Genomic DNA, 279,798 nt, shown 5'->3' on the forward strand with positions numbered 1-279,798 from the left:
AGAGATGGAGTTCTTAGGATTGTTGCATCAATCAGAGGTGTGAATTAATATAGTTGGGGCAAATTAGAAGATAAGCGAGGTGGGTTCATAACCTTTTTAAATGACTGCAGTTTTTGAAGGGATTACGTGATGATGGAAGAAAATGGATGGGCAAGGAGAGGACCGGCATCTTTCCCAGTCTCTGACCGTGACAAAAACCCTATGATTTCCTATTTTAGTGACCTATTTTTGGCCACTAAAGTGCATTCTGCTGTTAAGTTTTTGCAAGTAGAGGGTGTGCACTTCCTTTAGTAAAAGATGAAATACACTGTGGTGACAATATTATGTACTGTAACTTCTGTACCTAATAAAGTGGCTACTGAATGTATATTCGTGGTCTGCTGTAGCTCATCCACTTCAAGGTTCAACATGTACATTCAAAGATGTTCTTCTGCAACTGCCTTTGTAATAGTCATAGTCATACTTTATTGATCCTGAGGGAAATTGGTTTTTGTTACAGTTGCACAATAAATATAGTAATATGTACATTATATCAGGAAGTAAGTTCAGGACCAGGCTATTGGCTCAGGGTGTCTGACTCCCCAAGGGAGGAGTTGTAAAGTTTGATGGCCACAGGCAGGAATGACTTCCTATGACGCTCTGTGTTGCATCTCGGTGGAATGAGTCTCTGGCTGAATGTACTCCTGTGCCCAACCAGTCCATTATGTAGTGGATGGGAGACATTGTCCAAGATGGCATGCAACTTGGACAGCATCCTCTTTTCAGACACCACCGTGAGAGAGTCCAGTTCCATCCCCACAACATCACTGGCCTTATGCATGAGTTTGTTGCTTCTGTTGGTGTCTTCTACCCTCAGCCTGCTGCCCCAGCACAAAACAGCAAATATGATAGCACTAGCCACCACAGGCTCTTAGAACATCCTCAGCATCGTCTGACAGATGTTAAAGGACCTCAGTCTCCTTAGGAAATAGAGATGGCTCTGACCCTTCTTGTAGACAGCCTCAGTGTTCTTTGACTAGTCCAGTTTGTCAGTTCGTATCCCCAGGTATTTGTAATCCTCCACCATGTTCAAACTGATCCCCTGGATGGAAACAGATCACCAGTGCCTTAGCCCTCCTCAGGTCCACCACCAGCTCCTTATGGTTACTTGAGTTTCTGTCACCTTCTTATCAGCTTGAACCAGTCTGGCCATTCTCCTCTGACCTCTCTCATTTACCAGGTGTACTTCTGCTCACTGGGTGATTTTTTTTTTTTTTTTTTTTTTTGCGCAGCATTGTCTGTAAATGCTAGAGCCTTGTGTGTGAAAATCCCAGGGTATCATCAGTTTCTGAGATAATCAAACAACTCTGTCTGGCACCAACAGTTATTCCATGGTCAACATCACTTAGATCATATTTCTTCTTTCTGATGTTTAGTCTGAACAACTGAACCTCTTGCCATCTGCATACTTTTATGCATTGATTTGCTGCCACATGATTGGCAAGTTAGATATTTGCATTAATGAGCAGGTGTACAGGTGTATCTAATAAACTGGCCACTGAGTGTACAATATGGTCTCAAGTATGATGCCATCTGTATGATGCACCCACCAAAACCAAGCAGTAGCTGACAAAGTGCATGAGATTTGTGTGCTTGGGATCATTAAGAATCTTCCTCCTCTATGACTAGCTCTTGATATTAACCTCCCTGACAACCTTCTCCTTTGACATACCATTTTCAGAGGGTCCTTTGTGTACAGAAATGCTCCACTGGCTTCCAGCCTCTGTAGAGCAGATTTTGAACACAGCCACCTGGAAACAGTGCCCATTGCTTTGTTGAGCTTGAAGTGAACATTTCTCAATGACTGCACAGTGACTTTTGACAGTGACCACCCACACTTTAAGAGGCATTGCTGTGACTTCAACAGTGTGCACTTGGTGCTTGAAATTAAGATCAATACAGTAGCAGGAATGACACTGTTTAAATGCTCTAATCATTCCTCAGAACTGTGGACATGAGATCTCAGATACTAGGGACAGGCACCTATCTTTGGCTGGAAGGACTGGGTCACTTTTATCATTATTGCAGTCTGCATATTCTTCTACTGCTCCTGGGCTAGGAATACTGTACATGACAATGGAAGAAATGGAACCTGATATAAGTGTACCCTCATCTGTCAGAATCTCTGGCCATGACAAAAACCCTCTGATCAAGGTGCCGCAATAGTGTAGCTGTTAGCGTGATGCTCAATTCCAGCACCCTCTGTAAGGAGTCTGTACATACTCCCTGTGGAATGTGTCAGTTTTCTCCAGGTGCTCCGGTTTCCTCAAATAGTCCAAAGATGTACAGGTTAGTAGCTTAACTGGTCATTGTAAGTTGTTCTGTAACTAGGTTAGGGTTAAATTGGGGGGGTGTCGGGGGTTGCAGGGCAGTGTGGCTCGGAGGGTGTGTTCTGCACTGTCTCTCTAAATAAATAAATTCTAGAATGGAGTTGAAGTGCAATTTAAAAAGAACCAAGAGCATAATTTTCCTGTATAGTGTTGAAGTTTAACTGAAAGATCCTGTAGTACTTTTATTTTAGAAAAACAAAAATCTCTAAATGTTGTATGTTACTATACTATTAAGCAGTTAGTAATATATTTCATCCTTACAGTCATCTTATGCTGGCCTGGGCCCAGAATTCAGACATGTTCTTTTCCGATTGTCTGGTCGAAGCCCTTTGGTTTCTCACTTCCTCAACATGAAGAAGATAGTCGGGAGAAGTTTAGGTACCATGGGACCGAAACTGAAATGCACTGAAATTTCCAAAGATTCATATCCTTTTCTTCTATCCAGTTGATATGTATTTAGATATTGTTTTAAACTTTATCACTAATGGAAAGTTACGCAGTAGTAATAGTGAGTCAGACTGAGCATAATCTAATCCTTTTTAAAGCAATTCCAGAGAATTTAATTGCTTTACAACTACAAAAAATAAATTTGTACATATATTTCAGCAAAAAAGTGAATTAAATCTTTAAATTAAATTTACCTGTTCTTCTCTTTTCAATCAGGATAAGCAATGCCATTCAACACAGTCAATTAGAGGACACAGCTAGTATGAAGTTGAGGGGCTGGATGCAAAATGAATTCAACCTCTCTTTTCAGTTCATGTGTGCTCTGCCCCTGAGCTCAGTGTTGAGCTGAGCAGTAAGCAGTGGGAGGTCAAAAGCTTTGAAATCTGGCCTTCAGATGCTCTCTTGATTTCTGTGCTGTAGAGCACAGACATGGAAGTGGGAGATGAGCAAATCTATAAAGAATGTCCTCACTCAACAGAACTTTAATAGTCGTAAACAGCTACAGAACTGCATGAAAAGTATATGTTGCAGAGGCTCTGTACAATATAACTGCTGATGTACCACATTTGAACTTGGTCTAATAGACTGAAGTAAAAATCTGTTACATATCTCAATGAAATTATAAACCTTTTCAATGCAAAAATTTTTATGGAATTTAGCTTATTAATACAAGGTCATTTGAAAGGCAAAACTCTGAAAATCTAAATCAGTAACTTTAGTATTAATGTGAATATAGATGGTCATATGAGTAGCTGGTACATACCCTGAGTCCTGGTTACATGACCACTGACACCAGGCAAACAATCCCTGAAGAATATTGATAATGGCTGATGTCACCTGCCTTGTAAAGACACTGCCCAGAAGAAGGCAATGGCAAACCACTTCGTAGAAAAATAAGTCATGAACAGGCCATGATCAACCGCATCATACGAAGTGGCACACAGCAAATGAACAAATGGCGGAATAAATTTTATACTAATATTACCATTCTCATTCATCAATAAGATTTCCAAAGGACTGGAAAGATAATAAGGATCTGAATGGGGTTAGTCACACAGCGAGACATGAATTTGTTAAATTAGTTTCTTTGAGATTCACATCTCATTTAAAATAGAAAACATGGAATCACTTGTGGCAGATAAAGTTCAAATTCTAATAAAGCTTGTCTTCTGTGCATTTACTTTAGAAATGTTTAATCTAGGAACTATTTTAGTAATTTGGACTTTGTTCTATACCTAGACTATTTACAAAAAGATTGAAAATTTCATTACTAAATTCAGATTTTCATATCCTTATGGAGTATCTCATTGGAGGAAATGTGAAAATACATTCTAGCCATGTTGTCTTACACCAAATTACATCTGTTGTCCCCTGATACAATGTAGGCATCATTGTTTACATATTAAACTAATGTCTTTCGGAACTAAAGATCATCTTAATTAGTATTATCCTTCCTAAATGCATAATTGCTTCCAGCAGGCAAGTTTGCCAGAAGGTTTAGCTGCTTTCCCAAGGCAGTTGCTTCATTCAAATCATCTTTACTTTTATCTTCATAGCCATCACCTCCCTTTGTATGGCAAAATACTCCCAGCAGATAGTTTACAACATGGATATCTACTTTAACATTTTACATGAATTTTAACCCTACTAAACATATAGGTCCCCTGAGGAAGGAAAACCACTGGCATATAATCTTGCAGATTTTAGGCTCTGTCTGAGATTCAATGGCAAGGTGGTTTACAAGCAAAATATTCATTTGTGGTTCCACAATGTTGAAGTTGTCATTGTTATTACTTTTCATGCAATTCAAGAGTTAATTGTATTTTCCTATCAGTCTTATTAAAACTGCAGATTGCTTCTGGCATTTCAAGCTTTACAAAGCAATTCCAACCATCTTTATGATTGCTTAAGGAAAGGCGAAGTATCTGATGCATTAACTAAATAAGATACGAAACAGTGAGATCAGATTTGCAGAGTAATGTACCATTTAGTGGATTGTTTGGAAATAATCTACAAATTAATTTAAAAATTAAAAGATGGCAATCTGGTACAATGGCTTGTCATTCAAGTTTGTAAATCAGATTTAGTCTATGTTGCTTCCTACAGTAATCTTTTAGACATGCAAACTTTTGATGTTTATTTACTAATATGTTAATTTCTTTTGGTTGAGGTTTTTGAGGATGGGAATCCTTTTGTAAAATAAATTTGTGTTGCTGAACTGAGATGTTGCTGTGTCAAAGGAATGTGGGAACAGGGTAAGGCTAATAGGTCTTTCAAACCTGCTACCTGGATGTGTGGAGCATTGCACTTTAATGTTGGTCCTTAGTTGTCTATGAAGAACATCATATAATTAGCCTCTGTAGTGAATGTTTCATCATCTATTCTGTTTATCTACCCCAACTCTAGATAAAGTGATCATACTTTTTTGTAGGATTTGAAATGCTTTGAATATGTTTTTGTGTCACCAAGTGGGGCAGCTCTATCTGCAGAAATACCAAAAGAAACTTCTCATTGTCTCCAAATCATTAACCTGCAGAACAAAGAATTTGGCTTGATAGCATTAAATGCTTTCTACACATGATGCTGAAGTACACAGAATATAAAACAGCACAACCCTAATTACATCAGTATTTAAACTAATCCCTTCTGCCTCCATATTATTCCAAAGATGCATTTTATTAAATGTTTCAATGTACATATGACAAATACATCTCTATTTTTATTCTCTGCACATTCATGTGTCTATCTATCACTTTATGTGCCTCTATCATAGTTGCCTCCACTACCACCTCTGGCAGCAAATTCCAGACCCACCATTTTCTGTGTAAATAATAATTTTGTTCCTCACACCTCCCTTTAACTTATGTCCTCTCACAGGCATGTTCTCTAGTGCTAGACATTTTGACACAAGGTAGAAAGCATTCCGGCTGTCTACTCTCTGCCTCTCCCAATCTTCTAAACTTCTGTCAGACCTCACCTCGGTCTCCACAGCTTCAGGGAAAACAAACCATGTTTGTCAACCTCTCCTATGAGTTATGAGCTCTGAGTACTCCTTAGAATACAATGCTCACCAATCCAGGTAAACCTCTTCTACACTCTCTATAAAGTCTCTGCATCCTTCCTGTAGTGGGCTGATGAGAATTGAATGCAGTATGTCAGATCTGGCCCAACCAGAGTTTCATAAAGCTGCAACGTAACTTCCTGACTTTTGAACTCAATGCCTCGACTAATAGAGAAAAACCTTATATACTCCTTCTTTACCGAGTGTAACTAAATTGTATCAGATAACCATCATATTAGCTGCATCTTAAACATGGTATGACAAAACTGTGAGGATGCTTAGCTGTAATTTTACAAAATGGATCCAATCTTGAATCCATTTCCAACTTGCCAACCAAGTTATACCTGATAAGGAAATGAGGAAATACTATGCCTCTTTCTCAGTAATCAAGTGATCTCTGTTTCTTTTACATTTACTATACACACACGTACTGTTGAAACAGTAACTCACAGAAACCCATTCCTGTATTCAATTTTGACATGGGAAATCTATTTAGAGCTCTCAGGCAAATAAAAACCCTGGGTAAGTCATTAATCAGTACCAGAAACTAGTATTATAACAAAGCAATACTTAGTAGATTAATGGCTATTTGGAACTGTTCACAAATATTAGTGTTCAACACTAGGGAGCCATGGAGACATTTAACTGTTCACATCCTGTTGTAATGACTATACAGTTTCTCATAGGGTATTGGAGTTGATGACCTGGAATTTGAGCTTCAAACATTGTGATGCATCAAGGACTGAGAGACTTACCTGTTTTTCAGAAGACAGTCATACTCATCAAAGTGAGGATTGTATAGTTAGGGAAATATTCACAATCCTCTGTTGCAAGGATTGCAAGTCCCGAATGCTGTGTTTTCTGCCTGGTGCCCAGATTCAGGACACCTTATCTGACCTGTGGAGGAATTTGGAGTGGGAGAGGAAAGATGCAGTTGTCATGGTCCATGTGTGTACCAATGACAGGAAGAACAAGGAAAGAGTTTCTGCTGAGGAAATTTGAGCTTCTAGGGACTAAATTAAAACACAGAAAAGTAATTATCTCTGGATTGATACTGGAGCCACATGAAATAGCACAGGGTTAATAAGATCAGAGAGTTAAATGCATGGCTCAAAGATTGGTGTGAGTGAATTCGTAGGACAATGGCTCCAGTATTCGGGAAGGAGGCAGCTGTTCTGATGGGATGGGCTCCTCCTGAACCATACTGGCACCAGGGTCCTGACGAATCTCATAACTAGGTCTGTGGGCTTTAAACTATAGTAAATAGTGGGGGGGGGGGGTTTCAACACATTGGTAAAGTATGGATAAAGTTTTTAAAAAAAAAAAAAAAAAAAAAAAAAAAAATGCAGGAGAGGTTACTGAAGTCTGTAGAGTAAAGAATAAGACAAAGTTTAGAAAGGGATAAGAATTAAACCAGGCAACATGGAGACAAGAAGGGTGGGGAATACAGGACTAAAGGTGTTATATTTGAAATGCACACGGTATATGAAATAAGATAGATGATCTTGTAATGCGATTGGAAGTTGGCAGGTATAACATTATGGGCGTCCTAAGAGTCATGGTTGAAAGATCACAACTGGAAACTTAACATCCGAGAATTTATATTGTATTGAGAGGACAGGCAGGTGGGCAGAGGGAGTGTTGGCAACAGAAGTGACATAGGATCAGAGTCGTTGTGGGTAGAGTGAAGAAAATGCAAGGGTAAAAAGACCTTTGATGGGAGGTATATACAGGCCTCCGAACAATAGCCAGGATATTGAGTAGAAATTACAACCCGATTTATAAATGGCATGGAAAAACACCAATGTTACGACGGTCACGAGATGGTCCTCAGCTGGCCAAAGTTAATTGGCAGGGGACACTTAATACGGTGGAGCAGCAACTGTTGGAGTTTCTGGGAGTAACTTAGAAGACACAAGATCGGTTAATCCCAAGGAAGCATTCTAAAGGGAAGATGAGACAACTGTGGCTGACGAGAAGTCAAAGATAGCATAAAAGCAAAAGAGAGGGCATAAATATAGTAAATATTAGTGGGAAGCTAGAGGACTGGGAATTTTTTTTTTTAAAACCAACAGAAGGCAACTTCAAAAGCAATAAGGAAAGAAAGGGTGAAATATGCAGGTAAGCTATCCAATAATATCAAAGAGGATACCAAAGGTTTTGTTTCACATATATAAGGAGTAAAAGAGAGGCAAGAATAGACGATAGGACATGGGAAAATGATGCTGATGAGGTAGGAATAGGGAACAAAGAAGTGGCAGGCGAACTGAATAAGTGTTTTGCTTCAGTCTTCATTGTGCAAGACACCAACAGCATGCCAGAAATTTAAGAGTGTCAGGGGCAGAGATGAGTATTGTCACTATACTGAGGTGCTCAGGAAGCTGGAAAGTCACCTGGACCAGATGGACTACCCCCCAGGGTTCTGCAAGAGGTAACTGAAGAAATTGTGGAGGCATTAGTAGTGATCTTCCAAGAATCTTTATTTCTCATATCCGAGATTGTCACGTCCAGACACAGCAGCCTCTCTGGCTCCAACTGATGGTGTAATTGGTTGTCCTGTATGTCTTTCTGATGATCGCAAGATGTTGCTGGATATTAGGAACTCCCAAGTACTGTAAGTCTACCTCACTAGCGAGTTGTCGGACAGCAGTTGAGCTCTGCAGCATAGGCTTATTGCGCACTATGTTGTTGTCTACTACAGGCACCCAGAGGAGGTGCTGCCAGAAGCGATGCACGTGGAAACAGAAACATGGAAAGCACACGGTACTTGTGTGAGACCAAAGACGAAACCCTACAGCCTGGCTCTCCCATCAAGTCTGCTTTCAAATGTTTGATTGCTAGAAAGTAAACTAGATTACCTGCATCTGAGATTGAATCAGCATGAGATGAAGGACAGCTGAGGGCTCAGCCCGATGGAAATGTACAAACATAGATCTGGCATCCACCCCTGAAATGGCCAACTAGCTAGAGGGTTTCATCTCTTTTCAGACTGACAGAATTCCTGCGATCTCTGGCAAGACCTGCAGTGGAAGTGTATGTATCTACGTTAATAAGAACTGGTGCGTGAACACTTTGGTGGTGACAATCCTCTTTTTGCCTATGGTAAAGTTTTTAACAGTGAAGTGTAGGCCCTTCTATTTACTGAGGGAGTTCATTGTGATGTTGGTGGTATACATCCATTTCATGCATCATCAGGAAGGCAAATGGGGTTACTCGCAAAGCATATACAGCCAATTCTGTGACACCAGAGACATGAAATGCATGTGGCAGGGCATTCAGACCATATAATTCTACAAGTCCACCCTGCATGTCAACAACTGTGATGATTCCCTTCCTGGTAAGCTGAATGTCTTTTATGCTCTGGAGTGACGTGCCAACAATGGAGGCCCCCCTTTCCCAAGAGAAGCCAATACTGTCTGGTTGCACCTGATATGAAAAGACCCAAGCCAGAGTTAGCCCACATAAAGCTGCAGAGTCTAATAATGTGCAACACTTCATAATGCTGGAGGAACTCAGCAGGCCAGGCAGCATCTATAGAACCCTACCTGTCAATGGGTCTCAGTCCGAAATGTCAACTGTACTTTTTTCTATAGATGCTGACTGGCCCGCTGAGTTCCTCCAGTATTTTGCGTGTGTTGCTTGGATTTCCAGCATTTGCAGATTCTCTCTTGTTTGGGGTCTAGTAATGTACCTGGTTGGGTGCCGAGGGACTGTGCTGCCCAGTTAACAGAGGTTCTAACAGACATCTTCAACATCTCTCTGGAACATTCCACAGTCCCCTCCAGCCTCAAGGGAGCCACCATTATCCTGGTGCTCAAGAGGATGACAGGAACCTGCCTCAACGACTACTGTCCATTGGCACTGACTTCAACAATAACGAAATGCTCTGAGTGGCTGGTTATGAATCGCATCAAATCCCATCTTCCTGCTACATTGGACCCTGTCCATTTTGTTTATTGCTCAAGTCAGAGTAGAGCAGAATCAATGGGCCAAATGGCCTAATTTTGTTCCCATGTCTTATGGTCCAATGATGACACTATAGCCTCCGCACTACACTCCATCCTGTCCTTTCTAGAAAATGGCACCTCATATACCAGGATGTATTTATTGGCTTTCGTTCTCAGAAGCTGGTGGGTAAACTGCCCTTGCTGGGTCTCAACACCTCTCCCTGTAACTGGATCCAAGACTTCTTGACAAAAAGGCCACAATCAATCTACATTGGCAGAAACATCTAGTTCCATCGTGCTGAACACTGGTGCACCCCAGGGCTGAATTCTCAACCCACTGCTGCTCATGCTACTGACATATGACTGCACTGCTAGATCTAGTTCAAGCTGAATCATCAGGTTTGCCGATAACACAACGGTGGTTGGTGTGATCAACAACAATGAGATGGCATGCAGGGAGGAATTAGTGGCTGGTAGAATGGTGCAAGCACAACAACTTGAGTCTCAATGTGGATACGACTAAAGAGATGATTGAGGACTTTAGGAAGGTGCAGGCTGACTGCTCCTCACTGCATGTACGTGGCTCCTCTGTGGAGAGAATTTAGAGCACCAATTTTTTGGGAGTGCACGTAATGTACGATCTCACCTGGTCCTTCAACACCACCTCTTTGGTCAAGAAAGCACAGCAGTGTCTCCACTTCCTGGGGAGATTGAGGTGAGTGAGGCTTCCCCTCCATTCTAACCAATTTTTACAGGAGCACTGTCAAGATTGTCTTGACCAGCTGCTTCACCATCTGACTGCAAGTCCCTACAAGGGATTGTGAGGACTGCTGAGAGGATCATCAGGGTCTCCCTTCCACCCATCAGAGATATTTATCAGGTAGGAGCTATCATAGTATTAGGACAAGAACTGGGAAATAGCTTCTTCCTCCAGGCCATAAGACTACTGAACTCTCTGCCACTACCCAGGTCTCATTATACATGAAGCTCCAGTAGCATTATACTGTTCACTTTTTGTTATTATTTGTTCATTTATTAGTGGTAATATTACTTTGTGTTATGTGTGTGAGTTATATATACTGTGTTGTGTACCTTGGTCTGGAGGAACATTGCTTTGATTGGCAGTATGCATGTGTATGGCTGAATGACAATGAACTTGCAGGAGATCTTTTACCATTCTGTTGTAGCAAGTGCAGGTTTATGTTGGGGGAGCAGCATCAGTGAAAATGTTTCCTACCAAATGCAATAAGCATATACAAAAGTTTATCTCTGTGCAACAGGAGATCATATATCCTAGTACAATGGTCTTTGTTCTATTATTTTGAAGATTTTTATTGCACTTTATTGGACAATGGTAAATTATTAGTTAAGTTCGCACACTGCTAAATGTGTTTTTAAATGTTGCTGCTCTAACAAATTAATTTCTCACTCGAGATCAATAAAGTATTATTATTGTTGTTGTTGTTCTGGAATGGTTGCCGAATACTGGAAAATCACCAGTGTCACTCCACTCTTTAAGAAGGAAAGGAGGCAAAAGATTGGAAATTATAGGGCAGGTAGCCTGACTTCAGTGGTGGGCAAGGAGTTGGAGTCCACTATTAAGGTTGAGGTTTCAGGGTGCTTGGAGGCACTTGATAAAATAAGTGGAAGTCAGCATAGTCTGTCTTGATAAATCTGTTGGAATTATTTGAGGAAATAACAAGCAGGACAGGCAAAGGAGAGTCAGTGAATGTTGTTTACTTAGAATTTCAGTAGACCTTTCAAAAGGTGCTATACATGAGGCTCTAAACAAGATAAGAGCCTGTGATAATACATAAGAGATACTAGCATGGACTGAAGAATAGCTGACTAGCTGAAGGCAAAGAGTAAGAAAAAAGAGGCCCTTTTCAGGCTGGCTGCCAAAGACGAGTGGTGTTTCACAGAGGTTGGTGTTGGGTCCGCTACTTTTCATGTTCTAATTTAGTGATCTGCATGATGGAATTGAAGACTTTGTGGGCAAGTTTCTGGATGCTACAAAAAGAGGTGGACAGGCAAGTAGTGTTTAGGAAGCAGGGAGTTTTCAGAAGGACTTGAACAGATGTAGACTATTTTCTAAATGGGGAGCAAATTCAGGAGTAGGAGGTGCAAAGGAACTAGGGAGCCCTAGTGCAAAATTCCCTCAAGGTTAACTTCCAGGTTGAGTCAGTAGTAAAGAAGGCAAATGCAATCTTGGCATTTATTTTGAGGACTGGAATATAAAAGCAAGCATGTAATGCTGAGGATTTATAAAGAGTTGGTCAGATCACATTTGGGGTATCGTGCCGTTTTGGGCTCCATATCTAAAACAGGTTACATTGACAGAGGGTCCAGAGGAGATTTATGAATGATGTGTTTGATATCCTGGGTCTGTACTCACTTAAGTTTAGAAAAATGAGGGGGATCTCATTAAAACCTTCTAAATGTAGAAAGGGATAGATAGAGTAGATGTGAAAAGGAGGTTACCAATATTCTAAAACCAGAAAGCAGAGTCTCAGAAGGTTGCCTCATTAGAACAGGAGTGAGGATTTTCTTTAGCCAAGGGGTAGTGAATCTGTATAACTTGTTACCACAGATGGCTGTGGAGGTCATGTCATTGGGTAGATTTTAAAGCAAAAGTTGGTAGATTTTTTATTAGTAAGTGTATCAAAGCAGGAGAATGGTGTTGAGAGGGAAAATAAATTAGCCATGATTGAATGGCGGAGCAGACTCAATGGGCCAAGTGGTCTAATTCTGCCTCTATGTCATATGGAAACTAAATAAGCTATTTGTAACTTAGATTTCTATGTTAAAAACAAATAACCGAAAGTGGATTAAATAAGGCAAGCAAGTAGTGAGGTCATGGAGCCTATACAGATTGAAGAGGAGGAGGTGCTTGCTATCTTGAGGCAAATCAGAGTAGATAAATGCTCAGGACCTGACAGGGTATTCCCTTGGACCTTGAAGGAGACTAGTTTAGAAATTGCAGGGGCCCTGGCAGATATATTTAAAATGTCGGTATCTACGGGTGAGGTGCCGGAGGATTGAAGGATAGCTCATATTGTTCCGTTGTTTGAAAAAGGCTCTAAAAGTAATCCGGGAAATTATAAGCTGGTAAATTTGACTTTGGTAGTAGGTAAATTATTGGAAGGAGTACTAAGAGATAGGATCTACAAATATTTAGATAGACAGGGACTTATTAGGGAGAGTCAACATGGCTTTGTGCGGGGTAGGTCATGTTTGACCAATCTATTAAGAGTCTTTCGAGGAGGTTACCAGGGAAGTGGATGAAGGCAGTGGATGTTGTCTACATGGACTTCAGTAAGGCCTTTGGCAAGGTCCCGCATGGGAGGTTAGTTAGGAAAATTCAGTCGCTAGGTATGCATGGAGAAGTAGTAAATTGGATTAGACATTGGCTCAATGGAAGAAGCCAGAGAATGGTAGTGGAGGATTGCTTCTTTGAGTGGAGGCCTGTGACTAGTGGTGTGCCACAGGGATCAGTGCTGGGTCCAATGTTATTTGTCATCTATATCAATGATCTGGATGATAATGTGGTAAATTGGATCAGCAAATTTGCTGATGATACAACGAATGGAGGTGTAGTGGACAGTGAGGAAGGTTCTCAAAGCTTGCAGAGGGATTTGGACCAGCTGGAAAAATGGGCTGAAAAATGGCAGATGGAGTTTAATACAGACAAGTGTGAGGTATTGCACTTTGGAAGGACAAACCAAGGTAGAACATACAGGGTAAATGGTAGGGCACTGAGGAGTGCAGTAGAACAGAGGGATCTGGGAATACAGATACAAAATTCCCTAAAATTGGTGTCACAGGTAGATAGGGTCGTAACGAGAGCTTTTGGTACATTGGCCTTTATAAATCAAAGTATTGAGCATAAGAGTTGGAATGTTATGGTGAGGTTGTATAAGGCATTGGTGAGGCCGAATTTGGAGTATTGTCTGCAGTTTTGGTCACCAAGTTACAGGAAGGATATTAATAAGGTTGAAAGAGTGCAGAGAAAGTTTATAAGGATGTTGCCTGGCCTTGAGAAACCGAGTTACAGAGAAAGGTTGAATAGGTTAGGACTTTATTCCCTGGAGCAGAGAAGAATGAGGGGAGATTTGATAGAGGTATGTAAAATGATGATGGGTATAGATTGAGTGAATGCAAGCAGGCTTTTTCCACTGAGGCTAGGGGAGGAAAAGACCAGAGGACATGGGTTAAGGCTGAAGGGGGAAAAGTTTAAAGGGAATATTAAGGGGTGGGGGGGCTTCTTCACACAGTGGTGGGAGTGTGGAATGAGCTGCCAGATAAAGTGGTAAATGTGGGCTCACTTTTAACATTTAAGAAAAACTTGGACAGGTACATGGATGAGAGATGTATGGAGGGATATGGTCCAGGTGCAGGTCAGCGGGACTAGGCAGAAGAATGGTTCAGCATAGCCAAGAAGGGCCGAAAGGCCTGTTTCTGTGCTGTAATGTTCTACGGATAAAACAACTCCATTAACAATACCGATTAACAAAATGTGTTTCAATGGCTATTAAATTAAAAAGTTATTTGCTGCAGAATTTTGTAAAAAGCACATTTCTTGGAGTAAGTTTACTTTTAAGAGTTTTTGGAACTGAAAGTGGTTTAGTGTTTATTGGAAATTTGTACAAGGGCAGTTCATAGTTCACAAGTTCAGTAACCAAATTAAAGTTACAATAATAAAGACATTATTTTTAAAGTAAATAATCAGCAGTTATGTTGTTACTGTGCCAATCTAAAAGTTAAAGATTATCTTTTCTGTTTTACCTTTCCATCTATCTGAACCATTAATTTAAAATCTGTTGGTGGGCTGTCAGGGTGGCATTAATTTGTTAGAGAGGAGCATTTAGCTGAAATTTAGCCTGCAGCGGGAGTCTAATTTGGGTCTGGATTTGAGTTTTAAATTAATTTGATGGTGATTAAGCTTTCATTGCTAAGCCTTGACCTTTAACAAAGCCCATCACTGTGCTGATATCCCAAGAGAATTCAAAATTATGTTGACTACCATTTGGACCCTGTTTTTAAAGATTTTCATCCATGTTATTTTTGGCACTATTTTGTTACCTCGTCTACTTCGTTGAAGCATTAAACTGCAAGATTAATGAGATAAATTAGTCAATTACTGTCTTAGGACACTAAATAGTCCTCAGATAGAGACTGCTTTAACTTTAACTGAAATCAATGCACACCACTCCATCCAACCTACCAAGATGTTATCACAGAAGCTGAGAAAGTCAGCAAAGATCTTCACCAGAAACACATCAAGTAAGTTAAAAATAATCACTTAGCATGGTTTAAAGGAATATTATCCCTCGAGTAGTTTAATGATCCATATTTTAAGCAATATATTTGAGTAAAATTAATATTGTTATACAGTAGGTAATATGCAATTGACCATTGAAGAACCATTGTTAAAGATTTAACAGTCTCATTTTAGCTTTTCTTTGTTTCTTTTAGTCTTCAAAAGCAAACACAAAAAGCAATTTCAAAAATAAAGTGGGACCAGATCCAGATTAACAAAAAAATTGACAGGTTTGACAACTTTTGATGAAATGGATATTGGGTGTTGTAAGACTTTGTTCAGTGCTTGAAGTATACATTAGTTGCTGACTTTATTTGCTTTAATAAACCCATGAATGGTGAGATGAGAGAAATGCTCATTCTAGATATAAGCCCTAGGTTCTGCCAATACAGCACTTATTTCCACTCAGAAATAAAATGTGGCATGCTCTGGCCAGGTAGTTTCTTCTTAAAATATACAGTGGTTGTAAAGATACACTGACAGTGGTAGGAAATAGAGACTGACAACAGAAAACTGAATTAAGATCTTAATCAGCTTTGGGAAAAAGTTAAATCAAACTCTTCAATTTTCTCTTATTCTACACAGTCCCACCATTTGCAGAATTCATTTGGTTTTAAAACAGTTCCAGTGATTTCACATCTATTCAGATATTAATTCTGTGTAAAGAATTCCCTGATAGAGTAAAACCAGAATCATCTGGCATGCTTAGAATTTTGGTAGTACTAGACTGTTGGACATTACACCAATTAATTTATAAACCTGCTTTTATTTCACTTTGTTTTACATTACATAAAAGTTTAACAAATTTTTGAGTGAAATTAAAATGTATAGGACATGTACAAGCATTCCAGAGCCTGGCTCTAGACTCGAGTTTATGCTTGTCACTCTACCGCTTTCCAGCTGCAGACATGCTCGCACTCTGCACCTGGTTGATAATCTGGAATAATAGATGCGCTGGATCCCCGTGAAAAAATAAATGCTGGATTGTTAGAGGTTCACTGTATACATTTTACAGTTAATTTTTAGAGAAGTACATTCTGTGCTTTATCTGCTACTTTGCTATCAATGAAAGTTTTTCAATTTCTCTCTCTTGCCTGGCTTGCTTTCTTAAACACCTGAAATTTATTGAGGAAATGTAGGCAAATAATCTCTTAGACTTTGTCTAACTAGACTTTCCAGTCTTTGATCAGGTTGTGCAATGTAGGTTAATTTGCAAGAAAACGTAATATGAGCAGGGAATTTGATGCACCAGGAATAGGATTTAGCCCCAGTTCACAGAAAAACTGGATGTGGTTTAGCCTAGGAGCACATGGTGGTGTTGCCCAGAATGGAACTACTATGTACCCATCTTTCTTACTTGGAATAATATTAATGTAAGAATTGCCCATAAGATTAAAACAATAAAGTAATCAAGTGCAAATTTTATATATATCTCCACTTACAGGATCAAAGACTTTACTGTAAAATAGTATTTGACAGATAACTGTAGTGCCAACAAAGGACAAGTTTACTTTTTGGTGTAAAACTAACTTGTTGACAGATTAAAGTTTTACTATCAACAGAATATTAAATATTCATCATTTAAAAGAAACTGTGGCTGTTAAAAATTACATTGGGGTTTATTTAAAGAGCTATTAAGATTAAATCAAAGAACCCCCATTTGTCAGGCCTCTACTTAGAGTGTAATGGGGTGACATTGTCCACTTTACCCCTCACATAACCCAGAGGAGACGCGTGAGAATATTTCTTGGGATAAAAGTATCTCGGTTAGATAATGTTACATTGCAAGAGTCAAGATTGGAAGCAGTCAAAATAGAGACGAGTTGAGCTTCCGAAAAATATCCAACTCAAAAGCGTATGTGGTTTGAATGTGAAGTGAGCAGAGACCATAGCTTGGTATACACTGTCCACACTTGAATAGATTATCCTAAATTATATAGGAATATGAAAACTATCAGTTTAGTACTAAACAACCATTGAACTTCTTCACAAAATAAAGTATCATCCTCAGAAAGGATAAAGAGAAAACCCAGGGAGAGTATTACCATATAAAAGATAAATAATAGCCAGTTAAAGTCTTCAGGTTAAATATCAATTTATTATAGAACTTGTACATTTCTTCTGATGGAAAGAAAAATAACAGTTTCTCTATTTCATGCAAGGTTGAAAAAAGAGCTCTCCAAAACTGCATATAAATTTGAATATGCAAATAAGACGATCCCCAGCAAACCAGTAAGTGCATTAAATAATAGTTATAATTGAACTTCTCCATTCATTGATGCTATTTATGAATTAATTTATTCATTGTATGTAATGAATACATCTAGCACCATTTATAATAAAAGAATGCCTCTGTTTTGATCTTTAATCAAAAACTTCTAAGGAGACAGTACCTGCAAAAGCAAGCTGCAACAGGCCTGATATCTGCCTGTTAACAATGATCATGTTTTTTACATTTATATTCATTTAATGTACCAATATATTTTCTTTATATAATGCTTTTGCTATAGGACTGAAATTTATTTTTATGCTTCAATTATAATATAGAGAATACACTACATCCACAATATATTTGTATCTAACACATCCCAAAACTATTTTGTAAACATAAAATGATTTATTTTTATGAATCATATAGTACAAGTGTCTTCAGAAGAAGTTCTTTGATTTACAGTAGGTATGAAACCAACTGTAAGTACTGATTTTTAATAACTACAACAATCTTGCATCATAACTTATCTATTTTACTTCTCTCTGTATACAAATTTTACTGCCAGGCAGCCAAAATACCATGTATTATATTTCAAGAACTACTGAACAAAATTTGATAATAGACTTTTTTGAAATGAGACTTGGATTCCTATCTTCATGTCCAATTCATTTTAAGTTGGCAGAAAGCTGTCTAAATATTCTAGTCCTAATGTTTGATCAGAAAAATATCTGGCACAGTATACCTATGTTTAAGAACAACAATATTTCTTTCCTCTCATGGTTGTTTTACTTTGTCATTAGAATACAGCTGATGAGCAGCGGAAATCAAATTTGCTGTAGCATGAAGAGATTCTGATACTGGAATGATCTGTATGGAGCAGCTTCCTCACATCAATTACCATTAGATACAATCTGTTATAGCCTCTAGTAAACCACTAAAAGTTCCAATAATTATCTTGCTGCAAAAAACAGCATTTTCTGGAATGGTATGATGACAAATTAAAGGGTGACTGAAAAAAATTTAGATTGTGATCAGTTCTATTTCCTTGCAAGAATATGATTTTTTTTCTTTGAATAAATGATCCTAATAAACAAAAAGGGGAGAACCTCATCTACTCATCCTGGGACTTTAATTAAACCTCATGAAAAACTGCAGCTCCTCCTCCAGGCTGGGTAGCAAACAGAGCTTGTGTGTGCTTAGCTGTTCTTTGACCGTTCACTTTGTAATAGACTTCTTGCACCTTGACCAGAAAGCAATCCAACTTGTTAATGGGCACCAATGACACTATGCAGCCTCCCCATCCTGCTCCAGTCAGCCGTGAGGCAATGGCACCAGACTGTCTGAAAAAGACATTAAAAAAAAATATTGTCAGGCAGAAAATAAATATCAAGCCTGTTCCTAAATTGTTTAATTGTAATGTTTCCTTTTTTTTATTAAGCAAGTTAAAGGATGTTGGTGCTAAGGAATAGTCAGCAACCTATTCAAAGGATGCTTTATGATGTGGACAAAATTAAATCATAAATAGTTTTTGTCATAAGGAAGAAAAGATGAATTAAAGTTTGAAATTAGTAACTTTTCACATGCAAGATTAATTCTGTTTCTCTCTACAGATCTCCCTCAACATCTCCAGCATTTTGTTTCAGATTAAGCATCTGCAGCTTTTTTAAAAATTCACCTTTCATATATCTAATTTAAAAGACAAAATTATGCACTTTAAAGAAGTTTCCACATCTTTTCCAAAATTAAGTTTAGAAAGCACTACATATGATCTTTAATTAATGTCATTATGTCATACAAAGATTGATTTTTTTTTAACAAAAAGCAAGTTTTCAAAATTCTTTCACTGCATACAACCCATTGAAATAGAATTTAAAGTAAATTTAATCAAATGCTATAAGGTACTTTGTGTGCAAATTTGAATGAGGGATATTGGGTCTTAACTGACATTAAATAACCTACAAGGTACAGTTTAATGTCATTTGCGCATTGATAACTTCTGAAAGGCATGGGTCACACAGAAGTAGGTTTAATGTGACAGTTGGGTCCTGCTTCTGTGATAAAGGGGGCTAACCTTCCACATGAATGTTCCTTGGGCCATTTGGATGCATCCCTGATACACACCCACCCAAACCTACCACTCTAGCATGATTATAAATGGCCAATTCCAAGCACTTCTGCCATCCCCAAATGTTCCAATGGTTAATGTTAGTTGTGTAAATACCTTAATACACCTAGTATAGTATATTTTTTGTATATATTTAGTACATTTTGGAAGAGTAGCTATGGTATTTTAGTCGAACACTGTACAGAGCTGCCCATCTGTGTCTGTCATTTCTCTGTTCTTTTCATTCTGGCCTGCAGGGCATGTCTCAGTAATGCAGACTGTACAGTACATCACTCAGGACTCCTAACAGTGGCAATACATTACAGACAAAACAGCTGAACTGTAAATTGTTTCACCTTATTCCTCTTTCACCCTTTGCCCTCCTTATCTACTCTTCTAATTAGACTGACTTGATTTCAGTTCTGGTAAAGGCTGTGACTTGAAACAATGCAACACACACAAAATTCTGGAGGAACTCAGCAGTCCAGGCAGCATCTATGGAAAAAAAGTACAGTCGACCTTTTGGGCCAAGACACTTCAGCAGGACTGGAGAAAAAATGATTAGTAGATTTAAAAGGTGGGGGGGGGAGAGAGAGGGGGAGGGAAAAACATAAGGTGTTAGGTGAAACCGGGATTGGGAGGGATGAAGTAGAGAGTTGGGAAGTTGATTGGTGAAAGGGTTACAGGGCTGGAGAAGGGGGAGTCTGATAGGAGAGAACAGAAGACTATGGAAGAAAGGGAGCAACAGCACCAGAGGGAGGCAACCGGCAGTCAAGGAGATGGGGAATGTGATATTCTCTGGAACTCCTGTCATCTCCAATGGGATCCCACCACCAAGCACATCTTTCCCTCACCCCCCCTCCCAGTTTCTGCTTTCCACAGGGATCACTCCCTATGTAACTCCCTTGTCCATTCGTTCGTCCCCACTGATCTCCCTCCTGGCATTTATCCTTGCAAGTTGAACAAGTGCTACACCTTCCCCTACATCTCCTTCCTTGCTACCATTCAGGGCCTCAAACAGCCCTTCCAGCTGAGGCAACACTTCACCTGGGAGTCTGTTGGAGTCGTATACTGTGTTTGGTGCTCCTGGTGTGGCCCGATGTAGATTGGGAGACCACTTCACTGAGCATCTACACTCTGTCCTGCCAAAAAAAAGCAGGCTCTCCCAATGGCCACCCATTTTAATTCCACTTTCTATTCCTATATGTCAATCCATGACCTCCTCTACTGTCATGATGAGGCCTCACTCAGGTTGGAAGAACATCACCTTATATTCCATTTGGGTAGCCTCCAACCTGACGGCATGAACATTGATTTCTCGAACTTCTGATAATGCCACAACACCACCTCTCCTTGATCATTGCCCATCCCCTTTCTCACCTTATTTCCTTGCCTGCCCATTGCCTCCCTCTGGTGTTCCTCCCTCCTTTTCTTTCTTCCAAAGCCTTCTATCCTCTCCTATCAGACACCCCCTTCTCCAGCCTTGTATCTCTTTCATCAATCAACTTCCCAGCTCTTAACTTCATCCCACTCTCCTCCCGGTTTCACCTATCACCTTGTGTTTCTATCTCCCCTCCTCCACCATTTAAATCTGCTCCTTGTCTTTTTTTCTCCAGTCCTGCCGAAGTGTCTTGGCCCGAAACGTCAACTGTACTTTTTTCCCCACAGATACTGTCTGGCCTGCTGAGTTCCTCCAGCATTTTGTGTGTGTTGTTTGGATTTCCAGCATTTGCAGATTTTCTCTTGCTTGTGACTTGAAACAATAACTGTTTATTCTTTCTATAGATACTGACTGACCTGTTCAGTTCTTTTGGTATTTTCTGTCTCGGAGGTCTGAATTTGTGATTTCTCTTGCCATTTAGAATCAAATGCTATTTTAAAATAAAATCCACCAGATAACGCAAACTGAGTTATGGAGTCAGGGTGACTTAATTATATCTGAGAGATTTTGAGATGCAGCTCTGTTGTAGTATAAATAACGTTTCACTAAGAAAAGTGTACAAATTACTGGTCCAGTGATTGTGCTGGTTTCTGGTTTGAATAAGACTTGCTTTGCCAGTTTCCCAGGAGTCACTGACAATATAGGAAACTTTACATTTGTGTTCTTGTATCCATGAATTATCTGATAAAGTTAGGCTATAGTACTCCCATCCATTGTTCTTACTTTACTGGTTCAATATGATAAAATCAATCCTATGGTAAATCACTTTATTCCAACTTATGGGGGTATATTTTACAAACATTTGCCATAATTTTGCCCCATACAGGGTGATTCTGTAATGTAACGGAGATATTTTACAATTTAAAGGGTTACCTTACCTATACAATTAATACCAGGATCATTGACCACATTAATGAGGGGTTGACTTCTCTAATATTCTTGCGGCATGTGCAGAGGGTATTGGGCACAACAGGCCAGCAACTACAGCATAGCTGCTTCCCTTCACCCAAGTGAACTGTATAATAAACACGGAGATCTTGCAATGTGTAAATTAGTGGAACCCTATGAAATTAGTCTGAGCAAGGAAACAAATTAATACCAACCAATGCAATGGCAATTTTTGCCTTAGATGCTAATGAGATTGCCTTAGCAGTTTTACCTTTTAACGCAACTTTCATTGTTTTTTTTAAAATTTTGTTTAGAATCCTCAACAATAAAACAGTTATGGATTAAACTAATATAACAGGTTACAATGCTACCTAAACATTTAGATACTTTTGTAATCCATCTCAGTGATTCAGCTGAGGATGGAGGCCCTCTTTAAGCAGGATCATGTAACGAATGACTGTCAGTTAGCATAGTAAACCTTTTAATATGGAATGACATATGTGTCTGGTATGCTACATTTTTAGGTTTCTGGTCCCCAAAACAAAGGTTCATACACATAGATTACTTTTCAGAAGTCTAGTATTCCTCATACTTCTGTATCAAGTAATAATCTGTAGGCATTCAGGTCCTTGGGAGAGGTTTACAAGACACCTGACTCTTTGCACAAATTGCATCATTCCGTAGTGTAACCTTTTTCCTTTGGCAGCCCATAGTTTCTGTTTCTCTGTCTTGAGAATACCAGATTAATATTGTTTAGGAACATAACATGAACAATGATACTTATTGTCCAGGCCTGTTATTGCATTTTTTGGTGACATGATAAAAAGATGCATATTAAGAAGTGTAGCAGAGTTAACTCTGTGACTGCTTTCTTACTTACACTTACCTCAGTCTGAATTACAAGTGAAACCTTAATAGTTAATTGCTTTGATATAGTTTTAAGTGTTTATGATTTTTGACTGGATTTTGACCTCGAATACACCCAAAGATTTTTCAATGAAACGAACAGGAAACACCTTTTAGATTTACAAATTTATACATTTTTCCAGATTATGACTCCTTCATAAATGAAGGAATGCCTGACAAACAATGAGTTATTCAGTGTTACATGTAGTTATCTTTAAATGTTATTTGCAGTCACTCATATAGTCTTGTCCTTGAACATTAAGCTAGCTTGCTGGTGTGCACATTGGATAAAACTTGAAAGTTGCATTTGGGAAGAGAAAACATTTCAGCCTTCACAATGCTGCACAAGAAATGTACACATTAGTCTCTGTTAATGTTACAAGGGAACAGGAAAGAAGTATCTGTCAAAAATAAACTTCTCAAAGTATGATGTGCTTTCAGTTAGCAAAGTGATGTTGTAGTTCAATACCTTTTTAATAGCTGTCAAGGGAGGCAATGTTTCCCATCAGTCTGTTCCACATTTATTCTCACCAGTGCTAAAGCGTTACAATGCCTTGCAGATTTTTATCTCAATAGGATATACAGTATTGTCAAGGTGTAACATGCAATTCACAGCATTTCATCTGAGATCTAATTAAACTATTAACTTGTCTAATCATTCCACAATCATTCAAAGTATAAATCTAAGTTTCTGCAATGTTCAAATGACTATAGTGATCCCAATTTGCGAGTGCAGATCACTTTCATATAATGAGTGATGGCTCCAACACTGATCCCATGAGGAATTCCATTATTAACATTCACATATCTGAAAAATATGTAACAATCATTTGTTTTGCTTATTGAATTTTATCCATTGTATCTTGGTTGGCACAGCCTCACTAATACTTTGTGCTTTTATCTTTATCCATGGGCCTGATACAGAACCTTTCAAAAGTCCATAATGCAATATACACATTTCCTTTATCAATATACAAACATTTGTATATTAATAAAGAAATACAGTAACTTTGCTATCGTTGTCAGATATAACTTGGCCTTTATAAACTCAACTTGGTTATCCTTAACCTATACCTTAATAATTTCATTGTGAATCAATTAAGAAATATGTGTATCTGTGTAAGAAATCATTTTCATCATTAGAGGGAAGATGTTATGGTCACGTGCAGCTTTCAAACATGATTTTGTTATTGATATGTGGACATCAGATGTCACAAGAGGGTGTGTTTTAGTAATTGACTCTAAGCTGCAGATGAGGAATATTTGGGTGAATGTGAATTTAATGTGGTGGCTGCTGGTAATATCATGAAAATTTACTTGGGAATCCAACTGAAAGAAGAAATAAACTATAAGTTGCAGATCCCTACCTTATTGAGAATTCAGAGTCAGATCAAAGAACTCCTTTAACATTACCTGTACATAATGCCATTTAAGAGGTGTCTGGGGGAAGCAAATGCACTGTCATGATCAACAGCAGCAATGGCAAAACTTTGATGGGGTAGATAAACCACACAAAATGGCAGCAAGACTTTCATAAGGTTTAATTCTTAGTAATTATTTCATATTTAGTTCTTTGTATTTAACCATCTGATTTATAAATAAATATTGTAAATCTGGTTTCACTGTGTGATTGAGATGGGCTATACTGGAATGCAAAATTTATATGGAGCCATAAATAAGCTAGAACCAAGATGCTTCTAATACCAACCACTGGAAGGGCATTTCCTGTCTGTTGACATTCCAGCCAGCAGATCAGTTTCTCTGGATCAGGGGCATATTCTAATGTCTGCAAGGGAGCTGTATTTCTTCGCAAATGGTTCCATGTCTATAAATATTGGTGAATGTCTTCACATCAGTTAATAATATGGCAAGTTTATATAACATTTGGAATACCTTGAATAAGTACATTTCTTACACTTTCCTTATCTGTAAAAAATTTCTGTGTAAGTGTTTATCCCACTCAGTTCAACAGTATTAAAGCAGATCGGTGGAAATGTATTTGTAAATTTTTTCCTAATCTATAAAATATAGTCTTGGGCAAATAAATCAGCACACTGCCTTCCATCTGTATGTTTAAAAAAAAAGCAGAGATATAAGCAAACAGTTTCTTTGTTCCAAAAATAGTTTTCATATTGGCTTCTAAACTGAAATATTGTGGTTACATTGACAAAGAACAGACATATTCTAAGATTATGCTCAGAATATCATGTCTAAATTACTGCTTCAATACGCTGAGATAATGTTACTCCTTGTGGTTTTAATTGTTGGCTATAAGCAAAGTTTTGATTTTGTTGTTTTTGTTCTTTGGAAAATGTGAAACAAAATATTCCCAGGTATAATTAACATATAGTCTAACCAATTTAAGTCTTACTCATTTGGAAAACTTACAAACAGATGTCCACCAGTTGATCAAGTTCTGGACAGCTGCATTCATACATATCCCTGCAGCTGATATGGCTCTGATTCATCAGGTCTCCCAGCAGTTGCAATGCATTTGCAGGTGTCTCATCACAAACTCTCTTGAACTCTAGGACACGCCGAGCTTCACTGTAAACATGCTTAGCACGCTGATAAAGTTTAAATGATGCCACTGAATAAAACAGAATAATTTTTTTTAAATAACATATTGCCCATTAAATAACTAAACATACCCAATGAAATTAACAATGTAATTCAAATTAGCAGGGGAACTTCAAATGATGAACAATAAGATTAATTGGAATTGAAAAGAATTCTTTTATTTCATTGACAAGATTCTGTTCTAGATAAACCATTGTAATTTCAAAAAAAAGGTGCTTCTTTATTATCACTTTTCCCCTCCATAATAAATTCCAAGTGGTCAAAATTTAAATTGTAGCAACAGGAATTTGCAACCTTAAAGTCAAGATAAAAAGTTCCATTTTTAAAAAAATGAACTCCTTAATATTTTTGAAAAGTTCATTAGTGAAAATTGCATGATTTCTTAATTGTAAGGCTGAAGCTAACCAAAGAATTTTGAAGTATCTCAATGTAATAGTACAATGTGATATGAACAGTGAAACATTGATGGGAAATTTGTTCAGTCACAAGTCATCATATTATGATTAAACAATGATGGTTTCTGCTTTGCTGCAATTTTATGGTTGTCAAATACTTAATTTTTAAGGTAATGGTTGAGTTTATTCTATGCAATACCCAGAACAACAGTTACAGTACTATCAAGCAACACACATCAAAGTTGTTGGTGAACACAGCAGGCCAGGCAGCATCTCTAGGAAGAGGTACAGTCGACGTTTCAGGCCGAGACCCTTCGTCAGGGCTAACTGAAGGAAGAGTGAGTAAGAGATTTAAAAATGGGAAGGGGAGGGGGAGATCCAAAATGATAGGAGAAGACGGGGGTGGGGGGGGGAGGGATGGAGCCAAGAGCTGGACAGGTGATTGGCAAAAGGGATATGAGAGGATCATGGGACAGGAGGCCCAGGGAGAAGGAAAAGGGGAAGGGGGGGAAAACCCAGAGGATGGGCAAGGGGTATAGTCAGAGGGACAGAGGGAGAAAAAGGAGAGTGAGAGAAAGAATGTGTGTATATAAATAAATACCGGATGGGGTACGAGGGGGAGGTGGGGCATTAGCAGAAGTTAGAGAAGTCAATGTTCATGCCATCAGGTTGGAGGCTACCCAGAGGGAATATAAAGTGTTGTACCTCCAACCTGAGTGTGGTTTCATCTTTACAGTAGAGGAGGCCGTGGATAGACATGTCAGAATGGGAATGGGATGTGGAATTAAAATGTGTGGCCACTGGGAGTTACAGTACTATTTCAGCTTCCACTCCTCTGGAAGAGATGTAATAAGTAATAACACAATACACACATTATCGTCCTTATATTAAAATCTGGAGCCAAAATTTAAAATACTATTTTATTAAAATCAGGGAACTAGAGGAAATGAAAGCTGGTGTATGGACAGAGTTGTAAAGCACTGTGGCAGATGTTCAATGGGAGATGCAGTTGAAGATAGAAATCACGCAACAGCACAGAGCTGAAACTTAGCAGGCCACTGTAATGGATCCACACATTAGCGAACTCTGCTGCTGATTTAGTCAGCGTGCCTGCAGCTATATTTCTTTAAAAGTTGGTGACATACCAAACCTCCTCAGACTCTAACAAATTTCTATGATGTAGGGTGGAAAGTGTTCTGACTGGCTGCATCACCACCAGGTATGGAGGCTCCAATGCGCAGGATCGAACTATGCTGAAGGAGGGTTGTAGACTAAGCCAGTTCCATCATGGGCACAACCCTCCCAGCCATCAAGGATATTTTCAAAGGGTGGCATCCATCATTGAAGACCTCCACCATCTGGAATATGCCCTCTTCTCATTACTACCATCAGTGGTGAGGTATAAAAACATAAATCTATACTCAATGTTTTAGAAACAGCTTTTTCCCTCAGCCATCAGTTTTATAAACAGTCCATGAACACTAATTCATTTACTTATTTTGAGACTTAAAATAATTTTATGTATTGTACTGTAGTGCTGCAACAAAACAACAAATTTCACAACATATGCCTGTAATAATAAACCTGATTCTGACTATGGTGATTCGAATGCAAGAGGCCATCACCCATCATGTAGAACCTCAGTTTTTTTTAAATTTATATAAAGGACTAGGATGAAGATACAGAAGGTGTGTGACCCAAAAAGCAAACATTTGCAATAAAGTAGTGATGATCCCAAAAAAGGTATTTATGCCTTCTTAAAATAAGTTATAAAGATCGCATGCAATGGACCTTCCAGGATGCAGTGAAAACAAGTATAACAAATATAAAGACTATTTAGTAGTCTTAAAATGGCAATGACTAAGTTTGATCAGTGGTGACAAATCTCCCCACTAACATCTGAAAAGGACTGTAAAAGCTGCCCTATAGAATAGTCAACCAATAGCCTGACAGTCACTTAATGTCTTCACACCAACCATCGCATGTCCCCGATTCTTCCCACAACATATTTTGGTCAGTCCTATTTCACTCATATGAGAGACGCCCAGAGGTGGAAGCACAATGATATCCGGCAAGGAGGATAGCGTCTCGAGAAGCTCACAAAATTAACTCCAGACTCCATGAAGTCTCTTATTTTCAGACTAAACATAGACAAGGAAATTTTGTGCTTCCTGATCTAATGATTCACCACTCGTCTAAACTGAGCACTGGTAGTCCTTAAAATGCTTTTCACATAAAGCAGAAAAATAAATCATCATGGTTTATTTAAATTAGAAAATATCTTAAAAATTCACTACACATAATCTGGGAACACCCTTGCATATGAAATTAGTTATTTTCAAAACATAAACTGATTAAATGCCTGCTGATGTAAACATCCACCAGAAAATAAAAATCTTGCATTTATGTAATTTATTTCACAACCTCAGTACATCCCATTAGCTCTTTAAGAACAAAGAAGAATTTTAAAAATAAGTCCAACAGTATTGCAGCAAATGTGGCCGATAATTTGCACACACTGAGCTGACACAAATGGAAATCAGATAACTTGGGGAATTGCTTTGACAGTCATTGTATGAAGGTATGGGAGAAAGAGGTGAGGGGATGTTGATTGAGGGAATAGAAGAGTGAAAGTAAGTGTGAGGCACAGGGAGAAACATGTCTTCACACCAACCATCGCATGTCCCCGATTCTTCCCACAACATATTTGGGCAATGTTGCCGAGCATATGAAAAGTATACTCTCACTGTATTTCAGTGATATCAGCTCTTAAGGTACACCTGTGTGGCAAAGACCAGACAACTAGCTGGATCAGGATGAGACTGATGAGACGGACGATGCTGAGGATGTTCTATGAGTCTGTGGTGGCCAGTGCAATCATGTTTGTTGTGTGCTGGGACAGCAGGTTGAGGGTAGCAGACACCAACAGAATCAACAAACTCATTCGTAAGGCCAGTGATGTTGTAGGGATGGAACTGGACTCTCTGACAGTGGTGTCTGAAAAGAAGATGCTGTCCAAGTTGCATGCCATCTTGGACAATGTCTCCCATCCACTACGTAATGTACTGCTTGGGCACAGGAGTACATTCAGCCAGAGACTCATTCCACTGAGATGCAACACAGAGCGTCATAGGAAGTCATTCCTGCCTGTGGTCATCAAACTTTACAACTCCTCCCTTGGAGGGTCAGACACCCTGAGCCAATAGGCTGGTCCTGGACTTATTTCCTGGCATAATTTACATATTACTATTTAATTATTTATGGTTTTATTACTACTTAATTATTTATGGTGCAACTGTAACAAAAAACAATTTCCCCCAGGATCAATAAAGTATGACTATGACTAATAGAGATAGGTCCATTGGTTTTCCATAGCAGAAGTTACCATCTCAAGAAGGCATTATACAGGGAATGATGATCAGCCTCCAGAGTGGAAATCATGGCACCCTAGTACCAAACATACATCTCAGAGAACTCAGAAAAGGACATCTCATCATTCAGGCTGGAATTATTTCACAATAAGATCATCACCATCAAGGGATCCCTGGGCAGGATGTAGGCAAGCACCAATCCTGATCCCTAGGCCAGCAGCACCTCCCTGTAACATGGGAGCTGCTAACCTGATTTTTATCCTCCAATGCACCAATCCCCAAGGGTACAGATACTACAATGCAGCAGGTTTATCAAAACCTTCAACTTGACTGCTCCACCCTAACTTCTGCTGACTCCTGGGGCGCTCTATATCAGCACTAGAGGAAGAAAGGTGGCCTGTGCCAATACATTACACAGATAAACAAAGGATAGTTGCACTTGTAAGCTGCGGCAACAACAGTTTCGTACTAAAGCTAAATTGTTTATGGCCTATTTGGGAATGGCTCAAGTCTTTTAATGGTGATTCTGAATACAAACCACCTCCTCCCTCAACTTGTTATCCCAGGATATAGTTTTGAGACAACTTTGTGCTGATTTTCAGGAGAGGGGCAGAGTGAGGAGGGTGAGTGACCCGATTGGGCAGAAGCATCCATTTGATATTAGGGTAACTGAATTTTTTTGGCATGATCTTTGTAAATACCGGTATCTCATAGAAAAACAGATTGAGGAGTAGGATTAGACTTTAGGTCTGATCATCTAATTTTGTTAATACTGTTTTATATATACAAGGTATATTAAACTACCTTTTACTGCTGCATACTTAATTACATCTGGAAGGTCCAGGCCTTTTCAGGGTGTAAGAACACTAATTAAAAACAAATAATTTCAAAAATTCAAAGTACATTTATTATCAAAGTTTGTATGCAGCATACAAACTTGAGATTCCCCACGGACAGCCACGAAACAAAGAAAACCATGGACCGGTTCGAAGAAAAACATCAACCACAACACAAAAAAAACAAAATGCACAAATAGCAAAAAATAAAATCAGGTGAAAGACACAGAATATAAAACACAAAATTGAAAGAGTCCAAGCATATTCAGTTCAGCTCAGTGTTCATTATCTGCAGGCTGCCCCAACTCAAAATCACCCAATCTCACATCAGAAAAAGGAGCGACCAGAATTGTAACGTGAATCTAAAAGTCCAGTCTACAAACTGTGTCGATTAAACCTTGTCTAAGACCCAGAACTCCAGTACCATTTTCAGACAGCATTGGGAGACAGAGGGAGAAAGAGAGAAAGAGAGGGGGGAGGGGGGAGGGAGAGAGGGGGAGAGAGAGGGACACACCATCCGAATGCAGGGACTCTTACACTGTAGGACTCATCTTTGTAATTTTGTCATAATACCATTAATGTGTGTAAAGTTTACCACCTCCCTGAATGTTCCATATAACTAAGATACACTCTTAGTATATCATATTTTACAGCAGTGACTCTGGCAGAACAAAGAGACAGCAATTAATTCAAGATATAACGAACAGGAATATTGCATGCAAATATCATAACAAAATAACTAGAAAGAAAGCAGCTTTTCCAATTAGTTTTGTCACAGTCTGCTCTTTGTGACACTGACACATACATACTGTAAAAAACATTGGCTTTCAAAAGAAAAATTTACAGCTGTTTCAATTTATTCCCAAATTGATTTTTCTTCTGGGAATATATATACTTACTCAAAAGCTAATAACTTAAAAAATAATTGTCTAATTAGATATTTAAGAACGATTTCTCAAAACTCTAAGCTAATCAATTATGATGTTAATAAAAATACTGAAATTATGAAAGCACTACGTTTTTAATTTCTCTGAAAATAACTGCAAATTAGTTAGTAAAACAACAAACTAAATGACCGGGGGCTAGCACGAATCCCACAGGATACGCTTACCCTGGATGCTTTCTCTATTAAGATATTTCTCAATAGCTAGGCTGCTATTATGAGGAAAGCACACTCATTCAAGGCAGATCTGAGTTGCGTGAGAGATTTCCACATCTCACATACTCTTGTAAATCACAATTGAACAGTAGTAACCCAAAGAATGAAGTAAACCATAGCTGTTTTTAATTTTAATGCAGTGTCTTTGCCAATGACTGGGACTGATTCAGAGTTACCCTTTGGTAGAGGAAAGCTTTATTCGCCATATCACCTTAAAATACTTCTATGATTTTGGTGCTCTCGTCACGTTATGCATTATGGTGTTCCAACTACTGGCTACATGTCAAAAATTAGTCAGGAGGTCAAGCAAACTGTTCAGCATGATCAGTCTTAGCAACCTGAGATAAACAACATACACCAACTGTACACCACATTTCTCTTCAAGGATCATTGAAGCTAACAATAAATACTGCTTGAAAGCAATAAATTCAAATAAATTTCTTTAAAGTTCAGAATTGGTCACTGCTCACAAATCAGCATTTACTAATTATATTTTTCAAGATATACTTAAGGGCAGGTCAAGGGATTCAGACTAATCACCAAGGCAGTTATTACTCATAATGCTACAGATATCACAGTTAGATGTCCCCGGCATCATGTCCCAGAATATAGGTTCAGTTCACATCGACTGGTTACCTCTTTGGCAAGTTCCAGTTGGTTTGGTTGCCTCAGGGAGGTGCTATATTGAAAATGATCATCTCCTAAAAAAAATAAGAATTGACAGGCATGCTAACCAGGGTCATGAAGTCCTAAAGACTACTAATATACAACATGTGCATAACCCAAAGGATAGGTTGTCTGTCAAAATTCTGGAAAGAACATAGTGCGTGTCAAGAGGAAAATTGTCATTGTGTTTTTGCCAGAGATATAATTATATCTAATGAAAGGCAAAGAAACAAACCAAGACATTGTGTTTTACAGGAAAAATGACTACATATTTTGTGATGACGTGTTAATCTTAACTAGATGGCCTCCCCCACCACCCACACACATACGCGAGCACAGGGTTTGAAATTAATGTTAATTCTGCTTAAAAGACAAGATCTAATCCACAGAAAATGCACACACTGTTGAGAGGATTTGTTGAAATTATATTCCGTACAATTTTACTGTAGCTGAATCACTAACATATCATCTATCTATTGCTGTGCCTAGTTTTAGATATAAACTCTTTGCTGCTCCTACAAATAAACATCTGAACACATTAAATTATATTCCCCTTACATCTGCTGCCTTTTCAAAACATTGCATCAAATCAGTGAAATAAATTCATTCTTGTAAACACTAGAGATAAGTTTGAATAATAGGAAAATTACAGAAGACTCCATATAAGTGGCCAAATATAAACACATATAAAATTAATTTAGTAAACTTATATTTAAAGATAGATTCTCAATATGTACGTATTAAGGATATCCCCACCATCCAGGCCATGCTCCCTTCTCGCCGCTGGCATCAGGAAAAGGTACAAGTGCCTCAGGACTCACACCACCAGGTTCAAGAACAGTTACTACCCCTCAACCATCTGGCTCTTGAATAAAAGGGGATAACTACACTCATTTGTCCCATCCTTGGAATGCTCCTACAACCAGTGATCTCACTTTTGGACTCATTATCGCATGTTCTCGTTATTTATTGCTATTTAATTATATTTGGATTTGCACAGTTTGTCATTTTCTGCACTCTGGTTGATCTTTCATTGATCCTGTTATAGTTACTATTCTATAGATCTGCTGAGTATGCCCACAAGAAAATTATCTCAGGATTGTATTTGGTGACTTACATGTATTTTAATAATAAAATTTACTTTGAACTTTGAAAACAAAATTAAAGAGAACAAGTGGAATTGTTTTACACGGTGGGACCAGAGAGTATAAAATACAGGACTGACTGAGTTAATCTACATTTTCCATCAGAAAATTCAAAGGATGTACTGTATGTGCTTTATACATATTTTTTAATTCCATAATATATGACTTCTGCAAGCAGCCCACTAAACATGCTTAATTAAGGTCCTGAGAAGATTTGCTGATATCATATTCCATACAGTTTCACTACTGCCAATACACTAACATACCATACATATTAAGCAGTTTAGTGGAAAAATAGATTTATGAAATTGTACAGTACCTTTGTTGTCAATGGTAATTGTATTTTCCTCCACATTGCCAAATGTTAAAAAATGTTAACTTCATGGGGTTCAGATCGAAGATTTAAATCATGCAGTTAACTTCTATTTCTTGAACAATTTCATCCCAGCCTGAATCAAACCATTTACTTAAGACAGGTGATCATTGAATAAAATCGCCAAAAGTCTCCAACTCTAACATCATCTGTGCATTAAACAAACTGAGTCAGATACCTCTTCACTTCTAGATAATGGAAAAAGTGGACTAATCTTTTCTACCCCCCCCCCCCCAAGGTGTTGGTCATTTTGGAGTAGGCAGGTGAGAACTGGTGATGAGGATTTGCTATATTAGATCCTAAATGCAATTCATTACAACAGACAATTGTGCTAAGAAATAAAGACAGAGGATAAAAATTCTTTAATTCAGTTGTCAGTGTCGGCCCAGTTATGCTGTGGCAGGAACAGAGATTGTCTTCATTCTTTCATCCCAGTCCAGAGGCAGGATCCAAAAACCAGTGTGCCAAAAAGCTTCTGTTGTTTTAATCAGGCAATTTACCGCCATTGAGCCAATTTATAATCAGAAATCCGAGAAAAATCTGAGGAAACATCTCCTTCAAGGATTTATGGGCAATTGCATTGCATAATGTGATCTGCTCTAAATATCCATGAAAGGTCTGTTTTTATTTCTAGTTGATTGTGTGTTACAATTGACTGCAGAATTCATAAGTTTTGCTATTACTAGAAAATGGTTGGTGGGCAGTGGGAGTGGGGGGATAACTTCCAGTTGTTTTCAGTGTCCTCTCTGAAGGTGAGAACATGTGGCCTTCAGGCAAGGCCAGCAACATTTGGCTGTGGTATTGATATAGACAGCCCACTGACACTTTACATTCATAGATGAAGAATGGGGAGTTGGGTGAGATAATGGAAACCAGATCTCCCCTCACATTCAGCAACAATTACCAAGGATGTAAGGGTGAAAATTAGGCACATAGCCTCTTTTGTACTATACTGACTTTGACCTTTGTTTTTAATGGGAGATAAGATGATTAGCCATGTTCAGCCTCAGAAGTCGCTACTTGTAACTTATGATCTGATTCCTATTGTTCTTCGCTGAGCCCTGTTGATTACAATTTTGCCTCACTAATAGTTTTAACTAAATAAAACTAAATAGTTTTGAAAGAGCTTTTGATTTTTGCCTTTAAAAACTTACCATTAAATACAGATCCTGAAGAAAGGTTTCGATCTGAAACATTGACTGTTTCTTCATTTCCATAGATGCTGCCTGACATGCTGAACTTCTCCAGCAGTTTTTGTGTGTTGCATTAAATACGGGTATGACCTTACATATTTATTCCACAATGAAGGTGTGAAAGAAAGCTCTAATCTTTGGCCTCGATACAAGTAACTAATTTTAAGCTTACATCTTTTTAATACTGGAGTCACAATCTAAATTTAACAGCTACCTTATTTATTAACATAGCAGTTTTGGATCATTTTATCTGCTTTGATGGATTCTTGACCTCATAATGGCCTTGCATCTTATTGTGTTGTCTTTTCTCTGACTGTAACATCTAATTCTGCATTTTGTTTTTGTTTTCTTTTGTACTAAAATGCACTGCCAGGATTATATGCAAGCACACTGATGTACTGATGACATGCAAAACAAAGTTTTTCAGTCTATCTCAGTACATGTGACAATAATAAACCAATTTACCAACTTTAGCTGCTTAAGGGCACAGTATAATTCAAATACTGATGGATCACAACAAAACATGAACATGTTTATAATACAACTGTATATACAAGAATTATTGAAATTGTGTCAAGGATAGTTTCATTATTGAACTTCAGCAGAAGCTGTTGTACTCTCAGTTAAGAACAATCATCAATTGAACAAAAACATTTGCCTTCCAAAAAGAACTAAGCATTTGCTCAATGCCTATGAACAGCAATGCAGCTGATGACATTAAATCAGATAAACATGGACATTTAAAACAAATTCTAGCTGGAAGTGAAATGATGGCACCAAGCAAATGGCACAGCACCTCAACATCACAACCAACAACTGTAGATTAAGGAACACACATCAAAGTTGCTGGTGAACGCAGCAGGCCAGGCAGCATCTGTAGGAAGAGGTGCAGTCGACGTTTCAGGCCGAGACCCTTCGTCAATACAGATGCTGCCTGGCCTGCTGCGTTTACCAGCAACTTTGATGTGTGTTGCTTGAATTTCCAGCATCTGCAGAATTCCTGTTGTTTGCGTTTAAACTGTAGATTAAATGGACTTTGGTAATGAATGCTCTTCCAAAGTAGCACCTTAGACTCACATCTCAGCAGGATGTAGTAAGTATTAGTCTTCACCCTAAGTGAGGTGTCCTTAACATTAGCACCAGGACAAATATTCTTCCTACATGATAAGTCAGCCAGTCTAAGTTTCTACAATTATTTTACACCAGTATAGGAAGGGTTATCATCAATTCATTACTTAGGTAATCACTTGCTATGACTATTTTCCCTATAAATGTACAGCACTTACAGCATATGGCATTCAGTCAATGTACATATATTTCAAATTAAATTTGCAAAAACAAAAGGAAAGACTTTTCTAAAAGCAGCTACTGTGATCTTCTGACCAAGAGTCTGAAGATTAGGTAATACAACATTTAATACCACAATTATGACCACAACTAAAGTGGTAGAAATACCACATAACAAATGAGCAATCTCATTTCATCGACAAGCAATATGACAGGACATTATACAAAGTAAAACAAATCTCCAAACATATTGGCCAACATTCATCATTCATTGATGGCAACAAAAGAATGTGAATTAGTTGTTATCTCCTCACGTTTGGCTACTGCTAGCAAATTAAGGTTAAGGTGTCTGTTTATTTAATAAAACACCAGATTTTCATAAAATTCATTGCATCAGGTATTTTGGAATATTTCAGTGATGAGGTAAAGTCCCATTTAAATAGGTACAACAAATTTGCTACAATCTAAATGTATGCCACCTGGTGGTGTTTTAATGCATTACACTTCAATGATTTAATGGGATAAAAACTCAAAGTTCAAAGTAAATTTATTATCAAAATACTTACATGTCACAATATACTACCTTAACATTCATTATCTTACAGGTATTTATAGGATAATAGAGTTTATGTAAAATTATAAAGACTAATAAATATTGAACATGCAGAAGGTGACAAATCGCACCAATAATAAATTAAAAAGAAAATAAATAATACTGAGGACATCAGCTGTTGATTCCTCATATGCTATACACAAATAAAAATTATAGTTGGTCATATGCAGGTGATTATAGTTAAGATAGGTCATTATATCTACCTATTAACTATCGGTAAGAGTTTAAAAATAAATCTTTCAGTAATGCATTTATTTTTTTTTTATTTATCTTTGCCTCCACTACTGGTGTTAACTCTACATAATGATTACTGAGTGAAAAACTTCCTGATATCAATTCTGAATTTACAGATGTGAAAACTTCAAGTAGTCTTCTGTGTTTAGATCTGTTAGGTCTCTATTCTAAATCTGGTAACCTTTCAAAAGTCTAAATCTTTCATCCCAACAGAACGTGAAAGAATTGACTGATTATATCTCTAATGCCGAATACTGGAACAGTATATCTATTAAAACATTTGATTCCAGAAGATTTAGAGAGCTTCAGTTCAGGTTTATGACTGGTTTGAATTTTTACTGAAAATTTACAGTTCACTTTGCAACTGTTTTTAGACAACAAAAACAGAAACAATGGAAGTTCAGAACTCTAGAATGTAAAGTAGAAATGTGATTATGCAAACACACAACCTTTCTTCCTTATATTAGCTCAATTATCTACTCAAATGCTAATAACTAATCAGTGATCATGTTTTGATTGCAGAAATTGTGAGTATGACAGGGAAATAGAGACACTATTGCTTTAACTTAATTAGCCACACATTTGGCATATTCATGTACAGAGGAATCTTGGGTTGCAAGTCCCATTGCTTCCTGAAAGTGGATGGCAAAGGTGGTGTATGGTATGCTTGTCTTCATTAGTGAGGGCATTATGTATAAAAAGTAGGATGTCATGTTACAAGTCTATTACAACAGTTATTCAGCCAAATTGAACAACCTTTTAAGCTAGATGGTGATAAGCTGTTTCCCCTGATGGGGAAAGGAAGCATGATGCTAAAATTAGAGGCAGGCAGTCCTTAAGTTACATCAGAAGCCATTTCTTCTGAGAATAAAGGGACCTCACCATCGTATTCCCCCCAAAACTCCAACAACTCCAACATTGTATCAATGCAAGGAGCATTCGTAATAAGGTGGATGAATTGAAAGTGCAGATTGTTATTAATGATTATGATATAGTTGGGATCACAGAGACATGGCTCCAGGGTGACCAAGGATGGGAGCTCAACGTTCAGGGATATTCAATATTCAGGAGGGATAGACATGAAGGGAGGGGAGGTGGGGTGGCGTTGCTGGTTAAAGAAGAGACTAATGCAATAGAAAGGAAGGACATAAGCCAGGAAGATGTGGAATCGATATGGGTAGAGCTGCGTAACACTAAGGGGCAGAAGACGCTGGTGGGAGTTGTGTACAGGCCACCTAACAGTAGTAGTGAGGTCGGAGATGGTATTAAACAGGAAATTAGAAATGTGTGCAATAAAGGAACAGCAGTTATAATAGGTGACTTCAATCTACATGTAGATTGGGTGAACCAAATTGGTAAAGGTGCTGAGGAAGAGGATTTCTTGGAATGTATGTGGGATGGTTTTTTGAACCAACATGTCGAGGAACCAACTAGAGAGCAGGCTATTCTGGACTGGGCTTTGAGCAATGAGGAAGGGTTAATTAGCAATCTTGTCGTGAGAACCCCTTTGGGTAAGAGTGACCATAATATGGTGGAATTCTTCATTAAGATGGAGAGTAACATAGTTAATTCAGAAACAAAGGTTCTGAACTTAAAGAGGGGTAACTTCAAAGGTATGAGACGTGAATTAGCTAAGATAGACTGGCAAATGACACTTAAAGGATTGACGGTGGATATGCAATGGCAAGCATTTAAAGGTTGCATGGATGAACTACAATTGTTCATCCCAGTTTGGCATAAGAATAAATCAAGGAAGGTAGTGCACCCGTGGCTGACAAGAGAAATTAGGGATAGTATCAATTCCAAAGAAGCAGCATACAAATTAGCCAGAGAAAGTGGCTCATCTGAGGACTGGGAGAAATTCAGAGTTCAGCAGAGGAGGACAAAGGGCTTAATTAGGAAGGGGAAAAAAGATTATGAGAGAAAACTGGCAGGGAACATAAAAACTGACTGTAAAAGCTTTTATAGGTATGTAAAAAGGAAAAGACTGGTAAAGACAAATGTAGGTCCCCTACAGACAGAAACAAGTGAATTGATTATGGGGAGCAAGGACATGGCAGACCAATTGAATAATTACTTTGGTTCTGTCTTCACTAAGGAGGACATAAATAATCTTCCAGAAATAGTAGGGGACAGAGGGTCCAGTGAGATGGAGGAACTGAGCGAAATACTTGTTAGTAGGGAAGTGGTGTTAGGTAAATTGAAGGGATTGAAGGCAGATAAATCCCCAGGGCCAGATGGTCTGCATCCCAGAGTGCTTAAGGAAGTAGCCCAAGAAATAGTGGATGCATTAGTGATAATTTTTCAAAACTCGTTAGATTCTGGACTAGTTCCTGAGGATTGGAGGGTGGCTAATGTAACCCCACTTTTTAAAAAAGGAGGGAGAGAGAAACCGGGGAATTATAGACCGGTTAGCCTAACGTCGGTGGTGGGGAAACTGCTGGAGTCAGTTATCAAAGATGTGATAACAGCACATTTGGAAAGCGGTGAAATCATTGGACAAAGTCAACATGGATTTGTGAGGGGAAAATCATGTCTGATGAATCTCATTGAATTTTTTGAGGATGTAACTAGTAGAGTGGATAGGGGGGAACCAGTGGATGTGGTATATTTGGATTTTCAAAAGGCTTTTGACAAGGTCCCACACAGGAGATTAGTGTGCAAACTTAAAGCACATGGTATTGGGGGTAAGGTATTGATGTGGATGGAGAATTGGTTAGCAGACAGGAAGCAAAGAGTGGGAATAAACGGGACCTTTTCCGAATGGCAGGCGGTGACTAGTGGGGTACCGCAAGGCTCAGTGCTGGGACCCCAGTTGTTCACAATATATATTAATGAATTGGATGAGGGAATTAAATGCAGCATCTCCAAGTTTGCGGATGACACGACGCTGGGTGGCAGTGTTAGCTGTGAGGAGGATGCTAAGAGGATGCAGAGTGACTTGGATAGGTTGGGTGAGTGGGCAAATTCATGGCAGGTGCAATTTAACATGGATAAATGTGAAGTTATCCACTTTGGTAGCAAAAATAGGAAAAGAGATTATTATCTGAATGGTGGCCGATTAGGAAAAGGGGAGGTGCAACGAGACCTGGGTGTCATTATACACCAGTCATTGAAAGTGGGCATGCAGGTACAGCAGGCGGTGAAAAAGGCGAATGGTATGCTGGCATTTATAGCGAGAGGATTTGAGTACAGGAGCAGAGAGGTACTACTGCAGTTGTACAAGGCCTTGGTGAGACCACACCTGGAGTATTGTGTGCAGTCTTGGTCCCCTAATCTGAGGAAAGACATCCTTGCCATAGAGGGAGTACAAAGAAGGTTCACCAGATTGATTCCTGGGATGGCAGGACTTTCATATGAAGAAAGACTGGATGAACTGGGCTTGTACTCGTTGGAATTTAGAAGATTGAGGGGGGATCTGATTGAAACGTATAAAATCCTAAAGGGATTGGACAGGCTAGATGCAGGAAGATTGTTCCCGATGTTGGGGAAGTCCAGAACAAGGGGTCACAGTTTGAGGATAAAGGGGAAGCCTTTTAGGACCGAGATTAGGAAAAACTTCTTCACTCAGAGAGTGGTGAATCTGTGGAATTCTCTGCCACAGGAAACAGTTGAGGCCAGTACATTGGCTATATTTAAGAGGGAGTTAGATATGGCCCTTGTGGCTACGGGGATCAGGGGGTATGGAGGGAAGGCTGGGGCGGGGTTCTGAGTTGGATGATCAGCCATGATCATAATAAATGGCGGTGCAGGCTCGAAGGGCTGAATGGCCTACTCCTGCACCTATTTTCTATGTTTCTATGTTTCTAACCCATTGTGTCTCTGTCTCTCTCACACACACACACACACACACAAAGCCGATTCGGACATTTTTATGCAATATTTCCAAACTAATGCTGAATTTTGGTTTTAAGGGTTAGCGAACCAAGGATGGTGTAATTAGAAATACATATCAACTATTATCCAGTTTAATTGTATCACGGGATGGATGCCATTGTCTTTAATGCACTAAACACATTATAAAGTACATCAAACTAAGAAAAACAATGAGCCCTGTATTTTCTGAAAGTTTGATTTTCACTTTTTAAAGTGAAGAACTGAGTACTTTGCTTTTCCTACCTGTTAAATAATAGGATGATAGGAATGCACCAAATTGTTGCCACATTTCGTTCCTCATGACTTTCTAAACCAAAAGGATGCTTTTAAATGACATTTTACCAGCACCTCTGAAACTGTATGACCAGAAACATAATAATACAAGTCAGAGTTTGACCAGGGACTCACCATCCTGTGTATTCTGACTGAGAATGTTGGATAGTTCCTTTTGGCTGATCCCAAGGCACTGGCAAACTTCCATCCTGCTGTAAGGTTCAGGATGCAACACTTGTTCCACAGTTGAAAGCATTGTCTCCAGATCAACCCCAAGCTCCTGCTGTAAGTCTCCCAATTTTAAAAGTTTCTCCCACTCAAGGCCTTTTGCTTTTGCTAGAACCTAAAGAACAAAACAAAATCATACCAGTGTTAGATTTACTTGAAAAAGTAGCTAAAGAATTCTCCTGTTACATCACAAACAGCATGACAATTTGATTGGGTCAGTCTCCATGCAATACCATACAGTTATTTTATGATAAGCAACAATAAAAACTACAGTACCTGGAGGAAAACCCAAACCTTTTCAGAAGTCTGATCTGCGGATAATTTGTTAAAAGCTGCAGCTGTGTACAGCACTCTCACTCCATACAGTGATGGATTCAAAGCCCACAGCTGAGATGTGCGCACAAACATCCAGCCTAAACCCAATGTGCTGGTCAATAATTATCATTAAACAATCAGTATTAAAACTAATTACTGCATTGGGGTTTGCACAAACTGTCTGAATCAAAAATGACAATGCTTCAAAGGCATTTCATCAGCTGTAGAGAGATGTTAAAGATACTACATAAATTGACTTTCCCTTGTAACCGGAACCCCAAGAAATTTTGATTCAGCCTACTTTTGTAACATGGCTGCAGGTAATTTAGAATCATTCCTCTGGAAATATATAGCACACACTGGGAAATATCCCATGAAGTAACCTGCTCAAGTGTTCCAATCCATCTGCACAATTTCCAGCTAAAATGCTTTAAATTTTAAGAAGTTTCAGCGAAGAACAACTGTATGGGTTAAGGTTTCAAGATCAATATGACCAGTAAATATCATGGAAATTCAAGTCAAATGGATGTAGTTCTGTGGAACAATTGGCCTCAAGACAGCCAGCACTTCCTCTTCTGCAATCCTAATACAGTCCATGACTCGTTACGCTTTTGCCTTAGTTCTACAGACCCTGTGTCTACCTCCCAAGTAAATTCGGATTAATCAAGCAGTAAATCTGCAAGATCTCAATATACACACTTAGACAATTGTTAACCAATGTTAATCAATTAAAATACAAACTTATATGGCAACAATTGTATTGACTACTTTATTAAGAAGCTGGTTTGAATTTTCAAGGGCAGGCATCTTGCTATAAATTATATATTCCCATTGCAAAACATAATTTGCCATAGGCAGCTGTGGAGGCCAAGTCATTATGTATATTTCAGGCAGAAGTTAATAGGTTCTTGTTTGGTCAGGGCATGAAGGGAGATGGGGAGAAAGCAGAGATTGTGGCTGAAAAGAAAATTGGATCAGCCATGATGAAATGGTGGAGCAGATTCAATGGGCCAAATGGCCTAATTCTGCTTCTATATCTTATGGTCTATAACAAAATTATTAAAAGCTCTGAGCAGGATTTTAATTGTTAGCAGCAGAGTTCAGAAGAGAGTGCTTATTGGACAGGAATGCATCAGGTGAACTCACTTGCTACTTCTCTACTAGTGGTTCCCAAACATTTTGGCTTACCATCTTGGCTCCCAGACCATTTCATAAATATGATAAAGAATTTTTATTTATGATGCACAGTGAAAGAAAATAAAAACTGCAAATTCATAGCAGTAACATGGAATTGCAAAAGTTATTCAAATCTATTTAAAGCTACAAATAAAATGATTTTTAATATAATTACTGTAAAACAATTTTAGCAGTTTTAGAGCATACATTAGTAGTCCAACAACTCACTACTCATTGCTTTTTCACCTTTCAATGATGGATGGGCTTGGCGCAAAGACAGCAGCTTCTCAACATCAAGCTGAACATCACTCAGAAGGAATCGCAGATCATCATGTTCGGTAATTTACTGTCTGTTTCCTTTCTTTGAAAGGAGTTGGGTGACTTCGCTCAAACCGTGATCCACTAAATCGAATGTTGGAAAGGCAATAAAAACATCTTGACCTTTTTTTTCCCCACAGTGCAGGACAACACTCAGAGATTTCTTTCTGCAACTAGAGGTCCTGATCTGATTCTTTTTAACCTCAGCTACAGCTCAAGTCATTTTGTAGTGAGATCAGTTCTTCTTCCATCTTTCCTATTAATTCTTCATTACTAGTGTTCAGGAATGGATGTATTACCCAATCTGGAATTTGGATTGAGAGAAGATCCTGAAATCTCTTTGTTATGTCTCTATGTAGCTCACCCAGGTAGGCACAGAAGATCATCATCTAGTATTCTTTCTTTTTCTTCCAACTCAGAGAGGTTCGGAAATTGGAAAAGGTCGTGATGGCCAATGTTGCACTTAGATAGAGTTAACTTGAACAGAAATGTGGAGACAACTGATTTGACTTTGATAAGATTCACATAATTTCCTTGCAATTGAAGACAGATTTAATTAAACTTTGTAAATAATTGTGGCAAATAAGCAATGTCATGCCTAATATCTTGAGTTGATTACTGAATCATCTGAGTCTTCAAAGAATTTTATCACAGTTTCAAAAAGTGGATAAAAGCATCTCAGGCAGTTTCCGTTAGAGAGCCACCTGACCTCAGTGTGCAACAGCCAGCAAGTGTTCAAACTGCTCATCATTCTCAATACACATTTCTCAAAATAACTGAGAATTGAGAGCATGGAACTTGATTTTTAAAAGCAGCATTTAATGATTTGTGCAACCAATCACTGAGGTTTTTTTGCGACGGGATGTTGTCTGTGAATTACATAGAGAATCGTAAATGGTAGATATGGTAAATCTCAGGCTCTATCATCACCTCTTGGGTCCTCAGAGCCTTCATCTTTCTCCCATTGCACCATCCCTGAACACGCTACACTCCCCCCACCTCCTTCTGATGCCTCCAAATCTCCTCTCCTCTTCATCCCAGCTCTAATCCCTGCTGTGTCTTCAACAATTCCACTGACCTTCCCCTCTCTGGGGCAGGAAGTTCTGTCCACAGCAAGGGTCTTACTTTCATCCCCCTTCGCCTGCACCTTAATGAGTTGCAAGCCTGCCTCAAAGCTAAGCTCATTTTCTATCACCTCTGTCTCTGAGCCCACTTCTTCAGCAAGAATCTCTCACCCTGCATTGATGATCCCTTCTCCCATTTCCAACCCTCCTCAACCTTTGAGACACTCCACATTAGTTCACTGCCTGCCCTGGATCCTTTCATCTCTAATTGCCGATGAGAGATCAACCGGCCCAACTTTAACACTTCTCCTCAAACCTTACCCTCTCTGAACATACTACCCTCCACTCTCTCCGCACCAATCACAAACTTACCATCAAACCCGCAGATAAACAGGTGCTGTTGTAGTGTGGCGGACTGACCCCTACCTTGCTGAGACCAGGCAGCAACCATCAGACACTTCCGCTTACCTACTCCTTGAAGAGGATCCCACTCCAGATCATCAGTGATGGTTTCTGACACCATCACTGACCTTATCAACTCTGGAGAATTTCATCCACTGCCACCAAACTCATTGTTCCCTTATCCCACAGCGCTCACTTCTACCTCCTACCCTAGATCAACAAACCTGACTGTCCAGGTAGGCCCACTGTCTCTGCCTGCTCCTGCTCCACTGAACTTGTGCCCTCATATCTCGATACCGTTCGATTCCCTCTAGCTCAGTCCCTTCCCAGTTCTGCGACGCTTCTCTTGCTCTTGATCTCTTCATGAACTTTCAATTCCCTGGCTCTGACTGCCTCATTTTCACCATGGATGTCCAGTCCCTATACACTTCTGTTCCCCATCAAGAAGGCTTTAAAACTCTCCATTTCTTTCTCAATAAAATAAATAACCAGTTCCCGTCTGTCAGAACTGGTCTTCACCAGTTCCTCAACAACTTTTCCTTCAGCTCCTACCACTTTCTCCAGACCTGAGTGGTAGCCATGGGCACCCACATGGGCGCCAGGTATGCCTGCAGTTTTGCTGGTTATGTAGAACAGTTCATGTTCCAAACCTTCCCCAGTAATGCTCCCCAACTCTTCCTCCACTACACTGCTGACTCCATCAGTCATGCTTCATGCATCCATACTGAGTTCATCAACTTTACCTCCAACTTGCACCCTACCCTAAAATGAATTTGGTCTATTTCTGACATCTTTTTCCCCTTTCTTGATCTCTCTTTCTCATGTCTGGAGATAAACTGTCAACCAACATCTTTTATAAACCTATCAATTCCCATGGCTATCTTGACTATACCTCTTCCCACCTTACCTCCTGCAAAAATGCTGTTCCCTTTTCTCATTTCCTTTGTCTCCACCGCATCTGTTCCAGGATGAGGCTTTCTTTTCCAGGATATCAGAGATGTCCTCTTTCTTCAAAGAATGGGGTTTCCCTTCCTCCACCACCCACATCTCACCCATTTCCTGAACAAAAATGCTCACACCATTGACCCGCTGCCTTATCCAGTATAGAGTTCCTCTTGTCCTTGCCTACCACCCCATAGGCCTCCGCAATCAACACATCATTCATTGCAATTTCTGCCATCTCCAAATGGATCCTATGACAAAACACATCTTTACCTCTACCCCACTCTACAGGGATCATTCTCTCTGTGATTCCCTTGTCTATCCATTCCTCATGGCACTTATTCCTGCAAGTTACCAAAGCGAAACAGCTGCCCATTCACCTCCTCCCTCACCTCCATTCAGGGCCTGAAACAGTTCAAGCACTTCACCACAAATCTGCTGGGGTTATTTATTGTGCTGGTGCTCCTGATGTGGCCTCCTCTACATTGGTGAGCCTTGTCATAAATTGGGGTCTGCTTCATTAAGCGCTTCTGCTTCCTCCGCCAAATGGGTACTTCCTGGTAGCCAAGCATTTTAATTCAAATTCCCATTCACATTCCGACAGGTTGGTCCATGGCCTCTTCATGTGCCACAATGAGGCCACCTTCAGCCTGGAGAAGCAACACTTTGCATTCCGTCTGTATAGTGTCCACCCTGATGGCATGAATATTGATTTCTCATTCCAGTTAAAAAAAAATCTCTCCCTTTCCGTCGTCTTCTATTCCTCAAACTGGCCTCTGACCTCTTTTCACCTGTCTATCACCTCCCCTTGGTGCCCCTTCTCTTACCCCTTCTCCTATGGTCCACACTCCTCTCCTATCAGATTCCTTCTTCTCCAGCCCTTTACCTTTCCTACCCACCTGGCTTCAGCTATCATCTTCTAGCCATCTTCCTTCCCCTCCCCCTTACTTTTTATTCTGGCATTTTCCCCTTTCCTTTCCAGTCCTGAAGAAGGGTCTCGGACCAAAATGTTGACTGCTTGTTCACTTCCACAGATGCAGCGTGACCTGCTGAGTTCCTCCATTTTGTGTGTGTTGATTTTGATTTCCAGCATCTGCAGTACTTGTGTGGATGTTAGATGCAACATTTTTCAAGAAAGTAATAACCCTACAGTGGTGTTCTGTCATTGATAGTGCCCCATCTATTGCAAAAGCAAGAATGTTAGTGGGTGGAATGTCCTTCCCTTTGAAAATTTGCTCAACAACCCAAAGTATTGACTCCTTTTTGTAACTCTTGAATTGTGCTTTTGTCTTTTACCAAGCGAACAGAACCAAGAAGCAAAGATTCATTGCCTGGCAAAGTTGACTCATCCAATTGCAGAGAAAATTATTTTGCCCTAAGTATGTTGCACAGTGAGTCTTTCACATTCTCAGGCATTTCATCTATTCATTTTTCAACAGAATTGGCATTGAGCAAAATAGCTTTAATTATTTGGTCTGGTGATTAATGCAAATCCATACTCAGAACCTCCCTTACTGCTGACAGAATCAGTTCTCCAATTGTATGGGGCTTTCCCGATTTAGCAATGAGCATTTTAGCATGTTGTATGAAGCACACAAACCACCACTGCTTTGTTGTGATATGCTGGTGGACATGTTTTGAAGTGTTTTCCATTTCTGAAGGTTTTCACGATGTGACTGAAAACAAGCCAAGTTCTTGTTTCTTTTCTCAGAGTATACTCTCTTCAGATGTTCAAGGAGCCTGGATGGCTTCAATGACTCATTTGAAAAAGACTTTTTCACACAACAGTGACATTGGCTGCTGTTGGTTGCATGGGCTGGTATAAATCCATATTTCAGATGCTCCACACTCCATACAAACTGTTTCAGTTCATCATTTCTGGGATAGCTTGAATGAACATTCCTCTTCAGGTCATGCTGCAGCATCTTAATTGGTGTCAAGGTCTGGACTCTTCCTTGGCCATTCCAAAACATGAATTTTAGAAACATAGAAACATAGAAAATAGGTGCAGGAGTAGGCCATTCCGCCATTCGAGCCTGCACTGCCATTTATTATGATCATGGCTGATCATCCAACTCAGAACCCTGCACCAGCCTTCCCTCCATACCCCCTGATCCCCGTAGCCACAAGGGCCATATCTAACTCCCTCTTAAATATAGCCAATGAACTGGCCTCAACTGTTTCCTGTGGCAGAGAATTCCACAGATTCACCACTCTCTGTGTGAAGAAGTTTTTCCTAATCTCGGTCCTAAGAGGCTTCCCCTTTATCCTTAAACTGTGACCCCTCGTTCTGGACTTCCCCAACATCGGGAACAATCTTCCTGCATCTAGCCTGTCCAATCCCTTTAGGATTTTATACGTTTCAATCAGATCCCCCCTCAATCTTCTAAATTCCAACGAGTACAAGCCCAGTTCATCCAGTCTTTCTTCATATGAAAGTCCTGCCATCCCAGGAATCAATCTGGTGAACCTTCTTTGTACTCCCTCTATGGCAAGGATGTCTTTCCTCAGATTAGACCAAAACTGCACACAATACTCCAGGTGTGGTCTCACCAAGGCCTTGTACAACTGCAGTAGTACCTCCCTGCTCCTGTACTCGAATCCTCTCGCTATAAATGCCAGCATACCATTCGCCTTTTTCACCGCCTGCTGTACCTGCATGCCCACTTTCAATGACTGGTGTATAATGACACCCAGGTCCCATTGCACCTGCCCTTTTCCTAATCGGCCACCATTCAGATAATAATCTCTTTTCCTATTTTTGCCACCAAAGTGGATAACCTCACATTTATCCACATTAAATTGCATCTGCCATGAATTTGCCCACTCACCCAACCTATCCAAGTCACCCTGCATCCTCTAAGCATCCTCCTCACAGCTAACACTGCCACCCAGCTTCATGTCATCCGCAAACTTGGAGATGCTGCATTTAATTCCCTCATCCAAGTCATTAATATATATTGTAAACAACTGGGGTCCCAGCACTGAGCCTTGTGGTACCCCACTAGTCACTGCCTACCATTCTGAAAAGGTCCCGTTTATTCCCACTCTTTGCTTCCTGTCTGCTAACCAATTCTCTATCCACATCAATACCTTACCCCCAATACCGTGTGCTTTAAGTTTGCACACTAATCTCCTGTGTGGGACCTTGTCAAAAGCCTTTTGAAAATCCAAATATACCACATCCACTGGTTCTCCCCTATCCACTCTACTAGTTACATCCTCAAAGAATTCTATGAGATTCGTCAGACATGATTTTCCTTTCACAAATCCATGCTGACTTTGTCCGATGATTTCACCGCTTTCCAAATGTGCTGTTATCACATCTTTGATAACTGACTCCAGCAGTTTCCCCACCACCGACGTTAAGCTAACTGGTCTATAATTCCCCAGTTTTTCTCTCCCTCCTTTTTTAAAAAGTGGGGTTACATTAGCCACCCTCCAATCCTCAGGAACTAGTCCAGAATCTAACGAGTTTTGAAAAATTATCACTAATGCATCCACTATTTCTTGGGCTACTTCCTTAAGCACTCTGGGATGCAGACCATCTGGCCCTGGGGATTTATCTGCCTTTAATCCCTTCAATTTACCCAACACCACTTCCCTACTAACATATATTTCGCTCAGTTCCTCCATCTCACTGGACCCCCTGTCCCCTACTATTTCTGGAAGATTATTTATGTCCTCCTTAGTGAAGACAGAACCAAAGTAATTATTCAATTGGTCTGCCATGTCCTTGCTCCCCATAATCAATTCACCTGTTTCTGTCTGTAGGGGACCTACATTTGTCTTTACCAGTCTTTTCCTTTTTACATATCTATAAAAGCTTTTACAGTCAGTTTTTATGTTCCCTGCCAGTTTTCTCTCATAATCTTTTTTCCCCTTCCTAATTAAGCACTTTGTCCTCCTCTGCTGAACTCTGAATTTCTCCCAGTCCTCAGGTGAGCCACTTTCTCTGGCTAATTTGTATGCTTCTTCTTTGGAATTGATACTATCCCTAATTTCTCTTGTCAGCCACGGGTACACTACCTTCCTTGATTTATTCTTTTGCCAAACTGGGATGAACAATTGTCGTAGTTCATCCATGCAATCCTTAAATGCTTGCCATCGCATATCCACCGTCAATCCTTTAAGTGTCATTTGCCAGTCTATCTTAGCTAATTCACGTCTCATACCTTCAAAGTTACCCCTCTTTAAGTTCAGAACCTTTGTTTCTGAATTAACTATGTCACTCTCCATCTTAATGAAGAATTCCACCATATTATGGTCACTCTTACCCAAGGGGCCTCTCACGACAAGATTGCTAATTAACCCTTCCTCATTGCTCAAAACCCAGTCTAGAATAGCCTGCTCTCTGGTTGGTTCCTCGACATGTTGGTTCAAAAAACCATCCCGCATACATTCCAAGAAATCCTCTTCCTCAGCACCTTTACCAATTTGGTTCACCCAATCTACATGTAGATTGAAGTCACCCATTATAACTGCTGTTCCTTTATTGCACACATTTCTAATTTCCTGTTTAATACCATCTCCGACCTCACTACTACTGTTAGGTGGCCTGTACACAACTCCCACCAGTGTTTTCTGCCCCTTAGTGTTATGCAACTCTACCCATATCGATTCCACATCTTCCCGGCTTATGTTCCTCCTTTCTATTGCGTTAATCTCATCTTTAACCAGCAACGCCACCCCACCTCCTTTTCTTTCATGTCTATCCCTCCTGAATATTGAATATCCCTGAATGTTGAGCTCCCATCCTTGGTCACCCTGGAGCCATGTCTCTGTGATTCCAACTATATCATAATCATTAATAACAACCTGCACTTTCAATTCATCCACCTTGTTACAAATGCTCCTTGCATTGACACACAAAGCCTTCAGGCGCTCTTTTACAACTCTCTTAGCCCTTATACAATTATGTTGAAAAGTGGCCCTTTTTGATGCTTGCCCTGGATTTGTCGGCCTGCCACTTTTACTTTTCTCCTTACTACTTTTTGCTTCTACCCTCACTTTACACCCCTCTGTCTCTCTGCACTGGTTCCCATCCCCCTGTTGTGAACTAACCTCCTCACGCCTAGCCTCTTTAATTTGATTCCCACCCCCTAGTTTAAAGTCACCTCAGTAGCCCTCGCTAATCTCCCTACCAGGATATTGGTCCCCCTAGGATTCAAGTGTAACCCGTCCTTTTTGTACAGGTCACGCCTGCGCCAAAAGAGGTCCCAATGATCCAAAAACTTGAATCCCTGCCTCCTGCTCCAATCCCTCAGCCACGCATTTATCCTCCACCTCATCGCATTCCCACTCTCACTGTCGCGTGGCACAGGCAGTAATCCCGAGATTACTACCTTTGCAGTCCTTTTTCTCAACTCCCTTCCTAGCTCCCTATATTCTCCTTTCAGGACCTCTTCCCTTTTCTTCTCTTTAAACCATTCTGTTGTTGATTTACTCGTGTTTCAGATTATTGTCTTGTTGCATCATCCAACTTCTATTAACCTTAAGGTGACGGACTGCTATCCTAACATTCTTCTGTAAAATGTCTTGATACAATTTTAAATTCATTGTTCCCTCAATGATTTCAAGCTGTCCAGATCCTGAGGCAGCAAAGCAGCCCCAAACCATGATGCTCATTCCACCATGCTTCAGTTCGGATGAGGTCTTGGTGTTGCCGTGCAGTGCCATTTTTCTTCCAAACACAGCAGCGTGCATTTCTGCCAAAAAGTTCAACTTTTGTCTCATCTTTCCACAGGGCATTGCCCCGGAAGTACTGTGGATCATCCAGGTGGTCTTTTGCAAACTTGAGATGTGCAGCAATGTTTTTTTCGGAGAGCAATAGTTTCCTCCATGGTGTCTTTCCATGTTTTTCTTATAGTGGACACATGAACAGAGACTTTAGCAAGTTCTACAGATTTCTGCAGGTCTTTTGCTGTTACCCTTAGGTTCTTTTTCCACCTCCTACAGCACTGCACGTTGTGCTCTTGGTGTGATCTTTGGAGGTCGCCCACTCCTAGGGAGAGTAGCAACAGCACTGATTTTTCTCCATTTGTAGAGAATTTCTCGTACTGTGGACTGATGAACACTCGGGTCTTTAGAAATGCTTTTGTAGCCTTTTCCAGCTTCATGCATCTCTACAATTCTTCTAAGGTCCTCTGAAGGTGTTTCTAATCGAGGCATAGTGCATGTAAACAGATCTTGCTTGAGAAGAGCTCTGTCAGTAACCTGACTTTGTGTGTCTTTTTTGCAGGGCAGGGCACCTCTACAATCCACACCTCCAATCTCATCTCATTGATTGGAACATCTGATTCCAAATAGCTGTTGTAGAAAGCATTACCGCAGTAGTTCACATACGTTTTTTGAACCTAGACTGTGATTGGTGTACTTAGTACTGATGAGAAGTAGTGCAATTATTTGTATGTTATTAGTTTAGGCAGATGGTGTTTGTCTATTACTGTGACTTAGATGAAGATCAGACCACATTTTATGAGTAATTATTGCAGAAATTTCAAAGGGTTCACAACCTTTTACTTGCAACTATATGTCACCATATACTATCCAGAGATTCATTTTCTTGCAGGCAATTCGCAGTAAATATAAAGAAACACCATAGAATCAATGAAAAACTGCACACAAGATGGACAAACAACCAATGTGCTACAGACAACCTGTACAAATACAGAAAGTAAATAACTAAATAAATAAGCAAGCAAGCAATAAATATCAAGATCATGACATGAAGAGTCATTGAAAGTGGGTTCATAGGTTATGGGAATAGTTGTGTTGGGGTGAGTGAAGTAATACCTACCGGTTCAAGAGCTACTTCCCTATAACCATCAAGTTTTTGAATTGATGTACACAACCTGATTCCTACCTCAGCAATGGAACACAACAAACCATCTCTTGCACTAATAAGGTCTTCAGTGGTGTCCTTTTTTTTGGCATTAAGGACTTGCTTTTACACAGTTTTTTTATTCCCATTGAATGCATATTTTTTTGTATAATTTATGTTGGATTTCGATTTTGTGCTACTTGTACCTATGCTGCAAACAAGTTTTTCATGGTACTTAACCATAAATTTTGCAATAAAATTGATTTGTCTTGATCCCATGCACCCAGGTGTTTCTTAATATTTGGAATGAATCAGAGTGATTGAAAAATGTCATTTGTATTGATGATCATCTTAGAAGAAAATATGAATAATATTCACACAATCCACCTTGCAATTGTGGATAGTGAAAGCAAAGTCATCAATTTTATTCTCATTTGAAAAACAAGGTAAACTTAATATCTCCTTCTTCTTCTTAACCAAGGCCTCTATTTCTCTCGAAAACCAAGGTTCCCTAAACCTGATAGCCTTTCCTTTTATTCTGACAAGAACGTGCAAACTCTGTACTCTCAAAATTTCACTTCTGAAGGCCTCCCACTTACCAAGCATGGCTTTGCCAGAAAACAACTTGTCCTAGTCCAGACTTGCCAAATCCTTTCTGAAACCATCAACCTGAGTTCCAGACTTTCCCTTCTCCATAATGATCTTGAAACTAATGGAATTACGGTCACCAGATCCAACTGTTCCCTTTCACACAACTGGGTCACCTGCCCTGTTTAATTCCCTAACAGTATCTCACTCTCTCTAGTTGAGACCTCTATATATTGATAAAGGAAACCTTCCTGAACACATGTGACACTATTCTATCCTAATCCAGCCCTTTTACAGTATGAGAGTCCCAGTCAATATGCAGAAAGTTATCACCTACTATCAGAACCTTATGTTTCTTCCTTATAAGATCTCTCAGCAAATTTGCTCCTCTAAATCCCACTAACTATTGAATTTTCTATAATATAGTCCTATTAACGTGGTCATCTCTTTCTTATTCCTCAGCTCCACCCATATAGCCTCTGCAGACAAGTTCTCCAGTCTGTCCTGTCTGAGCACTGCCAGGGCACTTAACCCGACTACCACACCTCCCCTTGAATCCTTCCCCTCTTGTCATGTCTAAGACAACAGAACCCTAGGACACTGAGCTGCCCTCCTGCAAACCAAATCTCACTAATGGCTACAATGTCATAAGCTCATCTGCCTTACCTACAATACTTCTTACATTGAAATAGACAACAGAACATTATTCCCACTATGCTCAACCTTTCGATTCCTGTTTTTGTATGTAGGCTTAATAACATCTTTCCCCACAACCGCTCCGCTACCTGCCAAGGCACTCTGGCTCCATTCCCTCAGCAACACTAATTTATGAGGGTAGTATACACCCGGGCTATTTTCCATATACTCAATATTGTAACTGTAGTGGATTAGTTTAGTTGGAATCATTATTAGTGCTAGAGCACAAGTTTTCATCACCACAGTCAGGATGTTGTTTCATCTCAAAATCTTTGCTGTATCCACTGCTTTCAACCTTATTTCAATATTAGTTGAGAGGTAGAAGACTAGCTTCTATGATGGCAAGGGCTTCAACTGGACATTAAGGTAAGACTACCCACTTAGAACATGTGGGTGAAGATGGTTGAAAGTGATTCTACTCTGCCTTTGGCATTCACTTGCTGGGCTCTGTCACCAGCAATCTCCAGAATTGTTTAATTGCTCACCACCACTCATAATTGGATGTGAAGGACTGGAGGACTTTTATCTGATTCATCAGTAGTAGGATCACTTGTATGTCTAGTGTATTCTTGCTTTTTTATTTAGCATACATACTTATGATGTTGCAAGTTCATTTGGTGCCAGTTTTGGCATGCCTTCTACATTCTTCAGTAAAACAGCATTACCAGAGGTATGAAGCATAATTTTGGTTTAACACACTATTAAGAACTCAGCTACAACTCATACAGCAGAGCATAATTTTGTCAGGTTTTTGCAGCATGAGTACTTTTTAAATACCTAATGCCCTCATCAGTTCACAGACTTCTGTAGATTAAGTAGAAGAATGCTTAACACTTCTGTATGGATGTGCTGGGGCAATAAATTCTGCTCTGGGGCATTTAAATGGACATCCGTATACTTACAAAATTTCTGCTGATTTCCTACAGATAAGGGTGCAATGATTAACTCAAATTTATTTCTCATGCAAATTCTGGGCCATTATGTATTCGTAGTTTACTTGTCAAAACAAAATGCAATAAATGGATCGCTGGTGCCACATATGTAATATTTTATTGTACTTTGAGACTATGATTTGTCAGAAAAAAAAAATTGCAGTCATACCTTTGCAGCAATGCGACACTCCATAACTCTGATATTAAAATGAGCTGTTGCAGCTTTATTCATTTCTTTGCAACTGTTTGCAATCACGAAAACAGCTCCATTTGGAACCTTAACATTGGTGGCACGGAGTGGGTTGAATTCAATCAACTTGGCCTATGAAAATAATTTATAGACATGAAACTGGCAAGGCCATTCAATATGACATTTCAAAATCACCCATACATAGCCTCGAGTTACATAACAACAATTATCATCTTCACCCCAAATATTTGCAGCTCAATGTTATTTTGACAGTTAATAGTACTAATCCCTTTACCTTCAAAATGTTTTAATTCCAAATTAAATGGGTTAAGATTAAAAGACTTGTTCTGGAGCTGCTCCGGCCTATGGTCAGGCCACACTTAGATCCCCTCCAGTTCGCCTACCAGCCCCGACTAGGAGTTGAGGATGCCATCGTCTTCCTGCTGAACCATGTCTACGCCCACCTGGACAAGCCAGCGAGCACTGTGAGGGTCATGTTTTTTGACTTCTCCAGTGTGTTCAACACCATCCGCCCTGCTCTGCTGGGGCAGAAGCTGACAGTGTTGCAGGTGGATGCTTCCCTAGTATCATGGATTCTTGATTACCTGATTGGCAGACCACAGTACGCGTGCTTGCAACTCTGTGTGTCCGACAGAGTGATCAGCAGCACTGGAGCTCCACAGGGGACTGTCTTGTCTCCCTTTCTCTTCACCATTTACACCTCAGACTTCAACTACTGCACAGAGTCTTGTCATCTTCAGAAGTTTTCCGATGACTCTGCCATAGTTGGATGCATCAGCAAGGGAGATGAGGCTGGGTACAGGGCTACGGTAGGAAACTTTGTCACATGGTGTGAGCAGAATTATCTGCAGCTTAATGTGAAAAAGACTAAGGAGCTGGTGGTAGACCTGAGGAGAGCTAAGTTATCAGTGACCCCTGTTTCCATCCAGGGTGTCAGTGTGGACATGGTGGAGGATTACAAATACCTGGGGATACGAACTGACAATAAACTGGACTAGTCAAAGAACACTGAGGCTGTCTACAAGAAGGGTCAGAGCCAGGAGACTGAGGTCCTTTAACATCTGCCAGACGATGCTGAGGATGTTCTATGAGTCTGTGGTGGCCAGTGCTATCATGTTTGCTGTTGCGTGCTGGGGCAACAGGCTGAGGGTGGCAGACACCAACAGAATCAACAAACTCATTCGTAAGGCCAGTGATGTTGTGGGGATAGAACTGGACTCTCTCACGGTGTGTCTGAAAAGAGCATGCTGTCTAAGTTACATGCCATCTTGGTCAATGTCTCCCATCCACTACATAATGTACTGGGTGGGCACAGGAGTACATTCAGCCAGAGACTCATTCCACCGAGATGCAGCACCGAGCGTCATAGGAAGTCATTCGTGCCTGCGGCCATCAAACTTTACAACTCCTCCCTTGGAGGGTCAGACACCCTGAGCCAATAGGCTGGTCCTGGACTTATTTCATAATTTACTGGCATAATTTACATATTACTATTTAACTATTTATGGTTCTATTACTATTTATTATTTATGGAGCAACTGTAATGAAAACCAATTTCCCCTGGGATTAATAAAGTATGACTATGACTAAGACAGTAGGAACAGAAAATGAGGAAAGAAATTCTCACACAGCGGCTCTCAGTCAGTCATTCAGAAGGTGGATGGGAATAAGACCAGCAAAGCTGCTTTCATTAGAGAAAAGGAAATGGAGATTTCATAGAGATGTTTAGGAATATGAAGAGATGTGACAATAGAAATAGGCCACTTGACATGAGCATTAATGCAGGCATATTCATAAATGATTTTGTGAAGTGAGGAAGAATATTCTAAAAATAAATACAGAGAGCTATGGAGTTACAAACTGACGGTGATTGAAGCAAAGACCAAGTCAGCATTTAAATTAGAAGGGATGCTGAAAGAAAAGGGTATAATGTAATGTCAAGTAGCCTCCCAAGTCACTCTGAAAACTCATACATTCAGAGTAAACAGTTCAGTTAGGTCGGGATCAAAAGAAACCAAAAGTACAGTATGAGTTGGCATTTTTAGTAGAACACAGGATGGAAAAAAAAAGTGTTTGGCAAATTTTGGCAGAACTGGGAAAAATGTTTTATTCTCCACATGTCCCTGTTCTTTTGAATCGGAGTAAGAATATGGACAGAGAACAGATGTATTCTGAGGATCCTGGCATTCATGGGTCTTACAAATATTCTTAAATTTTCAGTTGACCCAATGTTCCATCCCATGTGATTTAAATAATATGTTCCAAGATCACACTCTGCATGAACCTCAATTATAAGCACAAAAGAAATGTACCATGATTGCTTGGGTTGTAGATCGGAATACTTTCCGTTGAAAGCATTTCCAACTGTTTTAAAACTTGCCAAATCTTTTACAATAGAGTAATTGAGGCTGCAGAAACATTTCTATAGAAAATATTCCTATTGTATACCATCTGAGGTAAGTATACATCAGTCATTCAGTGATGGCATTGGAATTGCATAAATCAATAATTTGCAGGTTATAGTCAAAAATTAATGCACATTCCAACAAAAGGAAAACTAATCACTAAAATTAAACTGCAATTTAATGCAAACTTGCGAGACTTGATCAGTGCTTAAAAATTTAATTTTAAAACAAATTCTGCTCAGCAAGATGTTAAAAGATGATAGTCTGTTAGTGTGATCTTGACGTACATTGTCTAATGACTGATCATGTTTCATCCTGAGCTCTAGTGTATTCATTCTATCTTCTAGAGATAAACACTTCAAAAAACAGTGTCTATTCTCCAAATCTAACAAACAATCACATCTTATTGTTTATTCAACACAGACAGGACACCCTCAATAGATGAGCATGATAACCCAAAATCTTTGTACCTCAGGTAGTATACGGAGGCTTTGGTCTGTTTTGTAAATAACTAAAATGGGTCTATAACTTCAATCATTTACTTCATTTTCTGTGCTTGCTACACAGAGAGAAAAAGAATAATCATTAACTTTTCCAATTATATGAAGACATTTATAAATTTTATGAACAACATTAGACTTTTTTAAACCATTGCTTCAGCCAAATCATTTCATACTGGTTCATGGCATCAAGACACAATTCAATCCATCTAGCTAAACAATTACCAGCTTGACAACCATGAACCTTCTATGTAAATTTCACAAAGAGTATTACTAAAAACTTTTTGAAAATGAATTTCACTTGTTCTATTTGAATATAATAATAGAGCTGCTGGTGCTATAACCCACTGCTCTATTCAAATATATATGCTGTTCAGATGAATATAACATCTCAGGATGCTTCCACACACTGGTGCTACATTTTGAGGAATAATAGATCTAGAATTTTCCAAACTCATATTTTTATCTTTTCTCAATATAGTGAAAACATTGTTCACAGTCCAACCCCAAGATACAAGTATGATTCACTCAATATCTTGAAGATATTGAGCCGGATCTGGGCCATACCCTCCAAATATCCGGACCTGCCTCTCGTTTTTTTTGCACTACCTTACTTTCCATTTTTCTATTTTCTATTTATGATTTATAATTTAAATATTTAATATGTACTAATTTTTACTATTTTTAATATTTTAATATTTAATTTTTGTAATCCAGGGAGCGGGAAGTGCAGAATCAAGTATCGCTGTGATGATTGTACATTCTAGTATCAGTTGTTTGGTGAAAATAAAGTATAAAGTATAAAGATATTAGTATATGTTGGGAGAAATCAATTAGTTGAAATGCCGCATATCTCTGAAGATGGTGGCATAGGATCTCCTGACTTTTCAATAATATGAATGAGGCTGAGTAACTTTAACCACAGAAGTAACTTGCCATTATCAAGTGGCCAGATCACCATTCACAGCCTGACCTGCTTGTAAAACTGCTGTTAAACTAAGGTCTTCATAAAGCTAACAAAAGGTGCAGCTGCAGGGCTGGTGGGGCCAGTTGCATTGAATGTGATCTGGACCATTGCTATTTTGGTTTTTAAATATTTTGTATTATTTTTAATGCAACATTAAAACAAGTTTCAAATATTATTTTCACTTGCTTATGTTTGGGATTTAGGTTTTGCTGATAAAGTCAGTATTATCTGAGGCATTAGTGGCATGCCATTTTCTTCAACTTCCTGCTGAAAGCTGTTCCAACAAGAGTTCCAAATTTACACTTAATACAGCTGAAAGTAATATATTTTATGTACAGGTCATGATGGTAACCTGCAGATGGTGTGCATTTTAATATTTCCAACTTCATAGTAGAGAACCCAGGCTTGGCAAACATTGTTGTTGTATAACCAACAATGTGTGAAAAGCTTTAGAGAATATACATGCTGTATCCATGGTACGATGGTGATGGAGGGAATGAATATTCATGATGGTATATGGGGTACAACATTCCCTCTAATATTTTTTTTTACAGCTGTGCAGACCAACCATTTCTCTGAGCAGGAAATTTTTACATGGCCCGAACTGTTGCGGCGCTTTAATATTAACATTCTATAAAAGAAATTTCCAGCTGCACAGCAAGAAAGGCTACGTGCGTGGGAGCGTTTTAGTCACTGCGCGGCTACACACCCATGCAACTTAGAGGGACAACGGTGAAGTGGCTAACATATGGGCTGCTTTGTCCTAAATGGTGTTAAACTTCTGGAGTGCTGTTTCAGTTGCACCCATTCAAGCAAGAGGACAAACAAGAGAAAACTTGCAGGTGCCAGAGATCCATGCAACACACACAAAATGCTGGAGGAACTCAACAGGCCAAGCAGCATCCTTGGAAAAGAGTACAGTCGATATTTCGGGCCCAGCCCCTTCAGCAGGGTTGGAGAAAAAAAGGATGAGTAGCAGAGTTAAAAGGTGGGGGGAGAGGAGGGAGAAACATAAGGTGATAGGTGAAACTGGGAGGGGGAAGAGTGGTCAAGAGCTGGGAAGTTGATTGGTGAAAGAGATACAGGGCTGGAGAAGGGGGAATCTAAAATAGAAGAGGATGGAAGACCATGGAAAAAAGGAGGAAGGAGCACCATAGAGAGGTGATGCAGTCAAGAAGATAAGGTGAGAGAGGGAAAAGGGGATGGGGAATGGCGAAGAAGAGGGGAGGGTCCACTACCAGAAGTTTGAGAAATCAATGTTGATGCCATCAGGTTAGAGGCTACCCAGACAGAACATAAGGTGTTGTTCCTCCAACCTGCGTGTGCCCTCATCACGACAGGATGAATAGACATATAAGAACGGGAATGGGAAGTGGAATTAAAATGGGTGGCCACTGGGAGATCCCACTTTTTCTGGCCCAAAACATTGGACTGTACTCTTTTCCATAGATGCTGCCTGGCCTGCTGAGTTCTTCGAGCAATCTGTGTGTCAAGCAAGTGGACAAGAGCCTTCACCACCCTCCATCAGCTTGCACCATAACCCTTTGTACCATTCAGTATCTGTTGGCCTTCAACCCGTCACAAACATTCCCTTTATTCTAGCCATACCTCTTCCACCTTTGGCACTATAACATTATTTGATTTCAAACTTTTCCTGGTCGTAACAAGAGGTCATCAATACAAAACATTAACTCTGTTTCATTCTCTCTGCAGATGCTTCTGAACTACTGAACACTTCCAGTATTTTCTGTTTTTATTTCAGATTTCTCAAATTTAACCTGCTGGCCTTCATCAGTTAGTTTTGAATATAGGAGTTGGAACATCATATTGTAGTTGTACAATTCATTGCTAAGGCCACACTTGGTGAACTATACACAGTTTCTGTCACCTTGTTATAGGAACGATGTGGTTAAATTGGGAAAGGTGCACAAATTTTTCACAAGGATGTACAAAGGACTGTAAGGCCTGAGGAAGATGTTGGTTGGGCTAGGTCTTTATTCCTTGTAAGGTAGGAGAATGAGGAGTAACCTTACAGAAAGAAATTATCAGAGAAACTTATAAGGTGGTTGGCTAACAGACTTTTCCCTAGTGTAGCTGAATCCAAAACTAGAGGGCATACATTTAGGTTGAGAGGGAAAAACTTTAAAAGGGACCCAAGGAGCAACAACTTCTTGCAAAGGGCGTTATATAAATGAAATCAGCTGTTAAAGGAAGTGGTTATGGTAGGTATAACAATATCATTTAAGAAGCACTTAGTTAGATACATGGAGAGATGGAGCTTACTAGGATATGTGTTGAACTCAGGAAATTGGGACTAACAGGATGGGCACTGTGGTTGGCATGGACTTTTTGGGATGAAGGGCCTCTATCCAATCTGTATTGCTCTATAACTACAACTCTATCTGCAGTTTCTTACGTTTTGAAGTAAACACTCAGAATTAAAGAATTGTATAGGCTTCTCAGTTCACCATGTCCCCACCGACCTGTATTAATCTTATTTTCCTGCAGCTTCCTCATAGCCTTCCATGCCTATGTAATTCAAATCTCGAGGATGGGATTAATACAGGTGTGGCCCAATTCATAAACGTTTCTTAAATAATTGCTTCCACCACTCTCTCACATATTTAAACTTGCTTCTGATGTCTGTAGTAAATAGTGGAAAGTCTTTGTGATGGCAAGAGGCAAGTTGCTTGTTGAAGGCAACTCAACATCCAATCTGTTCTTGTAGGCACTTTATTTTCATGACTAGTCTTGTTATAAATAAATGATGACTGGCAGAATTTTGATGTTGAAGAATTCTACAACTGTAATCTCATTTAATATCAAGAATAGGTGGTTAGACTCTCATGTTGGAGATGGCCAATGCCTGGAATGAATGATTCTTTACACTTATTAGTTGATTCTAAACTTTTACATTGATCTTGTTACATTTTAATTGCTTCACTTGCTGAGGAGTTGAAACTGAAATTGAACTTGGTGCAGTCACCATCAAACATCCTCACTTTTGACAAGATAATAAAAGGAAGCATGATAAACAGACTATTGTAATAATTTCATGCAAGTAATGAAGTGCCTCAAAATTTGAAATAAAATAATTACCATTCCCTTTTCTGCCAAGAATGAAATAGATTGGTCCATACCCCCACCTTCAGTTCCAATGTAGTGCTCACATCTTGCACAAATTTCTGCAAGTTCCATCTACATATAAATTGCAAAGGATAATTAAACAAGCAGTGTGCAAATCAGTCAACAATGAAAAATTAATACTTACTTGCATAGGAATAAACTACTGATTGATCAGACTTGTAATCAGTCCCAATTCAAAGGTTACTTATTTTTCAGTAGATCTCGAAGTGATGTATTTGCTTTTTCCATCATGATTTGTGCAGTTTATTAATTAAAAGGGAGCACAGAAGGAGGTGAAGTGGAATTGTTGGATTTACCAAAGTGGAAAAACACAATTTGTAATGAAATGGAGGTACTGTATTGCAATAAAATAAGCAGTCCATTCAATACAAATGCAAACTAACTTGCAAACTTTACAGATTTGTTAGAATAGTTGAAGGAATGTACCGGCAGAATAAAAGATTATATAGCAAAAATGAATATTCAATTTTCTGAAAATGAAAGAGTTAATGCAATGATTAGATGTGTAATTCACAATTTTAAATCAAATAAAAACAAAAATTCAAATAATAAACCATTCAGAATAACAACAGACTAGATACATATTGTGAAGATAAATGATTTGGGGATTTGGTGGAACAATGCAATGTCACATTATCACTTTGTAGAACTACTTCAAATCCAGGTCAAAATATAGCTTTGAACTATGGGCTTTAAGTTCTGCAAAATAGATGGGTAGATTCTAACTTTTTATTGAGTTTGGACCACAACTTGAATTTCTGACCACATTGCAAAGCGATCACAAAATATACTCATTTAAAAGTAGTATTATACCTATTTCTTCTTCACTGCGATCTTATTAGGCATTCTGAAGACAAATTATTTCCACTTGGGTTTTATGGATTCTGTGATAGCTATGAGGCCAATGTGGGAACGATAAATTCTTCCATGAATGGGAAAGGTGGTGGGAGCTGTTTCAGTTAGACTATCATACAACATGGAAGCAGGCTATTCTGCCCACCATCCGCAGCAATCAGTGGGAACCCATCGGATTTAATCCCATGCTCTATCCATGCTTGACCCATAGCCTTAGGATTACAGAAGCATACAGCACAGATAAACCTCTTTTTGGCCCACTTCATCCATGTATTGCCTATCTACACTCAACCCATCTGCCCACATTAGACTCGTATCCTTATGCCTTTCATGTCCAAGTACTGTCCAAATGCCTTTTAAATGTTAAAATTGTATCTGACTCCACTGCCCTTTCCTCTTTTGGCACGTTTTTTGTTGAATCTGCTTCTTTTCAGGTAGTGCATTCCTAATCATAACAACTTGCTGTTGGGAAACCATCCCATTTACCATCTCTAGTTTCCTCACCTTTGTCCTGATCTGTTATAGGTAAAGAATTAGTCAAAAAATATTCTACAATATCAGTGAAAGCATTTACTCCCTGTTTGACAGTATAGTACTATGTCGGTACCATTCCTCCCACAATTGAGCAGGACCTCCATGATTTGTAATACCTGACAGAGAGCTTGGAAATTAATGATTTGGAAATGAGAATACTGATTAAAGCAACATACATCAAAGTTGCTGGTGAACGCAGCAGGCCAGGCAGCATCTCTAGGAAGAGGTACAGTCGACGTTTCAGGCCGAGACCCTTCGTCAGGACACCTGACTAGCAAGTAGAATCACACCACTGACGAAAAGGATAATGGGATGAAACTCAAGACAGACATTACTACTTCATGAATGCTATCAAGCTCTTAAACTCTTAAGGCAGTAAAACTCCAATAATCCATAATCTGACTATACAGAAATCCTGCCGGTTCAGTATCCGGTTCATAAGTGACAATTTTAGGCTCCCTTGAAAATCACTGAGGCCCCTGTTCCAAGGGTCCCTGAAAGGCAACAGGGAACTAGTTCCTGTACACTGTTTGCACTAACCATGTTCACTGGAAAATTGATTATAATACTTTACAATATCTAATAAATGTGAATTGTAAGTATATGGAACATTAGTAAGTTAAAGTTTATTATCATATAGTACATGAATACTGGGACCAAGGTTCACAACACACTACATATAACTCACACACAATTCAAAGTACTATTTATTTATTTAGTGACACAGCGTGAAGTAGGCCCTTTCGGCCCTTCATGCCACATTGCCCCAGCAACCCCGGACAAACCCAATTAACTCTAACCTAATCATGGGACAACTTACAATGACCAATTATGTCTTTGGACTGTGGGAGGAAAACAGAGGACCCGGAGAAAATCCATGCATTCCACAGGCAGGACAAAGGGACTCCTTACTGAACAGCACTGGAATTAAACTCTGGAACACCCCAAGCTGTAATAGTACTGTGCTAACTGCTACACTACCATAGTGCCACAAATAAATTACAAGTAATAAAATATATTCCAGAAGATTGATTATTCAGCACAAGGTGCACTTAAATAACATTTAATTTTCTGGAAACTCTACCAATCTGGACCAAGCATATCACATTACTGGACCTTTACTGCAGTATTACATTGGCAGATTTCATTGCCCCATTTTATTCTTTCATAATGATGACAAGTTGTCATCTGTATATTCAAAGTTATTTTTCAATTCCATCAACAACAGATTACACCCATAGTCATCTCCAGTTAGATCTATGGGACAATTCTGTGGAATGCACTTAACATTGTAAAGCACAGTGTTTTCTGTTTCATCCAGGAAATTGTTTATCAGAAACTAATTAGCTATGTTTATTTCCTTAGTTCCACTGATATTTAGTATTCTGCAACAAACTCTTAATTCCGTGGTAAGTTCCATGACTGCTTATTTTCTGAAACCGTATGTGATCCTTGCTATGCAGGTACACTTGACTAAAATCATTAGTGATGACTTTTCCCCACTCAAATCAGCATGTATTAACCTCAAAACAATGGCTCAGCTGTTGCTGTATTTCACTAGCTGATCTACAGTGAAGCTGCATTAATATCACAAAATTTGAAACATCAGCATTTGTCCAAGTGTAAAAATCCCAAAATTGCTGACATATTTCTGATTGCTCTATGTATTCCACGTGGTGTTCATTGGTACTTCACAATCATTTTGGATCCCGTCCCACACTGGAGTTCTTTCAGGATCATGAGCCCATTTATCAGAATACAGATTTCACATATGCAAAGAAGAAAGGGCAAACGAGCAAACGGTGTTACTTCCTAAATAAAAATACATTCGATTGCTCTAATGTTGTAACTTTAAATGTTATTTTAAAGATATTTTAAAGAAAAGCTTCTACATATTTTGATCATTTGATTTTTAGGTGTTGAACATTTTTACACGTTTGGGACAGTCATGAGCACTGTAAAATAAAGGCTCAGAAGATCTCATCAATCGTGTCAGATGATATTTGTCTAGCAAGTTCTTCTTACAAGGTATTGAATGCAAGTACAGTTGAGTACTCATTCACAATTTTGTTTTTTTAATTCTTTTGTAAGTGGTGGGCATTTTACTTTGCGCATTCTTATTTTAACTGAGTGGCATAGTTGGCTATTTCAGATAGTATTCCAGCATATGTCTGTGGTTGACAAATTACACATAGCCCAGATTGAAAGGACCCCGGATTCGCTTCCATAAAGGTTGCAAGTTTTTTATAACAACTTAATAGTCATCATTACTGACATATTCCCAGCATCTTCAGCATTTACTTCTATATAGTCATTATTGATGACATCTTTGAGCTCAGATTTCCTTTCTAAACTAATTAAACTGAAATTCTCTTACTGTGGATTAGAATCTGTGTCACTGTAATATTAGTCCAGAAGAACAGTCATTGACTAACGTGGATTGCAACGATTCCAACAATATATGTGTACAGGCAAAGTATACTGTACATTTCATTTAGTATTTTAAATATTATCTCATTGTTTGGAAAGAGTTCTGGCGAGTCAATATTAAGTTGAATTCAAATGAAATACTGTGACCAGTTTAGTTCAATATTAAAATGCATTTCTCTGGGGCTATCAACTTGCCAAGGCTTTCTCACCAGTAAGAATGACCGCTGAATACAGAGATGAACTCTCTCCTAGTGCAGTAGATTCCTTAGCTAATTAGCCAAAAAAACAGGGCCACCCACTGTTTTGGAATCAGTCACATATAATTGCATTATAATACAATTTTCCTCATGACTGTGCATGTTTGCAGAGCAAAACCTAAGTGTAACCAACATTACTGAGATACGTGGACAATCTAAGGGAACAAAGCAGAGGGTTCCACATTGAAACCATAAGCAGATATTTTATATTTATTGCTTTTATAAAACACCCTATTATGCAGTAACTAAAACAAAAAAATTCTGACTTTATATTATAAAGCATGAAAGGAAGCACAAGAAATCAAAGACATGTAAAGAATTCCCATAGGCCACAGCTGCACATTAATTTGAACAGTTTCCATTGCAGCACTAAACTTAAAGAAACCACTCAATAACATTTATTAGAAGTCAATACTTTGTAAATAAATCAAGGACACACAATTCAGTTAATCATTTTCTTTCAAATGATATTCAGTCTGATAATTATGTAACACACATCAAAGTTACTGGTGAACGCAGCAGGCCAGGCAGCATCTCTAGGAAGAGGTGCAGTCGACGTTTCAGGCCGAGACCCTTCGTCAGGACTAACTGAAGGAAGAGTGAGTAAGGGATTTGAAAGTTGGAGGGGGAGGGGGAGATCCAAAATGATAGGAGAAGACAGGACGGGGAGGGATGGAGCCAAGAGCTGGACAGGTGATAGGCAAAAGGGGATACGAGAGGATCATGGTACAGGAGGTCCGGGAAGAAAGACAAGGGGGGGGGGGGACCCAGAGGATGGGCAAGAGGTATATTCAGAGGGACAGAGGGAGAAAAAGGAGAGTGAGAGAAAGAATGTGTGCATAAAAATAAGTAACAGATGAGGTATGAGGGGAAGGTGGGGCCTAGCGGAAGTTAGAGAAGTCGATGTTCATGCCATCAGGTTGGAGGCTACCCAGACGGAATATAAGGTGTTGTTCCTCCAACCTGAGTGTGGCTTCATCTTTACAGTAGAGGAGGCCGTGGATAGACATGTCAGAATGGGAATGGGATGTGGAATTAAAATGTGTGGCCACTGGGAGATCCTGCGTTCTCTGGCGGACAGAGCGTAGATGTTCAGCAAAGCAGTCTCCCAGTCTGCATCGGGTCTCGCCAATATATAAAAGGCCACATCGGGAGCACCGGGCGCAGTATATCACCCCAGTCGACTCACAGGTGAAGTGTTGCCTCACCTGGAAGGACTGTTTGGGGCCCTGAATGGTGGAAAGGGAGGAAGTGTAAGGGCATGTGTAGCACTTGTTCCGCTTACACGGATAAGTGCCGGGTGGAGATCAGTAGGGAGGGATGGGGGGGACGAATGGACAAGGGAGTTGTGTAGGGAGCGATCCCTGCGGAATGCAGGGGGGGGGGGGGAGGGAAAGATGTGCTTAGTGGTGGGATCCCGTTGGAGGTGGCGGAAGTTACGGAGAATAATATGTTGGACCCGGAGGCTGGTGGGGTGGTAGGTGAGGACCAGGGGAACCCTATTCCTAGTGGGGTGGCGGGAGGATGGAGTGAGAGCAGGTGTACGTGAAATGGGGGAGATGCGTTTAAGAGCAGAGTTGATAGTGGAGGAAGGGAAGTCCCTTTCTTTAAAAAAGGAAGACATTTCCCTCGTCCTAGAATGAAAAGCCTCATCCTGAGAGCAGATGCGGCGGAGACGGAAGAATTGCGAGAAGGGGATGGCGTTTCTGTAAGAGACAGGGTGAGAAGAGGAATAGTCCAGATAGCTGTGAGAGTCAGTAGGCTTATAGTAGACATCAGTGGATAAGCTGTCTCCAGAGACAGAGACAGAAAGATCTAGAAAAGGGAGGGAGGTGTTGGAAATGGACCAGGTAAACTTGAGGGCAGGGTGAAAGTTGGAGGCAAAGTTAATAAAGTCAACGAGTTCTGCATGCGTGCAGGAAGCAGCGCCAATGCAGTCGTCGATGTAGCGAAGGAAAAGTGGGGGACAGATACCAGAATAGGCACAGAACATAGATTGTTCCACAAACCCAACAAAAAGGCAGGCATAGCTTGGACCCATACGGGTGCCCATAGCTACACCTTTAGTTTGGAGGAAGTGGGAGGAGCCAAAGGAGAAATTATTAAGATAATTATGTAGATTTTATTCTTCTGCTCTAATCTTAATTTTATAATATGCTTTTCATAATTATGGCACATTAAAATAATTATTGATCATAACAAGGCTGTATTACATTATATTATCACCATAAATTGTATAAGGGGCAAATATTAAGCATTTGCGAATCAGTATCCCAGTTTGATATGACTGCATCGGAGATGCAATTCAAACTTTTCAACATACAATCTCCAAATGGCTGAAAAATTACCAACTATACCTAAATCTCAGCAAATGTCAAATGGCCTAATGCTTAATATAAGGGTGAAGATAGATTAAATATTGTAATATTCAAGAGATTACAAAAGATAGGTTTAGATAAATACATAAAAAACATTGTAAATAAGAGAAAAAAGGATTTAGGTTCAGAACTTTAATGTTACTTTTTATGCCAAACCTGAATTTCTGAATTTTCCAAATAATGTACCAAATGACTTGCAATGAAGCACTAGATGCAAAAAGGGCATAGGTTCAGTACTCAGAGTATGATGAAAGAGTTTATCTCAGTTATATGGCAATAGAGATATGACTGACCTTTGGGGCAGAAACTAGAAAAATAACTGGCATATAACTTTACATTAACAGAAAATTTGACGGACAAATGGGTAGAACTCAGGGAATGTCACTGACAGAATAAAACCAAAGGAGTCAATATGGCAGTTAGGATCAGATTATGCCTCTTTATCTATGATTTATATTGTCAATGTTAGAACTGTGTTCCTTATGCAGAACTGCATGTTCACCAAGATGGAGTATAGAAAAAGAGAAACTGAACTAAAATCACAGAGTTGACTGGCAGATTTTGGTAATTCTAACGCAGACAGAATGAAAGAAAGAGCAAATTACCTAATGATGGAGAAGTCAATTCTGAGTCCAGAAGGCTTGCAAGATGCCCAGGTGAAATGTTTCTCAGTCTTGGGTTGGCCTTGCTGTAATAGTTCAGAAGGCAGATAGGACAGAGCGGTGGTGGGATTAAGGTGGGAGGCAACAAAAATTCAGGATAATTTCTGTGACTGAATGCTGCTGTTCCGCAGTGTGATTATCTAATCTGGATTTGGATCCTTCAAAGCAGGGGGGACTGCATTGTGAGCAGTGAATGCAGTACACTGGAAGAGCAAGTTGTTTACCTGGAAACTTGATTACCCGGAAAAACTGGGTCACTGGGTGGTGGGATAAGAAGAGGTGAAAAGGACAATTGTTGCATTTCCTTCACCTTTTCTCTTCCCTCTGCCACCAAAATTAAATACTCTTGATGAAAACAACAGAAGATGTTAGTTACACTAAATTTAACCATGTTTTAGTTTAATACCAGTAGCACCAAAGGAGATAAAAATTCATTCTTGCCATTTATATCCTTTCCCATTACAATGAAGAAAAATTCTCAGATACTGTTTCCACAATGTTCCATTATATCTAAATTAAACACTTAATGAAAATGGCTTATTTCACACTTCCCATTATAACATTCAATGTCTATGCTATTAGAAACAAACTCTTGATAATTGGCCAAAATACGTTGACATTTTTTATTGCTAGCTTAGAACAGATTCTATGCCTATCTCAAAGCATTACATGAAGAAACAGGCAACATAAGCCCGACTGAAGTGTTAAAATGAAATAGGTGAGATGGTGATATGAACAGTTACTAGATTTAACATCTCAGATGGTTTATGAATCATGGTTCTTTGAATGAAACTTCAGAGATCATGAGTTCATAACCAATGCTAATATTTTGACAAGCAATGGTTGGTTTACATAGGAAATGAAATATTTGTGGAGGGCACATTTCTACTGTGGGAGCTTGGAATGTGTCTTATGTGTATAGAATGTCTATAATTTTAGCCTCGACGATCCTCTAAGATACCTCTTCAAAAAAACTCAATCAAATTCATAACGCACAATTTTTCATGCACAAAGCCATACTGTCTATCCCTAATTAGTTTTTGCCTTTCCAAATGCAGATAGATTCTGTCTCTCAGCAACCCCTCCAGTAACTTTCCCACCACTGAAAGCATAGATTGTATAATTCAAATTAAGATAAGATAGTTCTGGGTATATGTGTACCTCTTGCAACCACTGGAAGAAACTGAGAGAAGGTAGAGGGGAATATTTATTTTCTGTCCGGTAAGATTTAAGAGCGCTCTGCCATTGGGATAGGTGCTGTGGCCTCATCTTTTTAGAAATGTATAAATAACTTGAATGAAGGTACCAAGTTGTGCTGTTAAATTTATTGATGACACAAAGATAGGTATGGAAATGAAGCTGTAAAGAAGGCATGAGGGGGCTACTAAAGGTACAGGGCTAAGTGAACAGACAAAGACATGGCGAATGGAGTACAATGCAGAAAAATGTAAAAACTACATACCGTGAGAAGAATTTTAAAGAACATATTATCTCAAAAGCGTGCAAATGTAGAACCTTGAATTGCAAATGGACGTGGGGCCGGGGGGTGCCTAGCACACAATTCACAAAAGGCTAATATGAAGGTACAGCAAAAAAATTTAAAAGGAGTTTGCCTGTCTGTAGGAAGAATTGCATACAACAGTAGGGAGGTAATGTTTCAGTTATAAGCAGCATTGCTATGTACAGTATAATCACATCAGAATGATGTAAAGAAGGTAAAAGCTGTTCAAGGCTTACTTCACTGATATTCAAATGGATGAATTGTCTTATGAACAATGGTTGGATAGCTAGGTTAGCTAGGTTTGCATCTACTCGAGTTTAAAAATGTGACTTGAATGATAGAAAAGATCCTTTTTAGATTAGTTGCACGGTGGTTTTTTGGGGTTTTTTTTGGGATTTTTCTTCTCTTTACTGATATGTATGGAAAATTAGTATACTATTATATTACCTTGTTATTTTATAGCTAAACTGCACTGTTTGTACTAACTTTTTTTGTGTATTAATATCTCTTGCAAATATATATTGCAACAATGTATTAGTGTCTACATGGTTTACTTTTTGTGTACTAATTTAATAAAAAGATTTAAAAAGAAAGAAAAGATCCTCAGTTGTCTTGTTTTAGTGGTGATGGAAAGGATACTTCCTCTTGTAGGAGATTCTAGAACAAGCAATTAGGATGACAAATAGTAAAATCAGAATCATGTTTAATCTACCAGCATCTGTTGTGAAATTTGTATGTTACGTGACAACAGTACATAAGAATAAAAATTTTGAAACATACATACATATTTTATATGTAAACACACACACATATATATGTACATGCACACGCAGTGCCTATAAAAGTATTCACCCCACCCCACTCCCCCCACCCCCCGGAAGTTTTCATTTTTTGCTTTACAACATTGAATCACAGTGGATTTAATTTGGCTTTTCTGACACTGATCAATTGAAAAAGACTCTATTGAGTCAAAGTGAAAACAGATCTTTACATAGTGATCTAAATTAATTACAAATATAAAACACAAAATAATTGTTTGCACAAGTATTCAAGCCCTATAATATGCCTCACCAAATCATCACTGGTGTAGCCAATTGGTTTCAGAAGTCACATATTCTTTAAATGGAAATGACCGTGTACAGTCAAGGTGCTTCAATTAATTGTAGTGACAATACACCTGTATCTGGAAGCTCCAACTGCTGTTGAGTGAGTATCCTGGCAAAAACTACACCATGAAGACAAAAGAACACTCCAAGCAACTCCGTGAAAAAGGTTACTGAAAAGCACAAGTTAGAAGATGAATACAAGAAAATTTCCAAATCACTGAATATCCCTTGGAGTACAGTTACAGGCAACATCCGTGGAGTGTACGAGCGGATCAAGAAAGCCATTGGGCCAACCCAGAGCAAGACAGCACCATTGAAAACCATAACAGGCGAGACCATCAATAACAAAGGCAAGCAGATAGAGAGATGGGTGGAGCATTATTCTGAACTCTTCTCCAGAGAAAACAGCATCTCGGACAGCGCTCTAGATGCCGTGGAATGCCTGCCTGTCATGGAGGAACTTGATGCATTGCTGACTGCTGAAGAGCTGAGTAAAGCCATCGACAGCTTGCCCATTGGGAAGGCACCAGGATTGGATGGCATTCCACCAGAGGCCATCAAATGTGCAAAGGGCTTCCTGCTAAACCACCTGCATGAACTACAGTGCTGGACCGAGGGAGCAGTGCCGCAAGACTTGAGAGACTGCAACATTGTCACCATATATAAGAACAAAGGGGACAGAAGCGACTGTAACAGCTACAGGGGAATCTCCTTGCTGAGCATTGTTGGGAAGGTCTTCGCCCGCATGGTCCTGAACAGACTGCAGAAAATAGCCGAAAGGGTATACCCCGAGTCTCAGTGCAGTTTCAGGTTGGAACGCTCCACAATCGACATGATCTTCTCCCTTCAACAGCTACAAGAGAAATGCAGAGAGCAAAGACAACCACTCTACGTCGCTTTCATTGACCTTATGAAGGCCTTCGACCCTGTGAGCAGAGACGGCCTGTTGAAAATCCTCGCCAGGACTGGTTGTCCCCCAAGGCTCCTCAGGATAGTTCAGTCATTCCATACAGACATGAAGGGCGTCGTTCAGTTCGACGGCTCTTCTTTGGAGGCCTTCAACATCCGCAGCGGTATGAAGCAGGGCTGTGTGCTTGCCCCCACCCTGTTTGGCATCTTCTTCGCAGTCATGCTGAAGCACACCTTTGGAACATCAACTGATGGTGTCTACCTCCACACCAGATTGGACGGGAGGCTGTTCAGTCTGTCCCGGCTGAGGGCAAAAACCAAGGTTTGTGAAGTACTCATCAGGGACATGTTGTTAGCAGACGATGCAGCACAGGCAACACACTCTGAAGAGCAACTGCAATGCCTCATGGACAGCTTCTCAAGAGCCTGCCAGGACCTTAGCTTGACCATCAGCCTGAAGAAAACCAACGTGTTGGGCCAAGGCGTTGAGCACCCCCCTGCCATTACCATCAAAAACTATGAGCTGGAGGTAGTTCACGAGTTTACATACATTGGCTCCACCATCACGGACAGCCTCTCCCTGGACCCCAAGATCAATAGACGGATTGGACGAGCAGCCTCAACATTCACCAGGTTGACAAGAGAGTCTGGGAGAACAGAAAGCTGATGACGCACACCAAAGTTGCAGTCTACAGGGCCTGCGTCCTCAGCACACTGCTTTACGGCAGCGAGACCTAGAGCCTCTACTACAGACAAGAGCGGCATCTCAACGCTTTCCACCTTCGCAGCCTGAGACGCATCTTGGACATCACGTGGACTGACCGAGTCACCAACAATGAGGTCCTGGCCCGTGCCCAAATACCCAACCTCTTCACCCTGCTCCAACAGCGCCGTCTCCATTGGCTGGGCCAGGTACACTGCATGTCAGATGGGAGGATCCCGAAAGACCTGCCGTACAGGGAACTGGCCTCCGGCAAGAGAGCACAAGGGCGGCTCCATCTTTGTTCCAAAGACGTTTGCAAGAGAGACATGAAGTCACTGAAAATGAACGTCGAGAGGTGGGAGGACAACGCAAGCGATCGCTCTCACTGGAGGCTGGAACTACACAGAGGTCTAAAAAGAAGAGAAGAGAAGCTGAGGCTTGCTGCTGAAGAAAAGCGCACTCCTCAGAAAAACAGCACCAAGACAACACTGGAGGACAGTGCCTTCAGGTGCAGTCGCTGCAGCCGAGACTGTCACTCCCATGTGGGAGACTACAGCCACAACAGACACTGCCCTAATGCAGACTGAAGCAAGACTTTCCAGGCGCAGATCCATGGTCTCACGAGACTAATGGATGCCACCACAGTTAAGGCAATCATCAAGAAATGGAAAGTATATGGCACAACTGTAAATTTGTCTAGAGTAAGCCATCTTCAAAAACTGAGTGACCATGCAAGAAAGGGACTAGTGAGGGAGGCCACCAAGAGATCTATGACAACTCTGGAGGAGTTACAAGCTTCAGTGTCTGAGATGGGAGAGAATGTACATACAACAACTGTTGTCTGGGTACTTCACCAATCGCAACTTTATGGGAGAGTGGCAAAGAGAAAGCCACTGTTGAAAAAAATTCAGATGAAATCTTGGCTAGGGAGTGCATGTGGGAGACTCTGAAGTCAGCTGGAAGAAGGTTCTATGGTTTGATGAAACCAAAATTGAGCTTTTTGGCCATCAAACTAAACGCTATGTTTGGCGTAACCAAAACACCACACATCATCAAAAACACACCGTACCGACCATGAAGCATGGTGGTGGCTGCGTCATGCTTTGGGGATGCTTCACTGCAGCAGGTCCTGGAAGGCTTGTGAGGGTGAAGGGTAAAGTAAATGCAGAAAAAAAAACAGGGAAATCCTGGAGGAAAACCTAAGGTAGTCTGCAAGAGAATTGCAACTTGGGAGAAGATTTGTTTTCCAGCAAGACAATGACCCCAAACATAAAACAAAAGCTACACAGGAATGGTTTAAAAACAACAAAGTTAATGTCCTGAAGTGGCCAAGTCAGAGTCCAGACCTCAAATCAATTGAGAATTTGTGGCTGGACTTAAAAAGAGCTGTTCACTGATTATCCCCATACAATCTGACAGAGCTTGAGCATTTTTGTAATGAAGAATGGGGAAAAATTGCAGTGTCCAGATGTGCAAAGCTGATAGAGACCTATCCACATAGAATCAAGTCTGTAATTGCTGCTAAAGGTGCATTTACTAAATATTAATGAAGGGGGTGAATACACACACATATGCATATACACAGACACACGCACTCACATATATACACATACATAGCTAAATTAAATAAGTAGTGCAAAAAAAGTGAGGCAGTATTCATGGGTTCAATGTCCATTCAGGAATCTGATGACAGAGGTGAAGAAGTTGTTTCTAAATTGTTGAGTGTGTGCCTTTAGGCTCTTGTACCTCCTCGTGATGGTAGCAATGAAAATAGGGCATGTCCTGAGTGATGGGGGTCCTCAATGATGAATGCCTCCCTTGTGAGGCATCGTTCCTTGAAGGTGTCTTGGATGCTGGGGAGGCTGGTGCCCATGATGGAGCTGACTGAGTTCACAATTTTCTGCAGCTTATTTTGATTCTGTGCAGTGTTCCTCCCCCATACCAGACAGAGATGCAGCTAGGCAGAATGCTTTCCAAGGTACATCTGTAGAAATGTGCAAGTGTCCTTGGTGACATTGAGTGTCATTCACTGGAGTACTGTGCGGACGCAACAGGAGCGTTCCCACGCAGGTCCAACAAAGAGCTTGAAAAAGCAGTAAGTTCTTCGACGAAGTTGTTGATTGGACTACTGCACAGATGCAACAGGAGCATTCCTGTGCGGGTCTGACAAAGACTTGAGGCAAAAACCACCTTCTATAAAAGAGAGGTACTACCTAGGGAAGTGGTTATCATGGGAGCAGTCGTCATCAGAGTATTCTGAAGCTGAATAGTAAAGCTTTAGCATAACAGGTATTCCGCAAAAACAGATGGAGGCAAAGCAAGAAGTTAAGTTCAATCCTTATTTCTTATTTAAATCTTGAGAGAATAAGGGTTATGTCTACATAGCCAGTGTTCTGTTCTGGGTCTCAGATGTGGGATTTCAAGGAGATTCCCAGCCTCCCTGGTGGCCACATCTGTGCTAGTTGCATCGTGATGCAGCTCCTTAGTGATCATGTTAGGTTAATGAAGCTGCAGCTCAATGACCTTTGGCTTGTTAGGGAAAGTGAAGCGGTGGATAGACAGGAGCTACAGGGAGGTAGTCACCCTCAGGCTACAGGAGACAGATAAATGGGTGACTGGCAGGAGAGGGAAAAGGGAATGTCAGATAATGGAGAGCATCCCTGTGGCCATCCCCCTCAACAATAAGTACTCAATTTTGAGTGGGGTGGGGAACAACTTACCTTGGAAAAAGCAACAGAGGCTATGCCTCTGGCACTGAGTCTGGCCCTGTGCTCAGAATAGTAGGGAATTGAACAGGATGGCAATAGTAATAGTCAGGACAGATAGGTGATTCTGTGGATGCCAGGATGATAGTTTGCTTCCCAGGTGCCAGGAGCCGTGATGTTTCTGGACATGTCCACAATATCCTGAAAAGGGTGAGCAGCCAAAAGTCATGGTAAATATTGGTACCAATGCCACAGGAAGAAAAAGGGACGAGATCCTGAAAAAAGAACATAGGGAGTTAGGAAGGAAGCTGAGAAGCAGGACCTTAAGGGTAGTAATCTCGGAATTGCTGCCTGTGCCACACAACATAGAATGAGGTTGCAGATAAACATGTGGTGAAGAATTAGAGCAGGGGGCAGGGATTCAGGTTTTTGGATAATTGAGACCTCTTCTGGTGCAGTGGTGACCTATACAAAAAGGAGGGGTTGTATTTGAATCCAAGGGGGACCAATATTCTTGCAGGCAGATTTACTAGAGCTGTTGGGGATGGTTTAAACTAGGGGTCGCCAACTCGTTGATCGCGATCCACCAGTCGATCTTTGAGACTTTCCCAGTAGATCCCGAAGATTCGTGCCTGGAAAGTTGAGGAGCTGAAATCGGGGTTGAAGGCCTAGCAATCATTTTTCACAAAACATGCTGCTCAAAATAAGGCTGCTATTGAAGCATCATTTCGTATAAGTCACCTTTTGGCTGAACACAAGAAGCCTTTTACAGATGGCGATTTATTCAAGGAAGCAATGGCCATTACCACAGAGACTGTTTTTAATGAGTTTAAAAACAAAAATGGCATCACAACCACAATACATAATATACCGCTTGGCCCTGCAACAGTGACAAGGAGGGTAGAGTCACTGTCAAAGGACGTGAATATTTTTCGCTACAGTTCGATGAATCCCTGGATGTAATGCAAACAGCTCAGCTTGTTGTATTTGCCAGAATGGCTTTCCAGGATTTTACTACAAAGGAGGACTTCCTCATTCTTTTGCAATTAAAGGAAAGAACGAGAGGTGAGGATATTTACAATGAGTTTAAAAAATACGTCCGTGAAAATGACATCCCCATTCATAAACTGGTGGTAATTACTACTGATGGGGCCAAGCAATGCGCGGTGTGTTTTATAGCACTAAAAGTCAGTGCCTACTTCAGGTTAACTTGCCTATGTGAAATTGCATTTTCACAGATGAAAATTATTAAATCTAAGTACAGGAGCTGACTTACTGACAGACATCTCACTAGGGTTGCCAACTTTCTCACTCCCAAATAACAGACAAAAGTAGCAGTCAAATCCCAGGACATTTGTGTTCACCCCAAGAAAGACTACCATGACCATGAAGCCTTGCGCAGGCACCTGTGTGCGCATGCATGATGTGCCAATTTTTTTAACCCCACGAATCGGTTTTGGCTTAATTTTCATTATTTCTACTTTATACCGTATAAGCTGTGTATTTATCATGTCATTCCTGCTTTTACTATATGTTACTGTTACTTTAGGTTTTATGTGTTATTTGGTATGATTTAGCAGGTTATTTTTTTGGGTCTGGGAACGCTCAAAATTTTTTTCCATATAAATTAATGGTAATTGCTTCTTCCGCATAAAGCATTTTGGCACAAAAGGTTTCATAGGAACGTTCTACCTTAGTGGGGGAAATATGGGACAGTTGGCAACCCTACACCTCACAGGCTGTCTCAGACTGGCTGTCTGTAGTTATGAGCCAAATTTCAGGGAACTAGCAGAAAGTACTCAGCCCCAGTCATCACACTGAGGGCAACAGTCAATTTTTATTCATTTATTTTTTGTGTTGAAATAAAATTAAATAATGAAACTGAGAATTAAAAGTGTGAAGTATTGTAATATTCTTAAAGAAAGACAGCTATGGCCTGTTTGATATGCTAGTTACAGTGTTTTCTTGTTTGAATTAATTTGAAAGTTTGACAAAAGTATTTTGTGTAATTCAAATACAATTCGCCCAAATAAAAGGCCTCAAATTGGAAGTACAATCTGAGCTGTTTTTTCTCTAAATGATTTAGTAGGTAGATCTTGCCTTTCACTGAGGTCGAGGTAGGGGATCTTGGGCTTAAAAAGGTTGGTGACCACTAATGTAAACTAATATGGCAGAGGGGTGGGAACCAGGAAGATAGAGCTGAGGTTGACCAAGCAGGTTTACAAGTAGATAATGGGTGTAACATGAATGTCAGAAAGAACAGGCCAATGATTGGGTATAAATGCAGGCAGAACAAAGAGTTAAATTGTACAACAGAGGCTAAAATCAAAAAGGCAAAGAATGCAGGACTGAAGGTGCTGTATTTAAATGTGTGTAGCATTCAGAATAAGGCAGATGAACTCGTGGCGCAGTTAGAGATTGGTCGGTATGACATTGCGGGCATCACTGATCGTGGCTGAAAGAAGGCCACAATTGGGAACTTAACAACAAACGATATGCTTTGTATCAAAAAAACAGGCAGGCAGGCATAGGTGGTGGTGTGGCTCTGTTGGTAAGAGATCGAATTACATCTTTAGAAAGAGGTGACAAAGGGTCAGAGAATGTTGAATCAATTGCAAGGGTGAAAAAAACAATATGGGAATCATATATAGGCTTCCAAATAGTCACTAATGTGTGGGGTTAGAGTGTGGCAAAGGGAGCCGGAAAAGGAATGTAATAAGGGTAATGACACAATTGTAATGGGGAACTTCAATACGCAAGGGGATTGGGAAAATCAGGTTGGTGTTGGATCGCAAGACAGGGAATTCGTTGAATGCCTACAAGATGGCTCTTTAGAGCAGCTTGTGCTTGAGCCTACTCAAGGAAAGGCCATCTTAGTTTGGGTGTTGTGTAATAACCCAGATTATATTAGGGAGCTTAACGTAAAGGAACCCTTAGAAGGCAGTAATCATAATATGATTGAATTCATACTGCAATTTGAGAGGGAGAAGTATCACTCACATGTATCAGTATTGCAATGGAATAAAGGGAATTACAGAGGCATGAGAGAGAAGCTTGCCCAGGAGGATTGGAAGCGGATACTGGTGGAGATGATGGCAGAGCAAAGATGGCTGAAGTTTCTGGGAATAATTCACAAGGTGCAGGATAGATATGTCCCATGGAGGAAGAAGTTCTCAAATGGCAGGGGTAGGCAACTATGGCTGACAAAGATAGTTAAGGACTGCATAAAGGTCAAAGAAAGGGCATATAAGGTAGCAACTGTGAGTGGGAAATTGGATGATTGGGAAGCTTTTAAAATCCAACAAAAGAAAGCTAAAAAAAGCTATAAGAAGGGAAAAGATGAAATATGAGGGCAAATTAGCCAATAATATAAAGCAGGATACCAAAAGATTTTTCAGTTATATAAAGAGTAAAAGGGTGGTGAGAGTTGAAATTGAACTACTAGAAAATGATGCTGGTGAGGTATTAATGGGGGACAAAGAAATGGCAGTTGAACTTAGTCAGTACTTTGCATCTGTCTTCACTGTGGAAGACACCAGCAGCATGCTCGAAGTTCTTGAGCATCAGGGAGCAGGAGTGAGTGGCTTTGCTATTACAAAGGAAAATGTGCTAGGCAAACTCAAAGGTCTTAAGGTGGATAAGCCACTTGGGTCAGATGGGCTACATCCCACATCACAGATGGACTACTCCCTGAGAGCAGTTGCTGTAGAGATAATGGATGCATTGGTCATAATCTTTCAAGAATCACTTGATTTTGGCATGGTCCTGGAGGACTGGAAGATTGCAAATGTCACTGCACTCTTTAAGAAGGGAGGAAGGCAAAAGAATTTATAGGCCAGTTAGCATAACCTCAATGGTTGAGAAAGTGTGGGAGTCTATTATTAAGGGTGAGGTTTCAAAGTAATTGGAGACTAATGATAAAATAAGTCAAAGTCAGCATGGTTTATGTGAAGGGAAATCTTGCCTCACAAATCTGTTAGAGTTCTTCAAAGAAGTAGCAAGCAGGGTGGACAAAGGAGAGGCAGTGGATGTCATTTACTGGGATTTTCAGAAGGCATTTGATAAGGTACCACACATGAGGCTGCTTAACAAGATAAAATCCTACGGCATTACAGAAAAGATACTGGCATGGATAGAGGTATGGCTGACAGGCAGGAGGCAGCGACTGGGAATAAAAGGGGCCTTTTCTGGTTGGCTGCCGGTGCCTGTTCATCAGGGGTCAGTATTGGGACCTCTGCATTTCACTTTGTTTGTCGATAATGGAGCTGATGGCTTTTTAGCAAAGATTGAGGATGACATGAAGGTATGTGGAGGGGTAGGTAGTGCTGAGGAAGCAATGCAATTGCAGCAGGACTTGGACAAATTGGAAGAATGGGCAAAAAAGTGGCAAGTGGAATACAGTTGGGAAATGTATAATAATGCATTTTGGTAAAAGGAACATTAGTGCGGACTATCATCTAAATGGGAAGAAGATTCAAACATCAGACGTGCAGAAGGACTAGGAGCCCTTGTGCAAGACTCACAGAAGGTAATTTTTTACCGGCTGACTCTGTGGTAAAGGCGGCAAATGCAATGTTGACATTTATTTCATGGGGAATAGAATATAAAAGCAAAGAGATAATGCTTTTATAAGACACTAGTCAGGCTGTGCTTGGAGTATTGCCAGCAGTTTAGGGCCCCATATCTAAGAAGGGATGTGTTATCATTGGAGACAGTCCACAGCAGGTTCATGAGGATTATTCTGGGAATGAGGGGGTTAACATATGTGGAATGTTTGGAAGCCATGGACCCGTACTCACTGGAATTTAGAAGAATGCGGGGATGTTTTCTATGGTGGGATATCCAGAACTAGAGGGCACAGCCTCAACATTGAGGGGTGACCTTTTAGAACAGAGGTAAGAAGGAAGTTTTTAGCCAAAGAATGATGAATCTGTGAAATGCTCTGCCACAGCATGTGGTGAAGGCCAAGTCTGTGTGTATTTATGGCGGAAGTTGATAGTTTCTTGATTGGTCAGGGCATCAAAGGATATGGCGAGAAGGCAGGTGTATGTGGTTGAGTAGGATCCGGGATCAGCCATGATGGAATGGCGGAGCAGATTTAATGGGCTGAATAGACTAATTCTGCTCCTTTCTTATGGTTTCTTATGGACATCTCAAATCCACTCCAAGTCCTAATGAAAATATAGCATACTGAGCAAGGGGATTTGAGTACATAAGTAAAGCATAAATTAAGGTAGCACACTACACAGAACCTCGGTGATTCTGATCGCAAGGTATGGTAAATATGCACCTTTGGTGAGGGAGTGGGGTTGGTAGGGGTAGGAAGATGTGGTCTGTACAGTGTAAATCGATGAATGACAATCTCATTGAAATACACAAAAATTGTTGCAGGACTTGTCAGGATACATGCAGAAATGTTGTCTCCTCCACATGAAGAATGTAGAATGAAGAATCAAAACAAGGTGTTGGCCATTCATAACTGAGTCAAAACAAAAGGGTAACATAAGGGAAGAAAACATCATGGTGAAAGCTATTTTGGAAATTGCTGCCAAACGTCAGGAAATCATTGTCACGCATTTGAGCAGAAAGCAATTAACAGAGATCCAATGGAAGTTCTAAGATTTCCTTATTCTGCTGTCCACTCCCTTCGACATGAGTAAATAATCCTCTCAAAAGTATGAAATTTTAGAAAGAAACATCTCAATGACATCATTTTGGTACTAATAATCATTCTATTATACCCTGAGCTATACAAACTGTTATAATATTCAAATCAAAATTGCTTTGCAAATTATTTACTAGTTTTGAAGAAAACTCAAGTCTAACAAAATTTAGTATCAGCTCTGCTATTGGCCATACATGGAACAGAATAGCGTGCCTTATAAATATAAATCAGGGAAACTACTTCTGGGTGAAGCAAAAAAACAGTTAGTTCTTATTATATGCAAGACTAATTAAAGTTACCAACTGCTTCGACTTTGCATGCTAAGTTCCAATTTCCTGTTATTTCACATATGTTGTCTGGTAATGGTACTTATTTTCATCAGGAGCTGGGACATTATCTGGTTGTCATCATAGCCACCAGAATTAAGCAATGATGTTATCTATTCCAACAACTTTTGCTCTCACGTCTTTACAACACATTACTCAGAGTTTTGATGCAAATTTGCCACAAGTCTGGTTTCAACATGCTTCATTTCTCATGGGTGTTATGAAATAAACAAGTCCAGCACAATGACTAATTTTCTGTACAATAGAATTCCACACATAGATTTGTCCAGAATGATTAAGAAGAGAATTTACAATATTCCAGATTATTTACAAAATGAATAGATTGAAAAGGGTCATGTATGATCTAGTCATTAATCCAACCATGTTTAAAAGAAATTCACAGTGTGCTATAAACATTTGACTAATTTTACTCAGAACAAAAGCCTGGCTGCCAATGTTTTCTTTTAATCTAAGGGGCCTCTTACATAAAACATTTTAATAACCCAGGGATTACAAACTACAAACTATTTCTTCTACCTTTCATCTTTAGCCACCAAAACATTCTCCTATCTTGTCTTACACTGCTGCCTTTTATCTTTCAAAGCATTAAGAATCATATAAGTACACATTTCTGAGACACCTTTGTATTAATGGACTTATTAATCACAGGACAATATTCACCTGCAGCTGCAGCTAGCTGACAATCTATAGATATCTTAGATCTATAGTATATACTGGCTTCAGGATTAACTTTTCTACTGATTACTTTGTGTATTAAGTCCAAAAATACTCAGAACATTGCTTTATGAATAAATGATGAATGTCTTATCTTGAAGTATCTGCTTATCATAATCAATTTGTTTTGTTTTCTTACAGAAAATCTTGATGTTCATTGTTATTACAATTGTCAAGTCAAACTAGAGTTTCTAGAAAGTATTGGGACCTAGAGGCAAAAGAAAATAAAATTTAAAAGTAATAGCAAGAATCTACTGATAGACCGGATGGAACCCGCTGCCTAAGTGCTGCTTCTGCCAGGAACATCGGGGGGGACCCGGCAGCACCACAGCAACAGTCCGGGAGCAGCATTGGAATCTGTGGTAAGATGCTGAACTTTAAATAACTTGAGAGACTGTTTCATGGAAAAGAGCACTGCTGTCACTGCATTTTGGGTTAGCACTAGCTTCACGTCACGGCGATCATCGCGTGCAGGCGCTTCTGGGAAATGGCGCGAGGTTTAAGAAGAGCTCGGGAACCTTCGGGAAGGGTCACCCGGTTTGAAAATATAACGGTCTATTAGGGAGCGAAGAGGTGCAGGTTGAAATCCGTCTACAAAGTCCGGAGAAGTAGCCAGTTTTTTCACCTAATGACTAGTGTCTTATGACTAGTGACTAATGTCTAATGTCAAATGTCTAATGGCTAATGGTTGATGGAACTAACTGAACTATCAAACTGTCACACTTGCAAAAAATAAAAGGAGGAAAAAGGAAAAGTTGTTTGGTCATTAAGTGGAATCTAGTTAAAAAACCTTCGGGTAGATGAATTCAATCTCTTTCAGGTGGGGAAGCTGCACATGTTCAAAGAAGAAAAAGAAAGCCAACTTGACAACAATTTTTTTTAAAGAATGCTACATTTTCAGATCAATACTGTCAAATGATATAGCTTTACTGAAACTAAGTACTGTAAATAGTGGAAACTTGAACTGATATATTTAGAAACTTAGGACAGTACTGCCGATTCTCTCTCTTACTTTTTCTCCTTTGTCTCTCACAAGATCATTGAGGTAATGGAATCTGATGAAATTTGAATTAGGAATGGAAAATACTCAGATTTTCCATTACTAATGTAAAGCACAAATTTTGTTTCATTTTATCAAATAAGCAGAAGAATCTGTTTGGTTGTATGACAGCAATACTCTCTTCACTCTTGCTTTTGGTGTGTTTTAATTTTCTTCCTTTTTACATTGAAGTTTGGGGTACATGTAAAAAGTGGTTTACTTTTTAAAGTAAATTCATGATTTATTTTTCATTTTTACAGCAATTCTACATGTAGTCATTCCTTTTATGTTTTTAAAATTAATCTGCATTAAGGCTATGTGGGCAGCAAAGCAAGCTCTCCATTTGGTAATTACAAATGGTCCACGCCAAGCACTTGAGTATGCTGGAAATGATCCCAAGATTTGCATCTAAGATACAGGAAGGAGAAGGCCTGCAAGGTTCCGGCATTATGGAAAACTGAAAAAGAAATTGCATAACATCACTGAGTACACAATGAGCAAGAAAATGGAGAACTAATAGATATGGCAACAGGAGGTTACATCTGGAGTTAATTTGGGGAGATAATGGTGGCAATGCTATGAATCTTTTATATACACACACACACACACACACACAATTTCTATTATTTTAAGGGCAAATAGAAATCAGCACAGCAACACAATATCACATAAGTTGTTGCATAACAGATTTTGTTTTTGCTATTGAGCCAAACCAAAAATGTTAATACCTGAATGACACTGGAAACAGAATCATTTGTGGTTTGGAATTTATTTTCTTTGATTGTCTGATTCTGCTATTAGACATATATGAACTTCTTGCTACAAACGTACAATACAGTAGCCATAAAAAATGTATTGAAATACTGGAAGCCTAACATTTAGGAAGCTTAAAATCACTAAATAATATTTAAACAATTACATTTATTTAAGTTAGCTCAATTATTAAAGAAACTTAAGCTATGTCAGAAACACTCAAAATATTCAAATTTTTAATAAGTGTTTAACAGCATAGTGGTGGTAATGATCGTGTGAAAGGAGAGTGTACAGACTTTGCTGGATGTCAAAATATTTCCATGGGCAAGGCTTGCTATCTGCAAGTAGGGCCCTAATTTCTAAATCTCCATTTAAACTCTCAGTCAACAGCAGCAAATCGACAATACTGCTTTCTGATCAGTCAACTTTCTCTTAATATACAGTATGATATTAGTTATATAAAATGCATAGACAGATTGTACCTTTGACAGAACCTTTCCATTTGCTATCACAGTGATGAGACCTGCACAACAAACCAGTGCACTGGAGCTGGAAAGTCCCGAGCTGGCTGGGATTGCGCCATCAATCATACAGTTGATTCCAGTGGAGACTGGAAGGTTGAAATGTTCCTGTCAAAAAGGAAAAAAAAAACTTAGAATGTATTTTTGTTTCTGTGCAGATAAAATCCATACATAGAAGTTTAAATTATGTGTTTCTTATATTTAATCCCAATCAGCACACAAAAATCACTGGAGGAATTCAGCAGGCCAGGTAGCATTTAATGAGGAAAATGAACTGTCAGTGTTTCAGGCTGAGAAACTTCATCAGGACAGGAAAGAACAGAGGGCAGAGACCAGAAGAAAAGGGTTGGAGAGGGGTGGACAGTGGAGCATGGAATTTTGTGAAAAGTTGGGAGGAAATAAGTGGAAGAGGCAAAGGGATGGAATCTGACAGGGCAGATGACCATGGAATAAGTGGAAGGAGGTGGCCGTAGGAATAAGGGGAATCAAATGGGGAAGTAGGTGCAAAACAGAGGGGAGAGGTTACCAGAAGTTAGAGAAATTGATGTTGACACCATCAGGCTGGAGACTACCAAAATGGGATACGAGGTGCTGTTCTTCTAATCTGTATCTAGCCTCAACTTGACAGTAGAGGAAGCCATGAACAAGCATGTCTTTTTGGGAAAGGGAAGTGGAATTAAGATGGTGAACCAACAGAAGATCCTGGCTGTAACAGTGGACAAAGGAAAGGTGCTAGACGAAGCGATCCCCAATCTGGCCAAGTGTCATTATTATAAAGGAGGTGCACTGGGAGAATCAGATACAATAACTGATAGATCTACATGAAGCGCTGCCTAACCTGACAGACTGTTTAGCATCCTAAATGATGGTGAGGGAGGAGGTGTAACATTTGACACTGTTGCAGGCTTCAATCCTCAGCACTAAATGTCATATCCAACATATTCTCTGCAACTTCTGCCATCTGAGAGAGAGATGGGCGGGACGAGTGGACAAGAGAGTATCAGAGAGAGTGATGCCTGTGGAAAGCGGAGAGGAAAGGTGAGAGGAAGATATGCCTGGTGGTGGTATACCACTGGAGATTGCAGAAGTTGCGGAGAATATGCTGGATGTGACATTTAGCACTGAGGATCAAAGCCCTGAATTTAATGGCAACAGTGAACCATCTGCACTTGGGGCACACCTATCCACGAAGTGTCAATATATCTGCTGCAGATCTCTCAGTGAGAAATTCTTTACAGAAGCCATCCTTATCTGCATACAACACTTGAACCATAATTCTAATGTGTCAGAGGTTAGTCACACACCCTGGCTAGGCAAACTTTCAAAAAGTTTTGACCATATTTTTGAATCTCGAGACAGAGCAATACTGCACAGAGACAAACATTTGCTACAGCATGCCCAGGTTGACCATCAAGTGCCTATGCTTATTAATCCCACTTATCATCACTTGGTCCATAGCCTTCTATGCCTAGGTGATTCAAATGCTTGTCTAGAGATTTCTTAAATGTAGAGTACCCACTCTAACAATGCTTTCCAAAGCCCAATTGTTTTCTAGATGAGAAAAGGTCTTCTTACCTAAATCCCTTATTCCTCTTACCTAAACCCCTTACACCCCTTACCTATGCCCTCTAGTTTTAAATACCTATCCTACGGGTAAATGCTTCTTACAATCTATCCTGTTGATGCTCCTCATAAATGTTGATTACCTTTATTAGGTGCACCCAAGCCTTCTTTACTGTCAGGAAAACCCATATAGTTCTTTCATTTTTTCCTCATAACTGAAATATTCCATCATCTGGTATGGGGGGGGGGGGTATTCCACAGGATCGAAAGAAGCCGCAGCAAAATATAAACTCAGTCACCACCATCATGGGCATAGCCTCCGTAGCATCCAGGACATCTTCAATTAGTGTTATCTCAAAAAGACGGCATCCATCATCCAGGACATACCCTCTTGTCATTAATACCATCTGAGAGGAGCTGCAGGAGCCTGAAGGCACACCCTCAACAATTCTGGAACAGCTTCTTCCCCTATGGCATCAGCGTTCTGAATAAACATTTTACCCACGAACACTACCTTGCTACTTTTTACATATAGTAAAAAAAAATTAAAGTACAGAAAATAACCTTCCTCTTCTTATATTCTTTGCCCAGACTAACAAAGGTCAGTGCTCAATTTGCCTTCTTCACCACCTTACCCAACTGTACTGCCACCTTCAGGGAACCTTACACTCATGCACTAAGGGCTCTCTGTTCCTCAGTAGTCCTTATGACACTAGTTTATGTTCTACCCTTATAAAATCTTTAAGGCACCTTTAATTGTTCTGCAATTATGAGTGATATCAGAATCAGGTTTAATATCACTGTCTTGTATGACCATGAAGTTAGTTGTTTTGCGACAGCAGTACAGTGCAAAGGCATTAAGTGGTATAAATTACAAGATAAATACATAGTAGAAAAAAGGAATAATGAGGTCTTATTCACCAATTCATGGACTGGTCAGAAATCTGATGTCCGACAGGAAGGAGCTGATTCTGAATCCTGATACCAATTATAATACAACATTTGCTAAGGAACTAAACCAAGTTTGTTATAGTTATTTAAAATTATACCTCTGTATCATTTTTATCATTAAATTTGGCATGGCATGCTGATGACAATAAAATTTAGAATAGAGATCTGTGTGTATAAAATATCACTTCAAAATTCACAAATGTGTTAACTTTTAGAGAACAATTCATCCAGTCAAAAGTACTTAAAAAAAAATATAAATTGCAAACCGCAGAAGACATACAGTATACAAATATAAAGAAAACATTTTGGGATGATAATACCAGGAGAGTGCACTTTGCAAAATCAAATGGCACCCAGTTGCTCCTAACCCATCTAAAGTTGCAAGAAAATTTATCAATAATGGGATTAAATACAGGAAGAGATCAGTGTTTTTATGCTGCATTACATTCAAACCATGAAGTATAGGAAATACTAACCTCCCAACAGCTAATTTATTTTTAACATGAATAGCTATCCTATTTGTTTAATATTTAAGATGGGTCACTGGTGCAATATACAGGGCAGAAAAGATTGAGGTTGAATTTTCCATAGTTTCCTTCAGGATAAATAAAGTTTTATCTTATTTTATGTCTTCTTTTCACATCAATCAGTAAGATGTCAGAAGGAAGGCAACTGGGTACCTTTTTCGCATTTGGATTGGGAAAAAGTGACCAGACTGCAAGATAGTTATTGCCTTTGGAACACTGCACAAGGCCCACATTGAGGTGAGTTTGGATCCTAACAAGGTATGAACCATCTTCATCTAACAGGAATAAATTTAACATTTAGTGACAGGAACAGTGGATAAACAAATAAGATTAGTAGAAAACAACTTAACGTAACATTTAAAAAATTGATTTAAAATTATACGCCTCTTAAAAACACCCAACTTTTAAAGCTGGTTCAAGGATTACTTGTTTCTAAAATATAGCACCCTACTGCAGATATCAATGCAAAAGCCAACAGAGAAAGCAAAGGGAGACTCTACTGAAGTTGTGCAAAAAGAATCAAGATAAATATCACAGAATTTTTTTCAATAAGTATCACAGATATTTTTCAATATTAAAATAAATCATAACTTCTAATTATAACCTTATACAAGCCACATAATTTTAAACAGTATTTAAACATCCGCCAAGCACAAAAGCTTTCCATGCTACCCAGGTAAAACTGTTATACAACTGCCAAGAAAAGTTTTTATGGGTGAAAAATTGTGAAAGGCAGCAATAATGAGGTCAACCTACAAGAAGTATAAATACACAATAATTATCTGAAATTAGCATGGGAATGTGGAGAAAAGGCTGTAATGGTCAGAGTTCGAAAATGGGGTACTTTACTGTTCCTTGTCTGAACTCAGTAATTTCAAATAATCAGCATTTTCAGCATTTTTATTTCTGATTTTCATTAATCATGCTGCCACTTTATCTGAGGATTTAAATCCTTTGTTTATGAAAAACATCTCGAAAGTCAAAAATAAATTACATTTTTTGTCTGCATGCTCGATAATGTTCTCAAATTCAGTAAATTATTCTAGCAATATCTGCCCTGAACAGATTTGTGATCACAGTGGTTAAATGGTCCATAACTAATTTTATGAATCATGTGGCTTAATGACCAATAGAGTAGTTAAGGTGGCATTCAAGATAGTTGCAAGCATTAGCCCAGGCATTGAAAATAAGAACAGGGAGGTTATAGTACCGCTTTATTAAAACATCGTTTCAGCTACAGATGGAGAACTGTGAGAGATTCTGGTCACAATACAATAAGAGGAACTGGAAAAGGTTGTATGTAGAGATTCATTCAGATTTTGCCGAAAATGGATTGTTTCATTCATAAACAAGTGACTGGTAAGGGTGAATTTTCAATTACTTATTTGATTGCCCCTTGTTTTGGTGCAAAGGAGGCAGAGCAGAGATCAGATAAAGGTATAAAAATGATGATGGGCAAAGATAAAGCAGATAGTAAGAAGCTTTCCCCCATGGTAGAGATTTCGAAAACCAAGCAACATAGTTTTGAGGTAAAGCGTACAGTTTTAGATGGGATACAAGGATGATTTTTTTTTCACCAAGAGGGCAATCGGAATATTGCCTGAGGCTTGGTGGAGGCAGAAACACTCATAGTAAAGAAGTATCTAAAGTGGCACTATGGACAAATGCTGTACATTGATATTAGTGTAAATGGATACTTGATGATCAGCATGGACCTGGTGGTCAAAAAGGCCGACTTCCACACTATACGACTCTGTATAGAACGTGCACCATGATATACAAGTGACTCCATTTAACCTATGCAAGCAGCCACATGCTTTAAATAATTACTTTCAAGGTCTTTCCAAACAGGAGCAGTCTGTTGTTATTTAGGAGTTTTGGTTGCAAGCACAGGTAACAGAAGAGCCATAAGCACCGTGGCCACAATATGAGATGATATCCCAATCAGACCTCTATTAAATAAAGTTAAATGCCAAACCAGCCATTAAAACAAAACCTACTTAATGGTGACCAGTGAGATTTACATAATTTCAATCTAATTCAATTGGTTGATTCAGTTTTGTACCAGGGACATCTGGAATGATCCATGTATACTCCTACATGGAAGGACCAGCTATGGCCACAATCAACTTGTTGTCTAACTGAACAATGTAACACAGTACACCACTGGAACACTTAAGTCCTTTCCCAACCTCTGCCTAAATTGACAAACAATTTCTCAGTCAGAACTACAATCCATCAGTCTCAACACTGTATACTTCACTAAATATTTCTCTAGTCACCTGAACCACACATGAACACAACAGGAGTAGGAATAGGCCACCAGAACTGCCACTTGAAATTATCATGGCTGATCTATTCTGTTCTCTACTCTTCTATGTAACCCTGTTTGGACATCATTATTAAAAATCAAATAACAATAGTTATTGCTGAAAATAAATATGTAAAAAAACAGAAGTTAAAAAAATAAGGTCAGATCACTCTAAACATTGCACACTTTTCACCTACACAGCAAAAATTTTGTGACAGAGCTATTTTCCCATAACTCTGTTAACCTCCTTAAATTGGCTGGGTTGGGAGGAAAATACAATTATGGGCAATAAATTTTACTCCAGAGTAAATTGGGTATTTAAGTTTGTTTTTTTGAGTCAGGACAGTTGCACAAATAATAATCATACAGTAATGTCTCTAGTGACCAAAAATGTTGTCCTTTGCCAATACACATAAGCAAAAATCCCTTGGATATAGCTCATTTTAGTAAAAATAGGCAAAAAAGTAATACAAATTCTTGAAATTTTAAGCAGAAGACAAACAAACATATTTTATAGATCCATACCCCAGTGAAATGCAAGTAAAAAAAGTTTGAAATTCTTTGTGGAAAATACTAAATTGAATGAAAATAACACTTTGTTATAAAAGAATTAGAGGTATTATGTCTACAATTCCCTTGCCAGCTTGAGAGCAAATTATGAGTTGATATATAGATGCCAGTTATTTTGTCTTAAAGAACGCTAGCCAAACCCAATATGAAAAAGAGGCTTAAGCAATATCTTAAGCAGCACTGATCCACAGGGCTCGTCTTGCATGAATGTAAATTATAGAACTATCACGCAATGTTTCACAAAGTGCTTTGCTTTCAGAAAGTGAAGGCTGCCAAGTATTGCTTTAGACATATCCCAGTAGAGTTAGAAATTCAAATTAATATAAACAGGCTATACCCTTGGAACTTTTCAACATTCATATACAAGTCTGTAGCATTTCAAACTACTTTGGGGCCCTGTTCTGTAGTGTAAAAGCCCAAGTTGTGTGACCACACCCCTCTTCCCACCTTTCGGCATAGTGTACTGACATTCTGCACAATGAAGGCATTCAAGTTTGAGATTTTCATCTGCAATTTCTCCCATAGAAATATTCTAATTCAAACTAAGTGTTGCCAAAAAGGAGAGATTACTCCCAAGGATGGGAGTAATTATGATAGAACTAAACTGATACAGGTTTCAGAACAATTCCTCGTTAAGTGGTTCATGTATGCCAGAAAGACACCCAAAAACTATGTTGAACATTAAAAATACCATTTATTAGAGTACAAAGTGTAAAGTCCCATCCATATGCTTCTTCCCCACATTATAATTATTGACCTATTCATGGCTGAAGAGCTGGTTTTTCACAATAGAAGTCAGTACAGTTGTGCTTGTTTGAGCTTCCCTGTCCCGCTTATTATTTGCTACCATTTTTCAGCCATTCCCCCTAAAGGGATAAAATATTTATTTCTATCCAAAGCTATAAAATTAAGATGCCAATGCAAAGCTGAAGGAAACTTTCAATCAAACAAATTACTAGTCTGCCACTGTTCTTAAGCTTTTTAAGTGTCCAATATAGGACTCAAATGTAATTCTGTCCCACATCTGGTACGCACATGCACAAAAGCACACACATACAAATACAGATATAGAGAAAAGATCAAAGGAAGTCATGAACAGGAATGACTTCCACCATTCAATAAGATGCGAAACCCAAATCACCAGAAGTCAACAATATTTAGTGTTTAGCCTTGAGGTCTTCTTTCAAATTTAACTGTGTATGACTGTTGTTACAGTGTTTTGCACTTTGGACCCAGAAGAATGCTATTTCATTTGGCTCTACCCATCAGTTGAATGACAATTAAACTTGAACTTCATCTTGATTTGGATTGGACACTACTACGAAATAGGTGAAACAAAAAACATATATGGGCGCTAGCATTCAGTTTTTATTCTAGCATACAATACCTTTCTCTCTTTCATACCATTTAAAGAGTCTTGCAATAACTTCACCTGCCAAATAGCATTAAATTAATGAACTTCTGCATTCAGTTCTGCCTTACATTGAAATGGTTTGCTGGAATAAGTTCACTATTTCCAAGTCACAAATGATTCTGCAAATTCTGCACAGCAACACATACAAAGTGCCAAAGGAACTCAGCAGACTAGGCAGCATCTACAGAGGGAAAACAGCCAAAGCCCCAGCAGAATGGGGTGGGAGTGGGGGAAACGAAAGAGGCCAAATGCAGATTGGAAGAGCAACACCTCATTTTCTCTGGGTAGTCCCCAACCTGATGGTATAAACATTGCAGTAACCTGCATCTAACCTGCAGTAACCACTCTCCTTTGTTCCCCGCTCCTTTTTTGTATACTCCCATTCTGATGGCCCTCTCCCTTTCTCTTCACCTCTCCGGCCCATCACATCCCTCGGTTTCATGACCTCCTTCCCTTTATTCAATGGTTCACTGTTCTCTCTTATCACATTCCTTCTTCAACACTTTACTTCTTCCACCTATCAACACTCATCTTCTCACAACCTTCACCCTCCCCCATCATCTGGACTCAGCTATTACCTGCCAGCTTTTTCTCCCCCATTCCCCCCACCCACTTTCTTACGTTAGCTTCTGCCCTCTCTCTATCCAGCCCTGATGAAGGACTCTGCCAGAAACAGTGATTCCCTCCATCGATGTTGGCTGCCCTGCTGAATTCATCCAGCACTTTTTGTGTGTGTTGATCACTATTTCAGTGTTTCCATCTTTCACCTTTTGTGTATTTTTCTTGTGCTTGAAATATATAATGTTTTTCTGTCTATTAGAGTGAGATCAAAATGTGCATTTGGAAAGAAAGAAAACCAAGGACTCTCACTTCCTTGCATCACACCTGTCTGGAACATTACTGTGACAATGGGAGAGATTGGGATCTTTGCTGAATTAGGCCTGGTGGCACAACTTCAAAGGAATCTCTGAGATATCCTGCACCATAAATTCAGTATATCTTTAGATTTTTATAGTGAGTCAATATTAAAACTATATTTTTATACACTATTTCAAAGTTCAAACTAAATTTTATTATCAATGTACGTATGTCACCATATACAGGTGCACATTTCTTTATCCAAAATTCTGAAATCCAAAAAGTTTTTTTCGCCAACAGCTGACGTCACTCAGGTGTGACGTGGCAGCACCAGCAGAGGCTGCTAGACGTCAGTTGTGGCTCAGCGCTCATACTGGTTACATGTGCATTTGCTGTTCACTGATATCTTGTGTTCACTGTTGACTTTGTGTTTAATTTCACTGTGAAAATGTCAAAAAGAGCTGCAGATACCCCTAAAGGTAACAATGAGAAAAAGAGAAAGAATCTTCTCTTATCAATGACCCAGAAAGTGGAGTTACTGCAGAAGCTTGATCGTGGTGCGTGTGTGCGGCGTCTTAGTGAAGAAAATAGTGTCAGAACTACCACTGTATATGATTTAAATAAACAGAAAGACAAGTTACCGAAGTTTTGTAGTGACAGTGACGTTCTACATTTATTTCAATAAGTCTTTTACCATGTGTTTGATTCGGTTCATTTGAAGCTGTATACTTTTATGTTTTATTGAATGTTTTTGTTGGAAATAAAATTTCTTCTTGTCATTATTCCCTAAACAGTACAGTATAACAATTATTTACATTGTATTAGGTATTATAAGTGATCTAGAGATGATTAAAAGTATATGGGGGGGGGGGGTGCGTAGGTTTGGTGCGCCGCTGGGTCCTAAACTCAACCACACTGAGACAGGTTAAATAAGAAAGGACTTCAGCATACGTGTTTTTTGGTATCGGGGGGGGGGGGGGGAGGGGTCTGAAATCCGAAAAATTATGAATTCCGAAATGCAACTGGCCCCAAGGATTTTGGATAAAGGATTGTGGACCTGTACAACCTTGAGATTGATTTTCCTGTAGGCATACTCAGCAAATCTGTGGAATAGTAACTACAAAAGGATCAAGGAAAGATCAACCAGAGTGCAGAAGACAACAAACTATGCAAATGCAAACATAAATAAATAGCGATGAATAACTATTGGGTCTGTCCCCTAAAACCCTCACTAATTTTTAAAGATGCACCATAGAAAGCATTCTTCTAGGGTGCACCACAACCTGGTATGGAAGTTGTCCTGTCCAAGACTGAAAGAAGCTGCAGAAGATCGTGAACACGGTGCAGCACATCACAGAAACCAATCTTCTGTCCTTGGACTCACTTTACACCGCACGCTGTTGGTGCAATGCTGCCAAGATAATCAAGGACACGACCCACCCAGCCAACACACTCTTCATCCCTCTTCCCTCCGGGAGAAGGCTCAGGAGCTTTAAGACTCGTACGGCCAGATTTGGAAACAGCTTCTTTCTAACTGTGATAAGACTGCTGAACGGATCCTGACCCGGATCTGGGCCGTACCCTCCAAATATCCAGACCTGCCTCTCGGTTTTTTTTGCACTACCTTACTTTCCATTTTTCTATTTTCTATTTATGATTTATAATTTAAATTTTTAATATTTACTATCAATTTGTAATCCAGAGAGTGGGAGCGCAGAATCAAATATCGCTGTGATGATTGTACGTTCTAGTATCAATTGTTTGGCGACAATAAATTATAAAGTAAGTAAGTAACAAGAACATAGGATAATAAGATAGAGTCCTTCAAAATAAGTTAATTGGTTATGGGAGCATTTCAATAATGGCAGGAAGAGTGCAGTTAACCCCTTTTATTCAAGAACTCAATGGTTGAGGGGTAGTAACTGTTCCTGAACTTGATGCAAGTCCTGAGGCTCCTGCAGCTTCTATCTGATGGCAGCAGAGAGAATAAAGCATGAGCAGGATGGTGGGGATCTCTGATGATGGATGCTGCTTTCTTACGACAGCGTTTAATGTAGATGTGCTCAATGGTAAGGAGGGCTTTACCCATGATGCACTGGGCCAAATCCACTACCTTTTGTAAGATTTTTCCATACCAGGCTGTGATGCAGCCAGTCAATACACTGTCCACTACAGTGTCAGTGTTTTAAATATTATGCTGAATCTCCACAGACTTCTAAGGAAGTAGAAGCACTCCCGTGTTTTCTTTGCATTTGCACTTATGTGCTGTTTCCTGGAAAGGTCCTCTGAAATGGTAACACCCAGGAATCTGAAGTCGCTCTCCACCTCTGATCCTCCCATGAGGACTGAGTCATGGAACTTTGGCTTCACTCTCCTGAAGTCTATAATCACATATATCTCTGAATTCACTGACAACCTAGTATATAAAGACATGAATATATCTGCTGAAACATTTGATCTACAGAAAAACAGTTGAAAAATATTGGTGTCTCTTTGGTAAATTGCCTATCTAGTATGCACAAAAGCAGATCAAATATAATGCAATGAATTGCTGTTCTATCAATCTCTTAATCATCACTTAGCTAATGATGACATATAAACTGAGTCAGCAAATGACTTTTTTAAATTGCTGTTCACTAATGTTTAGTGTGGATTCTACCAGGCCAGACTGCAAAATAAATGGTCATGCCGTCTGTTCAAGTAAGGGTGGAATAACTGCATACCAAGAATGCAAAGAGAGAATCTGCCCTCAGAATTAATGCAGCATTCAGTCAATTATGTAGAAAGAAGTCACATCAAAACCCTTAATGATATTGAAGGAAAATCCTCTAGAAATTCGTGTTATTCATATTGGAAAAAAAAGAAAAAATATCATTGCATGCCCCTTCATTATAAGCCCCACAAACAATTACCAGTTCTAATCAAACCTATGGATCTCTTGAAGTAGCTGGAGATCAAAGTGTGGTTGGAAATACAGACAGCTGTACAGACCAAGCCTGATCAATTGTTGGAGGTATTGTGGATAGTGTGGAGGGCTGTCAGAGGTTACAGAGGGACATTGATAGGATGCAAAACTGGGCTGAGAAGTGGCAGATGGAGTTCAACCCACGTAAGTGTGAGGTGGTTCTTTTTGGTAGATCAAATATGATGACAGAATATAGTATTAATTGTAAGACTCCTGGCAGTGTGGAGGATCACAGGGATCTTGGGGTCAAAGTCTACAGGACACTCAAAGCTACTGCACAAGTTGACTCTGTGGTTAAGAAGGCATACAGTGCATTAGCCTTCATCAACCGTGGGATTGAGTTTAGGAGCCAAGAGGTAATGTTGCAGCTATATAGGACCCTGATCAGACCCCACTTGGAGTTCTGTGCTCAGTTCTGGTCTCCTCACTATAGGAAGGATGTGGAAACCATAGAAAGGGTGCAGAGGAGATTTACAAGGATGTTGCCTGGATTGGGGAGCAGGCCTTATGAGAATAGGTTGGGAGTGAACTTGGCCTTTTTCCTTGGAGCGACGGAGGACAAGAGTGACCTGATAGAGGTGTATCAGATGATGATAGGCATTGATCGTGTGGATAATCAGAGGCTTTTCCCCAGGGCTGAAATGGCTAGCACAGGAGGACATAGTTTTAAGGTGCTTGAAAGTAGGTATACAGGAGATGTCAGGGGTAAGTTGTATTTTGTTTTACACAGATTGGTAAGTGCATGGAATGGGCTACTGGCAACAGTGGTGGAGGTGGATATGATAGGATCTCTTAAGAGACTCCTGGACAGGTACATGGAGCTCAGAAAAATAGAGGGCGAGGGGTAACCCTAGGTAATTTTTAAGTTAAGGACATGTTCAGCACAGCTTTGTGGGCCAAAGGGCCTGTATTGTGCTGTAGGTTTTCTATGTTTCTAAAAACAGGACAGCTTTGTAGAGTGTAATGGGAAATGCATGTAGGTGCATGGCTGGGAGTTAAAGACGATGGGATCACTGAAAATGGGGACAGATTAATAGCTAGGAGCTAGAACTTGGCCAAGAATGGGGCCAGGTTCATGGACAGACAGCAGTGGGAACAGGGTTGGGTACACGGACAGTGCATGGCCAAGGATAAGATCAGATGTTTAAATAGATCACTCTTGTTTAGGTGAACAGATGAAAGCCAGGGGTTAGCACTACACCAGCAGAAGTATAAGGAGTAGTCAGAAAACTGGGAGTTGAGGAAAGGAAGGAAACTCTAGGAACTTAAAGAGGACTGAGGAGATGAATGGTCAAGGTAAGAACTGGCCAGGTGAAACATGGAGGGAGAAAGTGTACTGAAGCACCTTTATCCCAGTCAAACATGTACATCCCTGAGAGATTCAGAGTGTGGGTGGCACAATATGTGCCAACAAAGAATAGTAAACAACAATCTGTAGTAATATGGTTCCCACATTGAAGTAATTTTGTCAAAGTGGTCCCCACATGTTAAACAGTGAAGACCACCAGCATAGGATATCACTACTAGAGCATCTAATACAAATTCCAACAGCAACATCTGTTTGTTCCCCCACCCCCTTTACAAAGATTAAGCACGAGGCTGTTTTCTAAGTCACCCTGTACTTGGCTCATTCACAAATTATGTTATAAAGCAATTGACCCAAATCTGCACAAGGTCAGTAAATTAGGCTGACTAAAGGAAGTTATTTTTACAAGTATGAAATTATGACCACAGCGTAAAAGAAAATACCCAGCATCTTCCCTTAAACCTCAAAATCACTTCCTTCATCAAGATTCCAACCATCACGAATCAGAAATATAACTGGAATAGCCATGTCAATATTGTGCCTGGCCTATTTCATTGCAAACAATCTCTGTCATCAACCAAGCTCAAGTCAGCACTATGATAAATACTACTGGTACAATCACACAATATCCAGGCAAAGCAGTTTGCTGCCCTCATTCAAAGAAAAATAAAAGGTCAATCTTTCATAAATTGAATTGCTTAATTCCAAAATAATGCTGGGAAACAATTCAATACCGTGCTCCACATTTATTGGAATTGCTTTGGATATTCAAAACAGAATTGTCAAAACATTAGACACTGTTCATTTGATTCACACAAGAGCACTGAACCATTTCATCCAAGAATGAATCACTCAGTTGGCCCATGACAGGCCATTTCTGTTTCACAGACAATGACTGACAATTCTATTCCAATGGACCAGATGTCATAGGACCTATTTCATTGCATGGAGTTGCCACCAATGATATATACCAGCTCGCACTTTTTGCAGATGTAAAAATTGGGACAAGACGTTAATTGAAAAAATAACCGAGTCATGGTAGTTCCAGACAGCAAATGTGCCTTAGGAATAATATCTTTAGCTTCAAGTCTGAACTGTGTTGGCACCTTTTATCAGCTTGCTGTTAGTTATACAAAGAGATTAAGAGAATTTAAACACATAAAAAAATATACATAAAACAGACGATCCTAAAAATATATCATCAGATTGAGAATCAGACTTATCACTGACATACTATATGTTGTGAAATTAGTTGTTTTGCAACAGCAGTACAGTGTGATATGTTCTATGTTCAATACATAAAAAGAGAAAAAACTGAAAAACAGTATGAATGAATATGTATATGTATGTATATATATATATATATATATATGATAGTTATATTAAATAAGTAGTGCAAAAAACAGAAATATAAAAGTAGTGAGGTAGTGTTTATAGGTTCAATGCCCATTTAGAAATCAGATGACAGAGAAGACACAGTTCCTGAATCACTGAGTGTGCCTTCAGGCTTCTGTACCTCTTTCCTGATGGAAGCAATGAGAAGAGGGCGTGTCCTGGAGATGGGGTTCTTATTGATGGACACTGCTTTTTTGAGGCACTGGTCCTTGAAGATAGGCTAGTGCCCATGATAGAACTAACTAATTTTACAACTCTCTGCAGCTTACTTCAATCCTGTGCAGTAGCCCGCTCCCCCCATACCAGATGGTGATGCAGCCAGTTTGGATGTTCTCCACAGTACATCTGTAGGAATTTGCAAGTGTTCTAGTTGACGTACCAAATCTCTTCAAACTCCTAATGAAATATAGCTGCTGTCTTGCCTTCTTTATAGCTGCATCAATATGTTGGGACCAGGTTAGGTCCTCAGAGATATTGACATCCAGGAACTTGAAATTGCTCACTTTTCCATTTCTGATCCCTCTATGAGCATTAGTGTATGTTGCCTTATCTTACCCTTTCTAAAATCCACAAACGGTTCTTTGGTCTTACTGATGTTGTGTAAGGTTGTTACTTTGATACCACTCTACTAGCTAATTCATCTCGCTTCTGTACACCTCTTATCACCTCTGAGATTCTGCCAACAATGGTTGTATCATCAGCAAGTTCACAGAAGGCCTGAACTGTGCTTAGGCACACAGTCATGGGCGTAGAGACAGTAGAGAAGTGGACTAAGCACACATTCCTGAGGTGTGCCAGTGTGGAGTGTCAGCGAGGTGGAGGTGTTATCTCCAATCTGCATAGATTGTGGTCTTCCAGTTAGAAAGTCAACGATCCTGTTGCAGAGGGAGGTAGAGGCCCAGGTTCTGGAGCTTTTCAATCAGAGTTGTAGGAATAACTTGTGACAATATCCTGAATTATCCCTTATGGACTGTACCTTTAAAAAGAGAGAGAGGGTGAAACTGATTCGGAGAGAGAGAAAGCTCGTGAGTCGCCATGGTGACGGAGGGTGCAGGTATTTGATAGACAATCGATGTTATGGCTTTTCTGCGGCTTGTTTTGAATATACAAGGACACAGAGTCAAGATGGATTCGATCAATGAAAGACACCAGTGAGTGAGGTCCTGGTTTAAACTTTCAGTAGTTTGGAAAGGGGTGAGTTGAGATCGATCCAGAGTATTGATAAACGACTCTCACAAGTACTGCAACTAGAAGAAGTTTGCAGAGGGGAGAGGAAGGTTTGAAACAGAAGAAACCTAGTGACAAAGAGGTCACTGTTTAGACTCTCTCCTAAGTAGTCCATAAGGGTGAGTTTGAGTTCCATTCAAATACGAAGGTGTGATTGTCACGTAGTTAATCCACAGAAGTGGATTCTCTGGTGAGGGGAAAACCTTTGTGAATACCACGTATGTATTTACCCTTTGTCTGGGTGTGGTAGTTCACTGAAGAAAGGCACCCCTGTGGCAAATCACTGTTGGAGTTATTTCCTATGTCGTGGAACTGGATAAGTGGCTATCACATGTTGTGTGTTTAGGGTAACCTTGTGTGGAAACTACCTGTGTGTGATAATCCTTGCCTGGGTTGGTAGTTTTACCACTTGAAGATGGTACCTCAGTGATAGACTACTGTTGGTGATAATCCATACATGGATTCTGTTGGCCACCACTTTGAGATGTCCTGTAGCTGAATTCGGGTGTGGTACTACTTGTGTTGAAAGGATATTCGTTGAAGATCACTGTCGGTGATACTTCGTGTGTGGAGTGGAACAACTTCGGAGATAAAACCTACACCCCTTGTTATCTGGTATTGCTATTGTGGAATTTGTGGAACATAGACATAATTGCCTTCTCACAACATTTGCCTTTGGATTACAAGTATCTCTTATTAATTAATCTGAGCATTGAACTGAACTATCTTACATTCCATCGTAAGACTATATCAATTACCATCTAAGCTTGAAGAAGTTTGGGTTTTATATTTCCACACCTATATATGCATAAACTTTGTTAACCTGTTCGATTTATCTGGTTATATATTACTGTTTTGCATAGTTACTAATAAAAATAGCATTAGTTAACAGCAAAACCAGACTCCAGGTGTGTTCCATTTCTGCTGGTTCTTAAACCCGTTAAGGGGTACATAACAAACTTGTAATAACAAATACAGTGGATTCCGGTTTATTGGGCTATCAGTTAATCAGGGCAGCCACATATTTGGGACACTTCCCTTTGGTGGTCCATTCACAGATCCAACAGCGGAGGGTAAGAAGCTGTTCCAAAAATGTTGAGTGTGAAGCTTCAGACTCCTGTACTTCTCCATGATGGTACTAATGAGAAGAGGGCTTGATCTCAGTGATTGGGAACCTTAATGATGGTTGTAGTCTTTTTGAGGCACTGCCTTTGAAGATTTCCTTGATAGTGGTGAGGCTACTGCCCGTGTCAAATACTTAATTTTTTTTTATAGGCTCCTCAATCCCATCCAAATGAAGGGTTGGCATTCCTGTGCAAGTCCTCCATGTTACATAAGAATGAGATGCAAAGTGCAACTGGCTGTACTCTTCAGCACATCTTTATTTTTCTGTTGGACTCCATGTGACATTAGCCGCAAAGCAGCAAGACCCATTTAATTAAGGAATGACTTGCCATCAGCTCTCAACCCTGAAGGGACCTATCAGTTAACATGATTATAATTAGCAATCTAGTCAGAATAGATTTGCCATTTGGCAAAATTGTGAACAATTCTTATATACCCATTCTGATCACTGACATAATTTTCTTCCTCATTTATCACCTTTTAAATTTAAAAAGATAATTTTGAAAGTCACTTAGGCAGCCACAGTTCATCTGATGCTTCTAATCATCCTAATTAATGGGACTTACCACAAGTAATTGAGTATTCATCTCCAAAATGAAAAATGGATAGAAAGAATTTTTTAGGTTAGGCTTAATTTTAATCCTTGTAACCATATTCCAGAATCTAGTCAGTTATTAATCTACCCAGACAGGCAGGTTTGTGGATCTTGGGTAGGAGGTAGAAACAGGAGGTGAGGGGTGTGAGAACTATGAGGTTGGAGGCAGTGGATGGGAGAACCCCAGAGCTAATAGGTTGGTGATGGTGTGGGAAACAATGGCATGGTACTCCTCAGTGGGATCTTGCTCAAGGGGTAAGTAAGAGAAGGTGTCTGTCAGTTGTCGCTGGGCCTCATCAAGGTAGAGGTCAGTCTCGGCCCGAAACATTGACTGAACTTTTTTTCCATGGATGCTGCCTGGCCTGCTGAGTTCCTCCAGCATTTTGTGTGTTTTGCTTGGATTTCCAGAATCTGCAGATTTTCTCTTGTATGCAGATCTTGACAGTTTCCCATTCAAATTTAAAAATGCTAATTTTCTACTCTGCTCAAAGCAGTGATTGAAAGCTAGGCCAAAATGACCTAACACATTGCCATGACTTAAAACAAAGATGGAAATGATTATTCTGAAACAACTTTTAAATATATAAATTTTAGCCGTTCTGACAAATGGAAATTCAACACTTATGTTATTAAAAGTAATTTTTCAGTGCAGCAATTTCTCATTTCAGTCTGCTTTGCACATCCAACACTCTTTCAAAACAAACTAAACCTCTGATAAAATGTTGAAAAATAAAAAAAAAATCTAAAATGCAAGAAATCTAAAATAACCAATGAACCAACTATTCTGAAATCCCAATATGTTAGCATCTGGTTGTACTTCCTGCCCTCTCTTTAAACTAAACCCAGTTGCATTTCATGTTCTTCTACTAAACTCACCAGGTTTGTTTCCCATGCTTCCTACAAAGATCACCAGATCCCATTAAAATTCAATGGGCTCCTAGTTCCCTCGCATCTTTTACACTTAGTGAATTCATTGCAAAATATATTAGAATATTTTGTAACATCTAAAAAAACAAGATTGAAAGTGTGCTAGGTTTTTAATAACTAACAGTTAATAATCCTGTAAGGTCCCAAGCATGACAGATGATTGGAGTTTTACTGTGTTTGAAGACCAAGAAATAAGATAAAATATAGTACTAAATCTAATTCTGAAAAGAGGCAATCTAAAAATTATGAACAGTTTTCATGGATTTTTACATATTAGTTTGTGGAAACAGTTTTTAAATATAAACAAAGTGCAAGGACACCAACTTTATGCATAATGGTGCTGCTAAACAAACAGCATCAGGCCATTGGTCCATAAATTTATTTTCTCCCATTAAGCACTCAATCTAATCCCATTTTTGTGTTTATGTATATTTTTGGAGTAATTTTCTCATCAAAATGCACAATTACTGTCTCGGCAATCATTGTTAGTAATGAATTCCATAATGTAACTACAACCATGAAAATACATTTTTAATTTTTATTGTCATCCCAATGACAAATGAAACTATTTACCATCTTGTAATTTCCTATGTTTATCTTATGAATTTACTTTGCAGTCAATTGTTTTTATATTATTATTCCTCTCTGTGCCTTGTGGAGCATCAGGTGGCAACCCTGCTGTCGCTTTAACATTTTGTCTGCCTTTTTATGAGGCCAAGCTTGACGCTCAATCCAACACAGATAGAAAGCATGAAAGGAACCGGCCAGATTCAAACAACTCGCCTCGAAGTCTGATGTCGATATCACTACACTACTGGCCCACAGGGTTTTTATATAGTTCCCAGATTATATATTCTGGACAGTTTAAAATATTCCAATTACATCTTAACTAGGAGTAGTTTCATTTCAGCATCAATTCCTCACATGCAAAACAAAACTGTTTATTTATACATCCTTTCTCACCTACACTACCGCCTTTAATTGACCAGACACAAATTCCACTTAAGATCTTACCAAATGAACTGTCTTTCCCTAATTCCATGCCTAAAGTGTATGCAACACATACAAAGTGCCGGAGAAACTCAACAGGTCAGTCAGGATCTATGGAAAAGAATAAACAGTCAATGTTTTGGTCCAAGACCCTTAATCAGGAATGGAAACCAAGTGGAAAGAAGAATAATAAGGTAGGGGGAGGGGATGGAGTACAAGCTGACAAGTGACAGGTGAAACCAGGTGAGGGAGAAGGTGGGTTCGTAGGAGAGAGGGGATGAAGTGAGAAGCTGGAAGGTGATAGGGGGAAGATGTAAAGGTTTCCCGAGACTAGCTGTTTTCACCGATCTGCCGATCTGCCCATTCTACAATTGATTTTCCTTAAAATAACTTGCTTTCTGTCTTTCTCAGTTTTGATAGAATCTTTACCTTCCACAGGTATTGCCTATCCTCAGCGTTTCCAGCAGTTGCAGATTTTCTCGTAGTCCTTTCTCTTGCTAAATCATAGTGGACTTGGCCTGCTATCAACTATTTCAGGAAACTTCTTTTCTCTAGTTGTATTAGAAACAACCAGATTGCTGTAGGTTCTCCATCTATATTATTATTTCAATGTTTCCTCTCCCCACTGACACTGCCTGATCTGCCGGGTATTTCCTACAGCTATGCCTGGTGGTCCTCATTAATCTAATAACTTAATAATTTTATCAACAGTTCATCACCAAAGCAATTCTGGCCTCACCATATCAGACATATTCCCTTTGTACTATTTCTCTCTCATCTGTTTGTTAATTTAAAACTAACTTTTTTTTTACTCTTTCCCAGTTTAGATAAAGAGCCTTTGACCTGAAATGTTAACTTGGTATCTCTTTCCACAGATGCTATCTGACCTGCTGAATAGTTCTAATATTCTCTGTTTTTACTGGACCAGAGACAGAAGCATGTGATGAGAAGAGAGGCCAGCTCCATCATCAAGACAGCACTTCATTGGACTCCTGAAAGGCGAAGAAAACGTGGGAGACAAAAGGCAACATCACCATACCATAAAGACAGAAGTGCGGACCCTGAACCACATCTGGGGCACAATAGAGAAGATGGCCAAGGACAGAGAGAGATGGAGGACCTTCATTGCTGTCCTAAGTGCCAGCGGCATAACGGGCAGAAAGATAGTAAATAAGAGACAGAAGACTTGTTCTGTTACCTTTCCACTCTGTTGAGACTAATGGCAAGCTGTAAATAGCAACTTGTCTCCAGGTGGTGTGGTACAGAGGCTCTGTTTCTGCCTGACAGACATTCACAGCTGGCAAAGCTATGTGCCTGTCCAAGGCACTTAAATATTATTTGTTTAAGTGTCTTGGCCTTTCAGAGATATATAAAACATTAATATTGAAATAAATAATTTAAAACATTAAGTCAGTAGATAAATGCAAAAATCATTTCAGGTCCTACTCAGGGTGGGAGGAGAGTCAGAGAAATAATTTCCCCAGTGCGATGCTCAGACATCCCAACAAAACCAAGTCTTGCGGCTGCATTCCATGTGCAGTCCAAAGGTAGGCAAACTAGTAGATTCCAACCCGCCCATATCTGTCAGCTGTCCCAAATTCTCAGCGCTTCTGTGAAAATTTGGGACTCAGTTCACTCTGAAAGCTAGCAATTCTTTTCAGGACTGTACGCTGATTTAGCAGGATTCTTCTGGACAGCCTACATGGTATGACAATCCATAATGCAATTTTCTATGCCATCCAACTTAAGTACCTGCAGCACAGTTTAATATATTGTCCCTACCTTGCCAGACTTTAAAGCATGTATCGTAAATGTGCAGTCACAACATAGATCACTGCAAAAACATTCACAACATTTTTTTCTTTGATCCTAATTTTATTTCCTGCCATCAAGCCAATTAAATAGATGACCACATTATGTTCCGTTCCATAAGCCATGATTTTTACATCACCTCTCGTGTAAAACTTATCCAGTGCTTTAATTATAAGATGTACCATTCTCAAACACTTCTGTGTTCACACTCACCCTAATTTCACCAACCCCAACAGAAACTCTTAATCTTTTGACACCCTTATGCAAGATTATCACAGACTTCTGATCCACCTTTTATCTTACACCCATTAGTAAGCACAGCATAACTCACAAAGTGTCATTGGGAAATTAACAATGTGGTACATTTGCATTTCCAAAAGGTGCCACACTGGAATTTACTGCTCGCTGTATTGGTAACAATATACTTTGGAATGGATAGAATATACTCAGTGGCCACATTATTAGATACTTCCTGTACCTAATAAAGTGGCCACTGAGTGTATATTCATGGTCTTCTGGTATGGCCATCTACTTCAAGGTTCAACATGTTGTGCATTCAGAGATGCTCTTCTGCACTTCACTTTTGTGACTTATGGTTAGTTGAGTTACTGTCGCCTTCCTGTCAGCTTGAACCAGTCTGGCCATTTTCCTCTGAGCTCTTTCAATAACAAGGCATTTTCGACCACAGAACTGCTGCTCACTGGATGTTTTATCTTTTGTTTTTTTTTTTTTTTTTTGCAGAATTCTCTGTAAACTCAATAGATTGTTGTTCGTGAAAATCCCAAGAGATCAGCAGTTTCTGAGGTACTCAAATCACCCCGTCTGGCTCAACAATCATTCCACAGTCAAAGTCATTGAGATCACATTTCTTCCCCATTGATGTTTGGTCCAAACAACAACTAAACCTCTTGACCACGTCTGCATGCTTTATGCATCGAATTGTGGCCACGTGACAGGTTGATTAGGCACTTGCATTAAAGAGCAGATGTATGATGTACCTAATAAATTGGCCACTGAGTGTATTTCCTAACTGATGGAAAGCATTATAGAGATAAGTGAGTTATTTTCAATTGGCAGTATGTAATTACTGAGAAGCCACAAGGTTCAGTATGGGTTCTCAGCTATTTAGAGTCCACCAAAATGACTTAGAAGAAGACATCAAGTGTTTTGTATGAATGTTGAGCTTCTTGAAAATAACTTATAGGGTAGGCAGAGAGTTCCTGTAAAAAGTTATAAACTATAAGGTAAAAGCTATAACTGGTTAAGTGAGTTTGTAAGACTACAGTAGATAGCATATTCTATGGAAAAATACAAAGTAATTATTTTTGGTAAGAAGAATAGAACAGTGGGATTTTATTGAAATAAGACGATTGAATGCTGGTGTTCAGATTCAAAAAAATAAAATTAGTATGCAGTACTCCAACCAATTAGGAATGAAGATATAACATTAGCCTCTATTGCATGGCTTGTTGTTCTGCCTTCTATAGCACTTGTATATTTTATTTTAATGGAACGAGTCACTAGCTGCTTGACCCAGCACCAGCATGCTAATACTCAACCCAGCACAGAAGGAAAGCATGCAAGGAGCCGGCTGGATTCAAACCCAGGACCGCTTGTCTCGAAGTCCTGTGTAGATGTCACTACAGCACCAGCCAGCCTATTGCATGATAATTGAGTCCACGAGTAGGTGAGGTTTTCTCCAAATGGACAGGAATTTGGTGAAATCTGTGAACAGTATTTAAGACTCTCCACTACTTCAAAAGGCAAGAATGCCTTTCTTCATTTATGGAAAAATATTCCTGCCTTGGAAATAATGCAGAGAACCTATTTCAGATCATTCAGGATAAGGGTGAATTGGTCAGCATAGAGATGAGGAAGAATTTATTCTCTGAAATGATCATGAATCTTTGGAATTCTGTACTCCATGGAGCTGTGGATGCTGGCTCATTAAATATATCGTAGTCTGAGATTTGTGAACTGCAGGGAACATACAAGAAAGTGGAGGTGTTGCCACAATCAGTTCAGATATGGTTTTAGTGAACGACAAAACAAAGTCAAAGGGGCAAATAGCCTACTTCTCTTTGTTAAGTTGAGGGATAGGAGAACATTGCTGAACTTATTTAAAATACTGTCTTGGTATCTTTCTTGTTCACTTGAAGTGCAGGTGTAGCCTTGGCTTAACAATTCATTTGAAACACATCATGTGGACATACACAGTACTCCTTCCTACATTTTGTACTGAAATTTCTGGAGTGGAACTTGAAAACAAGATGGGAGTGTTACCAGTGTGCCACATGTTACATCTTAACTGCAATGTATAACGACTGTACAAGTTATCTCTTTTATGCAACTATAATCAAATGTCTACAAGCATTAGCTTTAATAAACATCTCAACATTGATGTTAGTTTACTGCATGCAAAAACTGGAATTCCTTTTAAAATGATGCACAGGAACAATAATAATTTTACCTTACCTGAATTCCTTTAAATCCACAAAGAAAGTAGTATTGCCAAAGAGGTTTAGTCTTATCAATGTGGATGTTATTTATATGAACGTTATAATCCCTGCAAAAATAAAGACCATTGTTGAAGTATATCAATGAATAACTAATTGCTGCCACCTGTTGGTTAGAAGCAAAAGTCACCAACAACTCTTTTGTTGTCCAAATAAATAAGACAGTAAAATTCAGTTAATCCAACACACTGGGATGTTAATGGTGCTGGACTGACAGATTTTCATACTTTGTTATTTCAATAACCACTGCAACACTCTTCTAATATGTTGTTTTATTAAAATAAATGTTATGCAGAGATTAAGAGATTTACATCAAACCTAGTGAGTTCCAAGGAATATAGGAACCATGGCTCCTTGTGTCAAGGAATCAGCACCCAGCAAGATAAATTCATTGAGAACACTGAACAATTAGGTAGTGGGTTAGCAGTGTTGCACTATAAATCCATTTGATGGACCACAAACTCAATATATAAAAACAATTAACAATTTAAAAGTGATTGCATATTTTAAAATAGATCACCCGTCATATAATCTATCATGCAGCCATATAAGCCTTACATCATCAAATATTTTAGCAATGCTTGTTAAGCTTTATTATTTAATTTCAATAATTTTGAAATGGGGTTACTTGCAAGTATTTAGAAGTATTCAACCCAAAAGTTCCTAACATTTTCCAGAGGCTTCCCGAGAAGAGACTAGAAAAACACACCCCGTGCAATCTCTCTATATATTCTAAAAGATCAACAGGGTCTAATTGTCACATTAAGATTTAACTTTTCCCCAAAGAAATACTTAACATGAAAGGAGAATTTGGAAGGTGCAATACATTATTTTCAGTTATGTTATATTTATTGTTTTTTTTTCTTGTACATATAAACAAAAGCTGACCATAAAAAGAACATACTAACAATTCTTAAAAGAAGCACATCTCAGAATGATCAAATCAAGAACCATCTCACGTTGATAAATCAAATATCCACTTAACAAAATGAGAATGTGTCATTAAGAGAGTAAAAAAGATAAAGGAGAAGAAAAAATCATGAGTTATTTGCTCTGAAATGACCCAAAAGTATTTTCTCTCACAGGATCACGAATATTTGAAAAAAATCAGTAAGAGAGTTTCTAAACACTCTTTAACTGACATGGATAGATATTTAATATGTAAGACGATGAGTGACAAAACAGAGGGCAGGGTTGAAATACACACACACACACACACAATATATAAATATATATATATGATTGCATGTCCATAGAAGTGATGCCAGACTGTACATAGGGTGACTGACAGGAAATATAAAGTGGTGGTGGAGAGAGTGGGTGGAGGTGTTGATCAGCCTTACTGCTTGGGGAAAGTAATTGTTTATTGAGTTTGTTGCTTCTGCTACGTAGCCTCCTCCCTGATGGGAGTGATACAAGCAGTTCATAAGCATGGTGGGTGAGACCCTTCATGATGCTACTGGCCCTTTTCCGGCACCACCCTTGACAGTGTTGGTGATACACTGGACAGTTTTGACTATCCATTGTTAAGCCTTCCTGTCTGCTCCAGTGCAGCTTCTGTACCAAGCAGTGATGTAGCTTGTCAGGATGCTCTCTACTGCACATTTGTAGGATGTGCAAAGTCCAGCTCTCCTAAACCCCTTCAGAAAGTAGAGGTATTGATAAGCCTTCTCAACTGTGTAGGATGTGTTCTGGAACCACCAGAGATTGTGTGCCATGCGCACTCACCCAGGAGTTTGAAAATGCTTGCAGTTTTGACTGCTGTGTTGCCAAAATAAAGGGGGGGGGGGAGGGGTGGCAGTGAGTGTGATGTGAGTTCTCCTGAAGGTGATAATCATCTCCTATGTCTTGCTGACATTAAGGTAGACAATATTTGCCTGATACCATGCTTCGAGCTTTTCCACTTCCTCTCTGTAGGCTATCTCATCGTTGTTGGTGTCATCGGCAAACCTGATGATGTGATTGCTTGGGTGTTTGGTCGTGCAATCGTGTGTGAGTGGTTGCGCATCCTGACTATCTGAGGCTGTTGCTTAGGAAATCTAACAACCAGCTGCACAGTGGTGTACTGAGACCAAGGAGTAGGAGTTTGTTCACCTAGGGTCTATGGGACAATGTGTTGAATGCCAAACTGAAATACAGAAACAGCAATTTAACACAAGTTATCAGCTAATTAAACACAAGAACAGACTTAAGGGTCTAACTGTCCTATACCGGATATTTGTAGACTTGACAAATTGGTCATATTGATCTGAGTGATCAGAGCAGGCAGCTAGGTCCTTGATTTATCACATTTCAGAATAGGAGGTGTAAGTATTACCAATTAACTCAAGCTCTTAAATTGACTTCCCTTCACTCTGAACAGACAAATAATATTAACCAGTAAAATAATTTTCCTAAAAGCAGAAATATCTCCCTTCACTAGTTACCACTACGTAATGGCCAATCACATTCATTGGCTAATTTCTTGATTCTTTTGTTGGCATTCCTTTATGTTAAAAATACATCTACAGCATTTAAAAAAAATTATCCTTTTATGGGAAACAGATAGCTAATCTGGCCCATGAAAATACAAATTAAAATTTCTCCCCCCTCTTCAATATGAGGTCTCATTTAAAAATGTCATCTGAACTTGAAGCTGTGAACAAAAACCAGTTATTGTGACAAAATCGTAATATAATTATTTGGCTCTACAGTAACTACTATAATCCAATCAGACTCTCCATTTACTATTGAGTGAGTCATGAGCAGTGTGGAACAAAAGTTACAGTTTTTCAGAGAATCGAAAGGGAGGCAGAGTGGAGATATGTCGTTACCAAAGGAGGTACAAAGCCCTCCATCTCTCCACTAGCCTGCAGTCATCCTTGGGCAAGGTGTAGCATCTGCTTAGCACCCCTGATCAAGATCAGTTGGAGCCATGGAATCAGGTGGTAGATGATCGCATGAGCAGCTAATGCATATCACAAGTCCTGGTTATGTGACCACTGGCACCAGGCAGTCACCCGTCTTGGAACGGCGCTGTAGAAAAATTTGCCAAGAACATTTATGGTCATGCATAGACTACGATTGCTCATGTCATACAACACAGCATCTACTGAAGGAATAATATAATCTAAACCTCAATAAATAGTCTGGACAAAATGGTGGTGCCTGAAGTAAGGTTTTTATGACTTTCTGATGTTTTTGCAAATTCGGGAGGGTACATGCAGAAATTTTTCTTATTGAAAGACTCTCTCGGTGTTGTGTGGCAATCAGGCCCACACCAAGTAAACACACTGAATGGGATACTTGCACTTCAGTAAACCTAATTTTAAATGACTTGACCTGTTGCTTCACATTGTTGTACATCTTGAAAGGGTTGAAGGACCTATTGTTTTCTCCCACTGTCAATTTGAAGCACACTACTATCTGGTGCTCCACTGAGGGCAATGTGTACCATAAACCTGATACATGAAGCAGGATGAGAGCCTAGTCAGCAGTAGAAGTGGGAAAGAAACAACCATGATGATGTCAGTCTAAGGTTCAGGCGATTTCTCCATTTATATATTGTACTGCTACTTTCCACTTAAAGCTCACTGGAAGGGTGGTGGGTAAGAGGACACCTCGCCGTAGGTTCCGAGTAAGCAATCATCAAGGTAAGCATGATCTCCTTCTGACAATTGCGGTTGAAGAGGGATGAGATGGGGGAGGGGGGGAGGAATTGGCAGGGCGAAAGTGAAGAAAACTCCCAAATTAACCCTGCAACCTAGCTTGCACCTCCTGACTTGCAATAAAATTTACCATTAATTTTAATTGGTAGCTTTGGACTTGGACTAATTTGCGCTTTTCACTATCAAAAGACACTTGAATTAGCGCTACATTATTGGATCATGATGTTTAAATATCTGAAGCTACCCTATATATAGCAGGGTCTCTTGACATTTCTGAAAATCACATTAAAATAGTGAACATAACAGGTTAGAGAGGCAAAGTTTGAATCAGTGCTATTCATGTGAGATCCTTAATCACTTATGCTCAATTATTTCATTTTGATGTATCAAAGCAGATATCAACACCATGGTCATGTTTGTCAATATGCAATTATGTTTGTTTTATTATTCCTGAATCATTTTACTAAGAAATATCCTCGTAAAAATATATTATTTCCCTTTGAATAAAAAGTGAGAAGTTCAATGACTGAGAAGTGGGAAGAACTTGGCCTGAGATCTGCTTTTAGAAACTATTTTCAAAGCAAGCCCAATAAAAAGTTTTCAAACTCAGATAACAAGTTTTCAACTGCCCCTAATCTAATTTTCTTCCATCAGATAAGATGTGACCACGCTTCAAAGGGTAACCTTAAATCTCAAAGTAATTGTGCTCCTGGTGTAATCATCAATTTCAATTCAGTACTCAAAATGGAACTCCTAACTAAATTTTTTTTAAATTCTTGTCCTATTTTAGAGATATAGAGATTAAAGATTAGTTTTATTTGTCACAGGTACATCAAAACATGCAGTGAAATGCATCATTTGCATCAACCAATATAGTCTGAGAATGTGCTGCCAAGTGTCGCCAAGCTTTTAGCACCAACGTAACATGCCCACAACTTACTACTCCTAATGCGCATGTCCTTGGAATGTAGGAGGAGACCAGAATACCCAGAGGATGCCAACGCAAAGTGTACGTATAAACTCCTTACAGACAGCAGAGGGAATCGAACTCTGATCCTACAGCTCTCACAGTAAAGTGATACACTAATTGCTACACTAACGTGCTACCTAAATTGCCAAGTACCCCTATATAAATACAATTGATATACAGTTTGTATGTTCCATGTATTTAATACCTTGGCTTGCATTTCAAGCATGCCAAATCTGAAGCACATAATTAGGAAATTCATTAGTTCCCAATTTTTGAATTATCTGATTTTGCAGAAATGCTAATTCAGCAGGTATACAACCAATGTACAAAATATCACTGAAGATGATATTTAACAAGTTGCAAATCATTGGAAAACTGTGTCCATAGACACTGTTTAAATTCAGAAAGTGTATACCATATCTTGTTAACTATACTACTTGGTGTTTGCTGGTTAAAATATAATACGAGTATAACTAGGGCTGAGTGGCTTTTTCAGGAAGCAGCAAAAGTAGGAAATAGGTACCTAACTAAGCAGAGCAAACTACATTTAATAAGAAGTCAGTAGTTTAAATAACATTAAATAGCATAAATTATGTAAATTCATTACCACTTAAAAAATGAAGCATAAATAAGCCTTTAATACTGCATATGCTAAATTGTATATTTATATTAAAATCCAGACTTTAACATTTCAGTAACCACAACCATTTCTGAACCACTTAACACATTTTTACCTCATTCCAAGAAATAGTTCTTAAACTAAATATCATTACTGAATTGCTTTTATTTTCTCGACACCGTACAGATTGGTCACATGACTCATTCCGAGACATCTGTCAACTGATTTTTGTTCTCTCACTGCTCAGAGATCCACAACAACAAACCAAAGTAATATGTCCGCAGTTATTTCTTCCTCCCTCCTTTTGGCACTTATTCTAAAAGCACAGTTTTGATCAACGATATACCCCATGAAAAACTTAGAGGTTACAACCAAGATCTCTGTAACCCTGCGGTGTATGCTGCTGTGTATAAATATTTTTATAATTTTAAATGTTAACTTTAAACATAACTGTACATAATTCAAATTTAACACTATCAAGACATCCCAGTAAACACAATGCTCCATCAAGAAATTGAAATGTAAGCTGCAATAGTTCTCTTTTATTCTTGTTTCAAAATAAATTGCTTACAGGTACAGAGGGTTAGTGTTTGCCAGCTGAATGATATTTGTTTGTGTAGGGGTGACAGCTGCCAAGATATCTTGTTCTAAAGCCATTGGAAGCACAGCATAGCCACAGTAATCAATGTGTTCACCTGAAAAAATATAGAAATAATTAAAGTTATCTTCATGCAAGCATTTCCTAACACATGTAAGGAATTGCACAAACTATGTAAATAAAATCATATTTTAAGAAAACTTATGAGATTTTATATTAATTAACATTGAAGGTGAATATTCTCTATCCCTTTACATGATAATGCAGAAACAAAGCAAGGATTAATATCTTGCATCTATCAACATCATATTCAAGTAGCCATTCTTTAGGTATACCTCCTGGTCAGAGCTATTAGATTGCGACAATATAGCTTGATCCTGTCCTTTTACATGTTTCTCAGCAGTATGATTAGAAAGAGATCAGATAGCTGGTTTGTATCCATCCTTCAGGAATGAGCATGCCAATTGGTGAATGAAACATCATGCAGATATGAGATCACCTGATACATCACAAACCAAGGATCTAGGTGTTATGCATAATTCAACAGTGATTATAGTTGTCCACTATGCCAATGTTCTAAAGTGAATTCCAACTTAGCTTTGATCAAAAGCATTTGGATCCTAATCAAAGTACTGCATGTTGAAATTTAGTTACACCTCAGTGAAATATTAAGTAGGTGCTCTATTACAGGAGTTATGCCTTTTAGGTATTAAATTTAGGTCCCATTAACATCTTTAGATCAAAGTGTTATCCTAATGTGCATAATTATAACAATCATTTGCATGAGTAAGCAAGGCTTGACATGCTGAACAATAATAGTTTTTAAACCATCCTCACTGAACTGCCTTTGTGGTTGAGATGTGCAACCATCTAATTTTCATCTTTTCCAACAGACAGTACAAAATGCACATTTTATACTGTTCTTAGAATCTACCTTTGGCTCCAATAGAATGTTCAAAGACCTTGGTGTGTCAAGCAACATCAGTGGAGGCAAAGGGTGAAAGCTAACGTTTCCAGTCTAGACCCCACATCAGAACTGATGCAGGGTCTCGACCTAAAACATTACCACACTTTTGCTTGCATATATGCTACTTATTGAGTTGTTCTTGCATTGCTTTTGTTTTACATTCCAGTCTCTTTATCTTTGAAGAATCAACAGTATAATAATGTAGAGCTAAAATCTATTCAAATTTGTTTATTTTAGGTATGAAATTCATCAGCTTTAGCTCACTGCTTACCATACTTGCCCTGAGTTCAAGGTCTACTGTGGGATATGACCACATATGACACCTCAGTGAAATATTAAGTAGGTGCTGTATTACAGGAGTTAAGCCTTTTAGGTATTAAATTTAGGTCCCATTAACATCTTTAGATTCAAGTAAAAAATCTCACTGTTTTTTTTAAACTAATTACAGGAGAATTTTTCTGGTATACCAACTGGCACTTATCCCTCAGCAAACACCACCAAATTCATTCAGATGATCATTTATCTTATTGGTATTTGCAGTTACAGTATGTGCTACATACAAACTTACTGGCATGTTTTCCTCACATTATAATACCAAGCAATGCACTTGAAAAGCAATTAATTTGCTACAATATACTTTGGGATCATTTGCAATTAAAGACAGACTCTCTATCATCTATGATTACTTCACATGTCTTTGTGGATTGGCAACATTTAAATAAATACATCATGCATCAATACTAATTTTGCTGAGAATAAACAATATTTTAAAAATGGTACTGATATCAACCATTTACAGTAATTGTCATTAACTTTTGTTAACTTTGGCTCATTGGGTACTTGCAAATATTTACTTTTAAGCAACATGAGTAGAGAATTGGCTCTGATGATTTACTGCATCTGATGACAGTGGCACGAACAGGGGAGTATAGTCCTGCCAATTAAAACGAGTATCGGGGAAATAACCACCATCTATTTCAGTGCATTTTTCCATGTAATGCAGGAGAAACAGTATCTACCCGTTTACCTAATCCACTCCCAGCATCCAGGGACCTTAATAGCCCTTCAAGGTAAAGCAGAAATTCACTTGCACTTTTCTCAATTTAATGCATATTGTTCAGTGATTGCAAGGTGGCCTGCTTTGTAGCTGGTTTGTATTCAATTCATAGGGCTGATCCTGAGCTTCCAGTTGTGCGCCCCTTTAATTTTCCATCCCACTAGCTCTCGGGTCTCTCATTTTTCAGCTCTTACATTGTTCCAATAAAGCCTACAGTGCACTTGAGATATAGGTCTTCATCTTCTGTCTAGACACATGGTAGCCCTCAGGACATCATACCAAATTTGAATATTTCAGACAACCTGTTTGTGTCAGAATTTGCCATCCAGCACACACGCAACTGCTTTTTTCCTCCCCAAATTTGCCACCGTGATCTGCTGAGTTTTTCTGGCTCTCTTTTTCACGTGATGTTTCCAGCAGCTGATGCTTTCTGTAGCTCAGAGCTGCAGTTTTCTTTTTTTTTTTGATTTTCTTCTATGGTTTGTCCTCAGTCACTGTACACTATTTAGATTTATTATCAAATTAATTGTGGTTAGCAAGTCTTCACCACCTTCTCTTACACAGCACCAGGGGTCTTTGTGTAACCTAGATTCTCCTGGTCTCCACCCTGTCACAGACATTCCTTTCGTTTTCTGTATCCTTGCCTTTTGTCTCCAAGTTAAAACATGCTAATTTTCTCGCTTTTCCAACTTCTAATTGAAACATGGCCTTTTCTCTTTACAGCTGATTCCTCATCCAAGTCTGTCATGTCTTTTTAAGACCTTCAGAGTCTATTATTTTTCATTGATGGGAAATGAAAGCAGGGAACGATGATGATAGGGAACCATTGCAGAGTTAGTGTGGGGCTGAAATGATTGTTCCCTCTACAACCACCCACCCCCCCCAACATTTCTTTCTCTCTCTCACACACACACACTCACTCACTCACTCTGATTAACCATATCTATATTCCTTTGTGATAAATTTGTTTGAGTCACTGGCATATGCTCACCATGGTTGTCATTGATTTTACGAGGACTAGATGGCATAAGCAATAAATTACTAGATCAGTAGACTGAGGAACTGATCAAGGAAAAGGCTATTTTGGACTTAATACTGTCTAACAAAAATTGACTCATGCAAATCTTGTAAATGGGGCTCTTGAGGTGAAAGATCAGTCATAACCTTGAAGAATGATTAAGAAGGTGTGAAGGGCCAAGCAGATGACTCAGAGTTGTACAGTCATATAATACAGAAACAACTTTTCAGTCCACCGCATCTATGCTATCAATTACCCATTTACACTAATCCCAGTTACCAGCACTTTGACCATAGCCTTCTTTCTCTGAGCATTTTAAGGTACTTCTTAAATGTTGTGATTTTATCTGCCCTCACTACCCACTGAGGCAATATGTTTCAGGTTCCAAAAATCCTGAAGTTGACAAAAAAATCTACCTGAGATCCCCTCTAAAGTTCTTACTCTTTATTCTAATCATCCGCATGTCCTCTAATTTTTGACACGTCTGTTATGGGGGAAAGCTTGTTGATGTCTTCCATAATTTCATGTACAGGTGTCCCCTGCTTTTCGAACGTTCGCTTTACGAAACCTCACTGTTACGAAAGACCTACATTAGTACCCTGTTTTCACTAACAGAAGGTGTTTTCACTGTTACGAAAAAATCAGCGCACGATAAAAGGCAGCGCACGCCCCGAGCAGCCGCTCTCCCCCGGATTCGGAATGATACTCTCACTGGCATTGCTTAAACACATGCCTGTGAGCAATTTGCAGCCATTTGCAAATGAGTTCTAAGGTATCGGAAAAGCCTGAAAGAGCTCGTAAGGGTGTTACACTTAGCATAAAACTAGGCATAATTAAGCGTTTTGATCGTGATGAACGAAGTAAGGACTAAGTGAGTTTGGCTTGTGGAAGTTGACGAAGATGATGTTGAAGAAGTTTTGGTATCCCATGATCAAGAACTGATAGATGAAGAGCTGATGCAGTCAGAAGAGGAAAGGATAACAGTCAAAACCGAATGAGTAATGATAAAGTACGACTTTAATTTTGAAAGGGTACATCGGTTTAGGGGATATTTGCAGGATGGTTTGAGTGCTTACAAAGAGCTGTATGATAGAAAAATGCACAAGCATTTCCACATCAGCCACAGCAGACGACGAACCTCGACCTTCGACATCGAGGCAGGCAGTCATAGGAGAAGATGAGCTGCCTGCTCTAATGGAAACAGACGACAAGATAACACCCCAGTGTCCCACCACCCCAACACCCAGGCCGATTCGCGGAGAATGCAGCAGTAGCCGGGAGACACACAGCACATCTTTAAGATAAAAGCCGAAATAAACATACTAATTAATTAGGTGCCTCCCGACACATAATTGTCGGCCCAGATCAGAGGCGACGCAATCAGCAATCGGCAATGATCTGGGCCGACAATTATTTGCCGGGCGGCACCTAATTAATTACCATGTTTATTTCGGCTTTTTTCTTAAAGATGTGCTGGATGCATCCCGGCTACCGCGGTACTGCTTCGCAGCAATGTATCGCTCGGAGGCCTGGAGAGTGGGGACCACTGCACCACCCAAACTCCGACAAATCTAACACACCACCATCAGTGTGCTCTGTGCTTTCCCAATTCCGGTAAGTGATACTACACTGTACATACATTATTTGTACTTTATATCGGCTGTGTATTTTTACATGTTATTTGGTATGATTTGGCAGCTTCATAGCTTAAAGGTTACTGGAGAGCGCTTGCGCCGTGTTTTTGCCGACGGCGCTTGCGTGAGATTTTTGCTATGGAGAACAGTTCAAGCAATGATTGTGGAAAAGTATTTCTACTTTATATAAGCTGTGTATTTATCATATCATTCCTGCTTTTACTATATGTTACTGTTATTTTAGGTTTTATGTGTTATCTGGCATGATTTGGAAGGTTATTTTTGGGTCTGCGAATGCTCACAAAATTTTCCCATATAAATAAATGGTAATTGCTTCTTCACTTTACGACATTCCGGCTTACGAACCATTTCATAGGAACGCTCTACCTTTGGATGGTGGGGGAAACCTGTACCTCAATCAGACCTCTTCCACTACGAGGAAATAAAATCCTGTGTCTCCTCCATCCCAGGTAGCACCTAGGACGTCCTCTCTTATTACTGCAATAATGTACAGGCAGCCCCTGAGTTACGAAAGTCTGACTTACGAACAACTCGTACTTACGAACAGAGGAAGGAGAATGCGTCCGCCATTTTAAGTCGGATCACGACGCCGTCCGCCATTTTAAGTCGTTGCCATTAACACTGTATTGAGTGTGTAACTGTGCATTTGGCTTAAATTTTTCTTAGCAAGATTCACCCTGACCCCCTCCCCCACCACTTTTCCAGTCAGCACCACCCCCACTTGTCCTATTTAACCCGTCTCAGTGCAGGTGGACTTTAGGACCTGGCAGAGCTCAGGTCAGGACCCGCCGCCCGCGGCTGCTGCTGAATCTGCAGTGTTTCTGTTCCATTGGCGGAAAACGATCACAATTGAAAATAAAGTGGAAATAATAAAGCGATCGGAAAAAGGTGAAACGCCATCGGTCATTGGAAAAGCATTAAACTACAGTCGGTCAACAATCGGAACAATTTTAAAGGATGAAGGATAAAGTGAGAATAATGGAGCATGTGAAAGGCCCTGCCCCAATGAAAGCTACAATTATTACTAAGTAACGCACTGATTTAATTATTGAAATACGTATGTTTGTTTAGTGTTTTATATGCACAGAAAGGTAAAATATATACTAAGACAAATGTTTGACTAACTGACGCTAAATAATACCGGATGTACCTGTTCCGACTTACGTACAAATCCGACTTAAAGACGGACTCAGGAATGGAACTTGTTCATAACCCAGGGACTGCCTGTACTTAATCAATATTGCAAGGGCACTTTTTTTGGTTTATTTTCACACACACACATACACACACAGTTTCAGATTTGATATTTTAGAATGATGCGTTGCCAGCTTTTCCCTTTCAAACATGGCTTTGTGATGACTACAATATCATATTCCCATATTGAACAATGCTCTGTAATCTGCTTTACCACTCAAAAATCTTTGAATCGAAATAAATGAAATTTATTCTTTCCTTTCTCCCATATACCTTATGCTCATTTCTGCTCTGTCTACCAGACTGATATAGTTTCCTTTTGATCTTTGACTGCGTCACCCTTCTGTACCCCATTCCACTGCTAAGTTAGTTCAAATTCTCCCCAGGAGAACTGGAAAACCCTTCCACAAGGATACTACTCTCACTTTAATTCAGATGCAATCAATCAGCTTGTACAGACCCCACCTTCCCAAAAGCAGACCCTCCCAGATATCTCAAGCCCTCCCATCAATATCATTCCTCTAGCCACATATTCATCACACCGATTCCAGCTTCTACTTATGCTTTTACGTAGCACTTAATCAAATGCTACATTGATGTCCTCAGTAGATCTCTGAATTTCATTCCACCTTCAAGGCTGAAATGAAATGTAGTACCACTACATCACTGTGAGGTAGCATGTCAACAATGGAGACACAAGATACTAGAATCTAGAGTAACACACAAAATGCTGGACGAACTGAGTGAATCAGGCAGCATTACCTGGAAGAGGCTTGACCCAAAACATCGACTGCCCATTTCCTTCCACACATGCTACCTGACCTGCTGAATTCCCCCAGTGCTTTGAATGTGCAAACAATTCTCATTAGGGATTTGCATCTTAAATTGCTTCCTTGTTTCTTCCACTGTTTTAACCGTTTCTCCTCTGACTAAGGTCCTTATTTACTACTACGTTATCTTCTTAAAATCAATTTTGCCACTCACCCTTCCTCTCTTATTGGTCTTTCCTTAAATGGTAGTCCAGAATATTTAGCTCAGAATCATGCCTAACTTGTTTCCTGGATGCTAATTGTTACCAAATAACTTACAATCTATCCTAATACAATTGCTTTATTTCTTGGGTTGTGTGAACTCATGTTCCAAACTCCTTGTTAACTTCCCATCTTGACACCTGCCCTCAAAGTATATATTTCAAGATTTGACTTGTCAACTTCCTTATTGATATTCTGAGTAATTCCATGTATGCTTTTCCCTGTATCCTTTGTTTCAACCAGCCCTGCACTTTTTAAAAAACATATTACTTCCTATAACCTTTTTAGTTCTGGAAGTATTCATATTATTTTTATCCCCTTTCTTGACCATTCCTTATCTTTTAGTTCAGACCAGTAATTTCATACCATACACACTACTTACATGTCAAGTCTTTTCTGTGACCATTTTGAAAGAAATTGGTAATATAGCAAATTAGTTTCACTTACTCATTCTCTGGTCTGAAATAAATTTAAGCATGCTGTAACATACACAAAATGCTGGAGGAAACCAGCAGATCAGGCAATATCAATGGAAAGGAATAGTCGGCGTTTGGGCCGAGACCCTTCAACAGGACTGGTTCTGACCCAGATCCAAACCTGATGAAGGGACTCGACTCAAAATATTAACTCTTTATTCCTTTCCATAGGTGCTACCTGACCTGCTGAGTTCTTTCAGCATTTTGTGTGTATTATTCTGGATTTCCAGCATCTACAGAATCTTGTGTTAACCAAGCTGTTATTGAATGCACATGGATCACTGGGGCAAGTCATAAAGATAAATAATTCAAATCATTTATTTTAATTTAAAACACTTTCATTATTTATCACTGTAATACTAAAGATTATAGAATACAATGCTGCAGACAGCTATGGTAAAGTTGTTACTCAAGGTTTATCAACAAACTGTACAGAGCACAAAAATGCATTATTATATGACGCTGAAGTTGTGGATGCTGTTTAAACATGTGGCAAAATAGCAAAACCATCCTATTGCAATTATATGTGAGACAGCAAAATAAATTTTAAAAGTTGTCGATAGTTTGTTCAAAATTCATTCACATACCAATTAAATTGACTCGACCAGGAGCTCGTGCATAAAATGCAGGTGGCATGCCATATTTTGAAATAAAGGCTTCCTTTAATTTTGTAAACCTGACAAAAGTAATAACAGAATATAAATGTTTTTTGCAATGGTTGGGAGGCAGAAAAAAACATATTAAATTATGAGTAAAATAGAAAAACAAATATCACAGTAAATAAATGCAGCAAACTTCTAGGTAAAGAGACAAAGAAATTCTCCAATGAAACAGAAAATGCTGAAAAGGAACAGCAGGGCAGGCATCATCAGTGTAAAGAAAAACAGTTTATATTTAAGGAGCAGGACCTTTCATCAGAACTGGGAAAGAAAGAAACGTGTTACGCCAGACAGCAGAGAAGGTGGGATAGAGGAATAGATGGAATAATGGGAATTTCCCATTAAGATGCCAGACACTTTAATTCACCATCCCACTCCCATTCTGATCTCTGTCTTGGATCTCCTGCACTGTTAAAAGAAAGTCCACTACAGGCTTGGGGAATAATACCTCTTCATTTGTCTGGGCATATTATAGCTCACATGACTCAATATAGAATTCTCCAAGTTTAAATCATTATTTTTTTAAATTTCTGTATTAGCATTACCCTTGTTGTTTTACCTGCCATCTCCTCTCCTTTTTATTGTGTAGTGTCTAGCCAGTTATGCATATCAGACTACACAAAATCTTCATTACACCAATAAAGCAGCCTAAATGACATTTTTCTACCATATCAGAGAAACTCCCACTGTTAGATCCGTTGCCCTGTGATGGATATTGTCAGGACCGGGGGTTGGGGGGGGGGCATCATTTTGCCAAGCTCAGCTTTCTAATATAGCAGCTGACACTTCTAGAAATCAAACAGTTGTTTTTGACTAAGTTAAACTTCCAACCAATCTTCTTTGTTCAGCTTCTTGTTCCCTCCCCCTTCTCTTTATACCTGATACCTTCCTTCTCCGTTCTCAGTCATGATGCATGGTCCCATACTGAAACACTGACAGTTCCATCCTCCCACCACCTAAATACTGCTTCATCCACAGAGTCCCTCCAGAAGATCATTCCTCCAGGTTCAAGCACCTGCAGTCTCTCGTGCCTCCATAAAACATTAGCAGTTTCTCTTTTCCACAGATGCTGCCTATTCTGCTCGGCTTTTCCAGTATTTTCTGTCTTCTTTAAATATCTAGCATCTGTGTTTTTTTTTTATTTTTAAGGAAATCTCCCTTTAAAAAAAATCTCCTAGATATTAGTTTCTAGATATAAGTTTATAAAAATGAATGCTTGGATAATTTACCTCATTATCTAAGCATTCATTTTATAAACTTACACCTAGAAACTAGTTTGCAAAGTTTTCTGTGGTAAAAATTATTGCAACTATTATTTCTATTATAATAGATCTACCAAAATAGCTGGCACGAAGACAAAATTGCACAAGTTTGGTGAGAATCCCTAAAATATATGTAAATTAAATGGAATTTTGAGAATCCAATGAGAAGATCTCTTGCATTTGGCTGTGAATGAGAAAAATCCAAAGGAATACACCAATGGTAAATTTTCAATATTCTCAATAAAGTGGGAAGTTTATGATTCTGGCAGCGACAACATTTATGTGGAATTATTTAGCAGGTTATTCATCCTGAAAGTTGAAGAGATGTGCAACTTGCTACCATGATGATTAAGTTAAATGAATTGCATTGAATAAATTAAGGGGAGGCTATGTAAAGAAAGAGAAAGGAATTTAAGAATGTCCAGAAAAGGTAAGATTATAAAGGGATTGAAGAGCATTATGTAGAACGGGGTGCCCAACCTGAGGTCCATTGACGCTTTGCTTAATGGTATTGGTTCATGGCATAAAAAAAGGTTGGGGACCCCTGAATTATGGAAGATAAACAATGGTCTACATTGTTGGTCCCAATTACCTATTTCTATGCTGTAAAAACTATGTAATTCTGCATTTTATTTTCTGTTATGAGATAATAAGATGAAATTGGAGTGAGAAGGTAAATATAGACTAATCTCTGAGAACGGTGTTGGTCTTCCCTTTGTTGTACCTATTGCCCTCCCCCATCTTTGTACGACCTAGATTGGCTGCTTTTTAAAAAATTATTAACAGAAATTGGCTGCACAAAGTTTTCTTATACATTCACCCCTCAGTAGAAATGCATTAAATTCATCTCAAAACTGTGCAAATCCCTTTGCATTAACCAAACTGAATAAACAAATAATTAATCCAATAATTATGGTTTCAATTTCACAAATTTTTTGGATTGAACGAATTTATTTTATCTAGTCCTATTATATCTAATTTTCTCTTTCAACTTTCTAGAATTGATCAAGCTTTTTCCTTATGGAAAACGAGAAGAATAGCATGCTTTCGTGATTTATCCATAGATAATTGTTTCATGTCATTTGAACAATTATCTAATAAATATAAGTTGCCTAGTTTGCAGTTTTCAGATACCTGCAGATTAGAAGTTTTTTGATTGTTATTTTACCTAATTTTCCAATATTTCATCCAACTAATATTACAGAAAAAATTTTAGGTTTAAATCCCTATCAGAAGCGCTTAATAGCAGTTTTGTATGATTTAATTACGAAAATACATCTAGGTATATCTGATAAAATAAAAAATGAATGGAAAAGAGAACTTCAGGTACCTTTACCTATAGAGAAATGGGAGAAAGTTCTTCAACTAGTTAATACTTCCTCAATGTGTGCTAGACATACACTGATACAATTTAAAATAGTCCATAGGGCTCATATGTCTAAGGATAAATTAGCTTGTTTTTACCGACATATAAATCCTGTGTGTGACAGATGTAACTCTGAGGTGGCCTCTCTGACACATATGTTTTGGTCTTGCCCTCTTTTAGATAAATATTGGAAAGATATTTTTGATATTATTTCAACAGTTTTGCGTATTAATTTAAAACCTCACCTTATTACTACAATTTTTTGGATTACCAGTGACAGATGTTTGTCATTTATCCGTTTCAGCTTGCCATTTGATTGCATTTGTTACACTAATAGCTAAAAGATCCATCTTACTTAAACGGAAAGATTCTGATCCTCCTACTACTTTTCAGTGGTTTTCTCAAACTATATTATGTGTATACCTGGAAAAAAAAATTAGGAGTGGTATGGTTGATTCCTCAGTTAAATTTGAAGAAACCTGGAGACCGTTTATTCAACATTTTCATATGATGTAAGCTGTCCCTTTCAGAACCCCTTTTTTAAAATAATCTTTTGTTTATCTATAGAGGAGCAGAGTTAATGACAAATAATGTTCTTATCCGAGGGAACAGGACATCCCAGTCTTTGCTTTGTTTTGTTTTTTACATTTGGGGGTTCTCTATAAAACTCTTTTTCATGTTCAATTACTCAGAGATTGGGAGGCCTGAATTATATATTTTACTCGAATTATGTTTGTATATGTTAACCATTATCAATGTTACACCGATCTCTTTGTATCATTAGTATTGTTATGTATATTAATCTGAAATTTAATAAAAAGTTTGAAAAAGAAAGAAAACTGAGAAACATCACTGACTGTTCTCCAGTTCTTTGGGATCGAACTAGTGGCTAAATAGGATAGAGATCTCTGCAAAGGCCCCAGCAGTCATCTCTCTAGCCTTCCTCAAAGACATGGAATAGATCCATCAGGCCCCACCATTATGTTCTTTAAGAGCAGCAACATCTCTTCCTCCCCGATATTCTCATACCCTAAATTATCAGCACACCCTTTCCTGATCTCACTATCCTCCATTTCCTTGGTTAAGGAAGATGGCAGTGTGTCCAGTCGCAGCAGCCACTCTGGCTTCAACTAATGGTATAATTGTTGGTCCTTTATGTTTTTCTTATGATTGCAAGGCACTGCTGGACATTAAGAACACCAAGTACTACAAATCCACCTCACTAGTAAGTTTTTGGATAGCAGTTGAGCTCTGGAGGCTGTTGCGCACTGCTTTGTCGCCTGCCACACAGGGGAAACGCCATCAGAAACGGTGTGCAAGGAAACAGAAGCATGGAAAGCATGCTGGTACTCAAGCACAACCAAAGGTGAAACTCTGCAGACCAGCTCTCCTGTTGACTCTGCTTTCAAACATTTGATCATTAAAAAGTAGATACCTGCATCTGAGATTGAATCAGTGTGAGAATAAGGACAACTGCATGCTCATCCTGACCGACAGCACCCATGAAGCGGTCAGGCAGCTAGAGGGTTTCACTTCTTTTCGGACCAACAGAATTCCCACAATCTCTGCCAAGACACATGGTGGAAGTGTATGCATTTTATATTAATAAGAACTGGCGTATGAATGCTTCAGTAGTGAAGACCCACTGTTTGCCACTGGTAGAGTTCCAGAGGTAAAGGGAGATAAAGACCTGTCCAGAAGGAGCAACATCAGCACTACAGGACTGTTTTGAAAACACAGACTGGAACATTGTCAGGGAGGCACATTAACATCAATGAATATGCAAGGACTGAGACTGGTTACTTAGAGATGTGTATTGAAGATGTCGCCATTACTGAACACATCTATGTGTGGGGAAATTAGAAGCTCTAGCTGACAGCAGAGGTCCAGACATGGCTGAGAAATCCGGATGCTGCCTTCAGAACAGGAGATAAGATAGTTCTCAAGTCAGCATGAGTGTGCTTTCTCACGCCACCAGGAAGGAAAATTGCAATATTCACAGAGAATATACAGCCATTTCTGTGAAACCAGAGACATGAGGCACACTAGCAGGATATTCACACCATAACGGACTACTACTTCACCCTGTGCAGCAACAACAGCAATGCTTCTCTTCCTGAATTCCTGATAGTCTGAATCACCACCATCCCTCTGAGGAGCAGGCACCCTGTCTGGCTGCAGCTAATGTGAAGAAGACCCTAGCCAGGTTCAACCCACTAAAGCTGCAGGACCTGATAACATACCTTGTTGTTTCCTGAAGGACTGTACAGCCCAGTTAACAGAGGTTCAAAGAGACATCTTCAACATCTCTCTGGAACAGTCCACTATCCCCTCAGGCTTCAAGGCAGGCACCATCATCTTGCTGTCCAAGAGGATGACAATAACCTGCCTCAATGTCAGTCTAGTAGCACTGACCTCAATGATAATGAAGTGCTTTGAGCAGCTAGTTCCATTAAATTCCATTTTTCTGCTATATTGAACTGAATTGAGTTGACTTTATTACTTACATCCTTCATATTCATGAGTAAAAATCTTTACGTCTCTGTCTAAATGTGCAATGTACAATTTATAGTAATACATAATAAATAGTATGTACAACAGGGTAGTCAATATAACACAGAAATATAGTTGTGTCAGCATGAGTTAAGCAGTCTGATGGCCTGGTGGAAGAAGCTATCCCGGAGCCTGTTGGTCCTGGATATTATGTTACGGTACCGATTCCCAGATGGTAGCAGTTTGTGGTTGGGGTGACTTGGGTCCCTAATAATCCTTCAGGCCCCTTTTTTTTTTTTAGACACCTGTCTTTGAAAATGTCCTGAATAGTGGGATGTTCACATCTACAGATACCCTGGGCTATCTGCACCACTCTCTCCATTCCTCCTGTAGTCCACAACCAGCTCGTTTGTTTTTGTGACATTGAGGGGAAGGTTGCTTTCTTAACACTACTGTGTCAGTGTAGTGACTTCTTCTCTGTAGGCTGCCTTATTACTATTTGAGATTAGACCATGCAGTGTGGTGTCGTCAACAAATTTACTTAGCAGATTGGAGCTGTGGGTAGCGACACAGTCATGGCTATACAGAGAGTAAAGGAGGGGGCTTAGTACACAGCCCTGAGGGGCACCTGTGTTGAGGGTCAGAGGGGCAGAGGTGAGGGAGCCCACTCTTACCACCTGCTGGTGATGTGACAAGAAGTCCAGGATCCAGCTACGCCAAGGCAGGGTGTAGACCTGGTGAATATACCCAGTTCACTTATCACTCTAATCATCCACTGATGATGCCATAGTCACTCCATCCTGTCCCACTTGAAAAACGGTGCCTTATATGCCAGAATGCAGTTTGTGGAGTGGAGCACCAACATAGAGGCTGTATACAAGAAGAGCCAGAGTTGCCTCTACTTCCTGAGAAGACTGAGGCCCTTTGAAGCATGCAGGCTTCTCCTTTACATGTTCTACTAGCCTGCTGTCGCCAGTACAATCTTCTATGCGGTGGTCTACTGGGACAATGGTGTCAACACGGGTGATGCCAACAGGCTCAATTAACTGATTAGAAAGGCTGGCTCTGTTATCGGAGTCAAACTGGACACACTGGAGGCTATGGTAGAACAAAGGACCCTATGGAAAATTCTGGCAATCCTGGACAATGTTTCTCACCCTCAGTATGCCTCCTTAGCTGAACAGAGAAGCAGTCTTAGTAATAGACAACTGCACTGCTCCAAAGAGTGCTATAAAAGGTCCATTAGGCTCTATAATGAGTTAACCTATAGCCAGGGAAATGATGAACCCCTCCTGTTAGACTGTTTGTGGTAGCTTATTTTTTTTTATTCTTTCTACTTCTCTTCTGTGCACTTGTAATGCTACTGTGACACTGTAATTTCCTTTGGATTAATATAGTATCTATCTACCTCAGTTTGGCATTTAATATGATTATCCCTCAGTAGTTGGTGGGCAAACTTCCCTTGCTGGGTTTCAACACCTCTCTCTGTAACTGGATCCTGGAATTCTTGACAGAAAGGCCACAGTCTGTCCCTGCCAGCAGGAATATCTCTAGCTCCATCATGCTGACCACCAGTGCACCCCAGAGCTGTGTGCTCAGCCTGCTGCCGTTCATACTGCTGACACATGACTGCACTGCCTGATCCAGGTCAAATTGAATCAATTTTGTTGATGACACAATAGTAGTTGATGTGATCAACAGTGACAATTAGACAGCAAACAGGGAGAAGGTAGAGTATGCTGGTAGAATGGTACGAGCACAATAACTTGAGTCTCAAGATGGACAAGACCAAAGGGAAGTTGTGGACTTTAGGAAGCTGCAGGCTGACCACTCATCACTATACATTGACAATTCCTCCATGAAGAGAGTTAGGAGCACCAAGTCTCCAGGAGTGCATATACAGTGCCTAATTCACCCCATTTGGAATTTTTCATGTTTTATTGTTTTACAACATTGAATCATAGTGGATTTAATTTGGCTTTTTTAAAATAAAACACAAAATATTTGGTTGCATTAGTATTCACCACCCCATTAATATGTCACATCAAATCATCACTGGTGCAGCCAAATGGTTTTTGAAGTCACATAATTAGTTAAATGGAGATCACCGTGTGCAGTCAAGGTGTTTCAACTGATTGTAGTAAAAATACACCTGTATCTGGAAGGTCCAACTGCTGATGAGTCAGTATCCTGGCAAAAACTACACCATGAAGACAAAAGAACACTCCAAGCAACTCAGCAAAAAGTTCACTGAAGAGCTCAAGTCAGGAGATGGATACAAGAACATTTCCAAGTCACTGAATATCCCTTCGGTACAGTTCAATCAGTCATCAAGAAATGGAAAGAATATGGCACAGCTGTAAATCTGCCCAGAGCAGGCTGTCCTGTGCAGAAATGGGAGAGAATGCATGTACAACAAGTGTTGACCGGGTGCTTCACCAGTTGCAGCTTTATGGGAGAGTGGCAAAGAGAAAGCCACTGTTGAAAATAAACTCACATGAAATCTTGGCTAGAGTTTGCCAGGAGGCATGTGGGAGACTCTGAAGTCAGCTGGAAGAAAGTTCTATGGTCTGATGAAACCAAAATTGAGCTTTTTGGCCTTCAGACCAAACCTTATGTTTGTCATAAACCAAACACCGTATGTCATCAAAAACACAGCATTCCTACAGTGAAGCATGGTGGTGGCTGCATCATGCTAAGGGGATGCTTCACTGCAGCAAGTCCTGGAAGGCTTGTGCAGGAAGAGGGGAAAATGAATGCAGCAAAATACGAGAAAATCCTGGAGGAAAACCTGATACAGTCTGCAAGAGAACTGAAACTTGGGAGAAGATTTGTTTCCCAGCAAGAGAATGACCCCAACCATAAAGCCAAAGCTACCACAGGAATGGCTAAAAAACAACAAAGTTAATGTCCTGGAGTGGCCAGTTCAGAGTCCAGACCACAAACTTACTGAGAATTTGTGGCTGGACTTGGAAGGGCTGTTCCTTCACAATCTCTGTGCAATCTGACAAGAGCTTGAGCAGTTTTGTAAAGAATGGGGAAAATTACAAAGCCTAGATGTCCAAAGCAGATACCCATACCTCTTATTAATTTCTTGTTATAGTTCTACAGTTTCTAGCTCAGTTTCTTCCTCTTCTTGTTTTTCTTCATTCTTGACACGAGGCATTGGAGCTTCAGGAGACCTACCACACAGACTCGAGGCAGTAATTGTGCATCTACTAAATACTGACTCGAAGGGGGTGAATTCTTTAGCCATCAATTATTTTGTGTTTTATACTTGTAAATTAATTTAGATCAGTTTGTAGAGATGTTCCAACTGACACCAAAGAGTCTTCCTGTTGATCAGTGTCAAAAAAAGCAAGTTAAATCCATTGTGATTTAATGCTGTAAAACAGTAAAACAAGAAAACTTACAAGAGGGGTGAATACTTTTTATAGGCACTGTAACAGATCTTACATGGTCCCTCAACACTGCCTCTTTGGTCAAGAAAGCACAACAGCATCTCTACTTCCTGAGGAGATTGAGGTAACTGAGGCTCCCCCTCCATTCTAATTAATTTTTACAAGAGCATCATCAATAGTGTCCTGACTGCATCACCTTCTGGTACAGAAATTACAAGGCATCTGACCTCAAGTCCCAACAAAGGATTAAGAGGACTGCAAAGAGGATTATCAGGGTGTCTCTTCCACCAATTAAAGATATTTATCCAGAGCACTGGGCCTTAGCATTGTCAATGATCCCTCCCATCCATCAAACAATCTCTTTGACCCCCTACCATAAGGCAGGAGGTATCATAGCATTAGGACAAGAACAGTTATGATGGGAAACAGCTCGGCCATAAGACTACTGAACTCCCTGCCACCACCCAGGTCTCATCATGTATGAAGCACCAGCAGCATTATATTGTTTATTTTTTTAACTTGTGTCGTAAATGCACCTTATTATTTGTTAATTTATTTGTGGCAACATTATTTTATACATTATTTGTGCTAGTTATATGTAATGCGTTGTACATCTTGGTATGGAAGAACATTGTTTCATTTGGTAGTTTACATGTGTACAGTTGAATGACAATAAACTGAACTTTAATGAATACCAATGCAAAGGACTCACCTAGAATATTGCCCATTTATTTTTTGGCTCCAGGAAAAAAATTCCCTTTTCCTTGAATGACTCTACATACTCCCTAGTTCTCCTCTTGTTTTTTACATATGTATTAAGTACCTGGGGACTGTCTTTAATCCTACTCACCACACTTATGACGCAAACAACAGGAATTCTGCAGATGCTGGAAATTCAAGCAACACACATCAAAGTTGCTGGTGAACGCAGCAGGCCAGGCAGCATCTCTAGGAAGAGGTACAGTCGACGTTTCAGGCCGAGACCCTTCGTCAGGACTAACTGAAGGAAGAGTGAGTAAGGGATTTGAAAGTTGGAGGGGGAGGGGGAGATCCAAAATGATAGGAGAAGACAGGAGGGGGAGGGATGGAGCCAAGAGCTGGACAGGTGATTGGCAAAACGGATACGAGAGGATCATGGGACAGGAGGTCCGGGAAGAAAGACAAGGGGGGGGGCCCAGAGGATGGGCAAGGGGTATATTCAGAGGGACAGAGGGAGAAAAAGGAGAGTGAGAGAAAGAATGTGTGTATAAAAATAAGTAACAGATGGGGTATGAGGGGGAGGTGGGGCATTAGCGGAAGTTAGAGAAGTCGATGTTCATGCCATCAGGTTGGAGGCTACCCAGACGGAACATAAGGAGTTGTTCCTCCAACCTGAGTGTGGCTTCATCTTTACAGTAGAGGAGGCCGTGGATAGACATGTCAGAATGGGAATGGGATGTGGAATTAAAATGTATGGCCACCGGGAGATCCTGCTTTCTCTGGCGGACAGAGCGTAGATGTTCAGCAAAGCGGTCTCCCAGTCTGCGTCGGGTCTCGCCAATATATAAAAGGCCACATCGGGAGCACCGGACGCAGTATATCACCCCAGCCGACTTACACGTGAAGTGTTGCCTCACCTGGAAGGACTGTTTGGGGCCCTGAATGGTGGTAAGGGAGGAAGTGTAAGGGCATGTGTAGCACTTGTTCCACTTACACGGATAAGTGCCAGGAGGGAGATCAGTGGGGAGGACGAATGGACAAGGGAGTTGCGTAGGGAGCGATCCCTGCGGAATGCTGGGGGGGGGGGGAGGGAAAGATGTGCTTAGTGGTGGGATCCCGTTGGAGGTGGCGGAAGTTACGGAGAATAATATGTTGGACCCGGAGGCTGGTGGGGTGGTAGGTGAGTACCAGGGGAACCCTATTCCTAGTGGGGTGGCGGGAGGATGGAGTGAGAGCAGATGTACGTGAAATGGGGGAGATGCGTTTAAGAGCAGAGTTGATAGTGGAGGAAGGGAAGCCCCTTTCTTTAAAAGAGGAAGACATCTCCCTCGTCCTAGAATGAAAAGCCTCATCCTGAGAGCAGATGCGGCGGAGACGGATTTATGAGCCCGTTTAGCCCTCCTGGATCCTTATTTAAGTTCTCTCCTGCTTCCTCTATATTCCTCAAAGGCCCTGTCTGATTTCAGCTTCTGAAATGTTATATGCGCTTCTTTTTTCTTTTCAAATTAAATTTGCAATGCCTTTTGTCATCTATTCTAGGACACTCAAATCCAGACATACCCATCTTTCTGCCTCACAAGAGTATGTTAGTCTTAGTCTGACCAGCTGGTTGTTAACTCCCACATACCAGATGTGAGCTTGCCCCATCACAGCTGCTCCCAATCTACACTCCACAGCTGCTGCCTAATGCTATTATAAATAGGCTTTGTCCAGTATAAAGGAATCTAAACTTTAACTAGGCCATTAAACAGTGGAATCATACTCCTTTTGAGATGTAACCATTTATAATAAGACCCAAATTGTTTAAAAACAAAACAGGTTTACTTAGTATCACTCTAATAATACCTGATGTCCACAAGGGGCTGAATTAAAGAGATATAATTTTTTTAAAATTGCAATCCTAAATAGTGGCAATATTTTTATTAATTAATTTGACCATTACCATTAGCTACATTTTTATTCCTCAGTTGCATGGGCAAGCAAATTGTAGCAAATTGTGGTGTGGTGGCAAATAAATGAATTACCAGATCCATTTTCCATGATGTTTTCCTTTAAGTAGGTTTTGACTACAAACAGGAAAGTTTCTAAAATGCTATTTTCTTTAATATAGATAAAACAAATCATTTACTTAATCATTTAACATTTTAAGAAGTTAAAACTTTGAATTACTATTGCTGCTTTAATTACTACATTTCTCAGTTTTATGGTATATATTTTCCATTTCTTATTTAACTTCTTACATTATCAAACATTAAGATTCCAGACTAAGGGCTTGCTTTAAGACTTCTGCCAAAACTTATCTGTAACCAGACATTACCACCACCCCCACCCCCTCCCCCCACTAAGGGGAGAATACTTGGTCTATATTAAGTGCCACATAAACAAGACAACAGCCAAGAAAGTCACAGGATGTCACACTGAGGCCTGAATCCACATTCTACCCCTCGTGTTGTATCAATGCTCCACTACATTGCTGATTAGCTCAGCAGAAACCGCACCAGTGAACTTCACAGAGTTCACAGAAAACACCTACTGGGTTCCTGCTTTGGCTTCCCCACTAAACTGTTGAGAGACCTAACTGTAAGTTGTTACCAGATGTAATCTATGCCTGACACATCACGTCAAAGAATGTTAACATTAGCCATGGAAGCCATGTTGCACTAAAATTAAGTTTTTTTTGTTATAAAAATGTGTTCTATTTATATTGAATTTATTTTTTTTGTGAATGTGGCCTATACAATGCTATATGTCTGTGATGTACTTTTGTATATGACAATAAATTCAATTTTGACTTTGGAAATTACACCTCTTGCCATAAGCACTACTTAATTGATTTAAGATTTCAAGAATGTTCCTGAGACAAGTTGATAAATTCTTAATACCTGCAACCAGATGAACAATTAATTAGTTTACCAATCTATGACTTCCACAACTAAGTGACTACGGTAATCACATTCATTAGTGGTGTTACTTCAGCCATAATATTAGCTGACGTTTCAAGTAACAATGTGCCGAGTAAATGCCGAATGAGACCATCTTTCCTTTATAGTGAACAGCACAACCACCACTATTAACATCCTTGGGCTCGACACTGATCAAAAAAATAAAACCATCCACATAAAGGCCATGGCTACCAAAGCAGTTCAAAGGCCAGGCATCCTACAGAGTGGCTAACCTTCTAATTCTAAATAGCCTCTTCTTCACCCAAGGCATAAATCAAGTCTATGATGGAATAGCCTAATGTGATATAACATGCAGGATGCTTAATAAACAGTCTAGTTAATCATTCATCCCAACCACCCACATTACCATTCCAGCCATTCTAAATGCCAACAGCTGCATTGTGTACTATTTAACAGATACATTATATCAACTATCTGAGGATTATGAAAAAGTGTAAGGATGGTCCACAAGTTGTCTTGAATTGGGAGAAGACTGATCTCAACTTCAAGAGCAGGACTTAGCATGAATAGAGTGGAAGCAATTATTTACAAGTCAGAAGCATTTAAAAGTGAATAATGAGAGTTCAGGACTAACATTCCCCTTAGGTACAGACAGTAAGTCCAATAAACTCTCGATGTCAAAGGATATCATGGACTGGATTTCAGAAAAAGAACATGGCAGGGGTAAATAACTGAAAACCAGGGAAGACCTTCAGGAGTATAGAAAGTATATAGGGTACATGAAAAATAGTGAGAATAAAAAGTTCGAAGTAAATTTATCAAAGTAAATACATGTTGCTATATACTACCCTGAAATTCATTTTCTTGTGAGCATTCACAGTAAATACAAAGAAACACAAGAGTAGCAATGAAAAACTGCACACTACAAAGATGGACAAACAACAAGCGTGCAAAAGACAACAAATTGTGCAAACTCAAGATTGTTTAATGTCATTTCCCGTACACAAGTGTAAGGAAAACAAAATAATTATTACTCCAGATCCAATGCAACACAAAAAACTGAAGATAAAGAGCATAATATTAACAACCAGAAAACAATAAATATACATCCATAAGCTAGCTTGTATACATAGATTGATTGCATGTCCATAAAGTGATGCTAGCCTGTACATAAGGTGACTGGCGGGAATTAATAGTGGTTGTGGAGTTAGTATCTGGAGGTGTAGATCAGTCTTATTGGGGGGAAAACAACTATTTTTGAGCTGGTGGACCTGGCTTAGATACTATGTAGCCTCCTCCTTGATGGGAGTGAGACAAACAGTCCATGAGCAGGGTGTGTGAGATCCTTCACGATGTTACTTGGCCTTTTCCAGGACCTTTCTGTATATACGTCCTTGATGGCAAGTAGGCTGGTGCTAGTGATTCATTGGGCAGTTTTGACTACCCATTACAAAGCCTTCCTGTCCACCTCTATGCAGTTTCCGTACCAAGCTGCGATGCAGCTTGTTAGTATGCTCTCTACTGTGCATCTGTGGACTGATGAGAGTGTGGAAGTGCAAAAGTCCAGTTCACTTCAGTCTCCTCAAGAAGTAGAGGTATTGGTGAGCCTTCACCTACACAACTGCTGGAATCTGGAATACACACTTTCATGGATAGTACAGGCTAGTACTCCCACAAAATTTAAGTAGGTGGACAAGTTCAAAGCACAGGTACATGGGATTAGTATAATTAGGTACTTAATGGCATTAGTATGATTAGATGTTTCTGAAAGACTTGCTTCTGTGCTGTATCACTATAATTTGGCCTCAACATCTTCATTGCCCAGGAGGACATACAAAGAAGTGGATGGGAATAATATAGTCTATACAGGCCAACTGTTCTCTCAAGTCTTCCTCAGTCATTCAGTAAGATCATGGCTGAATTGACTGGGAACCTAAATTCTGCACTTCAGTTTGCAGTAATCGTTCATTCTATTGCTTATTTAGGGACTATTAAACTCTGACTTGAAAATACTAAGAGTCAGGGTCTTTGCTGTTTCAACTGTTTTAACCTGGCACAACGGTGGAATGTCCTAACAAAGCAAACTACAAGAATTGCCACATTCTGAAAAAGCAGTTCGTAACCTTATTCAAAAACACCAATATTGCATATCCACAGCTATGATTTATTTCTAATTGCCTACTTATCATTGAACCATTAAACTCCAAAGTTTTTCTCTACAGAGCAACACAAACCCCTCCCCCAACATCAGTGAACTTTGACACAACTTAATGAAATTTCTACAGCATTACAACAGTTTAAGTAATAAAATCATCTGATCAGGTTCATATCCAAATAACTGTGGGCCACAAGATAGGATCACATTTAAACTAGTTTGAGTTCAAATCTTGGTCCTGGACATGAAGGGGTAAGTCAATTAAACTATTGTTACTCCCAATGCATTTGTGGATTTGTTTCAGGAGTAGAAATTCTGCCATTATAAATCACTGTCAAGAGTCAGGTATGGAGACAGGCTTTTTGGCCTAGCAAGATTGCATCCATTATCATTTTTTTAATTTTCCCATATTGCCAACTCTCCCAGATTCTACAACTTGCTTAAAATATTACAGTTGCAATTAATCAATCAAATGGCACACCTTTAGGATATGGGAGAAAACTTAAGCACTTGGGAGAAAGACAGTCACTGGGAGAATATACAAACTTCCCACAAACATCACCGCAGAGGTTAGGATGAACCCAAGTCATTGAAACTGAGCCCTACTAACTGTACCATAATACCTCCTTTATTTTGTTTTATTTAAATCAAATGCTTCCCCATCTTCTAGCGTTTGAATTACTTGGACAAATTCGAACTTACAATTTGGCATCCTGTAAATTTAAAATAAGATCCTATGTTTTATTCATTTTCCCTCCACTCTGGAAAAATTCAATGGGGAAATTAGATTGGCTTCATTCTTTTTCTTTGCAAAATAGTGATTTTTTTAATATGGAAAATCTACTTCCCGCAAGGAAGCACGACTGATTTGATAAAGTTATCTGAACATATTCATGACCATCTAAACACTAAGGGCTCAATCAAACACCGTCCACAAATGTGTGCCCGCTGTTCTATTTCGCATTAGTATCACACACCATTTTGCCCACATGAACCATGACGAAACTAAACATGAGTTCGGCTCGGCTCGTGACAGTTCATACGCATCTCGTGACATAATCCAGTTTTCATCTAAAAAGCTGTTTAAACGATTGAAAACCACGATGAATTTAAGTGCATGGGTAAGAGTGGTCTGACAGTTAACGAAACGTATGCAGTTCATCAAATAAACCAAACCAAGTATGTTTTACATAAAGTAAATGAATGACTGATTGAACTGACCCGATTACAGTGACTACGTTATACAGACGGTTTAACGACAACTGACCATATTTTGTCAAAAAGATAATATCAGATTACTGGTAGCATCCCGTGGAAAGCAGAGCCCGAGACTCTATCTATTAATGAAAAAAGTACAACTGCTCGCCTCCTGATTAGTAAAGCCTGAAATTATCAGTCCATCCCGATACCTCTGGAATGAAAACTAAACACCCATGAGACCGTTGTAAAAATGTAGAGGGCCGCTACCTTTCACTTTCTGACACTTGTACCAACTGCTGCGGCGGCGCTGCGCAGTCCGCCATCCCTCTTGCTCAGGGTGGGCGTTAATTCCCCCTGCTTTGCTTCTTCCTTCTACTGCTGGGAGTGAGCAGGCGCCTTGCCTTGGTATCAACTCCAGCCTCCCAGTTCCGCTCACCACGGATATCCTGCCAATATCTCCTCATGATGCCGGGAATTGCTCTGGGGGGGGGGGGAGAAGAATTGAACGCTATGACATAAACTAAGCCCGTGACACATTCTACACTAGGCTCAACAGGCAATATAATGAACTATTGGTGTCTTTTTTTTACATTTACTCAGCTGCATCTTCACAACGAAGCGACAAAGATACGCATTGTCCCCACTTCCGCTCGGTTGCTAGGGCGTGTGTAACATCTAACTGGTCCCCCCGTCTGTTCACACTGAAACTGGAAGCTGTGCGGGATTGTGGGGAGTACACACACCAAACTACTTCCAAGATGTCTGACATGGAGGATGACTTTATGTGCGATGATGAGGAAGACTATGACTTGGTATGGCTCTCATTGTCCTGGTTTCTCGCAGAATCAGATTCCTTCCTTTTTAGAAATAGTTTCTATTGATCATCGTTAGTGGGACTGGAGAAGTAGGCCTTGGACTTCCTTATGGAGCAGGACGTTTGTCTGCAGTGTGTGACCGAGTTGTTGCATCTTAACCTTAGTAGTTAGAGGCAAAATCTCAGTACGAACTAAAACATATTTGGGTTTTTAACTGACTCGTATTTGTTTCAAAACCGTACCATTATCGGTGATATTTTAGTTGCTAATTCCCAGACGTCTAGTAACCTTGTGCAGCAGGCCTAGTCCGCCGAATTAGGCCGAAGCAGATTGCGCCTGATTTTACTACAGTGACCCAATACTTTAAAATTAGGTCATTGTCTATTGTACAACTTCAATTAATTGAAGTTATCTCGGTCGTAGTACAGAAATTGAGAGTCTGAACAAGCGAGCTGATTTAGAGCTTGACAAGCATGCTTAACATAAATAAATAATCTACTGCAGCAATCAAAACCCAGAAAATTAAATCGTAGCAATAACTGAATGAACAATAGTTATCTGACGTGGGCTCTGTGTATTCTGTTAAACGGTCGTCTATCAAAATGTGTATTTTTCTATTACTTACGTCATTAATATGCATTCTTTTGAAAGCATTTCGTTAAAATATGTTTAAAGGGACGTGTATGATCCTTGAATGTGTTTTATAATTTTGATTTAAATCGTGCTTTTATCATAGAATTGATCTTTGAGACATTTTGAAAATATATAATCAATTGTGAAAATATGAATTAATAAATTTGAACGACTATTAACATTGTCACTAAATTTGAGGGAAAGTGTGCTTGAGCAAGGGGAACATGAGCATTTTGATAGTTAATCTAATAGTGTTGATCATTGCATATGATATAATCTGTGCAAATAACCACTGTTTTAATTTGAGATATAAGTAAACCATAAAGTCCTAATTCACGATACACTATTTATGATTTTGTGGGTGTCACATGAAAAATGTACAGAAGTGTCACAGTTTGAAAAAATCAAATGCTTATTCCACTGATAACCACTTACTGATATGGCCAAAAATATGCTATCTATTAAATTTGTAGCATATACAATGTACCTTTAGTATCAACTTCTCTGTGCCTCTCAATCAAAAAAATGATTTTATTTTGGTTTTAAGCATTGAATTTTAGTTGACTACTGTATTTAGGGTGGAATATTTTTAGAAATTCTAGATTTGATGGCTCAATGATCCAAATTTCACAAGGAACTACTAACATTTCCTTATGTACGTTCCATCAGGATTCTTTTGCCAAAAAAAACAGGATAAAATGTTAATATCCCTTGTGCCAATGGGTTGTAAGCACTTGCTCAAGACTGCCTTGTTGTTGGGAGTGGCACAAGATTGACGTGCAGGGGTTTTCAATTAGCCTAGTACATTGTGCAACTTCAATTAATTGAAGTTATATCGGTCGTAGTACAGAACCTCCTTCTTCGATGTTTTATCAATTAGCCTAGTACATCTCCGGAGGGCTCAACGATGACTTCTGGTGTCCCAGAGTCACCACCCTCTCCATTGTCTTCCCACTCTCTTGATGCTATCTTGGAACCTAGGAGAGATCTTTTCGCTTGATCCAAAGCCAGTGACTGCTTCTTTCTGCCACCTCTGATGTGGCTCTGGTGGTTTACTGTAGAGCCCGACCAGGGGTCCCTAGTTCCTTCAGCAATTTGGTAGTGGTTGTGGCTATAATTCCCTACAATCCACTTCCATAGGGAACACTTTGGTTATTCCAGCCCCATCGCTGAACTTCAACTACTAGGTCAGCATAGCATAGCCTTGTGTGCTCATGTGCTTCAGCCACTGAATTCTCCCACAGGACTGTGAGTTCCACGATGTAGATGATTACTAATATCCATTCATCTACTCTTTATTTAAGTTAAATGTTTTTCACTCATGAGTTGATAAATGTGTTTTAATGGTTTATGGATGAGCACTCTAAGGATGCTAAGCTATCAGTAAAGGTATAATTAATAAAAGTATCTGTACGAGATTGACTATATGGGAAGATGAATAATGCTAAATTATTTAAATGTTGAAGCAGAGCACCTTTAATTATGACTCTTATCCACCATAAGAAACCACTGTAATTTACAGTAGGTTATTTTGTGTTGTGTCAAGCGCAATGGTTTTTCCAACAGTCAGAAATGAATCCACTGGATTTTTTTTTTACCTTTCAGGAATACTCTGAAGACAGCAACTCTGAGCCAAATGTAGATTTGGAAAATCAGTACTACAATTCCAAAGCATTGAAAGAGGATGATCCTAAAGCAGCGCTCAGTAGCTTCCAGAAGGTAAAATATTCAATTGTATCTATTAAAATGCATTTTCCATCTGAGAATAGAACACTTTGTCAATATCTATTTTTGTTGAACTCTGAAGATGGTAATTTTATGTGCATAATGAAAGATTTTGGTTCCTTTATTCTGGAATGATAGATTGTCATATCACAGAAATGGGTTAATTGAGTAATCAACTCTACACTGATCTTATTTTCCATAGGAAAAAACCTGCATTAATTCTAACCATTTTTTCCATGACCTTTTTCAGATATCTAGTTCTGTTCAAAATAATTTGATAAATGTGCTTGAACAATAGGTTATGGGTAATAATTCTACATTCTTGCTATATTTCCATTAACTCATTTGGTGTCATTATGAATTTGTAAATTAATTTCCCAACCATTTTACCAATCTTTTTTCACAATATATTATTATTTGGTTTATTGTAAGATTCTATAACAAAATCTGTTGGGTCTCATAACTGTATTTGCTCCAATGGAGAAAAAACAGTAGATTTGCTGATCCTGGTTGTGTCTATAAAAATCCATGTTGAATATTTTTGATTGCTTTTATGACCCTGAAATAATGAGATGACTGGAATTTACAATATACTGGTAGAACTCAACTTGGTTTGACCATCCAAGTCAAGTCAATTATTTTGTATTCTGTACCTCTTAGATACTGGCATATTATATGTATGCTATTTAACTGTCTTCTCTAACTCTGAAACCTTTTTAAAAAAAATGTACACCAAATTCTCTCTCGCCTATACAGGCTTCCCCAGCCATCGAAGGTAGAGCGTTCCTATGAAATGGTTCGTAAGTCGAAATGTCGTAAAGTGAAGTGGCAATTACCATTTATTTATATGGGGAAAAATCTGTGAGCGTTCGCAGACCCAAAAATAACCTACCAAATCATGCCAAATAAAACATAAAACCTAAAATAACAGTAACATATAATAAAAGCAGGAATGATATGATAAATACGCAGCCTATATAAAGTAGAAATACTTTTTCACAATCATTACTGAACTGTTCTCGGTAGCGAAAAATTCACGCACGTGCCGTCGGCAGAAAATCTCACGCAAGTGCTGTTGGCAAAAACACGGCGCAAGCGCTCTCCAGTAACCTTTAAGCTATGAAGCTGCCAAATCATACCAAATAACATGTAAAAATACACAGCCGATATAAAGTAGAAATAATGTATGCACAGTGTAGTATTACTTACCGGAATTGGTTCAGCACCGAGCACACTGATGATGGTGTGTTACGCTGAGTCGTCGCAAGTTGGGTGGTGCAGTGGCCCCCACCCTCCAGGCCACCGACAGATACCGAACCGTGAAGTATGCAGGGGTACAGCGGTAGCTGGGAGGCATCCAGCACGTCTTTAAGAAAAAAGCCGAAATAAACATGCTAATTAATTACATGTCGGGCGGAACCTAATTAATTAGCATGTTTATTTCAGCTTTTTTCTTAAAGATGTGCTGTGTGCCCCCCGGCTACCGCTGCATTCTCCGCGAATCGCGGGGTTGTGGGACACTGGGGTGTTATCTCATCCTCGTCTGTTTCCATTAGAGAAAGCAGCTCATCTTCTATGACTGCCTGCCTTGATGTCGAAGTTCAAGGTTCGTTGTCTGCTGTGGCTGATGCGGAAGGCTTGCTTGACTGCTGAGCTTCGCGCATTTTTCTACCATACAGTTCTTTGTAAGGACTCAAACCATCTTGCAAATATCCCCTCAACCTACGTACCCTTTCAAAATTAAAGTCGTACTTTATCATTGCAGCGAAAATCTCACGCAGTTGCTTCACGTTCAGTTCCTGGACAACTTCACTTTTGGTCCATTCGCTACTGTATTCAGTTTCAATTGTTATCCTTTCCTCTTCCAATTGCATCAGCTCTTCATCTATCAGTTCTTGGTCATGGGGTGCCAAATCCTCTTCAACATCATGTTAGTCAGCTTCCACAAGCCAAACTCACTTAGTCCTACTTCGTTCACCGCGATCGAAACGCTTAATTATGTCTAGTTTTACGCTAAGTGTAACACCCTTAGGAGCTCTTTTAGGCTTTTCCAATACCTTAGAACCAATACCATGGCCATTTGACATTTTTTAAATAGCGTCAGTTGCGTGTATTTGTGTTCAAAAATCAGTGAATGTTATCACCGATAGTTGGTGAGAAATAAGCAGTAAGACAATGTTTTGCTCACTCCGATCTCAAGCATTCAGGCTTAGAAATGCCAGAAATGGCCGGGAGTGAAAATGAAATGCTATCGTGACTTCAACAAGTTAGGAGCTATAAAGGATTTGTAGGTATCAACAATCATCTGGAATGATACAATAAAAATAAAGATTTGGAGGATACAATCGTCAACAGCATTGTATGAAGGTAGTCCATTATCTGCATTAGATGCCTGTGCTGATTTTGTTCATTTACAGTCAATCAAAAGAACATGGCAGCTTATTCTGGATGAACTCCTGCGTTGTTATCTATTAGGAACTAATATCTAGTTTTCTAGTACTGCAGTGTTTTAATTGTTCTGTATTTTATTTAAATACATAATTTGTTACAAAGTTAAACAACAGTTTGTACTTTTTAATACCTTTTTAACTCTTTCTATGAAACTTTGGCCAATTGGGGGAACCACTTAATTGGGCCAAAATGTACTGGTCCTGATGTGTCGCAATTAACCGGAATCCACTGTACTGGTGCATTTCATCTGATAAACTGCTTGCCAGTCAGCTACTCTGTGTTTTCTGTCAATGTCGTGGCTTAGACTTAGTTTTTTTTTTAGATTCTCGGGGATGGTTTTAGGAACAATAGAGGGAATTAAGGGTCAGGTTAGTGTTTAGTGACAAATGAGGGGAAATTAGAGATCAGGGATGATAAACGAAAGGTCTGGGCAAGAGTTTGAGTTCCGGTCAAAGCGCTCTGCATTTGAATGTCAGCAACTCCAGAGGGCATGCCTGCAGGTGCTGAGGAGACCAGCGATTCCTGGGTTGGAGATATGTATGGTGGCGAGACCCGGGTACAGGCAGGACTCAGGAGGGCAATTAACTCCCACCCCACCCCACCCCCATGCCTAAAGGTCAAAGACTGTAGGCAGAAGTCCAAAGAAATCATGAAGTCCTGGGTCATTCGAGTTAGAGGTCCATATGATTCTGGAAGAGGAAGCCTGGAGGTTAAACTTGTGATTGGCGATTTCTGGGGTCTAGGCCCAAAGGTCAAACCTGGGATCAGTGAATCCTGAAGCAAAATCCAAAGTTGGAGGCCCAGTATCTACAAGTCTGAGAATCTGACGCCCAGAACTGGAAGGCTGGAAGTGCCTGTCCTGGGGTTTGTGAGTGAATGGGATGCGGAAGGGACTTGTTTTGATCTGTTTTGTTGCTGCTGCTTGTGTTGTTCTGAACGTTGTGGGCATGCTATTTTGGTGCCAGAACGTGCGGCAACACTTGTGGGTTCCCCCGGCATATCCTTGGAGATGTTGGTTCTTAATGCAAACGATGCATTTAACTGTATGTTTCAATGTACATATGTTAAATAAATCTGAAATCTGTAAAACTCTCTGTGGAGGTAAAGCATTGTAACTTCTTGACGTAATGTAACTAGCACACCTAAAGAAAGACTTTTTTAAAACACCATTTTAGCTATTATGATTAATTTGCAAAATCCATATACTGTGCAATAATGGGCATCCATGTAAATCCTCCCTTTTGTTAGTCCTATTGATTTGTATCAATGTAAATGTAGATTAAACTGTTTGAAATTATTTAACAATTGTATTCTGATTCAAACTCTAATGCAGAAATCAAGTGCTTGTCAAAATTCAATCCCATCACAAATCATTGCCCAAGTCTGCCAAGGTTAGGAGAAAATATGTAATGCTCATTTTGCAGTGTAATCACTTATCAGCAGTTTATTCTACTTAACCTGTATCATCATTGGCAAGGTTGAAGAATAGTTTCATACATTAAATTCACCCCAAAATTTTAATAGTTCAAAGGAGTTAACATGTAAAGGTAACCGGAATCTGTACAGATAATCTAATCTGATTCTCTAGGGGAAAAAATAACTTGCTTCAGCATAATTTCAGAATGTGGTGCTTGATTCAAGGTATAATGGTATATTTGTTCGCTTGGTGTAGAGTCAGAATCAGGCTTATGTGGTGAATTTTTTTGTGGCAGCAGTACAGTGCAAGGCATAAAAGTTACAAAATAAATAAATGAATACAGGTGTCCTCCGCTTTTCGAACATTCGCTTTACGAAAACTCGCTGTTACGAAAGACCTACATTTAGTTACCTGTTTTCACTAACAGAAGGTGTTTACGCTGTTACAAGAAAAGGCAGCGTGCGAAAAAAGCAGCATGCAATAAAAGGCAGTGCGCGCCCTGAGCAGCCAAGCTCCTCCCCTGGAACTGCATTCTAGCCGGCATTGGTTAAACGCGTGCCTGTGAGCAGCCGTTAGCAAGATGAGTTCTAAGGTATCAGAAAAGCCTAAAAGAGCTTGTAAGGGTGTTACATTTAGCATAAAACTAGACATAATTAAGCGTTTCAATCGTGGTGAACGAAGTAAGGACAAAGTGAGTTTGGCTTGTGGAAGTTGACGAAGATGATGTTGAAGAGGTTTTGGCATCCCATGACCAAGAACTGATAGATGAAGAGCTGATGCAATTGGAAGAGGAAAGGATAACAATGGAAACCGAATGCAGTAGCGAACGAACTGAAAGTGAAGTCATCCAGGAACTGAACGTGAAGCAACTGTTGTGAGATTTTCGCTGCAATGATAAAGTACGACTTTAATTTTGAAAGGGTATGTAGGTTTAGGGTATATTTGCAAGATGGTTTGAGTGCTTACAAAGAACTGTATGATAAAAAAATGCAGCAGACGACGAACCTCGATCTTCAACATGAGGCAGGCAGACATAGAAGAAGATGACCTGCCTGCTCTGATGGAAACAGACAACGATGAGATGACACCCCAGTGTCCCACCACCCCAACCCCCGGGCCACGGACCGATACATTGCTACGGAGAAGGCAGCGGTAGCCGGGATGCCCCCAGCACATCTTTAAGAAAAAAGCGGAAATAAACAAGCTAATTAATTAGGTGCCGCCCGGCACATAAATGTCGGCCCAGATCAGAGGCGATTGCCGATTGCGTTGCCTCTGATCTGGGCAGACATTTACGTGCCGGGCGACACCTAATTAATTAGCTTGTTTATTTCGGCTTTTTAATTAAAGATGTGCTGAGTGTGTCCCGGCTGCCGCTGGACCGCTGCATGCTTCGCGGACCGGCATCGGTTGGCGGCCTGGAGATTGGGATCCACTACACCACCCCAGTCTCTGACGACTCAGCCTAACACACCGTCATCAGTGTGCTTGGCGCTGTCTTCCCGATTCCAGTAAGTGATACTACACTGTACATACATTATTTCTAGTTTATATAGGCTGTGTATTTTTATGTGTTACTTAGTATGATCTGGCAGCTTCATAGCTTAAAAGTTACTGGAGAGAGTGTTTCTGCCGAGAGCGCTTGTGTGAGATTTTCGCTACGGAGAACAGTGCGGCAATGATTGTAGAGAAGTACTTCTACTTTATATAGGCTGTGTATTTATCATATCATTCCTGCTTTTACTATATGTTACTGTTATTTGACGTGATTTGGTAGATTATTATTTGGGTCTGCGAACGCTCACAAATTTTTCCCGTATAAATAAATGGTAATTGCTTTTTCACTTTACGACATTCCGGTTTACGAACCGCTTCATTGGAACGCTCTACCTTCGGATGGCAGGGGAAACCTGTAGTTCAAAAGAGGAATAGTGAAGTAGTGTTCCTCGATTCATGATCCATTCAGAAATTTGACAGTGAAGGGGAAGAAGCTCTTCTTACAATGTTGTGTGAGTCTTCAGGCTTCTGTACCTTCTTCCTGATGGAAGTAATGAGAAGAGGATATGTCACAGATGGTAATTGTCCTTAATGATGAATGCCATCTTGAGGCACCGCCATTTGAACATGCCCTAGTTGAAGAGAGGGTGTGCCTGTGATGGCCAAGTCTACAACCCTCTGCAGTCTCTAGCAATCCTTCGCCCTGAAGCCTCCATACTCTGTGGTGTGCAATGTAACCAGTTAGAATGCTCACCACCATACATATGTAGAAATTGCAGGAATTTTTGGCGAGCTTCAGTGTATTTGGTTTGGACTAGATCCTCTGAGATGTTTATTCTCAATAACTTGAAACTGCTTTCCTTTTCCACCACTGACCTCTCAGCGAGGACTGGTGTATCTCCTCACCACTTCCTCTTCTTGAAGTCCACAATCAATTCCTTGGTCTTGCTGACCAAGAATGCAAGATTGTTGCTGTGACACTACTCCATCAGCCAATCTCTCTCGCTCCTGTGTACTTCCTAGTTGTCACTTAAGATTCTGCCAACAACAATGGTGTTATCAGCAAATTTATATTTGGAGTTTGAATTGTGCTTAGCCATACAATTATGCGTGTAGAGAGTAGAATAACAACTGCTTGGTGCCTCAGCTGAATCACGTTCCTGATTTTTTTTTGTGCAATCAATAATTCCTTTTTTTACATGCTGTTTAGTATGAAAGGTACTATTAAATCTTTGAGCATTCAGTATATTTATTTGAAATAGCAACAGCTAGGGTTTTACAATGCAAGTAACTTTGAACTCTTAAGAATTGTGGAATGAACAATTAAGCAAAACATGTCTAGCTTTCCCAAATGCACAGAATGTTAAACAGTACTAAAAGAAGTGGCCCTTCAACCCACCAACTCTGTGCCTGCACTTGGTCCATATCCCTATGTTTACTACTGCTCATGTATCTGTTTAAATGCCTCTTAAACATTGTTATTGTATCTGCTTCTGTCACTTCCTGTAACAGACAGTAGCACCTATCAGTCTCTGTTAGTCCAGGCGCCTATCAGCCTCTTGTTTAAAACAAAAACTTGATGAGCACCGCCCTATAAACACAGCGCGTGTGTGCACACGCACTTACACATGCTTTCTTGCGCTCTTTCTCTTGCACTCTGATTCACGCACACTTGCGTGCATTTACACTTGTGTGCTCTCTTGTGCACGTGTGTGCTCTCTCTCTCTCTCTCTCTCTCTCTCTCTCACTCACTCACTCACTCACTCTCTCACACACACACACACACACACACACACACACACACACACACACACACACACACACACACTCTTAAACTTGTGCCCTCTAGCATTTAACATGTCTGCCCTGGGGAAAAGACACCAGCCCTCTACCCTATCTATGCCTCTCATAATTTTATGATTCTTCCATCAAATCACCCTGTGGGTACAATGAAATTGATCCCAAGTTTGGCCAGCCTTTCCTTATTGCTCATACACTTCCATGCAGAAAACCCACATTGTACCCTCTTTAAAACCTCCACATCCATCCTATGTTGTTGAGACTAGCGTTGCTCAGAATACTCCAAATTTGGCCTACATGAAGATTTGTACAACTTTAGTATGACTTATAAGCTCTTAGACTCAAGTGTTCCAGCTGATGAAGGCAAACATGTCATATATTTTCTTTGCCACAATATCCACTTGTGTTCCCACGTTCAGTGAGATAAGGACTTACACCTGAAAATTCATCTACATATCAATGCTTCTAAGGACCGTACCATTTGCTGTATACTCCCTGCTTGCATTTGACCTCTTAAAATGCATGACGTCGCACTTGTCCAGATTATACTCCATCTGCCTTTTCTCAGATCAAATCTTCAACTGGCTTATATCCTGAGCTATCCTCCTCACTATCCATAACTCTACTAATTTTCATATTGTCTGCAAACTCCAAGGAGATGTTAGATTACACATAATTAGGCATTTGGTAAGAACCAATAAAAAGATAAGTTCAAGCAGAGTGGTTATAGTGAGAGTGGCCAGTGTTGGAGTGGGAGTTGAGGCTTTGGCTGATCAAGGTGTAGACTATAGGTAGATTTTTTTTTGTTCTAATTATTTCTTATTGCATATTTAGAGCAGTGGAGATGCTAGACACGATACTGGAATACTCCTCTTACGGGATGTGGGAAGGCAGGGAGACTTCCAGTGTCCCTGACGTCTACACCTGCAAGAAGTGCATCTAGCTGCAGCTTCTATCAGACCCTGTTAAGGAGTTGTAGCTGGAACTGGATGAACTCTGGATCATTTGGGAGGCTGAGGGGTTGTTACAGCAGGCTGGTGGTTACACCAAAGGTCCAGGACACATGTAGCTTGGTGACCTTCGGGGGGGGGGGGAGGGAGGGGATAGGCAGCCGTGTAGAGTACCCCTGTGGCCATTCCCCTTAAGTTATACCACTTAGGGTGCTATTGGTCAGGGCGGGAGGTGTTCTGAGGGGAAGACATAGCAGAAGAAAGCCAGGGCGGTCAGGTCTCTGGCAGTGAGTCTAGCTCTGTGGCTCAGAAGCAAAGAGGGGAAAAGTAGTGGGCTATAGTGATAAGGTGTCATTGGTTAGGGGAACAGAAAGGAGGCTCTGTGGACAAGAAAGAGATTCCTGGATGGTTTGTTGCCTCCCGGATGCCAGTGTCAGGAATATCTTGGATCAAGTCCACAGTATTCTTAAGTGAAAGGGTGAGCAGCCACTGGTCATAGTCCACGTCAGTACCATTGACATTGGTAGGACGGGTGACAAGGCTCTGCAAAGTGAGTTTAGGGATTTAGCTGCTAGGTCAAAGGACAGGACCCCCAGGGTTGTGATCTCAGGATTGCTACCTATGCCTTGTGCTAGTGAGGCCACAAATAGGAAGGTTATACAATTTAACATGTGGCAAAGGAAGCAGGAGGAAGGGCTTCAGGTTTTTGGATCATTAGGCTCTCTTCCATGGTAGGTGAAACCTGTAAAGTAGGGATGGTTTGCACCTGGACTGGAGGGAGACTGATATCCTAGCAGGAAGATTGTTAGTGCTGCATTGGGGGGGGTGGGGGGGGTGGAGTTGAACTAGAGTTGCAGGGGGAATGGGAACCTGAGTGCCAGAACAGATAGTGAAGTGGTTGTGGAGAAAGGTGTTACTAAGTCTACATAAAAAAGTCAAAAATTGAAAGGTCGAGTATGGTGGGATGAATGTTCTGAGCTGCGCATATTTCAATACAGGGAGTATTTCGGTAAAGCGGATGACATTCTGACATGGATCAGCATATGGAATTATGGCATTGTAGCCATTAGTGAGACTTAGTTGTAGAAGGGGCAGGACTAGCGTTTCAGTGTTCCGTTGTTTTAGATGTGATAGAGCGGGAGGGATTAAAGGGGGAACGGTTGCATTACTAATCAGGGAAAATGTCATGGCAGTGTTCAGTCAGGATTGACTAGAAAGCTCATCTAGTGAGGCTTTATGGGTAGAACTGAGGAATATAAAAGGTATGATCACATTAAAGGGATTTATATTATTGACCACCAAACAGTCTGCAGGATTTAAAGGAGCAAATTTATAGAGGTCACAGACTGTTACAAAAGACATAAGGTTGTGATAGGTGATTTTAACTTTCCACGTACAGTTGCAAGAAAAGGCTTCTGAACCCTTTGCAATTACCTGGTTTTCTGCATTAATTACTGATAAAATGTGGTCTAATGTTCAATTAAGTCACAATAATAGACAAACACAATCTGCCTAAACTAATAACACACAAACAGTTGTACTTTTCATATCTTTATTAAACACATTGTTTAATCAATCACAATCCAGGCTGGGAAAATTATATGAACCCTATATTTAATAACTGGTAGAACTTCCTTTAGCAGCAATAACCTCCGCCAAATGTTTCCAGTAGCTGTTGAGCAGACTTGCACAACAATGAGGAGGAATTTTAGATCATTCCTCCATACAAAGCTTGTTTCAGTTCATCAATATTTCTGGGATACCTTGCATGAACAGCCCTCTTCAGGTCATGCCACAGCATCTTAATTGACTGAAGGTCTGGACTCTGACTTGGTCATTCCAATTTTCTTCTTTTTAAACCATTCTGTTGTTGATGTACTGTTGTGTTTCAGATTATTGTCTTGTTGCATCATCCAACTTCTATTAAGCTTTGGTTATAGACTACTACCCTGACATTCTCCTGTAAAATGTCATGATACAATTTTGAATTCATTGTTCCCTCAATGATTACAGGCTGTCCAGGCCTTGAGGCAGCAAAGCATCCCAAACCATAATGCTCCTTCCACTATGCTTCACAGTTGAGGTGAGGTTTGGGTGTTGGTGTGCAGTGCTCTTTTTCCTCCTAACAAAGTGCTGTGCATTTCTGCCAAAAAGTTCAAATGTCTCATCTGTCCACAGAACATTGTCCCAGAAGCATTATGGAACAACTAGGTGGTCTTTTGCAAGCTTGAGAGGCGCAGCATTGTTTTTGTTTTGGAGAGCAGTGGTTTCCTCCATGGTGTCCTTCCTTGAACATCATTCTTGTTCAGTGTTTTTCTTACAGTGGATACACGAACAGAGACTTTAGCAACCTCTAGAGATTTCTGCAGATCTTCTGCTGTTAACCTCGCGTTCCTTTTCACCTCCTTCAGCATTGCTCTTGGTGTGATCTTTGGTGGAAGCCCATTCTTTGGGAGGGTAGCAGCAGTGTTGAACTTTCTGCATTTGTTGTCAATTTCTCTGAATGTGGACTGATGAACCCTCAGGTCTTTAGAAATGCTTTTGTAGTCTTTTTCAACTACATGCATCTCTACAATTCTTCTTCTAAGGTCCTCTGAAAGTTGTTTTGATTGAGGCATGGTGCACATAATCAGATCTTCCTGAGAAGAGCGGGCTCTGTCAGTAACCTGACTGTGCCTTTTTTGTAGGGCAGGGTACCTTCACAACCCACACCTCCGAACTCATCTCATTAATTGGAACACCTGGCTCCAAATAGCTTTTGTAGAAGGCATTACCCCAGAGGTTCACGTACTTTTTGAACCTAGACTGTGCTTGTTTAAAGCGTACTCGGTATTGACAAGAAAAGTACAATTGTTTGTGTGTTATTAGTTTTGGCAGATTGTGTTTGTCTATTATTGTAACTTAGATGAAGATCATACCACATTTTATGAGTAATTAATGCAGAAAAGCAGGTAATTGCAAAAGGTTCACACTGTGAAAGGACTGGATGGGAAAGAGTTTGTCATATGTGTTTAGGAAAGTTTCCTTAATCAGTACATAGAAGTCCCAACTAGAGAAAGTGTGATACTAGATCTCTTATTGGGGAGTGAGGTAGGGCAGGTGACAGAAGTTTGTCTACGGCATCACTTTGCAGCTGGTGATAATGAAGCTATTAGTTTCAAGGTAATTGTGGGAAAGGATAGGTTTGGTCCTTGAGTTGAGATTCTGTATTGGAGAAAATACAATTTTGATGGTATTTGAAAGGATCTAGCAAGTGTGGATTGAGGCAAAACTGTACTTAGTAAGTGGGAGGCCTTCAAGACTGAAATTTTGAGAACACAGAGTTTGTACATTCCTGTCAGAATATAAGGAAAGGCTAACAGCTGTAGGGTATCTCAGTATTTGGGTGATACTGAGGCCCTGATTACTAAAAAGATGGAGGTGCTTTACAGGTGTAGGCAGACAGGAAGAAATTACATACTTGAGGAATATAAGAAATGCAAGAGAGCACTTCAGAAGGAAATCAGGAGGGCTAAAAGAAGACATGAGGTTGTTCTAGCAGACAAGGTGAAGGAGAATCCTAAGGGCTTCTACAGATGGATTAAGCGTAAAAAGATAGTGTCAAAATTGGTCCTCTGGAAGATCAGAGTGGTAATCAATGTGTGGAGCTGAAAGAGATGACATCTGTATTTATTCGAGAGATGGACACAGAGTCTGTAGATGTGAGACAATGCAGCAGCGAGGTCATGGACCTTATACAGATTACAGAGGATGAGTTCTTTGCTCTCTTGAGGTAAATTAGGGTGGATAAATCTTCAGGGCCTGGCGTTGTGTTCCTGGACCCTGGGGAAGGCTAGTGCAGAAATTGCAGAGGCCCAGCAGAGTTATTTGAATTAACCCTAGCCACAGGTGAAATGCTGGAGGATTGGAGAATAGCTAATGTTGTTCTGTTGCTTACAAAATACTCTTAAGAATAAGCCAGGAAATTATAGGTTGGTGAGAAGGTTATTGCAAGATATTCTAAAGGACCAGACATGTAAGTATTTGGATAGACAGGGACTGACTAGGGATGGTCAACATGGCTTTGTGCCTGATAGCGCATGTCTAACCAATTTTATTAAATTTTTCAAGGAAGTTATCAGAAAAGTTGAAGGCAGGGCAGTGGATGTTGTCTACATAGAATTCAGCAAGGCATTTGACAATGTCCTGCATGGAAGGTTGGTCAAGCAGGTTCAGTTACTTGATACTCAAGATGAGTTAGTAAATGGAATAGACGTTGGCTTTCCCAGAAGAGGCCAGAGAGTGGAAGTAGATGTTTATCTCTCTGACTGGAGACTTGAGACTAGTGGAGTGCTGCAGGGATCGGTGCTGGTCTATTGCTTGTCATCTATATCAATGATCTGGGTGATAAGGTAGTAAACTGGATCAGCAAATTTGCAGATGACACCAAGAATGGGGATGAAATGTGAAATGTTTAAGGGGAATATGAGGGGGAACTTCATCACTCATACGGTGCAAGAGTGTGGAACGAGCTGCCGAGTGCAAGTGGTCGATACGGAGTTGATTTCAACATTTAAAAGAAATTTGGATAGTAACGTGTATAAGGGATGTATGGAGGGCTATGTTCTGTGCAAGTGGATGGGAGTAGGCAGCTTAATGGTTCGTCATAGACTAGGTGGGCCAGGTGCCCTCCTTCTGTGCTGTAGTGTTGTTCAACTAATGAGATTAGCTATACTTTACTTTATACTTTATTGTCGCCAAACAATTGGTACTAGAGTGTACAATCATAGCGATATTTGATTCTGCGCTTCACACTCCCTGGATTACAAATATTAAATATTTAAAAGTTAAAAATTAGTAAATATTAAAAATTTAAATTATAGATCATAAATAGAAAAATGGGAAGTAAGGTAGTGCAAAAAAAACGAGAGGCTGTGGAACACCTCTAGTCACAGATCTCCAGACAGAAAATCACTCTTGTCACCTCTGCCCTCTGTATTTGATAATGAAGTCAAATTTGTATCCAACTTTGAAAGTTTCAAAAAGTATCAAATACTGGTCTTAAGGTGTTGTACTTAAATGCACGCAGCATAAGAAATAAGGTGGATGATCTTGTACAGCTACAGATTGGCAGGTATGATATTGTGGCCATCACTGAGACCTGGCTAAAGGATGCATGTCTCTGGGAGCTGAACGTCCAAGGATACACGGTGTATCGGAAGGATAAGAAGGTAGGCAGAGGGGGAGGCGTGGCTTTATTGGTAAGAAATGATATTAAATCATTAGAAAGAGGTGATATAGGATCGGAAGGTGCAGAATCTTTATGGGTTGAGCTAAGGAATAGCAGGGGTAAAAGGACCCTGATGGCAGTTATTTATAGGCCTCCAAACAGCTGCAGGGATGTGGACTACAAATTACAACTGGAAATAGAAAAGGCTTGTCAGAAGGGCAGTGTTATGATAATTGTGGGGGATTTTAACATGCGAGTAGATTGGAAAAATCAGGTCGGCACTGGATCCCAAGAGAGAGAATTTGTAGAATGTCTGCGAGATGGCTTTTTAGAACAGCTTGTTGTTGAGCCCACTAGGGGATCGGCTGTACTGGATTGGGTATTGTGTAATGAACCGGAGGTGATTGGCGAGATTGAGGTGAAGGAACCCTTAGGAGGCAGTGATCATAACATGATTGAGTTCACTGTGAAATTAGAAAAAGAGAAGCCGAAATCTGATGTGTCGATGTTTCAGTGGAGTAAAGGAAACTACAGTGGCATGAGAGAGGAACTGGCCAAAGTTGACTGGAAAGAGACACTGGCGGGAAAGACGGCAGAGCAGCAGTGGCTAGAGTTTATGCGAGAAATGAGGAATGTGCAAGACAGGTATATTCCAAAAAAGAAGAAATTTTCGAGTGGAAAAAAGGACGCAACCGTGGTTGACAAGAGAAGTCAAAGCCAAAGTTAAAGCTAAGGAGAGGGTATACAAGGAAGCAAAAATTAGTGGGAAGACAGAAGATTGGGAAGTCTTTAAAACCTTACAAAAGAAAACCAAGAAGGTCATTAGGAGAGAAAAGATTAACTATGAAAGGAAACTAGCAAATAATATCAAAGAGGATACTAAAAGCTTTTTCAAGTATATAAAGAGTAAAAGACAGGTGAGAGTAGATATAGGACCAATAGAAAATGATAAATGGAGAAATTGTAATGGGAGATGAGGAGATGGCAGAGGAACTGAACAAGTATTTTGCATCAGTCTTCGCTGAGGAAGACAGCAGGATACCGGACACTTAAGGGTGGCAGGGAAGAGAAGTGTACGCAGTCACAATTACAACAGAGAAAGTACTCAGGAAGCTGAATAGGCTAAAGGTCGATAAATCTCCTGGACCAGATGGAATGCACCCTCGTGTTCTGAAGGAAGTAGCTGTGGAGATTGCGGAGGCATTAGCGATGATCTTTCAAAAGTCGATAGATTCTGGCATGGTTCCGGAAGACTGGAAGATTGCAAATGTCACTCCGCTATTTAAGAAGGGGTCAAGGAAGCAAAAAGGAAATTATAGACCTGTTAGTTTGATGTCGGTGGTTGGGAAGTTGTTGGAGTCGATTGTCAAGGATGAGGTTACAGAGTACCTGGAGGCATATGACAAGATAGGCAGAACTCAGCATGGATTCCTTAAAGGAAAATCCTGCCTGACAAACCTATTACAATTTTTTGAGGAAATTACCAGTAGGCTAGACAAGGGAGATGCAGTGGATGTTGTGTATTTGGATTTTCAGAAGGCCTTTGACAAGGTCCCACACATAAGGCTGCTTAACAAGATAAGAGCCCATGGAATTACAGGAAAGTTACATACGTGGATAGAGCGTTGGCTGATTGGCAGGAAACAGAGAGTGGGAATAAAGGGATCCTATTCTGTTTGGCTGCCGGTTACCAGTGGTGTTCCACAGGGATCAGTGTTGGGGCCGCTTCTTTTTACATTGTACATCAACGATTTGGATTATGGAATAGATGGCTTTGTGGCTAAGTTTGCTGACGATACAAAGATAGGTGGAGGGGCCGGTAGTGCTGAGGAAATGGAGAGTCTGCAGAGAGACTTGGATAGATTGGAAGAATGGGCAGAGAAGTGGCAAATGAAGTACAATGTTGAAAAGTGTATGGTTATGCACTTTGGCAGAAAAAATAAACGGGCAGACTATTATTTAAATGGGGAAAGAATCCAAAGTTCTGAGATGCAACGGGACTTGGGAGTCCTCGTACAGGATTCCCTTAAAGTTAACCTCCAGGTTGAGTCAGTAGTAAAGAAGGCGAATGCAATGTTGGCATTCATTTCTAGAGGAATAGAGTATAGGAGCAGGGATGTGATGTTGAGGCTCTATAAGGCGCTGGTGAGACCTCACTTGGAGTACTGTGGGCAGTTTTGGCCTCCTTATTTAAGAAAGGATGTGCTGACGTTGGAGAGGGTACAGAGAAGATTCACTAGAATGATTCCGGGAATGAGAGGGTTAACATATGAGGAACGTTTGTCCGCTCTTGGACTGTATTCCTTGGAGTTTAGAAGAATGAGGGGAGACCTCATAGAAACATTTCGAATGTTAAAAGGCATGGACAGAGTGGATGTGGCAAAGTTGTTTCCCATGATGGGGGAGTCTAGTACGAGAGGGCATGACTTCAGGATTGAAGGGCGCCCTTTCAGAACAGAAATGCGAAAAAAAATTTTTAGTCAGAGGGTGGTGAATCTATGGAATTTGTTGCCACGGGCAGCAGTGGAGGCCAAGTCATTGGGTTATTTAAGGCAGAGATTGATAGGTATCTGAGTAGCCAGGGCATCAAAGGTTATGGTGAGAAGGTGGGGCAGTGGGACTAAATAGGATAAAATGGATCAGCTCATGATAAAATGGTGGAGCAGACTCGATGGGCTGAATGGCCTACTTCTGCTCCTTTGTCTTATGGTCTTATGATCTTAATAATACACTGTGGATCCCATGTGACATAATTAGGTAAGCATTTTTTTGTTCTGTGCAGGTATTGGAACTGGAAGGTGAAAAGGGTGAATGGGGATTCAAAGCACTCAAGCAGATGATTAAAATCAACTTTAAGCTGGTAAGAAAATGCATGAAGTAGTATTTTAAACAATCGTAAAAGAAATTCACTGATCATATTGTAACTGCATTTTTGAATTTTAAAGGGAAAAAAGTAATGAAAATTGCACTTGCTAAATTATTATTTTGTCAAAACTCAGGGTGATAATTGACCATAAACTCAGTTGGGTCACCCATACAAATACTGTAATAGAAGAGCATTTCAGAGGTTGATTATTCTGCAATGAGTGATTCATTTCCTAAAACTTCAAACCATTCAACCCTGAGTTACACATCTCAAGAAACTTTAACCCCTCCTGATTGGCACCCAATCCATCCCCCTAATCATTCAGTCCTTCTCTATTGGCGCACAGTGGCTGCAATGTGTAATACTTCAGTAGCACTTCCCAAATGTGCAGCCTCCTCCATGACGAAGAAGAATGGCAGCAAGTCCAGGTGAGCACCAGCACTTGCAAATATCTTCACGTTACACACTGTTCTGGCTTGGAAGTATATCCTTTTTTATCATGACTGTAAATCCCAGACTTTTCTACAGCATTATGGAAATGTCTTCAACAGACAGACTACAATTGTTCAAAAAGTCAGGTCACTGCCACCTTTGGGGATAATTAGGATGGGTATAAAATGCTGGCCTAATCTCAAAAACAGCCCCATACCAAAAATAAATGACAAACTACTTTCAACATTTTGATATTAATTTAGTTACTTTGACTACATGTTTCTTTGTGTACATTCAGCTTTAATTCTAAATATTTAATTGTAAATATAGTCAATTAAAGACACAAATGGAAGATAATTGAGGCTTATCCCACAGGGTAACTATCCAGAAATGATGAACAGATATAAGCAGCTGCTAACATACATCCGGAGTGCAGTTACAAGAAATTATTCAGAAAAATCAATCAACTCCATCCTTGATTATATATCTACTTCTAAGCAGGTATGTATTTAAAATTCATCTATAGAAACTTTGTTATTAACATCAGTGTTTCCTTTATTGTTTCATAATGGGGTGGTGTTCCAATGAAATCCATATAGATATCCTGATAAATAATGCTTTAACCTGGAAATGCAGCCTTCTACTCAGTTGAGTGTTAGTTGGGAAGTACCAGCACGGAAATGGTGACTGGAGTATAACAAGTCATCATAAACCTATGTGCATCTCCCAAGCTGTGGAATCTGTTACCTTCCACAAACCTGTGAAATAAATGAGAGAAATTTGATTGCCTGGAGAAAGATATAATTGATTTAAATTACTTTTAAATGCATTTATTCTGTGTTTTTTACTTTTTTAAACTATTCTAACAGATTCTGAGTGATCTTGAATGTTTGTGAATGTTAATTGGGCTCTTTGGCTGTCAAAGCTGTTTAGTGCTAGTCACCTGCCCTGGACTATGGGGACGTATTGGGAGCCACCTTCCCAGCAGGAGATTGCCCATGAGCTTACTGCAAGAAATGACATGAATCAGTGTGCAAGCAATAACTAGCAGTGGAGGAACACTATCGATAGTTAATTAAATCCGCACCTGTAACAAAATTATGGCGATAAAATTGTTGTAATTACTACGCTGCTTTTAAACTCAAACCCAAGTACAAGCAACAAATAAAAGTGTAAACCTTTGTAAATACTATATTTTTACCATGGGTCTGTACGGCTGGCAGTCAAGTGATCGGTAATTCTAAAGCTAGGCCATGACAAGCAGAGAAAGTCCATAATTTTACCTTTGTTTAGACAAGTCAAAGCTTCTGGGACTCCCTGTATATGATTTACTTATTTCTGTATGAACTGTTAAATAAAGAAATTAAACCTTGTGTTCATTACCTTGCAATGAAAAACTGTTTTGCAATGAAAATTTATCCAGTGACACTTCACAGAAGCATAGTCTGGTTTTAAAAACATCAGCCTCATGCTGTCAAGGATTAATAGAAGTGAATAGCAAATGGGTATTGGGTTAGAAGGGATGAATAAAATGGCATGAAGTCAGTGTCTACATAGTTGAACATGCAGACACCAGTTGAATACAAATGAGCTGAAGCTAAACCTATAAATAGTGGGTTGAAAGGAGTCGCAAGTTGACAAGGGGAAAGTGTTTGAGAATGCAGAGTTCCTGAGGAGAGATGAGGTCATGTGCAATTTAGAAATGGAGATGATTTTAAGTTAGAGGCTTCGGAAAATGATGCAGATCAGGGCGTGAAGCTGATGAATGAGTGACATTGGTGCCAAATGGGATAGGAGATAAAATTTTACATATGGTTGGTAGATTAGCTTGGTGAATACTTGAATGAGGATTATAGTAGTGAGTAAGCCAATGCAGAGATAGAGATAGCTATACATGATTGTTCTAATGAAGAAAAAATTCAGGTTCAGGTTTGTAAAGGGCATTAAAGTTGCGAGTGCAGTCCAGCTTGAGATTGTGTTTACAGAAAGTGGATGGGATCTGTGTTGAGGATTTGGAATTTGATGCAACTGTTGAAATTGATAGTTTTTGGACAATGATCAGTATTTACTTTGAGAGTTTTATGTCGTCTCAGGCTAAGAATGCAATCAAGTGATTGAATTGTACCTTGCATTTTAATTGCTGCAAGATCTAATAAGTTAATGCACAAAGAAAGTTGTTTGTTTTTGTTGTTTGGTGTAAGTTTTTTCCACATTTGACACAAGTAACTTAGTATTTTTCTAAGTCAGATTTATGAATCAGAAAACTGGGTTTAATTATTGAATAAAAATTACACCTATCCCTTGTATGTCTCAGTCAGGTAGTTTTTTTTCACAGTTTTTGTTCAACTACCAGTAAATCATACATACATTTAAAGGTTATCTCTAAACTAATATAACAGTGAGGAGGTATTCCGTGTCCACATATGTAAAGTAGCTATTCTGATCATTCGGATTTTCCCCTGTTTAATTAGAACTTTATCTTCATGTATTTAACAGGTTTAACACTCACTTCAGGTTGCTTGAATATGGTCAGAGAGTTTAAGACAATTTTATGTATTTATTTAGAGATGCAGCACAGACCATGCCCTTCTGGACCAACAAGCCGCACTGCCAGCAGCTAACTTATTTTTTAACCATAGCTAATCACAGGACAATTTATAATGACCAGTTAATCTACTAACCATCTTTGGAATCTGGAGGAAACTGGAGCACCCAGAGGAAACCTCTACACTCATGGGAGAACATACAAACTCCTTACAGATGGCTTCAGAATTGAACTCCGAACTCCGATACCCTGAGCTGTAATTGTATCGCACTAATTGCTATGCTATCGTTAGATAATTTGCTGTTGCAAGTATGGCATTGGGGCAGTTTGTCAGTTTATAATTTTATGATTCATGTACAGAAGGGTTATGGTCAGCTGTACTGCATTCCAGTGTTGAATAATTAACTGGCATTTAACCTATTAGCTGTTGGAAAGAGCAGCTCCTTCGATGAAATTCTGGAGGACAGTGATATTAAGAGAGTTGTAAATGAGATAGACTCATTGAAGATTGACATGATGGGCTAAATAGCCTCTTGTTGTCAATGCCAGGCAAAAAAGAGCTACTTAATATAATCACACTTTCTAGCCATCAGTCCATAGCCCTGTACGGCAGTGTATCATATAATGAAGACGTGCATTTGATTTCCACAAATGTTTAATGCAGAATGACAGCATTATTTATCGAAACTAATCAAATACTAATGTCCATGTATGTACATATTTTTTGTTAAGCCCTTTGTTTAACTAACTCAATTCATGTCCTCTTGTTTTTTCTAATCTTCTACATGATGTCAATTATAAAGGCAAATATGAGAATTTAGAATTAATTGAGCATTTCAGTTTGCCACTTTAATGCCAACTTTTCTGTAATATGACTTCCAGAACTCAGTAATAAATATTCCAGAGCTTCAAAGACATCTTCTTTCTCTAATGCTTTTTACTTGAAGGTTTTGAAAAAAAAAACGTTTTATTTTAAGAGGTTCATTTCTGTGATCCTCCAGATACATGTTCAAATTTGCAATCCTTTGTTTCTGATGAATAGAAAAACATAATGTATCTAAAGAAAAGATACTTTTTAGTAGCTTACCGCCAATGCCATACTTTTAAAATATAGTCACTGATATAATATAGGATGTTGGGGAACAAATTTTCTTTAGCATGGTTGCGCAAACATCATTTATATATCTGGAGGATAAATATTTGCAGAACATCATAAGACCTCTTGTATACTTCACATGGTTCTCTGTGATCATTTACTTCCATGGATGGTGGTCAGGGTTTTTATTTAAACATCTCTTCCTGAAAACATGACTTCCCACAATACTCACCCAAAATGTCCTGGTGGAGTAGCAGTTCAAGTCCCAGGGAGGTTATAAAATGCACTATATCTGCATATGGTGAGAATTGTATGACTGATTCTTGAAAGGAAGAACTCAGATCTTTGAAGCAAGCACCTTCCCATCCCCAAACATTAATTTCCAAGAAGTACCTGGTTGTTGCTTCTCTTAGTGTTAATATTAAACAAAGTGTAGAAGTTGTGATCAGAGTTAGAACATAGAAATCTACAGCACATTACAGGCCCTTTGGCCCAGAATGTTGTGCCGACCATGTAACCTACTCTAGAAACTGCCTAGAATTTCCCTAGCGCAATGCCCCTTATTTTTTTAAGCTCCATGTACCTATCTAAGAGGCTCTTAAAAGACCCTGTTGTGTCCACTTCCAGCACTGCTGCTGGTGTGCATTCCATGCACCCACCACTCTCTGTGTGGAAAAACTTACCCCTGACATCACCTCGGTACCTATTTCCAAGCACCTTAAAACTATGCCCCCTGGTGTTAGCCATTTCAGCCCTGGGAAAAGGCCTCTGGCCATCCACACGATCAGTGCCCCTCATCATCTTATACACCTCTATCAGGTCTCCTCTCATCCTCCAACTTCATGCTCACATTTCCATTATTGCATCTGATTGGTCCTATTCTCACACGGCTCATCCTCTTCCTCTTCACATACTTGTAGAATGCCTTGGGGTTTTCCTTAATCCTGCTCAGCATGGCATCTTCTGACTCTTCTAATTCCATTCTTAAGCTTCTTCCTAGCAACTTTGTAATTTTCTAGAACTCTAACATTTCCTAGTTTCTTGAACCTTTCGTAAGCTCTTCTTTTCTTCTTAACTAGATTTTCTACATCCTTTGTACACCATGGTTCTTTAACCCTACCATTCTTTCCTTGCCTCAATGGAACATACCTATGCAGAACTCCATGCAAATGTTCCCTGAACATTTGCCACATTTGTTGTGCATTTCCCTGAGAACATCTGCTTCCAAGTTCCTGCCTAATAGCATCATATTTCCCCCTACCCCAATTAAATGTTTTCCTAATTTGCTCCTTTCCCTCTCCAGCACTATGGTGAAGGAGATAGAGTTGTGGTCAGCACCTCCAGAATGCCACTGACACCTAACCAGGTTCATTTTCCAAAACCAGATCAAGTACAGCCTCTTCTCTGGTTGGCTTACCTACATATTGTGTCAAGAAACCTTCCTAAACACACCTAACAAACTCCACCCCATCTAAACCCCTTGCGCTAAGGAAATGCCAGTCAGTATTAGGGAAGGTAAAATCTCCCATCACAACAATTTAATATGTTAGATTAGCAATTTAATATGAATTTGATGTGTTTTTTGACATTTGTTCAAATTATTGCAAAATCACAATCTACATGCCACCATCAATATTCTGTAGCTGTAAATATAAAAAACATTCCCAAATAATTTTGCATCACTGCACTTCCTGAAAATAATTTTAACATGAATTGTTTTAACCATGAATTACAAAGGACAGTATTTTGAGTTTTCACGTATTTCTGGATGTCTCTGTGTAAGTGTGTGTGCATTATAGAGCATGGTTTACCTTTGAAAACTTGCTCTTGTGGACCTTTTCATTGACCACCTGGAAATCAAACAAAATTAGCTTCCAATCCAAAATGTTCCGTGGTATACCATTAATTGTATTTGTACACACTTTTGAATTCCTGCAAACTCCCCCCCCGCCCCCACTGCGATCAACAGTCCTGCTTAATATTTCTATTATTTGTCAGCATAAAACACTGGTTTCATGAGAAGTTTGTTACTAGAGCCGGGCTAGGTGAGCTGGAACAGAATTTTAATTCTTTGCCTTATTTGTTTGACATATGCCCACGAAAGCATAAACATAGACCACCATTCCAATCTCTTTTTGCCTTTATCCCCCAGAAACTGCAAGTTTTCTAATTTGCTGTTATAAGAACTTTGGCAAGTTGGAAGCATTCATATGTGTCCCTAGGCAAGAATAGGAGGAAGAATGATGAAAGGGAAGAAGTCTAGAAATCTTTAATATACTTTTCCAGTCTTCTTATTTCTCTTTCAACTTTTTTTTAAACCTGCTTTTACATTTTATTTTAATTTTTATTTTTGTTCTTATGCTTATTTAAGTATGTCTTCCCCCAACCTTTTCTTTTTGCAACATTACCTTTTCTTCCTATTTTAACATCTTTCTGTCCTTTTCATATTTTTATTTCTATCTCCTCCTTCCCCTTTCCTTTGTTTTCCCCCTTACCTGCCCTCTCTGGAACGTGTTGAAACTACCATGATCAAGCAGCAGAAGTCGATGAAGAGGCAGGTTAGCAGCGGGGAAATCGCAGAAACGGACCTGAAAGCTTGCTTTGGCGGGGAAGCTGAATCTAAGGTCAGAAAAAGATTTGCATAATGTCAGGAGGCAAAGGTGTGGATAAAACTTTAACATTAGTGTTTGATTTTACCGGTGCAGATGGGGATGCAGTTAATTCCATCAGAGTTCGATCTTGTATCAATCATCTAATTGACAGTATGTACAGGCTTAGACGTCTGGAAATTGTGGAAAAGGAAAGGGCAGGATTGTAAGCACATTTAAACTTTCCACTGTTTCCAGATAATCTATGTCATTCATAATTTTCAAGGTTTATGTTGTTGGGTATGTCTCGTAATGAATCAAGACTTCTGGTCCCACTATGATCTGCTTACAGAAATGGTGAGATTGGCCTACGTGTGAATTAACTTCAATTGTAAGTTTCATGGCGGTATCATGAGGGCTGATTGATGGAAGGAGGTTAAATTATCATTCTGCAGACCTTCATTTATGTTTTTGTGTCCCATTGTATTTTTATAGTGCAGTTTATTTTGAAGTAAATGCTGAATCTCCAAAAAAACTGCCTTTGGCTCAGTGTCAGATTAGTCAGACTTAAACTGAATATGCTATAATAATCTTTACATTCCTGAAAAGCTGTCTATTAATTTTTAAAATAAAAGAAGTAAATTGTTATTAAATGAAAACAAATTAAATGTAGTGTTCTTTCAACCCGCATCACCAAAATTATGCTTTGATTGTGAAGAATGAGCTATCAGGAATCATAGAATATGAGACTGAATTTTCAAAACTTTGGAGTGCCAGTGAATGACACATAATAGATATAAAAACAAAATGTGGTCAAAGTAATAGATGCGCTTTGATGGCGGGGAGAGTAACAAATTGATGATGGCTGCAACAGCTATTGAATTGGGTTGAGAAAGAAATGGCCTTTTCTTTTTTTTTTATTACTTTTAATTTAATAATGACCAGTTTTACAGACCCATTGTAAACATTTCATTCATTCTTAAGGTCACATAAAGTTTGTGATCCAAATCTGATCACTTTTAATTAATATTTTAAAGTGGGTAATGATCCTACAAAAAGATATATGGGGGGAATGCAACTCTATGCACGTTTATTTTTCAGATGGACTTATTGCAAGAGTTTTATGAAACTACCCTTGAAGCTTTAAAAGACGCAAAAAATGACCGATTATGGTTTAAGACAAACACAAAGGTATTCCTGTTAAATATCCATTTATTACATTGAATTCTCATTAGTTTACTGTCCGGGACTGAGCAAGTATTTTGAATGATGCATGATATCTTTGTTTTCAGCTTGGCAAGTTATATTTGGAAAGAGAAGAGTTTGGAAAGTTACAGAAAATATTACGTCAGCTCCACCAGTCATGCCAGGTATTCTGATTTTCTGGAAAAGTATTGTTAACGGATTAAAATTAGGACATTGTCCAGTATCGGTAAATAAGATATGGATTAAATTACAAGAATTTTGTGGGAATAAGTTGTTGATATGCCACATGTATAAAGCAAGTTATCCTCCGGTATAACTGATGATCAGGCATCACACATACATCACAATCAGGCATCTGCAGGACTGGCAGATTTCACTCACATTTTTCCAAACCATCTTTGTTCTTGTTACTTATTCATGTTATGAATTTTCGAGTGAACAAAATAAGTTTAGGGAGAGTGAGAATCTGAGACTTGTGCGGTTTAAAGGGAGTGCAGCAAATAGAACTTGGTGAGCCAAATCTAGCCATGTTCTTGACCCTAGCTCCAGCCGTATATCTGGCCCACACTCCCAATGTACACAGCCAATTTTGTAAGTATTTAGGTCCACAGATTGTAAATAAATAGTAACCATTAGCATTCGGGTTTGCAAATAATTGGACCATGATAGTTTATAAATGCCTATTCATATTTAAACTGAATCCTTGCTTAAGGCATAAACTGAGAATTACTGATACCACAAGTAATACCATTCTAGCAGCCAAACTTAATTTGCTAACTCTACCATTTGGTATTATTAATAGTTTGTGCATTAAGTTTATCTGTTCATAATTAGGTTCATTATCATTGATATATGTCATTTTTTAATTTGCAGCAGCAGTGCAGTGCAAGACATAATAATTGGCAGAAGTTACGAAAATAATTAAATAGTGCTAGAGGAATAATGAGATAGTGTTCATGGACCGTTCCGAAGCAGCTGTTCCTAAAATGTTTAGTGTGGGTACTCAGGCTCTTTACCTCCTCCCCAGGTAGTAATAAGAAGAGGACCTGTCTGCGATGGTGGTGGTCCTCAACAATAGATGCTGCCTCTTGAATGGTGCTCCAAAGTGTCATAAAAGTTAGTGACAGATTGAACAACAGATTGGCTATTAAAGAGGGGAGGAATCTTCTTCAGATAACACCAGTGATCATAATTACAAGTTACTCAGTTGTAAAATCACTTACAATTTGCATTACAAATACGTAGTGCCTTATATTTAGTGCAATCTAAAAGGTGCACAATATTTTTAATTTAATGTTATAGTGTATTTGGTTAATAAATATTTTGTCAATAGCCAAAACATTGTTTCAACTGCAGTAAGCTTGAAACTACAGTCCAAATCTTGCACTAATAGATTTTAGGTAAAAGTTTGCAATATAGAAGGGGCCTCAACACTATCATGCTTCTGTATATCAGTTGAAACAGCTGTATAACTATGCCTGACACAAATTATAACTTAGTTAATTTAGCAAATGGTATCACACGTGATAACATTAAAAACAGTTTTGCATTGCTAACATTGAACTCCCAAGTCTTAGCCATATAGTCTCTTGCAACAAAATCCAAGGACCTAAACCACTCACCATTTTATTTCTCCTACAGGCCTAACCTCTCCTGCAAACAATTTTTTAAAAATCACCAGCAACACACACAAAAGTTGCTGGTGAATGCAGCAGGCCAGGCCTCATCTCTAGGAAGAGGTACAGTGGACATTTCGGGCCGAGACCCTTCGTCAGGGCTAACTGAAAGAAGAGCTAGTAAGAGATTTGAAAGTGGGAGGGGGAGATCCAAAATGACAGGAGAAGACAGGAGGGGGAAGGATGGAGCCAAGAGCTGGACAGTTGATTGGCAAAAGGGATATGAGAGGATCATGGGACAGGAGGCCTAGGGAGAAAGAACAGGGGGAGGGGGGAAGCCCAGAGGATGGGCAAGGGGTATAGTGAGAGGGACAGAGGGAGAAAAAGGAGAGAGAGAAAAAGAATGTGTGTGTATATAAATAAATAATGGTTGGGGTGCGAGGGGGAGGCGGGGCATTAGTGGAAGTTTGAGAAGTCATTGTTCATGCCATCAGGTTGGAGGCTACCCAGACGGAATATAAGGTGTTGTTCCTCCAACCTGAGTGTGGCTTCATCTTTACAGTAGAGGAGACCATGGATAGACATATCAGAATGGGAATGGGACGGGGAATTAAAATGTGTGGCCACTGGGAGATCCTGCTTTCTCTGGTGGACAGAAATCACAACATCTCTCTCAATAATAGTGTAAACTCGCTACCTAGATAAAATTTGGAGTATTCAATATCTGGATTATTATGTTTCCACAAAATATTATTTTCCCACCCATATGATTCCTGCTTTCCTTAATATTTAATTGTCATTATTTCATCCTTTACCCTTCAAGGCCATAATTTATAAGTGTTGCACTTTTTAAATGACCTTTCATAAATCAGCATGTAGTACTAAATCAGACCCTTTGGTCGATCAAGTCCTGCTAAACATCAAACACCCATTTACACTGATCTTACACCAAACCTATTTTACTTTCTCCATGTATCTATCAAATCCCTGTCACCTATACTCTCAAGGTAACAAATGGCCTATCAAACCCCATATCACACATCTCTAGGAAGTGGGAGGAAACCAGAGCATTTGGAGGAAGCATCATTCTGATATTGTATAAAACTAGAAAAAGCAACTGATGTCAAGGTCTAACTTGGGTTGCTGGAATTGAGGCAGCGGTTCTGCTAATTGCACTAGCCCTGTTGTTCTTAATTTGCTAAACGTTTCAAGAAAAGATGAATTAGTAAAAAATGAAAATGAACACAATACATTATTGTACTTTTGCGCACAAATTGCAAAACGTTTTCAAGTATCGTGTTTAGGAAGGCAAATGGCTTATTACAAGGTGGGTATGGTATTGTATTGTTACAATTGTACAGACCATTAGTAGGCCCAAAATTCATAAGACCTAGAGAACGGTGAACGATTTTACTTTCTACTTTTACAAACGGACTTAGGAGGATAAAAGGCAATGGAAGATATTCAAAAATATCACTAGGCTAACTTTGGGTATGAGGAGTCCTATCTAATTAGATCATCATCATTATATGCCTCGTTGTATCGATATGGATGAATCATTAGTGTTATCGGTGACCATTACTGTTCTTGGAAAATTTTTCGACAGAAATGGGTTGCTTCTTCTGGGCTGTGTCTTTACAAGAAGGGTGACCGCAGCCATTATCACTACTCTTCAGAGGTTATCTGCCTGGCATCAGTGGTCGCATAACCAGGACTTGTGAGCAGCTGGTTCATATCATATGACCATCCACCACCTGCTCCCATAGCTTCATGAGACCCTGATCTGGGAGCTAAGCAGATGCTACACCTTGCCCAAGGGTGTCCTGCAGGCTAGCAGAGGGAAGGAGCACTTTACACCTCTTTTGGTAGAGACGTATCTCCACCCTGCCACACAATCTAATTAGATATACATTTACAATAAATATCTAATTAGATATATATTCTAAGAGAAGTTATATCCATATTCTTTGGAATTTAAGAGAATGAAGGTGATCTTACTGAAATATTTGAAGAAGGGATATGACAAGATAGATGTTGAGATGTTTTTACTGATGGAAGAATCAAACAAGAGAACACTTATAGGAGATGGTCATTTAACACTGAGATACATCATAATTTCTTCTCTCCAAGAGTGGCGAATCTGGAATTCTCTACTACCCTGGAGAGTTGTGGAAGCTCAGTTAATCAAGAGGAGTAAAGACTTTTTGAAAGATCTACTATGATCACATTGAATGGTGGGCACATGTGAGAGTCCAAGTAAACTATTCCTGTTCCCTTTATATCCTTGTGTTCCAAAATTGCTTTTCTTGTTTTGTAGACTGATGATGGTGAGGATGATTTGAAGAAAGGGACACAACTTTTAGAAATTTATGCTCTGGAGATCCAAATGTATACTGCACAAAAGAATAATAAGAAATTAAAAGCACTATATGAGCAGTCCTTGCACATCAAATCTGCCATTCCTCATCCACTTATCATGGGTGTCATCAGAGGTGAGTATTCAAATAACAGAATATTTGAGAATTATTATTTTGTTTCGATGGTGAGTAAGCCAAAACTAATTTCATGGACACGCACACAAAGGCTTTTTGTACAAGTTGCAAAAACAAGCACTGGTAATGTTCAATTAAATAGTGCTTATGCTAATATTTCCATCTTTAAGGTGATTTATATACTTCGTGAAGATGTACCATGGTTAGATAATGTCATTTTATTATGACCAGAATATTGCAACATCACTTCCAATGTTTAGTTGCTCAAATAGAAGTATGTTTAAACTGATCTATCTTTTTCTTTGCTGTAAAAATCAGAAAATGATGATGCCTAAAGTTAATTACTGAAAGACATTTCCTCATTTTCAATGAAATTCCCTGCTCCAGGCCAATTTGCTTATATCAGTTTGAAAATCAAGTACCTGAACATGAATGTTTGTTTATTTTGTGAAAAAAAGTTTACTCTGTTGCACTTTTGTTTTTTAATGCTAATTAATAGGGTTGTTTCCTAAAAATGCGTCATTCTAATGAAAGGCTAGTTAATCCCTGGTATCTGAAAACAGGATTCTATTGCTTAGTTCTTAATCTGGCCTGACCCCCTTAAGACTAATGTTCAGGTGTTTCCTGTCGGCTGTCTTTGCTAGCCTGAGGTCAAGAAGGGTGGATTCATAGTTTTGAATGAGAAATTGTCAATGAACGACATTCCCTTTCTTTGTATTGTCAGCATCTGGTCTATGATCTTTAAATATAACTAGATTTTTTTTCTTTGAAAAATAGATTGGCATTTGGGACCTCAATTGCATAGGCAATATGCTGCTGGAGCTTACACAGGTGCATTTTAAAACTGGTGTGTAGCAGTGATCAGGGTTAATACTATGCTTCACTAAAATTCTTTTCATTTGCACTGCTGGCTATGTAATTTTCACATTTGACGAAAAGCAGAAGGCTTTGGTAGTCTTCATTACTCCACACTGATTAAAGCGTCTAGCAAGATTAAAATCACCGAGGACGAGAATGGAAATGAATATCGCTATTTGCCTGCATTTCATCGGTCTCCCTCTCTTCTCGCTATTACTGTTGGGCAGGCAGTGCAGGAGTCTTGGGTCCCACGCTGCCAAGTTCAGGAGCAGTTGTTGCCCTGCAGCTATTGGGCTCCTGGACAGGCTTTGCTCACCTCGTGCTGAACGGGCTTCACAGCTGTGGATTCACTTTCGGGGACTCTGCAGTTCATGTTCCATATGTTCCTACTTTATTTTTACTATTTGTCCTCTTTTGAAAATTGGATATGTGGCAGTCTTATTTTGTGTGTGTTTTTTAGTGAACTCTGTTGTGTTTCTTTGTTTTGTGAGTGCCTGCAAGAAGATTAATCTCAAGCTTGTATGTGGTATACATGCTTTGATAATAAATTAGAACTTTGAACTAGAAACAGTAAATCTTCGGCCCATGATGTCTGCATCAAAAAGAATGTCAAATTAAAGATTTAACCAGACTCTTTAAATCTGTTTTCTGATTATTCACTTTTCTACTATTAGAAGCAACATCTCTTTAATTATCTTGTCCCAGCCTGTCTATTAAATTTCCAAATCTTTTGTTTTGAAAGAGGGCATCGGCAGATTAATTGAAATGTATTGTTACTGCAAATTTTCTATACCTGTCTCCCTTTTCTAAGCTAAACCCAATACTTAAGTTGTGGTTTAACCAGTGTTTAGCAAAAACTCCTTGGGTTTTAGTATTTCATATGATTTGATTTGGAAACTGCCTCTAAGATTTCTGCACATGTACGTCCAAGTTTCTCTGTCTGGACCCATTTTAGAAATTTTAAAAAATAGTTTATATTGTAGCTCTTTATTCTACTTGTACTTAGAATGCAAGATAAAATTTAATTCTGTCATGGAAGTCATATTTCTGTCCTCATAGGTTACTACTTACACAGATTTAAATTTTGCAGTCCAGATATCTGTGTTATTAATCAAAAATAGCAGTGGTCCTAGCACCCATCTCTGAAGAATATCTCTGCCTAGCTTCCAGTTGCAAAAAAAATGACCACTTACACTAAGCTGGTGGTAGACTGGTTAAAGGAATGGATTTTGGGAACCAGCTTTAGGTGTAGAACTGTAGCATCTGCTTAAAAGTCCTAACTGCCTATCTACAGCAGTAAATACTGGAAAACTAGAGATTTATTTATAACTTTTAAAATGGAAATAGATTAATATTTTACCATCAGTTTTATGTAGAACTGAAGTTCAAACCCCATGACAAGAAGCAAATATACATCTGTTGTTTCAAAGTGTCTCTAATTTATTGCAGAATGTGGAGGTAAGATGCATTTAAGAGAAGGAGAGTTTGAAAAGGCCCACACTGACTTCTTCGAAGCATTCAAGAATTATGATGAATCAGGAAGCCCCAGGCGTACCACTTGCCTAAAATATTTGGTTTTGGCTAACATGCTGATGAAGTCAGGAATTAATCCCTTTGATTCTCAGGAGGTAAAATAATAAATTGAATTCATCAGTGTCTTGAATATTGGTCTAGCATTTTATTGCAGTACTTATTTATTGTATCTTTTTCAGGCCAAACCCTACAAAAATGATCCAGAAATTCTTGCAATGACAAATTTAGTAAGGTAAGAGAAATGATGCGTGAGTATGTCATTTTCCTGAGTATTCTATGCAATTTGCAAACTAAAAACAATGAATTTAGTTGCAAGGTGCAAAGTTTAGTGTGTTTTTTCCCCCCTAGTTTTGAGTAATATTTTCAATTCCACAGGTAGTATTCTTATTTTGCTTGCTGTTGTATTGAAATGGAAAAGAATGTTACTGTCTAAGTTTGCAACTGAAGGTTTTATTGGAAGAATTGGGCGAAAAAAAAATCACAATACTTGACCAGTTAGATCCCAAAGCACAGTTAATCAACCCATGTATCTGAACAGTTTTGTGTAACATAGCCCAAGGATGGATAGTTATCTGTGTATTGGTTTCCCCATCCCTGTTTTATTTCTGTCCATTAAAGGAGAAATCTAATACATGTGGTTTAGATAATATTGGGAAATAGTTTGGAAAATAGCAGCACATGACCAAATGCCCTCTGTTACTATATATGTTTCAGTATTGTACTGTGCTGAACCAGTTTTCCATTTTACTTCTCTCTCTAAAGCTCTTATTATTTTGATTTACCAGATATTCTCCATTATCTCAGTAGGTGAATGAACATGAAATACCAAGAGAGGGTGGATTGACCCAAAGTGTGTATAAACACACCTTAATTATCCAATCTGATTGGCTTAATTAAAGTCCACTATAACAAAAAAAGACAATGTAATGGCTGTTTTACGGAAACTTTAAAATTGTTATAATAAAGATACTTATGTTTTTTTTCCTTCATTCTGCTAAATAACTTGCATGAGTGAAGGTGGTCTGAGTTCAGCTCAGACTAGTTTCAGTTTTGGTTGCAATATAAGGCAGACTGATTCCAAATGCAAACAGCCTACTTAGTTTAATTAAGCAAATTGATGTTTAACCTGTTGACTATAACAGAATCATGGATTACTTTTGATAACATTTATTTTGGAAAAATGGCCTTATTCAGCCGACATATATTGGAAGAGAATTGAAGTTGAACCATATTTTTTCCTCAGTGCCTATCAAAATAATGACATCACTGAATTTGAGAAGATTCTGAAAACCAATCACAGTAACATCATGGATGACCCCTTTATAAGAGAACACATAGAAGGTATAGCTCGCATATTTGCAACTTCGTATGCACGCATTTTCAAAACTCTATACTATGAATTGTTTGCTTTCGTGTTACTTTTGGGAAGTGTTTTATACAGTTATAATTGCAGTGTCGCTATTTTCTATTATAACAAAGGATTTAACATACTAATGGTATTTCTGAAAGCAGTAAAAATCCTTCAGTGTACCACAATCTAATATGCTCTTTATATGGAAAAAAAAATTCATTGACAAGTAACAATATCACATGATGCTGAGATACATCCTAGGATGAACTCGAACACATCATCAGTGATGTACCTGGGGCCATTGGGTGTTTTGGGTCTTTCAACATCAGACACCCTTGCCCAGGCGACCCAGCCAGAATTGATCAGGCCCCATCTTGTTCCAGCAAGAATTTGAGTAGTCAACATCGTGAATATGGGATGAGTGCCAGTGTCATGATCAACATCAATTCAGATGTCTGGCACAATTGGAAGCAACCAAACCAGAGTCGGGTTCCGAGTTAGTTTGAGTAGTTATTTCACAAGACCCTTGCACATACAGTTGCTTGAATATGATTTCAGAAGAGGATCTAATAAGGCTGTTAGTTGTATAAAATATGCCTTACAAAATAATTGTGAATTACTGACAGGCATTGGTAGAGGAGATTATGACCAATTTATAGTAGGTATATTTCATATAGACAAGTGAAGTGATTGCCACATTATTTTCCAAATTCCAACTGAAAAAAAGTATAATAAAAGAGCAGTTAATTATTATCTTGGGACGTTAGTTTGTAGCTCTACATCCAGTTTTTACTTCATATCCAAGTGATTCAAACTTAAAATCATGGTTTACATGTCACAAAGAATTGCAAATAAACTGAAGCATCCTTTAAAAATGTTACTTCCTTAATTTTGGTGGAATTTCCACTCCACAGCAATATATACTCTGGCATGTTTAAACGGAGAAGAAGCAGAGTGAATGCACACTTTTGTTAATCTTAATGCTATTTAACATGACTCAAAAGCCAGTATTCTATACTCTGTTAGAAATGTGAGTGTGTCAGCTAAATATTATTTATCTGTATTTTTCCTGATGATGATTTTTCACCCTCACAGAACTATTGAGGAACATCAGAACCCAAGTCTTGATAAAATTAATAAAGCCTTACACTAGAATACATATACCATTTATTTCAAAGGTGAGTTCCTATTTTTAAATTAATATTTTATCAGTTTTTTTCAATATTTGGGTAAAAAAATCCAAAAATACCCTCTAGTTATATTATCATTAACAATTTAAGTTTTGGCAGCCAGTTATTTAAATTTCAATATTGTCTATTTCCATACTGTTATTTAACCATCATTGTTGTAGTAATATATTTTAAGTCAGTGCTAATAAAAATTCTGAAGGCCCTATACTTCAGTTGAAGAAGTGGCTTAGTTTTGTGACCTGAAGTGATGTTGATTAGACAGTGAACTGAGCCCTCAAGTGACAGAGATGACTGACCATAGGTAATGGTGTGTTTGGATTACCGCTTACTCTCTGGTTACCGGACAGCTTTAGGTGATGTTGTAAGTAGTTGCATTGTCTCTGAAATGGACTCCAGAAGCTTCTGACAGGATGAACTTTTTGTTAATTATGTTTCCAGTCATTTCACTCTTTATTGCCTCAATTGAGACTGTCTGTGTAATTTGCTTCCCTTGCATCATTACTGATTCAATTAATTCTGCAGAGCCTGTGTCTGTTCTACCCACTCAAGTGTGAAACAAATTTCGTTGAAATCAAATTTCATTTCATTGGCAATGTTTTAATGTGTAATTTACTCTCTTTTATCAATCCTGCTTTTTGCTTTAGGAGTTGAACATAGATGTAGCTGATGTAGAGAGCTTGTTGGTGCAGTGCATACTGGACAAGTAAGTACTCTTTCTGACGTTAATCTATTTGTTTCAAATTTTTGAGTTAGGGAAACATTTTCATAATCTGTCAGTTACAGCAAGGATATAATGTTTTGTTTCAAAATTGGTGAACTATTATTTTTTCCTACGTTAAACAGAAGTGAAATGTAGCTAATTGAAAATGAATTGAGTGACCCATGGTTATGTAATTTATAATCATTATTCTAACACTGCATTTTTTTGTTCAACGGTAAATAAGACGATAATGGAAAGGTTCTTTCAATCTACTGAAATAAATGTTGTGCTTTACTTCTAGCACTATTCATGGGCGGATTGATCAAGTCAACCAACTTCTTGAATTAGATCATCAGAAGAGAGGTGGAGCCCGATATACTGCATTAGATAAATGGACCAATCAGCTTAATACACTCAACCAAGCAGTTGTCAGTAAATTGGCTTGATTCAATTTAAGCTTCTACAGTAATACAATATGGAAAAGATGCAGTGATGTAAACCTTAAAAACTGAGAATGGCTGAAGTGTTGCCGTTGGTTGGCCCTGAAAACTACCAGAGCAATGGCAGAAGTGCTTTTTGATGAACTGGTTCGTGTTTTGTTGCTGCATTTGTCCCAAGACCACAGCTTTAATCTGAAGAAAACCAAACTGCTGCAGGATTTATGGTGTATTGACATTGTGTCCTCCATCATAAGGGAATTGACCGTCAGAGAGCTGTTTGTGTCATAATTTAAAAACACAGACTCTTCACTTTGACATCTAAGTATTTTATCAGTTTAAAAAAAAACTCACTGAAATGTTAAACAAAACTTGCAATAATTTGATATGCGTACTAGTTTTTGAAGATGCATTCTTTCATGTATGATTTGGCATGTTTGCGTCTTTCTGCAAAATGTCACGTCAACTTCCAAGTTATGTGGCCCATGAGTTTTCTGTACCTGCAGTGTAGTAAAAATTAAGACAGGAACCTTCTTCTGTGGCATACTGTCACATCAGGTTTAAAGCAGCAAAATAAAATACAGCTCGGAAATGGGAAATGCTGTAATTTTGGAGTGCTTCCATTTGTTTTTTTTTCCTCAACAATTCATATGAAAACCATGCACATATTCCATTTCTTTGGCCCCAGATCCACATATATTGTGAAGTAGAGCATTTATTCAGACAAGGCAGGAATATGTTTCTCAACAAAAAAAACCTTAAATTTTTGTCCAGTTCCCAATTAGTATATGAGCTAATCAAAGTACTTATAACTGAAAGCACATCATTAAGTAGTTTATATTCTGACAATACATGTCTTGTGGGATTTGTGTGCATTCAACCTGTGCAAAGCTTTAATTGGCTGAAGCTGTTTGACTGCAATTATTCTTGAGGGTGCTGCCTGGATGAATAGTCAAAATACAGCACTTTGATTTTGGACATTAAGAATCGCTTTGTTTTTTTCTTAATATGTCTTTTACTGATAAATCAAAAAATAAACTAATTATCACAATCGTTCAGTACTCAACATATTGTTACCCGAGTTGGGATGGACAAATCTTAAGTTCTTCTGTGTTCTGCCCATTTATTTCCTGGTTATTTGTCTTGGATGAAGAATAACCTTAATTTTATAATATTCACATTTGAGGCATTCATTTTTTATATTTTTTCTAAACATTTCATTATTTCCATTGCATGCTATAACCTATTTAAAATAAGGTGTCCTTTTCTGAGGCAAAGTCTTAACTTATCTTGAACTGTGCTAAGCATGATGTATGCTACTGTTAATTTTGGTTATGAAATTGGCATTCCTGTTCTAATTAACTTAACGGAAGATAAATGTACATGATTACAGATTCAGATAGTTTATATATGATGTGCTAAGTTGCAAATGAATTTATGATACATAATGTATTTCATAACATGCTTGAGAGAACTTTCTATAAAGACACCAGACTGTTGACCTGGAATGATCTGAGCTTCCCGGGTCTTGGAACACTACATTTATATTTTGTATTTAAAATCTTTAATTTATCGTTTACAACCAAAAGGAATATGCCCAAGCTGAAAGTTTTTTTCTAGTATTTTCAGCAACATTAAAATTTATAATTTTACATTGAATGTTTAGCTTTGCATTAATAGTTCTGCAGCTATTTTTTTTAATATATATAGGTGTTGTGCTATGGGCTTGAGCATGAGGACTTTAATTTCCAAAGGATTGATTTCCATTTAAAAAAGAATGGATTTAATTTAATCAAAACCACACAAGTGGTTTTGGTATTGTTTGCCTTTTTACAAGTTTTGCTTCCTTTAAGTGGAAATTCCTATACAAAATGGAAACTTGGTAGAAGCAATGATTTTTAAAACTACAGCATCAGGTAACTTTTAAAGTAGAAGTGATAGACATGCAAATCTGGAACTGACCAATCAACTGCATGTCTATTCCAGAAGAAAGACTGCAGTGACCAGTTCTGCCATCAGAGTCAGTTCTCTTACTTATCAAGAATACCTCAAGACTTCTGTAAAATAATCCTCCCCTGCAGTCAGACCGGAAGATACGATTAATCTAAAACTTGATATAATCCAGTCATGCTAGCACATAAATTATAACATTTGCCTAACAATAATTTCATTTTATTATTTACTGAAAAAAATGGGTTTGAGGTATATGACTAGAAAGTAGTGAAATCATAGATGCTTTAACTGCAAGTTACCCCTTTATTTTTTTTAAACTGGGCATAAAGGATATGCTGTGCACATGGCATATACACTCAGTAGCCACTTTATTGGGTACACCGATCTAGTTGATATAAATATCAAATCAGCCAATTATGTGATAGAAACTCGATGCATAAAATAATGCAGACGTGATTCAGTTGTTTAGACTAAACATTAGAATGGGGAAGAAATATTTTCTAAGTGACTTTGACCACGAAATGAGTGTTGGTGCCAGACGGGTATATCAGGAACAGCTGATCTGGGATTTTTCTCTCGAGTTTACACTCCAGTGAGCAGCAGTTCTGCGGGCAAAATCACTTTTTGTTAATGAGAGGTCAAGTTGAATAGCCAGATTGGTTCAAGCTGACAGAAAGGCGACAGTAACTCGGATGACCTCGTGTTACAACAGTGGTGTGCAGAAGAGCGTCTCTGAATGTACATGTTGAACCTTGAAGTAGATTGGCTACAGCAGCAGAAGGAAGTACCTAATAAAGTGGCTACTGAGTGGTTTGTAATTAAGTTATAGTACTGCAAAATGCTTCCTTTCTACAGTTGAAATACATGGTATTTCTGACATTTTTAATTATCATGTACACAAGCAAGATGAATTAATTGTGGTCCTGAGTTTGTAATAGTCTTGTGGACATGAACTTGTTCGATGTTTTTATTATTTATGATTAGATGTAACATCTGTCCCTTTATCAGTCAAATGCTTAAAATACTAAGGTAAAACATTCAGGTTTATCTACTGTACAATTGACAATACTAAAGAGCTCTTGATACTCAATTCAAAGAAGGCTGCACTATTTCAGACTATTGTAGCTTGCTGTTTTTCTCTCACTATTTGCAATCATGTTTTTTTTCCATTGCATAGTTACTTCAAAATATTTTGTGTATCATTCAAAAGGTTTCATACATTGAATGAAACCTACTTACACCCATTGTTGATGTCATGTTAGCACTTAGCAATGAATGGACTTTAAAAGGCTATAAAGCCAGAAGATGGATCAAGAATTCTGGAAGTGAGAGAAAGGATCCAGTGTCTAGAGTTTAAAAAAACGGGAAAATAATATTGCTTGACTATGGTAGCAGAGCACTCTCTTCTGGCAAGATAGTATATTGCATGAAGAAAACCAAATTATTCTCTTGTATCTACTGCGCTATTTGTATTTTGCATTTTCCATGAAGGTGCATTTATGACTATCACTAATTTGCATTTAGGTTAGAGTAAGATTAAACTTTGTAAAGATTATAATTAAGACAAAAGACAAGTAGCATCAGTACTGTTTGCCAGAATAAGAAACGAGGTACCTAAACATCGAGCAGAAACTACTTCAAAAACCACTGATTCATTATAAATCATAAAGAGCAATATTAGTCCTCTTAATCAACTAATATCTGTGACTACAATTATCAGCAGTTAAATGCTGGTTCTGTGTAGTAATAATCTACAAATTGTGTAAATTGTCTATATTCAACCTCACATTAGATGACACTCTCCTCAGAAAAACTTGTCTGCATTTCACAATGGCAGTTTGAGTTTCTGACTGATCAATATTTGCAGCTCTGTTTCATTAAATGCCTGAACTTTGGCCCTAGTTGGATGCAGGAACCTCTACCACATTTGTGCGGCTTTGACCAGAGATCTTGTTCATCGGTTTCTGATGGGCTGTGAACATAATTCAATTTTAAGAATACATTGCTCTATTGCAGATGATGACCATATAATTTGCACAGAAGGGTGTTTTCGACAAGTCAAGGGAATAACATTAGCAGAGGATTAGATGATATTTTAACTAAAGGAGAGGGTGATAAAGTTTGTACAATAATGGCAAGAGCCACTGAATCAGTTGCATATAGAACACAGAAATAGACCTTTTCAACCACCCGTTTACATATTAATCCAATTTCTATTCTCTCTTCCTCCCCTCGCCCACATATATATGCGCACGCACACTCGTCAACCTGTCACTTGCTCACAAGGGCCAATTTATAGTGACTTAATAACCTCAGTGAAACCCCACGGGATCACAGGAAGAATGTACCAAAGTTCACACACAACTTCACCCAAGATCAAGATTAAACTTGGGTCTCTGGTGCTCTGAGGTTCAGCCTCATGCAAACTGCCGTAATGATAATAGCACCTGCACTGGTCTGAAAGAAGACTGTTGAGAAAGATGCAGCAATGTGGTATCTGCTAGTTTTGGGGAACTTCTGGCACTGATTTTTTCAAGCAGGCTGAGAAATCAGATTAAAGAATACTAAATGTTTTAGAACACTAATTTTTAGATCAGCTGCTGCATGAATGTTATTGGGTAAAGTACAAGACAATTTTGAGTAAAGAAAATACATTTTATTTTAAATTCCATGGAATTTTTAAAAAATGTAGGAATGACAAGGCACATATAAAATGGTTAAGGGTCATCTTGTTGAATTTTGAAAACTCAATGACAATATAATGTAAAATTTTCAGTGCGTTATGTTACAGCAGGATTAAGATAGTTCATAAATGACAGGGCTTTGATTTACAGTGAAGATTGCAAAGCAGATTTAAGAGTAGGCCATTACAGCACATCCAGCAATTACAGATTTCCTTCCTCCATTGCAATCATGAGTACTAATGGCACACAAATCCCACAGAAAGGTCAGAGACGTGCAATTTTGGTGGCAAGGTTATTATGTAAATATTAAACTGGTTTGTTAATTATTGATGCAGGCCATCTTGCCCGATTTTTACATTTTCTAATAGTATTCCATAATTGACTCGAATTCTAATTTCATATGTTGCTTGAAATTTGTTAATTCTGTAATCAGCACTGCCTCTATATTCACTGGCAAGTCTGCATTCATTTATTCAATATTTCAGTGTCAATGTTTGCACAAAAGACACTCAATTCAATTAGTTGTCTTTATAATAGTTTCTAGTTTTTTACATTCATCACTTTCAAATGTTTTAGTACTTCAGTAATGCTGGACCAAAATAAAAATGAAGTTCAAAATGTGCTGCAAATTTTTTGATTTAACATGCTTAAATTGATTTGTACACATGTAATATAGCCATAATTTTGACAAGATCTCAAGTCTGGTTGAAAACTTCATTTTGTTTCAAGTCCTGATGATTTTCATGTGGCCACATTGCTTGACCTTTTGAGCTAAGGTGCATTACAGATATTTTTAAAGTGATTGAATTCAGTTTAATTCCAAGGCTATATATCACGCAGTCAATTGTTTAATATGGGTTTTTATTCCAAAGCATTTAAGTTATTAATACAGCAATATTTAATCTTCAAATGACTTCTTGAACAATTGCAGAATACTCTTTTGGGGGTCTTTAGAAACAAGTTATTCAACAAGTTTTTAAATATCATGACAAGGTTGCCACCAATCTGATTCATCCCAAAATGAAATGTAGAGGTGGTGCACTAACACAAAGACAGGAATGCCTTCCTGCTTTCCCAAGTGTGGCTAGTTGAAATTAAACTTATGCATAACTATTTACAAAATGACATTGGTTGTAAGGGTTTAAGATGGTTAGGGCAAGGTTGCAGAAGTAAATAAGCAACTACATTAAGTGTGAGCTACATCTCAACTCCTTTTACTACCTAATCTGAACATTAAACCAATTTGGTATTTTGAAATTTACCCAGCATTTTACAGTCCAGGTGTTCGATACACCACTTCTCAATTTCCCTCCTGAATTGTCAAGCTTTGTTAGGCCCCCTATAATTTAAAAGCTTTATCTGCTCTGTATGTACACTGACAGCTATGTATGGTAAAACACAAAGGAGCTGCCTTATTAACCATCTAAACTCAAATACAAGCATGGCTCTGCAATAATTCAGGAGATTCAGCTCCTTGTTCTTTGCACCTATCCAATTCTATTCACCCCTGTACATTTAAGTATTTATTTCATTTTAACACAACCACACTTTCAAGCACTATGTCCAGATTCTCCTTAAGACTATCAACTCATCTCCAAACCTTCCAGGAATGTATTTCTATTTAGGAGCCTTTCGATTATTTAAAATACATTAAACACTTTACTCATTACACTTAAACAAGGTCTTCCAGCTTCTCTTATTTCCATCCAACTGGTACCATTTTCTAAAGTATTATATTCAGCATGGAAGAATGATTTCTAACCACAGAATTATCCTATGCAATAGTCCATGTTGACCATTTTTGAGGAGGAGGGGCAGGAATTACAAACTGTAGCAGATTTTCTTGTCAAATTATTGATCAATGAAAGACATGGATGATTGATGAATGATGTAGTTTAATGTGTTTGAAGAATGGAGCAGTGATATTACACCATTTTATCGCTGCACTCCGGGATTGTCACACCTCAGGTGGGTGATAATCAGACTAAATTTAAAGCCAACTGATTTGCCCCACTTCTGAACATTGCCTTCAAGATGAATGTCACTCTTTTTGAAAGGTTAAGTTTTTTTTACATAATTTTAATGACAGCCATAAAAATCTGTCCACAACAACCATCCAACAATTTTAAGATAGTAATCCACCCTATTTCAGAAGGTATGCCAAAATAGGGAGACAATAAAGGTTGAGGGGTTATAATAAAACCACATTCTCCAGTCATGGCTATGCTGAAATACACCCACCTCAAATCTCGCTTTGCACAGACCCAGTAGACAACAATGATAGATGTTTGTACTAATATGTAGTATACTTTTAGATCATCCACAAAATTACTCAGAGGGAAGCTACAGTTCAGACATTTATTTCCTGCAGCAATCAGTAGATGCAATTATTTAACCATTGAACAAATCAGGCAGGAAGAAATTAGAAAACAGGATGTCACTGATGTTATCACTTAATATCTACCTCTACCGGATGACAGGGTGAGTTGGTTTCTGGTATTGTAACTATCACTCAATTTTATCATTGAGAAGCTTGAAGGGCTGTACCTGCACTTGTTTGAATTGAAATTAAAACCCCATCTGATGATATGAAACTGAAATGTACATCATGTTATGAAGTTACTCCGCAATATAGTGCATTGGAATCAGTTTGGTTTAAAGGGGTTTATTGTTCAAAATGTACAAAAACATTCACCAGTACAAAATGAGACCAAAACAAAACCTGAATTTCTGCCCCCTTTTGAATCAGTAACTCATTGATAGTGCATCGTAAAATTGATACAGAAATGGAACTGGTATGGCAGACTGCTGACCCTCTTAGAAAGTGACTATACCACCACCAAATCGCTAAACCCAACCCCGGCTCCAATTAATCCTTGCATAACGATGTTAGCAGCTGTGCTGTTTCCAGTCATTTACAGAGCTTCCTCGTCCTTCTTCTTCTTCTTGGATTTCTTTTCTTCCACCACTGCATTCAGAGGATGTGTGGATTCTTTCTTCAAGTAGCTTATGAAGTCATTAACTTCACGGCCTCCCTGGATTTAGAAAAACACTTGTCAGTATTTCACAATTTAGGCAATATGATTAACTAGGATTTAACCTGCCATGAGAAATGATGACACATTTTGCATTGCTCAACACTGTGTTCAGAGTTAGATTAAAAGATCTAGATTTCAAATCAACTCTTGACCTTTCTAACTGCAGATTTGTCCTAAAACTAAGATCAACCATACAAAGTTGAGAAGTCTTGAAACAAAAATGTAGTATTGATGCTGTTGTGACATTACACCTTGCCACATATAAATTATCTCAAATGGCTACTACCAGCAACAGATTATCATTAAAAATATCTCCTAATAGAAGCAGCATGCACAGCAGGTGCTTAGGAAGATGAAAGGTCTGGAGGTAGATTAATTACCTAGACCAGAGTTCTGAAAGTAGCAGCATAAGAGATTGGAGGCATTAGTAATTATCGTTCAAGAATCACTAGATTCTGGAATCGTTCTGAAAGACTGGAAAATTGCAAATATCACTCCATTATTTAAGGGGGGGGGGGGGGGAGGCATTAGAAAAAATTATCCGCTAGCTAGCCTGACCTCATTGGTTGATAAAATGATGGGAGTCCATTATTAAGGCCAATGTTTGTGGGTACTTGGAGGCACATGATAAAATAGGCCAAAGTCAGCACAATTTCCTTAAGGGGAACTCTTGCATGACAAATCTGTTGGAAATAACAATCAAAGTAAACAAAGGAGAGTCAGGATGCTGTTTACCATAAATTCCAGTGTATAAACCGAGAATTTGGCCTTAAATTTTGGTCCTAAAATTAGGGGGTCGGCTTATACAGAGAGTGCCAACTTTGGAAAAACAGACACATGGAAGACATTGTATTTATTGGCTGTTTTTGAGTCAAATACAAAAGAAAGTACAAACGCTTATGAAATCTACACAAAAGATCTACAAAACACATTGTTTCTCAATTTACTTGTACACACTGTTGTCATCAAACGTTCAATCCACTGTTGACACAAGAATTCTTTAAATGGTTTGTTTAAACTCACATCTAGTGGCTGGAGCACGGACGTCAAACCACCGGGAATGACTGCAATGTCCATATTTTCAGCTTTCAGTGCTGCTTTTGTCTCACCTGACAAGTGCGTCTTGAACATGTTCCAGACAAGTAGCGACTTTTCCTTCCTGAAACCTTCGGGACGTCGATGCCACACCTCTTTAACCCACTTCTTCCATCCAGCCGTGTTCTTGAACGTAAACAATACCCCACGGGAGTTTTTCTTTCTCTGGGAATGTTTTCCTCTTAAAAATCACCATCGATGGTAGTTTGGTCCCATCAGCCATACACGTTAACACGACAGTAAAATATTGCTTCTCGTGTCCAGTTGTTTTGACAAGGACTGTTTTCTCCCCCCTTCTGATTGACAGTGTGGTTGCCAGCAAAATCAAAGAACATTGGTGTCTCATCCATGTTACCTATCAGTGAGAGCGGGTAAGAATGTGCCTTTCGATGCTTGATTACAGACGATTGGAAGGCTGTAATCTTATTCTCAGGGTTGCTCGGCAACTTCTGAGCAATCTATTTTTTGTCTCAACACAAAATCACGTCTATTCATAAATCGGGTGCACCAACTTCGCGTAGCTTTGAAATTTTCGCTGACCTCACGGTGTTTTTCAGCCCATTTCAACGCTTGAACTCGAGTCATTTCTCTGGTAGCAATGTATCCAGACGATCGCTGGTGATTCACCCACCCTAAAACTTTTTCTCCCAGTTCTGGCCACTGGCATGTTTTCCCGCCGTTTGCACATTTCGTCTTTAGCATTTCCCTCAGCTTGTCCTCTGCCTTTCTCCACTCTCTCACTTGTTTCTCGTTTACACTAAACTTCTTAGCAGCTGCAGAATTATTCATTCCTTTAGCAAAATCAACAACCTTCAGCTTGAAGCCAGCATCATATCGCATTCGTTTTAATCTTTTGTACATGGTGGTCACAAACTCAATACTGAGTACACATACTGATCCTGCCACCCCGTGTTATGTTTTAATGAGATTACAATGGGCGCTAAATGGTTTGGGGGGGGGGGGTAACATTTCAGAGGATTCTTTACCAGTGGGAACCTAATCCAAAACTTCCCTCCCTGATTTATTAAGAATTCGCTTATAACGCTCTATAATGTGTAGGCCTATTTTCTTAGCAGATACCGGCTGACAAAATTTCCAGATTCTTCTTTGGTTAAATCAAAAACCTCTACAAAAGGGGTTGGCTTACACAAAGGTAACATGAAAAAGTCAATTTTTTAACCTTGAAAATGGCGGGGGGGGGGGTTGGCTTATACACTGGAAGTTACCAGTTACAATACTTAGATTTTCATAAGGTCTTTGAAAAGGTCATGCAGCTGCTTAACAAGAGCTGATGGTATTACAGGAAAGCTACAACATTGACTGACGAGCAGGTGGTTGCGAGTAGACTAGTGGTTCTGCAGGAGTTGGTGTTAGGACCACTTCTTTTCATGTTACATGCCGAGGATTTGGATGACAGAACTGATGGCTTTGTGGGCAAGTTTACGGATGATGTGGAGACAGGTGGAGAGGCAGGTAGTGTTGAGGAAGTAGGGTGACCACTAAAGGATTTGTGACAGATTGGGAGAACCGGCAAGTGGCAGATGGAATACATTGTTGGGAAGTGTATGGTCATGTACTTTGGTAGAAGGAATAAAGTAGTAGATTATTTTATAAATGGAGAAAATTCAAAAAAAAAAAAATCAGAGGTGCAAAGGGAGACCTCATGCAGGGTTCCCTTAAGGATGACTTGCAGGGTTGAATTGGTGGTAAGGAAGCCAAATGCAATGTTAGCATTCATTTCGAGACAACTAGAAGGAAGGATGTAATGTTAATGCTAACCAATAAGGTACTGGTTAGACCACACGTGGAGTATTGTAAGTAGTTTTGGGCCCCTTATCCATTGAAAGATATGTTGACAGTGGAGAGAGTCCAGGAGAACAAAATGGTTGAAATATGAGGAGCATTTGATGGCTCTGGACCTATACTCACTGGAGTTTAGAAGGATGCAGGAGGTTGCATTGAAACCTATTGAATATTGAAAGACATCGGTAGAATGGATATGGAGAGGATGTTTCCTATAGTGGGGGAGTCTAAGACCAGAGGGCACAGTCTCAGAATAGAGGGATGTCCATTTAGAACACAGATGAAGAATTTCTTTAGCCAGAGGGTAATGAATCTGTGGAATTCATTGCCCTAGACAGCTGTGGAGACCAAGTCATTAAGTATATTTAATAGAGGTTGATAAGTTCTTGATTAGTCAGGATGTCAAAGGTTACAAGAAGGCAAGAGAACAGGGTAGAAAGGGATCATAAATCAGCCATAATGGAATGACAAAGAAAACGATAGGCTGAATGGCCTAATTCTGGTCCTATATTCTAAAGGATTATCAGTAGGAGCCAGAATGTTGCTGTGGATACTTTTTAGAGAAAAAGATCAAGTTGTTCCCCAAAAAATATTCAATAGTAACTGCTAGAAATTGATGCCTTTATTATTTACATAATTAGATGTTGAAAAGCAAACTAGCAAATACTTATTAACATGAATCACTCATATTGGATTGGTGGTAAGGTACTAATAGATTGGGCATGATGATGAAATTCCTGGTCAGCATTATATCAATTTGAGAAATGTGAAAGTGCCAAGGAATGTTGTGTTTATATTACTTCAAGAACCAACCAAGTACTTACAGCAGCTTGTACATCCTTGCTGTAAGAAATGTGATTGTGCATAGTGTAAAAGCAGGTGCAAGATTACATTTCAAATCTGAAAATATATTTTAGGAAGGACAACTTCTGTCCTTGTCAATACTAAGCAAAGGAAAGACAATAAGAATGAAGAGGGAAAAGAATACCAATCTGGTACAAGTGAAACCACGATCCAGCTGTGTTAAGCAAGCTGGCATGGTTAAGATCATCCAAAACTACTATACTTTACCTTTAAGTTCTCAATATCTGACTCAAGCCACACAAGTCCCTTGCACAAACCTCTGTCCACCTATGTTTTGCTTTCTGTATCATGCCTCAAGTCACTGTAAAATGATATTGCTATATAATGCATAGGTTGGAACACTAGTTTGCATTGGAAATTTTCCTATGCTCTAGCAATCTAAAAGAAGTTGCCTACTTGGTAGAAAGATAGATTAATCATAACTTAGAGGCTTTACTAGTGAAATGTAAGTTAGGGTTAAAAAAAAAAAAGAGCTGGAGGGGGATTTCTCTTCAAAAGGTTGTCACAGCATATCTGGTAGCAGCTTTGCACTCCAAGTTACTGGCCAGCTGAGGCAGAAATAAGGAAAATTAAACACCGAAACTATAACCCCATTATATTTGTAAGAGTTGACTGGACACTCTTCTGAGGGAAAAGCAAATGGAGAAATTTCATTCCATTATCTGCATAATGTGTCAAATCACTCAAAAAACCCAAGTGGTCGCAAAAATTAGAAAAGCAGGATGAGCAAGTTATTTCTGATCCCATCGCAGACAACCATTTTGTGTGATTGTGCATAGTGTGCAACTTTGTAGCTTGCCACTTACTTTCATCAGATGTTTGATGAGATCACATTTGATTTTTCAAGAAGATGCTCGTATTTGAAATTGAACAGGAAAATTGCAATGGATATAGAGGGTTGGACACAGACAAATAAGTCTTTTTGTTAAATAGATATAGCTGTCTGCCAAAAGAATAATGATAGAAGCCAAGAGTAACAAGCTAAACTTTCATTCCTCTGCCACTACAATCTTCAGCACTAAAGCTAACAATGCAGTCACCATTTTATTACAAATGATTTAAAATATGACAAAACATACCTCATATTTCTTTGGATTCTTCTTTTTACCCATTGGCGCAAAATAAATTGTGGGGAACCTAAATATTAAAACAAACATTCAGAAGCAGCTCCAAATGGAGATTTGATTTAATAATGAAAATTTGCCATTTTCACTGATCATACCCTTGAACTTGATACGGTGAAGGCACATCATTGGCTGTAGCATCCATCTTGGCAATGACAATATTGGAATCACTGCTCACCTGATTGAGAGAACATAACAAGCCATTTAAAAAAAATACAAGTGCAAAAAAATCCACTTTCACAATCAGAGAAGACAATAGAATAGATTCTAACCTTCTCTGCAAGCTCTTTATACTTGGGCTCAAGGCTCTTGCAATGACCACACCAGGGAGCATAAAATTCAATCAAGACATCCTTTGTTTCATCATTTATAATATCATCAAAGCTCTCAGCTACTACAACCTGTTAAAAGAGAAACATTTAAAAGCAGATAAGCAACTGCAGGAGTAAACAGTTAGCAAGATTAAGCTGAGCTAATAAATCAAATCTAAAATAAAAAGCTAGTACCAAGAAAGGACAAGCACAAATTACTCAGATCTTAAAAATCCTCTAATCATTCATGTCCATAGAACAGAAAAGCTTGCTATCATCAGCCAATGTGGATTTGTGATTCCAAATTATCATAACGTAGCCTACTGCCATCCACCTACTACCAATTCAAGAGAAATCACGGATAGTCAATAGAAGCAGGTTTCGCCAGCCACTTAACTCCAAGCTGGTCATATTGGGAGAAACAAATCCACTAGTTCCTGTCAAATCTCTCAAAACACCCACTGTTTGGGCAGTTTCAGAAGATATGAAAATTAGCAATATTATTAATGCAATTTTCAGTCCTGAATAGTACTGATAAACACTTAAAACCTAGCATAAATTCACCATGCTACCAAGAAAATTAATTTTCACATAAAAAATGAATTCTAGTTTTCTAGAGACCAACCTTAACAGGTTCATCATTAGTCTCTGGGATCGGCTCAGATTTCAAGTAACGTTTCAGTTTACCAGCGAAGTAGTCCTCAAGAAAACGCTCCAATGCCTTTCCGTCACGCCTAGAAGCAAAAGAGGTCTCTGAACAATAACTTACAAAATGTTATTTTTAACTATGGTATATTAATTGAACAACTCTTACAGTGAACTACTGCACAACTACAGTCAAAATCTATTATATTTAGGTCCATGAAACTTGACAAGTAGCTAATCAGCAATCAAAAGACAATGAGTAATTCTACAAAGAACCTTTAATGTACCAGACTTTTTAAAATTGTCTATAGTATATTAACATTCTGCACCCAAGCAGTAACTCTCATTATAGAAGATTGAATTAAATCCAGGGAAACCCAACAATTATTCTCAGACTGGAATCCAAGTATGGGTGGTTAGAGGACATGCAGAGTCGTTAAGTATGCATACTAATATTGTGTGTAAGGCTCATGAGAACATGGACGCAAGTTACATCTGGAGGGCTTTGTGGCTAAGGGTAACACCCAGTCTGGGCAACAGCCAGAAATAGGAGTATGCATCTTACCGTAGATGCAACCTTTAACTTTACATTATTTATGATAGTTTACTACCTCTATTGCTAATACCCTAAAGGAGTCTGAAATTATCTGGTCCAACCCCTTCAAATCCCTGACTACGCCTCATTAGCACAACCATCCATCTCAATCGTCACCATCCATGAGGTACCCTCCCCCCAAGCTAACATACCATAATTCCACAGTTCCATGATGGTGCCAGTGATGTAAATCAACTCCCTTTTCAGGAGTGCTTTCCTTCAGTCGACAAAATTCAGGGCACCAGCTATGATTTTGCATCCTTGTGTTGAAGAAAGCAGCCTAGATTCCTACTTCTTCTGTTCCCCTCTAAGCTGCGTGGCTGGAATTTTCTTTTATATGTTTTATTAAAGTGCCATGCAGTTTTCAGGTCATGTAAAAAATAATTAAGAGGGAACGTTGCCTACACAGTCTCGTGCTACATTGACACAACCATCTCAAGCCATTTAATTTGAAGTATTCATCACTTAGTACAAAGACAAGCTTTTTAAAACCTAGTTTAACAAAGAAAACTAGATTCTAAAATGCCAAAATTTTGCATTTCTCCTATAACCGAGACTCATGACTCTTGGTCACAGAAGACAAAAAGCAGCTAGCTTCCATATCTGATTTATGATACTTACGAGAACTCCTCTTGCATCACATATTTTTCATCTTTTGCTGTTTTAATAGCAACTACAGGAATGTCACCACTGACAGTATCCAAGCCAAATTCTGAGAGCTCATGGCCAAAGGTTTTATGACTGGCAACGGCAAAGTGCAGTTTTTCACCAGCTTCCAGGAATTTCTGAGCAACCTTCATCACTCTGTACAATTAGAATAAATAAAAACAAAAGTTTAGAAGTCTAAACACTCTATGCATCATGTTAGAATATTACTGTACAATGAAAGCTAACTTCAAACATGGATTATATAGTTCAATATCACTTCTTCCAAGAAGACTTGGGGAAGGGGCAAGAAGAATGCTTTCATTCAGAGGGTGGCTGGAATCCAGAATGTACTATCTGCTTGGGCAGATGAGTCAGGTACTCTCACAGCATTTAATACGATAAGCACATAAATCACCAAGAAAAAGTACCTGATGAGCCACATGGCCATGGGCCAACCGGCCTTTCTTTGCTTAAACACAGCTCATTCCATCAAATATGGGCAAGTTCATTTGAGATAAATATTACATGCACCGTGAATACTTGTGCTTAGAGCAACAAGGGGCAAATTACGTAATAGTACTTCTCCCACCCTCAATATATCCATTACTCTAGCTATACTGCACCGATTTGAGTCGTGCCATCCCAGGTAACCCCGATTAATGCTAACCTAATCACAGGACAATTTACAATGACCAATTAACCCACCCAGTACACCTTTGGACTGTGGGAGGAAACCGGATCACCCGGAGTAAAAACATACATTCTACAGAGAGGACACCAGAATTGAACTCCGAACTCCAACCCTGCCAAGCCGTAATAGCTTTGTGCTAATTGCTCTGCTACCATTACACACTCTACCATCTTCAAAATTATTTTAGAGCTTCAAATTGAAACAAGATATTTTGAGAAGCAAATCCCAACCTTCCCCTCTCCATCTCCAACACCTAATGCAAGACAAAATTACACTGGTAGACAATACAAATTTAAAAACAGGGGTTCTTACCAAGCATCAAATACTGAGAAGAGCTTGGTCCATTTAAGTCAGCACTGATTAGAAACTGAACAATGCCAGAGCCTGAAAATACTGTTTAGCCTAAAAGTCAATATCCACATCTTTCTATCCTAGTTTGTAGGACACATGTAAATTGTTTCTGATGTATCCATAATGAAAACTCTTGACGGTTAAATGCCGCATAACATATAGAGCCAAGAGTGTTTTCAATACTGATTGTCTAAGAATGCTCATTGATCACTTAGACTTAAGCCAATTCCTCAAAAGCAAGTCCATACCAACACCCAAAGTAAACATGCATATTTTATTTATGCACAGTACTATATTGTTGCCATCATTCAGACTTGAAGTAATTGATAAATCTATCAATTAATTGGAAGGCCAGCTGTATTTCATTATCACCTAATCTAGATTCAATCTAGAGATGTTCCCAACCTGGGGTCCATGGACTCCTTGCTCAATGGTATTTGGTCCATGATATGGTGGGGGGGGGGGGGTGTGTGTGTGTGTGTGTGTGTGTGTGTGTGTGTGTGTGTGTGTGTGTGTGTGTGTGTGTGTGTGTGTGTGTGTGTGTGTGTGTATATACACACACATATTTATACACACACATATATATACACATATACACACACACGCATATACATACATATACATACAAAAAGTTGGGAATGCCTGATCTGGAGGATGAATTCTATAAACTGATTCAATCTTATATATTTCCCCTATGAAGTTGGTTAAAACTTGATTGGATGGCACAATAAAATTAAATCAGAAGTCAGATATTGTAAACATTATACATGTTGGAATGCAAATAAAAAGAGAAGGCATTTGAACGCTTGAACCATCCATTTGCCATGGAGCAAGTACCTATTTCTCCAGTAGTTGGAACCTTTTGGATTCTTTTCATAATCTACATCATAGTATGCTACCAGCAGGTCCTTTCCCTTTAATTGGTCTTTGTTGTCCTCAGTCATGAAGGGACAGATACCAAAACTGCAAATGAACATAAATGTATTAATTTTTATACCTAGTCAAAAATTATTACACAATGCTAAACAGAAATCACAACAGACCTTAAATACAAGTTTAAAACTAATTAAGAATACTTCGTAATACAATTACATGCAACATAATTGCATGCAATCAATTATGCACACGAAGATGATGAAACATTGGAGCAGAGCTTCAACTAAACCTGGTAGCGTTCTAGATCAAATCCACTAGATTTACTCCCAGACCATTTCCTTTCCAGTTTAATGATTAGTAGCAAACCCCGAATTTCCATTTTTTCCTTCATTTATCTCCACGATCATTGCAAGAAGCAACATATCAGATTTATTACTGATTACTAATTATCTAATCAAGGAAACAAGAATTGTTTAAGAGGCTTAGACAGTGATGAGAATGGCATGTCTATTTAAAAATGGAGAGGATAAGCCAGACAAGGTTGAAGTTGAATTTTAAAGAAATGCACATTTAGAAGGTATACAGAAAATGAAACCGGGAAATAGCAAAAACATAAGAAAATTTACACTAATAAGGAATATCCAGGATTTTGACTTGAGACGTAATAAAGACTCACTTCAAAAACTTAAAACCAAAATATAAAATTTAGCAAAAGGCTAAATAAATAATTTCTTCAGGTTAGTGGTCTAGTTAGTAGGTGAAATAGAAAGCAGTTTTATGAAATACCAACACAAAGGGGATAATCAACCACAAGCAATTTACTGCACTTTTTTCTCCTTTCAGTTTTGAAGCTCATTAATTTGACTATGAACATAGCAACATTATTTATCCTTTTCTCTGCAATTCGAGAAAACATGCAACATACAAACATCAGCATAAAATTGAAAATAGGATTTGAACTTACACATTGTCTTGAACAAATCTTTTTATTTTTGCGTTTGAGAATTTTGCTTCTGTATATTGAACAGTGCTGCTCTCAAACTTGTTTGCTAATCTTGGAGGTCGGAACAAGATAACGCCTCTATTTAAAAATAAACAAAGCAGATATTTAATACTCATAATTAGCAAGAGTACCAGTACCACATAAATTAAACACAATTTTCTACTGAATTTAGTTTTGTTATCGCAAAAGGTTTAATTAGTAGTAAATTTAATGGAAATCCTCCTGAAATACTTTCTACTCTTCTTATCATGAAATGTAGCTGTCGAGATGCAGGATTTTACTGCAACAGTTAAAACTTTCAAAACTTAGTCATTCCCATTTTAAAATATTTTGATCTTCAAAGCAGATTTACAATCATCAACAAATAACCAACTGGGAAACAACTTGGGTTTCAAGTACTAATTGCAAAGTAGAGGAAAAAGCCCTGGTTGACTGTGAAAAAATTATGACTACTAATTTGAAAATCTAAGAATTTAAAATTGCTAATCCACCTAAGCATTACAAAATGAGCAGAACAATTTACCTTCCCCAACAACCAAAGATACAAAGTTGGCGATTTAAAAAAAAATTATCTAAGGCTCTGCAGAATTATTTGACAAGGTTCAAAAGTCGAATAATGTCCTCCATGTTGCTTTTCAGTCAACGACAGCATGTTTATTCATACTGCGCAATTGTTTGTTTCAGATTCCCCATCGTGGCATGAAAGGGTAGGCTGTATTGCTGCCCCACTGTGCACTTTTCTAATAAAAACAAATCACAGAGGATTGAGATGTTCATGCCAGAACAACATGACCGGTTTCTCTTCAAAAGAACTTTGCCCACAGATTCTGTTTAATGTCTAACTGAAATTCAGTACATACTATAATTATACATGGAATGCTGGTGTAATTTTTAATATTTAAGTGTCTGTATTTTTAACCCAAAACTTTCGAACTCAGACAGCAGTGCTATTAACTAAGCAATGGCTGACATTCCATACATTCATTATAGAGCAAAATCCTGCAGCAACAGCAGGGATCTCCTTCCCATACAATAAGACCATGGCTGAACAAATTTCAGGTCTACACTCATTTTATGTCCCTATACAAAAAAAAATCATGTGATTGTAACACATCCACTGACTTCGTATCCACAGTACCGAGACACAAAATTCCAAAACTTCATAACCCACAGTACAATTTAAGCTCCTCTCAGTTCTAAATAAAAGAGTTCCAGGATTAGCTCCTGGTTCAAGATTCACCAGACAAGGACTTTCCATCTATCTGCAACATCTATCACAATCCAAATAAAAATAGCACTTTTCAATTACAACTTTGAACTGAATTTCTAAAGTGAAATTCTAGCAGATTGACAAGCTTTCAGTAAGATAAATTTGATCACTGCCAACATAGATCTGAGTAATCACTGAAACTCATGTTCACCAAGATAAAATGGTCTTCCACTTAAAGATTAAAAAGTTGCTCTGAGAAACAAATGGAAGTGAAGAGGAGTATTCACAATGCAATTTTAAAATTATTTTAAACATTGTTAATGCTTTAAAATTCAGCAAAACAACAGCAAATATTCAGACACTAATATATTAGGAAGGAACTTTCCATATGGAGAAAGAATCCACTTATATGGTGTTTAATGATACTAAAACAGCAAAAAAGGAAAACCCACTAAAATACACATGCAAGGAGCTAAGCATGTAGACAAAGGACTCTACTGTATTACTGCTTGTTAGTCAGAATTAGATTTTCCCAGATACATGTCAGTACATACTCATCCTTAATGTCATATTTCTTAATTAGTTCTTCTGTGTTGGTGTGTGCAAATCGGTAGCTCTCCCTCAATGCACTTGCAGCTTTAAGAAAATCTGCCTGCGATGTACTAGAAGGGTCAGCAAAGAAACCTGCAAAATAAGCATGCACATATTAATATTAAAATCAAACTAATTAACCATTGAGAAATCAGCATCAGAAACAGATTTCACAATGTACATTTATGGCTTTCTCTTTACTGTACACTGTATTCCTCTACCAACGTACCAAGTTTAAAGTTCAGAGTCAGAAAAAATATTCCCGTTTCCAACAAGCTGTAGATGAAAACAGAAGGCCGGAACATTTGGATGCCAGTGATAGCACAGAAAATATGCACACCTTAAGATTAACTACACAGATGAAGTTCTTCTAGCTCGATTAAATAACAATTTGTATCTTCCATAAAAATATTCTAGTCAGGAATTCCAAAGGGACAAATGTCAATTTGAATGACAATTCCCTTGTCCCTCTGCATCTAAATATCAAACCATCTGGACATGCCCACTTTATTCCAGTGAACTCACTAACTCCACGCCACCATTAAATACCACCATTGTAAAGAATATGCTGCTTTCTACAGCATTTAAAAATTAACTCTTTTTTTAAACTGAATTTTACAGGCAGCTACGTACCAATAACTGAGGCATCGGCATCATTAATAAAACTCTCCAATTCTTCCAGTGTTTTAAGATCAACAGAGCTGGGTCCTGCCTGTTTCTTCAAATGGCTGACAATACCATCTGTACAAATGTATCAGAAAGGTAAGTTACTACAGAGAAGTCAGCCTTGCAATACAAACTCAGGACAGTTGATCTTTCACCAAACAGATGGTACTTTATACAAGGCCACAACAAGTCAGAGACAAAGGAATGAAAAGTTCTTGAAATGTCTTGTTGCAACTAGAGGAAAAGGCTACAAGTTTTAACTGGTGACATGAGGAGATCAGGCACTGAAGAAAGACGGTTAGCAAGAATAGGAGTGATGAGTGCAGGACTGGATATGTGTTTGGTTCAGGCACAGATCCAAATGCCAGCTAGATGGTACAAAAAATGCCTCGATATGGCGAACAAATTTCACCTCACATGCCAGTGATAATAAACTCAATTCTGAGAATTCTGATTCTGAACAATATTATGGAGCTAGAGAAGTGTAATCCTTTCATGGAGGTTTGAGATCATGCCTGAGTATGGATTGGAATTGGAAGTAGTAGTTTGTTTTTAAATACAAAGATTGGACTGTAGCTGTTCCAAAATTTGTAGGAAAACAGATGAAGGAAAATTTCAAGCAACACACATCAAAGTTGTTGGTGAACGCAGCAGGCCAGGCAGCATCTCTAGGAAGAAGTACAGTCGATGTTTCGGGCCGAGACCCTTAGTCATGACTAAGGGTCTCGGCCCGAAACGTCGCCTGTACCTCCTCCTAGAGATGCTGCCTGGCCTGCTGCGTTCACCAGCAACTTTGATGTGTGTTGTTTGAACTTCCAGCATCTGCAGAATTCCTCGTGTTTACGAAGGAAAATTTCAATTGGATGCATCCAAATATACATGGAAATAAAGGCACTTTCCCTGATGGGGGAAAAAAATGCAGCATATATGAAAAGACACAAGAATAATTTACTGAGGAACGGCAATAACCATATTCAAACAGAATGAGAAGCACGTATTGTAAACGGTTGAACCTCAGTAACAAAGCAAAGATTGTTCCATGCACCTAGTTATCAAACGTAAAGCATGGTGAACTACTTCAGAGTTGAGGGAGTAAATAGTAATGGATTTAAGGGAACAGAAAGAGGGATTCACAGGCAAAATAACATAGATGGGAGAAGGATGCAAGAACAGGTAGCTGCCTTAGAAATGGAAAGAAACGCCATTAGCAACTTGATAGGCAAATCAAGGTTTAAACCAGAGTATATAGTGACCCAAATTCCCTATCAAGCACCAGCTCCCAGGCATTATAGAGTCATACCCGCTGTTCTAGGACCATCATAAGACCCAGATTCTTCACCATCACGGAATATCTTCAAAGTTGGATACCCACTAACTCCATACTTGGTACATGTGTTTGAATTTGCAGTGCAGTCAACCTTGGTGGAATCAAAATATAGCACATCAGAATCCACTTATCTGAAATGCTTGAAAATACAAATTCAATATTACACATTAGTAAAATTCCAAAGATATTTTCCTACATGGAAAGGATATCTATAGTTTGTTTACGACACAAGATTAAAAGTATGAACACTTAAAATATAATAACTACTCCTTACATTAAGACACTTCCTTTAAGTGTCTTTTGATAGTCTTGTCCTTAAATTTCTAAACTAACCACCCTATCAGAATAAAAGTTAGTTCTTCGAAATAACATTATTCACAAGGAACAATATTCTGTCAGATCTTTTAAAAAAGCTTATGATTTCCTCATCTCATATCCAAAATGTGACTTCCATTTTCACCAAACCATAATGGTCCTGCAGATTTAGACAAATAAATTAACAAAGCAGTTCTAATGATGTTCTTGGTCCAGTATGCCAGAATTTAACTCTGATGTGTGCTTTTGTTCATTAAGTTTAGGAGAAAACCAACAGAATAGAATTTAAGCATACAGCATATTGATATATCCTAATTTAGTTTTTAAAATGTCTGGTCCTATCCTATATAAACTGTAAAATCAAGCTAATATTACAAAGTACGTGCATATTTCAGCCATCATTGTTAGCAAATATTGTTTCATAATTAGTGTCTCATTTGAATAACTTTACCATAACTTGGTATAAATCTTTAAGCAGCATGGCACAGTTGTTAAAAACTAACATTATTTCAACACATAATATATCACAATTAGCAATTATTCAGTTCACACAGAGCCTCAATAACTCACTTTAACTAGAGGAACTTTTCCTTTCAACCTAGTGGCAGCAGTTTCATATTCTGGGGCCAATCGTTTGCAATGGCCACACCTGCAAAGAGTGAAGGACTTATTAGAACTAGCAGATACCTGACACAATTACTCATTTGCACTATTAGGTTGAATCAAGATTTTCAAATATTGTAAGGAAACAGACACAAAAATAACATGACAAATTTGGGTTTTGTGATGAAAGATTATTGTCCTGAAACGTTGCTGTAGATGTGATGAGCATTTCAAATTTCCTTATGACATTCAATCTGATGACAACCACATTACCACACTAATTACAGTCCCCAACTGATCTACCATGCTAAAAAATCTTTGGGATACACAAGTGAATTACAGCAATAAGGAGAGACAATCACATAGTTACAGAGAGAATGCAGAAATTGTACATGCAGAGTAGAAGTCAGGATCAGAACAGAGATACTGAAGAAACCAAGTAACATTACAAAACACTGGTTAAACTGTTAGGTGGAGTATATGGTTGCCACACCAAAGGGGGATGTGGTTGCACTGGACAGAAAACTGAAGATTCAACACGATGTTGCCAGGACTGGAAAGATTGGACAAGATGAACTTGATTGTCCTAGGAAGGAGGCAGCCAAGGAGGAACTGATAGCGGTACATAAAATTATAAAAGGTATAGGTATGATAGAGTCTGAATATTTACCCAAGATAATAAAATATTTATTTTTTAAAAAATCAGTCTAAAAGACATTTAGGTAGGCACTTAAATAAAGTTCAAAGTAAATTTATTATTGAAGTACATGTAGGTCACCATATATAACCATAATATTCATTTTCTTGTGCGCATACACAATAAATCCAATAACCATAATAGAATCAATTGAAGATTGCATCAGCAGGGAAGACAACTAATATGTAAAAGACCCAAAAAAAGCTAATCAAAAAAATATCGAGAACACGAGATGAAGAGTCCTTGAGAGTGAGTTGATAGGTTGCGAGAACAGTTCAATGATGGGGTAAGTGAATTTATCACCCTGGTTCAGAAGCCTGATGGTCGAGGGGTAGTAAATAAGTATGACTTTGGTAAATGGGATTAAAGGGAAAAGGTCAGCCTGGATGTAATAGGCCAAAGGCCTCATTTCTGTGCTGTCTCATGAAGATATGAGGCAGCAGTTCAGATAACTACACAACTGTTCTACCCTCTGGAAGGTCACTAAAACCATCAAGTTTATGCCAGCACTCAGAGCAATCCCATCATCAATTTCCTTGCTGTTGATTCTCTCAGATGCTCCTCAACCCTGCCTCCTACCCCCATTCTCCGACCACCACTCCTGCTGGGATTTTCTATTTGAGAAATTAAGATGCTTTGCACCTCTTAAAACCAGGGAGATAATGAATCAAACTGATGGGGATTTCACAATTTATAAAAAATTGCTTCCCCAAGATAACTGAAGTTTAAACAGCCACAAATGAATCAAAATGGGATCTTGAAGAAGCTGTTCATAAAAAGATAATTATAATATGTAATTCTATTTCGGAACCTATTTGGAAAATTGAAAAGATTAAAAGGAATTAAAGCTCAAAAGAAAATTAAAATAAATGGGGAGAATATTAAACAAGAGAAGAAAATCAGCAGCTTAAGTTGATCTGCTTGTCTTGCACTCACTTTCCAAGGTATACATGTGCAGATACTCTGTTGTCATGCAGAACCTCAACACTAAATTATACAATCACTTTCCGGCAAGCTCTCACTGGGGGCACTGCATAAAATAAGGGCCAACTTCATCACAGGCCAACACAATACAGCGATCTGGAGCACTTTAGTTATTGCTGATACCTAAACAAGTGTTACTAGTAGCGAGAAGGCTGTTAAAGGACATTTTAAAATTATAATTTCTACAGTTACCCCTTCCAACTACATAACGCAACCAGAAAAAAGAAACAATTTCTTATTGCCTTCACTTATTTGAAATATCTAAGCAGTGCAAACCTCTCCAACAAGTGGATGGACGTGATGCACATCAGGCAGCTGCTAAGTCCTGTACGATGTTGCGTTTCTTAAGCATTGTTGAAGTTGCACTCATCCAGGCAAGTGGAGAGTATTCAGATGCTAACTGCATTTCATTGGCTTTGTATCTGTACTCGGCACAATGACAATAAAGTTGAATCTAATCATACTTCTGACTTGAGTTTTGCTCTTGTTGGGTATCATCACAGCCTGGCACTCAGGTGGCAAGAGCTATTGTGGCACACGTCAGCCCAGATCTGGATATTGTCCACTCTTGCTGCATTCGGTTGTGGACTGGTTTCAAGACCTTATTATCTGCACAAATTAGGCCATCTGTCCAAATCTCCAACTCTCTTATGGGTCAATATCTTACTTTATTTTCCCCTGACATCAACGAACAATCAGCATTAATGTTGCAAAGTGTTTGCAAGTACTACAGTCTGGTGCCAACTTTTACTGAAGAGTCTGTGAATGGTTTGGTCCTATTGAAATTTGTGAGTCACACACACACATTAGCCACGTCCTCTTATGACTCATTATTTAATGAAACAGTGCATAGATTAACATAATGGTGCCTGAGAGGGGTCAGAATACATTTTTACCCCTTCACTCTACACAATCCTTGCACCACTGCAACATGCTTCATACTAGATAAAGGGCTGGACAAGAGACACAGAACAAAAAAATTGCTGTGACACTACAATGGAGAGATCATATATCAAAACTCCCAAACAGGCAAAATATTTTAAATTATCCCATTTCTGGCATAACCAATAGACCAAAATCATAAACAGATCGACCAGAGTATGAAATCATAGCCCTTGATTTATCACTCAAGTCATCATTCCATTATTTACAGAAATGAGTTATCACCTCATCGACTTTTCCGTGTCACATTCATAAACCATCCAATTTCCAACTGAAGACTGATTCATATTCTGAGCAAAAGTAACATTGCGTCAATTCAAAATTATTAAAATTTCAATTACTTGAATCCTGAATTAATTAAAAAAGGGATTAATTCAATAAAACTTTTACAAAATTGTTTCCTGAACACAAATCGTAGTCCAAACTTCAGCAATGTTCTTTGACCAGAATGCCATCTTGCAGAGAACCATTTTTCTGTTACATGAAAGTCATGTAGAAAAGTTATATAAACAATTATAGTGCAGGAAATAACAATTGAATTGGACTTGTTTTAATTTTAAAAGCTAAGATAGAGAAATGATACAAGGGCTTTCTTAGGATGGACCTGCTGCAGTTTGCCACAATCCCACTGGCTCTTGGACCGCCTATAAATTTGCCAATGACACAACAGTCGTTGGCAGAAGGCAGACAAAGAGTGAGATTAGCTGGTTGAGTGGTGTAACAAAGGAATTGACTGTTGTCTTCATGAAATAGAAGGCAAGAGAAAATACACTTGAGGGATCCATAGTAGGGAGGGTGAACAGTTTCAATTTCCTGGGTCCAACATAAGGCGGCTATATTTAATTAAGATTGTGATGACAACCAAATCTTCTTAGACTAGCAAATTTCTACAGATGTACTCTGAAGTGCACTCTAACGTTTCATGACCAAATGGTATGGAGGGAGCTACTGCACAGGATAAGAAAATGCTGCAGAGGGTTGGAAACTCAGCCAGTTCCACAAACATTAGCCTTCTCCAGCGGCGAAGTCACGCTCAAAATTTGCTGCCTCAAAAAGGCAGCATCCATCACAAAGGACATGTCCTCTTCTCAGTGTTACCACCAGAGGAGGTGGCTTGCTGTATTTGTTTTATATATGTTTCTATTGTATATATTTGCTTTGCAGCAGAGGGCAATACTGCAAAAACCATAAATTACAATATATATAACTATTCAAATTTTATGACAAGTGCCAGTGATATTAAACCTGATTCTGGTTAGTGACAAACCATTTGCAAACACAATTTAATCAAATCAGAATATGTATACTGTACCTAGAAACTAAGATGGTACTGGTTGGGAGTTTCATTTCAAAACATATCTGTCACCAAGTAAACAGTGACGTAAATGACTCTCAGTGAGGCTGTGGAAGCAGAAAGATCTGATTTTTACATTATAAAGATTTTTAGGAAGTCCTATTTTGAGGAATACTGAAAATTATCATGCACGGGACCAGTTCTCCGTTTTCCATTAGAGTTTACTATTTCATGACCACGTTTGCTGCAGATGAATAGGGGCTGATTGAGACTAACCTAATACAAAAATCTAGGTGGTCGTATGTGTTAAGAGAATGACGAATCTTTAAAAAATCTGGAAAACGGCTAAGTACAATGCAGCTAAAATATAACTGCAAAAAAAAAAACACCAATATGGCATGCTAAAAAAAATCCAACAGTAGATTTCAAGGCTGTGTGCTCAGAAGAATCTAAAGTCTTCATCCAAGAATCACCAAAATATGAATATAGGGAAAGCAACTGGTACACTGCCTTTCATGGAAAAGGTAACTTTATATAAGAAATGTTCCAGTAAACAGTTTCTGTAAAAATGTGTACAAATTGTTACACCCTACCAGAAGAAATTGCTACCAGATTCTGCCTCTGGGTCATTAAAGAGTAACTTAACACAAATGGAATCAAGTTGAACCTGTTCATTCTATCTCTACAAAGAACCCGTGAACAGAAAAGAACCATAAATTTTCACTGTTGTAATCCACAAGACAAATAATTCCCCTTATAGTGGTTTTTCAAGAGGAAAGACTACAGTCTACTGAATTGAAGTCAATGTGCTGTTTTCGTTCAGGTCATGCCATTTATAAGTAGATCACTTGTACACGTTTTGCATTGCTGAATTCACCATTTGTCCTGGTTGCCTACCCAGGAACCAGAGAGCAATACCACATTTGTATCTGTTACCAGCTCATGATATAATCCATATTTTTATCACACAAGGAATGGGGATAAATGATTAACGAGTTCCATTTGATAAATTTCTTCGGTGCCTCATGGTTTCTACCGTGCTGCCAGAAATGTAGCTAGGTCAGTGTCCCGGAGGTTGCATAGATGCCCGGAACAGAACCCCGCCACCATTTAGCCTCTGCATCTGCACCCGCGACTGGCAGAGGAACGACGAGCCAATGAGAGCTGGCCACCGATTCCTCGAGAACCAATCAGCACTCGCCACGAGAGGTGCGTTCATCATTTCCGCTGTCAATACGGCGGCAACACGACAGAGCGCCGAGCCGGGCACGCTGGGTATTGTAGTTTCATCTGCGACCGACAACCCACAACCCACAAGCAGGAGAACTACAAGTCCCGAAATCCTCTGCCCGCACACCGCAGAAAACTAACACACCCACCCGTTGCATGGATGGCATCTATTAACCGGGCTCTAACCTAACGCACCTTTTTTTTCCCCCATGCGGTAACTAGATCCCTGGGGTAAACTGAGCGGCACTCCAACACAAAACGCGTCACAGCGCAGTCAGCGGCAACACAACAGAGACCCCCATTCTGAGGGGGAGGGGGAAGGGGTAGAGGAAATGGGGGCAACGTCCAGGAGTCGGACACCTTTCGGTGACGGACTCGTCAGGTCGGGCTTCACCGGAGGGAAACAGCGGTCAGCAGCACAGGAGTGTCCAGGGGCCACCGCACCCTGGAGACTCACCAGGGAGCGAAGAATTCGACCAGAGCCAAGTCGTAGTCGTCGATCTGATCCTCGAAGTCGTCGTCCGTCAGCTCGATCACGTCGCTGGCCAGCGACGCGCCGACAGTGCAGGCAAGGAGCATAAAGCGGATCATGGCTGCGGCTTCGTGTGAGCTCACTCCTCAGTACCACTACTCTACACGGCCGCCAGCCTCTACTTCCCCGAGCGATGGCAAAGTGAAAGAGCAATAGAGACGGAAGCACCCGGAGTCAGAGTGTGGCGCCTTGCAATTGGATGGTTTACGCCCACGTGGAGGATACCCCCACTAATCATATGCGTCAAATCAGAGCCGCACAACTTCTGATCTGGACCAATAGCATTATAGCCCGGGAGTCTGCGCTCTACGATTTGAGAGTAAAGGTGCTCTGTCATTCTGCTGTTAATGTGATGGTCAAACTGCCTGGCCATGAGTGACTTTGCATCAGTGAAAGTATTGAGAAAGAATTTGGCTAGTTATTTTTTTCAAAAAGAAACCATCTCACTTTCACAAAGCATATGTCCACGTGGAGCCCTCTAAATAAGATTCTATAATAATAAATACCACTCTGTTACTTCATTGGCACATTAAAGCATGCTGTACATATGTATTTTAAGGCAAACGACAATATAAATGTTAAGTGGGTTAATTAATTATGTACCCTAAGAAAAGATCCTAAAAAAACTGGTGCTGAATTTGCATTCTTTCCCACCCACTGAATTTTAATCAATATGAAATTAACCTAAACAGAGAAAATAAATATTCATATTTTTTCAAAGACAAATTATTGCATAAACTAGGAAGCTGAAAAAAGCACAATCTTTTGGACCTCTCAGTAAGCTTAGCAAAGGAATGTGTGACCTAGGAAGAAATAGGCCTTGGAGCTAGCTCCATCATTCATTTTGATCACGGCTGGTATTATGTATTTTAATTAGAGATGTCTGTAAGGCGTTGTAGGGCAGAAAATTCCAAAGGTTCACCATCCTGTGAGCGAAGAAATTTCTCCTCATCTTCTTCATAAAGCAGTGCAGGAACAGGCTATATCCCCCACAATGATGAACTAAGAGGCTCTTTAAACACCTCTATTACATCTGCTTACCACATCTGCCACTGGATTGCAGCCAACCACCACTTCCTGCACAAAAACAAAGAGCTTTCCTCCTTCAACTGCTTGCCCTCATGTATCAGACACTTAAACCCTAGGGCTATATGTTTATGCCACTCATAAATCTTATACATGGGTCTTCCATCAGCTTCCATCATTCCAAAGAAAACAAGTCAAGTTTGTCCAACCTTGCCATAAAGTAATTGCCCTCTAATCCAAACAGCATCTTGGTAAACCTCTTCTGCACCCTGTCCAAAGCCTCAACATTCTTCCTGTTATGCAGTGACCGTAATCGAATACAATACACCCCAGAGGCAGCCTAACCAGAGTTTTATAAAACTTTTATAACTTTCTGATCCTTGAATTCCATACTTTGACCAATAAATGCAAGTAAGTCATACACCTTCTGAACCACCCTATCAACTTGAGTTGCCACTTTCATGGAGCTAGGGACTTGGACTGTAAGATCCCTCTACATCAACACTGTTAAGGGTCCTGCCCTTAATCATATATTGTTCCTTTACATTTGATCTCCCAAAGAGCAACACCTCATATTTAGCCTAATTAAACTCTATCTGCCATTACTTCACCCATATCCACAACTGATATATATCCCACTATGACCCAGACATCCCACCTCCCCCGGAAGTTCCGGGAGTCTCCCGCATATTAATAGTGGCTCCCTGATGCCTGCAAATTATATACGATGTCCCGGAAATTGATTTTTTTGAGAGCGAGCATGAGAGAACGCGCGAGGAAGAGTGAGAGAGCGAGTGCAAGAGCAAGAAAGCAAGCGCGAGACAGCGAGCGCAAGTGTGAGAGAGTGAGAGCGAGAGCAAGAATGCAAGCGCGAGTGAGAGCGACCACGAGAGAGAGAGAGAGCGAGAGCAAGAAAGCAAGCACGAGAGAGAGAGCGAGAGCAAGAGCGAGAGAGTTCCAAAAAAAGTCAGAGTGGCAGAGTGTTCCAAAAAAAGAAAATATAAAACGTACGTCACCCCAGACTACACTAAAGTGTACCCCTGCCTAATAGGGGTCAAAAATAATGACAGTGTTCTCACTGCACTGTTTGCAACAGTGACTTTTCTATTACCCATGGTGGGTTAAGACTGTAAAAGACATGTTGAGGTGAGTTTAACAGGTGTCATTTGTTCATTAGCATAGCTAATGTTATTTAAACCAGCCAGCAAACATCACACCTCTCCCGGAAGTCTCCAGCAAATTGATGGTGCTACTCCCTGAAATGAGTTTTTGCAGGTTGGGACGTCTGATGACCCGACTTCAAACCAGAGCAATGGGAGGTTGAAGATGTGCTTGAACACTCAGGCCAGTGGATTGGCACAGGTTTTCAATACCTGACCAGATGCACCATTGGGGCCTGTAGCCCTCCTCATGGATGTTCTGACATCAGCTTCCAAGACAAAGGTCACAGGGTGCACTGGATGCAGTGGGGATTCACACAGGTGTACAATAATTCTCCATTTCAAATTGTGCATAAAACTGTCAATACTCAATGCCCATATTTATAATCTGAGATTAACCCCAATTCTATGTGATCAAGCCTGAATGATTGACATCCTACTGGGAACCATATCAAACTCCTTCTAAATATCCAAAGCAGGTGGCAGTATTTGCCTGGGAGAAACCTTTTACTGATTCGGGGAGAAGCCCGTACTACAACTTTTGTTTGTTTGAAATTATACTGTACATTGCATTAATGTAATCCAGAGGTGCTGAAAACTAGGATTACCAGTCACAAGCACTGTATCTCATATTTAAAGAGGCCATAAACTATGACATATAAACACAAACAAAGGAAGTGTATCAATTCATGATATCATTATTAAAATATCAAGTTGGCTTCACCATTTCATCGTGGCTGATCCATTTCCCTCCTCAGCCCCAATCTCCTACCTTCTCCTCATATCCCTTCATGACCTGACTCGTCAAGAATCTATCAACCTCTAACTTAAATATACCGAATGACTTGGCCTCCACAGCCACCTGTGGCAACGACTTCCACAGATTCACTGGTCTGGCTAAAGAAATTCCTCCTCTCCATTCTAAATAGACATCCCTCTATTCTGAGGCTGTGTCCTCTGGTCTTTAACTGCCCCACCATTGGAAGCATCCTCTCCCCTTCCACTCTATTGAGGCCTTTCAATATTTGATAGGTTTCAATGAAGTCCCCCCTCATTCTTCTGATTTCCAGTGAGTACAGGCCCAGAGCCATCAAATACTCCTCATATGACAAGCCTTTGAATCCCAGAATCATTTTGGTGAACCTCCTTCGTACCCTCTCCAATGTCAGCACATCTTTTCTTTGACAAGTGGCCTAAAACTGCTCACAATACTCCCAAGTGAGGCCTCACCAGTGTTTTATAAAGCCTCAACATTACATTCTTGCTTTTATATTCTTCTCCTCTCGAAATGAATGCTGATTTCACATTTGCCTTCATTACCACCAACTGAACACAAATTTACCTTTACAGAAGCCTACGTGAGGACTCCCATGTCCCTTTGCACCTCAGATGTATGATTTCTTTTCACCATTGAGTCTACTCTTTTACTTCTACCAAAGTGGATGACCATACAATACACTTCTTTGCCCATTCTCCTAATCTGTCTAAGTCCTTCTGTAGTCTCTCTGCTTCCTCAAAGCTACCTGTCCCTCCACCTATCTTCATATCATCTACAAACTTGGCCACAAAGCCATCAATTCCATCATCCAAATCATTAACCTATAATGTAAAAAGAATCAGTCCCAACACAGACCCTGTGGAACACCACTAGTCACCGGCAGCCGGCCCCTTTTCTTTCTACTATAGCCTTCTGTCTCTTTCACTAATCAACTTCCCAGCTCTTTACCTTATCCCTCCCCCTTCAGTTTTCACCTATCACCTGGTGGTTCTCCCTTCATCCCCCCACCTTTTAAATTTACTCCTCAGCTTTTTTTCTCCAGTCCTGCCAAAGGGTTTTGGCCCGAAACGTCGACTGTACTTTTTCCCATAGATGCTGCCTGGCCTGCTGAGTTCCTCCAGCATTTTGTGTATGTTGTTGAAAAGCCATCTTCTAGGCATTCTAGAAACTCCCCCTCTCAGGATCCAGCTCCAACCTGATTTTCCCAATCTATCTGCAAATTGAAATCCTCCAGGATTATCGAAACGCTGCCCTTTTGACATGCATTTTCTATCTTCGATTGTTGTAGACCACGTCTTTACTACTGTTTGGGGGTCCCATCAGGGTATTATTTCCTTTGCAGTTCCTTTGCTCTACCCACATCGACTCAGCACCTTCCAATCCTATGTGACCTCTTTCTTATGATTTGATTTCAATTTTTACCAGGAGCCACCCTAACCCCTCTGCCTACCTGCCAGTAATTTTGATACAGCGTGTATCCTTGCATGTTAAGCTCTCAGCTATAATCTTCGTTCAGTCACGATTCAGTGATGCTCACATCATACATGCCAATCTGTACCTGCTACAAGTTCAGCTACCTTATTCCATATACTGCGTGCATTCAAATATTTCATTTTCAGTCCTGTATTCACCATTTTTGATTTATTCCCCCTTTTACATTGCAACTTATACTGTTGACCACAATTTTGCCCTATCACATGCCTTTCCTTGCTTGCAGTCTCTCTGCACATGGCCTCTGTTTGTAAACCAACTACCCATATTCAGCAATATCACTCCAGTTCCCATCCCTCTGCCAAATTAGTTTAAACCCTCCCGAACAGCTCTAGGAACTCTGCCCATAAAGATATTGGTTGCCCTTGGGTTTTGGTGTAACCCATCCCTTTTGTACAAGTCATACCTTCCCAGAAGCGATCCCAATGAGATCCCTATTCCAACCCTCACTAGCGCATGACATGCCAACAATCCAGAGATTACTACCCTGGAGGTCCTGCTTTTCAGCTTTCTACCTGGCTCCCTAAAATCTTTCAGAACCTCCTCACCTTTCCCACCTACGTCATTGGTGCCAATATGTACCAAGATTTCTGGCTGCTCCCTCTCCCCCTTGAGAATGCCGTGGACCTGATCTAAGACATCCCTGACCCTAGCACATGGGAGGCAACATACCATCCAGGTATCTCTATCGTTCCCACAGAATCTCACCTCTATTCTGACTATAGAATCTCCCATCACCGCTACAGTCTCCTTCACTTCTGTTATCTTCTGAGCCATGCCCCAGCCTGATCTGGCATTTAAAAGGCTGGTGGACACAAGAATATTGAGGAAATGGAGAGATATGGATCATGTACATATTTAGTTTAATTTGGCAACATGTTCGGCAGATACCTTGTGGTCTGAAGTCCTGGTCCTGTGCTGTACTTTGTTCAATGTGCTTCCATTTCTAGTGTCTACAATCATATTTATTTCTGGGAGGAAACCAGAAGACCCAGAGAAAACCCATACCTTCCACAGGGAGGACATACAGTGACTCCTTGCGGAACGCTGCCGGAATTAACTCTGAAGAACCAAGGCTTCAAGCAAATGCTTTGCTGCTGAGACACCCAAAAAATGCAGTGCAGATAAACAAGGAGGCGTAAGATCATAACGTGATAGTTTGTGAATAATGACGTAGAACGTGAGGTCAAGAATCCATCTTATCATACTAGGGAGCCATTTAACAGTCACATAACAGTGGAGTAGAAACCAGAGCAACAAACACAAAATGCTGGAGTAACTCAGCAGGTCAGGCAGCATCCACAGAGAGGAATAAAGAGTCAATGTCTCGGGCTGAGACCAATTAGAAATATCCTTGAGCCTGTGCTACATGCTTTTAGGCTAATGTGTCTACCCTCCTGGTGGAGGGAAAAAGAGAAAATGGCTGGGGTGGGTGGGGTCTTTGATCATGCTGGCTACTTTACTGATGTAGTGAGAAGTATAGACGGAGACCATGGAGAGGAGGTTGGTTTACATGGCATGCTGAGCTGTGTTCGTGATTCTGCAGTTTCTTACAGTCATGTGCAGAGCTGTTGCTATACCAAGCCATTCTGCATCCAGATAGGATGTTTTCTATGGTTCATTGATAAAAATTGAAAAGGGTCAATGGTGGCATGCCAAAGTTTTTTTAGCCTTCTGAGGAAGTAGAAACATTGAGTTTTCCTGATCGTGTCGTGTATGTGGTTGAAGCACAATAAGCTATCGGTGATGTTCACTCCTAGGAACCCTCTCAGCCTCCATCCTGTTCCCGAAGTCACTGACCAGCCCTTTTGTTTTGGCTGAGGTCATGATACAATATTACTAAGCTCTCTATCTCTTTCCTATACTCTGAATCATCATCTTCTGCAAACCCATCGGTGGAGTTTGAGTGAAATCTGGCCATGCAGGCGCGTGTGCACAGTGAGTGGGGAAGGGGGCTGAGGATGCAGCCTTGTGGAGCATCAGAGTTTAGAAAAACCATGGCAGGGGTGTCCTCCCTATCGTTACTGATTTAAAGGCAATGTCCTTGAGCCTAGGCATAAACTCAGTCCCGCTTCTTGTCAGCTGTCTGAGGCTGACAAGTTTGTGAATCTTATCATTGTATTTAACCCCAAGATGTGCCTCTGATCACCTATCCATGCTTTCGGTCTCAGACTTCATTAACTTGACATACATCACACTTAATTACTTCCCAGTGCTGAAATACTATTTACCTCCTAATTATTCAAGAGTTGACTCCTCAAGGGCTCCCCAACGGGATCTTCACTTTCCACCTGAAATAAATCTGATCTTGACAATTCATGTCTTCAGTTTTACCATTCACCTACTCTACCTGAGTTTACAGGTGCATGGTTTTTGTAGGGAGATGTAATGGGTGGAAACATATGCATAACTCACAACCGCCGACATTAAGTTGAGGTTCACCTTAAGAGGCTGGTCTGATGTGATGATGTAATGATGTGAAGTTTTTTTACTGAGCTTTATGTTCTGCATTGGGTTGACAATAAAGTAAGTTGCTACCATTTCCCTTAAACTTAAAATGCCTCTGCCATGTTATTTATGAAAACATACATTTTAACTGGATTGGCAATACCTACATTTGAAATTTCTCATTCTTGTTTACACAGCTTTCCCTTTTTTTATAACTTCCTCCAGTCGAACAGGCATCTCCACTTCTGGCATTTTGCATGCACCCAATTTTTAATCACTGCCTTCCTTATGGCCATCACTTTAACTGCTTTGTTTGTTTTGAATCCTCTTCATTAACTTCCGTTCATTTGCTTTGTCTTCAAAGGCTTTTGACTGTCTGTCATAAAATAGGTTGATGTCAAATTTCATTTACCAAGCTCTGAAGTGTCTTGGGACATCTTATAATGTTACTGGAACGCATCTCTAGGAAGAGGTACAGTCGACGTTTCGGGCCGAGACCCTTCGTCAGGACTAACTGAAAGTAGAGATAGTAAGAGATGCTGCTTGGCCTGCTGCGTTCCACCAGCACTTTTTGTGTGTGTTGATTGAACTTCCATCATCTGCAGATTTCCTCGTGTCTGCTTATAATGTTACTAGTGGGTTATAAATGGTAGTTATTATTATTTTAGTTTTGTTTAACAAATTAGTCAGGGTAATCTAAGTGCATTCATCCTGCCACCATTACTTCGTCACACAATCAAAATTGAAAACTGTTAGTTTGTTAATTGTAATGATAAACACTTTGAAAAAGAAGAGGAAAATAACAGTTCAGGTGTGCCACCCTGCACACCTCAGATACATATGGTCCAATATGTAAAACTCATTTGCTTGAACTATGTAATCAGTTGCTGATTTGACTAAAGTTCATGAAGCAGACCAACATAAGCAGCACAAACTTCTATAGACAGACTTGCAAGTCAGTCACAAAACACAGACAGTTCTGTTATTGACTCTGAAGGGTACAGCTTCCAACAACGCATGGCAGATTTACGTCAGATCTCATTTCAATGTTTCATTGTACTATGTGGGTCATTGAATCGTCATTTGCTGGATTCAGTAATTTGATCAACTTCTTTTTAACCATTAACAGAGGACAGCCTGCTACTTCCAATGTATTGTGGATTATTCTGACTGATCATAAACGTGGGTCATGATTATACCTGTTGCTGATGCGGTGCAACTGAAAAATAAAAAGTCACTCATATCTTCAAAATTTAACTAAACAGCAAAGTGTCAATTTAAGTGCTTGCCTGTTAACTCTAACAGTGTCTTCAAGTTTTAAAATATTATTTGAAAAGTCGAAGTAGCTTCAATCTAGCTGCTGGGAGAAAAGGGTTTATAAACCACAGATTTACTAATGCAATCATATGTGGGCATGTGGCCAAGTGGTTAAGGTGTTTGACTAGTGATCTGAAGGTCGTGAGTTCAAGCCCCAGCCGAGGCAGCGTGTTGTGTCCTTGAGCAAGGCACTTAATCACATAGTGCTCTGCGATGACACGGGTGCTAATGCCCTTCCCTTAGACAATATCGGTGTTGTGGAGAGGGGAGACTTGCAGCATGGGCAACTGCTGGTCTTCCATACAACCTTGCCCAGGCCTGCACCCTGGAGAGTGAAGACTTTCCAGGCGCAGATCCATGGTCTCGCAAGACTAATGGATGCCTTTACTAATGCAATCCATGCTTTTTACCACAAACAGAAAGCATACATGTTCTATTAGTCCAGTTCATCAAGGTTATTGCTTCCTCATTTGCTGTACAATTTCTGCACTTCATTGGTCCAATAAACAAAGTAAAAAGAAAGATAGCAAAAAACAAAAATATCCAAAAAATTGTTTGTTGAGTATTTGGTGTAAATGAGCATGAAATGTCAATATAACCAAACATTAAATTAAATACCTTACGTTTCCAAAGCAAAACTGCGGTTTCTACATTTCACCAAAACCCTTGCTATATAAATCCTAGATTTATTGCATCTTCACCAAAAACATTTGCATCATTTCTCCCTATAACAGAGGGTATATTAAAGACTAAGCTAGTATAATTTTTTTGTTCAGATACTATTCCAGATACGATGCTGAAAGTTGCAAAGCAATTTCTGCAGATGTTTGACATCTGATTTTAAAGCAGGAAATACAGCAGATGCACCTGCCAAAATGACCACAACTTTGTCGCTGGGTTTGGAGACTTGCATGCCTCAATGATCTGGAGAGCTGCCTTGACTGGAATCAGGGCTTCATGCTTTGGCTTTTGATAAGGTCACCCATGCCGAAAAGGTCAAAAGGTAGAGGCCAGACTAAGAGTGGTCCACTGGTCCTCCAGGTTTGGGGACTCAGCTCAGCACTAACAATTCTGACTGGTAGAACAAAATTACTATGGAAACAGCAATGAAGAATCTTCTACATCTATGTGTGACAGTATTCCTGAGTCTCCATCCAGGGCTTGCACGACTGACAGTAGTGAAAACTGAGAGGAAGCTACTGACATGATGAAGGAAGCCCTGATCACTGCCAGAGATGGAAGACCTTCGTTGCTGCCCTAAACACCAGTGACATAATAGGCAGTGTTAGAGTGGATTTCTTTTTGGGTAGATGATTTGCTAACACTTAAATGACTTTGGCCACCAGACTTCTATTTTAACTGTTTGACAAAGGACTGTGGATTGAGTCCATCACAATGGGTTTCCTAGAAGGTGTGAATACCAGATACTTCCGGCAGTTTGACCTGATACTGTAGTTTTGAAGGCAGTATCACCTATACATTATAAATATTAATTGTCTTCTACGTTAGCACGGGAAATGCCAAATAAATGTATCGTAGACTTAACTTACATTCCTAAAGGCTGTAGATACCAACCTGGACATGTTGGGGTCAGGAGGAAAGGATGGTGTGAGATTTTGTATGTAGCTTCAATAGGAAGCATTGTCTATAACTTTTAAGTAGCGATTGCCTTTGTGTTTAGCACATAAATATCGAGCCCACATTGAGCTAGCAGACCTTTCTACGGAAAGCGTCTCCATCCGTAAGATGCCTGCTGTACCTTGTTGTGTCGGATAAAGAAGCTGCTTTGTATCTACCAGTGACTGTCTTTCTGGTAATTTCATCCATGCTATAACAGGCAGTAAACATAAACTGCAGATGCACAATGGGCCAAGTACATCTATGGAGAGACAAAATAACAATTCAGGTTGATGAAATGTTGGCAATCTGAAGCATGATCCTTGTTCCTCTGTCCTTAACTGCTCTCTCCACACAGGTTGAGTATAATATTTGATATTTCTCTTTCCTCTAAAGGTTAGTGACTTCTAATATTTGATCATATGCTCTTAAGTGTTTGCATAGTGGGTGGAGGGTATGTATACATCTTGAAGATTGGAGCTGGCTCAGTCATAGATGACCCAGGCATGCTTGAATGTAAAGTTGCAATCTTACTTATTTACTTACTGCGCATTACACCACTGGCATTTAGGGCAGCAATAAAGGTCCTCCATCTCTGGTGGTGTTCAGGGCTTCCTTCATCATGTCAGTACCTTCCACTCGGTTTGCACTACAGTCAGTCATGTAAGTCCCGGGTGGAGATTCAGGAATACCATCACAATCAAATGTCGAAGGATTCTTCATTGCTGTTTCTGTAACAATTTTCTTTTACCAGTCAGGGTTGTTGGCCCTGAGCTGAACCCCTGAACCTGGAGGACCGGCGGACCACTCTTAGTCTGGCCTCCACCCTTTGACCTGTTTGACATGCGTGACGCTCTCAGAACCAAAGCCTACAGCCCTGACTCCAACCAACATAGCTCTCTGGGTCATTGAGGCACACAAGCCTCCAAACCCAACGACAAGCGGTCCTCTTGAAGGAAAGTTGCAATCACTCCCTTGTTTTCTTGCTGAGGCCGCATCTATAGTAATGTGAATAAGGTTGTAAGAAAGCCATGATGTCTGTTCAATTGAAAATCTAATTTCATGCCTTTCCTTCATAGCAGACTAGTGCACTGAGATAAATTCCTGTGTAATGGTAGCCTCGAACTGTCCTGTCATGTTTGTGCACATAAACTTCAATAGATTCAATCAGTAGGTCTATAGGTCCCCAGATATTGTGCAGATGAACCAGCATTTGGAGTGTGTAGGAGCAGCTGCTGGAGTAGGCATGTTCTCCATTTTGTCTGCAACTCAGCTAGATGTGTTTCCAATGAAGGTAGTGAGTCCTACATTTGTGCTTCTAATCTGTACAACCTGCCTGATAAATTTTTAAATGAACCCAAGATATACTCTAACAGAGCTATCAAAGTAAAATAGTAAGGATGCTTTATGAACTTCCAGTCCTGAAATGAACCATTGAAAGAAAGTCCTGGATGGACATTCTTCATGTTACATCTCTTGCAATGATGAATTAATATGTGCTTCCCCTCCAACTCCATGCTGAGAGTCAATGTGTGCTCTCGGTTGGACAGACCTAGAAACATTTCAGTGCAGCACAGTGCTGGATTGTAAATGCTGCACAATCTACCCACTGGATGAAGAGATGGGAGAAAATGAAAAGCAAATATTTCATAAGTGAAAGGGTGAAGGCCTTTAGCTTCAATATATCTGGAATTGTTCCATTAACTATTCCACTGTCTTCTAATTACAAGTTTATGCTCATAAGGTTGATGACCACACATTATCTCCTCAGTTGCATTCTTGTGCTGAGTCCTGTCGGCTGCGTACAAGGTTCACTAGTGAACTCAAGTGCAGGAATCACAGAGACTTCGGCAATTCAAACAAACCTGAAGATTTATTGCAGAAATTAACCAGAAAATCTGACAAGGGCTCAGGCAAACTCTACAGAATGTTGATGAACTGGAATCACTCAAGATACACAGAAGAACTTGTTCTGAGTTTCACCAGACAAGGAACCAGAATGGTTGATCAGAGAGGGGTTAGCATGCCCCCCACCGAAGTACACCCCCAGGAGCATGTAAGAATGCAAGATATAGAAAATTCTGTGCTAATTAAATTATCCCAAACGAGTAAAAGTGATAAACAAAGAGAGCAAAACAACCCCCATGATTCCAAATGAGACACCTGCAAAACAAAGTGAAAGCCCAGCGCTAGCCCAAAGACAAACAATTAGACATAAAATGTAAACAATCTAAGGAACACTGCATACCCATGAGGTGACACTGAGGAAATACAATCCACATACTAACTGAAAAAAAATCCTTTTTTTCTTTAAAAACGACCCCTGGTTGTGACAGAACATTTGGTAAACAACTAAGGAAGAGCCTTGTACTGAACACAGAAAGTGAGAAAGAGATTTGCCAGACAAGAATGCAGGATGCTATTCACCCTTCTGTAACTATATGGAAATGAAGTCTTAACATTATTTAGACAATGTATTTGCCAGATACTGTTTAATGGAAGATGTGTCCAGAAGCTTGTATGGATAGATTACATGGTTGAACAAAATTGTGCATTTAGAAAGGTGATCAGTTGTTTGATATCAATGCATTCTTTGGTGGTAATGTAATTTGTTTCATTGTACACTTCATATTCTGTCAGCTTTATATTCTGAAAGCATAGCCATAACTTACGTGAAAACAGGACCTGCGTGAAAGACTAAGCAATGGTTTTGAGAAATAACAAAGAAAGTCAGGCAGAATAGTGAAGGCTTAGATTAAGTTATGAGACCAAAAATTTAACTAATTAATGAAAACAATTAAAATACAGTCAGAAGATAAATATGTATTTCTGCAGAGATCAGAATGGTAGTGAGATAATGGCTGAGTAGGGCAATTGCTCTAGTAAGTTAAGAAATTTGGTCTTGATGAATTTTTTGTGAAGTATCTCGAGGTCTACCATTCTACCATTCATCCCTACACCTCATCTCTTGCAACCATTCAGGGCCCCAAACAGTCCTTCCAGGTGAGACAACACTTCACTTGTGAGTCTGTTGGGGTTATCTATTGCATCCGGTGCTCCTGGTGCGGCCTCCTCTACATTGGTGAAACCCGACGCAGATTGGGGGACCACGTCGAGCACCTTCACTCTGTCCGCCACAGCAGACAGGATCTCCCGGTAGCCACCCACTTCAACTCTGCTTCCCATTTCCATTCAGATATGTCCATACATGGCCTCCTCTACTGCCATGATGAGGCTAAACTCAGGTTGGAGGAGCAATACCTCATATACAGTCTAGGTAGTCTCCAGCCCCTTGGTATGAACATAGAATTCTCCAACTTCCGATAATTCCCTCCCCCTCCCTTCCTCTATCCCTATTTCACTCTGCCCCCTCCCCCAGCTCCCTCATGGTTCCGCCTCCTTCTTCTACTACCCATTGTTTTCAGGGTTATGATGTCAATGCTTCCCCTCCCCCACCCTTTTGTCTTTCAAATTACTGGTCTTTCAACTGACGCTACAAGCATTCTTCAAATCCTTCCCCATCTTTTACTCTTCAGTCCTGACAAAAGGTTCCGGCCCGAAACATCGACTCATCATTTCTGATTGATGCTGCCCGACCTGCTGAGTTCATCCAGCGTACTGAAAGTGTTGCTTTGATCTTTTACAGCATCTGCAGATTATTTTGTGTCTGCCATTCTAAGTACTGTTTCCATTAAGGTTCTTTTGTGATGTCATAATATACTGATGTCATTATGATCCGAGAGTACCTTTGATATGAATCATTTGACAACAAGTTCAGCTTACATGTAGAAATACAACAACAGTGCCATATTATAAATGTTCTGCTCCTCTTGTTAGGACCTTAGCAATCAGGTAAGACCAAAAGGAAAACTTGTGAAAAATATATTATAAATCAGTAACAATAGATTGTAATACCGAAAAGCAAAAATTATATATTTTTCTCTGAGGGATTATAGAGACAGGAGTTCATAGAATTATAAAGATATGGCACAGCCAACCATGAGACATGCCGACCATCAAAAGGCTCATTTATTATCAAAGTATGTATCCATATACAACTCTGAGATTCGTCTTCTCCAGATATCTACGAAACAAAGAAAGAACATGAAAGTCGGTATAAGAATCACCCCATGTAATAATGATCAAGGAGGCACAGAGAGATCTGTATTTACTGACAAGTACCTTTATTGTCTCAACAGTAGGACATGGGAACTTACACAACCAATACACATGTGCATACCTATTAAGTTTTCCTGAATTTCCATGAACAGTCAAAGAACAGAAAATATAATACCTGTTAAAAGGGAGCTTCTGTTGCTGGCCACATGTTCCTCATAGTCCTGTTTCGAATCTCCACATGTCCACGGGTCATCTCACATTTGCAATAGTTGTTTTCCTACTGAGTTACTGCCGCCAGTACACTTGAAGCGTCTGTTTTTATAACCATTTCTTACCAATTCAAATACTGCATTCCAATGTCATGGGCTGTAGTGCATGTGGCTGACCTTTAATACCTCTTCATTGGCTCTGCTCCAGGCTAGCATCCACTTATTGCCAACTTCCCAGAAAGTGACAATGGATAATTTACTGCTCTTTGTTCTCAACATTCTCAAACCTGCATGTTGTATCCAACCAAAGAACAACTCACAAATAGCTTCTTATTTGGAAATGATCCCTAATTCAGTACCCGAGGCATCATTGTGTCCACTTTAAAACACAGAAATCCAAGCAACTTCATCTCACAAACTGGAGGACATAAAACAGAGTGTCTTCATAAAATAGCAGCCTCCATCTCCTCCCTCATGGCAAGAACAAGGGCAATTGGTCTGTCTGCTTCTGCTGTCCTTGATTCATTTGAATTCACCTATTTGCAGACTTTGGTTCTTTCTGGCCTACAAAGTTGTTCAAAGAAAAACATCAAACTCAGGCTCTGCAAAAAAAAAAACAAACAGCAATCCAATCATCAACCCACAAACCCCCTTACCTGCACAAAATGGAACAAGAATGTCGACCAGCTAACTCTCTCCCCTCACACAACAAAATGGAAGGAAATGGCCAAAAACACAGAATATAAAACCGTGACTCTGAGAAAGTTCACAGTCCATAAATGCATAACGCAGAACCACTGTAACATCCTCCTTCATCATCGAAAGAGAGACACCACAAGAGCGCAGAAGCCTACCTGCCTGTCACAGCTCACGGACTCCTTCTTAGCAGTTATCTAAAGGAAGGCAGTCAGTGCTGAACTCTTGCTTGTCTTCCGCATTCACCTCAATGTCTCAATCTTCCTCGATACTTTAATCGGCGATTAATGAACAATTTAATCAGTGATATAGAGTCGAACATCCTACACTAATCCCATCTTTATTCTCCCCATGTTCTCATCATCTTCCTGAAATTCTGCCACTCACCTATATATTTGGAGCAATTTACAACGGGCAATTAACCTACAAACCAACATGCCTTTACATGTGGGAGGAAGGCAGAATACCCAAAGAACTTCGATGTGGCCACAGGGGGTGTGTGCAAATTACATACAGGCAACATCCAAAAACAGGATTGAATCCAGGTTCTCCTGCTGTGAGGCATATTTTCTCCCTTCATTCAACAAATGTTGTTTATTTGTAACATGTGAGATTCATGTTTCGTGAGTAGTGATAATTTTCAGTATTAATTCCAAGTGGCCATTAGTTATAGGAGTCTTGATTGCGAGTTGCATGATAACAGGAGACATTATGCCCAAGTTTGTTCTTTCCTCACCAATCTCTATTGTTCAAAAAGTGGGTTCTTAAATTTCTAATGAATATACAGATTTCCTGAATATCCAGATTTGTGGATCATTGGGATCTCTTCTGGGGAAGGTGGGACCAGTACAAAAAGGACAGGTTACACCTGAACGTGAGGCAGCCAATATCATTGCAGGCAGGTTTGCTAGAACTATTGAGGTGGGTTTAAACTAAGTTGGCCAGGGGGCTGCGCACTGGAGTGATAGGGCAGTTGGTACGCAAGTTGATTCAGTGTGTAGTGAGTCTGTGAGGAAGAACAAGCAGATGATCAGGCAAAATTGCAGTCAGCGGGATGAGGCAAAGTGTAACATGGGGGCAAAATTGAAAAAGATGATGAGTACAGGACTGAAGGTGTTATATTTGAATGCACAGCAGTATATGGAATAAAGTAGGTGATCTTGCAATGTAGATTGTGATTGGCAGGTATGATGCTGTGGGCATCACTGAGTCATGACTGAACGAAGATCAGAGCTGGGAGCTTAACATCCAAGGATACATCTTGTATTGAAAGGACAGGCAGGTAGACAGACTGGATGGGGTGTCTCTTTTCATAAAAAAGTGAAATCAAGATATGAAAGAGAGGTAACATAGGATCAGAAGATGTAGAATCCTTGAGGGAAGAGTTAAGAACTGCAAGGATAAAAAGACCCTGATGGGAATTATATACAAACGGTATCAAAGATGTGGGATATAAATTTCAACGGGAAATAGAAAAGGCATGTAATAAGGGCATTATGATAGTTATGGGGGATTTCAATATGAAGGTAGATTGGGAAAATCAGGTTGGTGCCGAATCTAAAGACAGGTAATTTGTAGAATGCCTATGAGATGGTTTTTTAGAGCAGCTTGTGGTTGAGCCCAACAGGGGTAAGAAAGTTCTGAATTGGGTGTTGTGAAATGAACCAGATTTGATGTTGTTGTTGTTTTGTACAGCAGGTGTTTTTCTCTTCACTTTTCTAATTATTTTTTGTCAAGCCACTCCTCCAGCTTGTGGCTGCATCATGATGAAGTGTGGCCTGGGAGGGGCATATGCTAGTCTGTCCGTTTGGGAGCTGGGGTTGGATCAATCTTTGTCTGGCCTCTCGTCCAAAGCTGTTCCAACATAGCTGGCCCTGAGTTGGCATCACCTGATGGAGTCCTTGAAGCACATAAGCCTCCACATGACGCCAAAATGTTGATCCAGGTCACGGAGGAACTTAAAGGAAAGAAAGCCTTGGGAGGCAGTGATCATAATATAATAGATTTCACGCTGCAATTTGAGATGGAGAAGGTAAAGTCAGATGTATCAGCATTACAGTAAAGTAAAGGGAATTAGAGAAGCATAAAAGAGGAGCTGGCCAAAGTTGATTGGAGGGACATATTAGCAGGGATGATAGCTGAACAGCATTGGTTGGAGTTTCTGTGGGGCAAGTCGGAAAGCGCAAAGCAAATACATCCCAAAAAAGCATTCAAAAGGGAGAATGAGACAACTGTCAGTGACAAGCAAAGTCAAAGATAGCATAAGAACATAAGAGAGGGTATATAATATAGCATAAATTTGTGGGAAGTTAGAGGATTGGAAAGCTTTTAAAAAACATTAGAAGGCAAGTAAAATAAAACATAAGGAGAGAAAAGATTAAATATGAAGGTAAGCTAGGCAAAAATGTCAATGAGAATACCAAAAGTTTTTTTCTGATATATATATATATATAGCGAGAGAGAGAGAGAGAGAGAGAGAGAGAGAGAGAGAGAGAGAGAGAGAGGATATTGGAACACTGGAAAATGACAATGGAAAGGTACTTATAGGGGACAAAGAAAAGATGGATGAACTTAATAAGTACTTTGCATCAATCTTCACTGCGGAAGTGCTCGGGAAGATGAAAGATCTAAAGGTAGATAAGTCACTTGGACCAGTTGGACTACACCCCAGGGTCCTGAAAGAGGTAACTGAAGAGATTGTGGAGGCGTTAGTAATGATCCTTCAAGAATCACTAGATTGTGGAGTGGTTCTGGAGGTCTGGAAAATTGTAAGTGTCACTCCACTCTTTAAGAAGGAAGGGAGGCCAGAAGGAAAAAAAAATTATAGGCTAGTTAGCCTAACTTCAGTGGTTGGGAAGATGTTGGACTCCTTTATTAAGGATGAGGTTTCAGGGTACGGAGGCTCATGATGAGGTAGGCCAAAGTCAGCATTGGTTCCTTAAGGGGAACTCTTGCCTGACAAATCTGTTGGAATTCTTTGAGGAATTAACAGGAAGAATAGACAAAGGAGAATCGGTGGATGTTACGTACTTGGACTTTCAGAACTACTTTTGTCAAACATGAAGCTGCTTAACAAGATAAGAGCCCATGATATTAGAGGAAAGATACTAACGTGGATAGGAGAATAGCTGACTGTCAGGAGGCAAAGAGTTGGAATTAAGGTGCCTATTCTAGTTGGCTGCTGGTGACAAGTGGTGTGTTCTGCAGGGGTCAATATTGGGACCGCTTCTTTTCACGTTATATGTCAACCATTTGGATCACAGAATTGATGGCTTGATGATGATAGCAAGTTTGCAGATGATACAAAGATGGTTGGGGGGCAAATAGTTTTGAAGAAGCAGGGAGTCTGAAGAAGGGCTTGATCAGACTGGGAGAATGGGCAAAGAAGTGGCAGATGGAATATAATGTAGGGAAGTGTATGGTCAGGCACTTTGGTAGAAGGAATCAAGGCATAGATTATTTTCTAAGTAGGGAAAGATTTCAAAAATTAGATATGCAAAGGGACTTGCGTGTCCTTGTGCAGGATTCCCTAAAGATAAACTTGCAGGTTGAGTCAGTGGTATGGAAGGCAAATGCAATGTTAGTATTCAATTTGAGAGGACTTGAATAGAAGCACAATGAGGTGATGTTGAGGCTTTATGAGGCATTGATCAGACTGCATTTGCAATATTGTGAGAAGTTTTGAGAACTTTATCTAGAAAAATGTGCTGGTATTGGAGAGGATCAGGAGGAGGTTCACAAAAATGATTCCGAGTTTGAAAGGCTTGTTATATGAGGAGCATTTGATGGCTCTGGGCCTCTACTCACTGGAATTCGGGAAAATAAAGGGGGGACCTCATTGAAACCTATCAAAGTTTGAAAAGCCTCAAAAGAGTGGATGTGGAGAGGGTGTTTCCTATGGAGGGGGAGTCCAAGACCAGAAGCCACGCCTCAGAATACAGGCATGTCTATTTAGAATGGAGATGAGAAGGAATTTCTTTAGCCGGAGAGTGGTGTATCTGCGGCATTCATTGCTACGGATGGCTGTTGAGACCAAGTCATTGGGTATATTTAAAGCAGAGGTTGATGGATTCTAGATTAGTCAGGGTGTCAAGGATTGCAGGGAGAAGGTAGGAGAATGGGGTTGAAAGAGTAACAACTCAGCAATGATGGAATGTGGAGCAGACTCAATGTGCTTAGTGGCCTAATTCCACTACAATGTCTTATGGTCTTAGGGTCTTATACAGATAGTGTGTATTTCCCAGTATAATAAACAATAAGGGAATCTACACCACTTGTCATGATAATTTGGAGTGTTAACTAACAAATTAAATTATGCTTTCATTCTCAAATATCCACACTATATAAACTTAATTCTTTATGACATTGAAGTGGCCTCTCTTTAGCAGGTCCATGTATTCAATAGGATATGTTGCTGTGTTTCCATGTTTAATTAATTAATTTCTATATAGATAATTGAGAGGCAGTGCAATTTGGTACAACAAAAAGGGAAGTACTCCTTGGAAAATAAGTACATGGAATGGAGACTGGTAATTGTGTTATTCTATGTGTATATAGCAAAGAACTTTAGTTTCCAGTGTGGACTGTGGGTGGTTCAACCAGAACTGGAAATGCTGAAGGTCCCGAGTAAAATATGGTCGAGCTGAAGCCATTCTGTAAATCTGTAAAACAAAGTTCTAGTGCTCTTACCCACACAAGTTTGTATTTGTTAAAGAACAAACATAATATGGTCTAAATAGAGTGTAAATGAATACCACGAGTGACTGAAAAAGGGATGCTGGTTCTGACGGAGTGAAGCTGGCGCTCAGAGAGCATAGTGTGTCTTGAAACTGCTGAAGTTTACCGGATTCACCAAGAGAATACCAGGTAAGAGAAGCTGGAAAAAATCTGCAATGTTTAGACTAAGTCCTCCAGCATCTACGCAGTTTACCACAATGTAGGTGCTAATTGGAAATGCTTCAAACAGTGAATCAATATATAGCAGTGAGCAGAGCCAGAGGCATGGAGGAAAAATAGAAAATGTCGATCTCTCTACTCATAATTGGTGAAGATGCTTTGGACATCTACAACAGCTTTCAAATTGATGACACAGCCTTGACATTGGACACTCTGATGACAAAGTTAGAGGAATATTTTGTCCCAAGTAAAAACATCACATTGGAGAGATGTAAGTTCTTCCCCGTGACCAGAAATGTGGTGTTAGCTTTGACCAATACTTAGCTGTGCTTCACACACTGAGTAAGTCCTGTGAGTTTGGAGATTTCGGAGACTCGCTAGTCAGAGACAAAATAGTTGGTGGAATCCCAGATGATGTTCTCAGACAAAGATTGCTCCATGGAAAGGATTTAATGCTAGAAAATGCTGTGAAGTAGGGCAACAGAAACCAGATGAGCTCAAGCTAAAGAGCAGCACAGGGCAGAAACAACAGGGCGTGCCGTGAAAACAGAGGGGCAAAGCACAAGACGTTTCACAAAGCAACCGCAAACCAAAGAGATAGGGTTAAACAGCAAACGTTGAGGTAGACACTTCCCAAAGACGTGTCCTGCTTTTGGAAAGTCCTGCAATAATTGTGGGAAGAGGAATCATTTTGCAAAGTGCTGCAAAGCTGGGGCTACCAAGCGAAAGGTGCACACAGTTGCTGAGGAAGTGGAGGAAGTCTTTGTAGATTCTCTACAGACTGCTGGTTCTGGTAAATCAGAAAGGATAGTTTCAGTGACTATGAATGAGACAGTAATTTCATTCAAGCCGAACACCGGAGCCCAGGTAAATCTGTTGTCTGTGGATGACTACAAGGCCCTCAAAGTAAAGAGCAAGCTTTACTCAGTAAAGTTAAATGTGACAGGCTATACCGGAGAGAACATTCCGGTAAAAGGGGACTATACAGTGACCTTTATGCACAAGGGGCAGCACCTAAAGGCACAGCTACTGATTGTTGAAAAGAGAGTACAACCAATATTAGGTCTGACTACATGCAGAAGGCTCAACCAGGTAGTGGCTTCACAGACCAAAGGTGCCCAGGGAACACTCAATAAAGAGCATGTAGAAGTCTGAGGTCTCAGCTGCTTAGTGAGGTAACTCGAGAGGCTCATAACAGCATCCTTGAGAGCTCCAGAGAGGTTATGTATGAGAAGCACAAGAACTCCACTTTCTGTAAACTTTAATATCCATCATGATGCCCATGCTGAGCAGAGTGATCATGACAAAGAAGTCACCAGTCTTGCTTCCACATCAAGCAGCTTTGGTTCAAAATCTGTCTCTCATCGACTTCCAGTTAAAGACAGGGAATCAAAATTATCTCACTGAATGTAGTCCACGACTCCATTATGAGGCACATGGAGCAAATTATAGTTACGCAGCAAGAATAAGAACAGATATGAACAGATAGGACGTTGGCAGAAGGATGTGAAAGAAATGAACATGTAGATCAGAGTTCTCAACAGGACACTGGTTCACTAATTAATATTGCACTAAACAGAAGAAATAGAAGGCCCTGCAGGCCACTTAACCATACTCTGCCATTCAAAATGATTGCAACTGGTTTTGATCTGAGCACCACTATCCCCACATCCCATTGATCTCTTTCTTCAATATATATGAGCCTTCAGAGCCATCTCGATAATCAGTTCCTAAGATTCACCCTGTCTTCCCTGATCAAATTTCTTCTGATCACCGGCCTGAATGGCTGACCCTTTATTATGAGACAGTGACCATTATTTCTGGGCAATCCAGCCAGGTGAAACATTCGCGCCACTTCTAACCCATCAAGGGATATACGAAGAGTGTTAATGAAATCCAGTTAGCTATGGATCAGTGTCAAACTTGTGAGCTTTAATCACAGAATTGGGTACGGATGTTCAGGATGACGCCCAAACAATCACCATATATGCCTTGCACTGTCGGAAATGCCATTTTTTGAATGTGAAACTGAAGCTCTTTCAAACGGAAGAGAAAAAAAGTATTTTGAAGAACAGGGAAGTTACACGGAACAATACTGACAAGAATAAAGTGCAATCCTACAATAAATGGGTAAATCACATAGGGTACAATTACATTTCCATTTCTCAGAGTTTGCATTGTGCAAGTTGGATGCTACTCTTCCTATATAACTTCATTAACATAGAGTATTTCACTGATAATGATGTATTTTGGAACTTTTGAAATAGACAGGCAAATTAGTCTTTCTTGTTAAAGAAAGACAGAGAGGGTTTTCTGGAATTCCAGAGCTTAGGAATAGTGCCACTCTCAGCACATCAGCCAGTGGTGGAATAATTCAAATTGATAATCTGCATATGTTCAGCATTGGAAAGGTAAGTCATCCTTACAGTCTGTAGATCTAGAGATGGTTGTCGTTTGAACATTTTCAGAACGAATGAACATTTTTCCCTCTGTTGAATAGATTCTGAAAAATGGATGAATCAAATTCTATTTTGGAAAGTAAAGAAGTTTCCCAACTATATTCAAAGGCCAACCCTCGGGCAGAAGCTATCCGGTCAAGGCTCATTCAGGATTTCAATTTGTTGGATCATTTTCAAGGATTAATCATCAATGATCCAAAATATAATATGAATGACATCAAAGGTATTTTTATGAAACATTAAATTTACAAAATTGGGTAGGGTTGTTCAAATAATAATGAAAGAAAAAATCTAATTCAAAGTCATTATTCAGAGTTGAGTTTACTATGATATCCATAAGTACATGTATGAAAAACTGACTTGCAGCAGCTTTACAGGAACATAGTGTCATCTAAGAGGCATTTACAGAGAAATCACAAACTTAACAGAAATTATAACCAATTTTTACAAGAAAGAATAAAATTAAAACAAAAAAGTAAAGTCCATTTTTGTGCAAAGTGATCAAAGCTGTTATGGTGACACTTAAAAGGTAAGCAGTGAACAAGGCAGAGTAAAATTGGAAAATTAATTTAAAGGATGTTGTCTCTTCACCTAGATCAGAGTTTGTGCAGACAAAGTGCAATATATGTATGTTTACATGTGCAGTGGGAGCATTATGTTATGTAATATTGGTAAATGAAAGAGAAAGGCTCTATTTTTCTGACCTTTGATCATTTGAAATTGGAAACAGTGTACATATTAGTTCCAGCAGCAAGCTTTTATTTTTAAACATAATGTCTTGTGGGAATTGACTCCTACGTTTATTGAGTTGAGCTTATCCAAGGTTTTTCACACAGTATCTTTAAGACAGTCTTGAATAGAATAATGTCCACATGTACTGTCATTTATATACAATGAGTTAATTCATTTTGCAAATTTGATATTCTTCCTTGAAAATGAAATCATTTTACTGATTAATGAAACTGCACGGCTTTGGTCCAAAGGTAAAATAGAATATCTGTTTTGGCAGAGAAGAGACAACATTTTTGAAAATCTTCGAGAAAATGAAGCTACATTAGTATCATATAAACTACCAAGAAAAATTTTGATATTCGATTGATTACAGAGCAAAATTTGAATGATGAATAAACTCTTCTCAGGCTTCTAGCCAGGTTAAAGTACTGATTTTAACCAGCATTTCAATGACAAACTCTGTCATCTTCATGAGGGACAATGCCTAGGTACGTCTAGTCCAGTGGTATATATACCCCCATCGTCCATCCCTCCTGATTGATTAGTCGTCATCCAATCAGGTTTCTGCTGTCCCACCCTGTTTACAATCGAATTCCAGTTCTTATAGAGCGAGACCTTTGTCTTGGTTAAAATTTTTTTTCTAGTTTTATTTCAATGGCTTCCTTCACCAGTCAGTCCCAAAAGATATTGGCATGGCACAGTAGTTTTGTGCCATCGAAGTCAAATCTATAGCCATTGCAGATGCGATGTTCTGCTACTGCCAATTTCTCTGATGCGGGTTTCCACTATGCGTCCTATCCTGGCAGATATACACTGCTCTACATTCACAGAGAATCCTGTAAATGCCAGCCAACCGGAGGCCCAGGTCATCTTTGACCATGGGATCGCTATTGCTAATTTCTACATGGAGGACTTTCAGGAGAGGGCTCTGAGTTCATCGCCCTTATACCCCAAATGCTTCTTCAGATACGTCGATGACATCTTCGTAGTGTGGCCTCATGGGCTCCAGGCACTCCAGTAGTTCCATGACCATCTGAACAGCATACATCCAAGCATTCAATTTATGATGAAGATGGAGAAGAATGGTTGCCTCCCATTCCTGGACATTCTAATATGATGGAAACCGGATATCACCTTGGGCATAGTGTCTATCGGAAACCCACTTTCACGGGCTTATACCTCAATAATAACAGCCACCATCATGCCTCCCGACATAGAGCAGTTTTTTCTACATTGATTAACTGTGCGAAATCTATTTTGGACCCAGAGAGTTTCCACAAGGAAATAAGATGATTATGCTTAACGTTCCTACAGAATGGCTACAAGGTGAAGGGAATCAATCGAGCCCTTAAAAGGGCTGGTGGAAAAACCAGGAGCCTATCACTACCCCCTATATTTTCACTGTTTAGAAACATAGAAACATAGAAAATAGGTGCAGGATTAGGCCATTCGGCCCTTCGAGCCTGCATCGCCATTTATTATGATCATGGCTGATCATCCAACTCAGAACCCCACCCCAGCCTTCCCTCCATACCCCCTGATCCCCGTAGCCACAAGGGCCATATCTAACTCCCTCTTAAATATAGCCAATGAACTGGCCTTAACTGTTTCCTGTGGCAGAGAATTCCACAGATTCACCACTCTCTGTGTAAAGAAGTTTTTCCTAATCTCGGTCCTAAAAGGCTTCCCCTTTATCCTCAAACTGTGACCCCTTGTTCTGGACTTCCCCAACATTGGGAACAATCTTCCTGCATCTAGCCTGTCCAATCCCTTTAGGATTTTATACGTTTCAATCAGATCCCCCCTCAATCTTCTAAATTCCAACGAGTACAAGCCCAGTTCATCCAGTCTTTCTTCATATGAAAGTCCTGCCATTCCAGGAATCAATCTGGTGGACCTCCTTTGTACTCCCTCTATGGCAAGGATGTCTTTCCTCAGATTAGGGGACCAAAACTGCACACAATACTCCAGGTGTGATCTCACCAAGGCCTTGTACAACTGCAGTAGTACCTCCCTGCTCCTGTACTCGAATCCTCTCGCTATAAATGCCAGCATACCATTCGCCTTTTTCACTGCCTGCTGTACCTGCATGCCCACTTTCAATGACTGGTGTATAATGACACCCAGGTCTCGTTGCACCTCCCCTTTTCCTAATCGGCCACCATTCAGATAATAATCTCTTTTCCTATTTTTGCCACCAAAGTGGATAACTTCACATTTATCCACATTAAATTGCATCTGCCATGAATTTGCCCACTCACCCAACCTATCCAAGTCACTCTACATCCTCTTAGCATCCTCCTCACAGCTAACACTGCCACCCAGCTTCGTGTCATCCGCAAACTTGGAGATGCTGCATTTAATTCCCTCATCCAAGTCATTAATATATATTGTAAACAACTGGGGTCCCAGCACTGAGCCTTGCGGTACCCCACTAGTCACTGCCTGCCATTCTGAAAAGGTCCCGTTTATTCCCACTCTTTGCTTCCTGTCTGCTAACCAATTCTCCATCCACATCAATACCTTACCCCCAATACCGTGTGCTTTAAGATTGCACACTAATCTCCTGTGTGGGACCTTGTCAAAAGCCTTTTGAAAATCCAAATATACCACATCCACTGGTTCTCCCCTATCCACTCTACTAGTTACATCCTCAAAAAATTCTATGAGATTCGTCAGACATGATTTTCCTTTCACAAATCCATGCCGACTTTGTCCGATCATTTCACCGCTTTCCAAATGTGCTGTTATCACATCTTTGATAACTGACTCCAGCAGTTTCCCCACCACCGACGTTAGGCTAACCAGTCTATGATTCCCCGGTTTCTCTCTCCCTTCTTTTTTAAAAAGTGGGGTTACATTAGCCACCCTCCAATCCTCAGGAACTAGTCCAGAATCTAACGAATTTTGAAAAATTATCACTAATGCATCCACTATTTCTTGGGCTACTTCCTTAAGCACTCTAGGATGCAGACCATCTGGCCCTGGGGATTTATCTGCCTTCAATCCCTTCAATTTACCTAACACCACTTCCCTACTAACATGTATTTCGCTCAGTTCCTCCATCTCACTGGACCCTCTGTCCCCTACTATTTCTGGAAGATTATTTATGTCCTCCTTAGTGAAGACAGAACCAAAGTAATTATTCAATTGGTCTGCCATGTCCTTGCTCCCCATAATCAATTCACCTGTTTCTGTCTGTAGGGGACCTACATTTGTCTTTACCAGTCTTTTCCTTTTTACATATCTATAAAAGGTTTCTAGAAGGATCGCCAGGATCCTGAAGAAATACCGGATTAATACCATCCACAAACCCATAAGAAAGCTCAAGTCCCAGCTTATGTGGGTCAAAGATGACCTGGGAATCAGGACGGCTGTTATTTACAGAATTCCCTGTGAATGTGGAGCAATGATTTCGGCCAGATGGGATGCACAGTGGAAACCCGCATCAAGGAGCATAGAAGGTGTATCCATTTGGGTTACCCGAAAAAATCGGCAATAGCAGAACATTGCATTCGCAATAGCCATGGGATTGACTTTGATGGCACAAAACTCTTGTGCTGTGCCAATGGCTTTTGGGACTGCCTGGTGAAGGAAGCCATTGAAATAAAAGTAGAGAAAAAGAAATTTAACAAAATTAGAGCAAAAGAAATTTTACTCCGAGGAAAAACTGGAATTTGATTGTAAACAAGGTGGGACAATGGAAACCTGATTGGATGAGGACTAACTAATCAGGAGGGATGGACGACAGGGTTATATTATATATACCAGACTAGACATGCCTAAGCATCAACCCTGATGAAGATAGAAGAGTTTGTCATTGAAATGTCAACTAAAATCAATACTGTACTTGTACCTGCCTGGAAACCCGAGAAGACTATTTGTCACATACTCTGGGAGAGCACTAGATCAGTTTTCAGAATTTGAATGGTTTATGGTGAGAATCTCAATTCCAAAACAAACTATTAGCTAAAAATATTTTTTTTAAATTTTAAATATTCCATTTTAAATAAATGGAACTGTTGGTTCCATTTCTAGATATATTCATTTCATGCTACTCCCTAGTGCAACTTAAAAGGTAAAGCATGTGGTATAATCTATGCAAGTGCTGGAAGATATGATTTAATAACATTTTCACTGATCTTGGACAAGAATTGGTAAATCTCTTATAATTTTCAGAAATATTCAAGCTTCATTAGAAAGATACACATTATAAATATTTAAAATAATGTATGTGACCAAAATAAAAAACTAAAGTTCTTAAAAATCTTCACAACCAATTAAATACATTCATGCAATTGGAAATAATTCTTAAATGCAAAATAATGTTATTACTGTATATCTGAAATAAAACCAGAAACTGCAAGAAATATTCAGAAAGTCAGGCAACATTAAAGTTAACATTTCAAATTGATTATTTTTCATCATAACTAAGAAGTGCTAGAAAATAAGTATGTTAAAGTTGAGCAGTAGGGGAGGAGTGACTGAAATAAAGGAAATATCCATGATAGGGTGAAGACCAAGGGAAATTGGATAAACAGGTGGTGTCAGTGTTACTTGAGAGGATGTAGTTAAGGCTTGCTAATTACATCTGTTTTGACTAAATGGATTGTAAATGAGAAAGATAAACTATTCAAAGTTCAAAGTAAAATTTATTATCGAAGTACGTACATGTCACCACATACAACTATGACATTCTTTTTACTGTGGGCATACTCAGAGAATCTATAGAACAGTAACTGTAAACAGGATCAATGAACAACAAACAGTGCAAATGCAAATATCAATAAACAGCAATAACTAACGAGTATGAAATAACAAGATAAAGAGTCCTTAAGGTGAAACCATCGGTTGTGGGAACACCGGAAATAGAGTGAGTGTAGTTATCCGATTTTCTTCAAGAGCCTGATGGTTGAGGGGTAGTAACTGTTCTTGAACCTGTGTAGGGAGTTCTGAGGCTCCTGTACCCTCTACCTGAAGGCAGCAGCGAGAAAAGAGCGTGGCCTGAGTGGTGAAGATCTTTGATGATGGATGCTGCTTTGCTATGGCAGCGTTTCATGTCAATGTTCTCAATGGTTGGAAGGGTTTTCCCTGAGATGTACTAGGCTGAATCCATTATCTTTTGTCAGATTTCTCACTCAAAGGCACTGATGTTCCCAAACCAGGCCTCAATGCAGCCAGTCAACACACCTTCTACCACACATCTACAGAAATTTGCCAAGGTTTTTGATGACATGCCAAATCTCTGAAGATTCCTGAGGAAGTCGAGGCACTGTTGTGTTACCTTCGCAATTATATTTATATGATACGTCTAGGACAGGTCCTCTGAGATGGTAACAACCAGGAATTTAAAGTTACTGACCCTCTCCAGCTCTGATCCTCCGATGATTACTGGCTCATGAACCTCATGCCTCTCCTGAAGTCTACAATCAGTTCCTTGACCTTATCAACATTCAGTGAGAGGTTGTTGTTATTACACCACTCAGTCAAATTTTCAGTCTCCCTCCTGAATGCTGATTCATCACCGCCTTTGATACAGCCCACAACAGTGGTGTCATCTGCAAACTTGTATACGGTGTTGGAGCTGGAACAGAATGTAGAGTGGAATGACAGGGTGAGTAGCAAACTCAACATACTGGTCGCTGGAAAACCAAAATTAAAAAATGCTAGAAATATTCAGATGGTCGGGCAACATTTTAGCTAGGAAATTTTAATTAGGTATATTTATTTTATTTCCTTAGGTGCCTTCAATTTAATTGAAGTGATTAAGAAAACATCTAGTCTGAGTAGCCTGAGCAACAAACATAAAATACTGGAGGAACTCAATAGGTCAGGCAGCATCTAGGGAGGAATTTGCCAGTTGACATCAGGACCCAAAATGTTGGTTGTTTATTTCCCTCCAAAGATGTTGCTTTGCCTGCTAAGTTCCTACAGCATTTTGTGTGTGTTGTTCAAGTTTTCCTGCACCTGCAGGATCTCATATGTCTTGGATCTGGTCTAACCATACCTTTGGGACTTACACAATGACCAAATCCCACATTTCAGACAATTGTGTGAGGAAATAATGGAAGATACTACTGACATTTCCCATCAAAACCTTTATATATGCATTTGGTAAACTGATTGTAAATCAACAAGTATTCTGCTGCACGGATCTCCGTGTGTCGAACAGCAACTATGGGGGCGGGTGGGGGAAGAAAATGCATGGAAACTGCAAAATGGAAACCCAAAGCTCAAACTGGTGCAGAGAGCATGACAGTGCAGTTCATTTAGAACCCTGCTAGTGATTTTAAGTTTGTCTTTATAATTAGCAATTGTTCAGATTAAAATTATAGAAGGCATGTAACCAGTGTAGAAAGTAATGTATTTGATGAAAAAAGTCTTTAATATGGGTTTTTGTTATTTAAAAGATCCAAAGATGTTGACCAAGTTGATGATTGAAGATTCACTGCAATTGGTGCGTTTTGATTTTAATCCAGTTCGAAATGTCAATATCTCCTCAAATCACAGAGTGAGAAATTGTCTTCAGTATCGCTACATCAAATATCCACCACTCAATATGTGGGCAGCATGGATCTTAGAAAGTATCCTTTATCAAATTGATGACATATTGAATTAAAATTCTTCCAAAAAAAATTGGAAAGTAATACTTTCTCACATGATCTATGCAGTAGGTCCAGGGAATTGAGGGCCTACCTCCTCATCTAACTGAAACACTGAAGGTCCACTGAGAGGGAAGAGACAAACTTAAATGTTTTGTTTAAGAGATAATCTCAGACTTTGAAGTCTCAAAATGCATCTCCCTAATGTTCATGTCCTGGGAGTAGATCCTGAAGTCACAGTCTTTGGAGATTAGAACTCTGCTAGGGCTAGCAGTATTATTGGTGTATTATGAGGCACAGGTCTTGTCAACAATTGTGGAAGTGGGTGAAGGAATGGTAGATGCAATCTAATATGGACAAGTGAAGTCTTGCATCACATGCAAAATGCTGGAGGGACTCAGCAGGCCGGGCAGCATCTATGGAAAAGAGTAAACAGTCAACATTTTGGGCTGAATCCTTCATCAGGACCAGCATCTGCAGACTTTCTCGTCTTTGTGAGGTCTTGCATTTTGGCACTTTAAACCAGGGCAGGACCTACACAGTAAGTAGTAAGGAGAATGTAGTAGAACAGAGGTGTCTAGGGGTACAGATAGGTAGTTCCCACAGGGTGGTGAAGGAGGGTTTTGGCATGCCTGCCTGTATCAGTCAATGTGTAGAAGCTGGAATACCATGTTGCAACAGTGCAAGACATTGGTGAGGCCAGACTTGGAGTATTGGTGAGCAGTTCTGGTGCCCACCTATAAGAAAGATGTCACTAAGCTGGAAGAATGCAGAATAGATAAATATCAGGACTGGAGGGCTTGAGTTATACAGTAATGAATTTTTTTTTTAGTTCTGGAGTGTAGAAAGCTGAGTATGATCTTACTCAGATCATTTAAATATAAATTCATGTGGGGTGTAGAAAATGTGGATGGTCAGTCTTCTACCTAGGGCAGGAATCTAAAAAGGGCATCTAGATTTAAGGTGAAAGGAGTAAGATTTGAAAGGGACCTGAGGAGAAAATTTTTCACACGGAAGGTGCTGGGTCTATGGAACGAGTTGCCAGCAGAAACTGTAGAAGTGGGTAAAAATACAATGTATAGAAATTTTGACAGATCCGTGAATGGGAAAAGTCTCCAGGGATGTGGACTCAACACAACAAATAAAACCAGCTGATGAAGGTACCTTGGCCTTCACAGACCTATTGGACACAGGCTCTGCTTCCGTACTGTCCAATTTTAACACTCTCTGACTGTACAGAGCACAACCAGAAAACTTAGAATACATCTAGTGATTGAGAAGAGGAACATAACTTAGAAAATAGTCTTTTCAACAAATCCTCAAATAGAGCATACAACACAATGAAACATTTGGTTGTCCATCTAAGTACAAGCCTAGCTACCAGTCAGTGAACAGTTGGAATTATGTGCATGTTTACACTTCGATAATGCATGAAACTTATCTTTGATATGCTGTCAGTTTACATGGTAAAGTGAGGTGGCTAAAAAAAAGCTCAACAATAATTATTTTATCTAGGTAAACTTTTATGAAAATTTATTTTCTTTCTAGTTAATATATTTATTCCTCTTGCTTTCCCTGTCCAAACTTAATGGAAATAAGACCAATGCTTTGTGTACTCCTATCCTCCTGCATCCCATCCAAATGTGACCGTATTTCTATGAAACACATTTTGTATGATGAGCTTCAAAACCACATGCGCAACAGTGAATATTACCTTGCCTGAACCATTAGATCCATTTCCAGTCCTCTTTGCTCCCCTCATAATTCACTCTCTTCCTGGCCTAATCTCCCCATTTTAAGATCCAAGACCACCAACATCCCAACAGTGGCCACAAAATATGCAGAATGTTTTACCTTCTAGATTACATGCACCAAAGAATATTCCTACAGGGGACTCAGATAAATACCTTTGAATGCTTGCTTGGGAAAAAAAAATCTTCGAATGAGATTGAAAAAACTACCACTGAATGATGAATTGCTAGTGTTAATTCAACTACTCAACCGATTACTACTCAACTACTCAAGTCAGGTATTAATATGTCAACACCATTATGTAGGTATTTCCATAAATTTTGAAACTTTGGATAATTCATTGTTTGCGGCCAATACTGTGTATATTTTCCTGATCACATTCAAATAGGTTCGTTTTTCAGAAATCTTATTTTGTACCTCATTATCATCAATACTATTGTATTTGGCGTGTTAGTAGGTAAGACAAACAATTTTTCCTGCCTCTGTTGTTTCCTAAGAATACGCAACACAAATAATAAAACAGTTCACCAACCCATTAGTGTATAGGTATAATTACTATACTATCTAAATGGCAATATATACAAAACTAGAGCAATCGACTTAATTTGAAATTCATTCCATATATAGAGGAGCCATGGTATACATTCATAGTATATACTATAGCTAAAGTCCCAGCACTGAAGTTCACACTAACAGTCTTAAAGACTAGACTAGTAAATTTTTTATAATGTAGCTACAATCATTCGTTACGGCGTGAAAATGGCAAAAAAATCAGTTCATCACTGTTCTGAAAGCTCTCCTCACAAACTGGCTTTGTATGGCATGCTACCAAGAATTTCTGCTCATACTCTGGGAATTCTATTTCTCCTCATGCTATCTTGAGGATTATTAAATATTTAAAATTTAAAATAATTAAAAATAGCTAATTTTATGCAACTTCAGGCCATACCAGTTTGATGTTTTATTTATCACTGGTCACAAAGGCGCCAAGAACTGTGGAGGTTTAAAAATACCAGCTTAGAAGCATATTCCATGACTCTAGATCATGGGCTTTGCTATTGATTGCATGGTGGGTGGTGCAGGGTTGCCTCTTTTGCTGGAGCAAGTCGGGAGAGGGTTGATGCTTTTGCTGCTACTTGTGGTGGGAGGGAAGGGGGCTTTTGGGTTCTAACCTTTTCTGTCGTTCATTTTTTGCGTTTTTTTTTCTTTGTTTCGTGGCTGTCTGTAAAGAGTATGAATTTCAGGTTGTAAACTGTATACATTCTCTGATACTAAATTGAACCATTGAACGCATGATGGAGATAAATTCATGAAACATTTTATAAACACACTGAGTATCTGTATATTGAAATAAATAAAAATAATGATAACATTTTTGAATTAGGTATATATTGTGTGCTTTGACTAAGTTACAATCACAAAGGTATGTTTGTGATACTTCCTCAGATGTTGCTCACAAACCTGGAAAGAAGTTCTCTGTCCTAACAACCATATTGTCAGTCGTCGACTGGTGCATCCTCTCAGTACTGATGAGTGAAATTATACTCAGGTGGCTTCAAGATTTTGTAAAATTTTGGAGAATCGGTTGGAACGTCTTTGACCTGACAGTTCTAATTATTGTAAGAAAAGCAGGTTATAACATTTCTGGTCTTTACCATAATTATTTATGTTGCCTTCCTACTTAACTTAAATAGAGGTTTAATTTTTTAGGGTTACCTGTGGTATCCTTGGCTAATAAATTGCTAATGTGTATCTTTTCAGTCTTAGTACGTTGGTGTTATGATTTCTTAGACAGTGTCAGTGCCTCCTACACTTTCTGTTCTAATTACAGTATATGCAATATTATCATTCCATCTCCAGAGACTCTGATATACACAGATGGATAAGTACAAGTACTTATACAGATGGAAAGAGAGACAGACAGAGAGAGAGAGAGCAAGAGAGAAAGAATAGGAAAATCTCAAAATCATTTCTCTCTGAATGAAATCTCATTAACCTGAAAATTTAACTTTCTTTCTTGTTCAGAGATAATGCTGCCCAACTGCTGAATGTTTTCCAGTGTTGACATAATAATAAGAATAACAACAATAATTTAAAAATACGTACTTTATTGATCCCAAGTGGGAAATCATTCATTCAGATAAACATATCTGACAAAGGGTCTCAGCCCGAAACGTTGACTGTACCTCTTCCTATAGATGCTGCCTGGCCTGCTGCATTCACCAGCAATTTTTATGTGTGATATCTGCAGGACTTTGCTTTTCACAATAGTGACTGTAGTTGCCAGGTCTCTCTTTTGTTCCCTCTTTTTGAATTAGTTCACTATTTAGATGCCCCTGCATAATTATTATTGGCTGTTTAATAATCTTGGACCCAGTCACCTTCAAAATCTTCAGGCAAAGCAAACAAAATGCTGGAGGAACTCAGCAGGCCAGGCAGCATCTATGGAAAAAGCTACAGTCGATGTTTCGGGCCAAGACCCTTCAGCAGGACTGAGGACAAAAAAAGATGAGGAGTGGATTTTAAAGGTGGGAGTGGGGAGGGGAGAGAGAAACACAAGGTGACAGGTAAATCCAAGAGGGGGAGGGATGAAGTAAAGAGCTGGGAGGTTGATTGGTGAAAGAGATACAGGGTTGAAGAAGGGGGAGTCTGATAGGAGAGGACAGGAAGAAAGAAAAAGGGGGAGAAGCACCAGAGGGAGGCAATGGGCAGGCAAGGAGATAAATGTGGCCTCATAGCGACAGTAGAGGAGGCCATGGATTGACATATCAAAATGAGATGTGGAATTAAAATGGGTGGCCACTGGGAGACCCTGTTTCTTCTGGCAGACAGAGCATAGGTACTCAGCGAAGTGTTCTCCCAGTCTATGTCAGGTCTCACTGATATACAGGAGGCCCACCAGGAGCACTGGACACACAGTATGTGACCCCAACAGACTCACAGGTTAAGTGTTGCCTCACCTGCAGGTGCCGTTTGGGGCCCTGAATGGTAGTGAAGGAGTAGGCGTAGGGGCAGGTGTAGCACTTGTTCCGCCTGCAAGGATAAGTTTTAACTCTGCATTTTAATTTTGCATAGAACTTCCATCTCATTTAAGCAAAGTCGTTAATTTTGTTTAGGTTTTCTACATTTGCAAAAGTTATGTTTCTCAAATCATCTTTCTTAATTATCTGGAAGGTTCAATTTTTCAGAGCCTCTGCTATTTGTGTTCTTACTTCATTCTGTTCTCATCTATATGTTTTTCACATCCTATGAATTTTTTACTATTGTTCAGCCATTTCCTTCTTTGCATTAAGTTCTTTGTTGAGAGCCCTGGTACTGGCACAGTAGTGTAGTGGTTACTTATTAACTTGATGCCCGTTTCACCACTGGCATCAAGGGTAGAAATGATGGTCCTTCGTCTCTGTCTGTCCATACAGTCACACATAGATGTAGAAGGATTCTTCAATGCTGTTTCTGTAACAATTTTTGTTTATCAGTAGGTTGTTAGCCCTGAGCTGAACCCCCGAACCTGGAGGACTGGTGGACCACTCTTAATCTGGCATCTACCCTTTGACCTGTTTGGCATGGTTGACCCTACCAAGAACCAAAGCACAAGGCCCTGACTCCAGCCAACATAGCTCTCCAGGTCACTGAGGCACGCAAGCCTCCAAACCCTTTGATAAGGATGTGGTCCTCTTGGAGGAGCGTAGTGGATAGCACAATGCTTTAAAGTACAGGCAATCCGGGTTCATTTCTTGCCTCTGTCTGTAAAGAGTCTGCATATTCTCCCCATGAACGCATAGGTTTCCTCTGGATGCTCTGGTTTCTCCCACAGTGCAAAGACGTATCAGTTGGTAGGTTAATTGGTCATTATAAATTGTCCCATAATTAGGCTAGGATTAAATTGGGGTGATTACTGGGTGGCGTGCCTCAAAAGGTGTTGTATCTCAATAAATAATAAATAAAATCTACCCCTCCATGGCCTTTGCACCTTCTTTGTCTGCCTGCAATGTACTTTCTCTGTAAGTGTAACTCACCACTGTATTCTGCAATCTGTTATTGCTTTTCCTTTTGATCTGTATGGATGGCATGCTTTTCACTCTATCTCTGCATATGGGACAATAATGAACCAATAATGAACTATTTACCAATTGTTGCTCTCTAATCACACTTTAACATTCTTCATTTTTTCCATATTGATCTCAGTGTATACCTTCTCCAATTACTCTGATGGAATTTCAATGTTTCCTTTGTATTTCAAACATTTTTTATGCATACTTAGTGTCACACTTGACTATTCTGAGTTTATTTGTTCTGTAAAGGTAATTTCACCTTTGCTAATGATTAGACCATGGAGAGCATTCTAACTGGCTGCATCTGGGTGGGGGAGCTATTGCACAGAATCGAAATAAGCTGCAGAGTGTTGTAACATTAGTCAGTCCATCATGGGTATTAGCCTTTGTAGTAACCAACACACCTTCAGGGAGTGATGTCTCAAAAAGGCAGTGTCCATCATAAAGAACCATCACCCCTCCCACCACCATGCAGGGCATGCCCTCTTCTCATTGCTACCATCAGTAAGGAGGTACAGAAGCCTGATGACGCACACTCAATGATTCAGGACCAGCTTCTTCTTGAATGAACATTAAACCGATGAACTCCACCTCACTACATTATTATTTCTGTTTTTGCACTACTTATTTAATTTAACTATTTAGTATATCTCTACTATAATTCAGTTTTTTTCTATATTATCATGTTTTGCATTGAACTGCTGCTGCAAAGTTAACAAATTTCACGACATATGCTGGCGATGTTAAATCTGATTCTGATGTACAGTATTCCAATTTTCAACTGCCCACAGTGCTTTTGCAATAAAAATGGAAAATGTGCTAAATATTCAGCAGATCAGGTAGTATTTGTGGAGAAGGTATCAGAGAAAGGTGATGATTTTTCATCAGAAAAATTGAACACCAATTTCTTAGAACTTAGCCCTCATCGAACTGTGCTCATGGTTGTAACTGTGAACCATCACTAAACATTGAAGTAGGTCAGTATCATATACAGTAAAGATCATCATTCTCCATGACAAGCAGGCATTCTCTTGGAGACATTCTCACAGAGTCATAGTCGTAAGAGGACTACAGCACAGAAACAGGCCCTTCAACCTATCTAGTCCATGCTGAACTATTATTCTGCCTGGTTGCATCAACTTCCACCTGGTAGCAACACCCCTCACATCCCTGTACTTATCCGAATATCCCCTAAATGTTGAAATTGAACCCACCTTCCATACAAGCACCACCCCCTGGGTGAAGAAGTTCCCCCTCAAACATTTCACCTCTCACCCTTAACCTATGACCTCTAGTTTTACCAGGATGATTCGGAGATCCAGTATCACACTCTCCCTGGTTGGAACTTCTTTATATTGATAAAGGAAACTTTCCTGAACACATTTGACATACTCTATCTAATCCAGCCCTTTTACAGTATGGGAGTCGCAATCAATAGTGGCAGGTTAAAATCACTTACTATCACAATCTTATGTTTCTTTCTACAGCCTCCCTTCTCCTGTTGATTATTGGGTGGTCTATAATACAATCCCATTAATATGGTCATTCTTTTCTCATTCCTCAGCTCCACCCATAAATCTCACTAGATGAGCTCTCCTGTCTGTCCTGACTGAGCACTGTTGTGACATTTTCCCTGGCTAGTAATACCACTCCTCCCCCTTTAATCCCTCTTACTCTGTCATATCTAAATCAAATGGAACCTGGAACTCTGAGCTGCAATCCTGCTCCTCCTGCAACTTCTGTATTTCTCAAACTACATCAGGTTCTTACGCTCCTCAGAGGAAAGGTAGCAGCATGTGATTCAATGCAATTTTCATGGGTAAAATGACATTATTTACTTTAATATTTTGAATCTGAGAAATGGTTACTTTGTATTATGTATTTACAATGGGAATACTCCGTTACTGACGAGACACCTTGAATCACAAACGAGAGAAAATCTGCAGATGCTGGAAATCAAAGTAATGCACACAAAATGCTGGAGGAACTCAGCAGGCCAGGTAGCATCTATGGAAAAGAGTAAACAGTCAGCATTTTGGCTGAGTCCTGATGAAGGATCTTGGCTTGAAACTTCGAGTGTTCACTCTTTTCCATAGATGCTGCCTGGCCTGCTGAGTTCCTCCAGCATTTTGTGTGTAGGACACTTTGAATGTTCACCTTTGCTGGGACAAAGTAACCATTTTTTATTTTCTCTCCACTTCAACTAACTTTTAATAAATCAGCCTGAAGAATATACCTTTTATTCAGTTAATATTTGTTTTTATTTTAATGGCAATCCATGGGTTGTAAATGGAATAAAGGTCTATAATCTCCTTGGACACTTGCATGTAAGAAGAAAATAGAATTGGAAAGAATGTGGAATGAGTGGATTTAGGACACTGAGGCCAGATAGATTAATCCCTGTGTGGGTTTGTTGAAAAGAGCAATAAAGATTGGGAAGAGTGGGACTTGGGGGCTTAGAGGCAGGAGCTTTCTGTCTATAAATTATTGTGCAGAATTTGTCATAAGTAGGAATTATTTTAATATAAATTTGCTCATCAGAAGCTAAGTAGACTGGAAAAAATTCACCATATGCTCATAATAATCTAACTCTCTTATGTAATCAGTCTATCATTCCAGAGGTGATCAAGACAATTCATTACCAAACCGGCATACAACTTCATTTTTTAAAAGTTTTTCGTATCTTCAGAGTTTTACGATCTTTGAAAAGTATGAGAAAATTTCATCAATTGCGACTACTTTTGTTGGCTGTAACAAAAGCACTAAAGGTAAAATTATATCTATTGCCTCTAGTTTGTTAATATCCATAATGATTTGGAACTGTTTTACTGAAATAAGTTGAATGACTATATAAAATTCTTTTGACAAAGAATCTCAAATAGCTATACAATTCAGCCGAATGTGAATTTGCCAAATAATAACAAAGACTTGGAGATGATGTCTTGCTCTTTCTATATGCTTGATTGATTTTAAGCTGCTTTATGGTTGTAATCAGCACACACAGACATTGTGCAACTCCTGCAGATTTATATACCTGTACATTGCATTTGCCAAAGTGACAATCACTGCTGGGAATTGCAGAGGGAGCTGGTGAAAGGAGTGTGGTCACAGAAATAAGAAACATGTGACCACTCTACCCCCCGCCCCCCCATTACCCTCACCTCCAAGGCAGATTTCTGACATTGACTGCCAGCGTAGGTGCAATTAAAGATACCAACCTACTTCCCAATAGTCAGTGTGTGAATGACATGGCAGCTACAACCTCTTGATACTGAGTACCTGCTCTGAGAAACAGCACGATGTTTAATGCAACAAAGAGGAAAATACATGAAGAAGTTTTTAGAGATATATATCAACAATATAGTGATATGCTGCAGGTGTTGGAAATTAATATACATCACATAGTGCAGGAAAAAGGGGTGAAAAGTAATCATTCATTTTAGGCAGTATATGTTAATAATTTGGGAGAGATATTGAGAACTACGTACAGTGAGTTTTGTAGATTGGAGCAATAAAGACTGAATAGCTAGAGAGGAATATTTTCTTAGTAATGGGAGGTTAGAAGCTGTGGAAAAATAAAGGAATCTGAATGTCCTTATTTAAGCATTTATAAAAATTAATGTAAAGCTATAAATATAATCAGAAAAGCTAATGAAATATTACCTGTTACAAAGGCTTGGATTTAAAGCAGAGCAACAATAGAACATTGTTCAAATATTGTCTGGAGTATTGTGTTCAATCTTGGACAAGGCATTTCAGTATAATTTGATGGTATGGTTGATTCTAGATTGGAACTGATACATCTTGCATAATGTTGACTGATATTCGACTTAGAGGAGTGTTTTTAGCATATTTAAATTGATAAAATGCACTGATGGCATTAGATGTAACAAAACTAGTGAGGGATTCAGGTAGAAAATGCAAATTCCAAAATTTGAGCTAAGCCACTTAAAGAGCAAAATCAGAAATCATTTTTTCATGCAAAATGCTAGAATATCTAAAATATCCTCATCTTAAATGGTCTGAATATACAGTACTGATCAAAAGTTCTAGGCACCCTAGTTTTATTATATGGTTTCAGATGGTATGGCCTCCTCAGAGCTCTGATCTCAATATCATCGCAGCTCTCTGGGATTACTTGGAGAGTCAGAAGTGAGCAAGACAGTCAAAGTCAGCAGAAGGACTGTGGCAAGGTCTCCAGGATGCTTTGAACAACCTACCAGCCGATTTTCTTATAAAACTGCATGACAATGGACCTAAGGGAATTGATGCAGCTTTAAAAGCAAAGGGTGGTCCCACCAAATATTGATTTGATTTAGTTTTTTTACTGTTTACTGCTCTTTATGGTAATGTTTTTGATATTCATAAACTTTTCATTTCATTATTTTTGAAAGCATCTTCACTTTACAGAATTTTTTACACATGCCTTAGGCTTTTGCACAGTACCGTAATTTTGATAGAAATTTTCAAGACAATGATTGCTGAGACAATAAGGCAGTACTGGGCGATAGTAGTGAATAGCAGCTTGGTAGGTATCAGACGAGATGAGATCCCTGCGGAACCGCTTGGGTAGCATGCTTCTCTTCCCATGTTCTGGCTTGCCCATACAGTATCCGCTCCTCTTCACAAGTTCTGAGATTCCTAGTCTTGAGAGGTGATGCTAGGGGGATTTCGTACTCTGGAATCCAATCCTCACCTTGACAGTTCCAACATTTTTGCCTCTCTGTAGAGCATAAGGAAGTTTCATTCACACAGAATCACCAGGATTCTGCCACTGTGCTTTCATAGTCATAGTCATACTTTATTAATCCCGGGGGAAATTGGTTCGATTGGTTTCTTGGGATAAAGTAACTCTGGGAGCTTTCCATGCCCTGTGCTGTACTTTTGGCTCCTCTATCCTGGAAAGACATGCTCAGATTCAAAGTAATTCAGGATTTTACACCTTTACATATAAAGGCTCCCTGGATTTCTAAGTTGTTCCACAAATGTAGTAATTTTAATATTTTAATAATTTTTGGCATTAATACTATAATTTTCCAATTGCTCCTTGTTTCATTTATTTCTAAAATTAAGATAAAATGCTGTACTTTACCTATCTATCTGTACAGAAGACAGACAATTCTATTTTTATCTCTTCTAGGCAATGACTTTCATCTTGCTGTTGGTGTTGATATTTGCCTATGCTTTCGCAGTGGTTGGAGTGTCACTTTTTCGGAGCTACACAGAATCAAGCAATCCTGGGCGTGCTTATAAGACAGCTTTTGTGTAGGTGTATCTTAACAGCTCTCAAAAACTTGAATTTATTTAGCTTTGAAGAAACATGATGCCTTACACGCAACATTTTTCAAAACTTTGGGGAAGTGATTATGGATAAGGTCCTTTTAATTAAATTTCATTAAAGGTTTTATTGAAAGACAAATAGATTGAACCAAAAAAAAAAGATTGCACTGCATAAAAAAATGATAAAACTTTAATCACATTGTCAGCACTCCAAGTCATGTACTACATGAATTAATTGTTGTGTTAAGTCTCACACCACTCCATAACCACAACCACAGCAGGTCTCTTAAAATGTGCACTTATGTAACATCCCATACACAGGCACAATTGCGGGCTCTGTATAAAAATAACACCTTTGACTTAATTATCAAAAGTTTCTATTTTGCACTTACGTTTGTTGGAAATGGTTTCAGTCAGTTCAGTGTGATTTTGTTACCGCCATTGAAAAGTGGGGACTAGGGAAGATACCTGATACACACCTGGTCTATTAAATTTATTTTATCAACAGATATTCTGATTTCATTTTGTTGTTGTTTTTACCACTAATCATTAGTACTCTCAGTGGAATTCGGAATAAATCCCTTCAATATCTATTATTTAAGAGATAATTGCTACATCACAATGTGTACCCACTACTGGATTAATAAACTCATTCCATTTTTACTTATAATTAATGGAGAAATAAGATAACAGAAATAGGCTTTTTTTGTTGTTTTCAGCCAACGGACTGCATATTCATTTATTTACCACATGTACTTAGAAACATACAGTGAAATGCATTGTTTATATCAACATCCAATGTAACATAAGGATGTGTTAGGGGTAACAAGCAGAGCGTTGCCACATGTTCCTGCGCCAATATAACATGCCCTCAATGATCAGCAGATCGGTCTGTTCCAAAACAAATCAATTTTTCTCCAGGGAAGTGAAACTGGAGTAAATATTAGTGCAGACAGACCTCTTCTCCAGCAATAAGATCTCAAGTTAGCCACTTTCTCCAGCAGCTTCCCTTTAAGCATTGGCATACATAGACACTGAGGAGAAATGAAGTAGGAGGAGGCTTTTCCAGTTGTACTATTCAGTAACATCATAGGTGATCTTTAACTTTCTGGAGATACCGTATGAATCTTGCTTCACAAGACCATAAGATTTTTGGAGCAGAATTAGGCCATTGAGTCTGCTCCACCATTTCATCATGGCTAATCCATTTTCCCCCTCAGCTCCAATCTCCTGCCTTCTCCCTGTATCCCTTCAGGCCCTGACTGATGAAGAATCCATCAACCTCAGCCTTAAGTATACCCAACAAATTCCACAGATTCACCACTCTGTGGTTAAAGAAATTCCTCCTCATCTCCATTCTAAATGGACGTTCCTCTATTCTGAGGCTGTGTCCTTTGGTCTTAGACTCCCCCACCATAAGAAAGATCCTCTCCAAATCTACTCTATTGATTCCTTTCAACATTCAATAGGTTTCAATGAGATCCTTCCTCATTCTTCGCATCCAGTGAGTACAGGCTCAGAGACATCAAACACTCCTCAGATGATAAGCCTTTCTATCCCAGAATCATTTTCGTGAAGCTCCTCTGAACCTAGGAATACACAATATTCTGGATCCTGATTGGCTCCTTCATATCCAGGAAGCTAGTTGGTGGGAATGTCAATGTGTTAATAATGATGGACTACAAATAGCTGTAGCTAATTAGGAATTACTACCAAACATTTGAAAACCCAATATTAATTGCGAATCTACATGGGAATAAAAAATTAATCAATGTCAGTAATTAACTTTTGTTTGCCTCAACAATTAATGAACTGAAAAGCAAGAGAACCATAAATGACATGAATATAGACTATAGAACATTACAGCATGGTACAGGGACTTTGGCCCACAATATTGTGTCAGCCTTTTAACCTGCTCCAAGATCAATCAAATACATCTTTCCATTTTCCAATCATTATTCAATCATCCATGAAGGAAGGAAAACCAGTTCAACAAATGCATACTTTGTTTATATTTTGTTGTAGAAGATATTTAATTTACCTATGTTTTGTTTTGCTAGTGATATCCCGCATACATTGCAAACCCTTTTTCAACTATTTACCCTGGACCACTGGCATAGTTTGTTTCTCGACATATTGGAAGTAGATGAAGTTGACAAAGTTGCAGGTAGCATCTACATAATATTCTGGATCCTGATTGGCGCCTTCATATTCAGAAATATAATTGTAGGAATAATGGGTAAGCAAAAGATGCTGTTTTAGAGTTGGCTATCACCATATTAAAAGTAGAGGTGCCAGTTGCCTTATTTTTTACTTATTTACTATGGCTATGAAGAGCAACAATTTGTAAGAGCATTTTGGAAAGCAGTATTTGTTTTGGCTTTCTCTGTGACCAATTGTCCAAACTGTTCATTAAGGAGTACACATCAAAATGTGTGCTCAAAGAGACAGAAAGACCTGCATTTCTATTGCAACTTTCAACACCTCCAACATTCCAATGTGCTTTACTGGCAATCTGAAGAGTAATTATAGGTAACACAGCAGTTAATTTGCACACAGTAGAGTCCTGCAGACAATAATGCAATAATGTCTGGATAATGTTTAAGGCTGTTAATTAAGGGACACTGGGTATAGCTACCCTTCTCTTTGTCCAAATAGTATCATGTGAACTCTTATAGTCACATGATTAAAGTTTGATATTTCAGCTGAAGATAGGTAGCTCATTTAGTAAAACTCACCTTAATAAGTACTGTATTAATTTATCAGCCAAGGATAACTCTGCAATGACTTTTCTTCTGGTCCTTTGAGCTGTGCCACCGGCAATCCTCCAATTTAATCCAGCCTAAACACTGGGCGATTTACAATGACCAATTATCCTACCAATTAGTATGTTTTTGGATTGTGGGAGGAAACCAGAGCACCCGGAGGAAACCCACGTGGTCACAGGCAGAACATACATCAAGCTACAGGCAGTGGCGGGAATTGAACCAGGGTCGCCTGTACTTCAAAGCGTTGGTGCTAACCACTACACCACTGTGCCATGCTAACCTTCTACTGTGAGATGAAAGAGCTACCAACTAACTTAGTTGCTATGACAAAGTCTCATGCAAAGCTCAGTCAAAGTTCCAGCTACCATGAAGCAACTGCTATACTTGAATAAAGAAATGTAAGTTGGAAATGTTCTTTCCTTTAATGAGATGTCATGCAGCTGTAACGATGTAAAAGACCGAGATAGCTAAAATAGGGACAAATAAGGAAAGCTGATGAAAAAAATGCCTTTATTCCATTTATAATTGAGCCTGAAATGATTAGTACAGTACAGTTTATCTGTGAACACGATAAGTCCAGTGGCATATTCACTGGAATGAAGTGCTTTGAGAGGTTGGTCATGATGTATATCAACTCCAGCCTGAGGAGTGACCTGGATCCACTCCAATTTGCCTACAGGTCGACAGCAGATGCAATTTCATTGGCCCTTGACTCAGCTCTGGAATACCAGGACAAAGAAGATGCATTCATCAGGATGTTCTTCATTGACTACACCTTGGCATTGAAGTTAATTACTAAGGTCCAGGACGTAGGCCTTGATACCTCCCTGTGCTACTGGATCCTCGATTTCCTTAATGGAAAACCTCAGTCAGTTTAGATTAACAACAACATCTCTCCCACACGAGAAAAAATCTGCAGATGCTGGAAATCAAAGAAATACACACTAAGTGCTGGAAGAACTCAGCAGGCCAGGCAGCATCTATGGGAAAGACCCTTCATCAGTACCTTCAACATCTCTCCCAGAATCACCATCAGCACAGGTGCATCACAGGGCAGCGTGCCTAGCCCCCTGCCCTACTCACTTTATATTTATGACTGTGGGACTAAGTGCTATGGCTCCAATACCATATTTAAGTTTGCTGAGAACCCCACTGTTGGGGGCCAAATCATTGTGATGATGAATCGCTATTTAGGAGAGAGATTGACGATCTAGTTGAATGATGTCACAACAACAACTTCTCACTCAACGTGAGCAAAACAAATGAGCTGATTATCAGCTACATTGGAAGAACCCAGAGGTCCATGTATCAGTCCTCATGAGAGGACTGGAGATGGAGAGGGTCAGTAACTTTAATTTTTTGGTGTTATCGTATCAGAGGATCTGTCCTGGGACCAGCATTTAAGAAGGCACGAGAGCACCTCTACTTTCTTGGAGTTTGCATACATTCAGCATGTTATCTAAAACCTTGATGAACTTCTATAGCTGCACAGTGGCTGTATCCTAACTGGTTGCATCATGGCCTGGTATGGAAACACTAATGCCCAGGAACGGAAAAGGCAACAGAAAGTGGTGGATACTGCCCAGTCCATTACAGTCAAAGCTCTCCCCAGCAATGAGTACATTTACAATGAGTGTTGCCACAAGAAAGCAACCTCCATCGTCAAGGACCCCCACCCCCCCAGACCATCTCTCTTCTTGCTTCTGCCATCGGGCAAAAGACACAGAAGCATTAGGTCCCACACCACCAGGTTTAGGAACAATTATTACCCGACAACCATCAGGCTCCTGAAACAGCATGGATAAATTCACTCATCACAACTCTGATTGGATTCTACAACCTACAGACTCAATTTCAAGGACTCTACAACTTATGGTCTCAGATTTATTTATTTTTTTATTTGCACAATATGTCTTAACCAGCTTTCTTAATTTTCTGTGCATTACTAATTTAAATTGGAGAGAAGAGGTTCATTCACAATTGTTGATTGGCAGTTGTACTTCAATTGAATTCCATTTAAAGGGCCAGTCACATTTTATAGGAAGTTTCAGAAGGTAGCTTCAGATCTCTAGAGGCTATTTCCATAGTTTAAGAAATGTCTAGAGGATTTACATCAAATAAAGTATATTGTATTGCCAAGTGTAACTGAAGATTTTGATTTAGTATGGCCTTCTAATATGCTATGGGTTCCACTTGCAGCTGTCACGTAGAATTCAGATATAAAATAAATTTTCTGTTAATCTATCGACTGTCCGATATACCGCCGGCATTTAGGGCAGCAGTGAAGGTTCTCCATTTCCGCCAGTGTTCAGGGCTTCCTCCATCATGTCAGTAGCTTGGTTTTCACTACTGTCAGTTATGCAGGTTCTGGGTGCAGACACAAGGATACCATCACACTCAGATGTCGAAGGACTCTTCATTGCTGTTTCCATAACAGTTTTGTTTGACCAGTGGGGGTTGTTGGCCTTGAACCTGGAGGACCGGTGGACCACTCTTAGTCTGGCCTCTACCCTTTGACCTGTTTGGCATGGGTGACCCTACCAAGAGTCAAAGCATGAAGCCCTGGCTCCAGCTAACATGGGTCATTGAGGCACACAAGCCTCCAAACCACAACAAGGTTGTGGTCCTCTTGGAAGATTTTCTGTTAAGAGTGGCTGTAAATCAGTAGGAAACATAAAGAGCCTACTGATTTTTTTAAAATAACTAGCTGGATATGAGTAATGCTGGAAAGGAAAGTGTTTATTTTTCTTTTTCAATTGCAGAGCCATTGCAGAGAGGAAACTATCAATCAACTACGTTGCTCTGGAGTCTCATTACACTGAGCAAGGGTAGCAGATTTCCTTCCCTAAAAGACATTAGTGAACCAAATGAACATTTTTGACAATCTGTGGATGCATCAATACAATTGCTGATTCTAAAATTACATTTTTAAATTAACAAATTAATTTGATTTAAATTTCCTAACTGACATGATACTATTTGAAAGCGTAATTGGATTTTCAGCCTAAACTTCTGTTTTACTAGTTGGGTTACATGACTACTGACTTACTCTGCCTCATAAGCACGGCAAAACTGAAAATAAAATTTCACAATTTCATGGTTTCAAAGTTATAATGCGATACCTATTGTAACTACTAAATACTTAAACTATTTCATCCACAGTGAGCAATTTTCAGACTATAAGGAATGATCTATCAGCAAAAGTTCAACAACTTGAAGACCAACGAAAGGCAGAGGAGTTTAAACTACAGATTATGCACAGGTAGGTGTCAAGATTTTCTTATAGTCTGCAGTACAGGAAAAACACAAAATACATTTAACTGCATTTAACTACATTTAACTAATTTATACCTGGTTAAATTATCTTTGTTTAGTTAACTAGCTTCACTCTTCGAAAGATATCACCTCCCCCAACTTTACACTCAGTTTTAAAGTGAGGAAATTTGATGCCATGACTTCTACTCTTGATTACAAATCTCTTCTATTTTCCATGTGCAATGAAAAGATAAATACATTTGCAATATTTCCAATTTCACTAGAAAAAAAATTAACTAAGAAATACCAAGTGCCTTCCCCATCAACACTTTCAAAGTGTACACCTGCTTCTCCAAGTAGTATTTAAAGACTGATTTTGAAAAGATAATGGATGGCACAGTGGTGTAGTGGTTAGCACAACGCTTTACAGAACAAATGGCCCGGATTCAAGTCCCGCAGCTGCCTGTAAAGAGTTTTTACATTCTCCATGGGCCGCGTGGATTTTCTCACAGTTCAAAGATGTACTAGTTGGGAGGTTACTTGGCCATTGTAAATTGTCCCATGATTAGGATTAAATTGGGGGATCGCTGGACGGCATGGTTCGAAGGGCTCTAAGGCCCTATTCTGCGTTGTGTCTCAATGTAAATATTCAAATAATATTTGTTAGTATAATCTGGTAGGAAGTGTCAAATATGGATGGCATTGAATATGCAGCTGGTTTTGCTAAACGGACCAGAATTAATTATTTATACCTAAATTAAATATTTACTTTGATGGGAGATCTTTAAGCAAAATTATGATTTATCAAAAAAAATCTACACTCAGTGGATACTTAGGGACCTTTTGCACGTAATAAAGTGGTCACTGAGTGTATGCTCATGGTCTTCTGCTGCTGTAGCCTATCCACTTCAAGGTTTGACATGTGCATTCAGAGATGCTCCTCTACACAGCATTGTAGTAACATGTGGTTATTTGAGTTAATGTCGCCTTTCTGTCAGCTTCAACCAGTCTGGCCATTCTCCCCTGATTTCTCTCATTAACAAGGCATTTTTGCCCACAGTCATGTCACTCACTGTGTGTCTTTGTTTCTCACACCATTCTCTGTGAATTCTAGAGACTATTATGCATGAAAATCCCAGGAGATCATCTGTTTCTGAGATACTGAAGACATCCCAACTGGCACCAAATATCATTCCACGGTCAAAGTCATTTAGATCACATTTCAAAGTACAAAGTACATTTATTATCAAAGTTTGTGTACTTTATGCAACCTCGAGATCAGTCGCTTTACAGGCAGCCACAAAACAAAGAAACCCAATAGAACACATTAAAAAAAATCGTCAAACACCCAAAGTGCGGAAAGAAAACAAATTGTGCAAATAATAAAAGTAAGCAAATAACATTCAGAAGTGAACTTCTTGCAAGTGAGGTCACAGCCACAAAGCCAGACATCACTGTGGCCAATTCAGGAGACCATTAGTTACAGGCCCCATCCTCAGTTCAGCACAGAAATGAGTAAACCTTGTGGAGCAGCGAGCTGAACACTGGTCCCTCTCTCGCCTCCTGCCCCGACACCCTGACCTTTTCAATCTGGCCTGGTGTTTAAATCGGCCAAACCTCTTGAACCCAGGCCTAGGCCCTGAAGCCTCGACTCTGCCTCGCCTTCACTTGCCTCACTTCAATTCTGCTGCATCAAATTGCCTCCAAGTCCGCTCCAGCAATGGCCAAACATTGATTGATTCCCTACTCTCAGGTTAGCACTCCACCGCCTCGATTTGGTTACTACCCACTACCCACCACACCGCAACTTTCCTGCACCTTCAAGACTTCAGTTCACGCTACAAAAATATCAGGCCGTACAGATAGCTCAAAAGCTCAACTCCAAAAGGGAAGTTACGGACTACTGATTGCAGTGATCGTTTCTGAGAAACAGTGTGATTTATACAGTAATTTATGGTTTTATTTGTTACCAACAAGTGTCGTTGTGCTTCACCAGGTTCACCATCTCAAAACTTAAATTTCTTCCCATTCTGTTGTTCGGTCTGAACAATAACTGAAAGTCTTGCCCATGTCTTCATGCTTTTATCCATTGAGTTGCTACCACATGATTGGCTGATTAGATATTGCATTTATGAGTAGGTACTCTACTCTGACTACTGTCAAGGCAAGAGATTACCAGAGGGAATACTGATAATATTTCAGGAATGTTCTTAAACCCTTCTTAGGAAAAAAATGTAACATCCTCAATGAAAATGGAAATGAAGAACTTTCATCCTCAATGACGTCTAGCTGTTGGTGTAATATTAGTTGGGGAGATAAATATTAACCCTGGGATGGATTTTTGGCTGGTTACTTAAAGATTCCTTGCCTGAAGCTGTTAATCTTTACTTTTGGAGTCAGAGAAAAGGAAATTGCGGATGGGCAGGTAAAAAGAAACTTAACTATTTTTTAACTTCTTATGTACAGGAGGATGAGTCAGCCAACGATCTTAAAGGACATTTTGGCTAAAGGGTAAGTTACTTGCAGCTCGTTGAAGGAAAAATAAAAATAAAATATGCCTTGCTTTTTTTTCAATAAATTTGATGGCATTATCCGAGTACCCCAATTTAGCACAACTCTAAAAGTTCTCACAAGTAACAGTACTAGTACTTATCACATTGGTTGACATAAAACTCACTTGATGTATACAAAGGCATATATTCACCACCATCACAATGATTCTCAGAAAGAAGCACCTCAGTATCCTCCTCCTTTGTGATAATTTCCCCACTAGACTCATACATATTTAATTTGGTTGCGGAGAGACATTTATCATATTGTAGTTTGGTTTGCAATTAGTTTTACTATAACTTCCTTTTGCAAACCATTGTCCATATAAATAAACCATCTTAGTCTCGCTGTCAATTGTTTAATTCTTGTATTGAGACACAAGAAAGACTGGAGATCTGGGAATCTGGAGCAACGCATACAAAATGCTGGAGGAACTCCTTCATAGATGCTGCCTAATCTTCTGAGTTCCTCCAGCATTTTGTGTGTGTTGATTCTTATATTATCTCCTCCAAATCATGGGAATTTTTTCAATCTTCACCCAGCTTAATGTAACATGGTTCTATATAGAAGTTGTATTTGCAATTTTCTTTAGCTTATTCATACTCTTGCATGGAGACTAACATAATTTAAGATGGATTTGTTGAAACACATGGAAGTGAATTCTTGTTTTGGACTTGATGCAAAGGTGTAATTTACAAAAGTGGCCTTTCTATTCTACTTCAAGCATAGTATAATATTTAATTCAGTTTTTTTTCCAAATTGTGATGAAGGTTATTTTTTGAAATTGGTAAATATCACTGACATGAGGATGAAATATAGTGTTGAGAGAAAATATGGATTGCTAGGTATTAAGGAATAAAAGAACCTTCTGCGATTGAATAAGCCTTTGTACGTGAAAACAGGAGTTCAACTTTTATCTCTTGTATAGACAGTTTTATTAATTTTATCAGCAGAAAGAATGTCATTCTTTTGTTGTAGAGAAATTTGGATCAGGTTGTGTTTATAAGGAACTGTAGCCACTTGGGTGAAGTTTGGTGCTTCTGGAAATGAGGCAGTGACCTCTGTCATGTGTTGTACCTTCAAAATATTAAACAAGTACAGAAGAAGATATGGAAGTCTGAGATACAGGTGTAACTTCAAGTTTACTTTAAGTGAGGCATACCATGTGGTAGCGTGATGACATATTCAATTTACATATTGATACATATAACCCATAGTGGATTATTCAAATGAACAAGAATACAGTACATGATTACTCAAATGTTATTGAAGTATTAAATTCACAACAGTCTCAGTTGTGAATAAAGTGGGACAGAGCTAATCTGTAACAGAGAGCATCTTTACTCCTTTCTATCTGCAGAATGGGGCATACAGACTCTGAATATTCTGGTCTCAGTGAACTTAACGTAAAAGGGAGCAGTCAAGGGAGTTATTCAAGTGATATCTCCTCTAGGACCACAGGTAAAGGAAAGAGGGAAAATTAATGAAAACAAATTTTAAATATCGATTTACAACTTCAAAATGCACTAATATCATAACCTGTAAAAAATTGTTTAGCAATTGGCATTTACCATTTGTAGTAAATAACCCAATTTATTTCAAAATGTAGTTTGTGTTTTCTTTTGCAGAGTTATATCAGCTTGGATTTTGTATGGGTACAAAACACAGATACTGGAAATCTATATTGTTAAATATTAATTTTATATTAATTAATGAACTAGATTATATATTTCCACTTAGATTCTCACCTGATTGTGTCTCAGAGGTCAAATGATACATCTATTATTGATTACTGCACATAGCAAAATGTATCTTGTACATTTACTGACCGTACTGTGCAAAGTCTCAGGCACATATATATAGTTAGGGTGACTAAGACGTTTGTAGAAATTCTATGTATTTCATTGTACCGCTGCTTCAAAAAATAAAAACATATTTCATGACATATGTGAGTGATGATAAACCTGATTCTGATATGGGTCTCTGTTGTGGACTGAGATTGGAAAGGGGACAGGGAGAGGGGAATCATGGTTGGGAAAAGGGAAAGGGAGAGATATTCCGTAATGATCAATAAATCAGTTGTTTGGAATCAAATGACCTTGCCTGGTGTCTCAGGACTGACGGTGTCTGCACCCGTGCCACACTCCCTTGCCCCACCCCTTCTCTGCCATCTGTTTCACACCCCTCCCACGGCACTCCACCCTCACCATTCCCAACATCCTTTGCTCCCACCAGATTGGCAAACTTGCTCTCCACTCCACATTGACAAATACAGTACTGAGCAACAGGTGCCTAAGACTTCTGCACGGTACTGTATTTGTCAACACGGAGCAGAGAGCAAGTTTGTAAATCTGGCGGGAGCAAAGGATGTTGGGAATGGTGAGGGTGGAGTGCTGTGGGAGAGGTGAGAGCCAAGTGGTAGAGACCTTTGCACAGTACTGTACGCATACTAACAACGCATTAGATGTAGCTAATTAGTACATACATGATTTGCAATTTGAGATAAATCCATAGAAACCACATGCCATTCAACTGGCAGTGCTGTACCTTAGTCAGAATTCTGCAAGAACGAACTCCTTAATAAAAGTGATTGCCACTACATAAGGGTATAGAATGAAATATACTTCTTGTTCTTTTTAATAGCTATAACGTGATTCCATTAAGTTTGAGAAGATGCTGAAACTAAAACCATATCAGTTTCATTTTGATATAGATTGGGGAGACTATATTCGTAAAAATATAAAACTAATGAAATACAACCCAACAAGAGAGAAGATTATTTGGCCAAGAGACTCCTTGTTTCGTTATTACGAGCTGCTTGAGCAACTCCAATATAACTTGGAGGAACGGAAGACCTTGCAATTTCTAGCAGGTTGGTGTGTCACTTGCATTTGGGGAACTTATATGTTAATCACTAACAAACTTATTAGAATTTGATAGAATTTGACTCTTGATTAGCATAAACTGCAGAATATTTTAGTATTGTAATGAAGCACAGGAGTAATATGAATATAACATAGTTTTATTTGGAGAAAGGTGAATCTTTGTGAATTCTTTATCAATTGCATTAAGACTGAAATGATAGTGATCCGGATACTAAGAGTATCAAAAAGTAAGCTTGGCATGGAAAAGTGGGACTAACATTCTTGAAAGGCTGAGCAAAGTTCAGAGGTTCAGTAGCTTTGTGCTACTTAGAACAATAGAGCACTACAGCACAGTAAAGGCCCCTCTGGCCATGATATTGTGCCACCTTTTAACCTACCCCAAGGTCAACCCAACCCTTCCCTCCCACATAGCCTCCATTTCTGTTTCATCAATATAGCTAAGGGTTTCTTAAATAGAGTCATCCAGAGTTATAGAGTCACGGAGCAGCTCGGCAGAGAAACAGACCCCTCCAATCCCTCCAGTCCATGCTAAACTTTTATTCTGTCTCATCCCATTGACCTGCACTAGACTACAACCTTCCATACCCTTCCCATTCATAGAAACAAAGAAAATAGGTGCAGGAGTAGGCCATTTGGCCCTTTGAGCCTGCACCGCCATTCAGTATGATCATGGCTGATCATCCAACTCAGAACCCTGTACCTGCCTTCTCTCCAGACCCCCTGATCCCTTTAGCCACAAGGACCATATCTAACTCCCTCTTAAATATAGCCAATGAACTGGCCTCAACTCTTTCCTGTGGCAGAGAATTCCACAGATGCACCACTCTCTGTGTGAAGAAGTTTTTCCTAATCTCGGTCCTAAAAGGCTTCCCCTTTATCCTTAAACTGTGACCCCTCGTTCTGGACTTCCCCAACATCGGGAACAATCTTCCTGTATCTAGCCTGTCCAATCCCTTTAGAATTTTATACGTTTCAATAAGATCCCCCCTCAATCTTCTAAATTCCAGCGAGTATAAGCCTAGTCGATCCAGTCTTTCATCATATGAAAGTCCTGCCATCCCAGGAATCAATCTGGTGAACCTTCTTTGTACTCCCTCTATGGCAAGAATGTCTTTCCTCAGATTAGGGGACCAAAACTGCACACAATACTCCAGGTGTGGTCTCACCAAGGCCTTGTACAACTGCGATAGTACCTCCCTGCTCCTGTACTCAAATCTTCTTGCTATGAATGCCAGCATACCACTCGCCTTTTTCACTGCCTGCTGTACCTGCATGCCCACTTTCAATGACACCCAGGTCTCATTGCACCTCCCCTTTTCCTAACTGGCCACCATTCAGATAATATTCTGTTTTCCTGTTCTTGCCACCAAAGTGGATAACCTCACATTTATCCACATTAAATTGCATCTGCCATGAATTTGCCCACTCACCTAACCTATCCAAGTCACCCTGCATCCTCTTAGCATCCTCCTCACAGCTAACACTGCCGCCCAGCTTCGTGTCATCCGCAAACTTGGAGATGCTGCATTTAATTCCCTCGTCTAAGTCATTAATATATATTGTAAACAACTGGGATCCCAGCACTGAGCCTTGCGGTACCCCACTAGTCACTGCCTGCCATTCTGAAAAGGTCCCGTTTATTCCCATCTGAACCTCTCCAGAATGTTGAAATTGAATCCACATCCACCACTTCCACTATCTAATCCTTATACTCTTAATTTTAAATCAAAATAAAATTGGAAAACAAGCAACATTGCAAGGGTTTAATTAAAGCCATCTTTCCTTCATGTTCTTTTATAAAATAGCACACTCAATCTGGAAAGGTAGAAAGGTAAATTGATAAAAGATAGATAGATACTTTATTGATCCAAAAGGAAATTGCAGTGTCATAGTAGCATTACAAGTGTGCAGATATACAAATATTAGAAGAGAAGTAAGAAAGAATTAAAAAAAACAAGTTACCTCAAACAAACTAGCAGGAGGGTTTCATCACTTCCTGGCCTATAGGTTGACTCATTCTAGAGCCTCTCGGCCAAGGGTAAGAACAACCTCATATAGCGCTCTTTGGAGCAGCACAGTTCTCTTAGTCTATTACTGAAAGTACTCCTCTGTTCAGCCAAATTGACATGCAGCGGGTGAGAAACATTGTCCAGAATTGCCAGGATTTTCCATTGGTCCTTTATTCTACCACAGCCTCCAGTGTGTCCAGTTTGACTCCTATTAACAGAGCCAGCCTTTCTAATGAGTTTATTGAGCCTGTCAGCATCTCCCGTGTTGATGCCATTGCCCCAGCATGCCACCGCATAGAAGATTGTACTGGTGACAACAGACTGGTAGAACATGTGAATGAGGGGCCTGCATACTCCAAAGGACTTCAGTCTCCTCAGGAAGCAGAGGCAATACTGGACCTTCTTGTACATAGCCTCTGTGCTGGTGCTCCACTCAAGTCTGTTTTCCAGGTGGCGTACATGGTGGCATAGTGATTCAATAGATGGTGCAGCATCTTATGTTCAAATCTGAACTCTGGTTCTGGCTGTGTGGAGTTTGCAAGTTCTCCCTATGGCTGTGCAAATTCTCCAAAGTGCACCAAATTCCTCTCTGTATCCCAAAGTCATGCCGGTTAGTGGGTTGACTGGTTACTGTACACTGTCCCTGGTGTGGACCAGCGGTAGGTGAACCAGGGTAGAGTTAATGTGAGAGGGAATACGTTATAGGAGAATAAACAGAAGAATGGGATTACTCTGCAAACAAACATAAACTTGATGGAGCAAATGGCCTTCTAGATCATAAGGGAATATTAAAAACTGAAGATAAAAATACGAGTATTACACTAAAAGTTTCACAAGTGCAAAGTGGGCTGTTTTTTCCAATCTCTATTCTCTTTCTGACATCTGACTGGCAGCTTGGGTTCAAATTCAACACTGGTGTGGTCTGAGGTCCAAGATGATCATAATTTTTTTATCTTGCATTCGAGCCTTAAACCTGGAATACTGTAAATTAATTAGCTACTATATTATCACTATCTGTTATACATTTCTTACCCTTCTGCAGTTTATCAGTTAAATAGAGCGTTCCGTGATCAATCAGTTTTCCATGATGAGGCGTTCTCGGGTTAGAGGAACAACCTCGTGTTCCGCCTGGGCTATCCTCCAACCTTATGGTAACAATATCAATTTCTCTAACTTCCAATAATTTGACCCCCTTTCTATTCTTTCTTCTTATATTCTCCACTCTGGCTCCCCTGTTGCTCCTTCTCTTCTTCTCACCTACCTATCACCTCCCTGGCTCCTCCATCCTTTTTTCCTATGGTCCACACTCTCCTCCGATCAGATTCCTTCTGCTCCAGCCCTTTACTTTTCCCTCCTGTCACCTTCCAGCTTCTTAAGACCATAAGACCTCTGTAACTTTTGATGCCCTGATTATTCAAGTAACATCCCCCGCTATTATACCCAATCTCTTGTCCTCTACAGTCATGTGTGACAAAGAAGGCTGTCTACAAGAAGGGTCAGAGCCATCTCTATTTCCTGAGGAGACTGAGGTCCTTTAACATTTGTTGGACGATGCTGAGGATGTTCTACGAGTCTGTGGTGGCCAGTGCTATCATGTCTGCTGTTGTGTGCTGGGGCAGCGGGCTGAGGGTAGCAGATACCAACAGAATCAACAAACTCATTCGTAAGGCCAGTGATGTTGTGGGGATGGAACTGGACTCTCTGACAGTGGTGTCTGAAAAGAGGATGCTGTCCAAGTTGCATGCCATCTTGGACAATGTCTCCCATCCACTACATAATGTACTGGTTGGGCACAGGAGTACATTCAACCAGAGACTCATTCCACCGAGATGCAACACAGAGCGTCATAAGAAGTCATTCCTGCCTGTGGCCATCAAACTTTACAACTCCTCCCTTGGAGGGTCACACCCTGAGCCAATAGGCTGGTCCTGGACTTAATTCCTGGCATAATTTGCATATTACTATTTAATTATTTATGGTTTTATTATTATTTAATTATTTATGGTGCAACTGTAACGAAAACCAATTTCCCCCGGGATCAATAAAGTATGACTATGACTATGAATTCCACAGATTCACCACCCTCTGGCTAAAGAAGCTTTTTCTCATCTCTTTTCTAAATAGATGTCCCTCAATTCTGAGGTTGTGCCCTCTGGTCCTACATAGATTTCTCCACTATAGGAAACATCCTCCTCACATACACCCTCTCCAGACCTTTCAATATTCAATCTTCTCATTCTTCTAAATTCCAGCGAGTACAAATCCAGAAATATCAAACACTCTTCAGATGGTAACCCTTTCAATCTTAGGAACAATCTCATGAGCATCTTCTGGAGTCTTCAAATCCCAACATATCCTTGCTTCGGATATCTGAGCATTTGAGTCCAAACCATCCTTGTGAAGGACTCTCATTGCAGTACTATTAAGCCAACATTGGCCCAGCAGGCTATCAGAATCTTTCATCTGCTGTGGCCAGCCACAGTGAAAGGTTTTCCAGACAAGGCATGGAGATTCATGATCTCCAGGTAGCCGTTCATCAACTTTCACAAGGAGGAAGCCAGGGTTGCTCGGAGAGCCAGTCAATCATTCAGTGGAGCCAGCACATCTTCCAACTCTGGAGAGATTTTATGGTGACCCAGGTTCTTGCCACAGCTTCCTCACCCAATGCTTATTAGTGTTTGAACTCCAGCCTTCATGGTTCCCTTTGGAGCACGGAAAGGTGTTCTTCATTGTATATCTCCTGACCAGAAGAGCTCTGGCTTGGGCCATCACACATTGGGAATGTAGGTCAGAGACTTGCTCAAGTTCAGAGGAATTCATGAGGAAGGTGTTTCATCATCCCGTTGGAGCCAGCCGAGCCTTGTACCGCCTGATGAAGATTCACCGGGGGTACAGTCAGTGGCTGAAAACGCAATCAAATTTTGGACCTTGGCCCAGGAGAGTGGTTGGAATGGGGAGACCTTGGCCACACTATACTGCCATAGACTCTGAGATGAACTGAAGGATGCCCTTACTTAGAGAGAGCCAGCAGAGAACTTAGAGGGTCTGATTGACCAGCTTCGTCTCAATAATCATCTGGCAGAGCAAAAATGGGACCACTTCAGGAGGCTGAAGCCCAGTGCCTACGCATTGCAGTTCCACTCCCCAACCACAGTCCATGACCAGCCCATCGCCTGCTCAAGATCCAGTCAACCCATGCAGATTGGTTGCACTAGATTCTCTGCTGATGAAGAGGTCCCGGCGTCAGAGTGAAAGTTTCTGCTTTTACTGTGGGGAAGCAGGTCACCTGCAGGCCCAATGTCCCAGGCTGCAGCAGTCGAGGGAACTAAGGCCCCCCATTATCGGGAGGGCTGTGGCGGGAGCAGCCACTACGCTCAATCCCACAGATTCTGCTTTTGTCCTGGAGGTAGAGTTCATCTGGGGTAACAACTTGAGGCAGGTGAAGGTTTTTGTGGACTTTTGGGGCTGCAGGTAATTTTCTGGATTTATTGCAAAGTGATCAAAAATGTTCCTAGTGTTGCCAGATGTTAGTAAGTAGGGCTTTGTCAGTTAGTCCAATAAATTAATGGTTGAAGGGAAGTTGCTGTTCTTGAATTTGGTGGTGTGGAACTTTAGGTTTCTGTACCGCCTGACCAATGGTAGTTGTAAAATGATCACATCATCTGGGTGGTGGAGCCCTCCTGAGGCAGCAAATCCTGTAGATATTATCAATGGAACGAAGGGATGAGGCTGTGATATATTGGGCAGAGTTCACTATTCTCTGCACCAGTCCGGAAACTTTCAACAGTACTGTTGTAGAAGTCCACAAGAGTGTTTGATAATAAGCCAAACCTCCTTAGCCTTCTAAGAAGTAAAGACACTGGCACGCTTTCCTTATGAATGCATCTACATGTTGGGCCCAGGACAGCTCATCTGATAAGTTAATGCCAGGGAATTTAAAGCTGCTGGCTTCTCCCCTTCCATTTATTCTGGTGTCTTCCCCCTTCCTCTCTAGTCCTGAAGAGGGGTCTCGGCCTGAAACATCGACTGTATATTCATTTCCATGGATGCTACCTGACCTGCTGAGTTCCACCAGCATTTTGTGCGTGTCGTTCTGGGTTCTCAGCATCTGCAGAATCTCTTGTGTTTATGACTCTGTTCACTGCCATTTCCCCAATTTAGATTGGGAAATGTTCGCCCTCCTCCCCCTTGCTGAAGTGAACAATCAGCTCGTTAGTTTTGCTGACACTGAGTGAGAGTTTGGTTTTGGGGCACCACTCAACCAGGTGACCTATCTCGTTCCGGTAAGCTGGCCCATTGCCACCTGTAGTTCATCCAGCTACAGTAGTGTTGTTAGTGAATTTGAAGGTTGCTTTGAAGTGGTACAATCACATAGATATAGAGAATAGAGTAGGGGTATAACCAGATTATGGAACTGTGAAATATAAGAAAGATAAATGTTTACCCTACGTATTATATTAAATAATCGATCTACCATCTGTATTTAATGTGTTGTTTTGTTTTTTTTTCGCAGCTCAAGCCCTTATGAATATACATGATGCATAAACGGATTTCTTGTGAATGGCCAAATGCTCAAGAAAATAAAATAAAATTGGTAAAACCTGTATTACTAATATTTGTGAAATAACTTACTACCATCTATTATTTCAATTCCATTTAGTTTGCTATATATTGGGTTTATACCTTTACTCTAATTCAATCTATTCCCAGGACTGTAGAATATTGTGATTATCTACAGATAATCTTAATATTCTGTAAATACCTGCAGAATAGCTTTCACCTATCTACTTCCCAGCTCTTTACTTCACCCCTATCCCCCCGCAAGTTTCACCTGTCACCTTGTGTTTCATCCTCCCCTCCCCCCACCTTCTTACTACGACTCCTCATCTTTTTCTCCAGTCCTAATGAAGCGTCTTGGCCCAAAACACCAACTGTACTCTTTCCCATAGACGCTGCCTGACCTGCTGAGTTCCTACAGCATTTTGTGCGTGTTGCTTGGATTTCCAGCATCTGAGATTTTCTTTTGTTTGTGAACATTAAGATTATGTCATTTGTCAGCATTTTGATTTGATGCTAATGTTGTCATATCAGAGGTGAATACTAGAGGTAATGCTGAATATGAGTTCACCAACAACAAAGCACTCCCCTGCAGTAAAATTTTGTCAATCTATTGAATTCTCATAGTTATTAAATATAATTAATTATAATAAAATTCAGGAGGGAGGAGAAGATGGCAGCGCGACACAGCGCGCGCGGCCTCTCCGGTGAAATTATATCATATTTGTTAAATAGGGGCCATGCACAATCCTGATTTGATGGAGACAGATGTGAGAAGCGCAGAGGAACAGCTGGAGAAACTTCTGAAATGCCCGGTTCGCTGCCGCTGCTACTGTGCAATCGAGAATCTCCAGAGGGGAAGGCCCCAAATCCTCGGCTTTGCCTGTTGCTGGTGGCTGGGGATGGGGTCGTAGCACTCAGCAGAGATGGTGCTCGGTGCTCGGTGTCGGAAGGCTGGTCGGAGGCTCGAAGTTTTCAGAAGGACTGAGTCGGACTGTGGTCGGGTGCTTCCAGGATGCTGCATCGGCAAGTTTGCGGCGCTGGAAGCTCATGGCAGGGAGTTTTCTTCCTTCTACTGTCTGCATGAAATGTTGGAACTTTCGAGAGACTTTGAGACTTTTTTTTACCGTGCCCATGGTCTGTTCTTCTATCAAATTATGGTATTGCTTGCACTGTTGTAACTATATGTCATAATTATGTGGTTTTTGTCAGTTTTTCAGTCTTGGTCTGTCTTGTGTTTCTGTGATATCACTCTGGAGGAACATTGTATCATTTCTTAATTTATGCATTACTAAATGACAATAAAAGAGGACTGCGTGTCCTCATAATCTAATCTAATCTAATATTCAAGACATACTTCAATAGATTTTTAATACAGGAGGATTCTAGGGACATTAGAATTGGTTTAAGGAACAGCCATCATTTTACTGAATGGGAGAATAGATCCACAGAACAAATAGGTCCACCTTGTTCATTTTTTTTTTGTTCTTATGTTCCTATATATAGCCCTGTCTCCCCTACCTCAGTAAAAAGAGAACTTCCTAATATAAAGAATTTAGATGAAATTAATTGGTGTTTTGAAAAATATAGAGTAACTGATGAAATGTTGGTTTGGACTTGATGTAGGCAAATAGTCTTTGACTAACACTTTTTCAAAATTGGGTCAGATTAGTGAAGATTAATAAGGTTCGTGCAGTCAATATTGAATTTAATAAATAGCCACATTAAAGACTGTTCTGCAAAGTAGAAACCCAAGGCATTCACAGGGATAGAATATTAACTAACAGACAGAAAGCAGAGCTTCGGTATGAAATTGCTCTTTTGCAGGTTAACAAATTTTAACTTGTAGGGTTCAACAATACTTCACAAAACTCTGAAGGAACTCGATAGGCCAGGCAGCATCAATGGGGGGGGGTGGGGTGGGGGGAATGAACAGTTGATGTTTTGGGCTGAGACCCTTCATCAGGACAGGAAAAAAAGAGATCAGAAGCCAGAATGAAAGGATGGGGGGGGAGAGGGAGGAATGTGAGCTGACAGAAAGGTAGAAAGGTGGGGTGGGGGGGGGCAAAAGGGATGATGTGCGAAGCTGGGAGGTGATAGGTGGAAGAGGCAAAGGGCTGAAGGAGAATGAATCCGATAGGAGAGGACAGTAGAGCATGGAATAAAGGGAAGGTGTAGGTGATGGACAGGTCATAAGGGCAGAATAGGGGAAAGAAAAGGGATAAAGGGGCCAGAGGGATAAGGGAAAACAAAATGGAGGGAAGTCTGGTTACCAGAAGTTAGAAAATCCATGTTCATGCTGTCCGGTTGGAGAATACGAAGAAATGCGAAATGTTGCTCCTCCACTCTGCGTTTGGCCTCAATATGGCAGTAGAGGAGGGGGTGGACATACAGGTCAGAATGAGATTGAGAAGTGGAATTAAAATGACTGGCCACTGGGAGATCCTGTGTGTGATGGCACACAAACAGAAGATGCTGCATGAAGTGATTCCCCAGTCTGCGTTGGGCTTCACCAGCGTCGAGGAGGCCACACCAGGAGCATTGGATACAATAAGTGACCGCAATGGATTCACACTGAAGTTCTACCTCACCTGGAAAGACTGCTTAGCATCCTGAATGTGCTGAAGGAAGATGTGTAGGGACAAGTGTAACACTTAGCAGATTTTTGTGGTTTATCGTAACAATCTTGATGGATTGACCAACTGTGCTGTAGCCAGTTTAAAGGTAAGTGAGCAAGCAGTTTGTTAAGAGGACAGGGTCTGCAAAGTGCATGGAGTTCATGCTTTCAGAATAATGGGTTGCCAATTTAAGACACACATGATCAGTATTTCTTCTCTTAAGGTCACAAGTATTTGTGCATTACTATTGCAGAGTACTAGCAAGTCTGACTTACTGAGTAAATTCCAGACCAAATAGACAGATTTCATGTTTAACTCACAGTTCAGAGTTTGAGAAAAAGAGAAAAGTGGATCTGCAGTCAAAGTCAATCCAGCCACATTCTTATTGAATAGAGAATTGTGCTTATTAAGGAACATGGCTGACACTTGCTCTTGTTTCTAATGTTCATATTAAAAACAGCTGAGAAATATGAAAATTCATTCAAAGCCCTTTGACTGCTTTTCATTTATTTTATTTATTTAGAGGTCGCGTGCAGAACAGGCCCTTCCAGCCCAATAAGTCGTGCCACCAGCAACCTACCTATTTAACCCAAACAGAATCACAGGACAATTTACATTGACCAATGAACCTACCAGCTGGTACATCTTTGGGCTGTGGGAGGAAAACCATGTGCACACAGAAAGAATGTACGTATAAACATCCTTACAAAGGATACCGGAATTGAACTCCCAACTTGATGCCCCAAGCTGTATTAGCATTGTTAATTACTACACTACCATGGCACCCTATTCCATGTGAAGCTGCTGTGAGATTCAAGACTATATGAGTTAATTAATATGATATAACCATAATAAAAAGTGTTTTGGTATTATATATACGGCCTATTCATTTAAGTTAAAGGAAGAATACCAAATCTAGAACATTTTCAACATCTCTCCAATGAACTTGGATGTTTTAAAAGTCATTTGATCACGGTCCAAAGGCTGTGTTATCACCATTTAACGTTCATCTTGAATTTCTCCTGAATTAAAGACGTTGATATGAGTCAATCTCATTGGTGGGGCTACATTGCAGCATAGACTAGATAAGCAGATTTCCTTCCCTGAAGGATAATGATAAGTTATTTCAGGTGAGTTTTACGCCAGATTCTATTTTGTGGTTACTGTTGCTAAAACCAAGTTTTAATGAAAGATTAATTCAGTAGATTGAAATTAAATTTCCGAGCTGTCATGTTGGATTACAACATTCTAATTAATATGGATCACTAAATAAGTATATGCTACAATTTTCAATGAACCTCAGTGTATGGAAAATCCAATTCAGGACATTAAACAGGACATGCAAGGTAACGTGTGTTTTATTTGTATATATTATTTTAAAACACTCATTTCATAGCTATGATGATATGCATTATCTTTTTTTCTTGGCTAATACTAACTACTAGAATAGAATAAGCAATCACATACCAAATTTACTCTGGACTATTTGCTGTAAGCAAATTAGCTGTAGTATGTGCCTACATAGGAAGTGTCAACATTTCAAATGCAATCGGAAAATCTATTCTCTTTAACCACCAACTGACCACTTTCAGTTTCAATAGTATTTGCAATTTCAATGTTCGATCTGAGTAAAACAAAACATTAATAATGAAACAGACAAAATTCTGAACTACAAATGGCAGACAATAGCATGACAGTGGTAAAAAATCTGACTTTGTGTAAACAGTAATGCATTGCAAGTACTGAAGCAGAGATCAAAGGATGAATAATAGCATCAGTGAATATCCACAAGGATGTGATTTTATAAAGGCAAAAACATTTTGGAAATGGAATTGGTGTATTATTCCCACATGTACCAGGCAGGTCCTGGCCTTAAAACCAGTGCTTCGAGTAGATGGAGCTTGTCAGCCTGGGAAGGCAGTCCATCTACGAGAGGGAAAACTCTGATTTCAAACCTCCGCTGCCTTGCGGCCATACCCACTCATGGGAAAGGCTTCGGGAGTAAACCCTGAGGACAAATCTGGAGCTGGAGTCCCTAAGGCAGTCCGATGTTGCCTTCAGCCTCGTTCTGGCAACTCCTGCGATGACATTGTATCGGCCCTTGCCCTTCCCTTGGACAACATTGGTATCGTGGAGAGGGGAGACTTGCTGCATGGGCAACTGCCGGTCTTCCATACAACCTCGCCCAGGCCTGCACCCTGGAGAGGACACTCCAGCGTCGCCTCACTGCCTCGGCACAACAGACTTTCCAGGCGCAGATCCATGGTCTCGCGGGACTAACTGATGTCACCACTACCAGAATAAAGTGAAATGCTTACCATATCTTGCATACTGTTCACACAGATCAAATCATTTCACGTTACATTGAGGTAGAACAAGGTAAAACAACAACAGAATACGTAATAAAGTGTAACAGATTTTGAGAAAGTGCAGTGCAGGTAAACAACAAGGTGCAAGATAATAATGAAGTAAATTAGTAGGTCAAGAGTCTATGTTATTGTACTAGGGAACTATCCAATAGCCTTAGAACAGCAGGATAGAAGTTATCCTTCAGCCTGGTGGTATTTGTTTTCAGGTGTTTGTATCTTCTTCCCAATGGAAGAAGGCACAAGAAAAAATGATGAGGTCAAAATTGAAAAGGGTGAACACAGAACTGAATGCGTGCAGTATACAGAAAAACGTAGGTGAACTTGTAGTAGTTACAGATTGGCATGTATGCCGTTGTGGGCATCACCGAATTGAGACTGAAAGAAGATTATAGCTGGGAGCTTAGCATCAAAGGGTACACATTGTATTGAAAGGACAGGCAGGTAGGTGGAGGAGGTGGTGCAGCTCTTGGTAAAATAATTAAATCGAATCATTAGGACAAGGTGACATAGGATTGGAAGGTGTTGAATCACTGTGGGTAGTGCAAGGGTAAATGCGAGGGTAAAAAGACCCTGATGGGAGTTATATACAGGCCCCCAAACAGTAGTAAAGATGTGATCTACTAATTATTAATTACAATGGGAGACAGGAACTGCATGTCAAAAGGGCAATGTTACGATTGTTATGTGGGATTTTAATTTGCAGATAGATTGGGAAAATTACATTGGTGCTGGATCCCAAGAGGGAGAATTTCTAGAATGCATACAAGATATCTTTTTGGAACAGCTTGTGGTTGAGCCCAATAGGGGATCAGCTATTCTGGATTGAGTGCTGTGTAATGAGCCGGAATTGATTAGAGAGCTTAAGGTAAAGGAACCTTCAAAGCTGATGATCATAATATGATAGAATTCATAATGGACACGCCAGAGGCAGGAAACATGTTCCCGATGCTGGGGGAGTCCAGAACCAGAGGTCACAGTTTAAGAACAAGGGGTAGACAATTTAGAACAGAGTTGAAGAAAAACATTTTCACACAGAGGGTTGTGGTTCTGTGGAATGCTCTGCCTCAGAAGCCAGTGGAGGCCAATTCTCTGGATTCTTTCAAGAAAAAGTTACATAGAGCTCTTAAAGATAGCAGAGTGAAGGGATATGGGGAGAAGGCAGGAAAAGGGTACTGATTGTGGATGATCAGCCATGATCACAGTGAATGGTGGTGCTGGCTCGAAGGGCTGAATGGCCTACTCTTGCACCTATTGTCTATTGTCTAATTTACCCTGAAATTTGAGAAGGAGAGGCTGAAGTCAGATGTATCAATATTACAGGGGAGTAAGGGGAATTGCAGAGGTATGACAGGGGAGCTGACCAAAATTGATTGGAAAAGAACACCGGCAGGTATGACGGCAGAGCAACAATGGCATTTTAAATCAATTATTTTGCCTATACTTGGATTTCAGAAGGCCTTTGACAAGGTGCCACGCATGAGGCTACTCAACAAGTTAAGACCCATAGTATTATATGAAAGATACTAGCATGGATAGAGCATTGGCTGATTGGCAAGAGGCAAATAATGACAATAAAGGAATCTTTTCTGGTTGGCTGCTGGTGACTGGTGGTGTTCCAGATGCGTCTGTGATGGGACTGATTGTATGTCAGTGATTTGGATGACGGAATTAATGGCTTTGTGACTAAGTTTGTGAACGATACAAAGATAGGTGAAGGAGCAGGTAGTTTTGAGGATGTACATAAGGACTTAAACAGATTAGGAGAATGGGAAAAGAAATGACAGATGGAATATAGTGTAAGGAAATGTATGACCATGCACTTTGGTAGGAGAAACAAAAGCATAGACAATTATCTAAATAGAAAGAAAATTTTAAAAATCTGAGGTGCAAAGGGACTCGGGAGTCCTTGTGCAGGTTTTTCTAAAGATGAACTTGCAGGTTGAGTTGGTGGTGAGGAAGGCAAATGCAACGTTAGCATTCATTTTGCGAGGACTAGAATATAAAAGCAAAGATGTAATGTTGAGACTTTATAAAGCACTGGTGAGGCCTCAATTGGAGTATTGTGAGTAGATCTGGGCCCCACATCTAAGAAAAGATGTGCTGACATTGGAGAGGGTTCAACGGAGGTTCACAAAAATTATTCTGGGTTAGAAAGGTTTGTCATATGATGAGCATTTGATGGTTCTGGGCCTCTACTCTAAGAACGTGGGATGACCTAAGTGAAACCTATTGAACATTGAAAGGCCTAGATAGATTGTAAATGGAGAGGATGTTTCCTATGGTGGGGAGTCTGGAACCAGAGGACACAGCCTCAGAACAGAGGTGCATCCTTTTAGAATGGAGATCAGGAGGAATTTCCTTAGTCAGAAAGTGGTGAATCTGTGGAATTCATTGCCACAGGCGGCTGTGGAGACCAAGTCATTGGGTATTTTTAAGGCAGAGTTTGATAGATTCTAGATTAGTCAGGACCTGAAGGGATATGGGGAGAAGGCAGGAGATTGGGGCTGAGAGGGAAAATGGATCAGCCATGATGAAATGGTGGAACAGACTCAATGGGCCAAATGGCCTAATTCTGCTCCTGTATCTTATGATCTTATATTCTTTTTCCTCTTGCATTCTTTATAGAACTAATTTAAATGAAAGGAGAATAAACCTTTGAAATCTGACCACATATCTGTAGTCCTAAACTTACAATGAATTCTTGGACTGTAATAATATATTAGGTTCACTAACTTCCTTCAGAGAATAAAAGAGAAGTGGTAAGCAAGGCATTTTACTACATGTTGTAAAACAAGAAATAATTAATTTAAATTTTCATACCTTCATACTCAAGTTATTTGAGTGGCTTGAAGGTAATTGAAGAGACTGAAGTATTGAAACATTTTAACAATTATGACTATCTATAAAACAGATTACATAATAGATGTTTTCATTAACAACTTTGCAGTAATTCAGTAACCTGTTCGTTGATGTAATCAGACAGTAAAATGATAACAATGACACCTTCTTGAACTCTTTAGACAGACTGTTATCTGGAATAGTTTTTTTTTGCTTCTGTTGGTTTTAGTCACCTTTGTTAATTTCTGTTCAAAATGGAGTATGAGCTTACTTATGAATATTTTTGCGAGGGAAAGTTTTGGCAAAGTTTATGATTTTTGATTACAAATTGCGCAAGGTAGTGATACAAGTCATTGCAAAATGACAATCACCAAACTAAACTAAAGCTGTAAAGTTATATTTCAGAAGTTACTTCGGATTAAAACTGTTTTGCTTGTATAGAGTAGGCACCCACATCTAAAATCTTAAATGAAATATGCAAATATTTCACCACTGCTCAGCATACTGATGAAAACTCTTTACAACTGTCAAGTTCTGCATCTGAAAAATGACATTGTAGGGTAATGTGATAGATGACACATATTATATATATAGAAGCTGTTCTACATAACTCACAAACATGTGCTCACTTTAAGATACAGTGTCTGACATATAGGCATCCATATAAGGTGACTGCTTTTGTTTTGTTTGCAATGGGCTGTGGTTTTTCTTCAGCACATAAAATGACTCTTGTATGTTTTATTCACAAAATCCTACAACATAAGGTTCTTTACCTTTGCAGTTAGAAGGCATTTTTTTTGGTTTTTGGAAATATTCCTGATTTTAGATGTCGGGTTGAATCCAGCCAGTTCTAAGTCTCAATTTGTTTATTTTCCTTCTGCTAAGAGATATTCCTTGATGCATTTCAACTGATAACCTTCAGGACTTCAAAAATAGCTGCTTAAGTGCCTGAACTGAATTGTGTCTGACATAAGTAAACCTACACGTATGCTGAGAAGGGTGTCAAGATTGCAGTAACGTAGTTTAATGCTCCTGCCTTTATACCATTACACTTAATCTCACTTCACCCTGCTATCCAGACTAGTTGAAGAAATTATTGACCATGTTCCGACTGGTTGACCCTATTGGACATTGTTAATGTAGAATGCTGTAAGTCCGATTCACCAATTTTTTGGCAGCTGGTGGAGGAGCTGTTTGACCTCAGTCATCGTGAGGACTAGGCCTCAAGCCACGGATTCGCCTACTTACAGTTGCCCAGGAGAGAGGCTTTGGAATTCATGTGCCCCACCGGAGGTGGCATGGTACAGCATCCAAGCTGGAGTCAGTGCTGCCCCCCAGTGTTCACTCAGCAGAAGACAAGCTGCATTGTATTTGCAGCCTCCTGCAACATTCATGATAGATTCGAAGACTTAGACTATATTTTTTACGTGACTGTATTTTACTGATATCTTATATATGCTATATGTGCCTTATGCCGTGTGTGACTGTTAGTACTGTGCTTTGCACCTTGGCTGCAGAGTAATGCTGTTTTGTTCGGCTGCATTTGTGGGTGTTCATGTATGGGTGAATGGCAATTAAACTTAAATTTGAATTTAGTTTCTGTTTGGTTTCATTGGCTAACCCATTGAATGTTTGGTAACTACTATGCTTGTTTCATGTTGCACAAATCTGCAGGGAGTGGTGTTGAAGTTCTCAACTTAGAAGCTTCTGTGCAAACGTTTGCTTCCAGACATGAGCACATAGCAGCCATATCCCTTGCAATAAAGCACAACTGAGCAAATGAACACAGGGCCTACAGTAGAAATCAAGCTGCTGGGAGATCAAGTAGGGAAGGGACAATGATCCTAATGCAGGGCTCTGTCCTGAAATGCCAAAACGCAGAAGAAGTGAGAAGGCAGAGGTGTCCTTGTATATCTACTGAAGCAACCACTTTGGCTATTAGTAGAACAATAATTGCCTTCTGCCTCTATAGACTCTGTTTAAACTGCTGAGCTCTTCCAGAATTTTGTTGTTTTATTTTCAGATTCCAATATCAGCAGTTTCTTTTATTTTCATACCTGTGGACATATGTCAATCCTGCTCTGTAGCAGATAGATAAAGCCTTGCTGCTTTGTGACTGCTGGTTGCAAATCTTGAAACCAATCATCAAGCCTTCATTCTCTAACAGCCTGATGTACTGATAATGTTTGAGCCATAAGGGGAAATGAAAGTGTGGCTGATGGTTCACGCCCCATGTTTAATCTGCAGTCAAAGCCATGCTGCCATATTGCACTGCCTAAAGAGCTTTATGAGGGACCTGAGGTGGGTACGTGTGGTCTGTTGCATGCTGGGCAATCTCACCATGGTGAAGAGATATTTCTTGTCATCATCTACATGCCCAGTACTTGGGGAAGAGAAACATAAAGGAAAGGAAAGGAAGAGGAAGGGTGAAAACAATATGGACAGACACACATCTTAGTAACTGATAAATGCATTATTTCCTCACTACAACTTAAAAATGAAAGCCTCCATTAAATGCCCAGATTAAATTTACAGATGGAATCTTGTCACACTGCAATCAAAATTTAACTTATCATCCTTATCTCTGCCTTTAGCTCCTGTCTGTACATTGGAATTATCTTCTTGATCTTCTTCCATTTTCCAGTCAGTTTGCACTTTCTGGGCATCTGAAATGAAAAAGACAAAAGGATAACATAATGTAAGAAATCAGAAGAGCATTCTGTAGTTTGGAAATTGGAAGCAATGTTGTATTTAAAAATCAAAAGATTGGTTGGATGAAGAGGACTTCGGGTACAATAATTTACAGTGGTTTGGCTGCTAATGACTGTTATTAATGACTGTTCCAGTAGCACCCAAAATGGCTGCCTCTGTGAGTGTTATGGAGAGCTCACCTATTTCCTTGCTGCTTCCATTTTGCCTTGCTGGAAAGAAAGACATAGATCAATTAGTGCCACACAATACATATGCAATGTGAGTAATTCCTCTGTTTTGACTGAATAGCTGCGAGTGTGATAAAAGCTACGGGCATGAGGTTTGTGGCAATGTCAAGTATGTGTAGAGTACAGGAGCACGTGGATGATAGGAATGAGTATTTATCAGGCCGATGACTAGATTGATATAAATGTTGTAATGACTGAAGCTTGGATGTGGTTTGGAGGATAGCAAATTTAAAAATGCATCCACCAATCCTGATCTCATTTGTGCAATTACTTATTTAATCCCTGCAGCACTACAATCAGGTCCCTGGAAGCTGACAGCTGGCCTCGACCTCCATAGCAATCTTCTTCCTCTACTTGCTGAATATCTGGAAGGCTTCCTAGTTCCCAGAACATTATTCTTCCTTTCCATTTCTATCACCTGGGTCAAGTACAGTTTTTCTCTCCCTGCCCCCCCCCCCCCCCCAGCCAGAGTCACGTCCTGTCTGACTGAACTACAAGAGTCCTAATACAGTTTCTCATTAAGAAGTGCTGGCTGACCTGCAGGATGCTGTAGAACAGAGAGAGCTAGGAGCACAAGTACATAATTCCTTAAAAGTGGTGACATGGGTAGACAGGGTAAGAAGAAGGCATATGGCACCCCTGGGGAGGGGTGTAATGTTACAGCTGTACAAAATGATGGCAAGACTGCACATGGAATATGGTATGCAATTCTGGTTGCCATACTATAGGAAGAATGTGATTAAATGAGAAGAGATAACGAAGATATTGCTGGGACTGCAGGGCTAGAGTTATAAGGACAGACTGGATTTTTACCATCTTTGCTTCCAGGCGAAGGAAGCCTAAAACTAGAGGGCACAGGTTTAAGGTAAGAGGAGAAAGATTTAAAGACGACCTAATAGACACATTTTTCACAGGCAGGAGGTGGATATACAGAATGAACTGGCAGAACAAGTGGTAGACACAGGTATATTTACCTTGAAAAGATATTTGGACATGTGCATGGATAGGAAAGATTTAGAGGGATCTCGGTCAAATGTAGGCAAATGGGACTAGCTCAGGAAAACACCCTGGTGCCTACATGGACGATTTGAGCCCAAGGGTCTGTTTCTATGACTCCAGTTTTAAACAGCATAATTAATCTGTAACCGACTTCAGCAGTTCAAAATCTTGCCCTCTGTTGATGCATTCCACCTATGGGCAGTGTGGTAGTGTTAGCTAGACACAGAAATCAATCAAATGAGATAGCAGCATAATATTGGCATGCTCCTGCTTTGTAATCTCAGACGCAGGTTAATTATTCATTTAAATCTCCTCATTAGATTTCAAAGTTCTCCAATTTAGTCTATACCAATTTTGTCCAATCACATATAGAAAAGAAAAACACAGCTAGTGCTGCAAAAATCTGAAATAAATTCTTAAAATACTGTAAGTTCTGAGGCAGTGTAAGTACAAAGAGAAACAGTTAATTTATTGGATAAATTATTTCTGATATTTGTTTAAATATCTTACAGATACTGCCTGAACTGTTCCAAAGGAACCAGAGTATTATTCATGGTATATCTTCCAAATACACTTAGGCCCTTTATCAGGAAAGATAAATAATAAATCTACAGTTAAATAAAAGTAATGTTCTCATGAATTTTTTCAATACAACTAGGAAGTGCAATAATTTGCAACCAACCTTACAGGGAATTGAATTGACTTTATTACTTACATCCTTCATTTACACGAGGAGTAAAAATCTTTATGTTACATCTCCATCTAAATGTGTAATTTGCAATTATAGTAATTTATAATAAATATTATGCACAACAGGATAGTCAATATAACATAGAAATACAGTTGCGTCAGCATGAATTAAGCTGTCTGACGGCCTGGTGGAAAAAGCTGTCCTGGAGTCCCGGCTTTAATGCTGCGGTACCGTTTCCTGGATGCTAGCATCTGGAACAGTTTGTGGTTGGGGCAACTCGGGTCCCCAATGATCCTTCGGGCCCTTTTTACACACCTGTCTTTGTAAGTGTCCTGAATAGTAGGAAGTTTACATCTACAGATGCACTCGGCTGACCACACCACTCTCTGCAGAGTCCTGCGATAGAAGGAAGTACAGTTCCCATACCAGGCAGTGATGCAGCCAGTCAGGATGCTCTCAATTGTGCCCCTGTAGAAAGTTCTTAGAATTTGGGGACCCATACCAAACTTCTTCAACCATCTGAGGTGAAAGAGGCGCTGTTATGCCTTTTTCACCACACAACCGGTATGTACTGACCACGTGAAATCCTCGGTGATGCTTATGCCAAGGAACTTAAAACTGTTCACCCTCTCAACCCCAGATCCATTGATGTCAATAGGTGTTAGCCTGCCTCCATTCCACTTGTAGTCCACAACCAGCTCCTTTGTTTTTGCCACATTGAGGGAGAGGTTGTTTTCTTTGGCACCACTGTGTCAGGGTGATGACTTTGTCTCTGTAGACTGCCTCATTATTGTTTGAGATTAGGCCAATCAGTGTAGTGTCGTCAATAAATTTAATTAGGAGATTGGAGCTGTAGGTGGCGACACAGTCATGGGCATACAGAGATTAAAGGTGATCACAATCTCCAGAGCAAATTAAAAAAAGGAATTTCCTGTCCTTATGCCACTTTCCCTCTCTTCTCATACTGAGCTCTGTAATTCGATGCAGTCGCTTCAGTGACACAAAAGCAGTTCAGTCATTCAAACTGCTGCCTCACAACTCTAGGGATACGGGTTCAATCCTGACTTCGTCTATTGTTTGTATGGAGTTTGCATGTTCTCGCTATAGTAGTAGGCAACTGTCAATCCCAGGGGATCATGGGCTTACGCCTCTGGTGGACTGTGTCCTCTCCAGGGCGCAAGCCAGGGCAGGAAGATTTAAAGAATCAGCTCTTGCCCATGTAGCAGGTTCCCCCTCTCCATGTCACTGATGTAACCCAAGGGAAGGGCAAGCACGGATACAGCTTGGCACTAGTGTCATAGCAGAGGTTGCCAGAGTGAAGTTGTAAACAACATCAAACTGCCTTAGGGAGCCTGGCTCCGGATTTCTTCCTCGGGGTTTACTCCCGAAGCCTTTCTCATGGTGGGGCATGGCCGCAAGGCAGCGGAGGTCTAAAATCAGAGTTTTCCTTCTCCTAGGTGGGCTGCCACCCAAGGCTGATGAGCCCCACCTGCCCAAAGGCGCCAATGGTCCTATGCCTCTTCTCTTGTCAGTAGAAACAGTTCTGCCGAGCTTAGCACACGTGAAAGCCAAGAGTTGGACTTGGTTGTCAGAGGCTGTTAGAGTCGCACACCATTTGGAGCAATTTATAGGTAGTGGGAGCTTATCCCCACTACCACCCCGGCTATGACAACCTCAGAAACCACTTTCTCTATAACTATTTGATTTCCTCTCACATCCCAAATATGTGTGAATTGGTTGTTTAATTGGTCAAGGTAAGTTTCCCCTTTTCATACTCTAGGTGAATGAGAGAATCTGGAAGAGGGGTTCTTGTTGGGAAAGTGGAGGGAATATGTAGGAGAATGGGGTTGCTCCATAAACCAGCATAGGCTGGATAGACTCTTTCTATGTTATAAGGAAATATGCAAATCAGGGCCAGCAGACCATCTGTCCAAGGTAGGAGTTTCCAACCTGGGGTCCACAGACTCCACGGTTAATGGTAGTGGACCATGGCATAAAAAAGGTTGTGAACCCCTGGAGAAAGTATGACCAGTGATCATAACAACGGCTGTGGTGAGGAAACATGGATTGGAGATGTGTTGTTTACTTTAAAAGGATAAAAGGATCAAAGGTTGTTTGTTTAAATGGGGTGATGATGACATCTTTGTATTGGAAAAGGACAGGAACCTTTACAACTCACTCGGGTGGAAGAAGGCTTCGTGAAACAGAATCAGAAAATGCTGTAAGCACTCAGCTTCATAAGGCATCATAAATGGAAAAAGAAATGAAGTTGCAAGTCAACGACATTTCACTCGAAGTTTTCTGGTCAGGAATTTAGTGGTAACAGGGTTAAAAGGACAGGAAGTTGATCTCATGAAGAAAATAAGTGTGGGAAGATATTAGTGTGGAGAGGAGAGAAAATAGCAAAAGATATCACACCAGTTGGGCAGATGATTAGAGAGGGCACAGTTTTAAGATGCTGGAAGTAGGTACAGAGGAGATGTCAGAGTTAAGTTTTTTTATGCAGATAGTGGTGAGTGCATGTAATGGGCTGCCGGCAACGGTGGTGGAGGCAGATACGATGGGGTCTTTTAAGAGTCTCCTGGACAGGTACATGGAGCTTAGAAAAGTAGAGGGCTATGGGTAACCCTAGGTAATTTCTTAAGTAAGTACATGTTCGGCACAGCATTGTGGGTCAAAGGGCCTGTATTGTACTGTATGTTTTCTATGTTTCTAAACAAGCTCACTGAAATACTTTAAGAACACTTGACAGGAATTTGTTTTGCTAGTCCGATATAGAAGTATGTAAACTATGGGCCCCTTGGCATACTGAGGATAGCTCATTGATTGACAAGAGAAATAGTGCAATCGATTTTTAAGAGTTTGGATATTTGCAGAAAATCATGGTGGAAGGAAGGTGAAGTGAGTAGGGTAAGGTAAACAACTGAGGAAATAATCAGGAAGATGATTTTCAGGCTGGGAGTGGCTGATGCAGAGTCATACAGATATCTGGAGAGATAGCACACTAGTTGGGTAGATGATTGGAGAGAGATTATCTGGTAAATGATTAATAGGTAGGAGATTCAGATAGATAATTATAGGATGGATTGGGCAGTGGGTTGCAGAAGTGCACATATAAAAATTGAAATTGGAGAAGCTACAACTCAGTTGTAGAGCAGGCTTATATTGCATCTTGACCAAGATGGAGGTTCTCAGCCTGAAATATCAATTGTCCACTTCCCTCTACGGATGCTGATCTCCTCTGATCATTAGGTTTCAGAGGAACATCCCAGAAAGGAACAATAATTTCCTCCAGCATTTTCATCATTGCTTCAGATTATATCGTAGGCTGTTTCTTGTTTCACTGTCTCTCTTTATATTACATCTTTCCTGGTCTTAAACACCTAACCTTCTGGCACAATCATCAAGGTGTTTTTTTTTTGCAAATGAAGGAAATACCACAGCCAATCCAGCATGCTGCACAATCCCACAAACAGTAACAAACAAAGCGAAAATCTGCAGATGCTGGAAATCCAAGCAACACACACAAGACGCTGGAGGAACTCAGTGTCACGGTCCGGTCCGTTGACTCCTCATTTCAGTTAATTTCCTTTCCCCCGTGTTCCACTGGGCTCCTTGATTAGGGCACCTGATCCTCATTCGAACCGGCAGCATAATCACTCTGGCTTACATCTACTCGCGGCTGGTTCATCACCTCAGCAGTGCCGCTATGCTTGTTTCGGGCCGCCAAGAGTGAGTCAAGTCAAGAGCCTGTCGTCCGCAATTCCTGGATCGAGTCAAGAGCCTGTCATCCGCAGTTCCTCGGTTGAGTCGAGAGCCTGCCGTCCAGCTGAGTTTTGCCAGCCGTTTGCCGCTTCACATGCTACCCGGAGTCGAGATACGAATGGACTGTTGTTGTTTGTTTTTGTCGTCTTGTGTCCGGCTGAGTATTGCAGGCCGTTTGCCACTGCTCCGAGCCCCGAAATGTATTGTCTGTCGTTGTATGGTGTTGTCATCTCCGTGTGGAAGTCCCAATCCAAGCTCCATGTCCGTGTCCAAGTTCCAAGCCCCGGCTCTGTGTTCCAATCAAGTCCAAGTCCAGGCTCTGTGTTCCAGTCCAAGTCCAAGTCCTGGCTCCGAGTCCAAGTCAACGTTCAAGTCCGTGTAAGAATCCTATGTCCTGCAATTGGGTTTTCCTCAGTCGCTCCATTGCAACACTCAGCAGGCCAGGCAGCAGCATCCATGGAAAAGGCCGTTTCTGGCCAGGACCCTTCTTCAGGACTGGAGATAAAGAAAGGAGGAGTCAGAGTTAGAGGGTGGGAGGAGGGGAGGAGGAAACTGGGGGGGGGGAGGGTGAAGTAAAGAGCTGGGAAGTTGGTTGATGAAAGAGATACAGGGCTGGAGAAGGCAGAATCTAATAGGAGAGTACAGAAGGCCATGGAAGAAAGAAAAAGGGGGAAGAGCACCAGAGGGAGGCAATGGGCAGGCAAGGAGATAAGGTGAGAGGGAAAAGGGGATGGGGAGTAGAAAAGGAGTTGGGGGGGCATTTCCAGAAGTTTGAGAAATCGATGTTCATACCCTCAGGTTGGAGGCGACCCAGACAGAATATAAGGTGTTGCTCCTCCAACCTGAGTGTGGCTTCATCTTTACAGTAGAGGAGGCCGTGGATAGGCATGTCAGAATGGGAATGGGATGTGGAATTAAAATGTGTGGCCACTGGGAGATCCCGCTTCTACTGGCGGACGGAGCTTAGATGCTTTGTGAAGTGGTCTCCCAATCTACGTAGAGTCTCACTGATGTACAGGAGGCCACACCGGGAGCATCTGATACAATAGATAACCCCAGCAGACTCACAGGTCTGCCTCACCTGGAAGGACTGTTTGGGGTCCTGAACGGTAGCGAGGGAGGAGGTGTAGGGGCAGGTGTCACACTTGTTCTGCTTGCAAGGATAAGTGGCAGGAGGGAGATCAGAGGGGAGGGACGACTGGATAAGGGAGTTGTGTAGGGAGCAATCTCTGTGGAAAGCAGAAGGTTTGGGGGGGGTGGTTAGGGAAAGATGTGTTTGGTGGTTGGATCCCATTGGAGATGGTGGAAGTTACAGAGAATTATGTGCTGGACGTGGAGGCTAGTGGAGTGGTAGGTGAGGACAAGAGGGACCCTATCCCTGGTGGGGTGGCGGGAGGATGGGGTGAGGGCAGACATGCGCGAGATGGAAGAGAATACAGTTGAGGGCAGCATTGATGGTGGAGGAAGGGAAGCCCCTTTCTTTGAAAGAGGAAACATCTTCTTCATTCTGGAATGAAAAAGAGGTGCAGCGGAGGCAGAGGAACAGAGGAGATGGCGTTTTTTTTACAAGTGACAGGGTGGGAAGAAGTATAGTGTAAGTAGCTGTAGAGTCTGTGGGTTTGTAATAGAAATAAACTGTCTCCAGAGATAGAAACAGAGAGATCTAGAAAGGGAGGGAGGTGTCAGAAATGGACCAGGTGAATTTGAGGGAAGGATGGAAGTTGGAGGCAAAGTTGGTGATGTCGACGAACTCGGCATGGGTGCAGGAAGCAGCACCAATGCAGTCTTCGATGTAGCGTAGGAAAAGTGGGGGCGTGACACCGGTGTAGGCTTGGAACATAGTCTGTTCCACGTAGCCGGCAAAAAGGCAGGCATAGCCGGGACGCATGCGAGTGCCCATGGCTACCCTCTTTTGTTTGAAGGAAGTGGGGGGAGCCAAAGGATCACAAATAGAAATCTAATTTTATTGGTTTTGGTTGAAGATTAAATATTGGCAAGAATACTGAAGAGAACTCCCCTATTCGTCTTTGAAATAATAACACGGAATCTTAAATCGGAGTCTAAAGGATCACACTTCCAACAGCGCACATTCCCTCAGGGTAACAGCCCCACTCCATCATTTTCATTTCAGCCTAGACTTCATTCTCAGTCCTGGAGCGGATGAAGTTAATAAACTTGAATGAAAAGACTGACCCACTGAGCCAAAGAGGCAACTAGCACTCCGAGAGGAAGAACAATGCTTATACCGTCTAGGTAGTCTCCAGCCCCTTGGTATGAACATAGAATTCTCCAACTTCCAGTAATTCCCTTCCCCTATCCCTATGTCACTCTGCCCCCTCCCCCAGCTGCCTACCACCTCCCTCTTGGTTCTGCCTCCTTCTACTACCCATTGTGTTTCCCCTATTCTTTCTTCACCTTTCCTGCCCATCACCTCCCTGCCTCTCTTCCCCCACCCCTTTATCTTTCCCCTTACTGGTTCTTCACCTGGAACCTACCAGCCTTCTCCTTCCCACCCTCCCCCCACCTTCTTT

At 39.5% G+C, this 279,798-nt stretch overlaps 4 protein-coding genes and 1 long non-coding RNA gene across 9 annotated transcripts; 3 read left to right on the forward strand and 2 right to left on the reverse strand.

Annotated features, from left to right (window-relative positions):
* Positions 1 to 14,938: 14,938 nt before the first annotated feature.
* LOC140209782 (uncharacterized) lies at positions 14,939 to 17,375 on the forward strand. The gene is made up of 3 exons (XR_011889059.1): positions 14,939 to 15,107; positions 15,300 to 15,374; positions 17,307 to 17,375. It is a non-coding gene; the product is annotated as an uncharacterized lncRNA (long non-coding RNA).
* Positions 17,230 to 137,568, reverse strand: galk2 (galactokinase 2). Of its 3 annotated transcripts, none has more exons than XM_072278248.1 (10): positions 137,502 to 137,568; positions 121,361 to 121,449; positions 113,349 to 113,472; positions 107,501 to 107,591; positions 84,451 to 84,597; positions 61,363 to 61,461; positions 54,350 to 54,502; positions 40,832 to 41,039; positions 25,084 to 25,285; positions 17,230 to 18,696 (listed from the first exon to the last, which is right to left on the reverse strand). In XM_072278248.1, coding segments are annotated over exons 1-10 (1,323 nt in total). In that variant the 5' UTR covers positions 137,504 to 137,568; the 3' UTR covers positions 17,230 to 18,488. The 3 variants fall into 3 exon arrangements, with proteins under 3 accessions (XP_072134349.1, XP_072134348.1, XP_072134350.1); XM_072278247.1 differs by lacking the exon at positions 137,502 to 137,568 and adding an exon at positions 137,179 to 137,391; XM_072278249.1 differs by lacking the exons at positions 121,361 to 121,449; positions 137,502 to 137,568 and adding an exon at positions 137,179 to 137,391.
* A 23-nt stretch (positions 137,569 to 137,591) lies between these two features.
* On the forward strand, positions 137,592 to 175,943 carry cops2 (COP9 signalosome subunit 2). Of its 3 annotated transcripts, none has more exons than XM_072278243.1 (14): positions 137,592 to 137,723; positions 139,965 to 140,078; positions 156,191 to 156,268; positions 157,082 to 157,207; positions 162,882 to 162,971; positions 164,037 to 164,126; positions 164,228 to 164,305; positions 168,075 to 168,249; positions 170,557 to 170,735; positions 170,820 to 170,872; positions 171,884 to 171,981; positions 173,087 to 173,169; positions 173,826 to 173,884; positions 174,183 to 175,943. In XM_072278243.1, exons 1-14 carry the CDS (start codon positions 137,670 to 137,672, stop codon positions 174,325 to 174,327), a joined length of 1,422 nt encoding a protein of 473 aa, XP_072134344.1. In that variant the 5' UTR covers positions 137,592 to 137,669; the 3' UTR covers positions 174,328 to 175,943. The 3 variants fall into 3 exon arrangements, with proteins under 3 accessions (XP_072134344.1, XP_072134345.1, XP_072134347.1); XM_072278244.1 differs by having other exon boundaries at positions 137,593 to 137,723; positions 162,885 to 162,971; XM_072278246.1 differs by lacking the exon at positions 162,882 to 162,971 and having other exon boundaries at positions 137,595 to 137,723; positions 174,183 to 175,941.
* Positions 175,944 to 181,604: 5,661 nt separating this feature from the next.
* LOC140209779 (protein disulfide-isomerase A3-like) lies at positions 181,605 to 202,561 on the reverse strand. Its single transcript, XM_072278242.1, has 13 exons — positions 202,316 to 202,561; positions 196,679 to 196,757; positions 195,767 to 195,884; positions 194,434 to 194,541; positions 193,764 to 193,893; positions 191,961 to 192,077; positions 190,958 to 191,083; positions 189,052 to 189,234; positions 187,816 to 187,924; positions 187,152 to 187,280; positions 186,978 to 187,057; positions 186,835 to 186,892; positions 181,605 to 181,990 (listed from the first exon to the last, which is right to left on the reverse strand). The coding sequence occupies exons 1-13, from the start codon at positions 202,447 to 202,449 to the stop codon at positions 181,871 to 181,873; spliced, it is 1,491 nt and encodes a 496-aa protein (XP_072134343.1). The 5' UTR covers positions 202,450 to 202,561; the 3' UTR covers positions 181,605 to 181,870.
* Positions 202,562 to 224,657: 22,096 nt separating this feature from the next.
* LOC140209607 (cation channel sperm-associated protein 2-like) lies at positions 224,658 to 261,131 on the forward strand. The gene is made up of 12 exons (XM_072277878.1): positions 224,658 to 224,829; positions 231,749 to 231,922; positions 234,081 to 234,149; positions 235,139 to 235,311; positions 240,351 to 240,512; positions 242,885 to 243,009; positions 245,085 to 245,263; positions 248,955 to 249,054; positions 251,514 to 251,558; positions 252,958 to 253,058; positions 254,311 to 254,469; positions 261,005 to 261,131. Exons 1-12 carry the CDS (start codon positions 224,658 to 224,660, stop codon positions 261,034 to 261,036), a joined length of 1,491 nt encoding a protein of 496 aa, XP_072133979.1. The 3' UTR covers positions 261,037 to 261,131.
* The last annotated feature ends 18,667 nt before the right edge of the window (positions 261,132 to 279,798 follow it).

This window comes from Mobula birostris, chromosome 14 (genome assembly GCF_030028105.1).
Source record: "Mobula birostris isolate sMobBir1 chromosome 14, sMobBir1.hap1, whole genome shotgun sequence".
Taxonomy (NCBI): domain Eukaryota; kingdom Metazoa; phylum Chordata; class Chondrichthyes; order Myliobatiformes; family Myliobatidae; genus Mobula; species Mobula birostris.

Bases quoted from the DNA above. Each gene is read 5' to 3' on its own strand.
- galk2 (XM_072278247.1), bottom strand. From the start codon at position 137,234: ATGGCGGACTGCGCAGCGCCGCCGCAGCAGTTGGTACAAGTGTCAGAA. The intron at 121,450-137,178 runs GTAGCGGCCCTC...TACTTTTGTCAG, and splicing joins CAAGTGTCAGAAAGTGAAAG to GTTTACAAAATTAAAGGAAG. The intron at 41,040-54,349 runs GTATGACTGCAA...TTTGTTCTTTAG, and splicing joins AGTGTCGCATTGCTGCAAAG to GTTCTAGCAAAAGCAAAAGG.
- cops2 (XM_072278243.1), top strand. From the start codon at position 137,670: ATGTCTGACATGGAGGATGACTTTATGTGCGATGATGAGGAAGACTAT. The intron at 170,736-170,819 runs GTAAAATAATAA...TATCTTTTTCAG, and splicing joins ATCCCTTTGATTCTCAGGAG to GCCAAACCCTACAAAAATGA. The intron at 171,982-173,086 runs GTATAGCTCGCA...TCACCCTCACAG, and splicing joins TATAAGAGAACACATAGAAG to AACTATTGAGGAACATCAGA.
- LOC140209779 (XM_072278242.1), bottom strand. From the start codon at position 202,449: ATGATCCGCTTTATGCTCCTTGCCTGCACTGTCGGCGCGTCGCTGGCC. The intron at 187,925-189,051 runs GTAAGTATCATA...TTTTGCTTCTAG, and splicing joins GTGATGCAAGAGGAGTTCTC to GCGTGACGGAAAGGCATTGG. The intron at 187,281-187,815 runs GTTGGTCTCTAG...CTCTTTTAACAG, and splicing joins CTAATGATGAACCTGTTAAG to GTTGTAGTAGCTGAGAGCTT.
- LOC140209607 (XM_072277878.1), top strand. From the start codon at position 224,658: ATGGATGAATCAAATTCTATTTTGGAAAGTAAAGAAGTTTCCCAACTA. The intron at 231,923-234,080 runs GTATCCTTTATC...ACATTCAAATAG, and splicing joins GGCAGCATGGATCTTAGAAA to GTTCGTTTTTCAGAAATCTT. The intron at 245,264-248,954 runs GTAAGCAAAAGA...TTTCATCCACAG, and splicing joins TATAATTGTAGGAATAATGG to TGAGCAATTTTCAGACTATA.